At 34.8% G+C, this 255,680-nt stretch overlaps 12 protein-coding genes and 2 long non-coding RNA genes across 23 annotated transcripts; 4 read left to right on the plus strand and 10 right to left on the minus strand.

Moving 5' to 3' along the window:
• Positions 1–1,892: 1,892 nt before the first annotated feature.
• On the minus strand, positions 1,893–5,827 carry LOC123546526 (uncharacterized). The gene is made up of 2 exons (XM_045332879.2): positions 4,868–5,827; positions 1,893–3,591 (listed from the first exon to the last, which is right to left on the minus strand). The coding sequence occupies exons 1-2, from the start codon at positions 5,184–5,186 to the stop codon at positions 2,693–2,695; spliced, it is 1,218 nt and encodes a 405-aa protein (XP_045188814.2). The 5' UTR covers positions 5,187–5,827; the 3' UTR covers positions 1,893–2,692.
• A 749-nt stretch (positions 5,828–6,576) lies between these two features.
• Positions 6,577–8,478, minus strand: LOC128555940 (uncharacterized). The gene has a single exon (XM_053539781.1). It carries the CDS (start codon positions 8,476–8,478, stop codon positions 6,577–6,579), a length of 1,902 nt encoding a protein of 633 aa, XP_053395756.1.
• Positions 8,479–9,512: 1,034 nt separating this feature from the next.
• Positions 9,513–33,100, plus strand: LOC123546527 (DEP domain-containing mTOR-interacting protein-like). 2 transcript variants are annotated; one of them, XM_053539003.1, is made up of 9 exons: positions 9,513–9,778; positions 27,000–27,178; positions 28,376–28,496; positions 28,821–28,999; positions 29,871–30,053; positions 30,543–30,731; positions 31,060–31,130; positions 31,565–31,669; positions 32,437–33,100. In XM_053539003.1, exons 1-9 carry the CDS (start codon positions 9,678–9,680, stop codon positions 32,572–32,574), a joined length of 1,266 nt encoding a protein of 421 aa, XP_053394978.1. In that variant the 5' UTR covers positions 9,513–9,677; the 3' UTR covers positions 32,575–33,100. The 2 variants fall into 2 exon arrangements, with proteins under 2 accessions (XP_053394978.1, XP_045188815.2); XM_045332880.2 differs by lacking the exon at positions 9,513–9,778 and adding an exon at positions 26,297–26,723.
• Positions 33,101–40,271: 7,171 nt separating this feature from the next.
• LOC123546528 (ethanolaminephosphotransferase 1-like) lies at positions 40,272–71,999 on the minus strand. Of its 2 annotated transcripts, XM_053539004.1 has the most exons (10): positions 71,881–71,999; positions 68,560–68,628; positions 65,470–65,662; positions 64,686–64,948; positions 57,030–57,135; positions 55,202–55,247; positions 54,235–54,415; positions 52,688–52,870; positions 51,797–51,905; positions 40,272–42,426 (listed from the first exon to the last, which is right to left on the minus strand). In XM_053539004.1, exons 1-9 carry the CDS (start codon positions 71,935–71,937, stop codon positions 51,798–51,800), a joined length of 1,206 nt encoding a protein of 401 aa, XP_053394979.1. In that variant the 5' UTR covers positions 71,938–71,999; the 3' UTR covers positions 40,272–42,426; position 51,797. The 2 variants fall into 2 exon arrangements, with proteins under 2 accessions (XP_053394979.1, XP_053394980.1); XM_053539005.1 differs by lacking the exon at positions 51,797–51,905 and having other exon boundaries at positions 71,881–71,997.
• LOC123546529 (RWD domain-containing protein 3-like) lies at positions 71,951–78,196 on the plus strand. 2 transcript variants are annotated; one of them, XM_045332883.2, is made up of 4 exons: positions 71,951–72,104; positions 73,445–73,947; positions 74,907–75,025; positions 77,345–78,196. In XM_045332883.2, exons 1-4 carry the CDS (start codon positions 72,038–72,040, stop codon positions 77,454–77,456), a joined length of 801 nt encoding a protein of 266 aa, XP_045188818.2. In that variant the 5' UTR covers positions 71,951–72,037; the 3' UTR covers positions 77,457–78,196. The 2 variants fall into 2 exon arrangements, with proteins under 2 accessions (XP_045188818.2, XP_045188819.2); XM_045332884.2 differs by having other exon boundaries at positions 72,087–72,223.
• A 5,674-nt stretch (positions 78,197–83,870) lies between these two features.
• LOC123546531 (Krueppel-like factor 10) lies at positions 83,871–93,278 on the minus strand. 3 transcript variants are annotated; one of them, XM_045332885.2, is made up of 4 exons: positions 93,111–93,278; positions 89,708–90,058; positions 88,148–89,024; positions 83,871–86,649 (listed from the first exon to the last, which is right to left on the minus strand). In XM_045332885.2, the coding sequence occupies exons 1-4, from the start codon at positions 93,180–93,182 to the stop codon at positions 86,285–86,287; spliced, it is 1,665 nt and encodes a 554-aa protein (XP_045188820.2). In that variant the 5' UTR covers positions 93,183–93,278; the 3' UTR covers positions 83,871–86,284. The 3 variants fall into 3 exon arrangements, with proteins under 3 accessions (XP_045188820.2, XP_045188821.2, XP_045188822.2); XM_045332886.2 differs by lacking the exon at positions 93,111–93,278 and adding an exon at positions 92,600–93,052; XM_045332887.2 differs by lacking the exon at positions 93,111–93,278 and adding an exon at positions 90,414–90,721.
• Positions 93,279–98,292: 5,014 nt separating this feature from the next.
• Positions 98,293–126,170, minus strand: LOC123546532 (ornithine decarboxylase 1-like). Its single transcript, XM_045332889.2, has 12 exons — positions 126,004–126,170; positions 119,010–119,138; positions 117,583–117,741; positions 114,034–114,130; positions 113,146–113,222; positions 108,069–108,241; positions 107,088–107,225; positions 106,416–106,581; positions 105,441–105,600; positions 103,787–103,917; positions 103,024–103,235; positions 98,293–102,514 (listed from the first exon to the last, which is right to left on the minus strand). The coding sequence occupies exons 3-12, from the start codon at positions 117,682–117,684 to the stop codon at positions 102,337–102,339; spliced, it is 1,434 nt and encodes a 477-aa protein (XP_045188824.1). The 5' UTR covers positions 117,685–117,741; positions 119,010–119,138; positions 126,004–126,170; the 3' UTR covers positions 98,293–102,336.
• Positions 108,266–112,730, plus strand: LOC128555726 (uncharacterized). Its single transcript, XR_008370298.1, has 3 exons — positions 108,266–109,276; positions 110,090–110,183; positions 110,698–112,730. It is a non-coding gene; the product is annotated as an uncharacterized LOC128555726 (long non-coding RNA).
• Positions 126,171–130,912: 4,742 nt separating the features above from the next.
• LOC128555727 (uncharacterized) lies at positions 130,913–135,885 on the minus strand. Its single transcript, XR_008370299.1, has 4 exons — positions 135,727–135,885; positions 135,230–135,338; positions 134,785–134,843; positions 130,913–131,659 (listed from the first exon to the last, which is right to left on the minus strand). It is a non-coding gene; the product is annotated as an uncharacterized LOC128555727 (long non-coding RNA).
• A 3,034-nt stretch (positions 135,886–138,919) lies between these two features.
• On the minus strand, positions 138,920–146,854 carry LOC123546533 (uncharacterized). Of its 3 annotated transcripts, none has more exons than XM_045332891.2 (6): positions 146,590–146,849; positions 141,978–142,261; positions 141,566–141,781; positions 140,553–140,790; positions 140,252–140,440; positions 138,920–139,968 (listed from the first exon to the last, which is right to left on the minus strand). In XM_045332891.2, the coding sequence occupies exons 2-6, from the start codon at positions 142,221–142,223 to the stop codon at positions 139,634–139,636; spliced, it is 1,224 nt and encodes a 407-aa protein (XP_045188826.2). In that variant the 5' UTR covers positions 142,224–142,261; positions 146,590–146,849; the 3' UTR covers positions 138,920–139,633. The 3 variants fall into 3 exon arrangements, with proteins under 3 accessions (XP_045188826.2, XP_045188828.2, XP_045188829.2); XM_045332894.2 differs by having other exon boundaries at positions 139,805–139,968; positions 140,368–140,440; positions 146,590–146,854; XM_045332893.2 differs by lacking the exon at positions 140,252–140,440 and having other exon boundaries at positions 146,590–146,853.
• LOC128555941 (uncharacterized) lies at positions 143,110–157,814 on the plus strand. Its single transcript, XM_053539782.1, has 3 exons — positions 143,110–143,124; positions 143,396–145,085; positions 157,726–157,814. The coding sequence occupies exons 1-3, from the start codon at positions 143,110–143,112 to the stop codon at positions 157,812–157,814; spliced, it is 1,794 nt and encodes a 597-aa protein (XP_053395757.1).
• Positions 157,815–174,294: 16,480 nt separating this feature from the next.
• LOC123546534 (uncharacterized) lies at positions 174,295–180,518 on the minus strand. 2 transcript variants are annotated; one of them, XM_053539007.1, is made up of 6 exons: positions 180,444–180,518; positions 178,551–178,950; positions 177,033–177,248; positions 176,178–176,415; positions 175,859–176,047; positions 174,295–175,500 (listed from the first exon to the last, which is right to left on the minus strand). In XM_053539007.1, exons 2-6 carry the CDS (start codon positions 178,815–178,817, stop codon positions 175,097–175,099), a joined length of 1,314 nt encoding a protein of 437 aa, XP_053394982.1. In that variant the 5' UTR covers positions 178,818–178,950; positions 180,444–180,518; the 3' UTR covers positions 174,295–175,096. The 2 variants fall into 2 exon arrangements, with proteins under 2 accessions (XP_053394982.1, XP_053394981.1); XM_053539006.1 differs by lacking the exon at positions 180,444–180,518 and having other exon boundaries at positions 178,551–180,094.
• A 10,911-nt stretch (positions 180,519–191,429) lies between these two features.
• LOC123546535 (uncharacterized) lies at positions 191,430–200,656 on the minus strand. 2 transcript variants are annotated; one of them, XM_045332897.2, is made up of 7 exons: positions 200,547–200,656; positions 198,991–199,032; positions 194,597–194,874; positions 194,040–194,255; positions 193,584–193,821; positions 193,292–193,480; positions 191,430–192,867 (listed from the first exon to the last, which is right to left on the minus strand). In XM_045332897.2, the coding sequence occupies exons 3-7, from the start codon at positions 194,840–194,842 to the stop codon at positions 192,434–192,436; spliced, it is 1,323 nt and encodes a 440-aa protein (XP_045188832.2). In that variant the 5' UTR covers positions 194,843–194,874; positions 198,991–199,032; positions 200,547–200,656; the 3' UTR covers positions 191,430–192,433. The 2 variants fall into 2 exon arrangements, with proteins under 2 accessions (XP_045188832.2, XP_045188831.2); XM_045332896.2 differs by lacking the exons at positions 198,991–199,032; positions 200,547–200,656 and having other exon boundaries at positions 194,597–194,968.
• Positions 200,657–208,677: 8,021 nt separating this feature from the next.
• Positions 208,678–236,999, minus strand: LOC128555942 (ATP-binding cassette sub-family C member 4-like). Its single transcript, XM_053539783.1, has 7 exons — positions 236,748–236,999; positions 228,514–228,613; positions 219,367–219,477; positions 215,157–215,277; positions 212,230–212,445; positions 211,841–211,930; positions 208,678–208,923 (listed from the first exon to the last, which is right to left on the minus strand). The coding sequence occupies exons 2-7, from the start codon at positions 228,585–228,587 to the stop codon at positions 208,678–208,680; spliced, it is 858 nt and encodes a 285-aa protein (XP_053395758.1). The 5' UTR covers positions 228,588–228,613; positions 236,748–236,999.
• Between the last annotated feature and the right edge of the window lie 18,681 nt (positions 237,000–255,680).

Consider the following 255,680-nt stretch of genomic DNA (forward strand, 5'->3'; position numbering starts at 1 on the left):
CCACAGAGGTGCCCGCCCATGCATGAAATAGTGCCTAGAGGGGCACCTGCAGTCTGCATCCACCATCAAACTCTTAAAAGTCGCCATATGGTATAGAGACACTAAATAGGAAAATGGCGTGAAGATAGAATGGTAGTTGACAAATGCTGCATTAAAATAGTTCTCAGTCTTCATTTTTAGCTATGTAGGGTTATTTTCATTATCTTATGTACTTTGTATTTTTCTTGAAATAGCAAGATAGAGCTGCGACTGACCTTCAAGAAGCATTTTTATTGTGGAATATTTGTCATTGAAACTTCGGTCATACACCACCTCTACACTTGGTGGTATCATTTTGGCTGATTTTACATTGTGTTTTGCTGCAAACTATGTTGCTTGAATCAAATTTGACCCCTAACTGTTGTTTTTTTTCTTTTTTCCATTTTCTTCAGCACTGACACTATATTTTGAGAAAATGTTAGGTACAGATATTTAAATGCACTGCTGTAGCTGTAATTTCTATGAAAACGCGGGTATGGGGACACCGGCTGTGGAGAGTTAATATGTTATTGACACCGGAATGTTATATCATGAACTGCCCAATTTGTAACCTTCACCTTACAAACCTTGATTCTTTAATGAATATTAAAGGACATACCTTATATCTAGCAGCTTATATTCTCGAAACTCAATGAAAGTAAAATGATAAATAGAATTTTAAAGAACAAAATATGGCGAAAAATGCCTCATTTTACCACAGTTAATCAATATAGAGGTCTTTGTAATAAATTGCTATCCACCAATTAATTGTACAACAACAACAACTTCTAATGCAACATATTTTAAAACGCTGATTTTATCGATATTGACTGGAATGCATAATATTTATGATAAGTTATAATGCTTCCGAATACTCTATTATTTATGTTTTCATCACTGCACGTTCACTGAACACATGTTTCGAGGATATAGGGTATGCCCCATTAAGGCATGGTTATTAATAATTAATCACTCAATACAGACTGATAAGGTACTATACCAAAAGATTTTGGAGGCCTTGTCACTAAAAAGGGAAAAGGGCTAAAATTTCATGAAAAAGCAAAACAAAATAATGAAACTTGGATAGCTCATTTCAGATCATCACAGTAAAAGTGTGTGAAGTTCCAATTCATTTCCACCACTATTTTCAAACATACCACAGATTACATGCACAAACTTAAGTGACAAAAGGGACATATTTTTGAAAAATGCAAAACAGAGTCACGCAGCCTGTGCAGTTCATGTCAGATTATCGCAGTAAGAGTGTGTGAAGTTTCAGTACCATGTTAATGGTTACATGCATACAACTAGAGCCCGCCCGCTTAGCTCAATAGGGAGAGAGCAGATCTACGGATCTCGGGATTGTAAGTTCGAGCCCTGGGCGAGGCGTACGTTCCCCGTGACGATTTGATAAAAGACATTGTGCCTTAAATCATTCGTCCTCCGCCTCTGATTTATGTGGGGAAGTTGGCAGTTACTTGCAGAGAATAGGTTTGTACTGGTACAGAATCAAGGAACGCTGGTTAGGTTAACTGCCCGCCGTTACATAACTAAAATACTGTTGAAAAACGGCGTTATACCCAAAACAAAACTTAAAAACAAAAAAAAACTGCTTAATCCATTAAGGGGATTAACTTTCTGAAATGCAGACCGAGTTATTGAACCTGGGCAGTGCAAGTCGGATTATCACAATGAACAAGTATATAATGTTTCAATTCGTGCCCAGTGCTAGTTCCTGAGATACGAAAACAAAACCAATTCGGGGCGCAGATGAAGACGCCGGCGTCGGCGAACAGGTAGGAGCAAAAGCTCTACCTATTTTTTCGCATAGTCGAGATATCTAACCAAATGTTCAGAAAACGATAAGACGTATAAAGTGTTTACTTTTATATTTTTAGAACTTGTTTACACCACAGTCATCTGGTTTAAACTGCTCATCAACAAACTTTTAATCTCTTCCTTGATTGGAGTCTAAACTTAAATATATGCCGACTTATCAAAAGGTCGCACTTTATTATAATTTTATCTTGAGTGTTTTAATCAGCAGTTGTTCCTTTTATTTTTAATCAAAATAAATAAGCGAAATTAAATACACCATCTATACAATTAACAAATCAACAATCTAGAAATACACAATGAAATTCAAACTTTCGACAACCTAAATTATCTATAGCTTATTTATAATTTTATTGCGCAACATTTTGTGCCGTTTTATGTTAAATCATTGTACCGAACTGCTTTAGGATGACATTGAAAACTACTGAGCTATAGAAAACATTGTACAATGCGCTTGGAGCACTTGTTTAATCTCAGGGATGAATGACACCTGCGTTTGGCGACTTTTCTCTGTAATGATACGACAGATCTGTCTGAAGTTATTTGTGCTTCGCCACTGAATTCATGTTGGGAAGTTATCAATTACTTACGGAGATCATGTCAGTAAAGGAGAAGAATCCTGGAACACGAATGTTTCATTGCAAATAAAAAGTAAAACACATTAACCTAGCCATTCAACAATGACAGACAAAAATAGGGGTCGACAGTCAAGAAATTGTGATATAAGTTTTTATATTCTATTAGAATCTACTAGCAGTCAGTAAGGTTCTGCATGAGAAATGATCTCTCGTTTAGCACTGATATATAAACATTTTTTACCATATTCGTTTAGTTCTGACTATAAATTTGTGGAGTCACTGTTATTTTGATCTAGTAAATGTTGGCCGAAGAAAAAGTGTTCTTCTTTGTCCTCAAATTCTTCTTTTGTCTTCCTTTCTTCTCTGTCTTTCTTTGGAACTGTTACTGACTTTCCGAATTTAACTGGCGGTAATTTAACATGTTCATCAGTTTTATGCTGTGGCTGAAGGCTGAAACTAGTTTTCACTTTTATTTCTTTAACATATTTGTCTGCTGCCCCGCCACTTATATGCATTAGCTCTGGACGAAGGGAGCCAGTTTCTAAGAGATCATTTCCATTTGTGGACGGAGTGAATTCTGGGAACGGCAAAACTGGAAGTTCTAAGAGCTTCCGGTTGCCATCAAGCGTTTCTGCCACGATTGTCCAATCTTTAACAATATCAAAGACTTTCACAACTCCAGAAAATCCGCATGGTTTATTTGGTGGTTCTCCCTTTAAAAGTTTCAATACTAGCGGTTTTGTAAATGCACCAACTGCGACAAGTTGTTTTAAAGTGTATGCACATGCGTTCTTGTCAGCCTTGACACTTTTGGACACGGCTTTCTTGTATTCCACAATATAGAATTCCCCTGTGACGTCAAACGGCACTAACACATCTATTCCATCTTCCGTGACACAAACTAAACAACGTAACAGCTTCCTTTTAACAGCATTTTTCTCAGCAACATATTTCACATAATCCTCAAAGACGCTGTGCACGTAAAAGACTCCAGGCGGGTACTCTAGTTTTTCGTACATTATTTCCTTCTTATTAAACGGATCTAAAAGCGTGAAACCAGTCACTCTTTTGGCAGACAGGAAGGAAGCAGGCATGATTCGTGCAAGATTTGCGACACTGAGGATCGGAACCGTGTCTTCTTCCAGTAATCGAAACCAACCTTTAAACAAAAAATCATAAACTATATAAATCGTGTAATTAATACTTCACGCAAGATACTCATAGAAAGAGTTTAACTTATACATTACATAACACAAAATCGTGCGTTTAAAAATGAAAAACAAATATATAGGCTGGGTTTTATCGTGGCGATGTACTTAAGTGCTTGAGATAAAAGTAAAAGCCATTTTATAAAATTTAATGATGCTTTGACACGTGCAAGAAATAAAGGCTCTTCTGAGAGAAAAAATCTTAAAATTTAATACTACTTCAATGTTCTCTGATCAAGTCTAGACAGCTGCACAAGTATTAGAAGAAATGTTTACATATTCGCGTTGATGTCGTGTTTTAGAAATGACTTAAGGTGTAGGAAACTATCAAAACTAATATGACGGGTATTACGATGAAGATGAAAAACGACTGATCATGCCGACATACTAACACTACATGTATATAGCGTAGGAAAGATTCATGACTCCTGAGGTTACTTCTGTGCTTTAAAGACCCATCACAAATTAATGACCTTCATTTCCCCGTGCCCTCTACTCGAAAATCATTCTGATAAATAGGTGTAATACTGCTGTAATACAAGATACAGGTGGACAATTCAGGCCCTTCCTGAACTGATGTGTATCAAGGACTGGGCATATTAGTTCATTTATCTAATCAAATGACCGGACATTAAAACATTGCCTTGGCCTAATATATGACACTGCCAATTTGTAAACAGATACTTGTATTTTCCATTTTTATCCAATTATGTATAATTACCATCAAAGAAACACAGAAAAATAAAGATGTTGTGTGGCGCGTCTTTGAATACTTAGGACGTTTGTAATGTAATATGTAGAAATTAAAAGTAATGGAGACATATTATTTAAGAAAAAACGTTTATTTTCTGTGTGAGTGCTCTGCACGTGCTGGTCCGCAAACTTGAAAAGAATCCACGGCGTGAAAACGTTCATAACAACGTGAGTAGGGATATAGCATCGTGGGCGTATAACAAAACAAGTGTAGACTTATGTTTTGGTCAGTATCATATGCAGTGGGGGTTGAACAACCCGAAAGGAGTAATATTGACATCGGACTATGGTCAATCTTGCTTTCGGACAGGTGAACAAAACTTCATATTGACCTAGACATAAGTTTATTATTGTATACTTCAGTCCCCCTCTACCCCCTCCCCCTCCTTGCCCACCGCTCACCGCTCCCACTACTCCAATATTGTGTTTTTTAAATCTTTATCGCAGCAGACGTATACACACAAAATAGATTACCTGGATAGTCAACTGGGATGGCAACCACTGACCCGCCCTCTTTGAACTGGACACCATCTTTGGAAGTTTTGACAGCCACGAGACTAGAAATGTTCCGAGCAATAACCTTGAACCCTTTCACCTCTTTGTACAATAACAACGGTTGCTGCAGCATGCTGCTGGCGTCTTTCTTCTTTTTGCTCTTGTCGTCTGCGTTCATTTTAACTATGACCGGAAGTGTAAATTCTTTTAACAAATCAACGAGACTCAGTGACCTGTCTGACCACTGCAGAGAAAGAGTTCTAGGATTGCGCGATGGACTGGTGTCTTTCGTTGCCATATTTTATCATTAAAGCACTTTAATCCAATTCGTTAACAAATATCCTATTTTATATGCACTTAAGATATGATTAATCCGCTTCAGATGAGCGTTGTCACAGATACATATCAGGTATTAAACCGCAGTTTTATTAAACCGCAGTTTAAACATACATCAATCATGCAGTACATCCAACGTTTAAGTTGATTTTTTTTTTTGAAAGTGAAAATTTTATCGCTAGAGAGAACACCCTTTCATTTCCTATATTAGTATATAAAATCTATTTTTCAATAAACTATTCGCACGTCATTCAATACCGTGAATACGAATCGATTTTCCTACGCTTCGATCGCGACTGATTATTTTCCACAATGAAACGTGAAAAATGGTATGTCTTTTTATTCATTTATTTATATACATGTCCAATAATATTCCCTTTGAGATGTCTAAAAGTAGACTCCAAACTCTCACTTCTTCATGTAATGAGTAAATCCAATTGAAATGTTTCAGCGTGGTATAAACACGGCATTTACAAGCCATCCAAAAACGAAACAAACTTAGCGGCCGTCTAATGTTACCAAATTTCCTTCTCATCCATTAAGACGTTTGTTTGCTATAGATTGCATTCATAAAACACAAGCTGTTTAATTATTTTGTTAAACTGGCACGCTAAAGAAAGCTCCTCGAATACTAATGAAGACACAAACTCTTGTCTCTTTCTGCCCCAATGCGTTTTGTTAAAGGCAAATTTCGCACAAATAATCTGATAGCATCTAATTATACGTTGTTCACTCAGCTCAGATACAAAATATTGTATGACTTAAAACGGGGTTTTGAAGAGTGAAATATCGGATATTTGTTTCGCAACTGACAAAATTGTATGAAATTTGTCTATTATAAGGTGTTTCTGACAAATCTATTTGATTTATTTGCCGAAGTATTTTGGTTAAAATAAAAAATAACTTACGTCGTGCAATGTTTGATTTATATGACAAGTATGATAATCAATAAAATATATTAATCGGCTTAAGAACGGTACATGTATGGTGAAAAGTTAGAATATCTATACTACAATGTACAACATTTGACGCATACGAGTCAGTAACGTTTAAAAAAAGTTTGTATAAGCCAATGCAGAAAGTTTATTTTTGCTTTCAATTTTACTTCGACGTAATATGTTTGTTGTTGCTTACTTGGATACTTGTCAAAAAAATATTTCATCATAACCACAGCCACATACTTTCTTATTTTTTTTCCCTCCACTAAAATGAGAAACGCATAATATAAAGGCAAATAGGATTTTTCACATGTTTTTATTTTTACAAAATCAAGTTCGTGATAAAACGCTTAACTACAGTTCTATATTATCTTTATTGACTTTAACAAGATTTTGTACTCGTAATGTGAAAGTTTAAGAAGCAAATTCAAATATTTGAATGAAATCAGTGTTTTCTGAAGTTACAAGTAGTTTACTTTTGTTGTCATTGTAACACAACGCTTGAGGCGCGCACAGTCCATCCGCTTCCGCCAGAAGTAACTCAACGTCATTTCCGGCATGCGCAATAGTGTAAATTTGGTCCGTATCTTTACAACATACTACAATATTACTATGACTGTCAAAGGTTACACCCTTTGTACGGAGATGATTAAAGTAGTTATATTCTAGGACCGTTGTTTGTTGAGATTCGCTTACAGCTACTTCATGTTCGTCAACATAATTTTTAATCTTTGTATCACTTCCGTCGATGTAACATGACGTCACTGTTGAAATAGTGAAATGTTTAGTTAGCTCGTCTACAGCGATTTCGGAATAAAAATTACACTTTGTCTCGACTTGGAATAAAATATTTGAATCTAAGTCTACTGCACGAATAAAAGATGAATCTTTTGTGGAACAATTTACAACAAAAATACCTTCATGGTGCTTGACACCCCAACATGTCCCAGTGCCAGTTTCTATGATCTTGACAATTTCCGGTTCCGGTCTAATCTCAGCGATGTTGATTTTGCTCTTCAAAGGGGATGTAACAGCAAGCGCGTTTTGACTTATGCACGTAAGATCAAACAGACCGTCTGGTACATTTAATTTAGCAGTTAATTTGAATTGAGAATTAAAAACTTTAATATTGGCGTTGTTTCTATCAGCTAGGGCAATGCCACCTGTCGGCAACATTGCACATCCGGTGATGTTGCAAGTCCGTTTTTCCTCCTTCAAGCGGATGTTGTACTTTGTTTCATCCTTCTTTTCAAAGTTCATCTCGTACAGCTGCCCAGCATCCCTCTGTGCACTTTGAAAATCGTCGTTAATTTTCAAACAGAATCTTGTATTTGTAAACTGTCTATGTTCCTTTTTCTTCAACGCCTCGTTCACCGATTTGTCAGCTTGTTTCATCTTGATATATTTATAGATGTTGTCATGCATATCACTACGCAAAATCTCTTTCAGAAAATAAACCTCCGCGCGTAAATCTTCGCAGGCGTGTTTTGCTTTCTGGCGCTTTTTCTCGATATCTCTTTTACATTTATCAAAAACAATTTCTAGTCTTCTTACAGCTCGTACTTCCATCAAATTTAACCAATTCAGTAATTCCCTCTTCTTGATTTTTAAGTCATGCAAAAATGTTTCTCGTGATTTCTTCAATTCCTTCAAGTCGCACTGCAACTTCCGGTCGTATTCTTTGAAATCTGCTATTTGGGCGTCAATTTTTCTAAAAGGTGGAGTAAGAGAGTCAAAGTCTACTTCCGGAATAAATTTTAACTTAGAAAAACAAATCTTATGTTCGTTTTGTTTACAAAGCTCACAGCACAGCTGTGAATGATGTTCACAATAATATTTTATTAATCCCTCCGAATGCTGACTGCAGTATTCCGTAAAATTGTAAACTGGCACTTCATCATCTGAGTTTTCGTCTGCTGACTGAATATCGTCTGCTGTAACTGTACTTGTAGCATCTTCAGCTTCAACACTAAATGGATCTTTTGACATGCTTGCTATCAGTTTGGCTCTGTAGACTTCGTATCCCTTTATTGCATCAGACGACAGAATTCCAATATTAAACTGTCCATTAACTCTTCTTGCTCCATCATTTTTATCTTCTTCTATTATCACGTGATCTCTGTTTAGAAGCTGGTGGTTTTCAGTAACAACCAGCTTTCTGTGTGGTTTCAAACAACTTGCGCACAAAAACTCTGCGCACGTTTTGCAGAAGACAACAGCCTCACGCGCGGGAGTGTCGTCTGCGTCCAAGTTCTGTTGACGGCATATTCCACACGTAGCAGTTTTGACATTAAAAGAAACTCGTTTACGTTCCATTTTTAAATTAAGAAATTTCAAAATTTTCTAAAATATTTTCATAAAGTTTTCACATACAGTAATACCCTTCATTAGACGCAAAGACTAATATATATCTTATACATAAACGATCTTATGATCTTACACGTTTTGTCAATAAGTCTAAATTAATCAAATCATATATCAAAATAAACAATGAGCATATATATTCCGTTGATATTATTAACAATTATTAACTCAATAAGTTAAAATCAGATATTCAAATTTAAACAAAAAGGCACGACAGCGTGAAATGTGTGTTTAGTCAAGACTTCGCGCTTTTGTTTTTTGAGTATCCTATTTCAGTTTAATTAAATGCCTGTTTTTTTTTTTTTGCAAATCAATATCAAAATGAATAGACTACTCGTTTTAGAATGTCGTATTTTTTTGTCTGCAGGTAGCAAAAGACACACTTTTATTACATTGTATACTTTTTTTAATGTCATACTAGTAGTTTATTTGAATAAAGCATTTCTTGAGTCCGTTGCAAGGGAAAATACAAATCATGCATATATACATAATTGGTATTGAGTTCTTCAGCGGAAATATTGCGCGACTTCAAGATTCTGCGAAAGAACGAGTGCATATTTTCATTACTCTGCCATTTGCAATCTTCTATATAGGACGTAAATTAGCTGTTTAGCCTTGGTAAAATTTTGCCGTTAATGAACTTTTTAACGCAGCGAAACACAAAATGGAAAAATATGTCAGGTCTTAGATACTATGTAAGTGCACCACGTATGTAATTATTCATGAACCGAAATGGGTTCAAACCAATTACTTTCAGATTACACTCTTTGTTGGCACCTTATCCATACATAGATTCGAACCTTGCCATGGCATGGGTCAAGCAGGGTAGGTATTACAGACAGGTATTCAGCGCACCTTAGATACTCTATTTGTGTAGATAACTTATACACAGTGTATCCTATTATATGTTCTGAAATAAGAGAAATATCACTTTTATCAATGCCCTAGTCCTCGATATCATCATTATTTATCTCGTTGGAGTATGTTGATAAACAACCCATCCTATCACCTCAACATAATTGTGCAATTTTATCTTGGTTTACATCCATCCGGTGTCAGAAAATAAAATATTGAACATAAAATAAACACAAACAGTCGTTTCCTTCTGCCAGACATAAACAGGAAGTGACAGACATAAACAGGAATTGGTGATGCTGGGGACTGCCGTTATTGCCTCAGGGAGCTATCGCAGAAGCAGATCAGGCAGCTTTTGTAAAATTAACGAGATTTACTTAATAGGAGATCAATTAAGGTAAGTGACACATTTTCTTCATTGCTAATCCAGGACACGTTTTGTTTAATTAAACTCACTGGTTATGGCGTCAAATACTTCCAGCTTAGGCTGGAACGGCAGCTTTTGATACGGGTTTGATAGGAATTAGTCCTACCCGGGTTTCCATTTGTAAAGGTTCGAATACTTTCGACGGGTTGAAGCTAAGGTGCAAACAACGAAATACCAAAATTTTCATATCGTTCACTATATACTAATACTACAAAAGAAAAATATCTCTAAATTATGAAATGGGAAAACGAAAACTTTTACGCAGACAATCACACTTGTTTTATGAAGGTCTAGCCCGAAGTAACAAGTAAAGATAATCAAGTAGCAAGTAACTTGTCCCTGACTATTGTTCTAGCATTATATCTGCCTTAGATCACTCTAAAGTTCCTGTCCTTGGAAAAATCAGCAGTTGTATCATATGAGGAAACCGCGTGGGATTTAAACAAACGACCTCGTGGTCGTGTGGTCGTATAGCCCACCGGTTCTTCGGCTTCTGGGTTGTCAGTGTTTAAGCTGAACTAGTTGCTAGAAAAATCAATGATTTATAACATTTCGTGAATAGTGCGATCAATTCGTAACAGAAAATGCCAAAATACTTCAGAAAATGGGAAAAGCACCAAAATTGGCACAGCTATTTATTAAAGCATTAAAAACATTTTTTTCATGGGACCCATTTGATATCTGTCAAGATGGCCGATATGGCGGCCATTTTCCAAAATGGCCGCCAAAACTCAATATTTACCGTAGAAGATTCTAATGAAAGGTCATTATATTTACATTCACCCCCAAAATGCACTAAATATAAATGTATATAATAAAATAAATCCTAAATTTGCATCAAATGCAAAAATAACAATTCAAATGATGTTAGTTTCTTTCTGTTTCCATGGTAACGGCAAAAATCTAACCTTTAAAACTTAGTTTAATATTATCATTGTGTAGTTTTCATATTTTAAAGAATATTTGTTTAATATATGTAATTTATATATTTCACTTGAATTCCCTCCACAGCAGCATATTGAAACATTGTTGTTATTCCCTTACCAGTATTTAGCCAGATGGGGCTTATGGGTTGCCCCTGTATGCATGTCAATACGTCAGCCATGCAGAGTGGGATACTGCAATAACTTTGAAACTACAGCAGAACTTTTCATGATACTTGGTAAATGGATAGATGGCAGTGCAGAGAATGCCAATGTCATTTAAATTTGTTCCTATGGCAACAAATGTTGTTGCTATGGCAACAAATAGTGCACGAATATGACACAAAGTGTCATCCTGCATTTCTTCAAAACAAGGAGAGATTGTTTCTTGAGAAATTTTACATAGACAGAGGGACAAATTGAGAACATGCTTGTTATCTTATTTTCTCCTCTTGTACATTATTTTGTCCGTCTGTATGTCGGTCCATCATTTGCAAATGGCGGATTCTTCAATAACTTCAAAATTGCAAATTCTAAAGATTTCTTTATGAAACCTTGTTTATAGATGGTAAGTAATATGGAGAATGTGAAGGTCAATTAACTTAGTTCTATATAAAATTGTAGTTTCTTTGACACCAAGTACGACAACTACCCCTTTCAGTTTGGGACTTCGAAATGCAAGAATAGATTATAGCGACAGGCTAGTAGGATCAAATGAAACAATGTTCCTTATTATGCACCCGCAGTCACAATGTCTGCGTAATAAATTGCTAACTGTGTAACAAAAAAGAGTAAGGCTGAAAATATAAAAGTTGCTTTCATGGACAACACTTAGTAACTATTCTGTGAAATATATTACTCTGAACAGTGAGCTGAAATCTGAAATAAGGTACATGTCAGATACTCTTGTCAGGACACACAAGCACGAGATTGTCGGCAACTTTAGTTAACTTGCATAAGGCAGTGCAGAGCATTTCAGCACGTTTGACAAATTACGTCTTCCTCGACAGGCTTTATCGAGGTTGCAAATGCACTTGAGGAGCTATTTGTGCGAGACTCGGGTACTTGAGACAAAAACTATTGGAAAGGTTCCAATATATCAAAGATCTCTCTGGTCAGCCTTATTTATCTTGACTACGAATTTTAGGAAAGTGATAGAACACCCAACACCCATATGTGCCCGACCTAATGGGCAACCTTTTTTAGTATGTTCAAGAGGTGTAGCAGACGATGCTGGAATGCACATTATAGCCCTAATCTATATGTGAACAGATGGTTAATCAAGCTACTTGACATGTTTTTCTGTAAAGAAGAGTATCGAAAGCCTCCATTTATACCCCAGAAATATAATACGAACAGTTTGCTTGTAGGAAGATGTAGAAAATGCATTTAAAAGCTTGATTCACCGGTAAGCGCGAGCTGTACTGGTTAGTTTTGTTTGACAAGACAGTGTTATTCTTACATTGGACTATTTAACTGGAAGTACAAATGGTAAATAGATAATATTTGTCATCTTAAAACTAGTAATTTAAATTGGTATTTAAATTGTGTTTCGAATGTGCCTGTGCTCATTAGAAAAATCCTCAAGTACTCACATTTAATTTAATTTTAATTTCAGTAAAATGTCCAGAAATAGATATTAGAGCACATTTTTCTTGTAGAAATGATAGATTCTGCTCTTAATCTATACCCCCGTTACACTCAGCCACGTTCCCACTACGTCGTAAAAACTAGCAGGACGCAGTAAGAACTTGTACAATGTAGAAGAAATGCAGTAGACTCCGATAAGAACATGATAATTAATACTTATGGTCTATATGAGTGTAGAGAACGCGGTCGAATTTTGGACATGTTCAAAACAAATGTAGTGAGAACGCGGTTTTTTTTTTAGTAATGATTAACTAAAACCTAGTAGGACATAGTACAAGCGTGGTGTGGACGGGAAAGGCTGCATGGCGTGCTCACTGCGCTGTCATTGGGTTATCATTGCGTTCTTGCTACGTCAATGGAGTTCTTACTACAACTTATCTACGCTTGTGTGCTATGACCATGCTACGTGCATGCCACATTGTAGTATACCGCATAAGGTTATTAATACGTTCTTTCGGTTTTTAACACATCTATGTCACGTTTGCAGCAGGTTCTCGCCATGATTGGTTCAGATTCTGAAAATTAAGTATGAATACTGGATCTTCGTTTTCAATCAGCAATGGGTATCGAACATCATCAAGAATTGCCACATAATCATAGACTCAGCAGCACTGGCAGCTTGTAGTGGAGTTTTGGACCTCCGTATATCCTTCACACTGCTTTTGCTTATTCCATCGCAGTCTCTCTATAAGACTGCTCTTTTTTCTTCATTGGGGCGTTGGGGTGGGGTGGGGGGTCGTCGTTTATTGTAATTTATGGTTGTTGAGTGTAGATGCGGACACAATTATGTCAATATAACTTGCAGAAGGAATGGAAAAAAGAGGCGCATGGCGTAGTATTTATATGTAGCCGAAGAATGCAGTGAAAAGGTGAGAAGCATATGGTTAAAGCATGGTAAGCGAGAGGTGCAATCTGATTGATCGTACTAAGAATGTAGTAAGAACACACTGGACGTGAAGAAGCGCGTGGTAAGAAAATTAGTGTGAACGTGTTACACGCCATGAGAACCTGGCAAGGATGTTAAAAGCGCGCAGGATGAACTTTAGAACTGCACATTTTTCGAGTTTGATCCCCGTCCCCACCGCGTCAAAATTTTCAGGAAGCAGTATGATCTTCATGGTCTTTGCCTGAGAGTGATCAGGGCATTAGTGACTGTACATTATATGTTTATGACATTAAACTATAAAACCATTGTTATGGCACAATGTGCTACAATTTGACAAAAACAGAATATTACAGGGACATGCAAATGTAAATTTGATTACGCTGATCAACCAGCAATGACTTTTTCCCAAAGATATCATGATGATCTGACAGGCCAGGGATGTTCACATGGCCTATCACACTAACATAATGAATGAATTATATAGTTTTATTAAGTGTCATTAGTTCTCTTAGTGTAAATAAATTGAAATGAATACAGCAACACTTACAAATTCTGAGTCACGAATACTAATGGCAAAGTGAAACACATGTCATTTATTCACTAATACACATTACAGACTAAAACTTCGTTTGCTCAAACTCTGATAATTCGAACACCATTCTTCAATTAATCTATCGTCAAGTTCCAGACAAATTCCTTTATAATATATTTTTCGATCTCTCATACTACCGATAATTCGATAAATTTAGTCGGTCCTGATGGGTTCCAGTTATCGAAGTTCTAATGTATTTATAATTAATTAATTTACAATTGTTGTAAAGTTCTGCACAGGACTGTTGCCATTTTAAACATTCTTGATATGCCAATTACCATTATATACTTAATTTTGATTCATATAAATGCATTATGACTTTTCTTCTGCTTAATAGCACATTTTATCCAAGGAAGACAACTTTTTTCATTTTTGTTGGAAGAGCGGTATTTTTGTTAATATAATATATTTGGATTTATTCAGGCAGGTGGTTTTAGCTTATAATACTGATGACTGTAAGTGTCAATAGAAATTTTATATATAATATTATGTATTTTTGAAAATATATACATATATGGCAGCCATCTTGGATTTTTCGGCCATATTGGATTTTTCGGAGTGGGTCTCATGCTCATTTTTAGTATTTTGCCCTAAAGTAGTTATGTACCAGTTTCATGCTTTTCCCATTTTCTGAAGTATTTTTACACCATTTTACTGTACTAAAATGATGCCTTGAGGAACAAGCAATGTATCTATCCACCTCTGAATTCGACAAGTCGCCATTAATTAATTATTACCTGAGAACGATTTATCATTAAACATTTTTTTCAGGAATATTTCTTATTAGGTTTGTGACTAAGATTCTTCCCTGTACTATATTTTTCCAACTTTTGTTTTTTTAACTTCTGTGCCACTATTATGGGACAAAATGATTATTTAAAATACAACATCTGGTGTTCATTTTAGCACCACATCACGTTTATGTAATTTATTTCAGTATATTAAGTGCCATTTTGTGCGTTACGACGGTATAAACTACACTGGGATTTCATGCCATTCTTGGATGATCTGCAAGAAGTCCCGATGTTGCTGACTATTTTGTTCATGTTTCTTGTGAATGACATCAGATCGCGCGTGCAATCGGCGGAAAAGGCCATCCTTCAATGTTTTTGATCAGAAAATAAACGCTTTCTTTCTTTCTATACAACACATACATGTAGTAGAGAAATGTAAATATACAAATGTATACTTAATATGCACAGTATAGACGTTGAAGTCTTAGGCACCATTTTAAGGGATTATACCATATAGTGAATATATAATTTGAAATGTGGAAGTAATGTGGAGTAAACTTGCTGTTAAATCAGATATAAAGAGTAAAATGTGCACTGCAGATGGCATAAACTTGAAAATGATATGACGGACCTTGCAGCATCTCGAGTATACATGCAAAATACAGTTAAAATGCCACGCTTGGGAGATCAAATGTTTTTTATTTTGTGATTTTTTTTTAAAAAATTTGTGATGGTGTTAGGAGAAGATAGTATATTCGTTATGATAGGCATTTACGTATTATTATTAAGCTATTATAATCGTTGGACGTAAATTAAGCTAAGAGCGCAAATGATTTTCCGTAAAAGCCGAAAGAAATGCCGAAATACCGTCTCATAATAAAGAATGTCGTCTGTTTCATGTTTTGTAGATATGACAGATAAATTCTTGCACACTGCACTATCATTTCTCGAGATGTAATCTCCCACACCCATGACAGATAAATCTCGCGTTCATTATGTTTTTTTTTTCTTTTCTTTTTTAAATCGATAAAAATTAAACACTTTAAAACCTCTATCTAGCAAACATAATTTTATCTACATCTTTTAACAAATGTGTAGAGTTTTTTCAAGAGTTTGAAATTTCGGTGTCAGTGAAAAGAAACTTATGAAACTCTGCTCACTTCAGTTGAAACATGTTAAAGGGGCTGTATGAAATGTTTCTTGTTGGGTACAAAGCGATAGAAACTTTTCAAGTCTTCATTTCTGTCCTTTTGTGACATTTTTTTAGATCTAGAAATCAATTTGCATTCCTTTGTCATTGTAATTTTTTAAACAAAGTTATCAGAATGTCACAATGAATACGGAAGTGTAAACAATTATTATAAATATTGCGCAATGAAATAGCGGATTATTATACCTCACTTTTGTCTACAATGGTAAAATCCCATTACCCGAAAAGGAGATATTTTGACTATCAGAAACATTTTCAGCCTTTTTGACACGTGACCAAGCGAAAGTGACTGTCAGGTCATGTGACCGCGCTGATATTTTGAATGTCATATAAGGGCAAATAACTGCTTCTGGTGTCTAGCCATATGATTGCCTCCCTTGTACACAATGTCATATTGTAATGACGTCGCTATTCAGTGTGTACACAACTGATTACCGCGCTAAAGATGAAACTGTTGAATTAAATGAATCAAAAACATTTTTAAAACTTTTTTTATGTATTTAGTTTTGTTCGGTATAATAAAATAAATACCATATGGCAGCGTGTGTGACACTGATATTGTCAACCCTCGGAACAGAATGTCACCACTCGGCTATCGCCTCGGGTGACATTCTGTCCTCGGGTTGACAATATCAATGTCACACATGCTGCCATATGGTATTTATATAATGTCAAATAACTATGCGTATATTAAATATAAATTGTTACATAATACAATGACTATATTTAGGGAAAACGTTTAAAGGGCGGAACCCAAGGGGAGTGTGTGATGGGTGGGGAGCACAGCCGGATATCAAGTTTTGGTGGGCATGAGCGAACACCTGGGTAGAACAACTGATATTACACAATCCAGCTGGATGGCTTCGTCGTATAAATATACGAACGGGGCTCACGGGTGAATGAATGTTGCAGTAGGCACCAGAAGGTGTAACTCATCCAGAGACATTGCTTACCGTTATTTACCTCGCAATGACATGTTATTCTGCTAGTGTATACGTATAGGTGCGTACGTAATTTCATATCTAGTTACTGGTGAAGCTGATGTCATGGCCATGTACATAAGCACGCCGCGATCAACGTGACACAATCTTAACTATATTTAGAATTAGATAAAATATCAATAAACTTTCAAATGGCCCGTGTTTGACCATGCTGTTACTTAAAATAGTAACAAACAAGTAACAAAGTATCAAAAATGTTTGAAAACTGTCCAGAAGATGGCGTAAGACAAGGCCATATTTTGGGATATTTTGAAAACATAAAGTTCACGGTCTTGTTAATCCGATAGTCATTCAAGGCTGTCCATCATGGCAATGCTACTTTATGACCGTCCTTTTAAGACAGTTATTCAACTGCTTGTTCCTTGACTGTTAAGCTGAAAGGACACTGTTTTATTAGCTAACTTGTAAGACTGTTTAATAACTGTTTTAAAAATGAGGAACATAGATTTTGTGGTATACCAAAGAGCCTTGCAGTATATTATTAATTGTTTGCCTTTCGGAGAAAAAGAATGTGTATACTACCACATGGAATTTCTGAATAAACTGAAAATATTCCACATTGGGGAGAAATTGCGGTATGTTTCTTTTTTAGATATTTCTGAATAGATTTCGAAACTCACCCTTTTATTGTTATTGGGTCACATTTAATTTTCATACCTCTCACTTTATTTTGCAGATTAGAATTCATCAAAATCTTTGTAAAATTAACGATATTATAACATTTTTACTTACTCATACAAAAGGATTATGTAAACTGGAAAAGTAAAACTGAAACAGCGTTCACATCACATTTCGATGCCTAGTGACCCCATGTTTTTGTATGATTTGACAGAGTTGTAACTGCTGAACAAGAATTAGTAAATAAGATGACCATAAATAATATGCAAGAATCATTACAGTCACGTATGGCATGTCAAACGTTGCTAAATTATATATGTATGTTATTATTATTGTATGTTTGTTATTGCTATTCAACGTCTTGTCAGTCATATTCTAAGTCATTATTGTTATTCTATATTTCGTTATTCTTATTGTATCCTTGATATTGTTATTCAATATCGTGTCATTCATATTCTAAGTCTTACCATTGTTATTCTATATGTAGTTATTCTTATTGTATATAAGACATTCTTATGGTAAACGTCATTATTGTTATTCTATATTTCGTTATTCTTATTGTATCTTTGATATTGTTATTCAATGTCGTGTCATTCATATTCTAAGTATTACCATTGTTATTGTATATGTCGTTATTCTTATTGTATATTCGATATTCTTATATAATTATGGTAAAAGTCCTCATTGTTATTCAATATCTGACGATTCTATTTACAAAACGTGTCATTCTTATTCTATGCTATGTGATTGTATTTGTATAGCGTCGGTGTGTTATTTATATCGCGGGAAATCGCACATACAATAAGAATATCAAGCTTACAAAGACACTAATGAAAATACAACAACAATAATTAACGTCTTTTACAATAAGAATATCGAACATACAATAAGAATAATGACATATAGAATAACAATGGTAACACTTAGAATATGAATGACACGACATTAAATAACAATATCAAAAATACAATAAGAATAACGAAATATAGAATAACAATAATGACGTTTACCATAAGAATATCGAACATACAATAAGAATAACGACATATAGAATAACAATGGTAAGACTTAGAATATGAATGACACGACATTGAATAACAATATCAAAGATACAATAACAATAACGAAACATAGAATAACAATAATGACTTTTACCATAAGAATATCGAACATACCATAAGAATAACGACATATACAATAATAATAGCAAATTTTAGAATATGAATGACACGACATTAAATAACAATAACAAACATACAATAATAATAACATACCTATATAATTTAGCAACGTTTGACATGCCATAGTCATGTTTTACTGCAAAATGATAAATCTTACACTGTAATAACTGGATTCATTCATTCATACATTCATTCAGCCAAATGGTCATTATTCCAGTTAAAAAGTCATTCATCCAGCCAAATGGTTATTTATCCAGCCAAATGTTCATTTATCCAGTCAAATGCTCGTTCATTCAAGTTCATTTATTTATTCATTTATTCTGCCAAATTGTCATTATTCCAGTAATTTATCCTACCAAATAGTAATTCATCCAGCCAAATGGTTATTCATCCAGCCAAACGGTTATTTATCCAGTCAAACTGTTATTCATCCAGCCAAATGGTTATTTGTCCAAGTGTGTGAAGTTGGCGAGAAGTTCGACATTCGACATTGAACACTGGATAAGAGAACAACATTGAACATTTGAAGCGTGAAGTTGGCAATAAGTTAAACTTTCGACATTGAACATTCGATCTCAGAACGACATTGGACATTGAAACTGAAAAGGACATTAGACATTCAATTTCAAAATGACATTGGACATTCGATACCAGAAGGACATTGGACATTCGATTTCAGAACGACATTGAACATTCGATACCAGAACGACATACGACATTCGATTTCAGAACGACATTGGACATTCGATACCAGAACGACATTGGCCATTCGATACCAGAACGACATTGGCCATTCGATTTCAGAACGACATTGGACATTCGTTTTCAGAACAACATTGGACATTCAATTTCAGAACGACATTCGACATTCGATACTAGCACGACATTGGACATTCGATTTCAGAACGACATTCGACATTCAATTTCAGAACGACATTGGACATTCGTTTTCAGAACATTCGTTTTCAGAACGACATTCGACATTCAATTTCAGAACGACATTGGACATTCGTTTTCAGAACGATATTGGACATTCGTTTTCAGAACGACATTGGACATTCAATTTCAGAACGACATTCGACATTCGATAACAGAACGGCATTGGACATTCGATTTCAGAACGACATTGGACATTCGTTTTCAGAACGACATTGGACATTCGATTTCAGAACGACATTCAATTTCAGAACGACATTGGACATTCGTTTTCAGAACGACATTGGACATTCAATTTAAGAACGACATTGGACATTCGATACCAGAACGACATTGGACATTCGATTTCAGAACGACATTGGACATTTGATACCAGATCGACATTGGACATTCGATTTCAGAACGACATTCGACATTCGATTTTAGAACAACATTGGACATTCGATTTCAGAACGACATTGGACATTTGATACCAGATCGACATTGGACATTCGATTTCAGAACGACATTCGACATTCGATTTCAGAATAACATTGGACATTCGTTTTCAGAACGACATTCGAAATTTAATTTCAGAACGACATTCGACATTCGATACCAGAACGACATTGGACATTCGATTTCAGAACGACATTGGACATTCGTTTTCAGAACGGCATTCGACATTCAATTTCAGAACGACATTGGACATTCGATTTCAGAACGACATTCGACATTCGATTTCAGAACGACATTGGACATTCGATACCAGAACGACATCGGACATTCGATTCCAGAACGACATTGGACATTCGATACCAGAACGACATTGGACATTCGTTTTCAGAACGACATTCGACATTCGCTTCCAGAACGACATTAGACATCCGATTTCAGAACGACATTGGACATTTGATACCAGAACTACATTGGACATTCGATTTCAGAACGACATTGGACATTCGATTTCAGAACAATATTCGATATTCGCTTCCATAACGATATTAGTTATCGTTTTAGAAAGCTTCTTCACTGTCACAGATTTTGAAGTGTCCAGGATTGTTAAGTCTGGATTTCTTACATTATATGCCTTTTTCACGTATTTGCAAATTCTTCTTCCAGGGTGTATTTGGTAACAGGTGTGTTTTAGAAGTTTTATACATATATTATTCGTCAGTTTTCTATATATTTCTTGTGTCAGTGTAAAATATTTCATTCTGTAATGATGCGGTATAAGCAACAAATAGATTAGTAGCTTAAATGTCATTGTCATACTTAGAGGTCAAAGGTCAAAGAATTGCAGTTTTCCTTGTCCGTGCTGTAATTTAGTAATGAAAATTGAGGGATTCATAAATAAGTGTTTGCCTCAGTGGGATAGTCTGTCAAATGTAAATACTGGAAAGGTGAGGTCACAAGTTAATACAGCTTCTCTTATCTGGGCTGTTATTTAGCAATGGATGGTGATGTTCTGAAAAAACTTGGCAGAAATGTTTGCTGCAATCAATTTTTTTATAGTATCATAAATGTTAGTCCTTTTGACAGCTGGCTGCATCTGCTCTATATACTAGTATGTCACTGTACGTGAAAAGTATTTTATGTGCTGAAATTTTAACGAATGTTTTAATATTTTTTTCTTCATACGTTAATGCTGGTGTAAACAATACTTAAAGCAATTGTATTAGTTGCCTGTATAGTTATGTTACTAACAGCAAAATCAAAATGTGAAACTACTCTGTCAGTGTGCGCTATATATTATAATTAGTATTAAAATTATGCATCTTATCACAGTTTTAAGTGTTCTAAATATTATGCTACTGCCAGAAGACTAACATTAAGAGGTTTCCAGGGATAGCTATGCTGGCTCTTCTAACACCGACTATGTCCACGGCAGCTTACTAGATCCATCCCGTGGAGCCGCTTCAAATGTATTGTTGTAAGGTTTATTGGCTAACCGGGATATTTCGCTGCTTAAGACACAATTGCTTCCACAATTGTTAATAGCGAAGAGAAAATATATGGCTGAATAGTAAATTTACTTTTTTGCTCGGTTTTGTGTAGATATTGTAAACGTAAACACAATATGCCGTGTCATTATCATTTCCCAGCACCTGAAGGAAGTTACCCTTTCTAACTGTACTATCGAAAAATGCGACACAGTGTTTCCTCCCATTACTACTACTAAGGCAAGTACGTATAAACTGAATCTGAAATTCAGCCGAGTTATAGATATACTTTGACATTCAAAAAATGACCTTTGGGCGAGTTCATTAACTAAGGTGGATCTGGTTTTCGGATAATGTCGGCTGATGATTTACGTAAGAAATAGGTATGTAATGTAAGTAGGGCTGTCATCGATAGAAACGATATCGATGTATCAACGATATTTTTTTGTCGATCGATTATCGATTCCGATTTCAAAAATCGTATATTTTACAGAGAGAAAAAATATTCTGATAATCCCATTCGGACCCTCCAAAAACTATTAAGTTCACAAAGTTGTAAAATTTGGTTAAATGCAAAATAAGTGAAGGCAAATAAAATGAAAGATTTTATTAATTTATTTTTCTTTTATTTCATAAATACAAATACAACACAATCAAACAGTAATATGAAAAGTAGGCAATAAAACTAAAAATAGCACTTACAGGAAGGTATATAGTATGCTTACGAACAAATACATTGTTAATCTAACTTAATAATCGATATATCGATGTATCGTCGATATTTATCTTCTGATATATCGGTATCGTCGATATGCCTAAGACCCAATCAATGACAGCCCTAAATGTAAGAAATGAACCGGTTTGCGATCAAAGACTGCTCAGCGTATTGGTAAGTGCGATTGCCCCTGATACATGGCATGCACACAACCTGTGGGTTCAAACCCCAACAGAATTTCATTTTATTGTATTATGAATCAGAATTCAAAAAGTACGTAACATATTTTATTGCATGGACTTCAATATTTACTGCTTTGAATTATTTTGCTTCATTTTCCCCATTCGTGCCCACCCGCTTTGCGCAGTAGGGAGAGCGTTTGTCTATGGATCGCGGGGTCGGTGGATGTTCTCCGTGACGATTTGATGAAAGACATTTTGTCTGAAATCATTCGTCCTCCACCTCTGATAATTCATGTGGGGAAGTTGGCAGTTACTTGCAAAGAACAGGTTTTTACTGGTATAGAATCCTTGAATGCTGGCTAGGTTAACTGCCCGCCGTTACATGACTAAAATTCTGTTAAAAAAAAGCGTTAAATCCAAAACAAACAAATCAGTTTTCCCATTCGTTTTCTGTTACTTTTTTCTCTCTAAAAATTAATTTCATATCTGAAAAAAGTATTATTTCAATTCACAAATAAACAAGGTTAAGATAGAAATTGTTCATATCACGGCCCCGGTGCAGTCAATCCGGTAGCCATTTGTCCAGCTTCAGGGCACCTGTGTTTATAAACAAAATCTTTGCTCCCTGTATGAAATTTTACAGCTGTTAAAGACCTGTATTTTTGTTCAAAATTACAGTCATGATTATTTCAAATTTACACCTGTAGATTTCATTATCGACATTGATTTTACAGCTGTAAATTTTAATTTACAGCTGTCAAACGACTGTAAAACAGTTTGAATTATGCAAATGAGATACAGCTGTAAAAAATCTTACAGCTGTAAAATGAAAAGTTACAGCTGTAAAAATGAAATAGTTACAGCTGTAAAAATGAAATAGTTACAGCTGTAAAATGCCTCAAAGTTACAGCTGTAGAAATATTACAGGTGTTGAAAAAGAAGACATTATTTTAAGGGACGAAAGCAGAGGTACAAAAAGTTTTAGGATGAATTTTAATTTTCTAGAAAAAATGGCAAAATAAATGATCTTGTAAGTAAAAAAAAACAGTAATGAAATATGTTTACAGTGTATCATTTGCAAAATTCAAGAGTAGGATAGTCAAAGTAGAAACTGTGCATCAGATCTTGTTTTCTTTCTTTGTCATGAAAACATATGACAATTTTGTAATTATTTCACTTAAACTTATCAGCTTCAAATATAGTGTCAATAGTTAATGCATATACATATATATATGTCCTGAATAATAATATAGATGCACTTACTCAATAATAGTTAAAATTCCAATATTTTAGAAAATGTGGTTTCTTTGTGAACTTCAGTTATATCCCGCCAAAATTTAGTTAAAGATGGCTGACAGTACTCATGTTTCCCTCCAAAAAAGTTACAGCTGTAATTTTGAGACAAGAATATTTTACAGCTGTAACTTTCAACTGTAATTTTTTACAGCTGTATTTTTTGAGAACTGCATGTTTTACACCTGTAAATTTCAATTGTATTTCTGGTCATTTTCCACTTACAGGTCTTTTACAGCTGTAATTTCAAAATACAGTTCATTTACAGACATTTTACAGCTGTAAAACAGTTCCTTTTTTTCGTACAGGTCAGCTTAGATGAGATAAATGCCCATAAACCATAAATAACTCATTACCAGAGGTGTCATTCTTGTGTTCATTTTCCATCATGTTAATACATTTAAAACAAACAACACAATAAGAATGAAAATAAAAAAAGATATGTGTCGACAGCTCGTTTTGAACTCGCAAGTAATAAATACAAAGAAAAACAACTTACAGATATATAACATGATTAACAATTTAAAGGCCGCCTTTCAAGGACGAATACCTACTTACTTAAGATGCTACTTTTAGCCAATTTTCGTTTTTGATTCGAATGTCCAATGTCGTTTTGGATTCGGATGTACAATGTCGTTCTGAAATCCAATGTCTAATGTCGTTGTGAAATGGAATGTCCAATGTCGTTCTGAAATCGAATGTCAATGTCGTTGTATGAATGTCGTTGAAATCGAATGTCCAATGTCGTTCTGTATCGAATCGAATGTCGTCTGAATTAAATTCGAATGTCGTTCTAAACGAATGTCATTTGTTCTGAATCAATGTCAATGTCGTCTGAATCGAAAGCCAATGTCGTTCTGAAATCGAATGTCCAATGTCGTTCTGAAATCGAATGTCCAATGTCCAGTGTCGTTCTGAAATCGAATGTCCAATGTCGTTCTGAAATCGAATGTCGAATGTAGATCTGGTATCAAATGTCCAATGTCGTTCTGGTATCGAATGTCGATCTGGTATCAAATGTCCAATGTCGTTCTGAAATCGAATGTCCAGTGTCGTTCTGAAATCGAATGTCCAATGTCGTTCTGAAATCGAATGTCGAATGTAGATCTGGTATCAAATGTCGAATGTCGTTCTGGTATCGAATGTCGAATGTCGTTCTGAAATCGAATGTTCAATGTCGTTCTGGAATCGAATGTCGAATGTCGTTCTGAAATCGAATGTCGAAAGTCGTTCTGAAATCGAATGTCCAATGTCGTTCTGGTATCGAATGTCCAATGTCGTTCTGGTATCGAATGTCCAATGTCGTTCTGAAATCGAATGTCGAATGTCGTTCTGAAATCGAATGTCCAATGTCGTTCTGGTATCAAATGTTCAATGTCGTTCTGAAATCGAATGTTTAATGTCCAATGTCGTTCTGAAATCGAATGTCCAATGTCGTTCTGAAATCGAATGTCGAATGTAGATCTGGTATCAAATGTCCAATGTCGTTCTGGTATCGAATGTCGAATGTCGATCTGGTATCAAATGTCCAATGTCGTTCTGAAATCGAATGTCCAGTGTCGTTCTGAAATCGAATGTCCAATGTCGTTCTGAAATCGAATGTCGAATGTAGATCTGGTATCAAATGTCGAATGTCGTTCTGGTATCGAATGTCGAATGTCGTTCTTAAATCGAATGTCCAATGTCGTTCTGAAATCGAATGTCCAATGTCATTCTGGTATCGAATGTCCAATGTCGTTCTGGATTCGAATGTCCAATGTCGTTCTGGATTCGAATGTCTAATGTCGTTCTAAAATTGAATGTCCAATGTCGTTCTGGATTCGAATGTCCAATGTCGTTCTGAATTCGAATGTTTAATGTCGTTCTAAAATTGAATGTCCAATGTCGTTCTGGATTCGAATGTCTAATGTCGTTCTAAAATTAAATGTCCAATGTCGTTCTGGTATCGAATGTCCAATGTCGTTCTGAGATCGAATGTTCAATGTCGAAAGTTTAACTTATTGCCAACTTCACGCTTCAAATGTCCAATGTCGTTCTGAGATCGAATGTTCAATGTCGAATGTCGAACTTCTCGCCAACTTCACACACTTTATTTGTCCAGCCAAACAGATACTCATCCAGCATAATGATTATTTATTTATTCTTTGAATAGAAACTTTCTGTTAACAATAAGCTCATCCGGTGGTCTTTATTCAGGGCAAGGCGCTTATCAAGGTCACTTGTGATGCATCGTCTTTTCACACGTATCAAAATATGTGCACATATATTGTCACTTATCAACATGAAGGTCAGCAATACTGGTACAGCTTAATTTCGTAACATCCGCTTTGGACATTACCTAATCAAATTTCCGGTTGAAAAACCGGAACAAAGGTTATAATTGAGTTTAGAGCCAGTCTCACAATACAACATTGTCATTGGTCAATTCCATTGCGAAACAGCCAATCATATACTGGACAGGTGTCCAGTATCTGGACCAGTTACTGACCGATTCGGCTGCCCCCGTAATGTATGATCAGCCGGACAATTATCTACAAAATATACTTACAGCTGCATACACACTCTACAAACATGTGAAAGAACAGGCCATATCAGTTGACGTTATCATATGAACTTGTCACATGAGCTCAGTTTTATAAATTACTTAATCCGTTGTTATTTCTTACATCATGAAATATAACCACGCCAGCCATTGTCAATGTCATATTTAAGTTTCTATTGAGTATTTTACACTTAAATTCTAAGAACACTTGTGAAATCATATGTTCTGTGTTTATGTGAAGAATATTTAAATCTGATTTAAGTGTAACTTAGTCCGGTAACTTTATAAAATATAGCCATCAAGTATATGCTTAAATGGATATATAGATTATGAATACTTGTGGATTATCGTTCTTTCGTGATAACTTAGGGGTATACTATGCCATCTTGGGATCGCCTAAGTTTTAGGCTTGTTTATGTGTTAAAAAAGATCAGTGGAGATATAGAAAGAGAAATCGAGATGTCAAACTTTGTTGGAAACATTGAACGTTTTGAACATATGGAGATTTTATTGATAGGTGAAAAGCTAAGGTAATACATAATGCTTTTGACAAATATTTGTAGAAAAACTAAAAACAATTTGTAGAGTAAATGAATGTAACATTTCTTAGATAATCAACGTTTTTGAGTGTTTTTCTTCTGGTCTTTGTGCACGTAGTTTGATTCTTTAGAAGCGGAATTGTACATTCATTACCTGTGATGACAAAGTCCTCTCCTGAGCCAGTGTATTCAATATATACCATATGTAGTCAGGCTGATAGTATGTATCGGCAAGTTCGAATTACAGAAAGTGATTTTGTATTTCAGGGAAGCGCTGCAAGATGCCAGTCTCATAAAGAACCGGAAGTATCATCTGCGCACGTACCGATCTTGCATTGTGGGTAAAGAACTAATAGACTGGTTGGTTAAAAATAAACACTGTAATTCGAGGGAAGCAGCAATAGATGGCATGAAAATACTTCAGCAGCATTCACTCATTCACCACGGTATGTTGAATTTTAGAGTTAAATTTATACGCAACATTTTTATTCCAAAATATTACAAATTTGAAATAACAATATCAGGGAAATCAAATGTACTGGTTGGGAACCATTTTCCGGACACATTTTTATATTTCGGCTCCATTAATTCTTAAAAAAATATTTGACATAAATGAAGTCCATACTGCACAAACTTCAGCCCCTTTGCATCCGATGTTGTAATCAGCATCGCGTTGTGACGTAAAATATGGGTTCCGCGGCCTTCAATGGGTCAATTAAATGAGGTATTTTCCGTCAGAACCAATTTCCGTGACAAATATATTTGACGGTGTTTATGGTTTTAATATTTGGATTATCAATATAAGTAATTAATCATTATCTTACAGATTTTTTAATCATTATCTCTTTCAAAATTTGCACTTGGAAACATACCGAAGTTCATAGCAGCTAGTAAAGCAAACCGAGGTGATATAAAAAAATCGAATTCCTTTGTTGGAAACTTGAATCCTTTGAATCCATATGAGAATTATTAATTAGTGCAAAAAATCGGTAACCCATATGCATTTTGACGTAAATATTTGGTGAAAATAAACAATGTAAAAAAGATGTAATCAGTCAGAAATCATTTATGGTAGGTTTTGGCATATTTATTCTTACAATTGATATTCACTGTGTGACAAATCCGCGCATGGCAGTGTATCATTATGCCCGTATTAGAGCTGAAAGTTGTTCACGTTCAATTAAAAAATGTTTCGGAAGGTGAGTGATCATCAAAAACCCAAACATTCATACAGCCTTATTAAAGAGTAATGTTGTTGTAGACATGAAGAACAAACATCTAATGTTCGAGGAACACAATAACATGAATAAAAACGAAATAAAGCGGTATGTGCAGTGGTACGAAACTGGTCCAATTCCGGAAAAACAATGTCCAATAACCAGTAAAATCTCTAAGTTCTGATATGCATATGTTTATTTTTGAAAACAGAAATGCAGAAGATATTATGCAAAATATTGTGTTCGGGAATATTTCTCTGTGTGAATGTATATGTTCAGTGTCACGGAAGGGCACCTTGGGTCTTCCTCCATGACCAAAGCTAAAAAGTCGCCATATGACCTATAATTTTGTCGGTGCGACGTTAAACTCAACGAAAAGGTTTAATATGAAAGCAATAAGGGTAACATTTTAAAATTTTGTTGCAGTTTGTGACGACCATGAGATTAAAGATGAAGTGCTCTTTTATCGTTTCCGACGAGATGACGACACATATATGCAGGACAAAGATTTGTCTCTCTTTTACAGGGCTTTGGAATTATATAACGGGTACGTAAAAACACATTGAATGATCTTACAGTTTTGATATAATCTTGGATTCTTAGAAATACACATTGCATGTGTGTAGTTTATGACGAAAACTGTGTTGTTATATTCAACGTAATCGGGTATAAATAGTGTAACAAAAATGTCTTGAGCTCTCTCGTTCTAGCTTGTACCTTCCCTGACAAATTCTCCTGAAGGAGACCATGTATGACTGGCGGTGCTGGGTCCCGAAACGGAGAATTACAGAAGTTGGGTGGTTGTCATTGAGTAGACCCAATATGTCTTGTAATCTAAAGAATAAAACATTTCATTGTTTACCATTTTTAGATTATCGACAAGAACAGTTGGTATTATACGAAGTTACCAGCAAGATGGGGAGCTATACAGAAATGCCTTCCAGGGGTCTGAATTTGTCGACTATCTCCTGCGGGAGGGTACAGTGTACAGCCGAGAAGATGCTGTAATTCTCGGGCGTAGGCTGTTGGAAAATGACACAATCAGACATGGTATGTAGAAGATTTTCTGCACTATTCCTTAAAACAACAACTTATACATGCATATGTTTCTAGCGTCTTTCTTGTGTCTCACTTTTTTATAATTTTGAAGAAAAAATGCTTTAAGACTTGAATATTGCTTTCTTGAATACTGGACGGGAGTTTCTGGTGTTTTCTTCTGGTGCCTCGAAACTCTCGTATATCGTACAGTTATAATTATATTTTGACGAAATACAGGATAAAAAACAAAAACCTAGATAGTCCCTATCTGTTCCTTACAATGTATTTTTCAATTAGAATAAAAAGTTATTTCATGAAAAAAAATAAACAATATTTCGCTGTAGTTAAGAAAACAAAACTAGAATTCATGCGTTGATGCGTTGTTGGTTGCTTTTGTAATATCATGACGTAATTTGTTCACACTTTGGTTAAATACACTGCAGTATAAGAAAAAAGTGCTGTAAGAAAGTCGTTTGTTTTCTATTGTGTGTTGAATATGGCACGCAAGAAAAAAGATTCTATCACCGGCTGTAGGGGCAGAGAAGGGATATCTGGTCTTCGGGTGATGTTAATGCGGTAACTCGGCAGAGCCTCGTTACTGCCTAAACAGTTACCCTCCAGCCGGATATTCCAATCTGTACCTGCTGCCAGTGAAGGAATCTTATTGTCTTTTTCTTCATCTCAAGTTTTTACTTTGAAGGCAAAAACCAAAGGATCTTTTAAATGTTCCTTTAATTGAGATATTACCTCTTAGTAAGGATTTTAATTGAAAGATACAGTATATATACTCACAATGAGATAGTGTAGATCAATTTAAGTCAGATCTTGATCTCGGACTCAAAACTTCATATTTGTCTTTTTATCGTTTTATTTATTTATAAAGTGACTGACGACTTCCACTTCCGGGATGATAGCCGTCTGCTGTACCAGTTCACATTGGATTTCTCTCAGCGGCGCCATCTTGCCGAAGTATTCAACTACGCACCACACAGTCAGAAGCGGCACGACTTGCAAACGGATAAGGCATCTTCAAGCAGACGACAATTTCAATTTCATACGCCAAAATGTGAGTTATTCCTACTGCATCAATAAGCACTAATTTCGCGCATTATAAAGTGGTTTTTTGTGTGTGTGTTTTTCTATCTTTGCATGTGCATTCGATTAATTTTGTACATATGAATTTATTGCAAAAATCTTTGCCACCCTCCTGGTGTATTCAGATAAACGTTTCCCAGAAATGAAAGAAAATGGTTTAACCCTTACCCTGCTAAATTTCAATAATGAACTTGTCCATCTTTCTCTTTGGACAGTACCATTAACTGTTAATAGGGGTGCATACAAAAAAGATACTGACTGTTTGGCAAACAGTGCAGAGCATGATCAGACTGCACGGATGTGCAGGCTGGTCATGATCTACACTGGTCGCAAAGCGAGAATCAAACGTGTTCAGCGTGATATGGGTTAAACCATGTACGAGTAGGCTATCTTACATATTTTATTGCACCAGGTCTTCACAAGTATGGCAAAATGATTATGCCATTTTATTGTTTCATAGCATCACCAACACACTCACCAGAAAGAGTTAGAAAAAGACGTTCAACATGCGGTAATTCCGATTCAGAAGGTGGCCGTGGGAATGCGAGTAGTGCCAAAGCTGACAGATTAAGGAGCATGTCGGGTGATTCCGGAAACGGAACGGACTGCAGCGAAACTGCCACAGAACAATTTGGAACTACACGATCTGGTGAGATTTATTCGAACGCGTTTAATCTTAAACCTGTAACTGTGTTACTGACTGCCTCTTTTAAAAACTGGCTGATTTTTTTGGTCAGCCTTACCGTTTTGCCTATCTATATTTCAAAAACTTAAAAAATTAATTCTACTGGAGCTTGACAAAACATTTTTATGAAATCGCGCAGTATTATTTCATTATCAGATTCAGTGATATTCAAAAGAACCTATATTGTAATCGCTAGGCTTGGTTAGGCATGGACATTAGGTATGATAATCTTTCTGAAGGACATCTGGGACGGCTGTTTTGTTTGACAGCATCTTTATATTTTCCTTTACAGTTTTACTCCGGCATGCCTCTGTGGATGAACTGGAGTCCCCTGACACTCCTTATATCAAGCAAACAATAAAAGTAAGTCAGATTTTCAACATCTAACAAGACAAAATAATTTCCAAATACCTGGTAGCTGAATATAAGAATCTTTCACTGGTTGAAGGTGCAGATGGAAATATCTGGCTCTAGGAGAACTGTTTAGGCGGTAACGAGGTTCTGCCGAGTCACCCGAGAGCCAGATATTTCATTATCATACGAGTGCGCTACTTGAAATATTGTGTTCTTGAAAATATTTAGCGGGCAATTCCGCGGGAATATCAACTCGTGGATTTCAACCTTTAACAATAAAATGTATGAGACTTCTTTTTTGTTTGTCGGGATTAAATTTCGTAGATTGGCGCAATCACGAATTCAAAGAAACTAAGTCTCCCAAGAATACTTATGATTTCACTGTACATGCAAATAGGAACACTCAGTTATTTCCTGATAAACGTAATAAAATTTCATTTCAGATTCAAAGTGACCCGGTGGGCTATGGTTTTGTTATACGAGGAAATAGTCCTACTTACGTTCAGGCGGTAGATCCAATGGGTCCAGCGGCCGTTGCTGGTCTCAAGGTGAGTCATGGCTAAAAAATAACGCAAAATGAAAATCATGTTAGCAGTTCTTTAAGATATTTGCCTAATTTTGGATAATTGTTTTCAGACATATATAAATCGTTTCGTGGTTGCCAAGTGTATTAAATGGAAGCTGTTTTAAGTGCAAAAATGTGACACTGCATGTGTGCAGTTAACAGCATATTTATGTTCCATTTTTTTCCAATTGTTATCTTTGGGTTTATCTATTTCTTTATCTTTTATCTTAAATATTTGTGTCAGATGTTTGTCACTATCCTTGTCTAAACACACGTCTCATCTTCTATTTTTACACCTGATTTTAAGTAGGACTGGTCCGAATGATCAAAAGGTTATTTAATTAGATGTACATCCATCCTGATTTTAAAGGAAAATGTAAATTAAAAACTTATTATTTTTGTGGTCAGCATCGTCACTGATGTAAAACTCATGTGCATATTGTTCATACAAATTTGATAACCTTTCCCAAAATGTCCAATTGAAAAAAAAAGTTAATTTGTTGCTAAGTAGCAAACGCTTATTAAAATTAGCATAATTATGAATGTAATGATAATTTATCTAAACATGTTTTCATGCAACCTAAATCCGAATCCCTTTGATAATAAAACATAATGTAGTTGCACATGAATTTTCTGTATATATAACACTTGTATGCGATCATGAAACTGAAATGCGATGGTGTTCGAAACCAAAATGGACTTGTATACACTGGATCATGGGTCTTTAATAGACTTTATTATTATTTTCAGGTTCGCCAGTATTTATACTCAGTGAACGGAGTTTACGTGTTGAGGAGTGACCATAAAACTGTTGGAAAATTGATCATGCAAAGCGTCTCGCATGTCACACTTGTTGTCATGACACATAAACGTGATGCGGGATTGTGATCACGCACAAACTGTATTCCTCATGATGGACTATGTAATTAGCGGGACGGTTCCTTCAAGTTCAGACAGACTGAATAAGATGGATGGAGAAGCAAAAAAGTTGGAGTTGAGTGACATGCATACCGCTTATTGTCAGTTGTTTATTTTGTAATGTATTTATTTTCAAGGACGATCGGTTATGTGCAATATTGTTGATATTCTGTGATTCTTAATTCAATTAGTTTTCACGTGCGGGCCCAGGATTTCGTGAGGAAGTGGGTGCAATTCACTCAAATTGTTGCCGGGCCAATAATTATCTCAAGCAGGTAGCGACTTTGAGTGCGGGCTGGAAAGAGATTTTGGAACAATATATGGACGCTGTGTTGATAGTCTAGCAATATTAGGTATTGAGTAATACATCTATTTTTGTTGAATTTTAAAACGTCAGTAAATTTGAACTTTATTTTGAATTATATTGCCATCATACATACAAATTCAGTGAGATTGCGTTAAAACGTCCGACATTTTCAAATATCTTTAATGCTACCATTCTTTTTAAAGGTCAGTTACTAAGTTCCAGACTGTTGATATAGCATTTTGAGGTTGGAAGAATACTTATCAAGTAACCCTTTTTGTCTGATCGATTTAGCATGTAGCGTTCGCATTTGACAGATATTTACAATTGTTTTAAAAACAATTTTTGATCTCATTAATTATCGTTGAAAGCTGTTGTTTCTGCTGTCCTTTTCCTTTCTTCCATTTGGGTAGTATAACTTAGTCTTGTAACTAAATACAACTTTCAAAACACGTTGTGACTGCCCCTATAAAGTATACCTTTTGATACGTTGCACCCGAGCTTAAAGACCACGACATTGTCTTTCATCGTATAAAAGCGGTGGTGTAGGGTGGGGATAGGGGTGCGGGGCTCTATGGCTGAGTTTCGGACTCAAGTATGTCCTGGTCTCATTGGCCGCTGTACTTATAGTCATTATTTGGAGACAAAAAATATATTGTCTGGGAATTGCAGAAAGGTAATCTTTATCCCTATTTGGCAACAAAAAACAGCACTATATTGAAAAGGGACATGTTCACGGTCTATACTCTACGTAGCATTAATGTTACACTGTGTCTGAAAGGGCGGATGGACCGTAATTCAATACACTGGTTGACTGTCCATGGCTTAGGGGTCAAGGTCGTTAACTTAGAATCACCTGTCCTTCACCGCTGTAGGTTCGAAACCTCGCTAGGGGTGTACAATTCTTTAAGGTGATGAAGCTATCCAGCTGACTTGTGGAAGGTCTGTGGTTCTTGCCTGCTCACAGAAGCAAGTTGTGTCTTCCTCCACCTTGATAAGCTAAAAAGTCATTGACTATAACTGTGTCAGTGTGACGATTTTAATCCAAACAATAAATTTTGAATTTGTAGGCAAAATTCAGGGTGCTAAACCTCGGCATCTCTGTAATAAGTTGTGGAATAGAATGTGATTTGTTGATTTTGGTTTTTCGGCACATCATCACAGAACATATTATACTGTGCTAAATGGGATAAAATTTTGGCATTTTTGGTTGGCAAGTTTTTTTCTATTTTTAGTAGTGGTGACCTTGCCTTTAAACCTATTGGCCCTGTAGGCAAACCAAAGCTACCTCTCCATAAAGCTATAAAGCTATCTATAAACCAAGTTTCATTGCCATATGTCATTCCTGGCTCAAGTTATTCAGTGGAAACCATTTTTCTATTTTTAGCATAAGTGACTTTGACTTTGATCCTACTGACTCCATAAAATTATGCAATCCAACACTCTGTCTACCCATGCTACCTACACACCAAGTTTCATTGCAATAACTGGGCACACCTAACTCAAGTCATTGAGAGGAAACCAAAGTGACATTGCCCCGCCCCCACCCCACCACCACCAAACACACGCACATACATACATCCAACATTCCCCTGTCTAATATAACCAGGTTTTTTGAAGACCCTAGTAAAAATGTCAGAAAATATCCTTGTATAAGTGCATACATGTGTGTGTATCACAATAAAAACAAAATTATGGAGCTTTTGTCTGAACATTTTAATAAACAGAAAATGCTTTTAAATAAATGTAATTAATGCTATGAATCTAAGACAAGAGGGTCATGATGACCCTGGATCGCTCACCAGAGTAATATGAGCTACATGTTTCAAATGTCAAACTGATGATTTTTAGAATTTTTTTGGAAGATTTTCTGATGTACAATCAAGTAACCCCTGGGGCGGGGCCAAAATTACCCCAGGGGTCATGAATGGAATACAGTTTGTAGAAGTCTATTAGGCAATGTAACATATCAAATATCTAAGATCTAAGCCTTCTGGTTTATTTTTAGCAAATTTATGAAGATTTCCCTATATACAATCAAGTAACCCCTGGGGCTGGGTAAATTTGACTCTGGGGGGGTCCAGATTTGAATTTTTTTGTAGAAGTCTACTAGGCAATGCTACACGTCAAATATCTAAGATCTAGGCCTTCTGGTTTATTTTTAGAAAATTTTTGAAGATTTTCCTATGTAAAATCAAGTGACCCCATGGGGCGGGGGTCATGATTTGAAATTTTTTTGTAGAAGTCTACTAGGCAATGCTACACGTCAAATATCTAAGATCTAGGCCTTTTGGTTTATTTTTAGAAAATTTTTGAAGTTTTCCTATGTAAAATCAAGTGACCTCTGGGACGGGGTCAATTTTGAACCCGGGGGTCATGATTTGAACAGATTTTGTAGAGGTCCACTAGGCAATGCTACACGTGAAATATCTAAGCTGTAGGCCTTCTGGTTTATTTTTAGAAAATTTTTGAAGATTTTCCTATGTAAAATCAAGTGACCTCTGGGCCGGGGTCAATTTTGACCCCAGGGGTCATGATTTGAACAAATTTTGTAGAGGTCCATTAGGCAATGCTACATGTCAAATATCTAAGCTGTAGGCCTTCTGGTTTATTTTTAGAAAAATTTGAAGATTTTTCTATGTACAATCAAGTAACCCCATTGGGCGGGGTCAATTTGATCCCAGAGGTCATGATTTAAACAAATTTTGTAGAAGTCTACTAGGCAATGCTACACGTTAAATATCTAAGATCTAGGCCTTCTGGTTTATTTTTAGAAATTTTTTGAAGATTTTCCTATGTAAAATCAAGTGACCTCTGGGACGGGGTCAATTTTGAACCTGGAGGTCATGATTTGAACAGATTTTGTAGAGGTCCACTAGGCAATGCTACACGTGAAATATCTAAGCTCTAGGCCTTCTGTTTATTTTTAGGAATTTTTTGAAGATTTTCCTATGTAAAATCAAGTGACCTCTGGGGCGGGGTCAATTTTGACCCGGGGTCATGATTTGAACAACTTTAGTAGAGGTACTCTAGGCAATGTTACATGTCAAATATCTAAGCTCTAGGGCTTCTAGTTTTTGAGAAAAAGGTTTTTTAAGATTTTCCTATGTAAAATCAAGTGACCCCTAGGGCGGGGTCAATTTTGACCCCGGGGTCATGATTTGAACAACTTGGTAGAGGTACACTAGGCAATGCTTCACACCAAATATCTAAGCTCTAGGGCTTCTGGTTTTTGAGAAGAAGATTTTTAAAGTTTTTCCTTTCTGTTGCCATGGCAACCAGAGTTCTGCATGGAATTTAGTTCTTTTAATAATTTTTAAAGAAGACCATCCAAGGAACATCCCTGTGAAGTTTCATCAAAATTGGCCTGTTGGTTTAGGAGGAGATGTTGTTTAAAGGAAAGTGTGGACGGACGGACGCCGGATGGTGAGCAATCACAATAGCTCACCCTGAGCACTTTGTGCTCTGGTGAGCTAATAAAAGGGTCATTCTGACATTAAATGTACCTAAAAATATATCTTTAGGGAAACACTGACTAAGTTATACAAATTTCATTAAGACAAAATGATGAAACAAATACAAATGTCAATGCATGCCATTTGCTGGTTTTTATTCTTAGATTTATAAGAACTATAGTTGATGTTATCTGAACTGGCTACAAATAGCATGCTGATTTGTACCATTATTATTATTTCAAATTCTTGTTTTATCTTACAGAAAAAAGGCATTACGATTAGCCAATGAAAAATTTACATGAACATTCTGTTGTGCTGCTTAGCAACAGACTAATGCTTTAAATATCAAATTTAATCTCTTGAAAAGTAGTCTTCCCCTGCCAAGTGAAATTTATGTAGGGACACTGCAATGTTAGTTAAACTTTAACCACAAAATTACAAAGTTCATACTGAATCTAAAGGCATTCTTGTTGCCAGGCAACAACAAACATTGTTCTTAGATTGCATGACACTGCAACATCCTCAAGAATTTAATTAGACTTAAGTAATTGGTTGCATTAAACATTGAATGACCCCTTTTAAATGAAAAAAAAAATTCAAACAACAAAATAAATGTACAACAGCAAAAGCTGTCATAAGCAGTCATTTGTACTTCAGTTGGTTTTGATGGGTACTGTACCATTCAGCTAAGCTGGTGGGAGATCCCCAGTGACCATTGCCACAGAATTTTAGGCACATGTAACAGCTGGGTATAACCACTGGCTAATAAACAGCTGGATTACATTTTTGAAAGATGCAGGCTTACAAACAAACAAGTCAGGGGAGACAATACTTGATTTACATCCCAATAAGCTGCACATGGGCTAATAGGTTAACAGGTTGTCAAATACATGTTAGGCTATTTGTTTAAATATAAAAAAAACCCTTTAACTACAAAATAACGCCATACTGTTATCATAAATAACTCATGAAAGTCTGATAAAATTTTAACAAAGGTTATCAGAACAGAACAGAAAAGCTGGTTTAAAATGATACACCATTAAAAAAAAAAAACCCCTCTTAAATAGGAGTTCCTTTCTTTGAAGATTTCTTTTCATGGTGTCTTTCTAAAGCAATGGTCACATTTACGTTCACGCACGTAGTTGGTCGTAGTTAATTTTAAACGTAGTTTGTCGTACGTTGAAGTACGTGTAAGTACGAACAACTACATTCAACTACGAGTAAATCAGGTAGGGTTAACTAGGGTATCACTACGTCTTACCACGAGTTACTACGTTACACTACGTATATACTACGATCGAAGTACGAACAACTGCGACAAATTACGATCAACTACGCTGAGCTACGGAATGCGTTTAGCCGTAGTGGAGTCCTAGTTTAGTTTAGCCGTAGTGGAGCCCTAGTTGATCGTAGTTGAACCGTACTGTCGATGCGTTTTTCTTGTACTACGATCAAAAACGATACATACTACTGTTAAGTACGATCAAGTACGTTTAACTAAGATCAACTACGTTCAAACTACGGTCACAGTAGGGTCAAAACATCGTAGTTAATCGTAGTCAGATTTTGAACATGTCGGAAAATTATTTGCTTACTACGGACAAATCATAAGTTCGAACTACGATCATTACTACGTTTGACTACGATTATCTACGTGTAACTACGCTTAGTTCGATCAACTACGATCATTCCTTACTACGATTAACTACGTGTAGTGTGACCACGCCATAAATAACAGCTGGTAAGTGTTATGTGGTAATGATTTGAAATTTTATTTTGCAAGGAAAATTTTGCAACAAAACTTTTTGAAAAATGGGTCAGGCAGATGGACACTCTGTGGTTACAGAGCCTAATACTTTGATTCCTTGCAAAACACGATTGTCAATTAGTAATTGAAATGTAAGAAGTAAATATCTAGGGTGTGGGAAAGATTTTGAGATGGTGGATATTACTTTAACACCAGGTCAGAAACTGAGACCTTTCCCTAGGAGTACCTAAATTAACATGGAGCCCAGTAACTGGATTATACTCTGTTTCCTTGGTTACTATTATCAAAGAACTATTTTACATATGTACATGGTTATGATATTAATAAATACGCATTATGGAAGTACCTAGGATAACAATAATTGAAAACATATAATTATCACTAAGCGCAATACAATACTGATGAAAACAACTGAATTGCCAACTCACAACACAGAACTAACAGGCATCAAAACATGAAGTATTTTTATCAATTTGGTGTAATAGAACACCAGTACTCTGCTATGAAATATGTTAACCTTTAGCCTGCTGGCAGCAACTGATTCTGCCTTTGTGACCAGTGCAGACCAAGATCAGCCTGCACATCCGTCATCTCATTATGGCGAATATTTATGCCAAGTTATTTCAAAATCTCTTTTTGGATGGCAGAGTTACAGCTCGGACAAGTATTTACACGAATTTACATGGACGCACACACACACACACACGGATGGACAGTGCGATTTTAACATGCCCACCTTTGGGGGACATAAAAATTCTATTTTTTGCTGACTTTCATTATGCGAAAGACAAGACCCATTTGCAAAGCCTACCAACTACCTTAAGCCACTAACTATTAACAATACTTAGCTATTAACAATATAATATTTAACCAGGTACATTATAACTTACTACTTAAGCAACAATCATTTGTAACAGGTTGATGGGAAATTTCATTCATTTATACACAATGATACAAAACAACAATTTACAACAAAAATATGTAAAAGAATATGCAACTAAGTAATGGTACACTGCAAACATTCATACTAGATCAAGATTATGATTTTTCAACCATCCTCTTATCTACTGTTCGATTCACCAAATCCGTAACCTTTTTCCCCCATAAATTTCTCTTTTAATACAAGACAATATCACTGAATGTACACCCTATTCTTAAAAGCTTCAAGGGTGGTAATGACACTTTTGAGGTTCAGATTTTGTAAGTGTGTCTTCAAGTCTGCATGAAGTAAATCCCTATGAATATCAATAAGCAACTGCTAAAATTTGTCTAATAAACTAAATCGATTTGCTTGTTATACTCTGACCTATACATTTGTACTTGCCAAAGCAGCCACCTTTATTAAGCAGTCACTTGTCTTAAGCTGTTGAATACAGGTTTGACTGTACATTTAAGACTTTAGCTCAAGGTATTACAACAGCTGTTTGAGGATTTACGTGTAAATTATGTGAAAATTGTAATATTCTGAATTCTGACACCTTGACACATATTGCAATAAAGACTGAAATCCTAGATATAGTTATGATCATACACCTACACAGACAAGTTTCAAATCATCACTAGTTTAATATATACTTATCTACAGAAAACAAAAAGAATCAATCAATCAGTGAAAAATATAATAAATAATTTACTAAATAACATGTCACAACATGGAATTTTAATGTACCCTAGTACCTAGGCTGATATGGACAGAGAAAAACAATGCCATTTTTAATTAAACTACAATTATCTACAGATACTGTCAACTGTTGCTCTTCTTCAGAAACTGTTCATTTCTTTTCATCTAAATAAGGTCTTCTCAAAATGACAAGGTTCACTTATTGTAGTTCTCCGTGTTAGGAATTCCGGAAATCATGGCGTAACAACATTTATCATGACAACATAGAACAAAACCTACATCCGATATACAGAGAGGAATATAATTCTAAATAGAAATCATTTCGTGTGTACATGATTGTAGTGCCTTAAATTCTGCTTGAAATGTGCGGATTCCTAAAAACATGGGTAAATATCTCAAAAATAATCTTAAGGACCTACAGCATGTTTAGCAACTGTGAAAAGTTTCATCAGAATCTAGTTATCTGTAAAATTTCAATTTACAACAAGAGCACCGCCTTGCGGGTGCTGACGCTCATCTGATTTTTTTTTTATAATAGAAATATTGTCCTACCCATGATTTTCTAAGTCTAAAAAGGGCCATCACTCTTGCAAAAAGCAGGATAGAGTTATGTTTCTTGATGTACAGTGTCCACTTATGATGGTGAAAAACTGTTGCAAGTTTTAAAGCAATAGCTTTGATAGTTTATGAGAAAAGTTGACTTAAACATAATATTCAACCAAGAAAATGATTTTTCTAAGTCCAAAAGGGGCAATAATTATTGCAAAAAGCAGGATGGAGTTATGTTGCTTGCTGTACAGGGTCAGCTTATGATGGTGAACAAGAGTTGCAAGTTTTAAAGCAATAGCTTTGATAGTTTAAGAGAAAAAGTTGACCTAAACATAAAACTTAACCAAGAAATCTGATATTTTCTAAGTCCAAAAGGGGCCATAAATCTTGCAAAAAGCAGGATGGAGTTATGTTTCTTGCTGTACAGGGTCAGCTTATGATGGTGAACAAGTGTTGCAAGTTTTAAAGGAATAGCTTTGATAGTTTAGGATAAAAGCTGACCTAAACTATAAACTTAACCAAGAAAACTGATTTTCTAAGTCCAAAAGGGGCAATAATTCTTGCAAAAAGCAAGATGGAGTTATGTTTCTTGATTTACAGGGTCTGCTTATGATGGTGAACAAGTATTCCATGTTTCAAAGCAAAAGCTTTGATAGTTTAGGAGAAAAGTTGACCTAAACATAAAACTTAACCAAGAAATCTGATATTTTCTAAGTACAAAAGGGGCCATAAATCTTGCAAAAAGCAAGATGGAGTTATGTTTCTTGCTATACAGGGTCAGCTTATGATGGCGAACAAGTATTCCAAGTTTCAAAGCAATAGCTTTGATAGTTTAGGAGAAAAGCTGACCTAAACATAAAACTTAACCAGGCAACGCCGACGCAGACGCCGACGCCGACGCCGACAACCGCTCAAGTGATGACAATAACTCATCATTTTTTTTCAAAAAATCAGATGAGCTAAAAATCTGTTTTGAAGTCATTTTGGGGCAAAATTAAACCTTCTCCTCTGTTAAACATTGTATTTTGTGACACAAGCTTTTCGTATGACGCAGTAAATGAATTCAGGGTGCAATGACATAAAGCTAAGTTTGAAGACCAGTCTGAAATCTACAGCATCTGATTGGTCCATTGTGACATCATTCTTGAAATTGACCAATGGCAAAAGTGTATTACAGGTCTGGTTTCAAAATTCAAGTTTATAACAACTGAGTAAAGATTTGTCACACATAAAAATTAACATTTTTAAGACAGTGCCTCAAACTTAAAAATGTGTACAGTAATATTTATAAACTGTGATATCACATATATCGAAATCTCCGATATAAGGAACACATGAAAACCTTACAGAGATCTTTTTTCTACATGTACAAATACAATGTTGTTATAAACAACAGCTTACACCGATCAAAATATCATAACAATTAATTGAGTAAAAGATCGTATCATTATAACTTTGTACTGAGGCTTTAGAAGATGTAAGAATTCAGAACATTGCAGTTTTCATGCAATTTAGTCATATATGTTTCAGATGAACTTGTAAAGGCTCAGTTGGTTTAAAATAAAATATGTTTAAACCAACTGTGGCTTTACAAGTTCATCTGAAACATATATGACTAGACTGCACAAAAACTGCAATGTTCTAAATTCTTACATTTACTGAACTTTTTGAACTAAAGAATGAAATCTAACAAGTATCAACATCAATCTCAATCTCTCTAATATCTCAGTCTCTCTAATTCTCAGTCTCTCTTATATCTCTCTCTAATTCTCAGCCTCTCTTATATACCTCTATTTCTCAGTCCCTCTAATATCTCTATTTAATTCCCAGCTTCTCTAATTTCTCAGTCTCTCTAATATCTCTCTCTAATTCTCAGTCTCTCTAATATCTATGTTTTACTAAAATTATGCAGTGGTTTGAGTAAAAAATCTTAGTGGTAAATCAGTGTACATTCAACAAAATTCAGAAAAGTATCTATTTCATAAAATAACTCTTTGGTCCCCGCTGATCCGGATGTATGGGAAAACTGCTTTAAAAGTCTTTAAGCTGGTCGGTGGTCTCAATTCTTGGCCTTTTTGGTGATTGTAAAAGGTTTTATCTCAAAATGTTCACACATCTCATTTACCTGAAAAACAAAGAAAATAGGTGTTCACTGTAAATGTATGAATAGACCAATCTAGAACACAATGGAAGGTTGTTTTATAAAGATTGTTGTAAAAGCGAGGTAAAAAGACTGACTCTAATAAAGGTTGTCTGTAAAAGAAAATTGCTATTGGGAAATCACAGTTGTAAAAAAAGAGTCCCTATGAAGATTTTCATTCCCAAAAGTAAGGTGATTTCTATTTTCGAGTTTTTAAGGTTGTTGTTATTTTGAATATCACCTGGACACAATTATAGGTCATATGGTGACTTTCCAGCTTTTGATGGTGGAGGAAGATGCAAAGAGTCGTCCAGACATTATTTCAGGCATCTGAATAGAATCAGCAACCTTCTTTATACTATGTACCTCACATGGAAGAATTCTACACACAAGTGAGGTTTTGAACCCACAGGTAGAGGTTAAACTGTTAAACATTGTATCAGCAACCCTGGACTAAATATCTATATACTGATAACAATGTTTAACCCAAGGAATATTAAACTGACTTTGGAGAACAGTATCAAATTTCAATCTTTCCATTGCTTAGATGGAGGTCAAACATTATATCTCTGCCTCTGGAATTGGGGCATAATATTCATCTAGAGAATTAAACATAATTTTTCATTTACCAACATCCTCAGTTATCACAGACACTAGACACATACTACATATTAGCATATCATAATCCACAGAGATTTTCAATCAAAACAAGAATATTCGCTGAAATTTTCCACTAAAATTAGCATATTCACAGGATTTTCAATTAAATTTAGCCTATCCATTGTTTCAATCAAGATTAGCACAAACACTGAACTTAGCATATTCACTAAGATATTCAATCATATATGCCACATTCACTGAGATAGTCAATCTGTCTATTAAAATTACACATTCATTGAAATTTTCAATCACTAAGATTTCTCAATCAAAATAAGCATATGCACTTGTAGTTTCACTCAAAATTTACATATTCATCATCATTTTCAACTGAAATTAGCATATTTACTGGTATTTTCAATCAAAATTAGCAACCTCATTTGAATGTTTCAAATGAAATTAGCAAAATCATTGAGACTGCATATTCATTTAGATTTTCAATTGAAATTATGTTGTAAGCAATGCATGCCAGCAGGAAATAAATTACATGCATATAAATATACATAATTGAGCCGTGCCATGGGAAAACCAACATAGTGGGTGTGCGACCAGCATGGATCCAGACCAGCCTGCACATCCGCGCAGTCTGGTCAGGCTCCATGCTGTTCGCTTTTAAAGCCTATTGGAATTGGAGAAACTGTTAGCAAACAGCATGGATCCTGACCAGACTGCGCGGATGCGCAGGCTGGTCTGGATCCATGCTGGTCGCACACCCACTATGTTGATTTTCCCATGGCACGGCTCATATTTAAATTGCGATTTTTGTATTTTTGTACAATCAACTTAAAAATGCTGATAATAAAATGCAGTTAAAAATATTATCTCTAAAGTGACACATTATTAGCAACTACTGAAAACAAGAGGGCCATGATGGCCCTGTATCGCTCACCTGAGTACCATTGCTCAAAATGATATGATCAAGTTTTGACATAGAGCACATAGGCATACACATTAAATATCATCAGGATAAACATTTTCTTGTAACAGTCCCTTTTGACCTAGTCAGGACCAATTTCCATACCAAGTTTGAGCTTGGCTCAAATGCTGCATTTTTGTACTAACATGGCTATTCCTTACCCTGGAAGACTTAAATAACATTTAAAACCTATCTCATTAGATGCTGCTGAGCTATGTTTGTTTACTTAAAATAAAAGGAGATAATCTGTCATAAATTCAGACAAAAAAATGTCTACCCTGAATGTTCGAGTCAATCTGATGGCAAAAATAACATTTCAAATCAGTATCTTCATTGATTACCGGGATACACCCATTTTAATTTGAAACGAAGGGAGGTACTTTGTCATAAAATCAGTTCATAGCTATCTACCCTGATTGCCTAAGTCCAACTAAAGACAATAATGAAATTTCAAATGAGTTCTGTAAATATTTACCGAGATAAATCCATTTTTATCAAATCCAAGATTTATTGTCGTTGAAGGTATTTTGGAAGTTTGTATCAAATCAAACCATAAATGAAGTCTCTATATGGCTGCAAAAGCCAAAATAGCAAATTTTGGACCTTTAAGGGGCCATAACTCTGGAACCCATGATGAAATCTGGCCAGTTCAATAAAGGAACCGAGATCTTGTGGTGATACAAGCTGTGTGCAAGTTTGGTTAAAATCAAATCATAAATGAAGCTGCTATTGTGCAGACAAGGTCAAAATAGCTAATTTTGGCCCTTTCAGGGGCCATAACTCTGGAACCCATTCAGGAATCTGGCCAGTCCAAGAAAGGAACCGATATCTTACGGTGACACAAGTTTTGTGCAAGTTTGATTAAATTCAAATCATAACTGAAGCTGCTATTGTGCAGACAAGGTCAAAATAGCTAATTCTGGCCCTTTCAAGGGCCATAACTCTGGAACCCATAATGGAATCTGGCCAGTTCAAGAAAGGAACCATGATCATATGGTGACATAAGTTGTGTGCAAGTTTGGTTACAATAAAATCATAAATGAAACCACTGTCGTGCAGACAAGAAATTGTTGACGGACGGACACACGCACGCACAGACGACGAACGAAGGGTGATCACAAAAGCTCACCTTGTCACTATGTGACAGGTGAGCTAAAAACAACAGAATATTTGCTCTGGAAAATGGTCTCAAGGAATAAAACTGAATTTGGAGACCAGTCTTGCCACTGTCATAACCAACCAATCAGAGGCTACAGTTTCTAGACTGGTCTCCAAACATTTTTTCATAACTTGAGACATATGACATGCATGCTGGCTAAACCTGCACTCATCAATGATCAAGTAAGAATAAAACAAGAGCTGTCTCCGTAGGATGACACATGCCCCCGATGGCACTTTGAATGAATAGTTATGGCCAATGTTAGAGTTTAGGACCTTTGACCTACGGAGCTGGGTCTTGCGCGCGACACATCGTCTTACTGTGTCACACATTCATGCATAGTTATTTTAAAATCCATGCATGAATGACAAAGATAAGGACCGGACATGCCCATCAATGCACTATCATGAAAAATGATCTTAAACGTCTAAGTGTGACCTTGACCTTTGAGCTACGGACCTGGGTCTTGCGCACTGCACGTCGTCTTACTGTGGTACACATTCATGCCAAGTTATTTGAAAATCCATCCATCGATGACAAAGATATGGACCGGACACGCCCATCAATGCACTATCCTTTAACGTCTAAGTGTGACCTTGACCTTTGAGCTACGGACCTGGGTCTTGCGCACTGCACATCGTCTTACTGTGGTACACATTCATGCCAAGTTATTTGAAAATCGATCCATTGATGACAAAGATATGGACCGGACACGCCCATCAATGCACTATCCTTTAACGTCTAAGTGTGACCTTGACCTTTGAGCTACGGACCTAGGTCTTGCGCACTGCACGTCGTCTTACTGTGTCACACATTCATGCCAAGTTATTTGAAAATCCATCCATCGATGACAAAGATATGGATCGGACACGCCCATCAATGCACTATCCTTTAACGTCTAAGTGTGACCTTGACCTTTGAGCTACGGACCTGGGTCTTGCGCACTGCACATCGTCTTACTGTGGTACACATTCATGCCAAGTTATTTGAAAATCCATCCATCGATGACAAAGATATGGACCGGACACGAAAATTGCGGACAGACCGACAGACTGACAGACAGACAGACCGACAGACAGACAGACGGTTCAAAAACTATATGCCTCCCTTTGGGGGCATAAAAAAATACTGAGATTTTACATTAACAGAAAAGCTGGCATTTTTGAGTAAAATTTCCAACTAAGAACAACAATAAATACAGGCCTAGATCTACCTGGTTAAAGTTTAAAAGCTTTAGTATGCAAGAAAGTGAATATAAATAAAAAATAACCAAGAAGTACCTATCTAATGTTGCACGAATCTGCAAAGTTTCAAAGCTATTGCTCTTACAGTATTAAAAAAAAGTGGACCTGAACAAAAAATTTAATGAAGAAATTCCAGTTTTGTAAGTATAAAAAGGGCCATAATTCTGACAAAATGCAAGTAAGTATTACTGACTCATCTAATGATGACAAACAAGTGTGCAAAGTTTCTAAGCTAAAGAACATATGAGCCGTACCATAAGAAAACCAACATAGTGGCTTTGCGACCAGCATGGATCCAGACAAGCCTGCGCATCCGCGCAGTCTGGTCAGGATCCATGCTGTTCGCTTTCAAAGCCTATTGCAATCAGATTAGTGAACAGCATGGATCCTGACCAGACTGCGCGGATGCGCAGGCTGGTCTAGATCCATGCTGGTTGCAAAGCCACTATGTTGGTTTTCCCATGGCAAGGCTCATATATTCATTTTTAGAAAAAGTAGACCTTAACAAAAAATCTTAACCAATGCCAACACAGAAAATCAAGTGACGACAATACCTCGTATATTTTTTTTCTCCAAAATTCAACACAGTTAAAAAGCAACAGTTTTTTCAAACCTTATACCAGAACAGCTTGAGTAATATACGGGAAAAGACTACCATAACTATATACTTTCTTTTACTAATTTACAGTCTTTTTAATACATGAAATAAAATAAAAGAATATTAGTAGACTGAATGGTCAAGGTTGGGCTACATATCTTAATACAAGGTTTCTTGTTTATTGTATGCTTATATCAACATGCAGTATCTTCTCCCATACAAAATCAATTTTATTCCTGATAAAGTTGATGTGCACTATTCTTAATTTAATGCCTTCACCTAATTTTACAATTGAGATGTATGAAAAGAAAAAACAAATTAGAAATAACAGATAACAAGAGGGCCATGAAGGCCCTGTATCGCTCATCTAACCTAGGAATCATCAAGATTAACATTCTGACCAAATTTCATTAAGATATGGTCATAAATGTGGCCTCTAGAGTGTTAACTAGCTTTTTCTTTGATTTGACCTGGTAACCTAGTTTTTGAACCTACATGACCCAGATTCAAACTGGACCTTGAGATAATCAAGATTAACATTCTGACCAAATTTCATGAAGATACAGTCGTAAATGTGGCCTCTACAGTGTTAATAAGCTTTTCCTTTGATTTGACCTGGTGACCTAGTTTTTGAACCCTGATGAACCAATATCGAACCCATCCAAGATGTTATTTAAGGTAACATTCTGACCAAGTTTCATTAAGATTGGGCCAAAATTGTGACCTCTAGAGTGTTAACAAGCTTTTCCTTTGATTTGACTCGGTGACCTAGTTTTTGACCACATAAACCCAGATTCGAACTTGACCTAAAGATCATCAAGACTAACATTCTGACTAAGTTTCATGAAGATACAGTCATAAATGTGGCCTCTAGAGAGTTAACAAGCTTTTCCTTTGATTTGACCTAGTGACCTAGTTTTTGATCCCATAGGACCCAGATTTGAACTTGACCTATATATCATCAAGATTAACATTCTGACCAAGTTTCATTAAGATATGGTCATAAATGTGGCCTCTAGAGTGTTAACTAGTTTTTCCTTTGATTTGACCTGTTGACCTAGTTTTTGACCCTACATGACCCAGATTCAAACTGGACATTGAGGTAATCAAGATTAACATTCTGACCAAATTTCATGAAGATACAGTCATAAATGTGGCCTCTGCAGTGTTAACAAGCTTTTCCTTTGATTTGACCTGGTGACCTAGTTTTTGACCCCAGATGACCCAATATCGAACTTATCCAAGATTTTATTGAGGGTAACATTCTGACCAAGTTTCATTAAGATTGGGCCAAAATTGTGACCTCTGGAGTGTTAACAGTCAAATTGTTGATGACGACGGATGGACCAACGACGGACACATGGCGATCACAAAGCTCACCGTGAGCACTTTGTGTTCAAGGTGAGCTAAAAATGTGCCAAAACACAGTTTCGCCAGAACATATCTTAATCCTTTTCTCACATACAAATATCTGCATTTCAGGCAAAAAGTAAATTCTCAAAAGAATGAAATAATTAACAATTTTCCATACAGGGTCAAGTTAGTACTAATACTGGCTGGTATAATATTATACAGTAAAGTTTATAAATTCCACTGAAAATTAAATTTAACTAATGGCTATATCAGTGCTTTAAAAGATGACAACTGTATTGATTCCAAATGACTCGTTACAGACAAAGCATTGTATCAGTGCCCTTGGACTTCTGGCATAATAAACTATTTGGTTCTGTTTTTAGGTTAAAAGTATTTTTAGCTGTATGGTGGTCAGCTAAATTAACTCAGGCTCCTGGAATCTCTGCCAGTACTGACCTGTTCACTACAACTTACTGACAACTTTTATCTTATGCTTCACAGGATATTTGTTTGTTTCAGTGTAAAATCTACTTGGCTTTGAGTGAAACTGTAACATCAGAATGGTGTTCATGAGTGTTTTTTTTTTCTATGTTGATGTGTTTAACGTCACACCAACACGATTAAAGGTCATATGGCAACTTTTCAGCTTTTGGTGGTGGAGGAAGACCCCAGGTGCCTCTCCAAGAATGATTTCATTAAGGGTAGAACCAGCGATCATCTGAAAGCCAGCTTGATGACTTCCTAAGATGGATGAATTTTACAGCCCAAGCAAGGTTTCGAATCCAAGTGATTTTAAGTCAGCGACCTTAACCGCTTGACCATGGAAGTCCCCCTTTAAGTGGAAAACATTTGATCTTATCTGTAAACAAACACGTTTTCTTTTTATCTCTTATCTTTTCGATGGTTTTAACACGATTACATACCTATCCCGCCTGTACAATGTCATGATGTCCCAATGTTCATTAAGGAAAAGTAAAATAACCTTTAAATTTTTATATAAATGTGTGAAAATCTTTACATTTGTGCAGGAATTATGCATGCCTGTGCCTTTACTGAAGCATATCTTCCATTCAAATATTTTTCAATACAAGTAAAAGGTATGTTTGATTCCACTCTGAAAATATTGATTTTTTGTATTTCCAGTATTTCACCGAGTAACAACAAATACAGGACAATACAGTCGAGACTGCCTTAACAACCCCCTGAATTTAGCGACTCCCTGTCATATGCGACCCTATTTTATGCTCCGGACACTATTTACTATTAAAATAGTCTGAATTAAGCAACCCCCTGCCTTACGCGACAAGCGACTGTGAAATTAGGCTTCAGAATCGATTATTAGACCGTTTTCAGCGACTTTGAGATGCTCCCTCGCAAGATTTTACACGACAGAGTTACAGTTCATTATCTCGCGTGAAGTTGTTTTAGGCGAGAACTTATTTGTTTACAAAAAATGGCCGATGAAAAACATGAAAAAAATAACTGTTTTGACATTAGAACAGCGTGTTAAGGCACTAGAATTGCTCGATTTGGAAAAACCAGAGTATAAAGTGGCTAAAGAATTCTGAGTCGGGGCATACAATAACAGTGTTCCCCGTGGATCAAAAAGAAGGCGATATTTAACAGAAAACGACAAAGTAAACATGGTTTTAAGATGCAGTCAATAAACGAATAAATATAACGGGACCATTAATACACAAAGAATAAATGAACATTAACCTCAGTGTGTAAATAGTTCATCTAATGGAACATTTATATTTTAAAATCCAAAATACTACTCGCACTCGCCTTTATTCTCTTGCTAGATCATGAGCTTTAATTTGTTTTATCAACGTCAAACGAAGTATGCAAACTATTTTAAATGTTACATTTTATCAAAATGTAAGTTGAGAAATAGTATTTAAACATTTTTACTCGTACCTTAAAAGAGGCCTATATATAAGTATCCAATATACATGAAAAATCAAGCAGATATCTGTATATATGAAACCAGCATCAGCCAGCTGAGTGAGACTGTTTTAAGAGACTCCCTGTCATATGTGACCTTTTTTACTGCTTCCGAAAGATGGTCTCTTAAAACAGTCTCGACTGTATATGATGGGACTGCAACAAAAACTTGAGCTTTCACTAAAGGTACTCCAAACCCTCAATAACAAGAGCTGTCGGAGGACAGCAACGCTCGACTATTCAACAGCCTTGTCAATTGAATGAATACAAGTTGAAAAAGGGGCATAATTTTGTAAAATGCAAAGTAGAGGTATTGAACCTCTGTACTGCATGTCATATCATGACAGTGAACAAGTGTGTGAAGTTTCAATCCTTTCCAATTTGTGGATACTGAGATACCAGCTTACATACAAAAACTTAACAAAAAAGTGCTAAGTCAAAGGGGCATAATTTTGTAAAAATGCCAAGTAGAGTTATGGGACCTTCACAGTGCATGTTAGATCATGACAGTGAACAAGTGTGTGAAGTTTCAATCCATTCCAATTAGTGGATACTGAGATATCAGATTACATACAAAAATTTAACCAAAAACTGCTAAGTCGAAAAAGGGCATAATTTTGAAAAAAAGGAGAGTAGAGTTATGGGACTTGCTTAGTGCATGTCAAATCATGATAGTGAACAAGTATGTGAAGTTTCAATCCATTCCCATTAGTAACTACTGAGATACCAGCTTACATACAAAACCTTAACCAAAAATTTCTAAGTCGAAAAAGGGGCATAATTTTGTAAAAAAGCAAAATAGAGTTATGGAACCTGTGCAATGTAGATCAGTTCATCACAGTGAATAAGTGTGTGAAGTTTCAATCCATTCCCACAAGTGGTTACTGAGTTACCAGCTTACATACAAAACCTTAACCAAAAATTTCTAAGTCGAAAAAGGGGCATAATTTTGTAAAAAAGCAAATAGAGTTATGGAACCTGTGCAATGTAAGTCAGTTTGTCACAGTCAATAAGTGTGTGAAGTTTCAATCCATTCCCACAAGTGGTTACTGAGATACCAGCTTACATACAAAACCTTAACCAAAATCGGGACGTGGACGCGGACGCAGACGCCGACGCCGACGCCGACGCATGGGCGAGTGCAATAGCTCACTATTCTATGAATAGTCGAGCTAAAAATCATGCTTGAAAAAATTGTTCTGGTAAAAAATTATACATTGGTTCAATGTATATGTTCAATTTTGAGACCGAAAATCTGAAAACTGCTGTATAGAGTGCCGGTTTCAGAAAGATTCATGGTTACATGCTTAAATCCAAGTCCAAAAAGGGAGGTAATCTACAAACAAAGGACTTTTTGTGCAATTTATCTTTTTCCCCTTCCTAAATAAATGGAAATTATGATGAATATGATGTTCTGTCCGATGATGAATTATATAAAATAAATTAATGTATGAAAAATATAATGTTCTAAATTTACATACATTACCCTAATCCAACAACTGAACATTCTGGTTCTGTATTTCCCTCAGCCAAGATATTAGTAGGTATCGTAAAAGCATTTACATTAAGGAAAGTGCATAACTCCCTTACCTAATTGCCAACATCCAATATATAAACAATACCATAATGATACACTTTTATATTCCATTATTTACAACAACACAGTCATTTAGCAGTTAAAAATTTCAACTTTTCTATCAACTTATCTACTATGTAGTAAAATATTGAAATTAAAATCTTTACCACATTTTTCAAGCAGTAAATCTACAGAAGAGCCTTCCTATATTTCTTGCATGCCAAACAGGATTTTCCTGTGTTTTTGCCGGAGCTATAAAAACTCCCTATATACCCCATGGTGTAAGATAAATCATAATTGAAAAGCATTAGCATAACTTTATTTTTTCTATTATCTGAAGAATATGGTATGCAAGAAAAAGAATCTGTCACTGGAAAAAATGCAGCTGGAAATATTGGGCTCTCAGGATAACTGTTTTGCAGTAACATAGCAGAGCCTCGTTACTGCCTAAATAGGTACCCTCAAGCCAGATATTTCAATCCGCACCTCCAACAAGTCTTTTAATATAATTCCAATATGAAAAATCATCTTGCTTTTCACTTAAACATGGAAATATCAACATTACACTAATATATTATTTAAAAGTGCTCAGAAATAGTGCTGCCATATTAAAGTTTGATCTACTGTTTCATATAAAAAAACCCATCTCAGAATCGAAATGATATGAGCCGTGCCATGAGAAAACCAACATAGTAGCTTTGTGACCAGCATGGATCCCTATTTCTATCCAATTTTTTACATAAAAGACATATTAAAATAGTTAAATCCTACAAATATTAAAACTTCAAGTACTTACAACACAGACTCCAAAGTGAATGTGAGAAACTGTAACAAAGATACAGTATGCTGTGAGAATGTAGAATTCAAGTACCCCAAGACTTAGAAAACACACAGTCATAACAATGGAAAACAATGGAACTAACAACCAGTTGACTAGCTCACATCTTGTGTTGCTCATCTGGGCTATAATTAGTCGACACTGAAATACAAAAGATAAATAATATGAGCCGTGCCATCAGAAAACCAACATAGTGGCTTTGCAACCAGCATGGATCCAGACCAGCCTGCACATCCGCGCAGTCTGGTCAGGATCCATGCTGTTCGCTTTTAAAGCCTACTGCAATTAGAGAAACCGTTAGCGAACAGCATGGATTCTGACCAGACTGCGCGGATGCGCAGGCTGGTCTGGATCCATGCTGGTCGCAAAGCCACTATGTTGGTTTTCCCATGGCACAGCTCATATTAAAGAACCTACAAATTCAAGGTATCAATCAACCATAGATATATCTTTCTCAAGAAATACCCTCATTATTCCCGACTGCATTTTCATCAATAGTTAATATTTCTTTGTTTGTTAAGTTTAAATAAAATCTGAAAAGTAGATCCCTTGGAAGCACCGAGAACAAGGTAAACAGTGAAAATTGCAAACTCAGTTTGATTGAGTCTGTTCATGAGCAGTTGTAATGGACAGTAAAGTCACACTGTAACACAACTTAAGTCATATGGCAGTCTTCCAGCTTTTAATGGTAGATAAAGTTCTAATGTACACATCCAGGACTCACTTTAGGCCTAGGCAGGCATCTGGGTAGACATGGCAACCAGAGTAGGGTTCAATTCCACCAAGTTGCGAAGCAAATGATTTCATGTAAGGAAACACTACCACTCAGCCATTGAAGCTAGGCAGAGCAAGTCCATCGTATGTTTCAGCCTTGATGGGAAGGAAGACATTCAGCTGGGTATTGACTCTAACCACATAAATTAGACCAGTCTGCACAAGTACACTGAGGACTAGTTCATGGTACAGGGACTCCAAAGTAATTGTGACACGGATGCAATTCATTCCTTGTTTAAACCAGGATCAAATTTTACAGATATATACCATATATATAAGACCAGAAACCAGAACAATGTGCTTGCCACAAAAAAATTTTACAGCTTCATTTCAGAATTCTGTTTCAGTTCTTTACTTCATATCTCATCATATAAATTATAAGAATATTTTCTTCTTCCTTAGCATACAGCTATGTTGAAAATGTTTCAGTTGTTTACTTAAAGGTATATTTGAGAATATTTTCTTTATCAATAAAATAACTTTAGGCTTTGTCTGAGAATATTGTTTCCGTTATTTACTTGAAGCTACAGTCAAATTTAGTTTGCATAATTCGTGCAACGCCCTTCGTTCGAACTCATCGTCAGGTCCCGGCAAAGTCCCTGTATAATGTATATTGTTTGATTGTTCGAACTACTGATTACTGGAACATTTTTTCCAGTCCCGTCGAGCTCGAGCGAACGAAGTTTGACTGTATATCTGAAAATTCTTTCTTCTTCTACAGAATAACTTACAGCTATATTTGAGAATACTGTTCCAGTAGTGCAGTAAAATATTCTAGGATGCCTTTGTATAATTTCATAGGATGAGAACTTTGCCCATGTTATCATTAGGACAAACAGTAATATAGTAGATACTAGCGGACGACAGGACTCGGAAAAACTCAGCATCTTTCCAGTCTTGTCTCTGTATCCTCTGTAAAAAATAAAACAAAATTATGCTTACACACTTACTGTTACTAATCCCACATATACTTTAAATCCAATACTGTTAAATCATGATTTTTTGTTTTAGTTTTTGCTGGGTTTAACTTCACACCAACATAATTACATGAATTTGTATACAATGTTGGTCAAAAGGTGACTTCCCAGCTTTCCACAATGGAGGAATACCTCAGGTGCCCCTCCATGCATTATTTCATCATCGGGGGGGCACCTGGGTAGAACCACCAACCTTCCGTAAGCCAGCTGGATGACTTCCTCACATGAAGAATTCTATGCCCCAAATGAGGTTCGAACCAACACTGGTGAGGGTCGAATGATTTGAAGTCAGCGTTAAATCATGAATATTTGTGGAGTACTTACTTTTGTGCATTTCATGGTGGGATCAATCCAGGAAATTAAATCCCAACAAATGCATATACCTTTCTTTCATTTTATTTTCACATTTTGTAAACCACAAATTCATGCCAGGATGAAACTTTTTTTTATGAAAAATTCATTCCCGTGAAATGAATTGATTTCACAATTTTGACGCTAAGTTTGTCCATTGCAATAGCATGTGTATTCTAGAATTCATACTTACCAACTCTTTCTGGCCATGCTTCAAAGTGAAATTTCTTATTAATACAAAACCATTATTTTTATATAATAAGTTTAAATCCTTACTAACAATATATAAAACTCATTAATTTTAACAACACTTTACTGAAAATTACAATAAACAACTAATATTGCATGATGTGAAAAGATATGAACTTACATATAAATATTCCAGACTGTTATAGGAATGGAAAACGCAAAACCAACTGAAATAGTAAAATAAATAAAAATACAATCATGAGGTATCTGTTCAAATAAAATTTATCAAAATCACCTTTCAGAGTATCATGTAGATTAGTTCAAGTAAATTCACATTTAGAAATTTATTCAGTTACTTTCAAACATAAAATTATACGAAAATAATTCAGCCAATGGAATCAAAGTGATGTCAAGTCTGTTCTTAAATGTAACTATTAGATGCTTTTGTAAAAAAGCGCATATCTCCCCCAATGCAAAGTCGTATAGGCAAGAAGTCAATAGGGGTCAGGAGCGAAAGCCAAAGAAACACTTATGGTTGGCTGCAATAGGGATCATCTACTTGGCATGTCCAGTCATCCCACTAAGTTTCAACACTCTGGGCCTAGTGGTTCTCAAGTCACTGTTCAGGCTCCTGTGACCCTGACCTCTGATCAAGTGACCTCAAAATAAATAGGGGTCATCTACTCTGCATGTCCAATCATCCTATTAAGTTTTAACATTCTAGGTCAAGTGGTTCTCAAGTTATTTTCTGGAAATGATTTTACATGACCAGGCCCCTGTTACCTTGACCTTTAATAGACTGACCCAAAAATCAATAGGGGTCATCTACTCTGTATGTTCAATCATCCTATGAAGTTTCAACATTCTGGGTCAAGTGGTTCTCAAGTTATTGATCGGAAATTTTCCATGTTCGGGCTCCTGTGACCTTGACCTTTAACAGAGTGACCCCAAAAACAATAGGGGTCATCTACTCTACATGACCAATCATCCTATGAAGTTTCAACATTCTGGGTCGAGTGGTTCTCAAGTTACTGACCAGAAACGGTTTTCCATGTTCAGCATGTTCAGGCCCCTGTCACCTTGACCATTTAATAAACTGACCCAAAAATTAATTGAGGTCATTTACTCTGCAAGTCCAATCATCCTATGAAGTTTTTAACATTCTGGGTCAAGTGGTTCTCAAGTTATTGATCGGAAACGGTTTTCCATGTTCAGGCCCCTGTGACCTTGACCTTTAACAGAGTGGCCCCAAAATCGATAGGGGTCATCTACTCTGCAGGACCAATCATCCTATTAAGTTTCAACATTCTGGGTCAAGTGCTTCTCAAGTTACTGACCAGAAACGGTTTTCCATGTTCAGGCCCCTGTGACCTTGACCTTTAACAGAGTGACCCCAAAATTGATAGGGGTCATCTACTCTGCATGACCAATCATCTTATTAAGTTTCAACATTCTGGGTCAAGTGGTACTCAAGTTATTGATCGGAAATGGTTTTCAATGTTCAGGCCAGTGTCCTTGACCTTTAACGGAGTGACCCCTAAAAACAATAGGGGTCATCTACTCTACATGACCAATCATCCTATGAAGTTTCAACATTCTGGGTCAAGTGGTTCTCTAGTTATTGATCGGAAATGGTTTCCAATGTTCAGGCCCCTGTGACCTTGACCTTTGATGGAGTGACCCCAAAAACAATAGGGGTCGTCTTCTCCAGCAGCCCTACAACCCTATGAAGTTTGTAAGTTCTAGATCAAATGGTTCTCCAGTTATTGATCAGAAATGAAGTGTGACGTATGTACGTACGGACAGACAGGGCAAAAACAATATGTCTCCCCCAGAAAGGGGGGGGGGAGGGGACGTAATTTATTTTCCACTAAAATGTCTTCACTGCATACATTAATCAAAATGGCAAGTATTTTAAATATTATACTTGACAAAACTGAGTTATAATGTTGAATAACTGTACAAAAATTGTAAAACAGATAAAAGACATCTTCGATAATAATACTTACTATACATAATAATTTCAAAATACTCTGAACCGGACATGCCAAACAACGTAAACTTCCAGAATTCATACCCAGTGAAAAATGTTAGTAAATAAACACTAGACATTGCCTGCAAATAGAACAAAATCAATTAAAACACTCTGTTCCATTATCTGGAAACAAGATTTTTAAAGAAAGTGGCCTATCACATGGATAGATACACTTAATTCAAACATGTTTTAAAGTCTAGTAAAGACATACTGTGAAATCATTTATTATATTCTAAATGAAATTTCATGGTTTTGGTGAAAATGGCTATTTCATTAGGATGTGAATTTGTGGATTTCCACTTTCAAACATCAAATGAACTGGATTTTCACTCATGGAATTAAATTTTACGGATCGACTCAACTAGTCCTGTAAGAATATTCATGATTTCACAGTATTCTTTTAACCCTTACCCTGCTAAACTTCTATAATGAACTAGTCCATCTTCCAATTTGGATAGTACTATTAACTGCTAAAAGGGGTACTTACCAAAAGGATACTGACTGAACAGTGCAGATCATGATCAGACTGCACTGATGTGCAGGCTGATCATGATTTGCACTGGTCGCAATGGTAGAAACAGCTGTGTCCAGCATGGTAAGGGTAAAAAGGCATACCTAGCTAAACAATGTAACAAGAGGGCCATGATGGCCCTATATCACTCACCTGAGTTTAATTGCTTGCTTGAACAAATTTCTTTGCTAAAGCTTCAAAAACAAAAAGAACTAGGTGAGAAGGTCATGGTAAAGATTCTTCAAGATGAGTACTGAAATCTATTAAAAATTATACAGGTGGTACAAATCTCTTTGCTGTAGCTTCAAAAACAAGAAAGTAGGTCACTAGGTCAGGGTTAATAATATTTAAGATGAGTATTGAAATCTGTATCAAAAGTTCTACATGTGGTCCAAATTTCCATGCTGTATCTTCAAAAACGAAAAAGTAGGACAGTAAGTCATGATTAAGACTATTCAAGATGAGTATTGAAATCTGTATCAAACATTATACATGTGGTACAAATCTTTTTGCTGTAGCTTCAAAAACAAGAAAGTAGGTCAGTAGGTCAGGGCTAAGAACATTAAAGATGAGTATAGAAATCTTTATCGAAAGTTACTGACGTGGTCCAAATTTCTATGCTGTTAAGATCGGTGTGCAAAACTGTATAAATTATGTCATCCAAATTTCAAGGTTGTATCTTAAAAAACAAACAAGGAGCTGCGTTCAATAAACGCTTGATGCCCCCAGTGGTATCCTTGTCGATACAAAGCAACCTAAGTCCAAAACAAGAGCACCGCCTTGCGGGTGCTGACGCTCATCTGATTTTTTTTGTATAATAGAAATATTGTCCTACCCATGATTTTCTAAGTCTAAAAAGGGCCATCACTCTTGCAAAAAGCAGGATAGAGTTATGTTTCTTGATGTACAGTGTCCACTTATGATGGTGAAAAACTGTTGCAAGTTTTAAAGCAATAGCTTTGATAGTTTATGAGAAAAGTTGACTTAAACATAATATTCAACCAAGAAAATGATTTTTCTAAGTCCAAAAAGGGCAATAATTATTGCAAAAAGCAGGATGGAGTTATGTTGCTTGCTGTACAGGGTCAGCTTATGATGGTGAACAAGAGTTGCAAGTTTTAAAGCAATAGCTTCGATAGTTTAAGAGAAAAAGTTGACCTAAACATAAAACTTAACCAAGAAATCTGATATTTTCTAAGTCCAAAAGGGGCCATAAATCTTGCAAAAAGCAGGATGGAGTTATGTTTCTTGCTGTACAGGGTCAGCTTATGATGGTGAACAAGTGTTGCAAGTTTTAAAGGAATAGCTTTGATAGTTTAGGATAAAAGCTGACCTAAACATAAAACTTAACTAAGAAAACTGATTTTCTAAGTCCAAAAGGGGCAATAATTCTTGCAAAAAGCAAGATGGAGTTATGTTTCTTGATGTACAGGGTCTGCTTATGATGGTGAACAAGTATTCCAAGTTTCAAAGCAATAGCTTTGATAGTTTAGGAGAAAAGTTGACCTAAACATAAAACTTAACCAAGAAATCTGATATTTTCTAAGTACAAAAGGGGCCATAAATCTTGCAAAAAGCAAGATGGAGTTATGTTTCTTGCTATACAGGGTCAGCTTATGATGGTGAACAAGTATTCCAAGTTTCAAAGCAATAGCTTTGATAGTTTAGGAGAAAAGCTGACCTAAACATAAAACTTAACCAGCCGACGCCGACGCCGACGCCGACGCCGACAACCGCTCAAGTGATGACAATAACTCATCATTTTTTTTCAAAAAATCAGATGAGCTAACGAGGTCAAGGCCAAGGTCAAACTAAGGTCAGGGGATGTTTGAAGATGAGGAATGGTCACAGGTTACATCTGTATTAGTATCAATTCATTCTTGTAAGCAGTATTGATGCTAGACGAAACGGTCCCATTTGGTTAACCAAGAGATGGCCCATATAAAGCAACCTAAGTCAAAAATGAGATCAAGGTCAAGGTCAAACTGAGGTCAGGTGATGTCTGAAGATGAGGAATGGTCACAGGTTACATCTGCATTAGTATCAAGTCATTCTAGTAAGGGTTATTGCTGCTTGACGAAATGGGACATTTGGTTAACCTCGTACAGACGGGCGGACGAACGGATGGACAGGACAATCAGTATATGCCTCCCTCATCAGTAGATGCCAGGGGCATAAAAAGTAGGTCAAGGTCACAGTCAAGTGACCCCTAATTACTTTGGGTCATCAAGTAATTATAATTGAACAGTATAGGAAATATGATCAGATAATTTTTGAAGTATTTTTTCCTATATAACTCATATACAAGTAACCCCCGGGGCGGGGCCTCTTTTCACCCCAGGTGCATGATTTGAACAAGCTTGTCAGAGAACCACTACACAATGATACATACCGAATATCAAAGGCTTAAGCCTTGAACTTTTAGACAAGAAGATTTTTGTTTTTCCTATATATGTTTATGTAAAACTTGGGAGCCCCTGGGTGGGGCCTCTTTTCACCTCAGGGACATTATTTGAATAATCTTGGTAAAGGACCACTAGGCAATGTTACATATCAAATATCAAAAGCCTAGGCCTTGCAGTTTCAGAAAAAAAGATTTTTAAAGTTTTTCCTATATAAGTCTATGTAAAACTTGATACCTCCGGGGCAGGGTCTCTTTTCACCATAGGGGCATAATTTGAACAATCTTAGTAGAGGACCATAAGGCAATGCTACATCTAAATATCAAAGGCCTAGGTCTTGTGGTTTCAGACAAGAAGATTTTTATAGTTTTTCCCATCATAAGTCTATATAAACCATGTGACTCCGGGGCGGGGCCATATTTGATCCTAGGGGGATAATTTGAACAATCTTGGTAGAAAACCACTATATGATGCTACATACTAAATATCAAAGCCCTAGGCCTTGTGGTTTTGGACAAGAAGATTTTTAAAGCTTTTCATTTCCGTTGCCATGGCAACCAGAGTTCTGTGTGGAATTCAATTCTTTGAACAATTTTAAAAGGGGACCATCCAAGGATCATTCCTGTGAAGTTTCATCAAAATTGAACTGGTGGTTTATGAGGAGATGTTGTTTAAAGGAAAGTGTGGACGGCCGGACACCGGATGGTGAGAGATCACAATAGCTTACCCTGAGCCCTTTGGCTCAGGTGAGATAAAAATCAGCATGGACTTCTACTACAACATCTAGTTTTGGCTGGAATCTTTTACAAGGAATTTTAGACTAACTGGAACATATGACTTCAATCAAAAGCAAGTTACCTGCATAATTAATGAAATCATTATTATTCGTGGGGGATTAATTTTTGTGGATTTCATGGTTCTGCCCAACCATGAAATTAAGTCCCAATGAACAAATTGTGCCCAAGATAATGTAAATTGTACTCAATGTCACCAAAAAAGAAGACACCATAGCTGTCCGATCTGGTCCGTAGTTGTGTGCATGCTGCAGTACTGACCTGCAGCTTTCAGGTAGTTTATGGAGGCTCCATCAATGATTAATAATAGGTATGTGTAAGAACAAAACCAACTATTTCATTTAGACATGTTCGTCAAAGTAAAAGTAGATACTAAAATTAGTAGTCTGATATAGCGTTATGTGACAGACCGCAATATGCTACCGCTTTATTTGCATTTATTTGGCCCCGCTCTGAAATGTTTATACTCTAGCCTTTATTTTTAATGACATGTAGTAAACTACTAGTACTTTGGGACTATCAAGTATTATAAATTAATTGCAAGATTTGCATCTGATTTCACATTAAAAGTTTCTTGGAGGGAAATGTGCGTATCTAATTTAATATAATTACATGTAGATCTATGAAGATATAAGCTGGTGGAATCGGACTGGGAAAATTGATATTTTGTAAGAAAAACAGCTAGAGAATGGCTAATTAAAAAATTTTCATATATAGTTTTATTTGATGAAAAACAAACAAACAGGCAAAATGAAACAGCCGTTCTGGCCAAAACCATGAAATTTTGTTCCTACGAAATTAAATGATTTCACAGTTACTGTATACAACGATCTTCTTTTAAATTAACCCTTATCTGGTGCAGGACACAACTGATTCTGCCTTTGCGACCAGTGTAGATCTTGATCAGCCTGCACATCCATGCAGCCTGATCAAGATCTGCACTGTTTGCCATTCAGTCAGTATCTTTTCGGTAAGCACCCCTTTTAACAGTCGATGGTACTGTCCAAATTGAACAAGAGCTGTCAGTTGACAGCGCGCTCGACTATTCTCAGTGCTTAATTGTATAATATAAGCTATGAGTAAAACTTTAACATTACAATAATCATATTCGAAGTCGAAAATAGGCCATAATTTAGTCAAAATGCTTGATAGAGTTGTCTGCTCCTGTTTACAGAATGGGGTCATGATGGTTAACAAGTATGCAAAATATGAAAGCAATATCTCTATGGACTCTGAAAATATTTGGGGTGGTACGCAAACTTTAACATTTATTCTAAGTTGAAAAGGGGCCATAATTCAATCAAAATGCTTGATAGAGTTGCCTCCTCCTTTTCACAGACTGGAGTCATGATGGTAAACAAGTATGCAAAATATGAAAGCAATATCTCAATGGACTTTGAAAATATTTGGGGTGGTACGCAGACTTTAACATTTATTCTAGGTCGAAAAGGGGCCATAATTCAGTCAAAATGCTTGATAGAGTTGCCTCCTCCTTTTCACAGACTGGGGTCATGATGGTAAACAAGTATGCAAAATATGAAAGCAATATGTCAATGGACTTTGAAAATATTTGGGGTGGTACACAAACTTTAACATTACAATAAGCATATTCTAAGTCGTAAAGGGGCTATTATTCAGTCAAAATGCTTGATAGAGTTGTCTGCTCTTGTTTACAGAATGGGGTCATGATGGTAAACAAGTATGCAAAATATGAAAGCAATATTTCAATGGACTTTGAAAATATTTGTGGTGGTCAGCTAAAAATGGACAAGTTCATTATAGAAATTTAGCAGGGTAAGGGTTAAAACATTTAGTGGCTTCATAATCTGATATAAGTTCATACTCTCCTGATCACAACATTTAACACAATGTTCAATTAAATCACTGTGAAACAATTTCTTCTATTTTTTTTTTTCAGTACCAGTGCAAAAGGGGGCAGGGCCAGTTAGGAGGGAATAACTGTGTTGCAACGTCTTTTAGAAATATCTTGAAAAAAAATCATCTTGTAATGAAAATACCTTTTGTCATTAATATGTTACTTTAAATGATGTAAAAGTATTGCTTTTTATTTAAAATGGTATGGCTTAAACATGTACTAACAGATTCTGTTAGAAAATAGAAAAAAAACAAGGAGCTGCGTTCAATAAACGCTTGATGCCCCTGGTGGAATCCTTGTCGATACAAAGCAACCTAAGTCCAAAACAAGGTCAAGTTCAAGGTTAAGTTCAAACTAAGGTCATGTGATGTCTGAAGATGAGGAATGGTCACAGGTTACATCTGCATTAGTATCAAGTCATTCTAGTAAGGGGTATTGATGCTAGACGAAACGGTCCCATTTGGTTAACCTCGTACGGACGGACGGATGAACGAACGAACGAACAAACGGACGGACGGACTGAACAATCACTATATGTCTCCCGCATCAGTAGATGCTGGGGGCCATAAAAATCTGAGGAGAATTCAGAAAGGGACATAATTCAGCCAAAATACTTGACAGGGTCATGTATTCTTGCCTTTCTTATAGGGACTGTTATAATAAGGTAGTCTGAAAGACAGATATATCCCCCGCCATTGTTATGGATAGTGAAAGGGTTTATGGTATTGGGTGGAACCATTAAACAATCGAGTTGTGACCTTGACCTTAAGCAGGCAGGGGTGAAATTTGAATTCTGCACATTGTCTTGATAAGGGGAATACTGTAACAGATATTCATATTAAAATCCTTCAAGAGGTTTAGGAGATACAGAGCAGACATAAAATGGAAGGCTCACACCTTTGACCTAGAGTTGTGACCTTGACCTTGAGCCAACATGGCTGACTCATGAGTTCTGCACATCGTCTTGATGAGATGATTAATTGACCCAAGTTTCATGAAAATCCTTCAAGGGGTTTAGGAGATACACAGCAGACACAAAATGGAAGGCTCTAACATTTGCCCTCGACTTTGACCTTTACCTTAAGCCGACATGGCTGACTCATGAGTTCTGCACATTGTCTTAATAAGGTGATCATTTGACTCAAGTTTCATGATTATCCTTCAATGGGTTAAGGAGATATAGAGCGGACACAAAATTGAAGGCTCAAACCTTTGACCTTGAGTTGTGACCTTGACCTTAAGCCAACATGGCTGACTCATAAGTTCTGCACATCATCTTGATGAGGTAATCATTTGACCCAAGTTTCATGATTATCCTTCAGGGGGTTTAGGAGATACAGAGCAGACACGAAATGGAAGGCTCAACCCTTTGACCTTGAGTTGTGACCTTGAGCCAACATGGCTGACTCATGGGTTCTGCAAATTGTCTTAATGAGGTGATCATTTGATCCAAGTTTCATGATTATCCTCCAAGGGGTTTAAGAGAAACAGAGCGGACACAAAATGGAAGGCTCAAACCTTTCACCTCGAGTTGTGACCTTGACCTTGAGCCGACATGGCTGACTCATGGGTTCTGCACATTGTCTTGATGAGGTGATCATTTGACCCAAGTTTCATGAAAATCCTTCAAGGGGTTTAGGAGATACAGAGCGGACAAGAAATGTTACGGACGGACAGACAGAAGGAATGAGACCATTCCTGTAACCCCCCACCACTCTTGGCAGGGGATTAATAAGCAAGTGATAAAAGTTTTAAAGCCATGTTTTTCTATGACTTCAATAAGTGACCTTTTGATTCCACAAAAGCTATGACCAAGTTTCGTTCAGATTATGCCAAAAGTCTGACCAGAAAAATTGTTAATGATGCACAACAGATCACAACAGACACAGGGCAATCACAACATCTCACCTTGAGCACTATGTGCTCTGTTGACTGAAAAGGCCTGGTTCTTAAATGACCATCTTAATGTAAGCAGACAACCTTAAACTATGCCTACATGTACCTACATTATGTATATAAAAACATACGAAAAAAAATTGACACCTACCACCTGACTTATGTCGTATCCCCATGGTAGGAACAGTATTCCTGTGTTGTATTTTTCCCAGTGTGATGCTATAAAACAAAAATTCACTCCAAGAAGAACCAAGTACACTCTAAACACTTCCACCCCATGTTCGCCCCTCCCATAAATAGAGTACATAGCCACCGGAATAAAGAAAGAAGCCCAGCTGTCGAGCCCATGGTCAAACATTTCACCCAGTGGAGAGCTTGTTCCTGTACGTCTTGCCTGCTTTCCATCAATGCCATCTGTAAAAGAATCGCGCCGTAACTACTACAATAGGGGAAAAATTGCGTGTGATAAAAGCAATATATTTCATATATATGTTACACTCGAAATCAAAATGATTTAAAAGCACATTATCTCGTGTTTTAAATGGTACAGTTTACATTATTATGTAGACAGCCCTAGAGACAAAGCATATTAGCAAAGGTCTGACAATGGCAGATCCAGGAAGTCGAGTTAGTCCTGGACTATTTTATATTCAGTATCTGTGCACGAATATAATAATGGCCTATTAGCAGTCCAAAACACACAAAATCAAGCTTTTATTTGTAAAATAAGCGTGATTTTTTTTTATTGATACATGGGCGGTTTCATCATTCAAATCTGACCCAAATAATAGCTTTAGTTGAATAACAGCTGAAAAGTCTCAGGTTACTGACCAAAAACTAAAGTCTATCTGTGACAAATGAAATTAATTCTGTGAGATTAATTCTTTGCAAACATTAGGCACACCTCATTTACCTTAACACTCTGAAACGCTTACCCAAAGTATGAGACAGGAAGTTATTTATAGCGCACATTAGCCACACCCAGTTAGGTATGGGAGGGAACTCTGGATGGTCTCGACTTGAAGCATAGAAGTCAAGGTCATAGTATATCATCGTAATAAAGTTGAGAACCATAAGAAGGAAGCCAGCCAGTGTCAACACATTTGGTGCGATCCATAATGGTACAATCTGTAGAAAAGAAAACATGGCATGTTAATTAAAAACCTTATCACTTAATCATCAGCCAGAGATTTTCAAATTGTTACCACAACAATCTGTTCACAATAAGTCACATTATCATAATATCTTGAAAATAAGTACTTGTATCATTTATCTAGCCAATATAGAGATGCCAGTAATAAGAAATCTGTAAGCCAGTTGTTGATCAAATTACAATTGAAACTTGCTTATCTCAAATTCCGGCTATGTCAAAGACATTTTCAAATCCTGTCCCCAAAACAGGTGCATAAAACATCATTTTAAGTCGAGTTTCGGTTATCTCTATGTAAAACCCTCTATCCATTGGAAATCAGGATTCCGAGTTTCAACTCTACTGTTAATTCTACTTTTCCACTTCCTTCCACTTGAATTTAATTCATTTACAATATCTATGTATTGATCTCTAATCTATATATACACAAAACATACATTCAGAAGAATTTTCATTTTTGCAATGGATTAGCTAAGTTCAAAAGCACTAGCAGATCTGGGGAGGGTGGGCACCACTCCCCTAAAATCGCCGGCGCATAGGTAATTTGTCTTTTGTTCTACGTGAAAAAAAAGCAAAATATGCATTTTTTCTCACTCACTATGCTCGCATACGTAATTTATCTCTTTTTCTGGGTGAAAAATATACGAAATGCATTTTTTCTCGCTCGCTATGCTCATATAGGTAATTTATCTTTGGTCTGTGTGAAAAATATAAAATATGCATTTTTTTCTACGCTCACACAATAAAAATCCAACAAAGTTTGCAAGGGCCTCTGTAACGCTCTTTACATTTCTATGTTAAATAGCCCTTGGTAACCCCTCCCCATAAAAGTCCTCAGAAATCGGGCTAAGAAATTCCGAGATACTTACGCAAGAATAAGTCTGACAAGTCATAAAACAAGGACTAAAATTAGCATGTTATTTGGGTTGATTTAGTCACAAAACCTGTCCTTTTTCAATACCAAATAAAGCACCTCAGAACACCCAGAATGCACCAGATGGATCAATTATTTTTAAAATTTTCTCGGGGAAGGGGGGCGAATGCCCCTGAACCCCCTAGTCGCTCTACTAAAAATATTTTATGCCCCCACTAACACCAAATCCTGCATCTGCCCCTGAAAATCCTCTTATAGATGGGTATGCCTACAATTTAGGTCATATGGCAATACTTCCTGCTTTTGATTGTGGAGGAAGACCCCATTTCATATGCCAGCTGGATGACTTCCTCACATGAAGAATTTTACACCCCAAGCGGGCTTAAAAACCCAGGTCAATGTAATTCCAAGTCAGTGACCTTAACCACTAGGCCATGTAGTCCCTCTTATCACAGCTATGGAACACATGTTTAGTAAAACAAAAACTAAAAACAACATACCAGGGCAAGTATTTTTTAGGGCAACAACTTTTCATTCATACATTGATAATGTACTCCAAATACTATCATAGACAACTTTGAATGTCATGCAAACCTTTGTACTGTCATATCTCTATGATAACCTTAATTTGAATGTCAAACCGAGAGTAAAACTGGGTCATTACCAGTTTATCATTTCATGAAAATTGATAACCTACATTTTACCATTGTTTGCGGTCTAACTAAAAACAGTGAGTGACCTTTGAAAGTCATGATTTTGCATGAATTCTTGTATAGCCAGAGATAAAATGAGAAGAAAAAACATGTCAAGGAATACCATAACATTTATAAATGCTTTTTCTATCAAGACTTCTGATTTTTTATTATGTTACACTTGACAAGCAAAAGTGAAAACCTTGCAAAGAATTTTCATTTAAGATATTGAGCCCGTAATGACACACAGCATTATCTCTGTGTGATTACATACTCTCGATAGGCACCTTGGCATTCTTTAAAGGCAAAAAAAGCTCAACACATGACGCACATAGCTTTCTGTAAAAATCCGATGCAGAGAATACATAATTTACCGACTGTCATTACTGGACCAATACCTTAACGTAACAAACCTCAGTTGTAACTACATGTATATTTACTAAGAGGCAACCATATAGATACCCTAAAAATGCAAGTCTAAAGGCATCTGGTAGAGAAAGTACCAGCTTTCAAATATATAAAAATAGTTGAATACAGACTAACAGTTTTTTATAAGTCTTGATGTCCCTTGAATCTGGAATGAAAATCAAACAAAATCATTGACATAATATTTTAACCTTTAGCCTGCTGGCTGCGAGTTATTCTGCCTTTGCGACCAGTGCAGACCAAGATCAACATGCACATCCGTGCAGGCTGATCATGGTCTGCACTGTTCGCTTTTCATTCAGTCAATTTTCAGTAAACAACCCTTCTGATAATAAATGGTACTGCCTAAATTGAATGATGGACCAGTCCATTTTAGGAATTTAGCAGGGTAAAGGTTAATTATCTGAGACAGTCAGTGGCCCTGATATTACAATAGGTTAGATCACAATGCTAGCAGCCAAGGTTTGATTCCCAGTTGCCACTGATATCTTGATTTGTATTCAGTGTTTGGTGAGCACTAAAATTGATTCTGTGTCTAGCTGTATATAAAAAGTCATGACTGTATACTAAACCGGGGATGTAACTCTTACCCTGCTAGATTTCTAAAATGGAATGGTCCATCATTCAATTTGGACAGTACCATTTATTATTCGAAGGGTGTTCAACGAAAATTTACTGACTGAATAGCGAACAGTGCAGACCATGATCAAGGTGATCTTGGTCTGCACTGGTCGCAAAGGCAAGATCAGTTGCTGCCAGCAGGCTAAAGGTTAAATATGACACATGGACTTGATCTGAAATAAATCGGTCTATATGTTCCAGATGGAAACTTTTGTCAACCACCTCCATCAAATGAGAAACCTTATCCTGTAATCGTACATACCTTAACAACATTGTTCCAGAATGGGTGCATCACATAGTTGGACAAAGGGTTTGTATCCACAGCACTGTACTGAAAGAAAGAAAAGACAACTTTATTAGTTTCTGAACTAAACATCAGTTAGGAAAGGGTGCTAAACTAAAGTGGTTAAAATCAATCATGAATGTGCACAAATTGTATACTAATTTGACTTTAAGTCATATTTTCAGGTCCTTTGATATCAGGGTGTCCATTCAATACTTGTGTAATAGAGCTCTACTTAAGCCGGAGCTAGGGGGCTTGAGAGGTGTTGCACTTTCCATTACCTTTCATGAACATATTATTCAGTCAAACCATTATTATTGATTATTTGATTTGTTGTATTCTATGCTTCCAAAGGATCTTCTTACAATTTTATTATTTATGTAAATATACATACTACTAAAACTTAAAAGCTTTTTCATAAGCAGCTTACACCCCTGCAAATTTTAAAACTTCCATTTGCATGACTTATGATATATGTGTAACACAGTCTTTTAACTGTACAGTGAAGCAGTGCTTCGGGCACTGACCGCTCTAGCTCCTGGGCTCACTTGAGCAATTCAAGTAGTTTCTAGCTGGTTTACTTATGTTCTATGTCTGGACCACTCAAAACTAAAGACTAGTCAAGCGTTTTGCTCATCCCCTGGTGTGACCTCGAGCGACTGCTTTTCACTGTATTTCAGATGGATATATGGCATCAGTCAGTTAACCGTAACCACCTAACATTCCTAGTTTCTGTACAAGCACTGACTCACTCTGTCTAAGCAGTAGGATATAAATGACATCAAACGTACATTGTATATTCATACAGAACATTAGCCTTGCCTAAGATATAACTCATGACCTTTTTATCTGTAAGTTTTGTGGTGTACCTACTAAGCTCTCTGGGAGTGCTATTTCTATATATGGGAAACTCTTGGAGTGGGATTGTCTTGTACTTTGTCAACCTTGTTTGTTTTGGGCTTAATGTCATTTTTCAACAGAAAAGCCCTAGCAGCTGCTGATTCTGACATGAAAAGAAAACAGCATCAGTTTGGTTTCGATTCCAGTTTGGTATATATGTGAAATTGCCCTTTATAGGCTGCCACATATTTTATCATTAAGCATAAAATATATTAAAATTCTTGTTATTTACAGCTTTTGGAAATTGTTTTCCCATGTGTTTGTCACAGCCTTTAATATTTCATTTACTTAGTAGAAAGGAAATGTACTATTATATCCATTTTTTATTATCTCCCTTTATGGCCCTGACAGTTAATTAAAGATAATTTTTCATAATAATAACTCGTTCACCTGAGGAGTACTGTGAGTGTGACCTTTAGATCTTTCTGACTAAGTTGAATGAACATCCATCAAGCAGATAATTAAAAGTAATTCGAAGAGTTCTCTGGGTTTTTTTAATATGGCAGCCCCTAAAAACAGCCAAGTAGAACCATTTGAACAAATGTGAGAGTGGTTCATACAAGGATGCTACAGGCCAAGTATGGTGATTATTCATCACACAGTTCATGAGAAGAAGCCGTTTACAGATTTTCCTTAGCTCTGGCAGCCCTTCAGATCAGTCTAGCAGAACTGTTTGAATACATCTAAGACAGAACCTTACAATGATATTGATGCTTCACACCAAAATTGACGATTATCCTTAAAGTGGTTCATAAGAAGACATTACTAAAAAAATTTTCTACTTTAAGCTCTGACTGCCTCCTAATGTCAGTCAAGCAGAACCATCTTAAGTTAACAAAATAGAAAGGACAATACAAGGATGCTACTAACCAAGTTTGGTGATTATTATAGAAGTCATTACATTAAGGTTCCTTTTAAAAAAAATTTTTTAGGTCTGGCAGCCCTTTAAAATCAGTCAAGCAGAACCATTTGAACAAATATCTGAGAGAGGACCTTACTAAGATGTTACTGTTACTTACAGATCAAGCTTGACAATGTTCCTTCAAGTAGCTTGTGGAAAAATTACATAAGGCCTAAAAAAAATCTTTGTTTCCGGTAACATGCTATAAAAAATTAGGGTAGGTAGGTCGGAAATTTTTTTTTTATTAAGGGAGACTTTTCAGTAATTATTTTTGTGTCAAAAAATGAATACAAGCAAGGGGGTTATGCCTTCAGAGCATCAGTAAGTTGATTTCTAACATCAATAAGCATGTTTAAAACATAAAAAGTGAAATTTTGTAACTTTTTGTCAAAAAGTTGAAAAAAATATTCTCCAAGGCCATAAAAACATTTAGGGTCAGGCCAAAAATTTAGGGTAGGTCGGGATACTGGAAATGAACAATTTTTTTTACGCCTGAAGGTTTTTCTAGTTTAAGCTCTGGCAGCCCCTAAAGTCAGTTAAGTAGAACCATTTGAACAAAACTGAAACTGGACCTAAAAGGGATGCTACAGGCCAAGTTAAATGGCGATCTTTAAAGAAATTCATGAAAAGAAGTCAGTTTCAGGTTTTTTAGGGGCTGCCTTCTCTTTAATGGCATGCCTGGTGACATACATAGCTTAATTTCTATACTGTGCCTGAAAGGGCAGACGGACCCTCGGATGAACCCTTATTAAACACAAACACTCGACTCGACAAGGATACTTTAGACCATTTAGTTTGTGATGATCCATCAAGCAGTTCATGAGAAGTTATTTACAGCATAGATATCACTTTCAGTCTCCCGGGTTTCTGTGACCTTGACCTTATAGCCCCAATATCTACTGAACTGATCGTGATCGAGTTATCCATCATTAGATCGGCATAATCATGGCATCTCATCCCCAACCACCACCCCTAATGGTTTGTGCAACTTATAGATATGATAATATAACAATTAACATTCAGAAGGAATGATAAATTATAATTTATTATGCTCCTTTACATTACATTGAGCTCCAAATTTGGCTATCCTTATTGGGCCTCGGTCAAATGGCAGAATGTCAATACATGCAATCAGCATTTTAGACAGGATAGAAGCTAACAGGCGAAGACTAAGTCATCAACATCATGTGAAGTTTTGAAAAATATGGCTACTATAATTTCTGACTTAAAATATGATAATGGTAAATGGACAATTCCATAGTACTTGCTGTTGCTTTTAAAATGAGCATATGAAAGTTTGCATCACTTAGTTACAGGCAAACAAAACATTAACTGATCTTTTAATACCCCACCCACAATTTAACATAAATTTATTTTATCTGAAATGGGTTGGTAACAATTTCTGACACACAAGTACAAAAATGACACTGTAACTGAAGTTCAAATACGTTTACCTTACATAATTAACTGAACTGTTGTCCACATAGTTTTATACTTACTTTGTATTTATCAAAACCATCCAAAACTTCTTTTGACAGCACACGGTATTTCGCCATGCTTGTTGTTGTTGTCGCAGTGAGTTGTCAACATCCGGTGTAAACTGAACGAAATTTAAATATTTTATAACACGTTCTTTTATGTTAAAGCAGAAAGGTTATGTCTGAAGATGAACGTGGAGCTATTGAGTCATTATTCTGCCTCCCTGGGGAATGCGAATTCCAAGGTGACAATGCTTCTGTTTCATGAAAATCAGTGTATTTCAACACAGTAAAGTGGTATAGTTTTCGGATGAAATTATGGAATATCTCCCAACTTCAGTTAATCAAGCTGAACAAAAAGCAGGCATGTTTTTAAGTTCAAAAGCAGAACTGCTTGCTTTTTTAATTTTAGTTATGGAAAATAATTTTGTCAACAAAGTATTTTAAATATAACTTAGATACAAGCAATTATATCGATAACTACTAAATTAGCCACTGTATTTGACATTATTTCTCCTATTTGAAATTCTTACATATATAGTCACAAAATAACCAACAACTTTCAATTTAAATCATTCTTTACAATATCCAGAACTTGCCGATGATATTAAAAAAATGACAAGGTAGTTCTCACACCATTTTTTCAACCAACAGAAGTGGATTGAATCCAGCTTGGCAATGAATAATAGGTAAAAAGAGCGAGATTACTGGCAAGCACAGGCAGTTATTAAGCTGGGATTAATCCACTTCTATTGAAAAAGTGGCTTGACAGCAACATTGTCATTTTTTAACATCATTGGCAAATTCTGAATATTTTAAAGAAGCATTTAAATCGAAAGCTGTGGATTGTTCGGTGACTATAAATGTAAAGAATTTCAAATAGGAGAAGTAACTATCAAATCATGGAAAGTAGTCAACACGGCGGCTTAATGTCCGGCCGCAGAGTACCTTTGGTGTGACTCCTGATTGTCAGATTATCTAATTCGATCAATACTCAGTGTAATTCTGAGAAAACAATGAATCAATACTTTTGTATAATTAATAATAATGTTTAAATACTGCTGTTACTCTAAAAAAGAAGCCCATATAAAAATATATCATGATCAATAAAGGGAAATGATATATGAGCCACACCATGAGAAAACCAACATAGTGGCTTTGTGACCAGCATGTATCCAGACCAGCCTGCGCATCGGCACAGTCTGGTCAGGATCCATGCTGTTCGCTAACAGTTTCTCTAATTGCAATAGGCTTTGAAAGCGAACAGCATGGATCCTGACCAGACTGCGCGGATACGCAGGCTGGTCTGGATCCATGCTGGCCGCAAAGCCACTATGTTGGTTTTCTCATGGCGCGGCTCATTATTATATTAAAACTGAATTAAAGGAGACCATAACGTAACTATATTTATCAAATAATGAAAGATGTTTAAATTAGCCTCATGTCTTGAGTAATCTTCATACATAATTATATTTAACAGAATGAAAAGCACTTAAAGATTGAATCAAATTATTAAGCCTTAAAGAAACACAAAAAATAAATAGGCATACAATCACATTGTAAAACATGATTTTTCTTGTTTCAGAAAATGAAGTCATTATCAATACTAATATAGACGGATTTGAGTCAACAAGCAGTTTAGTTCCAGAAGTTACAACACATGTCAAAATAGTGTTTCACCTAGGACAAGATTACCCTAATAAGTTTCCACAGATGTCTATATTCTCAGGAAGCCTCGACAGGGAAGCTATATCAAGGGTGAAAAGTAAAGTTCTACAAGACTCTGCAAACTTGCTTGGTGAACCAATGCTGATTTCTTTAATTTCATCTGTCAAAGAATACTTGCAACTTGAATTAGAATCAATACATACAATGGCTAGAATGTCGAATGATGTTCAAAGAAGCTGTGATAAAAGTAATAGTGATAAAATATGGACCACCATCTTACATATTGATCACATGAGATCTAAGAACAAATATTGTAAGACTTTAGAAAAATGGGCTTCAGAATTAACATTATGTGGCAAAATTTTATTTTGTAACAAGCTAATTATAGTTCTTCTGCAAGGGGACATTCAAAATATAAAGGTAAAAATTGTTTATATATAGGCTAGTGCTGTACCCTGGTAAGTATTAGATTCAGGTAGCTCTTTATGTTTAAGTATGTGCATTATACTCCATCATTGTTATAAGTGTGTGTTTGCTGTATACATTTTATAAAAACTTGAGTCCTTTTTAACATGGAACTATTTATATATTGGCAGCTGGTACTGTTGCATCAGTACTAACTGATTTTGACAAGTAAATGACAATTTCCCCACATGGTGGAGAGGTAGGGAATATAATTTCTTTCAGGAGGACTGTCTTTGATAACATCATCATCATAAGCTTGACCAGGAATCAAACTCCACTTAACCCTTAGCCTGCTAAATTTCCATAATGGACTGGTCCATCATTCAATTTGGGCAATATCATTTATTATTCGAAGGGGTGTTTACTGAAAATTTACTGACTGAATAGCGAACAGTGCAGACCATGATCAGACTGCACGGATGTGCAGGCTGATCTTGGTCTGCACTGGTCGCAAAGGCAGAATTATTACCGCCAGCAGGCAAAGGGTTAAGATGAGTTCCCTGCAAAGCTAGATGGGTAGTCTAAAACCATGTGTTTATCCCACAGAGCTAGATGGGTTTAATTTAATCATAAGTTATTGCTTTTTATATAGACACAGTGCAACGTATTATAGAGCTATATTTAAAACAAAAGGGTAGGGGTTACAAGTCTCTCTAAGGTTAGATTCAGCCCTTCTCTATTTTGTCAATATTCTTCGAATGTTATTAAAATGCAAGTGTTCTGTTCAAGCATTACATATTTTTTAGATGAAATAAGATGCTAAAAGTTACTTTATAATACTATAGATATTCAAACAACAACAAAAAACTAACTAAAATATTTAGATGGACAGTCTTCCTCTCAAAGTGTTACATAACAAAATTAAAACACATTGTTTTACATACTCAAGTCATTCAATATATCATTGTTTTCAGGACTTTATTGTGAGACTTAAAACTGTAAGTGTTGATGTAGACTCAAAGGGACACAGTTGCAAGGAAAGAATGATGACTGTACTATGTGAACAACAACACAAGATTTCGGACATAAACAGGTGACGTTTTAATCATTTGCTACACAACGAGATCATTGATTTTCGCATGTTTGAAGATTGTCACAACTTCAGTCTCTGAAATTAAATCCAAAAAGAATGAACAAATTCATTTTAACTTTAATACAGTGAAATATTAATTCTCGATGGGGACTAACTTGAATAATTTACGTTAGTGTAAATCCATGAAATGTATCTGAATGAACAAATAAAATTCCCAATATAAAAACACAAAAATAAACTGGTAAATAAGTCTCTTAATGCAAGCGGTCTCAAGTAAAGAGGTCTGGCATATGAGTGGATCAGGTCTAGGGAGTAACCATATTAGTATGGGTTTTTTGATAATAATGGCTCTAGGACACAAAAATAAGTCATTAAACTCGATTCACTCATGTGCCGGACCCGTTTGTTCTCAAGCTAGTTTGACTGTATGTATTGAAACTTTAATTCAGGGATAATATTTATTATTAGAAATGGAAGTTGTAAACAAATATTGCTGTTGTCCTACCCCTTTCTTACTTTTTGCCTTAATTTGAGATACTGTGAAATCATTTTTATTCGCATAGGACAAATTTTCGCGTATTTCGTGCTAGGACCGATGCGCGAATTTAAGACCGTGCTATTATTATTTTTTAGTTTTACTTTTTCATTTCTAAAATTGAAAATGCGCGAAATTAAAGCCCGCGCGAAACAGTCCTTTTTCATGTTTGCGCGAAATTTCATACTAGCGAATTTAAATGATTTCACAGTAACTTTGAGTTATAACATAACTCGGTCTGGATTTATTTCATGTTTGCTTCTATAAATTGCCAAATTTTATTTTGAGTTGTCAAGATAAGTTTAACAATTCAACATAAGCACTCCAGGTGCTTTAGAACTGACTATGTATTAACAAATTTATAAGGAACAAAAGCTGTAATTTAAAAAGAAAGGCATGATTAAAAGAACTATAGGCATTAAGAGATTAAGTAGTTTGTATGACTAACCTAAAAACAATTCTAGCACAAAACAGAACATAAGATGACATAGCAACAACAGTGAGATCTAGTTTGAAAGACTTACCTAAAAACATTTCTAATATTCCAGTCCATAGTTTGTGTGTTATATTACTGGTCTAAATTTCTACATCATATTTGTTGGACTAAAGTCAAAACTGGAAAGAGAAATTAATAAAAATTTACATCAGAAGGATTGACCCTCAGTCCTTTGTGCTTTACTATTGATTGGCAAGCAGTTCAGTAAGTGCATATTGTGGCATTTCCTCAAAGGGAGATAGCACGAAATAACTTACAGCTTGTTAATTCCTAGAATGTAGCTTTTTAAACTTCACTTTCTAGATGTGAAATTCTTCTCTGCAATTGAATTTTAGTTGTTACATCAGTATCCAACATAGCTGTCTAATGGATGCAGTTTGAATTAATAATGTAAAGATTTTATCAGCATTAATCAGTGATAGTACTGAAAATGAAAAATGAGATGACAGAAAAATGTCATACTTCATAAACCTTTATCTGATTTTAAAGATTACATTTATTTATTGACAGCTGATGATGTCTTCTTTAGATGAAAAAAAAACAAACTTTAAGACAGTGATTTGACAGCTGAGTGTTTTGTTTTACAGAAAAATTTAACTAGACAACAAAAACTTTTTCAACCACTCCCATTATACAGGTGAAATTTAACAAACCAAACTGAAATTAACCTTACAGGAATTTGATATCAGTGAAAAGCAATTCATAAATGAGCTAAACTTAAATAAATGGTAGAACTGAAAAGATGAGAAAGAAATTAGTGCTTTTGTTCGTTATTTATTTCCATGCAGCTTTTTATGTGGCATGAAATAATTTGCCTCACAAGTAGTAACTTGGATTTAAATTTATCTTAGATATGTCAATAGTCAGATTGATTCAGCAGTGGAAGAGCTGTCAAGTGCTGCTGGCTCAAAACAATGTTTAAGGGGGGTTGGATTGTGGGAGGGGCCTAGTGGTTCTAGAAAATCTATTAGGGCTATAGTTCTTGGAGCAGAATCAGGTTGATTAAAAATTAAAGAGAACTAGTCTTAAATAATGAAAACCCTTTCATACTCACTGTGTATAATTTTCCTGTGTAAATTTATTTATTTCTTTCCATTTACTAGTATTTTTTTGTCATTTTATTAATTCCTTTTTCATTAATTTGTTAGTTCTTTCTGTCATTTGTTAGTTTATATTGTACATTCATGGACCTGGTCATTCACCGAAGGTCCATTCATTCCATGCCTGTTAATCAGATTAATTAGAATAGTTCTTTCATTTCTGTGTTAACTTTGTTATAATTATTCAGGTTGAAAGATTTCGAGAAAAAGGAGTTAGCAAGCAGAGATCAGCTGGAGACTATATTCATGGAGGCGGGGCTTATTTCATTATACAAAGAGCATGTGATGAAACTTCATTGACAAAAATATCAAATATTGGAGTGAAAGTCAATGGATGTTGGAATTAGTAAGACATGCATGTATATGTGTGTATGTAATCTATAATTAATAATCGCCACCAGAAACCTATAAGAGCGACTCATCCAGAAAACTAACTTTAGTGGGAGGATATTATGCTCCAATTCCTGAAGCTTCACTGGTTCTGTTGAGTGCTAAGCACCTATACACAGGACACTTATCCCAATGTTAGTTATTTTAGTTGGAGGAGAGTGGGCTCGAACTTGCAACCCTTGGCTTCAAAGTCAGACAGTGTTGGCACCAACTTTAGAGCACTGTATCCGCTTCTCAGTAATGCATGATGTGTGTCATTGCTCAGATTATAGTACAGCAAATTTGTAAAACACATATTATTATGAAAAAACCTTCAGGAACAGGATTAAATTTTCATCAATTTTGTAGATAGCTTTGACAATATTTGATAATTGCTAAGTGGAATAATGAACAATATTTTTGCCTTACATCCGTTCAATCTTGATTTTATCCTGAATCTCTGCAGTTGCTACTACAAAATTAAATGGCTTATGTTACTTTAACTGAATTGTTGTCAGAAGTGAAGTTTAGTTCTGTTTAAGCACACAAAACACTTCTTGCTTTACATATATTATGGCAAATATCTCTGTTTTATAAATTGAAATGATTCTTTACTGTGGAACTGTCATGAATTTCAAATAAACTACATAAACGTAAAAATAGATATTGTATTTCTGAAAGATGTCACAGTAGCTGTTTAAGTGATATAAGGGACTTTTACAGTTTTAAATTAATTGATCAGAAACTAGGGGATTCTGTGGCCAAGTGGTTAAAGTCATTGAATCACTTGCCTCTCACCAATGTGGGTTTAAGCCTCACTCGGGGCGTTGATTCTTTATGTTAGGAAGCCATCCAGCTAGCTTATGGAAGGTCCGTGATTCTACCTAGGTGCCTGCATGTGCGGAAAAAATGCACAGAAGGGCACACCATGAACAACATCCAGTCATATAGTTGTTGGGGTTATGGAAACAGATCTTCAGATTTTAGCTCGTCTAAGCTCAAAATGCTCAAGACATGCTAGTCTGATCTCCCTGTATATGATGTTGTATGTTTTGTGATCGCCCTTTGTCCATCGTCTGCAATTTCTTGTGAACACTGTAGAGACCACATTTTGCAATTGATTTTATTCAAACTTGCACACAACTTGTATTGGCATAATATCTCGGTTCCTTTCGATAAGTGACCAGATCCCATCATGGGTTCTAGAGTTATGGCCCCTTAAAGGGCCAAAATTTGCTATTTTGGCTTGTGAACAAGATAGAGACCACATTTTGCAATCGATTTTAACCAAACTTGCACACAACTTGTATTGGCATAATATCTTGATTCCTTTTGAAAACTGGCCAGATCCCATCATTAGTTCTAGAGTTATGGCCCCTTAAGGGGCCAAAATTTGCTATTTTGGCTTTTGCAGTCATATAGAGACTTCATTTATGGTTTGATTTGACACAGACTTGCAAAATATTTGTAACAACAATAGATCTTGGATTCCATGGTGAATCTGTCAGATCCAATCGTAGGTTCCGGAGTTACGGCCTCTGACTTTCCCTTGAAAGAACCAAAATATCTTAATTTTTACCTTGTGAACATGATAGATTAAGTGACATTTTACATTTGAATTTAACCACACTTACACACAACTTCCATCATGGGTTCTAGAGTTACTGCCCCTGAAAGGGGCAAAATTTTCTATTTTGGCCCTTTTAGCCAAACAGATGTTTCATTTAAGCTTTGATTTGATACAAACTTGCACAGAATGTTTATCTTGATGATCTCTAGGCTAAGTTTGAAAGTGGGTCATGTGGGGTCAACCTAGAGGCCACATTTATGACCCTTTCTTCATGAAACTTGGTCAGAGTGTTTATCTTGATAATTCCTTTGCCAGATTTAAAACAGGGTCATATGGGGTCAAAAACTAGGTCACTTGATCAAATCAAAGGAAAAGCTTGTCAACACTCTTGAGGCCAGGTTTATGACCATATCTTTATGAAACTTTGTCAGAATGTTTGTCTTTATGATTCCTAGGCCAAGTGCGAAACTGGATCATGTGGGATCAAAAACTAGGTCACCCGATCAAATCAAAGGAAAAGCTTTTTAACATCCTTGAGGCCATATTTATAAACTATCTTCATGAAACTTGGTAAGAATGTTTCTCTCGATGATTCCTAGGCCGCTTTCGAAACTGGGTCATGTGGGGTCAAAAACTAGGTCACCACTCAAATCAAAGGAAAAGGTTGTTAACACTGTAGAGGCCACATTTTAATGATCCTGTCTTCATGAAACTTGGTCAGAATGTTTATCTTAATGATTCCTGGACCAAGTTTAACAGGTGAGCGATATAGGGTAATCATGACCCTCATGTTTATTTTAAAACTGTGTCATCCAAAGTAAGAAAACTAAGTTATTTAGTAAAAAAAAACCTTGTCAACACCCTACAGGCAATACTTTCTACTGGAGATATCTGCAACGTTGTAGTATTGTCTTTTCGAAATTTAAGTCAAGATCAAAACTAGGTCACACAAATTTAAGGCATGTATTGTATATTTTTGACAGTTAGGGGCCGTAACTCGAGTCTGGCAGGTTGAAGTCCAAAACAGAACCATCAAGTGCACAACTTCTGCTAAATAATATTCCTGTTGAGTTTAATGACTAGGTCAAATACCGATTGAATTAATACATGCAACACAATTCAAATATACGCACAAGGGCAAATATAAGTGTCCCTTCAAAAGTTTTGAGAGGCTCAAAAATGTGCAGTAGAACAATGTCTAAGCCTACTGTGCCATAGTGAATTTTGAAGGTATGCAGCTTAATTAAGTTATGCTGACCATGAAGTTAACTCGCCTGACCCTATATGCAATGCCAACCTTGGTTTTTCTATAAGATACCTATAGGCAAAGTTTGATTTCAATACCTCAGTCAGAACTAACCTCAATGAGCAGAAACCTTTTCTTTTCTATTCTAAGTAACAGTGACCCTGACTTGTCTCCACTCAGCCCAAACTTGGTCTGACTTATTGTAACCTACCAAGCTTAACCTACAATCTCAACCAAAAGTTATTGAGTAGAAATGGTCTGGTTGATGCTGGCGGTCAACTAACAACAACATACCCCTCTGACAAACAACCAGGTGTTTTTTTTCTGAAAACCTTGTTAAAAACAAGAGGAACACTAGGGCCTTAAGTCACTCACCTGAAACATGCTATCAAGTGGTTTACGTGTAGATGTCATATAAAGGTGTTTTTTTCTATTTTTAGCTGTAGCATCCCTTAAAAGGGGTCAAGTGCAAAATTGTGAAAGGACCTCACAGAGATGCTACAGAACAAATTTTATGAAGATCCATCAAGTGGTTCAAGAGAAGAAGTCAATGAGGCCACTGACCAAGTTTGATGATGATCTGTAAAGCAGTTCATGAGAAAAAGTTGTGAAAAGGTTTTCCTCGTTTTAGGTCAGGCTGCCCTTAAAAGGAGCCAAGCACTCCGAGTCGAACAAATTTTAGAGAGGACCTTACAATAATGCAACAGACCAAGTTTGCTGAAGATCCATCAAGAAGTTGTTTAAAGGTTTTTCTATTTATAGCTCTAGCAGCCCATTAAGAGGGCCAAATGCCTTAATCTAAATAGATTTGAGAGAGAAACTTAGTGAAGTTACAGACCGTGTTTTATGAAGATCCATCAAGTAGTTCATAGTAAGTTGTTTTAAGGTTTTTTATGCCCCCAACATCTACTGATGCGGGAGGCATATAGTGATTGTCCTGTCCGTACAAGGTTAACCAAATGGGACCGTTTCATCTAGCATCAATACCCCTTACTAGAATGATTTGATACTAATGCAGATGTAACCTGTGACCATTCCTCACCTTCAAACATCACCTGACCTCAGTTTGACCTTGACCTCATTTTGGACTTCGGTTGCTTTGTATGGGCCATCTCTTGGTTAACCAAATGGGACCGTTTCCTCTAGCATCAATACCCCTTACTAGAATGAATTGATACTAATGCAGATGTGACCTGTGACCATTCCTCATCTTCAGACATCACCTGACCTCAATTTGACCTTGACCTTGACCAAGTTTTGGACTTAGGTTGCTTTGTAATTCGACAAGGATGCCACTGGGGGCATCAAACGTTTATTGAACGCAGCTTCTTGTATATTTTTAGCTCGAGCAGTCCCTAAAAGGGACCAAGCACCCCAATTGAGAGAGGACTTTACGTTGGTGCTACAGACCAAGTTTAATGAAGATCAATCAGGCAGTTCATAGGAAGGTCTTATAAGTTTTTCTATTATTAGCTCTAGCAGACCCTGTAAGTGGCCAGGCTCCCTAATATGAATAAATTTGGGTTAGGACCGTGCAAGGATGCAACAGACCAAGTAATTCTGACCAGTAGTTTCATAGATGTTTATTTAAATCGCCAATGATATACAATGGACACAGGATTGTCTAACTATACTAACAGCTCATCCTGAACCACACTGCTCCCCAACGCCATATGGATCATCTGCTGACCACAGGCAATCATTCTGTAAAGCTTAGCAGTTGTAGGGTCAGGTATAATACTTTTGTTGATTGGAAATCATTTTTAATCTGGAGATCACTGTGACCTTGACCTTTGGCTTACTTCACCCAGGTCACTGTCACCTTAGCTGTTGATGTACTTGCCTTTAATACAATACCAGTTATCTACAGTGGTTATCTACGGATCACAGGTAATAATCCTGTGCTGTTTGATGGCTGTACATCTTTCTCCAGAGTGACGTAAGTAAACAATATATCCCCTTCTGTAAAAAGGGGCCATAAATATGCTGCCTTTTCACATTAAAGGTCAAATTTATGACCTCTGTACATTCGGAATTGAGCAAGCTTTCCAGGTTGCTTATTCTTATTACTTATTTACTCTATATTATAAAAAAGATTTTAAATAAAACAACACATATTTGTTCAAAACTGTTTTTAATTTTTCTCTTTCAATCTAACCAATGTGAAATAAATATGAAGCAACTATATACACAATAGAGAACCACGTAACATTAAAATAGACTAGCACAGTAAGTTAACAATCCATTTGTAACATGTTCTAGACACACAAAACATACTGTAACAGTTTTATATTCAGGACAACAAAAAACTGTAAAAAAAAAAAAAACTTACTTTGTAACACTTGTAATGCTAGATAAATGCAAAATGCTGACAGTTTAACAATTGGGACATCATGCATTTTGTCTTTCATAAATATTTTGTACGAGGAATTTGTCCTTATATTTAAAGTACATGGTATGCATTAACTTCCTTATGACTTATTATCATGCAACCATGTTTAGCACAGTATGTCAATGGATTCTGAGTTGAAGACAGATAAATAAACTCTCACCAATAGGGACTTTACAATTTTCTCTGCCATATCCTTATGCATGAAATGCTGTTCTCAAAGATTTGAAAACATTATATTTGGTGTGTTAAGTGTGAGGCTAGATTCTAGCAGACTTTGATTTTATAGCTTTTAGCAGTAACATGAATTTAAGTCAGAAGGGTTCAATATTCACATCATTTAAAATTTATAAATATAAGAGAAGTTGAGATTTCTCACGAGTACAGGTGCAGTACTTTTATCATACCCTACAATAAGCATCTGTGGTGTGAAAAATTAAGAACATTTAAATTTTAACCAAATTTAGATGCATATGTTCACAAAATACTGTCAAAACTCATGTCAACACCAAAACTATATACCATAATTACCTATTTCATTAGCTGATGCTTACTATCGTGTACTGGTATTAACAGTACATGCATGATGAAATCTCAACCTATCTATGATCATGTATAAATACTACAGACAAGATCATATGAACACAAGCAATATATTATATAGATAGTTACAAATAATTTGTTTAAACATGGATTCATGAACAGCTGCGGTTTGTATGAAAAAATCCTTAAAATAGGAAATGATAAATAGTGTATGCATAATACAGCAGATATATAAAATAGAGGCAATATATCTTGCACCAAAAAAAAAAAAAAAAAAAAAAAAAAATGGGCCTATTTCAATAGTTGATGGTATGTATTAACATGATGAACTTAAGTGACTGACCTGAAGCAGGCCATGATTCATTGATACCTGATTATCTATAAATCAATATTGTTAAAGCATCTTTCTATGTGGAAAAGGCACTAAAAAACCTGGGATTTTAATCAGCCATATTTTTTTTTATGTTAACAGGTTTTCTCTGAAGATTACAAAATTTAAAATAAATGGATTTCAGCAAAGTAAAATTAAAACAATAAGCCAGTAGATATGTCATGTAGTGTATGTGTTTAGTCATGAATGCAGTTGTCTTTTGTTCATTTTTTTTTTTTTAAGATATGTCTGTTTACTGAAAATGGGACTGTAACACTGGAAAAAAGTAAAGTTTATAAATAATATAATTTAACAAAAAGAAATAATATTAAACTTACAAAACAGGAACTCGTACAATGTTGCATTGATTAGTAATAATGGCACATAAAAAATATTTACAGTTTGTAGTAGATTTTGAGAACAGTATTACCCTTGATGTAGAAAACAGAAATTTGTACCTTTCTGAAACAAAGTAATGAAGGTTTCCTGTGAGGGGAAAAAAATATTTTTGTCTAGAGATACGTAAATTCTTGATATATAATTTCTTCATAAAATTTCTTACGCTGAGGGAGACTATGCCAAAAATTTATGATGCAGATGGGCTATTTTTAAGTTTGTAGCCATATATATATATATATATATATATATATATATATATGTATATGCTAATGTTATCTATGTAAAAATATTGTGAAATACGAGAAATCAAAATTCAATACAAGGCTGCCATCACTGGTCACTCTAGACAAATCAATTATGTACTGATGCAGAATTTTTGAATATCCATACAGTTCAATAAAATGTAAAACAATCCCAAAATATTGAAATTATTTCCTTTAAATAATCAATCCTAAAATATAAATACACTCCTTCTTGCCATATTTTTTTTTTCATATTGGAGTTATACTGATATATCAATGTATTTTATTTGTCAGTTGAAATGCTGATACAAAATTGATCGATGACAGTGCTATGACAAAGTATTACATGTCAGTTGTGAACTGTTATTACTTACAAGGAGTAAACATATATTATATAACATCAATATCTTGTTGTTGTGTGACAATGTCCAATGCATATAACACAGGTGATGATATATTAGTAATACTTCTATACAGCACTCTTAACTGGCCATTTTTGAAACATGTGTTATTACGTTATAAAACGATATAAAAAAGTATACCATAATTAACTTTATTAATTTACACATCTGTTTGATATTAATTCTCGATACACATTGTTTTTGATGAAAATATCCCATAAGTTCATTAAATTTCATTGAAACTGCCAATCCTTTCTGTCAACAACTTGACCAATAATTTCAAAAAAGAAATAATAAAAGACAGAACTTCACACAAAAAAATTACAACATTGCACAATGTGTTCATCTTTCTTAACACAACTTGTAATATTTTTACTATTTACCCTTTAATCATAATGAACATACATATACATATATGCAAATACAACATTTATACTTGCGTTAACATGGTAACAAAAAAAAAAACATTTGTAGAATAACAAATACAAATTTATATATCTTTACTACTTAATGAATGTACTTCCACACATTTTAACGAGAAGATCTCGGTCTTAGGAATGACCCGTGAATCAAAACCAGGCCTGAAAAATTATTAGAGTGCAAAATGATCAATGGACCATTTCACTTAAATGACAAAACTGAACCATAAAGTAAAACACAACTAACTGGGAACATCCACAAACTGAATTCCTAGCTACATGCTACTAGACAGACTGAATTCAGTCCAAAATGGTGAAATTTTTTCACATTTTTCGCAAATTGGAGGATTTACATATTTCTGTCCAGAAAATTGAGTATGTGAAAGTCCTGGCTGATTTTGGAGAGAAAGGGCATCAATTTGGACTTAATTTGGGTTTGGTATATATATGAAATGGTCTTTAGACGTAACTGTTATAAATGTGTGTATTTAATACAACATACAAGACAAAAAAGACAATGCAAGAAGCTGTAAAACTGGGACAACACAATGTTAAAACTGCCATGATCTCTTTCTTCTGTGGCACAAGTAAATTAACAAATATTTCAAAATCAAGTTCTTAATTCAGTCAATTATAGTTTTTGTCTTAAAGCTGATAATAAATGTAATTTCTCATTAAAGTTGAAATGCCTGCTTTGTCCCCTAAAATTTGACATTTCTATAAGTTTTAAGTCACTGTCAATGTTTAAGTCCATAACTACACTTACCCAATTTTATCTGGCTAACGAGTTATCTAAACCTAAACAAAATTGTCATTTAATTAACAAAAGCTTTTATATCAATATTTTAAATGTGACACATATCTGAGGTAACAATAAAATTTTAATGCCTAGCACCTGATACCCAACAAAAATACCTTGACAACCTGACAATACCTGTTAAACAGGTGAATACTAGCATTCATCAACTTCACAGGCTCTATTTTGCCTGTTTTTTTTTGTAATCAATATCACATATATAATACAATTCCAACCATTCCAGAGGTTGCCTAAATCAATCTAAGAAGCAGCAAATGTCAAATTACATTTTTTTCTAAAGCAACAACTTTCTTAGAAAGTTTTGACTATCAAGACACAAAACTAACAACAAATACTAAATTCCAAAAAAAATCTACATAATTTCTAATCTGCAACAGCCTGCGGCAGATCCTTGCACAAAGCTTCCGTGGACCATGACATTTGTGAATCTTCCGACATGTCAACAACTTGTGCCTTCTCTACCAATGGCTGTACAATGACACTATCGCTAGACACTTCCATTTCCACCGACTGTTCTACTTCTTTCCGACCTTTGGACTTCTGTCTTGGATTACTTGAATGCCTGCTCAGATGTTTTGACATATGGTCACTTCTGATAAAACGTTTTTCACAAAGTGGACACACAAAGTTTTTTTCACCGGTATGTGTACGCCTGTGGCGCGACAGTTCATCTGATCGAGCAAATTTTCTGTCACAAATTTTCCAAGTACAAACAAATGGCTTCTCTCCTGAAACAAGAAAGAACTATTATAATAAACCTCTTAAGAAGATCAAAATTAATGAATTACATTGTGCTTCAAGTAAGAACTTGTATCAAATTATTAATCAGAAAATTTGAACAACTTTCAGAATTCCATGTTTGGTGGAAACAAATCGTCATCTGCACACCTAAATGAAATACAAAATGACTGTGCTGGTTCTTGCAACTATTTGTTCAGACTCAGGGTTCATCTTCATCAATGTTTGTGTTGTGAAAGCCTGAGAGAAGACATTCAACGTGTTTAAAGAGGCTAGCAAGTCATTAGTGACATTTGTACTATACTTAAAAAATCTTGTATATCCTACAAGCAATAGAATCCTGCTGAAGATGGCAAATTGGATATAACATGATTAGTAACATACAAGGTCATTACACAAGTACATTTCTCTATCTGAAGATTACCATAAAATGAGATCAGAATGGGATAGGTACAAGTAGCTTGTTGTTTCAACAAACAACTGAAAAAGGCAAAATGACAATAAAGAAGATAATGCATCGGTGACACACAAAAGCATGACCTGTATTGACAATGGTAAAATGACCTGTAGTATTACACAGTCGTGAAGGAATGATAATCTGATTACGTATGACACACATAAAAATATAATAATTGAGCCGTGCCATGAGAAAACCAACATAGTGAGTTTGCGACCAGCATTGATCCAGACGAGCCTGCACCTTTGTGCAGCCTGGTCAGGATTCATGCTGTTCGCTATCAATACCTATTGTAATTTAATATAGAAACCGTTAGCGAACAGCATGGACCCTGACCAGACTGCGCAGAGGCGCAGGCTGGTCTGGATCCATGCTGGTCGCAAACCCACTATGTTGGTTTTCTCATGGTGCGGCTCATATGACAAAGTTCGTTTAACATACTACTCTTTTACTGTTGTACATACTGAGTAAAACTTACAGAATCTTTTACAATCTATTTAACATTAAAATCAACTTTACAGAGCAAAATTCTAAAGGCTTCAAAATCCTGTTTTTGAAGGGAAATACTGTAATATGATTCCCATGGATTTCTATTGTCTTGCTGTACTGTACACAATATAACAACAGTCAACTTATTCAAGCAACACAAAACATTTTCCTTTGCTGCTCATCTGGGATTAATAACTTTTATCATTTGAAATCATTTCTAATTATATTCTTAGCAATTGCTGTATACTTATTCATTTCTAATTTATTGTATATCGGTTAATTTTATGAATATATGATATGGAAATATTTGTCATATTATTGATGATCTTAAGAAAAAAATCACCCTTTTGTATTCATGAGCTTTGAACAATGTTGAATGCACATTTATAAATATGAAAGTACAGAAATCAATTTTACAGTATTTTAAATGAAAGTGTTGAAAAATATTCAATGCTTTCATTACTACAATAATGTTCCGAGACGAATTAACCAGCTAAATGTGTTAACAGTCTGCTTGATTGTGTTAAAGGTACAGTACAAACCTGTATGAGTTCTATAATGAGCTTTCAGGTGTGAACTCTTGAAATAAGTTTTGTCACACCCGCTGTAAGTGCACCTGTGTGGCCTTGACCTTGAACTGCTATTCCCTTCCACCTCCTGTTCTGAAATATTTCTCGACATCGGAGCTGGAGCGATCGGACAAAGTCCAGGCATATTACTAGCACTACAAGCTGCTGTGCAGTTATTGTTCATGAAAATGACTTGAACTATTGGCGGCTGATGAGTAATGGTCCCATTAGCAGCCTGTGTAAGCACCACCGGTACGGGGGTTACCCTTGAACCTGACAAAGCACTTGGCAGAATTTTAACGTTACTGGCAGTCTGTGACTTGTTTAATGGTTCAGCCACAAGCGGTTTAGCCACAACAGGCTCAGCCACAAGTGGGGATGAAGATGAAGGATATTCTGTTGATGATGTAACTACCGATCCTGAAAACTTCACAGTGGATGGAGAATGCTCTGACAATGGTTTGATTCCAAGAATCTGCGAGGTGGTACTGGTAGGTAAAAGTCCTGAGACTGGCGAGTCACTAAATGATGTGTTTGGAACATTAGAATCAAACTGACTAGAGACAGAATATGAATTTGTTTCACTTCCAGATGAATTTCCCGTAGAAGCACCATTGAAAGAATTTTGTTCACTACTTCGGCAAATTTCGTAACAATTGCTATTTTCACTATGTTCAAAAACAATAAGTCTTTTCTTTGCTGGCAGGCAGGACTGGTTCATACTAGTTGTAGTAGTTGGAACAATAACTGAGACTGGTTGTCCTCTACATGTTCTGCTTGGCAAGCCTTGTGAGTTAACATGATCAGCTTTTTGTCCAGACGCCCGCTCCAATGGTCCTTCCATCAGTAACTGAAAAGAAAGAGAAGTTACTTCATTATTTTGTTTGATAAAACTATATTTTACTCCAAAAATTAAAATATGAACCAATGCACAAGAGTGTTAAAACTGAAGAATTAAGTAGCACGCTACTGAAATGTTTTGAATATCCATTAAAGTAATGATAGTTTAATGTAAAAAAAATCTTTAGTTAAACATCTGACAAATTTATATTGCTAAATGTCAATACTTGCAAACAAAACTGTCTGTCAATGTATTTTGAAGACATAAAACCAGATTAATTTTTAAGCTTTCAATCTGAAATAACATCCTAAATATGTAGACAGAGTAATTGTAAATTTAGGCCTAAAATAGAAATGTTTTGTTTCAGGAGACCCAACCCTGTCAGACCAAAAGGTGTAAAGATATTTTTACCATTTAAATAGAATATAACTTCCTTTTTTTACAGAAGTAATACACATGTAAAATTATTTTAAAAAGGTTAAATGGAATAAATTTTACAAAAATGTTTAATAATGTAACTTCTGTATGTATACAGTAAAACATCTCTAGTTGAGAAAATCTTGATTATAGAAGATTTTGGCCATATTGTTGCAAAAAAAAATAGTAGAATAAAATTAATTTTCTACCTATATTACCAGATATTACCAATTTACCATACTGTAAAACAAAATATTTATTTTGTCATGCCTTACCTGTGCCAACTTAGATTCTCTCCTAAATGGAGTTGCTCTAAGACATTCTGCACTACTGGATTCCAATAACGTAGTATATGAGACAGATGACTTGGTTTCCAAAAATCCTCTACCAAAGTTGGAACTCCTGTCTGGACTGGAGTACGGACCATAGACAGGTTGCGGTGGTGGGTCTCCGGGAAGATTCCAAGGGTCATTAGATGTGGATGAGCAGTTGGAATCCATGCTATGTTCACTGCTCGACGGACTTGGAGCTTTACAGATAGATAGCAATGTTTCAACAGCTTCTCGTTCACTTGACTCATCTACAACCGATTTCGGACTGTCCATGAGTGTTCTGCTTGACATGCCCTGAAACAATTAAAAAAATTACTTCATGAAAAATCCAACAATTTTGTTTAAGATTTAGCATGACCTTAAGTCAGTCACTTTAAAAAAAAGCCGAGGCACATCTTAACATCACACAATGTCAACCTAATAACTAACACAATAATTTCAATAAATCAATTTCTATATATTTCAAATATACCAAAGTAATATGTTGCAACCTATGTTTCAATTTATGCATGCACGTAAAAAAATTACATACAGTCATGCAAATATCACAGCTTAATTAATGACAGATGTTACATTCAAAGTAAATAATGATCCAACTCAGATCTTTCTTTCCTTGTATTAAACACAGAAAATAAACTAACATACTTACAAATTGAAAAAATGTTCCTTCAACTTTTTTGTTTGTTTCTTTCTAACAAAAATAGTAACAAATCAGCACTTTTTGAAAAATCAAGGTATAATTGCTTTCAGCTCATTCCTAGTTCCATTTAATCTTGTTAAACCACATCTTCAAAAACTTAAAATATGAACTATTGACATCATTTCAGTTCAGACCTAGGATACATTCAACTTACTAATATTTTTAAACTGCAGAAACATGATATACCGGTAGGTCAAGTTCATTTATAACATCAATGCAGTCTGTCACGTTCTGCATATCTCCTCCTTTTTTCACAAGCCATCTTACATAAATGAGCCATGCCATGGGAAAACCAACATAGTGGGTATGCGACCAGCATGGATCCAGACCAGCCTGCGCATCCGCGCAGTCTGGTCAGGCTCCATGCTGTTCGCTAACAGTTTCTCCAATTCCAATAGGCTTTAAAAGCGAACAGCATGGAGCCTGACCAGACTGCGCGGATGCGCAGGCTGGTCTGGATCCATGCTGGTTGCATACCCACTATGTTGGTTTTCTCATGGCACGGCTCAAATGACTAATTGAGTATGTGGCAATAAAGATTCATATAAACATGCATGCATTAGAAGGTATGAAACGCTTTAAATAACATATTCCTAGATGTTTTAAATACTTCTGCAATCCTAACACCTTTATAATTAAACAAGGAAGTGGCTATAGGGTCCGCGTACCTGACCTCTAGATCTGGAGTCTAGAGGTCCGGTAATCAATATACATATATTATTATGTACTGTATTACCAGTGTATAAGGTAATTGCTGGTAAAAGTTATGATAAGTTATCATAAAGATGCCGTTACATTTTTTGTAAATATTTCATTTATAATTAGATCTCACTTGGGTTCGAGGCAATTACTGAATATGAAATTTTAACAGGGGTTTCCGGTAATCAGCGTTATTTATTACTCAAGCAGTAAAACGAATTCAACAATTCATGAGCACAATAGGAGAGATCGTTTTTGTAAACAAATCCATTGTATTTTCTATTTTTAGAACTGAGAAGACAAAGACCGGGTGGGCAGACGCCGAGCGTCCATGTTTTTTGTAAACAGTGATGTTTTTCTGACGGCTTAAATTTTCTTAAAACACAAATAGTATCAATAATTTTTTGATCCATGGAAAGTGTATAAAACAAGCAATTTATTGATTACTTTTGATTATAATTTCGAAATTAAATGGATTAATTATGAACGCTTAACTTACAGTGTTTTTTCAAAAAGTTTGGAGGGTCGCTACGCCGCTATTAAAATCTTATGTCATTTAAAACGGTTATTCATTTCAAAAAGATATTTAAATGGAAAAATATGAAAATCGTAAGCATTTCAAAACTTTTTGAATTTTTAAAATCCATAAATGAGCGAAAAAGTTATTAAAAATTCAGATCCCATACACAAACGATGTAAAACATTTGTTTTACCCACCACCAGATAAACAGGTATTTATGGGTGACGTTATGGCGATCTCTCCTATGCATGTCTTAAATACTAAAGAAAACATAAGTTTTTTGGTTTTAATTCATCAGTCCAGAGAAAAACAAGAATGTGATAAAAGCTTCTGATTACTGCCTAGAAATTCCTATTTATCAAAATTGCGATTGTATTTCCCCCCCTGGATTAAGAAGGACCTGTTTCCTGTCACTTACAATTGATGTAGGCCCTATTTAAAACCACGAGAAAAATAAGAGAACAATCTTTTGAAATCATTTCCCGTTGATTTTTTTTTAATATAAAATATAGTCTTCTTTTTGTAAATACCGTTCTCAGTATTCATATTATTTACCGGACCTCGTAGACAGCCCTGTACAAGCCTTTGAACCAGTTTTGAATAAAAAACTTAGAATTCATTAACTGTATGAATTTGCATAAAATTTAAAACTTAAGTGAATTAATCATTAACTTAATTGGAGAAATATTATTAAAATGCCCTGCCTCGGCCTCTTATCTTTAGGCGTTCAGTTGGCATACCTTTTGACAAGCGCGTTACACTTACTGAACTTTGAAGTATGACGAATGTAGATCAAATATTCAACCTGACCTAATAATATCTATCAATATACAACAAGTTCAAGTTTACTGCCATTGATGTTCACGCAGAAAGCATGCTTTTTCAGTACAATTACAGTTCACAAAAGAATACTTACATCTCTTTTTTCGTCAAAAACCCAAGGTCTAGCGTTACTACAAACTACTATCAAATCACTCAATATGTACTCCCACGAGTCGTGATTTATGCGTGCATGTCATGCAAAAGGGAAACAACTCGGGTGACTGATACAACGCTGACCAATGTAAATACTAAATTGGCAAGTCTAAGCAGCTAGGTATACGAAATAAAACTTAATAGCTCCTCAAACATTTAGTAAAATTTAAAAAATGTTCTGTATGATCATTTTTGCGGCAACAATTACTGATTGAAACCCAGCCCTTGATCACTGTTGATGTTTAGCAGGAAGGTCTAATAGTTGCCTGGTCTAAAGATTTGCAATGAATGCACTGTACTGTAAACCTTCCTGATGATTATCAAAAGAAACTTTTGTTTTAAAGATTAGCAGTTAAAGTACAGTAGGCCTACAAAAAATATCAACAATAGAATCGAAACAAAGAGCATCTTTTGCGAGCAGACGATGCGTTTAAACGTTCAAAAGAACTCACGTAAATTTCCAAAGTTGGTGGTGTTTTCGGAGGAGTGGGTGGATACAATCCATCTGCAACTTTCTTATCCATATTGTCTGCTCACAAACTTTTAATTTATTCACTCGAATCTGTGTTTTCGTACTGTTATTAAATAAGGGGTGTGTGAGAAAAATCATAATAAATGTGACCGTGACCTGGAGAAGGTAGGTCCAGTTCAGCCAATCAAAATCGAGGGCACGACTTTCACATCCAATGAAATTGTAAAGAACGACTGATCAGCGGCTGATACTACCTTGGAGGCACGTGGTCTATGTTTGTAAACTAATCATGCACTGAGAGCATGTAGTTGCGTTTCATGATGAAAGCGAGACAAAATTCACGTAACGCGGGAAAAGGGCAAAACGCTGAAAAGAGCACGTAGAGCTAGTCGCTCTTTATATTTTTTAATGTTTTTGTATAAACTAGTAAACAGATCTAGCTCATTTGATCCAAGAGCTTTAAAATATGTATTGATTTGATTAAGTTTTTATGTGAATTCTGGTTGTTGCTTAATTAGATCTACCATCTAATACCGACAGCCTAGAAATCTAGATCAATAGATCTTGATTAGTTTTTTAACATTTTGAATAGGTGGAGTTAGCTCTATATCTCAAAAGATCTATAAATTCTTCGAAATGGAAAATTTGCCTACTTTGACCAGTGTCTTTCAAATGAAATAAATTTTAGATCTAAATGAAATGAAATAAATTTTAATTGAAGTGTGGTATGATCGCTGCACATGTTCACAGTTTGTCTGTCAAAAGTTGTATGTTATTTAAATTTAACAGATCTACATGTAATAAGGCACGTTCGTTCTGAAGGCAAAAAAAAAAAAAAAAAAAAAAAATCCCACCCTTACAAAACATTGCGGCTACTACAAGACACTGATTTTTTTTTTTTTACTTTGTTTAATAGTGTCCCGTGATGTGCCAGGGTTACCAAGAACCATATACACTTTACATCAATACCTCAAATATTACTCAAGATACATTTCTGAAAAGGAGTAAATTTGATTTTGTTTTAATTTTGATTAGGCTACTCTGTGGCTGGACATGATTACCGGGTGTGATTTTGACCGTTATTTTTCCTATTTGAAATTCTTTACATGCATTGTCACCAAATATCCCACTTTTGATTTAGCCTAAATGCTTCTTTAAAAAATTCTGAACTTGCCAATTATATTTTAATTGACTGCCGCCCTGTGAAAGTCGGAAACCACGGTTGGGTGAAAGATGTAGATGTAAAAAAAAGTAAAGTTCTTTTAATATCATCAGCAAATGCTGAATATTTTAAAGATGCATTAAAATTAAATCAAAAGTTAATATGGGTTATTTGGTGACAAAGTATGTAAAGAATTTCAATAAGGAGAACATGTTGTGTAATCAGCATGGCGGCTATATGTCCAGCCGCAGTGTACCTGTGATGTTATTTACAATGTTTGTGAAGTACAAAAATTTAAAAGATGTTGGTGAAAATATTGTAATCAGTTTTTTGTTGTGATATGTGCGTGCGTGCGTGTTTGCAGGGGGTGCATGTGGGGTTTCAAAAAGTTAAAAGATGTTGGCAAAAATAGTATTAGTTTTTAGCTCGACTATTCATAGAATAGTAGAGCTATTGTACTCGCCCATGCGTCGGCGTCGGCGTCGGCGTCGGCGTCTGCGTCCGCGTCCGCGTCCCGATTTGGTTAAGTTTTGTATGTAAGCTGGTATCTCAGCAACCACGTGTGGGAATGGATTGAAACTTCACACACTTATTCACTGTGATAAACTGACTTACATTGCACAGGTCCCATAACTCTATTTTGCTTTTTTACAAAATTATGCCCCTTTTTTGACTTAGAAATTTTTGGTTAAGGTTTTGTATGTAAGCTGGTATCTCAGTAACCACTTGTGGGAATGGATTGAAACTTCACACACTTATTCACTGTGATAAACTGACTTACATTGCACAGGTCCATAACTCTATTTTGCTTTTTTACAAAATTATGCCCCTTTTTCGACTTAGAATTTTTTGGTTAAGGTTTTGTATGTAAGCTGGTATCTCAGTACTCACTAATTGGAATGGATTAAAACTTCACACACTTGTTCACTGTCATGATCTGACATGCACAAAGCAGGTTCCATAACTCTATTTTGCTTTTTTACAAAATTATGCCCCTTTTTCGACTTAGAATTTTTTGGTTAAGGTTTTGTATGTAAGCTGGTATCTCAGTATCTACTAATGGGAAAGGATTGAAACTTCACACACTTGTTCACTGTCATGATATGACATGCAGTGCAAAGGGTCAATAACTCAACTTTGCATTTTACAAAATTATGCACCTTTTTAAACTTAGGAGTTTTGGGTTAAATTCTTATATGTAAGCTGGTATCTCAGTACCCTCATAATGGGAATGGATTGAAACTTCACACACTTGTCCACTGTCATGAGCTGATAAGCACTATGCAGGTTCCATAACCCTATTTTGATTTTTTTAAATTATGCCCCTTTTTCGACTTTGGTATTCATTCAATCGACAAGGCTGTTGAATAGTCGAGCGTTGCTGTCCTCCGACAGCTCTTGTTTTGTTTGTCAGAAGTGTAAGTGGTGGGGATCGATGGCTTTTGAAAATAAACTGGAAAAAAATCCACTAATTTTTCAGTGGGGGAATTGATAGGTTTGGTGGAGGTTAAGATATACTAAGAACCAGTAAGAAAAACAGGAATTAATACGATGATGGCTCCCCTAATACAATTTGCTACCAAGTCATTGTGTTAATTAAGTTTGAAAACCCAACCTATTATACAGTTTTCAGTCTCCAGATCATCATGGTAATGACCTTTGATCTGTTGATCATAAACAACAGTGATCATCCTCAAGCAGTGCTTAATCACCATGTAAAGTTTGAAAGCTGTTGCTATTTTACTTTCCGACTTAGCGCCGAAGTCATATAATGTGACATTGAGCACAGGAGTCTGAAATTCTACTAATAAGACCATAGAAGTCTACCTTTACAAAAAATACCCCCTCTCTCTCTCTCTCTCTCTCTCTCTCTCTCTCTCTCTCTCTCTCTCTCTCTCTCTCTCTATATATAACACAGAAGTCTGAAATTCTATCAATAAGACCATAGAAGTCTATCTTTACAAAAAATACCCCATATATATATAAAATAAACTTGATATATATATAGGGGGTATTTTTTGTAAAGACAGACTTTTAGGGTCTTTTTGATAGAATTTCAGACTCCTGTGCATTTAGCTTTGGGCCACTGCCCCTAAAGCAATAGAGATCTTCCTCTAGTGTTACTTTTTAGCCTAGCAGCAGCTTTACATTTTATGTCTGAAGAGTTGGAAATCGGGTCACTGACCTTGACGTTTGACATACTGACCCCAAAATATTAATGATCCTCCGGTAATGCAAAAATTGAAAGCTTAGCGCTATTAAGAATCTATGATCTTTTTAAAATAAAGGTAACTAATTTTTATTTATCATGCAAAAGGCGGTTATCAAATGTATTTGTTCACAGCTTGGAACATCTGATCTTTTATACTCACCCAGTGCTTAATTATGTCTCCCACCATACAGTGGTGTGGGGACATATTGATTTACTCCTGTGTGTGTGTGTGTGTGTGTGTGTGTGTGTGTGTGTGTGCGTGTGTCCGTCTTTGTCTGTCACAAATCTTGCCCGCGCTCTAAGTCAACAGTTCTCATTCGATCTTCACCAAACTTGAATAAAATGTGTTTGACAATAAGTCCTCGGCCAAGTTCGATAACTAGCCAATTCGGCCCAAGCACTTCGGAATTATGGCCCTTGAATTACCGAAAATCGCTGTGACAAGGTTTGTTTGTAGAACACATGTACCTCTCATGGTGGCCTAACGGAGACAAGTTGATATGTAATTTTGTACACTGTGACCTTGACCTTTGGCCAAATGACCACAGAAACTGTTCAAACAACATGTGTCAACTACAGGCAATCATACTATATATATATTGAAGATTGACAGCCAAATCATGCTTTGAATATTTAGCACAAATGATTTTCAGTCTAGAGGTCACTGTGACATTGAGATCTGACCTACTGACCCCAAAACAAGAGGGTCACCTACAGACCACAGAAAAGGCCAAAGAGCTCTTAAGGTACTAGTATTGGGCAGAAAAAGGTTTTTTCAGTCTAGATGTTACTGTGACCTTGACCTTCAACTGCAGCATCAGTAGATTGATCTATGACCACAGGCAATCATACTATGAAGTTTGACTTCTGTAGGTCAAAGTATTCTTTAGAAAAACTGATTTTGGTTTCAAGGTTACTGTGACCTTGAACTTTGAACCCAAATCCAAAGAGGTCATCTACTGACCACAGACAATCATCTTATGAAGTTTGATGACTATGGACCAGAGTTCTGTTGTTACTACATATGAAAACCATTTCCGTCTCAAGGTCATTGGGATCTTGACCTTTGACCTACTAATCCCCAAAACAATAAGGAAAGGCAATCATGCTATAAAGTTTGATGACTGTAGACCCAAGTATTCTTTAGTTATTGAGCGGAAACCGTTCTCGGTCTCAAGCCCACTTCAACCTTGACTTTTGACCTGTCAATCCCTAAAACAATAGGGACCATCTTATGACCACAGGCAATCATCCTATGAAGTTTGACTATTGTGAAACCAAGCATTCTCTAGTAATTGATTGGAAACTTAATGGTCTACCAACAGATGGACGGACAGATCAACCATGAACAAGCAAAACAATATAACCCCTCCAATTCAAAAGGGGTATAATAATTATATGCAGAAAGGCAGATTATTCTTAAATTGTTTTCAAAAGTTAAAGAGTGATGGTTATTATGTTCAACACTTCCTCTAGATTAGTTTCTTACAATAGATATAAATGTTGGCGTCTACTTGTTGCAGTGAGCACAATGCCCAGCCTTATAGTGCTGCCTCACTGGAATATCATGCTGTAGAGACATGACCCAACCCAGTTACATCATACCGACACTAACTGAAGCTACTACCATTTTTCACATCTTTGGTATAACCAGGACAGGGAGTGAACAAGCGACCGCCCGCATTCGAAGCGGGCACTCTACCACTAGTCTACCAAGGCGGTAATGGTATCTATATAACTAAACTTTAATACACACACTGAGTGCACAAAAAAGAACCAAACACAAGATCACCCAGTGTTTTTTTTATTGGACGACGACAACAACAGCAGTACATACTGTATGAATGAGAAAAAAAAGTAAAATGTAAATACTGAACAACTAAAAAAAAAGCATAAGGCCAGGTATATTCAGCAAGTGCCCTCCGTTCTTATATATCCATTCCTTTCTAAAGAATCCCAGAGAAGATGGGGATAAAAAATAAAAGATGAAAAATATGTAATCTCCCTTTAAAATCATAAATGTTGGTTTAGTAGCAAATTAAAGCAAGCTAAACTTCTCATGACACCTTATTTTGTGTAAAACAAGAGGGCCATGATGGCCCTATATCGCTCACCTGTTATCATTGCACTTGAGGACAAGAAGGTCCTCAGAAAAAATATCTAAGTCCAAAGGACAGGAACAACAAAGGGAAGAAATTTAACCAAAAAGAAAAAAAAAATCTTAAAAGGTACAGATATGTCAAAATACACCTAAAAATTGGAGGTACCATCCATGTTGTACCACAGAAAAGTGGTCTCGGTTTTCCCTACGGCCAATAATAACAAGAGGACCACGATGGTCCTGAATCGCTCACCTCTTCCCACATGACCCAGTTTTGAGTATGACGTCGTTTTTTCTATTATTTGACATAGTGACCTAGTTTTTGAGCTCATGTGACCCAGTTTTGAACTTGATCTAGATATTATCAAGATACAAATTCTGACCAATTTTCATGAAGATCCATTGAAAAATATGGTCTCTAGAGAGGTCACAAGGTTTTTCTATTATTTGACCTAATGACCTAGTTTTCGAAGATACATTACCCTGTTTTGAACTTTACCTAGATATCATCAAGGTGAACATTCTCACAAATTTTCATGAAGATCTCGTGAAAAATATGGCCTCTAGAGAGGTCACAAGGTTTTTCTATTTTTATATCTACTGGCCTAGTTTTTGATCGCACTTGACCCAGTTTTGAAACTGACCTAGATATCATCAAGGTGAACATTCAGATCAATTTTCATGAAGATCAATTGAAAAATATGGCCTCTAGAGAGGTCAAAAGATTTTAATAATTTTAGACCTACTGACCTAGTTTTTGAACGCAGTTGACCCAGTTTCAAACTTGACCAAGATATCATCAAGATGAACATTCAGATCAACTTTCATACAGATCCCATGAAAAGTATGGCCTCTAGAGAGGTCACAAGGTTTTTTTATTATTTGACCTACTGACCTAGTTTTTTAAGGCACGTGACCCAGTTTCAAACTTGACCTAGATATCATCAAGGTGAACACTCTGACCAATTTTCATGAAGATCCATTCAAGGGTATGGCCTCTAGAGAGGTCACAAGGTTTTTCTATTTCAAGACATACTGACCTAGTTTTTGATCGCAGTTGACCCAGTTTCAAACTTGACCTATACATCATCAAGATTAACATTCAGACCAACTTTCATACAGATCCCATGAAAAATATGGCCTCTAGAGAGGTCACAACGTTTTTTCATTATTTGACCTACTGACCTACTTTTTGAAGGCACGTGACCCACTTTCGAACTTGACCTACATATCATCAAGATGAACATTCTTACCAATTTTTATGGAGATCCATTCATAAGTATGGCCTCTTGAGAGGTCACAAGGTTTTTCTATTTTTAGACCTACTGACCTAGCTTTTGACCGCACATGACCGTGTTTCGAACTTGACCTAGATATCATCAAGATGAACATTCAGACAAACTTTCATACAGATCCCATGAAAAATATGGCCTTTAGAGAGGTCACAAGGTTTTTCTATTATTTGACCTACTGACCTAGTTTTTGATGGCACGTGACCCACTTTCGAACTTGACCTAGATATCATCAAGATGAACATTCTGACCAATTTTCATACAGATCCCATGAAAAATATGGCCTCTAGAGAGGTCACAAGGTTTTTCTATTTTTAGATCTACTGACCTAGTTTTTGAAGGCACGTGACCCAGTTTCGAACTTAATCTAGATATCATCAAGGTGAACGTTCTAACCAATTTTCATGAAGATCTTTTGTAACATATGGCCTCTAGAGAGGTCACAAGGTTTTTCTATTTTTAGACCTATTGACCTAGTTTTTGACGGCATGTGACCCAGTTTCGAACTTGACCTAGATATCATCAAGATGAACATTCTGACCAATTTTCATGAAGATTTTGTGAAATATATGGCCTCTAGAGAGGTCACAAGGTTTTTCTATTTTGAGACCTACTGACCTAGTTTTTGATGGCACGTGACCCACTTTCGAACTTGACCTAGATATCATCAAGATGAACATTCTGACCAACTTTCATAAAATTCCCACAAAAAATGTGACCTCTAGAGTGGTCACAAGCAAAAGTTTACGGACGGACGGACTAACGCACGGACGGACGGACGACGGACGCTGCGTGATCACAAAAGCTCACCTTGTCACTATGTGACAGGTGAGCTAAAAAATAAAGTTCATTTAAAAATAACAATGACATGATGTATAATGCCCAAAAAAAGACAGATTTTGTTCGTTTCAAATATTTTCATGAGAACATTTTTTTTTTTTTTTGCTACAGAAACAACATTTATGATAATAAAAACATCATGTGCTTATTGTATCCTAATGACATTCTACACAAAATAATAACACTATCATGTATATTTTCCCTTGTATGAAGATGTTCTAGACAATAGTTCTTACGTTTATACAATATCCAACATGAATTGTGAAGTGTATCCCACAGTATTTCTACAAAGCTATGTTCTAACAAAACAACCCAATGAATTTGAATTGATGAAAAAATGAAATGCTTTTTATAACCATTACCACTACATTTCAATGTTTCGCTGATATTCTGAAGCTTGTTTTTAAGAGTGTAAAATAAAACCCATCCTGGACTAAACCGATCTTCAGTTAATTTTTTATGAAGTGGACAAAACCTCTTCCATTGTTCTAACTCCGGCTTACATTTTAAGGCAGACAAAATCCTCTCTCACAAAAAAATTAAGGTAGATGAAACCCTCTTGTGATTTTGAAAATGAAACCCTATTGTCATTTTGAACAAGTAGGATAAAACCCCTACATTTGTTCTGTTGAGTTGTAAAATATTCATGAAAGGAATTTTGTCCTACCTGCTTAAAATAGGTGGGGAAGTTTTGTCCAGTGGTCAGGGTTTTTTTTGTCTCCCTTGAAATTTTAAGAGGGGTTTTGTCCATTGTTCTATGTCAGGGGTTTTGCCCAAGAGAGGTTTTACTCCAGCTCCATTGTCACAAATGATTTAAATGGTTCTTGGTTAACTGATTAGATCACAAATTTGGGACCAGGAACATTATACTGCTTTCTGTTCATGATATTATTCTGATAAGTTTTCAGTTTTGTTAACATAGATAGTTTCTGTTATGATGGTTATATACAGACATACTGTTCATATATTCTGTGTACACAACAATGTTCTAATGACCCCATAGTAATATCTTTCTTATCTAAATACTACATTTGTACATCAATGAATACAAAATTTGGATAAAAGGAGTTCCATCCAGATTTGTGAAAAAAAATCCAGATTGTGGTTCATTATGTTAACAATCACTGTTTTCAATACCACCGAAAAAGTCCCATCTTTTTTTAGATCTTATCCTACACACTTTTGAAGTATCTGCTTTATGGTGGGGTAAAACTTTTGTGCACAGTATACTGCAAAACAGGATAAAGACCTGTCATACGATATTTGCAAATGCCAAAACTGATTCAAAATTCCACTTCGATGGATCCCATTTATTTCTTATAAATAAAATAACATATCATATTGACTAGCTCTGTACTTCGAAATTAAAAACTGTGAGGCAATACATTTAGGATGATAATTATTTACCAAAATCAGAGAAACCATCAGCATTGTAAATCTATCCTGTTATTGCAGTATTCTACTAGGTGGAAATGGATTTGAAATGTGATACAAAATGTCAATTTAGTAGAAAAAATTACACATCTAAAGAAATGAAAAAAGGAAGTGAAGAAAAACTCTTGATTAAAAAATGAAGTCATATCGTGCAAATTCAGTGTTTCAGTGATCTCCGATGTCGCCAACAACGAAGCCTTCCTTGAACGAGGATGGCAGAATGTCGTCTAGAAGGTTCGGGATGCACGGATCCTGCAGACTGTACCCAGTCTTCATGTGGGGTACCTTACATATGGGGATGCCACCTGAAGCCTTGTGGTGTGATTCTGTGTATACCTGGTTCCTGGAATCATTTGTAAAACATAATAAATGAATATATGGTAAAACTGTTTAATTTTATGGGCATGAAAATTTCTGGTTTTGCTTGAAAGGCTATTTTGTGGTGACATCAATATGTCCATTTCAACTTTTGAACATAAAACAAATGGGAATTTACTAGTTCATGGGATTAAAATTCATGGATTGATTCAACTTAAATATCCATGAAAATTAGCTCCATCTCACCTACATCCCCACAATCAAGAATAGTAATTATTTCGCATGTTTTTCATTTATAGGTACTTGTGAAAAAAACTTCTGTTCAAACATTATCTAATGCTTAATATAGTCAGATGTCAAAATTACCATCTAGATACAATATAGATTAATTTTGACTTAATACTACGGAATATACAGTGTCACTGAAATTTTCAGATAAAAGGGAACCAATGGATTTTCTGGTAAAAACATCCCTGAAATCATATTGAATTTCATGAAACAATTTTTCTTTTTCTTCTTGGCCTGTAAGCTTACCATTGTTCTTCAAGGCAGTAGTAGACTTTAGCTGGTCCCTGCATACCATTGAAACTGGAGGCAGCCGCCACAGTGTAGGCGCCCATGTCACAGAAGTAAAACCATTCCCCTACCTCGTGCATGGGTAGCTGCACGGACTGAAGGATGCAGTCTATACCATCACATGTCGGACCCCAGATACTGCTCTCGTAAGTCATTTCATCTTCGCTAGACTGGAAAGTCAACAAGTATATTGTAATACTGAAACAGATATCACCAAAATGTATCATGCATAAAATCCTGAAAAAAAAACCCACACTTTTCCCAGCTTTTCTTTTATGGTGAAGGAAGGTCCAAGGTGACTCTCACGGCCGGTGAGTTACTGGTACTGTGTTTGAACCAATAATTTTCCGTAAACCAGCTGGACCATCCTGACTTGCCAACATGAAGGATTCTACATCCTAAGTAAGATTTCGAACCCACATCGGTGAAGGCAAGAGATTTGAAGCTGACAACCATAACCATTTGGCCACAAAGACCCCCTGACTAGAAGCAGCTAGTTACTTTTAGTTTTAATTTCATTTAATACCAGTTATTTAACATGGTTATTTCAGTAGGTCTGATGACTAGGAAGCCTTCAGTGAAGATTCAATCCAATATATGCAATAGTTACTGAGACAATGATATTGCATGCAGGGTGTGACAATGACGCCCGAGTGAGCAAAATAGCTGCCATTACTCTTCAAACTATCAAGCTTAAAAGACACATCCAGAGGTCACTCACCTTTAAGGTATTGGCTGTAACAGACTGGTGGTCAAACAGGATACAGTTGAAGGATCCGTACACGCCATCATTGACATAGTACATGATAGCCGGCTCATCAGAGAGTGTCGGAGCATCCATCAGTTCTCCATCTACAAATACATGTCATAAATATAAATGTAGATCTATAGATGGACCGAAATTTGTCCATTAGGAGCAGTTATTTGAACATCAAACTTTTTCATGGCTATAATAGTACTGTCAGTTAAACAATTGTATGGTACCTTATATGTCAATGTAATGCACGTTTACAAGTACAGACACTTGAGCTTGTAGCCCTGGAAAACCTTGCATTTGTTGTCATGAAATCAATACAAATATATATATGTAATAATTTTATCTTTTGTTTATTGTTTTTAATTATGGCGTTTCCATGGTAACAGTTGGTGTAGTCCTTTTGGTCGCAAGATTTGCTGCTCCTTCTGGGCCTTGGCGCTCCGGTTGGAGCAGCACTACCTTCGACGGATACACTAGACTCTGCCCATTGTTACCATTGGGGTATAAATACATTGATTTCGTCACACTTGTGGCAGAGTGTTATTTGGAAGTTTGGAAATTAAATATAAAACTTGTACCGAGTTGCTGTTATGTTACATATATATATACATCATGAGAGGAAACATTTAGAACTGAATTTATCACAGTAATTCTGCATACACCTGTAGTTTTTAAACTGTATTGGAAAACATTACTGCACAACTTCATATGCCTTTCATTCAACAAATACAGTATGGCATTTTAATTCATGTGCCTCAATCCAAAAATGTCCCTTTGATCCATAATGCACTTTTTGCTTGACTGGGTGTGTGTGTGTGTGTGTGGGGGGGGGGGGGGGTAAATGCTAAATTTCTATAATGAACCTGTCCATCTTTCAATTTGGACAGGACCATTAACTAAGGGGTGTTTACCAAAAAAGATACTGACTGAATGGCGAACAGTGCAGACCATGATCAGACTGCACGGATGTGCAGGCTGATCTTGGTCTGCACTGGTCGCAAAGGCAGAATCACTTGCCGCCAGCAGGCTAAGGGTTAACTAGCACTATTATGCAATCTGAATGGGTTACCTTGACCTTTATGACCTTACCAATACCAACCCTCATGCCAAGTTTGATGCTAATAGAGGCAATAGTTAAGACCATATTTAGTGATACAACTGTATTGAGAAAATCTGCCTTAAAACTTTAACCTGAATGCAACACTGTCACCAATGTCAGAGCTAGTACAATAGCCCTCCTAATCGTATTCTTCAGACAGTCAAGTTAGAAGGATAAAAGTTTTATCACAGAATGTTATGCTGCCTATTAAAAATTGGTATCAGGATGGTCTCGCAGGGAAAAAAAACATGCATGTATAATAAAATCTAAGATCACATTCCCAGTCAAATAAAGTGGTGCCACTTTATGGTTTCATGAACCAGATGACCTCACCTTGATAAAAGATAGAAATATTCAAAAATTTATTTGTTATAATAATAATCATGGAGGTCTAAACTGATGTGGCAAATGTTAAATATGATTTTCATAAATTAACAACCTGTATGTAATAAATGCTAATCACCTATAACACTTTTTAAAAAATTTTTTGTTTGGCAAGTCAAGTGTGTTATAACTTACTTTCACCATGTTGGTCCCTTGCAACCACACGTTTTGCAATGACGTTGACACCGAGGGTGAATGCAGAGGCAACCATGTAGCGACCAGGCTCGGCGATGATCTCTACTCCCTCGTCAGCAGGGAAATACTTGTCTAGAGCCATGTTCACTACATTAGTTATCTGAATAAAGACAAATTTGATACATAAATGACTTCACATTAATATCTTTTGTTTACATCTACCAGTGTTATAATGAAACAAATACAATGCATATGCTTTTGATTAAAATTCTTATATAGAGGATATTGGTTTGTTTCAGTGTAAGATAAAAAAAATCTTTCACCAGTGATGCAACATTTTCATGAGTGGCAAAGGCAATGTATGTAGAGTTCATGAGTGAAATATATTTTGATCTTACATGTAAAACAAACAAATTTTCTTTTTATTTCATGTTTTTACTTATAGTTTCTTACCAGTGAAAAATATATTTGATACTTTTCCTTGTGAAAATACCAGATATATTTCACTCTACTATTTTGATAATTCACTGAAAAACATGTTCATATTCTCACTATCAAACAAGTAAAGACAAAATTGCAACTTTTCAGGTCAACAAATCCACGAGGCCTAGAGCATGCCTCCATCTGGAACATGTAAAGCCACTCTCCTTCCTCAAGCCAGCTGTATGGGTTTGTTACTTTTGTCATTTGACTTTGAGAAGGCTCCAACCATCAGTAGCAAGTTATAAGATCACAGAAACCTAAAACTTCTTGGTTACAAATTAGGGCCATCTTTGTAACGACTTTGGATTACAAGCATGCTGAGTAGTAGAAGATTTAAAAGCAACATACAGAAGCCTAAACCATCGTTTTTATGCAAAGTCATACATTCTTAAAGTTAAAACCTGGTAACAGATTGTGGGGGAAGGCAAAAAGGGGATCAGTTCTGATAAATCCAAAAAAAAGCCTCAAAACAATTTCAAGTTAATACTGTACCTCATGGAAGGTGATGGGAGCATCCTCTTGTCCTGGATATCCGCCTCCAATGTCTAGCAGTTGCATGTTAAAGCCCATCTCCACAGCGAGGTCAAATACCCCACGGGCCTGCTGAATGGCAACAGCGAAGGCTTCAGCCTCACTGCATCCACTGCCGACATGGAAACTGAAACACCATCATGTAAATATCATATACTAATTACGGTGATATACTTGTTACTGCAAATGCACTGTTTTCACACTTCTTTCATTTTTTCTCTCGTTATCTATGCTCAATGTACTTAGTATTTAAGATTAGAAAAACAATTTTTGTTAGACTGGGGTTGTTTTTTTTTACCCTGATCCTAAAAGTTCAAGAATTTAGCTAAGTGGCTAGTCGTACTGATTACTCCTTGTGACTTTTTTGTACCAATTTTCAAGTTAGCTGCTGATTGTTTGTCATATCTGTTTCGTACCTGGTTAGACCCAATGTAGAACGCTTTCGTTATCTGAGGTCAATTAAAGACCTGCTTTAGACTGGAAGCTGAAATTTATGGCAACAGGTATATGCCAGATAATGCTAAAATTTCACACCCTCATTCTCTGTAGGACAAAAATGAAACTTTCACTCATTGTTTTGCTGAATTATTGCCAGAAGTCTGAAGCTAAAATATAAACTGTAAAGCAACTTACCTGATACCCATGATATTGAGGCCAAGAGCCTGTGCTGTCTGAAGGAGAGGAAGAGCCTTGGATGGGTGACATCCAAACTTTATACCAAGCTCACATTGTACCTTGAAATTGCTGGGAGGCAGGATCCTCAACACCAACCTGAGGGTAAAAAAAAAATCCATATCTTTGTATACTATCACAGACTTTTGTCTAGGAAGAACAATTAGTAGACAGTAGTAAAACTAATTTCTTCTTTGGCTTCTCATCCTAGTTCACTGAAACATTTCAAACTTTTACAATCTCTTTTTTTGCTGGGTCAGAGGACATTGTTGCTGCGTTATAGCCATACAAACATATAAAAGGCATGAAAACTTTCCCTAATCACTACGTGAAACACAAAGAGATTTTTTTTTAATAACATTATCAGCTGCCAAACAGGTGAAGAAAGGTTATCTCCCTTGGCTTAACTGAGAAATGTGGAATTAACTTGACAAACAAGTCTATATAAAATGATACATGAAATTCAACTCATTCACATATCAAGATTTAAGGTAGTGGCCTTGAAATGGCAGCTGGCATTTCAAGGCCATTACATACCCTTGTATGCCATTTTGGCATTCTGTAGCAGCTAACATTATTTGTAATTGTACATGGATTTTTATAACAGCCAATAAATAATGAAATTTCATAGATGAAAAATCAAAAGGAAATTGCAGATTGGGTCATTTCATGTCTATTACCTTAAATTTAAGATATATATATTAAAACATTGTAACTATGAAATAATTTACTTTCACAAAAAATGCAATTCCGCAGTTTTGTCTAAAATGGCTTTTTCATGACGATATGAATTCCTGAACTTTTCAAGATAAAAAGAGAACAAGCTATAAATTGTGTTCATTTTGAGTTTTTATTGCCTGGACTGATGCAGCCAAGAAAACCACAAAAATTACTACCCCAAAAATATTAATTATTTAACAATACCTGATATTAAACACTTACTTGGCATCGGGATACAGAGCCTTGACTTTATGAAGCTCCGCCTCATTGTCAAACGTCATCAAAGCCACATCCTTCTTTGCTGCATATTTCAGCATAGACGATTGCTTGCATGGATTGGCATATACAATGCGTGTAGGTGCCACACCAATCTTAAGAACCTTCTGTATTTCTGCCTAAAATGTAAATAATTTAAAATTACACATACTGTAAAATCATTGAATTTCGTGGGCCTGAAATTTCGTTGTTAAGGTCAAAACGGCAATTTTGTGGGGATATGAACTTTTTAACATAAAATAAATGAAATTAGAGATTAAATTTCGTGGATTGACTCGACCACAAGATCCACGAAAATTAGTCCCCCATGAAAATTAATGATTTCACAGTATAAAAATTTAAATCAAACCATATTTGTAGCATCCCATAAAGAGAGTGACATCAATTCAGAACAGTTTCATGAATGTAAGCAAGATTTATCACAAACTTCTAATCACATAAATAGTTCTTCAATCATATGCTAACAAGAGCTCGTAGAACACGAAATGCCCCCCTTGATGCATTCAGTAATTGCACAAGGAACAGAAATTATTTGTTATTATTAAGTTTCTTGATCCTAAGCCCAAGCATTCTGAAGTTATCATCCTGAAATGGCTTAACTGTTCCAGGTCACTGTAACCTTGACCTTTGACCGACTGACCTCAAAATCAATAGGGGTCATCTGCTGGTCATGACCAACCTCCCTATCAACTTTCATAATCCTAGGCTCAAGTGTTCTCGAGTTATCATCCGGAAACCAATAGGTCTACATACCGACCAACCAACCTACAGACCGACATCTGCAAAACAATATGTGACGCGCCATGACATTTTGGGTCCAAATTCGGCGTTGCGTCATTTGAGAAAACATCGATTAAAGTTATGTCACAAAAAAAAATGGTGGACGTTACCACGTGTTCGCGGCAATTGATGCATTTCTTGTTTTCAATAATACTCTACCTTGCCACAAGAAAAAAATGAAGTGACATTTATAAACATTTCCGTGTTTTGCAATTCCGTTTCTTTAAAACAATTAAATGATTGATAATTTATCGCCCTTTGAATCGACACGCCATTTGTAAACATCGAAGGTCGCGGAGAAAATGAAACTACCAAAACAATTATTTGATGATTTATTTCGATTGTATAAAGAATGACAGTTAGCGAATCTCAAGGTAAGTAAGTATTTAAGCGATATGTAGTGTTAAAAATATTATTTGAGTTCATATCGACAGTTTTGTCCGATATCTTTTCCAAAAATAGCCCGGATTTGACACTAATGACAGACTGAGGTAGATTTAGCGCAGTTCACATTTTATTTACAAGTGTCAATATATTGTAGACTATATTTTATTTACTAAATCTGCCATGAATTCAACTTTTTTAAATCGGTTTTGACTCTTATTCAGTAGAATCTGTATGCAAGACAATTACAAGAAGTATTCAGTAGAATCAGTATGCAAGACAATTACATGAAGACCTTGTGACTCTGGTGCCAGACAAAATTACAAAAGTCAGTCATAATATTTAGTTACATATTAAAGTTAAAGCCCTGATCATTTTATAAATATAGCCATGCCATGAAAGTGACTGATAAGGAATAGTTGAAACACATCTATTGTCAGCTTCAACCACTAATTTCTTACATGTAATGTCAAATCAGTCCATACATTAAACTTCTACAAGGCATAAATATTGTTTTTACTTGGGAAGAGAGTTTTTTCCAAAGTTTTTCATGTTAAATTTGCATACTGTTCACTTGGCCGTTATTTCTGGATTCCTCACCATTCTGTACTGTTCTGGGCAAGTGACTAAAAACCACTTAGTAAAATAAATAAACTTTAGATACATTTTTTGAAAGCCTTGCCAGGAATTCAAACCTATTACACTTTTTATAGAAGTCTTTGTGCTAAATATGTACTGAGCTAACTGCCCAGGGCATTTTTATCTCACATTTCAGCCTTTTTCAGTATTTATTCATTTTACAGATCAACCACTGAGGATTGTTTGGCTTGATGCAATGACCTTAAACAGTGAAATGATTTTCCAGGAAGGTCTATACACAAGCTGGATTTTATGGGGGTTTGTAAATTTCTTCATACATTTTTACAGTTACTATACTGCTATTCTAAGAAAGATGAAGACATTAAAGTAGCATAAACATAAATGATCTATTTCATTCATAACATTTTATGAAAAATGATTTTGATTACAGACCCATTCAACAAATATGTGTAATATATTAAGAAGTGAATAAGTAATGACATACAATAATTGAATATATCATGTATGTATTTTTTCATATTTTCAAAATTATTTTTACAGTATTTGTGTTTACATTAAGTTTGATTGCATGAATTGTATGTCTAGTCTGTAGGAATCTTAGCTAGTTTATGTATTCTTGAAAAAACACTTTTTCTGCATGAATACTGTAAGATTCTTGGATGAGTTTATACCTATCAAATCTGCTTTCAGTCAGCTTTTAACAAAAAGACTCTCTTAAGCTTGAAAAGATGCTTTACAGTCTTATATTCTGTAACTTTATACTAATCTTATTAAAATGAAGTTCTAATGTTGATGAATTTTTGTTTTGCAGTGATGAAAGAACTATGAATATGTAAATGGGAATAAAACAGAAGGAATTAATATGTTTTACTGATCATCCAGCTGAAATCATGCCTGTGGAATAGAGTGCTTGTCACAAATACTGATAAGAGCAAATAACTCCATATTGCACAAATAATGTCATGTTTCCTGCCCTCATGACCTGAAAAAGTTACAAATTCTAGTTCAAATTACAGATGTGTTTCAAGAAAAAGTAAAGCTTAGTCAACTGTGAGAAATATTGGGTAAAAGTAGTGTTTTGATGTCATGACAGCTGTGAAGTTGTTTGAGAAGCACTATCCTAATTGTTCTAACAATACAGAATTTAACTTATAAAATTTCCAAAACTGCATGCATGAAATAGTAAGACATGTCTGTTGAATGAATCCTAGTTGTTTCAAAACTACAACATGTGTGACATTAAAGCACAACCTTTGGAGGAAACATTTTTACAGTCAAAACTGCCTTGCCAGTGTGAGTGTAGGAAGGATTTTTCCAGAAATGGCAGAAAACTACCAATATAGAAGAAAATATTTGTTACTGGCTGAATATAATATATTTTATTTCAAGAATCAATCATGTTAATCCATGGTTATAATTGTGTTAAAAGATATTTTTACATGACATGACCTTTGCAGAAGTAGCTATTTTTTTGCAAAACATTGTGAGTTGCCATGGTAACACAAATTTGACTTAAATTTAGATTTGTTTGATTATGTAAACATCATGTGTTTTGTTTATATTCTGCTAATCAGACTATGTTCTGCAAGAAAATATCTTTTATGTGTAACCATCAACAAAACATGTCATAACACAAATCTGCCATAAAATGGCAGAGCTGTAATGCAGGTAGGCATATCAGGAAAATATGTAGTTCTGAAAGACAAGTTATATTACATAAAATGATGTTTGTTTTTTTATAAATGATCATAATTGACCATTTGTGGTGTAAAACAAATGTATACTGAACAGATGCTAAATGAATGTTCTGATTCTTTCTGGAAAATTTACAAAAAAACTACTATTTTAAGAAAATAGTGCATTGTTGCCATGGTAACATTGATTTAACTTTTAAATTATTTTGGATATCATCATATGTAAACAGCAACTTTCTTGTTTATATGTTATATATGTTAAGCTGTATTATGTTAGTGAATATATTTTCATATGTAATAATTGCATCAACAAAGCACTATGTTATTACACAAGCCTGCCTTAAAATGGCAATAGTTGTAACTAAGAGAGGTGTATCTGAAAATTATGTATTTCTCAAACCATATTACATTAATTTTCACGGAATGATGTCTACTCTCTTACTTTTAAATAAGAAAACAGACAGCATTTGATGTAAATATATGAAAAAATACTTCCAATATTCAATTTATTACAAAGAAATTGCCAAAAATGTTAGTATTTTTGTAAGAAAATACCACATTGTTGCCATGGTAATGTTAGTATTTTTGTAAGAAAATACCACATCGTTGCCATGGTAATGATTCACTGATCAGTATATCTAAGTCTTTTGAAATTTTAGCAAACTCACAGTTGATAATAACAGTGTAATAATTATATCTTCTTGCCTGATTTTCTTTCTTACTGTTTAATAGATAAGGTGTCTATAATGATAAGATAAATGTCCTAGTTTTTGGGATGTTGTCTAATTTGATATCAAATAAATTCTGTATCTTGTTCAAAAGAATGTCATAAAACAGTTGTCTGTAAACTGTTAGCACACTAGAAAAAGTTAATTGTGTATTTATTTCACATTCTATGTATTGTTTTTGCTAGATTCATCAAGAGACTGTTAAAAAAGAGGTTAAACAACAGTGTTGCTATAGAAACGATTTTTAGAACATAAATATTTTTATACTGCATGAAAGAAAGAGACAAAAAGAAATACATTCCATTAATTGCATGTTGCTTTTGTTATTTTATCATGTATTTTATCTTGATATTATTTAAATATGGTGTTATTATTAAGATATACTGCCTCAATTTTGATACAGTTAGACAAAAACATGGTGTCCGAAAAGTGGTAATATCTCCATGACAACGACTGATTTTCATTGTCAAATTGAAGATTTCTACTCAGAACGGGTCAGTCTGTCATATTAGCCCAAAACCCCATTTTTGATCAAAATTGCATTTGGACCCAAAATCTCATGCTCTGTCACATATACCCATCCTTCTTTGAAGGGGGGCGTAAAAAGGGATATCTACGTTTCAGACGAATTGCATTTCATCAAGTAATGGAACAGTTAAAGTACTGATCTCTTTACCCCCTGCTGAACTGGCATTAATCAACTTCTATATTAAAGAACTGACCTACTTTACCACACTGTTTAATAACAGAAACACAATTACTAGAACTGACAACAGAAGCTCACACTATTCACATATAAAATCTGAATAGTAAGATAACTTTGACAAAACTACCTACCTTGCTTGCGCAGTCAAAGTTGGCGCCACAGTCGGCAAGAACTTTCAACACAGCATAATCATCATTGCATTTTACAGCTGAAAAAAAAAAAACAGTATGAGTACATTTTTTTTTTCGCCTTGTGTTTTTAAAACAAGATCATTACGCACCACACTAGCATCAGTTTTCAAGACCTGAAGATAAAACCCACAGGCAGCAATGTTCAACATGTATACATAAATTCACAGGCCTGAGATTTGGTTTGGAATCAAAAGCTGAAAAGTCTTTATTTAAATAGTTCTATACAGTCATCGTGGAAATCAAAAGCTGAAATCAGGAAACATAAGCCGGATTCATGATAACATGAACATTTTCTGTTTTACAGAATGTATATTAATTAGTTTTACACTGTACTTGGAATTAATTGGTTTTAATGACAAGCAGAACCATCACACTTTAGACACAATTTCACCAACATACACTTATTATACTATTTTTAATTTGACAATGTCAGGATGTGATGGCAGTACCTGTTAATTTTTTTCTTCTCTTTTACTAAGAATTTAATAGGCTCTCCTGAATTTTGTGGTCATTATTATTGATGACACACGTCAAATTCCTTTATGTAGCCAACTGCAGAGATTTTGTCCAGGAATATTAATATGTGCAAAACTGAGAATTTTGTAAATTATCCCTCTCCTCCACCCATCTATACCCAGCTCCCCAAAAAGCTTTTAAACAATAACAGAAGACCCCAGCCAAAAGATTCCCTCACAAGAAACCTCTCACGAAGGCTGAACCAATAGCAATGAGGTGCAAGGTTCGAAGTCAGTGACTTTAACCAAGCGGCCAAAGATAAGAGGCATCATTTTAGTTTTGCAAAATAATTAATAAATGCTGCTAACTTACCATAAAATGGCTTCACTCGTGGCAACATGCGCTCCCATTGCTGGTACTTGTGAATGATATCACCAAGGTCACAGATTATAAAGGTATCATCTCGATCCTTAAAAACAAAAGTAATCCTTCTGTTAATATAATAACTCTCAGCTACTTAAAGCCAAAACAGACATATTAACATATTTACGACAACAACTCTTTCTTGTTTTTAATTACTACAGACATACATTGTACATTTTGTGGTACCACATATATCGAACCTTAACCCTTCCCCTGCTAAATTTCTATAATGAACTTGTCTATCATTAAAAAAAAAAAATATTTGGGCAGTACCATTTGTCATTTGAAGGGGTGTTCACTGAAAATTTACACATTAACTAGCGAACAGTGCAAACCATGATCAGACTGCACCGATGTGCATGCTGATCTTGGTCTGCACTAGTCGCAAAGCCAAAATCACTTGCCGCCAGCAGGCTTAAGGTAGTTCTGCACGTTTGGATCAAAATTATTTCTACAATGTAGAATTTGATTAAACTCTGATTTTTCAAAATTCAGAACATACCTAGAAAATTCAGCAAATAAAATAGACAGGGTTGTGTGCATGATTTTTTGCTAGACTGATTTGAAAAAATAGGGACCTCACGCAATATTTCATAATGGGAGTCTATGGGAAAATCATAACTTTCATAACATTTTCGCGAACAGAAATTTTTCTACAATGTAGATTCTGATGAAACTTCTCAGTTGTAAATAAAGACATGGCCTATAACTTGATGAAATAAAATGTTTGGTTCGTGTGCTTATTTTTGATATATTTGACCATGATTAAAGAAAACCGGACATTTCACGCAAATTTTAAAACATAATTTTTAATTATTTAAAGTGTGATATGTTTTAATATCATATTTTGACTTAAGAAATACAGCAACAGTGCCATTGTAATGAATTTACTCACAGGTTGCGATTAATTCTTAAAAGGGTTTTCATTTCCGTACGCCGAATCCAGTCTTTAATCTACGTTTTCCGGCAAAATGAGGTTACGCCATCACTTCCGGTTTATCAAACGTGCAGAACTACCTTAAAGTTAATCTTATAAAGCAATGCTGTGCTGACAGTCTTGTGCTTTGAATGCAGAGATCATAAGTCAGATCCCGGGGTGAGGCAAAATGTTCACAGTCAACTTTATCTCTGAAGTCATTTGTCATCTATCTCTGATTCATTTGGAGTAGAAGAGCAGTTGATACTGGTATGAAGTCTCTGTAACATACACTTATCCTTGCTAACAAAAAGGGTTTAAACCCAAATCAAACGGGCATGAGAAATATTAGTGACCATTTCATAAGATCAATGGCAGAGTGTTTTGCTTTGAGTGATGGAGGTCGGAGTTCAATCCCTTGCTGCAGCACACCAAACATGTGAATAGCTCCTTTGCAAGACATCCAGTAAAATGAGTTAAACCAAGAGACATAGTTAGCCCTGTTCAAAAATCTATAACAAGATATCTTGTTTAGCCACATTTATAAGAGCTTAAAGCCTTTGTTGATCATGTTGTTTGCTGATATCATATATAAAAGTACTGCAATGTAGAACAGAGTCCCCTACTGAAGGTGACAAATTATCTCACCTGCAGCATAACCTAGTCCTCTGATATCTGTCAATATGTTACTTGTATATATAATAATGTGCTATATATATATACAAATGTTATTACAGTACATACAATATTTGAATTTAAATTTGCATATATCTGAAAGCATGCTGTTGTCAACTCCTTTTAACATTTGTTGACATAATATTATATAATTGTTTAAGTATCATTTCATTTTTGTTTGAATTGGGAAAAATGTAACAAAATACTTCAAGTTATTCTGAATAATTTGGGAGTAATTCCGAAGAAAATAAACAATATTTTTTTCAAAATCTGGTTCATATGACAGATCAGCTTGTTATGTTGAATGTTTATACAAAGTTATCTAAATATCAACGTGAGGATAAAAGTTACCGACTGGACAAGAAAATGACCAAATACAATTTACCTCCAATGTGACCGTAACTTTTCAGCAAGAGGTCTGGGTGTTTCGCATGACATATCAACTCATTATGAGGAACATATGTGCCAAGTGATATTTAAATCCCTCCATGGATGACAAGAGTTTAATATGGACTGAATACAAAACAGGCCCTTTTCATACAAAATTAACATTCAACATCAAAGTGTGACCTTGACCTTCCAGGTTACTGGTACTGATGATAAACCCGGACAGATGATCAAGTCGAACACCTTGAAAATATTCGATTGCAATCGGTTATTTATAAAATTGAACCAAAGAGCTATAAAAATAAATAGATTGGCAACTTGAAAGGCATATAGAGCAAATCTCGCCAACCTCCCGTGACAAAAAAACGAGATCTCGTTTACCGGAAGTGGCGCTTTCTCCACGCGCCATTTTGTTTGCGAAAGCAATTTTTCATCGGTAAAATAATTATCACCGTATGACCACGCTTCTTTCGATGGCAAAAAAAAAACGTGTACCATTTCACATTAAACTAATTTTGTTTTAGAAGCTAACGTGTATTTTAAATGTAGTTTTAAAGGTACACATTGTAACTCCATGCTCGCTGATGTTTGTTTTTAGTAAGATAACGCCGAATCACGCTATGACACGAGCTCACGCGAGATTACAGCCAGTTACCATTCTGTGTATTTTATACTTCTTTGATTGAACACACCATCTAATAGTTTCCACTTACAACACCAACTGGTGTAAACAAAAACAAAATTGGTAAATATTCTGTATAAATAAATGACTTTCATAAATTTGTATAAAAAATATTTATTCAAAATTACAGGGGAAGAGGGTGTTTTTTTGTGCATGCTCACTGTCGAAACATGAAGACCTGACATTTGTTAACTTTTCATTACTTGATCAGGAATGACTGTTGCAGCTTTTTGGGGAAAGTTTCAATATAATAATACCAAGAAAATTTTGTAAATGACAAAGGGTTCGAATTTATCATCTGTCAACGTTCATAAAGTCCCCTTTTTACATACCCCTTCCAGGCCCTCACTTCATGTGAGTTTGCTTACTAAATATAAATTTGAATTATGTAAAGTTTTCAGCAAAAGTTAAGCTTTATTTTGATACCGACCATTGATTTCAATTTGCAGAAATAAAAAAGTTACAGGTAAAAAACCTCATTTTCTGTTCGGGTTAATCATCAGTACCAGTATGGGAAATATTTGTACCTAGTTATATTAAAATTCCTTGATGGTTAGTTGAGTTACAGAATGGACAGGAAAAAACAACCTGCAGACCTTCGACCGCCAAGTCAGATATTGAACTTGGAGCATGGGTTCTGGTTTGGCACACTACCTTTGTGTTTTGTTATGGGGGACATTAATTTTGTGCCAAGTGTAATGCAATATTAAAATCTCTTGTTGGACGACACAATAAAGGCCCGAACATTTGTGTGGAAAGATGGAAAGACCAACAGAAAAGCGCAATCCTATAATCTCAGGAAATAGCTATTGTGTTTCTTACTTTATCTTTGACTTACCTCCCTTTCAAAAAGCTGAACCTGCTCTTCAACTATTGCCTGAGTTGGTTTTCTAAAGGGTAGTAACTCTACTGAACACTGATTTCCAATATATGTCTTCATTTTTGTCAAAGATTAGAGCTGATAGAATAGTCAGAAATGATTGGATATATAAGCACTCTGAAAAAAGAGAGCAAAATTAATAATAAAGTATTCAATGACAAAATCCTTGCAACAATATCCAGCAAATTCCAGTCAGAAATTAAGACACAATAATGCATTTTTTATATAAAAAAAACAACAACGCAGAAACATATTTCCAACTTTATCAATATCATTCTGTTATTTATTTTGTTGGGTTTAATGTCACACCAACACAATTATAGGTCATTCGCAACTTTCCAGCTTTGATGGTGCAGGAAGACCCCAGGTGCCCCTCCGTGCATTATTTTGTCACGAGCGGGCACCTGGGTAGAACCGCCGACCTTCCTTAAGCCAGCTGGATGGCTTCCTCACATGAAGAATTCAACACCCCAAGTAAGACTCGAACTCGCATCGATGAGGGGCAGGTAATCTGAAGTCATCGACCTTAACCACTCGGCCATGGAGGCCCCACAATATCATTCTGTTAATTCAGGTCACTAGACAGGTTATAAATAAAATATCAGGCAATGGAAATTTATTCTGACCATGGAATTTACAGATTGAATGTTCCTTGTGAAGTCTTTCCAATGGTTTCAGTTCTGATATTCCTGACTTGAGAGTAACCTTGATATTCTAAACTTATATATGTAAATTCATTCTCTTTAAAGACATTCAACAATACTATCATACTTCAAAGGGTAATATCTGATTGCAGAACTGATGAATTTTAATCTTCAGGAAGGTTAATTTCTACTATCAATTTACTAACTTCTGTTAATTAACATTACAAGAAAGCGTTCCATTTTCCTAACACATCACGGCTGCAGACTTGCTTCAAGTCCAAGATTTAGTGTGATCCCTGCTTCAGGAGCAACCGCACAAACAATATGATCAACTGACAGTACTATAAACTTAAAGGCTCTAGATGCTTATCTTTAAAATGTGCTGCATATGCAAAATATGCAAATAAGGGAGAGGACATGATCCACATTGACTCATATTTTAGGTCCCTTTTTCCTCTTTATATGCAGTTATAGTTTCGTCAGTATTTTGCAACTAAGAATGATCAATTGAATATTTGGCCAGAAAGTTAAACAAACTAATCAAATTAAGTGTATAATACCATTAAAAGGCTTGAAAGAGGCATAATTTAAAAGAACTCACCAACCAGCTTTCTTTTTATGATAAAATTACAAGCACTGTGGCTCTTCAAAATTCTATAACTTTTTTAACAGAATAACATGTCATGTGAATAAAATCTAATGGTCCATTTACATAAGCCATTAAAGTGATAAGTTACATACCTGGCCTTCGAGAACACTTGCTGTTAACCGATGTTAGCTGGGATCCCAGGGCGGATCTGCGTTGAAGTTAAGCTTCCCTAGTGGAAGAAACCCCTCCGGGACTTGTGTGAAGAATACGACCCTTCCGCCCTGAAAAAAAACATACATTACATGTATTTCGTCTTGCCAACCATTGAAAAAAATTCCAATTTATTCTACAGATTTTTGTTGATTTCCTATTAGTGCAAAAAGGTATCCCAAGAAAACATCCATTCATTTAAAAACTGTATAAAAATTAAAATAGCCCACCTGAGGTATAATATGCATGCAGATTACATCCTTGCAAAATCATATGATTTCATCATAGATAAATTTAACAATCCCATGTGATTTCATGCAAAATTGTCTTTCAACATGTTAATGAAAACCACAAGCATTTTTCTCTTGTTTTTTATCATGCTGTAACAATCTTGTATTTCAAAGAAATCTACATTCAATGTTAAAAATCAGTGCACGAGATATTCTCCCTCAGTAAAATTTGGAAAGGAAAACTTAAGACCTAGAAGATATTATTTTTTGTAGCAGTTTTTCATAATTAAAAATAGACCAAAGTTGCCGGGTGATGCCCTGGCTCTCAGGTCTTTTAAATCCCCATTCTTTGATGTATCACAAATTCTACAGGCTAGATTCATGTTTTTGATTATTTTACTCTTTTTATTTTTTTGAAAAATTCGGGACATTAATTTCAATTGTGGGAAAATTCTACAGCTCAATACAATGAAGATTTAGCCTTATTTGACGAGTGTTGTAATTTAGTGAAAATTTACTCACACAAAAATACCCGATTCAGTGTTATCATACATTTTGCTCTACATCTTGTTATCTTTTACCCCCTAGTATGTTCATAGCATTACAATCATGTCATACTGATATTTTCATTCATGACAAATTTCGAAGGTCATGACCTTTGCTGTTATACAATCGTATGACCAAACGAAAGTGGCATGCATTGTGAACTACCGTGTCATAATCACATGCTTTAAGTGTGACACTCAAAACTAAATAAATGACTGAACTCAAATACTTCCTAATCTTAATCTTTCAAGTCTTGATAAAAATCTATTTTGCATCACAAGTATTCTTAGGAAAGATATTTTAAAACATGACTTTAAAAGTCTGACATAAAGTCTAACACAAATTTAAAATTGAACCAAAAGTTTATAAAAGAACTTTAATATCTGAAGAATTCTGGTGAAAGACATAGCCCTGTTGCTGTTTAAAAACACTAAGATGTCATAAGTCAGGTGCCCATCCAGTCAACAAATGTAATTTGTCCCTTCATCTTAGAACACTTTCAATATGCTGGGGCATCAGTGATGATCAGGCACTGCCTGTTTGTGCCTGCTGCCACTAGGGTCCATTTCAGAAATACAGATCATCTCGACAGGGTGACCGGGATCAGATTGCAGTTGTACTCACTTTTCCTTTGATACCAAGGCCCACAACAGGGTTCTAGATTGACTTGGCAGTCAAACCCTCTACTTCTACTTGCCCATTCTTCCCAATTGAGGGTTAACAGACACAACCAAATTGAATTCAAAGTATTTTCAAAGTTTGAAAAACAAATAACTTACTTTAACACTATATTTCATTATTCTCTGCCCATTTTTAGTAATTTTAAGCTTCCAACAATGATAAACATATCCTATAGACGGTTCTATGTCTGAATAATCCAGTAACAAACTACAAAATGTTTGCATTTCAGTCAAGTTTTTAAAGGTTACCAGACAGAAGAGTAGACTTGGTAATTAATTTCATGCACATTTGTCACTACCTTGAATAATTCATTGTCTCAAATCAAATAAATGACAAAGACCAACAAAAAAGTAAAACATTATTTTAATTCCTTTACTACCATTATTACACAATACACAAATCTGTCTGGACAGCAAGCTTGACTACTGGTATATGAAAATAATGGCAATAGATGGTGAAAACAATGAAAACAGGGGTGGCGTGATAAAAATGGCCCTAGACTGCACATCTGAAACTCTGGGGTGGGGGCAATGACTTTTGATGAATCATAAAAGTTTTAAAAATGTTGGTAGAGAATCACCAAGAATATCTGTGATTAAGTCAGTAGTTTTTTTTTTCTAACAGGATGAAGGGAAACGAGGCAATGGCCTCCTGCAGACATCTGGAATAATTTGAACAATATTTGTTTTGGGGGCTACCCAATGATCATTTCTTTGAAAATAGTTCTTTTTGAAGACATTTCTATTTTTAGCACTGGCAGACGCATAATTCAGCTAAGTCCAACCATCTAAACAATTCTAGAATTGTGAATTCAATTCCATCAAATGGATTCACAGGGGATGCTGTTTTGAAGAAAACTTTGAAGATGACAACAGGTGGTGAAAAATAACAATGGCTCAGTAAGAGCATTATTGCCCTCAGGTGGACTAAACATCTGAACATGGAACTAACAGGTCATTCAAGAGGATGCAGACTGAAACCCCTCTTCAGCCATGTCCGTGTCTCCTCATAAAACATCAGAGTTTATATTTTCTAGCGTCTTTTATACGACTTGAGCATGAAATATATGTCACAAACTAGCAAACTTGTGCTGTTAAACAATTTAACCATGTTAACACTACAATTTAGCTTAGAAAAATTCTACATGGCATTATTCATCTGCGAAATGAAAAAAGTAGTAAAACTTTGAAAACCTTAAAAACTGGAAACTAAAAGGGAAATATGCACATTTCTCCGAAATGATCCGAAATTGTCAGTTGTGAAATTCCTATGGAATATTTGATAGCAAGCAACTTCAATATGTAGAGTAACTGTGCTTTAACCCTTATCATGCCAGTGTAGATCATGATCAGCCTGCACATCTGTGCAGTCTGATCATGATCTGCACTGTTCCCCATTCAGTAAGTATCTTTTTGGTAAGCACCCCTTTTAACAGTTAATGGTACTGTCCAAACTGAAAGACAGACAAGTTCATAATAGAAATTTTGCAGGGTAAGGAAAAAAGAATTTTTTAGGTAACAGCTTGTAAACACAACTTGAATCAATTGAAAAACAATGTGTGTACTGCAGGCTCTGACTATCCTATGTATACCAAAAATAAAAACAACAAACATAACATACAGATGAAAGTGTAAAATAAATTGTTTATAACATCTGGTACTTTTGCGAGGCCAAAATTTTGCCAACACTAAAAGCAGCTTAATAAACTCAGGTAATTTTCACTATTTTTAAAATATAAATAAAATAATGCTTTATCACTGTAACAGTGATTTTTTTTCCCTTTTGGGAAAAGGTCCAGTACCGGGTAAATTGGGAAAAATAGCGGGGTTTTTACTCAGATTGCGAATTTTTATAGTTAATTAATAACATCATTTAGAATGCTTCTTCCTTTAATTCCATGTAAATATCATCAAACAAACTGTTTGAATGGTTCAATCATGGTGAATGTCAATGCAACTAAGTTTTCCTTCTGCAATCATCAAAATGCAAACTTAATTTGGTCATTTGGGGAATTTTTGGATGATAATTGGGAAAAAAGATTGCATTTTTCAATTGGGAAAAGGTCCTTTAGGGGTACTTTATAAAGAAGGAAAAAAATCGCTGTCACATTCAAAATGTAACATGATATTTCTAAGTAGAACAGATTTTCTGTATTTAGTTTGGTATATTTTAACGGCAGAGTAATATCCCAAATGGACAGGCTACTTGGTGATAACAAGCTTGACTCTCAATCCACAGGTCCGAGGAACGAGGATTATACACTGGGCATGTTAGAGAACCAGGCTGTCTACATGTATTCCAAAACAGCTTGGCTAAGCCTGGTGGATATGGTAAAAAGTGTCCTCTTAATTGAATGATCTCAACAGATTTTAGTACGGCTAGAAGGACAAGTAATATGCTAAACTGTTACTAACTTACTATGCCATCATACAGTGCACAAAAACTATATTTTTCAAAATTTGTTTTAAATTGGTGGAGTCTGACTGGAAGTTTTCGTTTCCTTGACTATGAGAAAGGTTCATTTTAACCTTTACCCTAATGGACTGGTCAGGTCCATCATTCAGTTTGGGTAGTACCACTTACTATTCAAAGGGGTGTTCACTGAAAATTTACTGACTGAAAACCGAACAGTGCAGACCATGATCAGACTGCACAGATATATGTAGACTGATTTTGGTCTGCAATGGTCGCATGCCACCAGCAGGATAAAGGTTAAATATGTACAAACACAATTACTAATTAGAAGGATGCATAAGTGCCCATCAAGAAGTTTTGTACAGCTTCATTGAGCAGATACTTTTGCAAATAATCTGACTTGCTAGGGCAAGTTTTAAGTGGTCGTTGGTCACCTACATTTGTAATAAAAACTTCATTTCATGAGTAAACACATTCTGTTTGGATTTTAAGTGGCCGTTGAATAGAATAGTGTTTATTTCCAATGAAAGGACCTTTTTGAGCATAAAATTATATTCCAAATACAATTACATTACATTTTAAACTAAATGAGACTTATATGAGATATTTGGTGTACAATGTACCTGGGACAAACAGCTATCATATCAATGGATCAAACTGAAGTTTGCATATAGGGAAAACATGCATATAAAAAATGTAATTCTTTTTGCAAGCATTTTAAATCTGTGACCTTATTAACTCATCACAGTTCTTTCTTTCACAAATCATGGTTGTACAAGTTTATTTTGCCTTTTAATGAATGCCAGGGGTTATTAACAGATTATATTCATACAGTCATGCTTCCTGCGCATGTTGACAAGTACCTGCTGCAATACCGATGAGATTTACTGCATGTACTGGGTGTTTTGGTAATCTATAATAAGATGGTATCTATTTACGACAGTGTTTCAAAAGATTATGTGAATATTTAGATTTCCTATACTCGACAAGTTTTAGAATGTAGCAAAAACACTAGAATTCGGATTTTTTTTTTAAATTGCACATCCTGTTTGTTTTAACAATAATTGTTAGAAGCTGTAATTAATGATCATAGAAAACAAAAATTAATCCATTTCCATAAGCTAATCTTGTAATGTAACCATGCAATGTTAATCAAGAGCACCGCCTGCAGATGGCAATGCTCGTTTGTAAGTGATTAACATCTCATCTGTAAGTGATTAACATAAGGCAATATGCAAGAAGAGTCTTGGTTCTTGACCTTCATACTCACCTTTTGGTCAACAAAACAAGAGCTGTCGGAGGACAGCAACGCTTGACTGCTCAACAGTCTTTTCAATTGAATGAATACAAAAGTTGAAAATGGGGCATAATTTCATAAAATTGCAAAACCTGGTTATGGAAAATGTACAACTGCATATCAGCTGATGAGAGTGGACAAGTACTGTGAAATCATTAATATTCGTGGATTTCGTGGTTGAGTCAATCCACGAAATTTAATCCCAACGAACAAGTAAAATTCCCATTCATTTTATGTTCAAAAGTTGAAATCCACGAATTCATTTCCCCGCGAAATTGCCATTTTGACCAAAACCACGAAATTTCATGCCCACGAAATTAAATGATTTCACAGTATGTGAAGTTTATATCCATTCTCATTAGTTGGTACTGAGATAGCAGCTTTTATACAAAAACTTTACCGAATCGGGATGTCGACATAGACACATGGGTGAGTCAAAATTATCCCAATAGGTTTACCTATTCTTTGAATCATCAAGCTAAAAACAAATAAAGTTTATAAAGTTTCAAAGCTGTAGTTTCAAGAAAAATGAACCTTAAAAGAAAATACCACAGAGCAAAAAAACACAGAAATAATACTATTTTTTTTACCTCATCTGAACTTGGAAGTATCTGCTGTCAAATAATGACCTTAAATAATGGAAGTTACTGCAGTGGAGAAAAAGGCTTTCTCCAGGCTCTTCTGAGCATTTTTTCTCTGAGCAAAAAAATATCTTTTGAAACATCTATATTGTACTTCAGTCAATTACTGACTATGACTGGGAGGCGACTTTTTGGGGACACTTGAATAATTAAGCTAGCTACTATTGAAAAACAAGATTAGTGCACAACATACTTAAATTAGATACAGTAGTACTATTTTACAAATTAAGGTTAAAAGACAGAAAAAACATGCATTTCAGAATTCCAAGTTGCGAAAAATAAGTCCATGTGATATTGTGTGAGGAAAGGGAATATGAAAGTTAAGGTTCCTAGATTCCAATAGATACTGGTGATCTAAAGAAACAATGGATAGATGGATTTTATTTAACATTACCAGGGATGTGAATTTTCTCCTTGCTGGTACAGTAAAGTTCGCCACATTTCTATAAGGCTTGTAATTCCTTAATCATGAGAGAAACACAATCTCGATTTAGTTAAATCACTTTTTAGTGTTTTAGCAGCATTGAAGGATTAAAACAATTTAAACTTATGCTTTTCTTTAGTATTTTAGATCATAAATTGCTGAATATATTGAACTTCTTGAGTATAAATAACAGTGACTGAAGGAAATCGCCGATAAAATTACATATTCAAAATATTTCATATTCAATACGTCTCTAATCCGAATGGCACACTGCACATTTTTGTCAGGGTTGCGGATTCGCTCCCGCTGTGGGCGATCTTGTGCTTTTTTTGGTCAAATATAATATTTCCAATACTTTGGTATTCTTTTTAATGGTATACATTTGTAAACTCAAGATAAAAAATAATGTATTCAAATACAATGTTATACTATTATTACATAAGCTAAAAATAGTGGCTGATATATGGTGGGGTGGGAGGTGGTGCAGATAATTTGATCTCCAATTGTCTGTGCTCTGCACTCTTTCAATTTCATACACCAAAAGCAAGCCTTTTTGATAACTTGTAATTAAACAATATAAACTGAACATTGTTAGGCCTACATTATCTGTATTATTAGAATACCTAGGCTAAAGATATCACGTGGGTTAAGTGTGATAAAATACCTTGTCAGACATTTCCATCATTTGTCAGCAATATTTACCTGTTTGGACTCTACCGACCCCTGAATTCTTCTTTCCTTTGTCGACGGAATTTTGCTAGGTGTGTGGGAACACCAAATAACATAAATATTAAAGAAAATACATTAAATTCTGTAGAGTTTTCTCTGTGGTTGTGCACCATACAAAATGCTTGTCAAAATGACCGATTCGTAAGGTAGACCTTCTTTTGCAGCTAAGCAAGTATCGTAGCTAGGAATATTAATGAGGTGGGCGGAGTCAGGTAAAGGGTTTCAAACAGCTAAATCAGTAAATCTTTGACGAGCTTTACATTAAACTCATATTTACACTATCTCGTTACAAAAACATAGCTAAGTAATTATGTGAAAGTTAAGTGTTTTGCTGTTTAAAAATATGCAGTTAAAAAACGACATAGCAAAACTGTTCAGTGTGTAAAGAGTCAGGTGAAGGGTTTCAAACCACTAAATCAGTAAATCTTTGACGAGCATATATATTTATTATGGCAGTGGCTACGATTACGGTACCGTAATCCTAGCCTCCGGTTCTAGGATTACGGAAGTTCCGTATTCCTAGACAACCCTACGAGGATAGGCTAGGATTACGGAAATAAGTAAGGACATGCATAAATGATTTTTTAAACTTACATATTTCACTGAAAATAGCGATTTTTAAAAATAAAATATTCTATACTTGAAATCTTATGAGATTAGTTTGTTTGTCACTCGAGTTTTCCACGAGAAAAAGGCGAAATCAACACCCGTATTTGTAAGTTTTTCTTTCCAAAACCATACTAAATGTTTTTTGGGGTTTTTTTTTAATTGACAGACAAACGTGGATTATATTCTTAATGATAGATCAAAAGGATTTTAAAACAAGAAATATCTTTAAAAATGATGGTCGGCGAATTGTAATAAGGAAAGAAGTTTATGATTTTTTCATCTAACATTCATTTTTCATCTAACATTTTTCAAATTGCAAGGTTTCGTAGAGTTGCAATTTTGTTTCGTTTATCCTTAGACGAATAGTTACAGCAGTAGTTTGATGAAGATTCATGAAGCGGTTCATGAGAAGAGGTCATTAAACGTGTTTATATTTTTAGCTATATTGGTCCCTATCCCCATTTGTAACAAAATAGCAGGAGACCTTACGATATTGTTACACATCGAGTTTGATAAAAATCCATTACATTTTAGTGGTTAATGCGAAGAAAGGCATATCTACTTTTAGCTATAGTGGTCCCTAATAGGGCCCAAGTTCGTACATAAATAAATTTGGAAGAGGACCTTATAATGATGCTCCAGACCAAGTATGACAAAGATCCACCAAGCTGTTCATGAGACGCTGTATAAAGGCATTTCTAGTTTTAGCTCTAGCAGCCCCTAAAAGGGGTCAAATGTCCCAGCTGAACAAAGTTGGCTGCGGGCCTAATAAAGATGCTACAAATCAAATTTGATTAGAATACATGAGAAAAAATCAATTAAAGGATTTCTTTATTTATTATTTTTATTTATTTCTAAAACAGGCCAACTGATCCCGCTTTAACAAATGCATATTCGCTATTCATGAATCTTTGGACAATGACGTCACACCTATAAAAAAGTGAAGGTCAAGCAAAACATACAGTTGTAATTATTTCAATATTTCTGTTTCATAAGCAAAGTTTGACCGTAGTCATATCACATAGATAAGCTGTACCTTCTTATCAGTGTAATGAGATTCAGTTATTATATAGCATATATATAATAAAACAGATTTCAACTGAGTTCAATATTTGCATACCATACTAAAGAAAAATATTCATATATAATAAATCAGTTAAATAATTTATAACAAATTTATAAAAGCAAACAAGTATTCATCTTCATATGCAATCTGAATAAGTCACAAAAGCAAGAAACCTTTTCATATACAGACGACAACTGTAACAAGGAAACTCTTTTAAAAAGCACTTACATACATAAAAATCTCTTATCACACCCTTATTCATGTGATACGCAGACCGCATTCCTCTCTTTCTTTAATTTGATATATGTTGGTATTTGAACAGGTTTTTATCATATTTATTAAACTTACTTATCATTTTGAGACATATCAATATTCTTACTAAACACACTGAGCCAAAGTTAGCTTTAAAACTGTGAACAGCCTCGTTTAGGATAAACGCTTTGTCTACATTTCACTCAGCGTAGCACAATCAACAGAGTGAAAGAAATTGACACTCTCGTCCAATCAGGCAGAGTGTTGCATAAATCTTCCATTTTGATAAATTATCTATAATGCGTTATCAAGTAGTTTGATTTGCAAACTGAAGTCACGTGGCATAGTTAACGAAAACGAATTTAGACGGCGTCGCCGAAAAATATTTCATACTTTAAATTTTATGATTTGATTTTGCCTGTCACTTTAGATTTCCGTGCAAATAGAATCGGGCGAAATCAACACCCGTATGTACGACAGGCATGAAAAATCGCTGTTTAAAGTGAAATAAGTAAGTTTACAACATCATTTATGCATGTTCTAACATATACTTGATGCCTGTTACATGCTTCCGTAATCCTAGCCTATCCTCATAGGATTGTCTAGGAATACGGAACTTCCTTAATCCTAGAATTGGAGGCTAGGATTACGGTACCGTAATCGTAGCCACTGCCGCAATTATACATGTAATATCTCGTTACAAAATCACATTTAAGCAATTATACGAAAGTAAAGTGTTTGCTGTTAAAAAAAAGTAGTTTAAAGATGACAAGGGCGTATTCAGGGCTGCACACATCATCACTAAGATCCATTGAGCATACATTTTATAGTGTAAAATTTTACTTTAAAATTGAAATATAAGTCATCCCAACCCTGTCTATAATATGACAGTGGCCAGGTAAGTATCCTGTCTATAATATGGCAGTAGCGAGGTACTTACCCTGTCTATAATATGGAAGTTGCCAGGTAAGTACCCTCTCTGTAGTATGGCAGTAGACAGATAAGTACCCTGTCTTTAATATGGCAGTAACCAGGTAAGTACCCTGTCTATAGTATGACAGTAGCAGGGTAAGTACCCTGTCTGCAGTACGGCAGTAGCCGGCTAAGTACCCTGTCTATGACAGTAGTTGGGTAAGTACCCTGTCTATAATATTGCAGTAGCCAGGTCAGTACCCTGTCTATAGTATCACAGTAGCTAGGTAAGTGCCCTGTCTATAGTATGACAGTAGCCAGGTAAGTAGCCTGTCTATAGTATGACAGTAGCCAGGTAAGTAGCCTGTCTATAGTATGGCAGTAGCCAGGTAAGTAGCCTATCTGTAGTATGACAGTAGCCGGGTAAGTACCCTGTCTGTAGTATGACAGTAGTCGGGTAAGTACCCTGTCTGTAGTATGACAGTAGCCGGGTAAGTACCCTGTCTGTAGTATGACAGTAGCCAGGTAAGTACCCTGTCTGTAGTATGACAGTAGCCAGGTAAGTACCCTGTCTGTAGTATGACAGTAGCCAGGTAAGTACCCTGTCTGTAGTACGACAGTAGCCGGGTAAGTACCCTGTCTGTAGTATGACAGTAGCCAGGTAAGTACCCTGTCTGTAGTATGGCAGTAGCCGGGTAAGTACCCTGTCTGTAGTATGACAGTAGCCGGGTAAGTACCCTATCTATAGTATGGCAGTAGCCAGGTAAGTACCCTGTCTATAGTATGGCAGTAGCCGGGTATCTACCCTGTCTGTAGTATGGCAGTAGCCGGGTAAGTACCCAGTCTGTAATATGGCAGTAGAAGGGTAAGTACCCTATCTATAGTATGGCAGTAGCCAGGTAAGTACCCTGTCTATAGTATGGCAGTAGCCGGGTAAGTACCCTGTCTATAGTATGGCAGTAGCCAGGTAAGTACCCTGTCTATAGTATGGCAGTAGCCAGGTAAGTACCCTGTCTATAGTATGGCAGTAGCCAGGTAAGTACCCTGTCTATAGTATGGCAGTAGCCAGGTAAGTACCCTGTCTATAGTATGACAGTAGCCGGGTAAGTACCCTGTCTGTAGTATGGCAGTAGCCGGGTAAGTACCCTGTCTATAGTACGACAGTAGCCAGGTAAGTACCCTGTCTATTGTATGGCAGTAGCCAGGTAAGTACCCTATCTAAAGTATGGCAGTAGCCGGGCAAGTACCCTGTCTATAATACTGCAGTAGCCAGGTAAGTATCCTGTCTATAGTACGACAGTAGCCAGGTAAGTACCCTGTCTATAGTATGGCAGTAGCCAGGTAAGTACCCTTTCTGCACTATGGCTGTAGCTGGCTACGTACCCTTCCTGTAGTATTGCAGTAGCTGGGCAATAGCCGGCTGAGTATCTTTTCTGGCAGCAACCAGGTAAATACCCAGTCTATAATTTGGCCGTAGCTGGGCAAGTACCCTGTCTGTAATATGGCTGTAGGCAGGTAAGTACACAGTCTTTATATTATGGGAGCAACCAGATAAGTCACTTGTATATCAGTAGCTGACTCAGTACACTGTAATATACTGGTATACCACCCATTACTCAGTCTTAATAGAGGAATAGCTACCATGATACTGTAAAATTATTTAATTTCATGGGCATGAAATTTCGTGGTTTTGGGCAATAGGTAGGTAATTTACCAGTAACCTGTTTTTCATATTAATCCTAACAGAAGGGTGTCTTCATATTTGTCCTGTCCTACACTGAAATCCTAACATTTGAAGTTTGTTATATATACATGCATGAATCTGGAGGTAGCTAAGAATTATGTTACTGATGTTGGTGGACGAACATTTATCTTACAGACATACTTCGATTTTAATGTACCGTACATGTCTAATCGTTACATAGACTATTTGTACAGAAAAGCAAAAGAAGTATCCAAATATTTACTATGCTGTTTTCACATCTTCAAATTATTTTACCAGGGAACTTCTTGGTGTGCATACAAAAACAATATAATAAAACAGGAGAATGTTTAATTTATTGTAATAAAATTACACATACTGAAATACAGTCAATCTTCTGTGTTTATGTAGCATATTTCAATATCAAAGTAGCATATAAAATTATCAAACTTAAAGCATGAACAGTATTTTGGAACATTTAAGAGTACATGATATTACAAAACCTCATTTAAATTTGGATTCATTAAACTGGCAGTTTTACCTCTATTACATTTTAATAAGAATTTTTCAAATGTGCAGATTCACATTTGTTATAAAATTTTCCACAACTTAATACAAACATATATCTACTAAATTTTATACTGTTACACAAATGCTTACTAAATAATATAAAGGATAGTGAAGATGGTCTCATTAAGAAGTCAGAAAATTTAATATGTGTTAAGATATATTCCACATTTACCTAATTACCTATTTCTTGCTTAGTTACACTGAAATAGGTAATTTGCAACAAATTCCAATGTCAAAGCTGGTAAACACAATCATGTAATTGAATGTGTCATCAGTCGTAACAAAGACTCACAAGACATAAACATCCATTTTTTTTACAGGGTAACAACAGCCCGTACTCTGCTTAAGACATTCCTTGGCCAAAAAAATCTAGGGTTTTAACTATAAGTTCATTTTTGTGGTTTCTTATTCCTGTCAAACTCAGTCAAACATCATTGCTCATCTGCTTCCTCATATGGTAAGTTTCTTGCACCATTGCTTCTTTAAAAAGAACACCGTAAAGGTATTCAATTGTTAGTCTGAAAATAACAAGACTACATGAAATATAGTACTGAAATATCTAAAAACATTTTAGTTTTCAAAACAGACTATATAACTACATCAATAAATAATTGTTAATGCTACTGATGGAAAAAGGAACAAGAGGGTCATGATGACCCTGGATCGCTCACCAGAGTAATATGTTTCAAATGTCAAACTGATGATTTTCAGAAATTTTTTGGAAAATTTTCCAATGTACAATCAAGTAACCCCTGGGGCGGGGCCAATTTTACCCCGGGGGTCATGATTTGAATAAAGTTTGTAGAAGTCGACTAGGCAATATTACACATCGAATATCTAAGATCTAGGCCTTCTGGTTTATTTTAAGCAAATTTATGAAGATTTCCCAATGTACAATAAAGTAAACCCTGGGGCTGGGTCAATTTGACCCTGGGGGGTCAAGATTTGAACAAATTTTGTAGAGGTCCACTAGGCAATGCTACATGTCGAATATCTAAGCTCTAGGCCTTCTGGTTTATTTTTAGAAAATATTGAAGATTTTGTTATGTACAATCAAGTAACCCCATGGGGCGGGGCCAATTTGACCCTGGGGGTCATGATTTGAAGAAATTTTGTAGAGGTCCACTAGGCAATGCTACATGTCAAATATCTAAGACCTAGGCCTTTTGGTTTATTTTTAGAAATTTTTTGAAGATTTTCCTATGTAAAATCAAGTGACCCCTGGGGCGGGGTCAATTTTGACCCTGGGGTCATGATTTGAATAAATGTTGTAGAGGTCCACTAGGCAATGCTACATGTGAAATATCTAAGCTCTAGGCCTTCTGGTTTATTTTAAGAAAATTTTTGAAGATTTTCATATGTAAATCAAGCGACCCCTAGGGCGGGGTCAATTTTGACCCCGGGGGTCATGATTTGAACAACTTTAGTAGAGGTCCACTAGGCAATGCTACATGTCAAATATCTAAGCTCTTGGGCTTCTGCTTTTTGAGAAGAAGATTTTTTAAGATTTTCCTATGTAAAATCAAGTGACCCCTGGGGCGGGGTCAATTTTGACCCCGGGGGTCTGATCTGAACAAATTTTGTAGAGGTCCACTAGGCAATGCTACATGTGAAATATCTAAGACCTAGGCCTTCTGCTTTATTTTTAGAAATTTTTTGAAGATTTTCCTATGTAAAATCAAGTGACCCCTGGGGCGGGGTCAATTTTGACCCCGGGGTCATGATTTGAACAATTTTAGTAGAGGTCCACTAGGCAATGCTACATGTCAAATATCTAAGGTCTAGGGCTTCTGGTTTTTGAGAAGAAGATTTTTTAAGATTTTTCTATGTAAAATCAAGTGACCCCTGGGGCGGGGTCAATTTTGACCCCGGGGTCATGATTTGAACAAACTTGGTAGAGGTCTACTAGGCAATGCTTCACACCAAATATCTAAGCTCTAGGGCTTCTGGTTTTTGAGAAGAAGATTTTTAAAGTTTTTCCTTTCGGTTGCCATGGCAACCAGAGTTCTGCATGGAATTCAATTCTTTGAACAATTTTTAGAGAAGACCATCCAAGGAACATCCCTGTGAAGTTTCATCAAAATTGGCCTGTTGGTTTAGGAGGAGATGTTGTTTAAAGGAAAGTGTGGACGGACGACGGACGGACGGACGCCGGACGGTGAGCGATCACAATAGCTCACCCTGAGCACTTTGTGCTCTGGTGAGCTAAAAACAGATGTCAAAGAAAATAAGTTACTGACCACAAAAATTACAGACTTCTGAAATATTGACTGTTAATTCAATTAGATCTGGAATCATTTTGTTTCAATCACATTTTACTATTCAGCAAAACGGCCAAAAATGAGCCTAAAATTATCACATGATGAGAACCATGAACTTTTGACCTGGTTTCTTACTGTTTTGTGAAACCCATTGTACAATTTATTGGAAGCATTTGATCAAATCAAAAAGAAAACAAGGATGCTTCTGATCAAGTTTGGATTGAGACTTAACAGAAACATGCACAAGAAAACCTTATGTGTAACTAGTAACACAACTGTATATGATCAATGGTGAATCAGGCATCCCTCCCTCGTTTCTATTGATATAAAACAAAGAAATTGTAGTTTGATTCTTTCCCAAACTCTACAAAAATGCTGTAAAGTCTTGAATTAATGGCATCGTCTGAACTTCGGCTGATGTAGCTGGGGTTCTTTTTAACAAAAGTAGCAGACTGTCACAATACGCCCATCATCGAATCTGGCCTAATTCAAGGGCCATAATCCAGGAGTGCCTTGGGGGGTTTTGCTGGTTATCGAACTTGGCCAAGATATTATGTCCACAAACATTGTCAGCAAGTTTGGTGAAGATCGGATGAAAACTGTTTGAGAGCCAACAAGGCTAAATTCGCAGATTTCAAGTAATTCAAGGCCCATAATCCAAGAGTGTCTAGGGCAATTTGGCTGGTTATCGAACATGGCTAAGATATTATGCCAACAAACATTATGTGCAAGTTTGTGGAAGATGGAATGAAAAGTGTTTGACTTAGAGAGCAGACAAGGCTAAAACTCGCAATTTTTCAAGTAATTCAAGAGCCATATCTCCAAGAGTGCCTGAGGGGATTTTGCTTGTTATAGAACTTGGCTGATATACCATGTATTATACCAACAAACATTGTCACCAAGTTTGGTGAAGATCGGATGAAAACAGTTTGACAGTGGACAAGGCTAAATTTGCAGATTTTGAGTAATTCAAGGGCAATAACTCAGAGTGCCAAAAGCGATTTTGCTGGTTATCGAACTTGGACGAGATATTATGCCCACAAACACTGTCACTAAGTTTGGTAAAGATCGGATGAAAACTGTGACTTAGAGAGCAGACATGCTTTTGGACGCCGAAAGCCAGCCCGCCCGCCAAGGGTGTTTCAGAGACGGGCTTATAAAAATTGTTTTTAGAAGGCGAAGAGAATTTCAGTATGCAATTTTGTGTCAAACTGGAAAGATCTTTCCTTGAAACATAAAAACAGTATTTATTTTGCCAATTAAAGTATAAGACTTAATGCAATGCTTCTATTAAGAGAAACCTTTGAAAATAAGGGCAGACATGAGTGCAGAATAAAGCTGCTTATATTGCAAACATTTTCTTTGAAACTAAAACATCTTACCTTTGGTGTAAATTGTACAAAACCATGAATCCCAGTTTTTGCTGACACCACTCAAAAGCCTAAAAAGAGAAAGACCAGTGATTTAAATATAAATTAATGTAGAAAGAAAGTTCAATACAATGGTATAACTCGACTGTGAAACTGTTCTGTATGATACAAATGAAATATTACTGACTGGGATCGTATCAACCATTGGGTCACTGGTTAATCATTAGTATTTATGACGTCCTTAATGTTAAGGATTTCGAGATTGTTTTAAATAAAATTCTGCGGGATTAAACATTTTTTTAAATGCAATAGTTCAGATTCCCTTGTAAAAAAAACAGAAAGCACTATATTGTTTACATGGATGAATTAGCATCAAACAGCCTTTCAGTTACAAACCAAATTTTTCTTCTATGAACATTATTTTATTTACAACAGTTAAAAGTTATTATATAGTTACAGATTCTTCAAACTCCCCAACTCCATTTCCATACATCTTTTTCTGCTGTTGTGCCTATTCTATGGGATATTTGATGAAGCCATGAAGCCTTACATGGTCTGGTCGTTCACTGCAAATAACAAATATCTTGTTAAAAATGACTTTAAACCTCAATGCTGCTTATTAACTATAAACCTGTTCAATAATGAAAACAGGAGAGTCATGATGATGTATTACTCACCCGTTAAACTTGGCCTCGGAATTATCAAGATAAACATTCTGACCAAGTGCCATGAAGATAGGGTCATAAACGTGGCCTCTACAGTGTTAACAAGCTTGTCCTTTCATTTGAGTGGGTGATCTAATTTATAACCTCACATGACCCAGTTTCGAACTTGGCCAGAGAGACTGGCAAAGGTAAGATTTAATATATCCTCAACCAATCCAACAAATGTGCTGCATAGTAAATGCTTCACATCATTAAAGAATAAGGAACTTTTAGTTTCATACATAATTACCTTATAATCTGGAAACTTCACAATCTTCCTACATTTAATGACTGAGGTACAGCCAAACTTTTTGGTATTTTGTACAATGCTTTTTCTAGTTCCAGCATAACCGTGGTCATGCTGTTGAAGCTGAAATCATTAAAAATGACTTGTATTGAACTAATCTTGTTCCTTTATATCAGATTGTAAACTTTAAACAAATCAGAAGTGCATACAATTTCAGTTAGTGAAAACTGAAGCTATTACTTAAGGGAATGAATACCCCAAGACGCTGCTTTGGCCCTTTGCCTCAAACATCCTCAAAGTAGACACAGTTCACCTCACTGACCCGTAACTATAGATGAAAAATCAAGTTCGCATTAAAGTTATACTGTAACCTTGTCCCAGGAACGCCAACATAAATTTAATGTAACTTTAAATCTGCCTGCCTGTGTAAGACCGGTTTTCCCCTTCCCGAGAGACAGTGTGGAACGGAAAACCGAGTGTACCAAGGGTTTTTTTATCCAAGGTGTCCAGAGAGTTGGGAAAATAGCTGTCTTACACAGGCAGACATGTTAGATTATTTTTCTTGCCTATCACATTAAAAAAAGATCATGGAGGCAAATAGATCTGGGTATTTCCTGGCAATATTTATATAGGTTATCACGTCAGAAATATATAATACTAGCATTAAGTATGTGACGTCACCTAAGTGCACGCTACTTTAGACAAGGCTTTTCCCTAGGGAAAGACAGGAATATTTATCCCTGGCGCGTGCTCAGACAAATGTATACTTTCCCCTCTAGGCAGGCAAGAAAATATTGACAAATGCCAGACCTGTACACCAACATAATATATTGGTTCATTTAGGCTGAATTGTTATCTAAAACACTCTGCTTGATCGAACACATCAAACACCATAAACAACTTTCGATGACTAAACAAGTCACTGAGCATTGCAGTGGCAATGCAGAATTCCCTACTGGTACAAAACTTTGTTAGTGTTTGTCCCTTGTGTTTGCTGGCAACAGTGTTAAGACTAAAAATGCTTCAAGGCATTAAGGAGCTAAGAAAGGAAACCTATTTTTACTTAATTTTCAATAGTGACCTTGACCTACAAGCATAGATCATGTACACGACACATTGTCTCATCATAGGAAACATTTGTGTGCAGTATTAAGATAATCCATCAATGCATATAAAAATTACAGAGCAAAAAGAATTTTTACTTTACCTTCAATAGTGACCTTGACCTTTGAACAACAAGCATAAGTCATGTGCATTATCTACATATTGCCATCTAAACACATACCAAGTTTTATGAACCTAGCTTGAATAGTTTTTGAGTAATTGTAGGATTCAGGTTTGCACACGGACGGAGAGCATTCTAATAGTCCCCTCCAGTGTTCCACTGGTAGGGGAGGGACTAGTAAGTACTCAATTAACTCGAAGTCTGTAAGAGGTTTTATGATACAAACAACAGTCAAAATTGGTAATAATTTCAGCAGCAGTGAATACGAATCATTTATGGTGGGACATGTGTGGGGTCAAGTCAATACCTTTAATATTTTTAAGATATAAATGCTCTGGACACAAAATATAATGGGCAAATTTGACCTTAACCTTTGACAAACCAACCTGGTTCAGGGTTTCAGAAATCTGCAAATTTATTGGTAGCCCATTGGGCTACCAAAATTTTAATCTGGTAGCCCGAACATTTAAGTTTATTTGGCAATGGCCATTTCGGTTTATTTACTATGTGCTTCTATACCAGTGGTTCATACACTCTTGCACATCGTCACATCACCACCTATTTAAATCCCAAGTTTGAAGTCAATACCTTGAATGGTTGACAAGTATTCTCCGGACACTAAATATGACAGACAGATTTGACCTTTGAGCTCAAATTGTTACCTTGACCTTAAACCTACAGACCACATTCCTGTTCTCTGTACATCATCTCATCACTACCTATATACATGCCAAATAATTGTTAAAAAGTTACAGTCCAGACAAAAATATGACAGTCCGATTTGACTTTTGACCTCAAGTTGTGACCTTGACCTTCAACTGCAGATTCTGTTAATCTGCGCTGCATACTGTTTCACTGACACCTACCTACATGACAAGTTTGAAGTCAATGACAATGACAAAGTTTTATTCGCTTTAAGGCCTCTGGCCCATGCAAAATATATATACATTTATATCTTGCATGGTTATTTATCTATACTCAGAACAAAAATATGATCTGAAATTTTAGCTCAATTTGTAACCTTGACCTTTGACCTACAGAACCAGTCAAAGCTCTCTCTGCACATCAACTGATCGCCATCTACCTATATAAGGAGTTTAAAGTCAACATGGTTTTGAAGTTATGCTCCAGACACAAATTATGATGGACAGACAGATGGTGTGCAATTACATTAATACTTACTGGCGTCAAATTGAAGGTCACTGATTAATGGTTTTGTTAAAGCAGACATTCACGTCAATGGAAGGTTAAAATCATAAGTCAATCTTAAAAGTTACTAACTTATAAGTGTAATTTTGAAACACAGCAATTAATTTCGTTCTATTTCATAATAAATTCTCACTGTGTTGATCATTTAAAAGTCAAATAATTCGAATATATTCGAAACATAAGTCAACCCCTATAAATTATATCAAAATCCGTTAACTTAAACAGAAAAATACGTTTCAGAATGAACAGTATTTTGTCCTCTGCCAAAGTGTATGTTTGCATGTAAAAATATCAAAACATGTTGACTTAAAGAGATAATTAGATTTAAGAATGAGAAGATTTGTCCCCTGTCAAAGTTTTTGTAAGCGTATAAATACAAATGAATAGATAATGAACAACATGTAATGTGATCAATTAAATCTTATCAAAATACCAAAAATATTCTCTAGCTATGTATACGTTTAAAAATATGATTGTTAAAAAGTAATTTGAAAATAATTCGGTAGACGCTTTTCTGAACTTAAATATAAAGAGTTGTGTCTTGATACGGTTATGATACAAGGCGGTATTCCAAATTCAACACCTAAAAATGTATTGCGAAATACATGTTGACAATTCATACTTTATCTACTAAATAAAGTAGGCGGGGAATTCTATTGACACATTTACATTTTAAGAATATAAGTTTCGAAAATAAACCTGACACAGGTCTTAAGGTATGTGTCGGAATAAACGCTTCAAAAGAAAACACTAAACGATTTCTGAAGTTTTAACATATTTTAATATTTGACACATTAATAAACAAGGAATGAAATAGCGTATTTGAAGACAAGCAAGTTAACAATACGCATACATTAATAATATATCTACAAACACGTTTTGGAATATAACAGATAAAAGGAAATATACTGGCCATTTACAGGTCTATGAGTACAAAAGAAAAATAGTGACCTATACAACTGATTCTTTTATTAGGTCCCTTTTTATATTTACTGTTTCATTTGGTGTCATTGTTTTTAGACTAACTTTACAGTTTAACGATATAGCAATGTTAAAATTGTTAATGAATAAACATGCATGTACATAATAAATGACATAAAATACAGGGACATAAAATGAATATAGCCGGTAAAAAAGTATTAAATGACCGTAAATTAAACCACTATCTGTACCAAACATAAATATCCTACACACATATACTGATCGTTTAGAATAAGCTTTCACTTGAGCAAATCAAAACAAAACCCATTGGAATGATAGCATTGAAATGTTATGTACAAGATCTAAACAAATATACGCGTTTTTATTGCTCTGCTCAGCTGGTAATTCATCCTAAATAAATTTATATTAAAGTATTCATGATTGTCAAGAGTCACACATATTTCTCACTCTTGCAATCTTCACTGTTTTTTCCATGTTCGGTCGCACTACTATTTCTGTAACTCTCGGACGTTTTCTCATCGGAGACTAGAACGTTTACTTTGTTGCCAGACGCACCAATTCTTTCGCCAATGGCATGTAGTGTAGTGTTCTGGAGTTATCCATTTGAAGCGTGTACATAGCACATAGCAGTGCCTCTATGTCCGGTTTGATGTGAGGAAAATCTGCCGTTTTCTGGAGCGTTTCACTGGCATGTTTCTCTATCAATTCCAAAGTCTCACTGACATCACTCCTGTTAGATTTAAGTGATAGTACGGAGTCACCAATTCGACGTTTTCTTCGAAGCGAAATTGGGGTGCCAACCTCAGAATCTTTCTCTGGTGTGTCAAGGCATTTTGCGAATGTCTGCTCTTTAAGGTCCTGCATGGAATCTGCATATGAACGATGATTCATCTATTAATGTATACCGGTTAATATATTTAACACTAATTAAGAAAATTAACTTATTTCGTTTAGATAATACATTTATTTTTATTTAGTTATGGTGAATTCTCGCTGATTTTTGCGTATGATTTTCAATTCTTGACCTTTTCTATTTAACTCATGCAAATCCGTCAACCTGCATCCGACATTTCACAATGCAACACTTAAAAAGATTTTGAAAGTAGCGGCATATTAAAGAAAAGATAATGTGAAAAAGTTACAAATATTAACCTTGAATGAATTGATTTTCAATGCCTTTTAAGATTCCTATCAATTTAGGAATGTTGTTTCCGTGTATTTTTAACCAATGTATAATAATCGTTGTACAAGAATGTTCATCAACTAACTCTTCCTCAACCCTGCACTGCTTTCCTAACCGTAGCCCTAGTCCATTTGCAAATGCTTGTCGGGTCATTGATCCTGAAAAAGAAAAAGTATTTATCTTCCTCTAGGTTGTATCTCACGAGTTGAGTGGTTATGAATGATTGTTTACGTATTTTGTTTTCTGTTCTTTAAATACAACTTTACGTACCAAACTTATATACAATGATTCTTATGCCTCGTTTGGCATCAGCGTTGAGATCTTTAAAACTTTTCTTTTCTTCATCTGCTTTCAGGCCCTCAATGGCTTTCTCGATTGTATAAAACTCATCGTTTGTTGTTGATATTTCAACCATGTCTTTAAGTTGTTCCATCATTTGATATTCGGAGCCAGATAATCCGCTTTCTCTTAACTGTAGTACGACCGAATGAATCTTTTGCAGATATTTCTGAAAATATGGTTAAAACATTGACCAAATCTATCAAAATTAGCCACAAACCGTAAATTAGGTCACTAACGAACTGCATGATATTGTGTACAGATACTGGCTTCGAATGAAGCTTTATTAAATGACATGTAATGGCGCGCCTGAAGCAGTTATTAGCACGACTAATCTGTATGAGAGCGTAAATCGAGTACAGATACTGGCTTCGGATGAAGCTTTATTAAATGACAATGGCGGGCCTGAAGCAGTTATTAGCACGACTAAACCTATATCTACACGAGAGCGTAAATCGTGTACAAATATAGGCTTCGGAGTGCCAATAACCGCACAAGGAAAGTCATTGCCATTTAATGAGTTGTGTATTATATACCTAAACGCATTTACGTGTACTCGATTGTTTTAATCAGTTAATCATATGAAATATCGATATTAAGGATTTCTTATTGCGAAGACACGGGGTAGAATGGCGTCAAAATAACCTCACATCCGTGGCGGTCCAATAACCGGTTGTTGTGCCCACTTGTGGTTATTGGCCTGGAGTACAAGATCCTGTTCTGTGCAATTTTATTACTATTTATGGTAAGGTATATAATAACACCATGGACATATAAGACGACAAACAAAATGTATATAATAGAGTCAAGTTGAAATGTATTAATTCACGTATATTTTGCAGATTTGATAAATACATAATTCAGCCAAAGAAACTTAAGAATATTTTCGTTTCTGACAAAAAGTATTTATTGAAACATTTCTTTAACTTTTATGTTTATCTTACACTGTTTTTCGCCAGCTTGTTTTCGGATACCGTAAGCTTATGTAGGATTTCAGCATTCGCTTCCATTGTTATCTTCATCAGTTGTTTCAACAATGGAATAGGATCTTCATTGTCCGAGTCGTATTGAAGAATTGTCATCATATTTCCGTTTCCAAGTTGAATATTATTACAATCAGACATGATGGCATGAAGGTTCCTTTGTTGGTCCAGTCGTTTCTATCAAAATTAAAATCAGAACTGCTTCAATTAATAAATAGATAGCATTATATGAAGTGGGACATATAAATGATGAGATTACCACGCTTTTTCCCATAGGTGTCATTCTACAATCATGGAATGGAAATACAGCTCTACTCAAGTATTACTAGATCTAAATGCAAAATGCATATTTCTATCCTTTCCAGTATCTCACCTGCATTTCATTTTGTAATTCTGTTTTCAAAGTACTGACTTGTTCTTCAAGTTGAGCATTTTTCTTTTTCTGATAATCTAAAGCCTTTCCACTCAAGCGGTTAAAAAACCCATCTTTCTCCTTAGAAGTGCCTCTTGGAGACGTTGTTATTCCTCCTTTCATGTATGCCCTTTGGAAGTTGCTTTTTCCAAAACCATTGTCCTCTTCCTCTTCATCTGTTGTAGGAAGAGGAGGACTTGATGCCATATTTTAATCGTCAAATACTAGTACCTGTCTTACACCAACTGTAACAATAAAAACATTCCCGCACAGTTACAAATATGATACAAGTTTTAAATGAACACTTGAACAGGGGCCTCCGTGGCCGAGTGGTTAAGGTCGCTGACTTCAAATCTCTTGCCCCTCATCGATGCGGGTTCGAGCCTCACTCGGGGCGTTGAATTCTTCATGTGAGGAAGCCATCCAGCTGGCTTACGGAAGGTCGGTGGTTCTACCCAGGTGCCCGCTCGTGATGAAATAATGCACGGAGGGGCACCTGGGGTCTTCCTCCACCATCAAAGCTGGAAAGTCGCCATATGACCTTAAATGAGTCGGTGCGACGTTAAACCCAACCAAAAAAAAAAAAAAAAAAAAAAAAGAACACTTGAACCTATGTCAGCACCTACACACGTTAGATATTATCAATGATTCCTTTGATTTCCATTGGATTAAATGCAAAAAGGCTTCTGTAATATGCACCTTATTATAAATTTTCAACAGAGACCTTATGGCATAAGCATGATCACTTTGTCCTGTGTTTCTTGTTAATCTATGTGTTAATCTTTTTATACGAAACATTAGATGGAAGCCTCTCCATATTTCTGCAAAGTCATCGAGTACATACATTTATATATCTTTACATGAGCATATTTTGTGTTTTACAATGTGTTCCTGTGGTGACTGTTCCGTATGAAAGGGATTCACCTGGCTGCGAGATATCTTATCGTTGTCTAGCCTAAGTTCGTGGATAGTGCAATCGTGGATTCCCCATTACATATGACGTCACACTCCAGCTTTAACGCACGCGCGCACTAACCAACCTAAAACCGGAAGTAAACAAACTTTTGTCAACAACCAAAAAAAAAGTCAAAATATGCGGTTTAAACAGGTAAGAACACCAATAAAAGCCCAAGCATACAGAAATACCTTATATTTACTAATCCCAAATGGCCCCTTACTCATAACTCCCTTAAATACCTTAGAATGACATTTTTATTTCCCAGATATCAACTCGTCTGCTTTGTTTACATTTTAACTTGACAGCCTCGTTTTGGTTTTTCATTACATTTAGGCCAAAGTTATTTTATCACGTGTTGATTAGTCCAGAAACCTTATCCATTTTTACCAAAAAGATAACAATCTTTTTTTTTTAATTTTAGATAAATCCTCGTCCTCTGAAGCAGAAATACCGCCTCTACTCACCTACTGCCATGCACAATGCCTACAAATATATAAAAGATGAAAATGCCTCAGTGTGTAGAGCTGCTAAGATTTTTGGAGTGCCTGAGCAGACCCTTAGGGACAGAATACATGGTAAAATTGATCCAGATTGTGTGACTACTGGAAGGGCCCCTGTTCTTTCTCTGTATGAGGAGTCTAAAATAGTTGACCATCTTAAAACGATGGCTGGGTATGGGTATGGATATACCAAACAAGAAACAGTTGACATTGCCACTGACTATGCTATCAGATTAGGTAAACGTACCAAATCCAACCCGCTTACTCTGGCTTGGTTTGAAGGTTTCAGAAACAGATGGCCAGACGTGAAAGTACACAAACCAAGAAGTTTGGAACAGCTGAGGGCAAAGATGGCAAATGAGAAAAATGTGAACACTTACTTTGACAATCTCAGGGGAACACTAGACCAGTATGATTTACATGACAAACCCCACCTCATTTTTAATATTGATGAAAAGGGTATCTCGTTGGACCATAAACCACCACATATTGTTCATGTACATGCTAATCCACCTGCAGTCACAACTGGAAAGAGCAAAACAGTCACTGTCTTGGGCTGCGGTAGTGCCAGTGGTGTGGCCATTCCGCCCTATTTTGTATTTGCAGGAAAGCGCATGAATCCTGACTTACTGGCGGGCAAATGTGCTGGTGCAGATGGAACAGTAAGCGAGACCGGCTGGTCCAACGGTGCTATCTTCAGACACTGGATTGAACATCATTTTATCAAGTACATTCCAGGTCGCACCAACGAACCTGTTCTACTTATGTTGGATGGTCACAAGTCGCATGTTTCTGTAGGGCTTGCAGAGTGGGCTCTGGAACAGAATATTGTCATTTTTGTCTTGCCTGCTCATTGCTCCCATATTCTTCAACCCTTTGATGTTGCCTGCTTTGGACCCTTCCAAAAAATCTATAACATCCAGTGCCACAAGTTAATAAGGGAAACATCTGCCACTATTTGTCGGTACAATGTGTGTGAGCTGGCGTGCCAAGCCTACACTAAGGCAGTATCCCCTGAAAATCTACAGTCTGGGTTCAGGAAGACGGGTATATTTCCCCTGGATAAAGCTGCCATACCTCAAGACAAGCTTCTACCAGCCGATGTCTATCAGGAGTCTGCAGAATGTAGTCAAGCTAGTGAAGCTTCTACAGTGGAAGGGGGCATTGAAGTTAACAAAGATGAAGGATGTAGTGTCTTCATGAAAGAAAAAGAGAAAGAACTTAAGAGAAAGAAATCAGAAACTGAAAAGCAGAGAAAAACAAGAAAAACTATGAGCAAAATAGTGTCAGGAAAAGAGATGTCTACAGAAAGTGTAATAGAGCAAATGAAAGAACATGAACTAAGTCAGAACAAAAGGAAGCCAGACCAAATGCAAACAAAGGAGAAGTCAGTAAAAAAATCAATGAAAATCAAACTCTTGAACAAACAGTCCAGTCCAAAGCCAGGCCCTTCCACTGAGAAGTCTGCTGAAAGCCCATATAGATGTGAAATATCTGACTCTGAGTCAGACAACATGGACACTGAGCCATGCTGTGTATGCAATGCACGCCAGCCTATTGAAATCTCTAGAAACAGGTGTGTTAAGTTTGTTGAGTGGGCTCAGTGTGATGGTAAACAAGGCTGGAGGCCCTGTTTACACTGGGTACACCTGAAATATTGTTGCCCCATAATTGAAGTTACTAATTAAGGGTCAGAAATTCTACTGCCCTCACTGTGTTGACTATGAGGAATAGGCACTGACTTGTGAAAAAAAAATCTTATTTATAAATAATTAACTGTAAATAAATCATTAATGACTATATTTTGTGTTGATGTTTAATGCTATGTAAAACAAACTTTTTTTCCTTAGCCTAACTGACAAATCTCGTGAGCACATAAACTGATGACGTCATCCACGAACTTTAACGAAAATGAAAGTAAGTAAACTAACTGACATGCCTATTTTGTTCTGCACATTTCTGCAAGGTTTATGGTATTTTTCACGCGTTTTGCATGCTTTTGAAAAGGAAATTGATTAAGTATTTGATTGTAAGTATAAATTTGTTGCTGTTTGCTAATTTTATGCGAGTATGAAATGGTTGTTTCTTGTATCCACGAACTTTGACCAGACAAGGATATTTACACTGTCTTGTAATACAGAAACATGATAGGGGTTAAAGAGTGAGGTTTGGCGCCAGTAAACTAGTTTTTCCTCCCCAGTGCCGTTATTGCAACTGACCGTTCCGAGTCAGTATACTACATAACTGTTTTCCTTGTTATTTCTGTACTATTATTGCATTCGTTTGTGTTACTGTGTACATGTACTCAGTCACTGTGTAAGTGTATACAGTTACACAGACCCGTATTTATATGTGGAGTGTTGTATGGGCGGCTGCGTTTTTTTGAGTGTGGATTTCCCTGTTGGACTTTTGTACTTGGAGTGAGTGTGTGTGTTACTCCTTCTGTATGGTTCAGGTCGCATATCAAGGTCACAAAATTGACGAAATGGAATCCCAACAGTGAAGATTATCCCTTTACAGGTCGTATTATTATATATAGGTCGGAAAACCCAGGAAGTAACCCAGTCTTAAAATACGTATAATAAATGGCTTTCGCATATCAACTCCCCTTTGAATCAATTTACTTACTGTAAAACATGAACAATTAATATAATTTCTACAGCTGTTCCCTTTATTGCACCTATCGCATGTACATTTTATTAACATTTTTGTAACATTGCTAGATGGCGGATATCTATTTTTGGAACAGGGTATGTGCTTTTTATTTACATGTAGGTCAGGAATCCCATACTTATCTTATGTTCTTTTGAGAAGTAGTTACTTTGTCTCCCTTTCACATACCCCGTTTCGAAAATCTATATCCACCGTGCGTTATACCGGAAAGTGTACAAGTGACATCAGATGTAATACAGTGTTTTTTATCACCATGTCAGACCAGGAACCTGCCATGGGAGCTACATGAAAGATGTAATAGTGTTCTGATAGCTTTACATCAACTGATAAAATCATATTTCTTCTTCCTGAAAGATTAAAATTATATGCCAGGTACAAGAAAAGGTTTTATCGACTGTAACACAGAATCGTTTCCGAAATAAAATATTACAATTTTACTTACATAAATGGACATGGATGTAGCATCACTGATTTCCTTGTGTTATGATAAAGTTTTCATCTACTTTAAACGTAATATATACTACCCTCAGGTTTTATGCCCCATATTCATATTTCAAATATTTTAGTTATGTACCCCATTAGCATAATGCAAACATTTATTTCACCGTTCAAAGCGCAGTTACGCACTATAAGCGTTTACGCTTAAATAATTGTAAGAGAATGGAGATGAATTAAGCTCGTTTCAAACTAAAAATACTACGGTGTACTAAATTTATTGATATTCTGTAATGAATGTTATTGCAAAATGTAAAAATGTGCAAGAAGTGTAGATTTTTTTTCTTTATTTTTTTGTAGTTAGTTTAGTGTAGATTTAACCCTTATCATGCTGGACACGATTGATTCTGCCTTTGTGACCAGTGTAGATAAGGATCTATGATTTATGTTCATATAAACTAATTGTTTCCAGCGAATTTATTGCGATAGAACATCAACGATATAGAATTTATGAAAATATAATTTCTGACAATAATAAGCATAAAGAAGCACTTTTTATTAATGTTTAAAGGGATACGTAAATTTCGTAAAACCATTTTACGTATACATCATAATAACAATACCCGGTTAATGTAACAAATATGTCAACTCCGTCTAGAAACTGGTCACAGGGACTGGCTTGAAGAAATATGGAGATGCTTCCATCTAATGTTTCGTATAAAAAGATTAACATCTAAACACATAGGCGTAGGAGAAAGGGAGGTCAGGGAGAGGCGGGCCCTCCCCCAATCCAGTTTTGAAAGTGGGGTGCAGGATATGGTCCCCCACCCAATTTTGACTCCCCAGAACTGATTTTTTTTTCAGAAAAAAGTAGATAAAGGATTCAATTTGAGAGGGCATTAAGATGTACTGATATCTACGCTCCTACGCCACTGTAACATCAATTTATATATAGGATATTTTATAAAATTTCATAATAATCATAGTTGTATGAAAAAAAGCTCATGCCCCCTGTCGGTCCCAAATTTGCGGGCGTATAGAAGATCAATCAAGTGGTTCATGAGATGTGCAGTGCGGGGCTGGGGGTGTCTGTTTGAAGAAATTTGAAAGTTCTATGCAAAGCTGTTAATGACCAAGTTTGGAAAGCAAGCCTTTGGCTCCCGTAAATCTAAAGGGGAGATAACTCAATAATGATTTCAGACAGAGGTGTTTTAATGGCACTGGACTGCCTCCCGGTTGATTGTCATCAGTAATAACATAGAGATCGATTATCATATATAAAGAAACAGGAACAAAATATGTCATGATTTTGTTGTGATGCATTTATGTTAGGTCAAGTTATGCATTTTATTGCGCTTTACAACGTCTTTTAACTTCGAAGAGTCATAACTCTAAACCAAGTACTTATTACACGTTAGTCCTGACACTGCGCTTTACTGCAATATATAGTGATATATATTTGTAAATTTTGGGGCAGAACCCTGACAAGTATAAACGTAGCTAGCGGACGAGGATTTCTGGACATACTGACTGACGAATTTTTCCAGGAGCAAAATACAACTAGTATATAGTGTTTATACATGTACAAGTCCTTTTCAATTTTTATCTACATAGCGATTTGTCATAACCATAACGTACACTTGAAGTAAATTTCAGACAAAATATTATTTTATATTTGGATAAAAAATATGTTGTTTACCTAGAGAGCAGCTTTAACAATTTTTCAATTATTCTTATACCCTTTTCTTTCAAACCCTGACTGAAATCTTTGCAACTTTACCATCATCAAGCGTTAGATCTTGCTTAGGTTTGAAGCAGAGTAGCCATAACATAACATAGCTAACTTTAAAAGAATCACTAAATCAGTCAAACTAAAAAAAAAAACGGTTGTTAAAAGCAGTTCCATTTTACACATTTAAATATACATGTATTCAATTTTGATGGCTTTTCAAGCTGATAGCCATGTAAAATGAAAACATGTGAAATGCTTAACACGAATGTAAGACTGTTTCGATTGGGTCTTTGACAAGAACGTAAGACTGACGTTCTTGGATCTTTAATACGAACGTAAGACTTATATGAGGGTTTTTACTTTAGTTCGAACATTATTTCTTTCAAACGTACACAATTATTTGAGGGTTGTCGGTGACATATAAATGTCGTATCAGTTTTAGCAGCGTCAATAAACTGTCGGAAATCATAAATCAATTTAATGGATTGATATCTTATTTGTACTGTTTAAAACATAGTTAAAATATTATTTATATCTTAAAAGTTTAAACGTAACACAATCTTTATAGGTTTAATTAAGGAAACAATTAAAGACAATCTTCTTACAGATTTTAATGAGATATTTCTCCTTCTAGACAGGTAATGAACAAGAAAATATCAAACGTGATATTTTATGCATAACTTTACCATTACGGTTGCAGAAAAATAAGCATGACCTCTGATTAAAAATACATGTATGTCTTTATATAATTAAGATATAGTGTTGTATTCAAAACTCAGTGAAACAACATCTGTTACTATATGCCCCTTAATAGTAAAGTAGAACAAACACACTTTGAAATACATGATTTTATTTGAATAGTATGATGAACAAGTAACATATGAACAATTTACAAAATGTAAAACTGAATCACAAAAAATGGCCCTTCCATAATGTCCCTGTAGCAGTTTATGTGCGGAAAAAAGGAGTTCCATTGAATGAGGTAACGAACAGAAGATAATATAACGAGGACTAAACCATCTCTTCTCTTGTTATCTGCATATGTTGTTTCAACAATGGAATGGGATCTTTACTGTCCGAGTCGTAGTCAAGTATCTTCATTGTGTTTCCGTTTCCAAGCTGAATGTTGTTGCAAGTCTTGATGATCTCTAGGTCAAGTTCGAAACCGGGTCATGTGGGTACAAAAACTAGGTCAGTAGGTCAGAGCAAAGGAAAAGCTAGTGAACACTCTAAAGACCACATTTGTGACCTAATTTTTATGAAACTTGGTCAGAATGTTAGTCTTAATGATTTCTAGAATAAATTTGAAACTGGGTAATGTAGGGTTAAAAAAAAAGGTCAGTAGGTCAGAGCAAAGGAAAAGCTAGTGAACACTCTAAAGACCACATTTGTGACCTAATCTTTATGAAACTTGGTCAGAATGTTAGTCTTAATGATTTCTAGTACAAATTTGAAACTGGGTAATGTGGGGTTAAAAAAAAAACAAGGTCAGTAGGTCAGACCAAAGGAAAAGCTTGTGAACATCCTAGAGGCCAAATTTGTGACCCAATCTTTATGAATCTTGGGTAGAATGTTAGTCTTGAAGATTTCTAGGTCAAGTTCGAAACTGGGTCATGTGGGGTCAAAATTAGGTCAGTAGGTCAGATCAGAGGAAAACCTTGTGAACACTCTAGAGACCACGTTTTTGACCCAGTCTTTTTGAAACTTGGTTAGGATGTTAGTCTTGATGATTTCTAGATCAAGTTTGAAATTGGGTCATGCTGGTTCAGAAACTACGTCAGTAGGTCAGATCAAAGGAAATGCTTGTGAACACTCTAGAGACCACATTTTTGATCCAATCTTTATGAAACTTGGTCAGAATGTTAGTCTTGGTGATCTCTAGGTAAAGTTTGAAACTGAATCATGTGGGGTCAAAAACTAGAACAGCAGGTCAGATCAAAGGAAAACCTTGTGAACACTCTGGAGACCACATTTTTGACCCTATCTTTATGAAAAATGGTCAGAATGTTAGTCTTGATGATCTCTAGGTCAAGTTTGAAACTGGGTCATGTGGGTCAAAGCTAGGTCAGTAGGTCAGATCAAAGGAAAAGCTTGTGAACATTCTAGAGACCATATGTTTGACCCAATCTTTATGAAACTGGATCAGAATGTTAGTCTTGATGATCTCTAAGTTCGAAACCGGGTCATGTGGGTACAAAAACTAGTTCTGTAGGTCAGATCAAAGGGAAACCTTGTGAACACTGTAGAGACCACATTCTTTACCCAATCTTTATGAAACTTTGTCAGAATGTTAGTCTTGATTACCTCTAGTCAAGTTTGAAACTGGATCATGTGGAGTCAAAAACTAAGTCAGTAGGTCAGATCAAAGGAAAAGCTTGTGAACATTCTAGAGACCACATTTGTGACCTAATCTTTATGAAACTTGGTCAGAACGTTTGTCTTGATGGTTTCTAGGTCAAGTTCGAAATTGGGTCATTTGGGGTCAAAAACTAGGTCAGTAAATCAGATCAAAGGAATAGATTGTGAACACTCTAGTGACCACATTTGTGCCCCAATCTTTATTAAACTTGGTCAGAATATTAGTCTTGATGATATCTAGGTCATGTATAAATCTGGGTCATGTTGGTTAAAAAAATAGGTCAGTATGTTAGATCAATGGAAAACCTTGTGAACACTCTTAGAGACCACATTTTTGACCCAATCTTTATGAAACTTGGTCAGAATGTTAGTCTTGATGATCTCTAGGTCAAATTCGAAACTGGGTCATATTGGATCAAAAACTAGGTCACCTGGTCAAATCAAAGGAAAAGCTTGTGAACACTCTAGAGGCCACAGTTGTGTCCCAATATTTATGAAACTTAGTCAGAAAGTTTGGCTTGATGATTTCTAGGTCAAGATTGAATCTGGGTTATATGAGGTCAAAAACTAGGTCACCTGGTCAAATCAAAGGAAAAGCTTGTGAACACTTTAGAGGTCACAGTTGTAACTCAATTTTTGTGAAACTGGGTTAGAATGTTTGTCTTAATCATTTCTAGGTCAAGTTTGAATCTGGGTTATGTGGGGTCAAAAACTAGGTCACTAGGCCAGATCAAAGGAAAATCTTTTCAACATTCTAGAGACCACAATTTGAGTTTGAAACTCATGAGAATTAGTCAGCATGTTTGTTTTGATAATCTGTAGGTCAAGTTCGAATCTGGGTCATGTGGGATCAAAAACCAGGTTATACCCGGTCAAATCAAAGGAAAAGCTTGTTAAATCTCTAGAGGCCACAGTTGTAACCAAATCTTAATGAAATTTAATCAGAATGTTTGTCTTGATGATCTTTAGGTCAAGTTCAACTCTTGGTCATGTGGGGTGAAAAACTAGGTCAGTAGGTCAGATCAACTCTGGTGAGCAATATATAGGGCCATTATGGCCCTCTTGTTTGAATTTTGTTTTATTAAGTGAGTCTTTCCGGAAATTATTTTTGTGTCAAAAAATGAATACAAATAAGGGGGTTATGCCTTTAGAGCATTAGTAAGTTAATTTGTAACATCACTGACCATGTTTAAAGCATAAAAAGTGCAGTTTTGCATCTTTTTGTTAAAACGTTCAAAAAAATATTCTCCAAGGCCATACAAACATTTAGGGTCAGGCCAAAAATTTAGGGTAGGTCGGCATACCGGAAACAAATACACTTTTAACGCCTTATTTTGTAGTTGTCACCGGTTATCCATATTGACGATTCCGTAGGAAGAATACTAGGTTTTTACTGAAGGACAGTGCATAAGACACAAGACGTTCAAATCCAGTCTTCACTTGTTCTTTGTTTGACATGGGACTCTTTTCCGAAAGTATTTAATTTTAGCATTTTCACTGCAGCATGAAAAAGCCGTTTTATTTATTATTAAAAATCTACATGAAGAAATGAAACACGTTCATTTCAGCTAAAGTGTAAAACAGCAAGATTTTGTACATCTTAAGTTGCCCCAAAATGTACGGAAATGTATGTCTATTTTTAGAAGAGTACTGGTCAGGAACCCAGGCAATCCTTGCGTGTATCAGTGCTATACACTGGGCACGTTAAAGAACCAGGCTGTCTATTCGCAACGAGCTAGGCTAAGTTAGCCGGACAAGCCTGTATCTGATTTCTGATCTCTCTGTCGTGGGGGCTTTGTCTCACTCTGTCCCTCTGGTCAGATCGCTCTGTGTCTGTACTAGTAGAGGATGAATTATGCGCCCTGTGTGGCTGCATTTGAACTATGTAAAGCGCCTTTGAACGTGAAATTGATCATGAAAAGGGCGCTATATAAAATCTGGTATAATAATAATAATAATAATAAATTTTCATAGCTAGCCCTGCAAAAAAAAGAAGAAAAAAAAAAAAAAAAAAAAAACTCCCCTATGCATGAAGTTACTTATTATCGCAAGGTACATGACTTGACACTAAATATTCTCCACCTGGCTCACTCAAGAGTCCATCAAAATTTTCCTTCACACGCTCTCACGCACGCACATACGCCCCAACTAGTAGTGTCGCAATAATAAAAATAAAATTTTGTTATTTTATCATACTATGCAATTTATTTATGTTTAGCTATAATGCAAATGAATGGCTCTCTGGTTCTCATTTCAGGATGTAGCAATATAAGTCACTCTTAATTGCGTTTAAAGTTCGTAAAGTAGAAATGCGTACTCACATGTAGGTATAAATGTAAGTCACAAAGCGATTTTTGTGAGGATTTTGGCTTTGATACGCAGGCGTATCAGCAGAATCCCATTGTCAAAATAAACAGTTTTAAGACAGTTGCAAGTTTTTATATGGATATTAACTCAATATATGATATGTTTTATTTGCTTGAGGGTATGTCACGATACGTAAACAGGGTTTATTGGTTGGTTTTATTTGATTACAAATAGATTTATGAAACGGGAAGATCATTCGTAGTTTTCTTATCCACCTCTTATATAGGCCTTCATTAAATGAATTTTAAGTGATTTATTCAAACAGATTAGTGGAGCAGCTTAGTGAGAAAATCTAAGGAAATAGTTCACTTGATGATACAAGTATGAAATTTACACTAAATGTTCATCATATTTCCCAGATTCAAAAATGATCGAGGGCCACCTAAAAATCACCCATTTTCAAGATGGCCTCCAAATTTCAAAATGGCTGCCAGAATTGAGACATTTTTCATATAATCAGGATCTGTAAGTGTCTAAAATATCATATTTGTTGGGATATAACATGTTTTCGCCTATCATTTGTTCCCATAAGCTGATAGTTTTATTTTTAATGTTGCCTTTTCCAAATATCAACCCATTTAAGAAGATCGCCATCCTTAAAATGACCGCCAGACTTTTAGATAACGTTCTTATCACGGCCAAGTTTGAGTTTTCTACTTTCAGTGCTATAACCATCGACTATTGATTAGATCCTGGTCCCAGAAAAACATGAAAGCATTTTATTATGATATTGGCCTGACAGAAGCTAATATGGTTTATATTGACGTCTCTTCTTTTTAATCTGTTCTCTGTTCTATCCTTCATTTATTGCTTCGTTTCACTGAGAAACAGTCTCAAAATCAAGGCTATACCGAACCATTGCTTATCAGCTGAAACAAAATCTTTAATTAAATGATATGTGTAATGATTCTATAGAATGAACTACAAACACTACAAGGGCGCACTGATATAGTTAATAATGTCATGTAACTCAGCATGGGGTTCAGTGACAACTTCAATACGTGTATGAAGTCTACCAAATATTCTTTGATCTGCCCTCATGATGGTTGAAAAGTGGTTTCCGAATAGACGGAATGTGTCATCTAAGGAAAGCCGAGCCAAGGAGAACGGTGCTTCATTTCTCCGGATGGTATACAGATCGCACAGGAGTTACATGTCACTTGATGAACAATCGTTCTAGGTGTAGGAATAACATCAAAAAAAATCAAAACGAGAGACTACATACTTTATATAAACAGATACCAAATTTGAATATATCATTGTAAATTTAAGCATCTGTGCTTTTGTTTATGTTCTGTTTCAAACTCTTGATAATGTCGAAAAGAGTTTAATAGAATACCTTCTAAACTATGGAATAGCTTTCTTAGATGCGTTGAAAATAAAACGATATAGTTTTCGTGCGGATAAAACAAGACGTATCACTAATGGTGATGAATACCCCCTGACATCAGATTATCGTCAGAGGAACAGAGTTATTGAAAATATGATACAATTCTTTGTATATTGTACAGGGAGAAAATGTACAAAGACACACAAAGAATGTTGTGCAATACTGTATAAGATCTCCAAACTTCACTGCTGTACCTTAAAAAAAAGTAGGTCAAGATCAAGGTCACTGAAAGTCAGTTTTGAAATGTTTGTTCAAAACTGTACAAGTGGTTTGAATTTTATAGTAATATCTTAAAAAAGGAAGAAATTAAGTCTGTAGGTCAAGGTCATGGTCAAGGGACCATGTAATCTGCTTTTTAATCTTGTCTTTTAGCAGCTTCTGTGATATGCAGGCTCCATAACCACAAATCAAATCAGGCCTGCAACATTTTCGTTAATGTCGTGTTTGGAGACCTGTGGGTTTCCACTTTTTTATTTTATTTAACCACAAAGGGTCACAACTAATTATACTAAACATATAATGTATTTTAAAAAATCCAATGTAACTCTGTTCTTATTTGAGACAAATAAAGGGCCGCAACTTAGTCAAAAACCATTCAAATGGAACGTGTTTCGCACATGCATAACTACACTTGGTACCAATGATAGTAATAACAATGTGTGATAAAAGTCTGGCATACAATGACTGATAAGTAGCACGAACATTTTATTTTCCGTATACATGTATAGAAAGACAAATTCCGTATACAGACGGACGGAGCGGAATCCAGAAAAGCCCCTGGATATCTCGGGGATAATGATAACTGTTCAAACCAATAAAATGATCATAGCAACAAATGGTACCAATATTGTTTGCAGTTTAGATCTAAACAGAAATGCGCTTGCTCCATGTAATCACGAAGAAGCCGATAATCGTATATTTGTTCATGCAACGCATGCCTCATTGACAGGAAACCGAACAATTACAATTATTAAATAGTTCTTTCTGTGGCAGTGTACTGATGTTTTGTGGCTTGCTTAGTTGGTCCTCACTCAAAGGCATTGCCATTATTTCTTGCTTTTACCGGTTGCGACGCTGTTTCTGCATTTGTCGACAAGGGCAAGAAATCTGCATGACAGGAATGGAATGTTTATGAAACAGTTACATTTCAAAGTATTTCATAGTCTCAGTGTTGCCAAATACACAATAACTGAGTAGAAAATGGATACATTAGAAAATTGTTTTAGTTATATTGTGTGCTCGATCAAGCACGACACGCAAGATGGATGAAGCTCATCTTGATTTGTTTGCCCGGAAACAAAGAGTGTATAATGCGATTCCATCAACAAAAAGTGCTCTGAAACAATTTATCAAATAAGCAATTTTTCAGGCAGGTCATGTCTGGGGTAAAGCAGCTGTTACCATGCAGCAACTGCCGCCTCCGTCAAACTGGGGATGGCTGAAGCAGAACAATGTGTGGATCCCTTATCGGATGGAATTGTCGGTTATAGCTGAATGCTTCCAGGTCCTTCAAAAGTGTGGCTGCGAAAGGACTTCCTGTACTGGAAATTGCAAGTGCCACCGCTTAGGTCTGTTATGCACAGCAATTTGATGTTGCAACTGACTAAATGCAGTATATGCATATTTTATTTTGTTTCGGTTAGAACACGATTTCCGATGTGTATAGTTCATTGGTATAGTAAATCAACAGAGGTAATTTCTTAAGGTTTGCATTATAAGAAAATATTGCTCTTGACTGTGCAAGTGCTCACGCTGTCCTATTTCTTTATCCCCTCGTGGTTTATAAGGCGCATTTTCTAACGATGTTAATTTATTGCATTGAATGTAATCTGAGTGTAATGTATATAAAACATATATTGGGTGGTGTGCTTCAGATTTTACCACTGTTCGAAAACAAAACTGCAAGTTATAAAAACTTAAGTGTTGAGATGTCTAAAGCCATGAGCTTAATCATACAAAATTGATTACAAATTAAAAGAATATGAATACTACAGATTGGTATTCTGTTCTAAACTGAAACGAAAGTGTATAAATAAAAACAAGGAGCTGCGTTCAATAAACGCTTGATGTCCCCAGTGGCATCCTTGTCGATAGATTTTGCACCTAAGTCCAAAACTAGGTCAAGGTCAAACTGAGGTCAGGTGATGTTTTTGAAGATGAGGAATGGTTTCAGTTTACATCTGTATTAGTATCAATCCATTCTTGTAAGGGGTATTGATGCTAGACGAAACGGTCCCATTTGGTTAACCAAGAGATGGCTAATATAAAGCAACCTTAGTCCAAAATGAGGTCAAGGTCAAGATCAAACTGAGGTCAGGTGATGTCTGAAGATGAGGAATGGTCACAGGTTACATCTGCATTAGTATCAAGTCATTCTAGTGAGGGGTATTGATGCAAGACGAAACGATCCCATTTGTTTAATCTCGTATGGACGGACGGACGAACGAACGGACAGGACAATCACTATATGCCTCCCACATCAGTAGATGCTGGGGGCATAAAAATGCTATCGTTTTAATGTATTACATGCTTGCCTGAAATAAAGTACTGAAAAGTAAATACAAAATGGCGGCCATTTTGTTTTTGCGGCGGCCATCTTGAAAACGACTTTATTTCAAGTGGCCCTTGATCTTATGTTAAAGCGCATGCCAGGTAGTTACTGTCCTGTAAATTTGATGCTTGTATCATCAGCTGAAGTATTTTTGCAACATCCTGCTCCACTAGATATCACGCCGACAATTTTTTTATTGATACACAGTTGGGTAGGGCCATCTATATTTAAATCTAACGACCCATTTCAACATTTCGTAAAGTCATATGCAGATAATAGTATATAATAAGTCGTATTTGAAATTTGATATTAGAACCGGTATTCCACCTTTGTAAATGAATTAACAGTAAATATTAATAATCTTTTTTATTATCTGAATTACATTTAAAGTAGTGCCAATCATGATTAGACGGATCTAAAAATATGTAACAATAATTGTTTTAGTCTTAAAATAAAATGTTATATATTCAGTTTAAAAAGATATTTATAGAACAAAAAAAAAAGAACTGGTTATACTGGCCATATGTTAGGGTAAACTTTACAGAATTTCCTGATGATTTATTTTTGGGTAAAGTTTTAGGCAAAGCAGGACTTCACCAAAAAATCTGTTGTCCGATGCTCCATCGATCTAACATTACATAAACATTTTTTGTAAAGGGAAATCCTTAGTGCTATATAGATATTAAATTGCCAGTTGAATACAGATGCCTGTAAAATATACCCATCACTTTTATTCTTTAAACAGACACAGGCCAAAAAATATTTAAGGTGACACGGCTCATGATGGCAAAGATTGATTTAACTGCAAACGGTATTGTTGGAAAGCGCATATAATCAGCTAGACGTTGATACCTAGTGAACAGAAAAGCCCAGGACAGCCTTTTGAGTATAATGCTCTTATAATCATGGCTATTAATTATCGAGCATTGTAATATTCTTTTAAATGATGTAATTTTGCCTTCATGAAGGCAATTTCTAATAAGGCCTAATTCAGAGAGACACGCCAAATTCTAGTAAGGCCTAATTCAGATAGACACGCCACTTGTAGTATCATGGATGCACAGAAATTTTCATTCACGGAATCTTCTCCTGCATTGTGCTCTTTCTCAAACTTTAGTCCTAATACATTTGTAAATGCTCGTTGTGTCTTTTGTCCTGAAAAAAGAACAGATTAATTATTTTTCTTTTTATTGGATTTAATGACACTCTGACAACAATAGGTCAACTGACGACTTTCAACCTTTTGATGGTGGAGAAAGACAACAGGTACCCATTTGTATTATTTCATCACGGACTAGCACCTGTGTAGAACCACCGACGTTCCGCAAGTCAGCTGGATAGCTTTCTCAAATAAAGGACTGAACGCCTCGAGCCTCGCTTGAACCAACACCGGTGAGGGGATAATGGTTTCAAGTCAGCGACTCGGCCACGGAAGCCCCTACAGATTATATTTAACTTTTTTCTGATACACGACAATTCTAGGCTAATGTTCATATGTTCGTAGAAAATTGCGGTTTTAATCCGAACTTGGGACCCAAAGGTTTAGCTGGCAATCAAGGCAAGGATGGTACCAGATGACCAAACACTTAATTGCCTTACAATGAAACAGTACTAAGCCCCGTCCGGGGCCCTCCCTCTTTCCGTTGTCAATTGCCTTCTGCAAAATTTATTCCTTGTTTGTATATTCCTATACCCATATGCGGGTCTCCCGGGCCTTGTCATTGGTAGAAATACAAATGAAAGGTATCATATTGTAGCTTGGGACATGCACTTTCCGGAGATACTCAGTCTTTTGGAATGTGACATACTGACATTGAACGGGTATGCAGTACTTCAGTTAATATAGTGCCAAAAACATATTTTTATACATAAAATCATGTTCGTAGAAAGTTGCGGTTTTAAATCCGAATTTTGGAACCTGACTTTTTGCTTGCAGTCAACGCCAGGATGGCCCCAGATGACCAAGCAATTAAGTTCTTTATAATAAAACAGTACTTAAGCCCATCCGGGGCCCTCACTCTTTCTCTGGGCCTTGTAATTGGTAGAAATTCAAGTATAAAGGTATCATGTTGATGATTGGGATATGAACTATCCAATGAATTTAAGGAGGAGTGCGACCTTTAAAAAGAATTAAGATAGATCTATGTAAAATAAACGGAAAAAATGAGAATATTTCTGATTTGTTCCCGTTTTCCGCTTGGCTCTAATCGAAAACACATTTGTTTGGTATGCCGTCAAACTTGGCCAGTAACGGCACTTTTTGTGCATCATTTCTTGACGTCATTTTCACAGTTTCTCACAGGTTTTTAGCATATCACTGTTTTAGTTGGAAGCGGACACGTATGAAATTAATATATTTATAAAAGATTAAACGATTGTGCAGAAGTTCACTAAATGCAGTACCAAAAACATAATTTTACACAAAATTTTATTATGTTCGTAAAACGTTGAGGTTTCATATCCGAACATGAGACCAAAAAGTGTTGCTTGCAATCAACGGTAGGATGGTCTCAAATGGCCAAGCATTTAATTTCTTTATAATAAAACATCACTGAAGCCCATCCGGGGCCCTCACTCTTTCTCTGGGCCTTATGAGTGGTAGAAATTCAAATGAAAGGTATCATTTTGTAGCTTGGGATACGCACTATCCAACAACTTTAAGTGTTTTGAAATATGACGTTAAACGGTTATGCAGTAGTTCACTAAATATTGTGTTAAATAATTAATTTAATACACATGTTTGTAGAAACTTGCGGTTTTTAATCCGAACATGGGAACCAAAAGTTTTCTTTCTATTAACGCTAGGATGGTCCTAGATGATCAAGCACTTATTTTTTTTACAATGAAACAGTACTTAGCCCCGTCCGGGGCCCTCCCTCTTTCAGTTGTCAATTTCCTTCTGCAAAATTTATTCTTTGTTTGTATATTCCTATACCCATATGCGGGTCTCCCGGACCTTGTCATTGGTAGAAATACAAATGAAAGATATCATATTGTAGATTGGGACATGCACTTTCCAACTATACTCAGTCTTTTGGAATGTGACATTGAACGGGAATGCATTACTTCAGTTAATATAGTGCCAAAACATAATTATATACATAAAATCGTGTTCGTAGAAAGTTGCGGTTTTAAATCCGACTTTTGGAACCTGACATTTTGCTTGCAGTCAATGCCAGGCAGCCCGCCCGCGTAGCTCAGTAGGTAGAGCGTTGGTCTACGGATCGCGGGATCGCGAGTTCGATCCTCGGGCGGGGCATATGTTCTCCGTGACTATTTGATAAACGACATTGTGTCTGAAACCATTAGTCCTCCACCTCTGCTTCATATATATATTTATATATATATTATACCAGATTTATATAGCGCCCTTTTCATGATCAATTTCACGTTCAAAGGCGCTTTACATAGTTCAAATGCAGCCACACAGGGCGCATAATTCATCCTCTACTAGTACAGACACAGAGCGATCTGACCAGAGGGACAGAGTGAGACAAAGCCCCCACGACAGAGAGATCAGAAATCAGATACAGGCTTGTCCGGCTAACTTAGCCTAGCTCGTTTCGAATAGACAGCCTGGTTCTTTAACGTGCCCAGTGTATAGCACTGATACACGCAAGGATTGTGGGGAAGTTGGCAATTACTTGCGGAGAACAGGTTTGTACTGGTATAGAATCCAGGAACACTGCTTAGGTTAACTGCCCGCCGTTACATAACTGAAATACTGTTGAAAAACGGCGTTAAACCCAAAACAAACAAACAAATCAATGCCAGGCATCCCCAGCTTTTATTATATTTCAACTGGAATATCATAGTAGGTTGACCCCCTTGAAAGTAACCCGATAATCAATATTGGTTTCCCGATGGAATAAACTTTGAGCAATAGATTATAGGGGATGAAAATCCCCGAGACGGTAACGTCCGTATATAGTTATTCGTCTTTGTTGTCTGCATATACTGAGGCAATTTTTTCGATGTTTTCCGGTTCCGGTTTATGTACACAACGCAGACTGGTTGTCTGCACCCCGAATCAGTCACAGAAATTCGTAAACCGCGCCAACATGATTCTTTTTTCGTAATGAAAACTGTACATGCAACTGAAAAACACTTTTAAAACAGTAAGGAAGTGTAAAGGCCGTCAAGTTTCTGCGTGGAGTGCAAACAAACAAACAAAAAATCCAAAGCCAGTGCGGGAACGCGGTGAATGACGTCATCGTCGCGGCTTTCCATAAATTTTGCAAAGTATGATATTCGCTGTAAAAGGTATGATGACACTAAATGTAAACTTCACTGTTTGGAGCGAAGTTTCACTTTCTTTTGAGTGTTGAATATTTCTTCGTAAGTAGATATATAAAAGATAAATCCCCATGCTAGGCAGTGCCTTAATTCATATTATAGGAAAACTATTTTAAATGGTTAATATATGCAAAGTGAATTCCACATAATTATGTACAAATCAGGGGAAAATAACAAACAAGCAATAACATGCCCATTTTAGCTGGGAAAAACCAGGATTGAAAAATAAAATAGATAAAAGCATGCTTTCCACAAGTGTGTACAGTGGGATTATCAGAACTTAGTGCGACATTTATTTTTCTCACGGTTTTGTTCGTGAAAATCAGGCAAAATTCATCATTATAGCTCAGGGGCTGTATTCATAAAGCATCTTAAGTATAAGTACAAGTTTAGCTTTTAAAAAAGCTAGAAAGTGGCTCGCTTAGCTCTTGTTCTAACAGGGCAGTTATGAAGCACAGTGATATGCCAGTGAAAATTATAGGGTCTGTGATGCCTGGATAGGTCAGTGGTAGAACGTTTATTATGGGTACACAGGTTATGTGTTCAATGCCTGAACGTGAGCATTTTACCAGAAATTCCCCTGCTTTTTTGCTTAGCATTAAGAAGAAAATGGCGATGGATATCATATAGCGTAATATAAGTACGTTTTTTTTCTGTTTTTCTTGCGTTTTTGCGGGAACCTCCAGTGTAGAGAGTTGCAAAAACCGAAAAATTTAACGAGAAGAGCCGAAAAGGAAGGAAGGGAAAAAACGAAAAATTAATCAAGAAGAACCGAAAAGGAACGAAGGGTACTGTATTCTGTGTTGATAACGCCTTGAAATTTTGCCTTATTACTATTTCAGATCTTGTCTACATAGTTCTGAGGCGTATATTCATTCATTTTTTTCCAGAAAAGGAGCAATCTGAATCTTTCTGCATAATTTCAACAACTACAATAAGGGACAGGCAATCGATGCATTTTCTACTTGCATAGATTGGTCCTTTGCGTGTCATTGAGCTTCTTAGTGTTCATTAATATAAGATGGTTGCGGCCTATGTGGATTACATGACTTTTTCGTAAACCAGCTTTCGATTGGTCACTTTTTGTAAGCCTGCTTTCGATTGGACACTTCTCGTAAAGGAAACGCTATTTTGTTTTCTTGGTTGCTGGCTTGCATTTGTAATGAAAGTAAAAAGCTGAGAGCCAGGTTTAGGAGATGTTCTGCCTTTTAGGTAGATTTAATAGTAAAATCCTATCGTAATACTGGCTCGTCGAGACGAGCCAGCATAAGAAATTGATTATTTACTTAAGTATTACTTAGGTAAGAAATTTATTTTACTTAAGCATATTTGTTATTCATAAAACAACTTAATAAGTAATTCTTGGCTTTTATTGTGGACGAAAACATTAAAAAACAACAACATTAATTTCAGACAGATACAACATGCACAATTATGTTTAAAAATTTTTGGGCTTTTACCCTGAAAAAAAACCCTTTTTAAATCGAAATAAACGACCCCATTTTTTTTTTCTGATTTAAAGTCTTTCTTAGGTATTTTTAAGTTTAAGCTTTTTTATGAATAAGTTTTAAAGGGGTTTTTTTTACTTAACAAAGGGCTAAAATCCCCCACAAACTTAAGTAAAATCTTCAACTTAAGTCAAAATTTATACTTAAGATGCTTTTGAATGGGCCCCCAGGAAAATTTTTATTTCTTGATTATACTGTAAAATCACCGCATTTTAGATTTGTTTTTTTTTTGTAAAAATTTCCCACACATTAAAAAGTAACAAAATTTGAATCGGGACAAATTTTTTAAAAAATCAATGACATTTTCAAAGGTTTCTATTTTTAATCTTTATCCCAATAAATTTTTTAAATTTTTGGAAAAGTTTCCTTTTTCTTCGCCCTTTTTTTATTTTTAAGTAAAACCTATTGGCAACAGAAAGGGACCCAAAGCCCTTTTTAAAAATTTGGGGTTAACCCGGGTCAAATGTGTGTGCTGTTTTAAACCAAAATGCCTGTTTAATCAAGTTTTTTAAATGCTCAAAAATTTTATAAAATATGTCAGATACCTTACTGCTTAGTTTATAACCTTTTTTTTTCATGTTTTTAATGAAAAACCCCTCTGGGCATATAAAAATTTTTACATAAAAGAAACCGTTATAAAAGACAAAAACATGCGAACAAAATGGGAATAAAACTCCCGTTTTTTTACCCTCTTTTTTGATAAAGGAGGGAAACTTACTTTAAAATTGCGGGTTTTTTTTTTGAAATTTTTTTGGCCATCCCCCTTTAAAGGGATTTCAAATTTTCCCAAAAAAAAATTTATATAAATTTATCTATTTTAAAATTTTTTTTCTTATTTGAAAACACAAAATTCCGTAACATCTTTAAGCTAACCATGGGGGTCCGGCACGCGCTGAGATTGAAAAAAATTTTTATAAACAAAAAAACCCAAAAATCTAAAAAAAAAAAACCCATATATAAACATAAAATTTTAAAGGGGGAAAATTAACCCCAAAAAATCCAAATTTTTTGGACATCATGTTACATTTTTTCCTTTCTACCGCCCGCGTTTCCCAAATAATACCCCCATATGAAACAACACATGGGGAAAAGGGCCATACAATTTCAAAAAGTTACTTTATAACCTTTAAAAGTACCCAAAATTAAAAATTTTTTAAAATTTTTACACAAATATGTACTGGCCTTACAATTTAGTTAAAAAAGCGTAGCTGTACATGTCCCTACCGTAGGGGAAATTTGCACAAAATATCGGGGAAATATTTCAAAAAACCTGGTCTTTAATTCCCAAGAAAACTATTAATTTAATTATTGAAAAATTTTAAAAAAGAGTCTCCCAAACGACAAGCTCTTTGGGCGTAAAATTAATATATTTTTTTTGACTAAAAAAAACCCTGTTTTTTAAACCCATACAATTTCAGGCGAACAATTGGAAACTAGGATAACCCGGACCCCCGGGTAACTCGGACCAACAAACCCATTTTAGGGGCAAAATAAATTTAAATTAACATGTACTTTTAAAAAACGCATTTTTTTGCATTTTTTGCTTTGTTTGTGTTTATTTAAAGAGTCGTGCTACTTTTTAAAAATCAGTAAAGAACATCCGAAAAGCATAAATGTAGACTCGGCGTCCCAAAAAAGGGGCTGCCCGGGGTCCCTCATGTTCCCTTATTCTCTTAAAAATGATTTACCTCTTTTTGAAAAGCACAGATTAACATTTTCAGATAAACGGGCTTTTTGAAATAGACGAACAGAATTTTTTGGGGCCCAAAAGGAAAACTCCAGAAAGGGTTGTCACCCGGGAACCGGGGCCAAAACCACGTGTGGTATAAATTTAACCAAAAAAGTGTTACATCTTAAATGAAAAAAGTAAATCAACTTACTTCTATAAATTTTAATGACACTATTCAAAAAACATGTGGTTTTTAACCCGTTTTTGGGTTTACTTAATAAATGATTTAACTTGGTCAAATCACATTAAAAATTTTGTAAAAAAGTAACCAACGTTTGGGTTTTTGAGACGTAATCGGGAAACATTGTCCCGGTGAGTGCGGGGGAAAAACAGCTTTCTTTCCCCTTAGTAAGATCACAACTAAATAGGGGTTCGATCATATGGAACCCAACCTAAAGAAAGTTTAATGAAAAATTTGGGAAAAAAATAAACGTCGGGGCACTCGTGTTTTTCCAAATAATTTCAAATCTCAAGAAAAAGGATATTTAACACAAAAATGCTCAACACTTTAAAATCAACCTTTTTACAAAAATCGTCGTGTTTACAACCGACTAGTGATGCTCTAAAAGTTTTACAGGGGGTATGGTCCCGGGGGAGTGGACGCAAATAGTTACCTGACAAAAAATTTACCGGGAACGATGATAAAAGTGAAATCGTATAAAACTTTTTACCTTTCTTACTTTCAAGAAGACAGATATCTAAAAACTCTCGTTCGTTACAGTATCCCGCCATGCTCAAAACAAATCATTTTTAAAAACTTTTTTTTCGTGGAAACACTTGGGCAGGGGAAAACCTTTTTAGAGGATAGTTTTAGTGCGCGCATTTTACAGTCGAAACCCTTTAAAGAAAGCCCTGGGGCCCCCCAGATCACTTCAAACCCTCCTTCCCGTTAAATAAATATCAAAAGGGGTTTCCTTCTGCGTATTCAAAACAGATACGGGATCCCAGAAGGGGCGGACCCCGTGTTTTTTAGGGCAAATTTTTTTCTGATACGTTATGTTTTTATCATAAGTTTATGAGAAAAAATAACAAAATCTTTTTTGGATTGGGGGGGGAAGGGAAAAATGAAACCCAAGCAAAATAATAGCAGCCCCGGGGTTTGATTGGGGTCTGTTCAAAAAAGGAAATGGGATGTGCAACACCCATCCCCGCCTCCTTGCACCGGTTTAAAGCGGGAACTCTATTACAATGAAAACCCCAATGGACTCTTGTTCCAAAGAACCAAAAAAAAAAACAACACTGAAGATAATTTTTTCCGGGACAGTTCTACAAACTAACTTTAAAATTCTAAACTGTAATCTTTTCACTGCATTTTTAAATTTTTATAACCTTGAAAATCTCCCCAAGGGTAAAATTGATGTAATTATACGTCCCCGGGAAAGGGTGTCATATTATCAACTTTGACTAAACGTTTGTTATTAGAAACAAAGTTTGTATCTTTTTCTTTTCATATTTTTCACCCAAAAGGTTTAAAAAAATACTTTTTATAAAATCACTTCGCTCCAAGCTATCCAAAATTAAAAAAACTGTTTATTTCATGAGATAGTGGGTTTAAATTTTTTAAAGAAATAACACAGACAATAACATGAAAGGATTCGCATTTAAATTCCATCATTTGAGGCATAATAAATTTCACAGGCACCGATAAAAACATTGGCAATATAAAAAGGTAATGGCGGGGGGGGGGGGGGTGGGGGGGGGGGGGGGTTGGGGGGGCGGGTGCTCCAGGGCAACAAAAAAAAAAATTTTAGAAAATCGGGAAAAATTATTGCTATATTTCTTCGAAAGTTTACTAAACAAATTTATATAGGGAAAACACATGCATATTGGTTGTTTATTCAAAAGGGGAAAAAGCGTTCTTGAAAAATAAAGCAAAATTTATTCCTTGGTGTATTGGAAAAAAGGGCCAAAAAAATGGGAAAAAAAAATAATTGCCGGGCAGTCGGGGGCTCGTTTTTGAAATGGGAAATTTTTTTTTTAATTTACATCTTTAAAATATTTTTAGAAAAAACAAAAAACCCTTTGGGTTCAAATGTTCTATAAAGACCAAACTTCAATCTTAAAAAAAAATCATTTAGTCAAAATCTGGGAGTCAACCCTCTTTAAGGACGAAAAATCACATTTAAAATCTTGCTTTTTGTACTTTAAAGCATTTCAAAACCCATATAAATTAAAAGGTGGGGCCCTCTTTCCCGTTTGAAGCAGGGTCGGGCCACCCCTTAGATAGTGATATAGGGTCTTTTGGGCCCCGGTTTTTTTACTTTTGTTGGGGTTTTTTTCCAGTTCTTTTTTTTACCTGCCATGGCAAAAAAGGACGGATTTTTTAATAAATCAGAAAAAAAAATAAAAACTAAAAGTTTTTTGCAATTGTTAAATTTTTTAGTTATTTGTGAATTATTACCAGCTCGATATTTCGTGCACTTTCCATAGGTACATGTACATGTCGAATGTGGCACCTTATATACCAGTCACTTTATGTACCACCCTTTATTACCACTTTTAAACCCCTTTTATGTCCCACATATATAAAATTTTTTTGGATTTTTTTGTTTGATTTGATCAAAATTTTAATTTTTAGGTTATAAAATTTACGTTTTTTTTTTTAATTTTAATTCCCAAAATTGTCAAAATTTAAATTTGGGGTAAATAAATTACAGTACCTTGGTATATGCACTTGTTATATTTGAATACTCTTCCCTAAAAAGGACAAAGTAAAAGGCCCATATTTTACCTTTTTATTTAAACCCCTTAAATCAAAATTTATCTTTTAAATAAAAATTTCTATTTTCCCAAAAATCATTTCATATCAAGAAAATATGTATAAAAAGAAAAAAAAAATAAAGGTTTTTACAGCAGATTATCATTGAGGCCTAATTACACAGTAGTTACATTCCCGTTTAATTTCTGGGTTAGTCCACTGTTTCAATAAAAAACACTTATTTCCAAAATTTTTTTTCCCCTTTAAAATTTTTTTTTGGGGGAGGGGCTTTTAAATTTTAAAATTTTTTTGGTTTAAAAAAATTTTTTTCATTTTTTGTTTTTTTCTTTTTTGATTTTTTTATTTTTTGTTGTTAAGTGGTATTTGGGGAAGAAAATGTTTATTTTTTTAAAATTTTAAAAATTATAATAATATCAAAAAAAGAAATAAAAACTCGAAAGAAATTTTCACCCAGGGATGTGTTGTTTTTTAAATTTTTCTTTAAACATTTGTGGAATGTGTTAATTGTCAAGAGGGGGCATAAAGGGGTAAAAGGGATTTAAATTTCTTTTAAAAAATTCCCAAAAATTAAAACATTTTTTGAGGAAAATTTTTACTGTTCAGGCATAATCTGAACTCTTCTTTTTACTTAATGTAACATTTGAAGAAGTATGGTTTTATTATAGTTTTATAACATTTTGCTGTTGGAAAGAAAAATATCTTCTTTTTTTAAAAAAAAATTTGGCAAAAAATTTAAAATTTCAGCAAAGATACAAAATAATTTAAAGAATCATTTTTTTTTACCCCAATTACCTTTTTTGAATTCAAGACATTTATAAAAATGAATTATCAAACAAAAATTCAATCCGTTACATTTATTTGGCAAACAGGATAAAATTTAAAAAATTTTTTAAAATAATAATTTTAATTTTAAAGGTTTTAAAGAAGTTTAGATCGAAAAAACAAATAGTCTAATTAAAATTTTGCCCCTAGGCTGGGGTTTTTGGGCTTTTTTTCGTCAGCTGGGCTAATAAGACAATTGGTCTATTTTTTTTTTATAGATGCAAAACCCTTTTGTCAATTTCCCTTTTTTTTCCAAAAAATTATAGATTCGGGCTAATTGTCGCAAAGGTCGATTTTGTTTAAACCCAAAAAATGAGGTGACTTATTATATGCTTGTATTTGGCGAACGATATTTATCCCATTTTGACCAAATTTTTGACCAGGGTTATTTTCTTATTTCATTGGCGAAAGGTTTTACCCAATTTTTTTTCCCTTTTTATTAAAGGGGGGGTTTGGGCCCTTTGTTTTTGAGTGAATTTGAGCCGTTTTTTTTTGGGTCGTTTTTTTATTATTTCGATAACCCCTCATGACAAAAAAGCCGGGAATTTTTTTTTTAGTTGAAGGGGGGGGGAAAAAAAAAAGTTTCAATGGATTTTCTTACTGTAAAGACGTTGGGGTACAAAAACAGGGGAAAAAATACTGGAGATGCAAAAAAGAAAATGTAAGGGGCGGGCTGAAATTTTCCCTTTAAACCCCCCCATGACACGGTGACGAAAGAGTCTGACCGTGATCTCCACGGACCTGATTTTCCTCAGATTGCCGTACAGAAGAAAGACTAACTGTGATATGAAAAAAAAAACAAAAACAAAAAAAACCCAGTGATGTACAAATGTTTATGAAAAAGCAGTTTTAATTTTTCCCTATTTTTATAAAAAAATGGGAACGAGTTTTTGACGAACTTTTTTGTGTGTTTTGAATTTTTTTTTAAGTATGCAAATTTTATGTTACGATTAATGGAAAAAACTTACGTGTCAGTTGGGAAAATTTTTTCTTTTAAATGGCGTCATTTTGAAAGGGGATTGGGTACACATTTTGTTTTTAAAACAGATAAAACGTAATAAAAAGGGTTTAAAAAAAAAACCAAATTTTAAAAAAAAATTTTCTACCTTTTTTTATAAATGAAATTTTTAAAAAACGCAACTGATTTCTTTCCAAATTTATAATAAATTCTCACTGCGTAGAAAACCTTTAAAAGAAAAAATTCAATTTTTTTCGAAACATAGTCAAACCCTATTTAAAAAATATCAAAAATTTTTAAATTAAATAGGGAAAAAAACATTCAAAAAATGAAAGCGTTTTTTTCCTCCCGGGCCCAAAATGTATGCTTGCAGGTTTAAAAAATCGGGGAAAAATGTTGACTTAAAATTAGAATGAGAAAATATTTTTTTTCCCCCGACCTTATAAATACAACTGGGATAGATAATGAGGGAAAAATTTTAATGGAATCTTTAAAATCTTACCCAAAAACCAAAATTGCCTTTGATAAACTATATATAAATTTTTCAAATATGATTGTTAAAAAGTAGGGTTTTAAAATTTAAATTTTGGGGACGCTTTGGTCAAACTTAAATACAATTTTAAAGAGTTGGGGGTTTATACGGTTAGAAAACAAGGCGGTATTTTCCCCAAAATTTAAAGCCTAAAAGTATTGCGAAAAACATGTTGACAAAATTTACTTTATCACTAAATAAAGTGGGGGGGGAATCTTTTGACCATTTACGTTTTTTAAAATTTATAAAGTTTCGAAAATTTTTTTAAAATGACCAAGTCTTAAGGTATGTGTCGGGGAAAAAAACGCTTTTAAAAGTAAACACTAAACGATTTCTGAAGTTTTAGAATACTACAAAATTTAAACTCATTAATAAACACGTAATAAAATAATGCATGTGAAGAGAAGCATGTTAAAAAAACGGGATACAGCAATATCCTACCAAAAACACTTTAAAATAAACCAATAAATGGAAAAGTACTTGGGGAAAGTACAGGTGTAAAGTGTACCAAAAAAAAATATAGATAACTGACCCACACAAAACCCACTTTCGATTTTTTTACTGTAGGGAATTGATGTTATTGTTTTTAGACTGACTTTACAGTTTGACGAGGTAGCAATTTTTTAAATTTTTAATGAAAAAAAAAAAAAGCATGTAAAGTAATAAAAAACTTAAAAATCAAAGGGCATAAAATGGATTGGGTTGGGGAAAAAAAGTGCTGCAAAGGCCGTAAATTAAAACCCCTATCTGTAAACCCAAAATTTAAAAATTTTTACACACTATACAGACGTTTAGAATAAACTTTCCCTGAACAAATCAAAATAAAAGCCATTTAGCTGATAACATTTTTAAAAGCTATGTCAAGGAAAATAAACCAATAACGCGTTTTAAATTTCTCTGTTCAAAAATGATAGTTTTAACCCAAATTTAAAAAAGTACTTATATTTTTAAAGGTCAAAATGTTCTCCAAAAGTGTCACTCCTTTTTTTTCCCGTTCGGTCGCAAATAAACATTACGTAACTTTCCCGGGCCAAATTTCCCCCATCGGATACTAGAACGTTTTCTTTTTTCCCGCCAAAAAAACCCATTCTTTCGCCAATGGCAAGTAGTGTTCTGGAATTATCAAAAAAAGCCCCCTGTGCAAGTTTGACCCAAATTTCCCACATTTTAAACCCCTTGGTTTACAACGCCAAAACACTAAAAAATTTTTGAAAGTAGGGAGTAAACAGATCATATTTGGGCTAGCAAAATTAAAATATTTAAACCTTTTAATGAGTTTCCTTTTAAATTTCCCCATTAATATAGGAATGTTGTCTCCTTATATCTTTAACCAATGTTTAATAATCGTCATCAACTGACTCTTTCTCCACCCTGCAAAGCTCTTTTTAACCGTAATTCGTTATTTGCCAAAAGGGCCCCTTTTTTTCGGGTTTGGGAAAAAATATTCTAAAGTTGAAATTGTCTCGTACGGGGGTAAGTGGCTTTTGAAAAGATTTTATTCCCGGGGGTTTTTCAACAGCTTTGAGAGCTTTTTAAAAAATTTCGCTTTTTCATCTGTTTCAGGGTCTCAATTTGGGTTTCTCGACTGTATAAAGGGCAATGTGTTTTGTTGATAAGTCCCAAACCCAAATGATTAAATTTTTTCCATTTTTTTATTTCGTTCCACTTTCTCTTTTTCTGGGTATCACCCATGAATCTTTTGGGAAAAAATTTTTTCTTAAAAAAAGGTTTAAAAAATTGATCAAAATATCAAAAGTAACCAATAAACCCCAAAAAAGCCACTGCCCAGCTAATACTTTGTGGGTGTACCCAAAAGGAAAAACTTTTACATAATTTAATTTTCATAGAAATCAGTGTGAAAGTTTTTCCCTGTCTACCCCTTTTAGTGTTTTGCTTTCTTTCATCAACATTGCCCCCCTTTTTTTGTCTTTTTTTGAAAAATGATTTTTCCAAAAATATAAAAAATTATGGGGATAAAACCACATTTTGGGGGGGAAATTTTTAAAAACTACCGGGATGTTACTTTACAAACACATACTTGACCTGTGTCGAAAAAAAGTACATGTAAGGGGGGGAAAATCATCATGTATATCTAAGTGTGGTAATAATTCAAATGCGCATAACTCGTCGTTATGAACGTGTAGATACTAACAATATTTGCATTCCCACTTTATAGTGATGCATTCCTGTTTCTTTGGAAACAGATACGGGAGTTATCGATACAAACTATTTTATTTCTATAATGCATAATGATCATAAAGCATTTTTGAAACGTCAAAGAGCTATACCCGTAAACCGGACATAGTACTCTTATTTTCTGAAAATATTATCATATTATATCATAGTGAGACATTTTTGTAAGCTTAGAAACACATGTATTTGAATTCGTTTTTGTAATTTGATTTTGTATACCTTTAGAGCAAATTAATTGTTTGGGGTAAGTTATGCTCAATGATAACTTTGTAAAGATAGGATAAAGCTTCAGTAGGAACAACAACATCAAAATAATTCAGCATCCTCAATGGCAATGTAGTTATAAATATATGCATACAGTAATTGAAATGTACACAGAAATATACAGAGAAAGAAGGACTTATAAAACAACGATGATAAAACAAGCTAATAAAGGTATACTATGAGTAGTCGCATATGAACAGTCAGTGGGGAGTTAAATGTTCACATACACACACTAATAAAACACATATTAGGGGTTTAATGTGAATGTAAGACTGAGTCTTTGATACGACATTTTGACTTATACTCGGATTGTGATACGAATGTTATACTTAGATAAGGATGGATCGTTAATACGAAAGTCATACCTATATGTGGGCCTTAAATACGAATTGAACTTTTATATCGATCTTTACTTAAGCACGAATATAAAACAATATATAAGAATATTGTGTGGAAGCAAGACGTGCAACTAAGCAAAAACTAGCAGACTCGGTTTGAATGGGTCTGTTCGTAAGAGTAAATGGTACATGCAACTCCCCTCACGCCCCGTAGCACCGGCTTAAACGGAACTGTATAACACCTACAGATTGAATGGACTTCATGGTTCTAAAAGACCAAAACATACAACAACACCAATTTGAAGACTTACAAGTTTTTTTTATAAAACAAAAGCAAGATTTCATGCGGGTCTTTAATATACACAAATATAAGATTTACATGTGGGCCTTTAACAAGAGAAACTGACTGTGGACTAAAACCAATACCCTGACATGTGCAGTACTTAAAGGAATGAACAATATCAAGGTTCCTTTAAGTGTCATTTAGTAAGCTTGGTTCCAATAAACAATGAAACAGCTTCTTTGGCAGTTTGTTCTGTTTCCCCGTATTTGAATTCAGTGTTGTTATATTTTCTGCTCCTTCATAATAGAGTTCCGCTTAAACCGGTACTAGAGGGCGTGAGAGGTGTTGCACATTTCATTACCTCTCATGAACAGACGCAATCAACCCGAGTCTGCTATTATTCTTCTTGGTTTCATTCTATGCACCCAAGAACGCTATCCTAAGGACCCTTTTTACAAATTTTATTGAATATTGGAATAAGGCCTTTCATATTAGGACCCACAGGAACAATAATTATCCAAGTCTTTAGCGACAGACGGCAATTTACTTGATGTATTTCTTAAGTTGAATGTAATTTCCGCTTACTAACACCCATACCCTCTAGACAAAAATCACAAGATCAATTTTGTTAAAGCAGATAAATAATGTGATTACAAGTTACTTATAAAACATACCTAAATTCCCTCTACTTAACATTTTATTTTTACTGAGTGGTTAAAGCAGCAGATATTTTTATATTTCCTACTACAGTTGTCTGTATAAAAGAATACTGCTTAGAATATACATTGAAACATTTAATTTATTTCTTTCTATCTCTCTAAAATAGTGTTTCCTTACATAAATCTGCAGGTGCTTCTTTAAATACAATTACAAATAAATAGGATATTTTAAATATGTTAAACATGTTAACGTTAGCTAAACTTTATAAATAATCGTTAGATTTAAGAATGTAAAAAATTTTGTCGTGTGTCCAAGTATCTGTCATAACTGATACTATTAAAAGAGTAATAAGCCAGAACCAATCCTGTCAGTAAATTATTATCAATGTATGACATATATATGCGTAATTGTAACATTAAACAACATGATAGTTAAATTGAAAAAGAAGTTAACGCTTTATTGAAATTTGAAAAAAACTAATACGATATTACAAACATATATAAAAAATTGTAATGCAATAAATGTGTATTACAATACGTTGTTAAAAGATTTTACCGCTAAGTAATAGTTTATTTGAAAAACAAAAGCTGAGTTAGCCTATCTTGTACTACACTGACATCATATTTCCTTTCTAAATCATTTGGAAGAAACACATTTTAACACAAAACAAAACAAGAAAACAGTGACGTTACGTATTACAGCGCTACTTCAAGAAATCAGATGACGCAATAAGGGCAAAATGGGGGAACATTTAGATAGTCACTATCTAAGTAAGCAATAGACTTCTTTATCCCGATCGAGGGTGATTTACTGTCTCGATACCAAGTTACTTCCAATAGACGCTGACGCCATAATTAAAGCAACTCAAAAATATTGGCTTGATCGTTTATAATGATATGTAACTTTTCGGGTCATGTTTTACAAGAAAAGAGTGTATGCTTGTAAAGGCTACCGAGGTTATACGTTTTTGTAGTATTCTAGGAAGTCAACATAAACATACTGAACAATCATAATAACTTTTTACTTTATTAAAATACTGAAATAACAAGTTACAAACTAAGCATGCAAAATAAAATGTCCAAGAAAACATGTTTGAATATGGATGAGAAAAGTAAATATACTAGGTATGTACAATTTACAAAGAAATATAGCATATATATTGAACCGCAAAACTGGCCCGTTTACAATATTACTTTTCACAATACATTAGTGGTAGAAAGAGGTATACGCTGGTATGGCCTTGCTATTTTATGAGGTAGAAAAAGTAATAATTATATGTATAGCCAACTATGCACACATAAATAACATATTGAACAAGATTTAGAAACATAAAGCTTGTGAAATAAAATCATATAGCTTGAGAAACTAGAATGTGTCTGTAGGACACAGGGTGTGCCCCCCACTGGTAGATTTGTCACAAATAAGGGGCAATAATTCAAATGTTTGCAGTCTTAATGGGGTATAGCCTCAACAAACATTTTATGAAAAGGATTAATTATTCTAGGCCATATACGTTTTGAGCTATGAGCATCACAAACAAAAAACAGCTACGGGTTCTATCTGTGTCAAACTACATTAACATTTATATTGCTAAATTTCTAAGATGGACTATTCAATCTACCAAACTGGACAGTACCATTTATTATTTGAAGGGGTATTCAATGAAAATTTACAGAATAGCGAACAGTGCAGACCATGATCAGCCTGCACGGAATTAGTTAATAGTTGGTCTGCACTGGTTGCAAAGGCAGATTTACTTGACGCTAGCAGGCTAAAAGTTAAGTGAATCTTAATGGAGGAAATTACACTTTTTATCACACATATTTCTCTCTCCTTTCATCTTCCTTAAGACCTCCGCCGGATATCTTTTCGTCGGACATGCGAATGTTTACTTTTTCGTCGGTTACACTAAGCTTTTCTCCAATAGCATAGAGTAGCCTCGTGTGTTCCATTTGGGACTTAATAATAGCGCATAAAAATGACTTTACATCTGTTTTGACGTCGTCAGTAGAATCTGCCAAATTCTGAAGTGTTTCGGTGGCGCATCTCTCAATTATATCTAAAGTTTCACTGACATCACTTCTTGTCGACTTTAGAGACAGGGCAGATTCGTACATTTTACGTGTTGGCGTGTTCGTCACAGGCTGAAACCGCGACTCTCTCTCTTGTGTGTCGCGACCTTTTGCGAATGTCTGCTCTTTAATGTCGTGCATGCAATCTGTAAATAAATAGTATTCATTTATGATAAATGTATTTTGACGATATCAAATGAAAATTAAGAAAATTTGAGTGGATTTAACATCGACAATAGTATATTTGCACTATGAAATTGTTGTCAATCAATAGTTTTCTTAAACAGTCTGTTGCCATCTTGATTAAAACCCTGGAGCAAAATTTAGGACTTAAGATCAAATTCTGTCCTGGGAACTTTGATGAAACGCGCTCCTGGAGCCGACCTCCGATATTTTACTACAGCGTCACAATGGCGTCCACACAATTTACTAAGTGTTTAAGTTATAAAAAGTAAATAGAACAGCAGAAGATAAAGGAAGTGTTATGTTAAACTTCTTTTTAACCTTGTATCAGCTGAATCTCGATGCCTTTTAAAATTCCTAGCAATTTGTGGACATTGTTCCCAGGCACTTTCAACCAACGTAGAATAATGGATGCACAGGAACTTTCGTCAATTGATTCTTCTCCTATACTGTGCTGTTTCTCGAACTTTAGGCCTAATGCATTCGCAAATGCTTGCCTTTTTATTGATCCTGAAAAAACAACAACAACGGTTAAAGTTAACATTTTTTTTTTATCTATCTCTACTTTCTTACTGGCTCACTCACCCTGACTGAGTTTCTTTCGTATATTTTATTGTTTGACAAATTCATGTTTACCTACCAAATTTATACACAATAATTCTTATTCCCCGTCTGGCATCACCGTTGAGATCTTCGAATCGTGTGGTTCCTTCATCTACTTTCAGACCATCAAAGGCTTTTTCAAGTGAGACGAAATCATCGTTTTCTGTTGGTATTTCCACCATTTCTTTTAGATGTTCCATCATTTGATGCTGGGTACTAGGCGACCCAATATCACTCAACTGAAGAACCACCGAATGAATCTTTTGCAGTGTTTTCTGCAGTCATAGAAAACACACATAATTATACTATATACAGCGGTTAACTTGTCTGAAAATTCATGCTGCTTCTTATATAGTGTTAAAGCACGTTGTTCACAGATTGATGAAAATTTAATATTACACATATTTTCAATAATTAATTCATACGCTTTTGTTTGTTTGTTTGTTTGTTTGTTTGTTTGTTTGGGGTTAAATGCCATTTATCAACAGTATTCTAGCTTATCTAACCAGTGCTTCTGCCAACTTCCCCTTATGAATCAGAGGATATGAATGATTTCAGACACAATGTCTTTTATCAAATCGTCACAGAGAACATACGGCCTGTCCGAGGATCGAACTCACGACCCCGCAATCTGTAGATCAGCTTTCTCCCTACTGAGCTAAGCGGGCGGGATAAATTAATACGTATCAGTGTCCTAGATTCAATATAAGATATATGTCTAATCTTGACGTAACAATTAGAATTAAACATATGTACATATGTAAAAGAGTAACGCTTCCAGCTGATAAAAACACATGGGACGCTTTATTCTTTTCAATCAACTAAGAAGAACAGTTAACTAATCAAATTAACTTGATCTGAAATATTTTTCCTAATTCAACATTTATCTTACACTATTGTTTGTCAGTTTGTGTTCTGATATCGTTAGTTTATGTACGATTTCATCATTAGCTTCCATTGTAATCCTCATAAGTTGCTTGAGCAGTGGAATAGGATCTTCAATGTCCGTGTCGTACTGTAGTATCGTCATAGTGTTTCCGTTTCCTAGTTGAATCTTACTGCAGTCTTTCATGATGGCGTGGATCTTTTGCTGTTGGTCACGACTTTTCTGTAAAGTAAAGAGACGGCCTCATTAATTTAGATATACCATTTTCAAAATAAGTACTAAAAGCCCCTCCCCCTCCCCAACAAATTATATTATTGTTTTAAACATTGTAAAACATCTCGGGAGAGATTTGTTAGGAGGTGTCATGTCTTAGCAATAACATATGACATATATCTCAACGGCCTATTTACATTTATATAAATTAGATTGATTTCATTTATATGTGTCCTCCATATTAAATTCAAAAAGAAAAAGCATAACTTAATTTACTAGTATTGAGTAAATAGAAACATTTAGTTCTTTTTTCCAGATAAAAGTCATCATGACTATATTAGTAAGTATCTTAGAAGATCTTTTGGAATGACAGAACACAACCAAGCAAAGTAATAAGATTAACGGTTTGATACAGTCTGTTTATAGAGGTAATGTAAAATGCATTATCCCCCACGCACCACCACCCATCCCCACTAGTACCGGCATAAATCGGAATAAATTTTATTATTAATATAATTGTTATATTGCAAATTAAGATAGACACCACACAGTAAATAATGAAAAAAAGTCTCCATTTAAAAAAAATATATTTATTTTTCTTTATCTGCAATCAGATTGTAAACCCACTCTTAAAATAGTTTTAAAACCAAATCTTAAAATATTTTTCTTTCAGGTTCCCTACTTGGCTAACTATGGAAAATAAAAACCTAGAAATGCATTCTGCACTTTAGAATTAGATGAAATGTGAATGTAAAAAGTAATGTTATAGCTGAATAACATTTTTTTTTATTCAGAAGTCACCGGCAGTGCTTGCAGCATTCCATAGTCTTTAAAATGAACCCCAGAATATTCTTGTATTTACTTTGTTTATGCTTCTACAAAATGTTAGATTTCTGGATTAAATGACGTTATACCATTGCATCAATTTTATTTTTACGAAAACCAAAATGGTGGGTTTTGGTCATTCCGGTCACATAAACCACTGTAATAACATGTGAAGTTTTAAACTTAGTGACTTTAGTCCAATGATGAAACAGGAATATATCGCGAAATGTAATTATTTTCATGACAAAATGGACTTTTTAAATTATTAGTAATTTTAAATATATTGGACAAAATCAAGTATTTAGTTAGAAGATATGTTCCAAATTCATATCCCTATTCTTTGAAGAGGGGCGTAATTACTATTGCCTACATGAACATTGTATGGGGTGTAGAGTCTTTCATGGATCTTCTTTCGATGTATTGAAACTGTACAAGGTAATTAAGAATGAAAATTACTTTATACAAAATTAATTTATATCTTCTCACCTGTATTTCGTTTTGTAACTTTGTTTCCAAATCGGTTTTTTCTTCTTCTAGTTTTGCAATTTTAGCGTGTAATTCGGCGTTCTTTTTCTTTTGATTGTTTAACGCTTTTCCACTGAAACGGTCAAAAAAACCTTCTTTGTCTACTTGTGTGCCTTTCGGGGAAGTTATTCCGCCTGTCCTGTATGCTCTAATGAATTTGTCCTTTCCGAAAGCACCAGTCTCCACATCTTCGTCTTCCGATGTAGAAAGTGGCGGAGTTGATGCCATTGGTCTAGTAATCAAATTCCTGTCCTACACAAATGTCTTAAATCAGCTATAATAGCTGATATGATACATTCTCAATTTTCGTACTGGACCAGTTTTAAATGAATTTACAGGCATTCATTACAAAAACCGTCTTCTGAAATTCGTTTTGACTTTAGGTTAACTAATTTACAACAACAAAATATTTATGGCGGAATGCCATAACATAAGCGAAGGAAGGGCACGTATATGTTTAGGACATTCATTCAATATCCCAATCTAAGTAATAGAATGACAACGAGGTATTTTATCGTCATATTCATGATTTGAATGTCATAAATCTTTCAAAAGTGACCTAACCTTTTGTTATACGAGTCACAATATCCCACCAATGTCGAATGTTCTTCTATCTCCTAATTTGGTGGGGCTACTGGCTACAAACCAATGAGCGTTAATAAGTAATATATTTTTAGGGAAGTTCCCTGAAGGTATTCCAAAATATATGAATGGTGGATTTAGATATTTTTTCTTTTTTTTGCTTGATTATTTTGCTCTGTAATCTACTCTAGTAGTAGTACCAGTTCCTTGTTATTATTGCAACATCACGATGATATTACATGCAAGATCTATGCTTTACATATTGATAACATATTCAGCATGGGAACTTAGGTTATACATCCAGCCACAATTAGGGGCATCATTTTAAGCATATTTTATAATGTGTAAAACATGGACCCCAATTTTCATTTACTTTTTTCTTACCAATGACATTATCAAGAAAAAGCAGGATTTTAAAAAGCGTTCTAATGTGAACTGCAGTCATTGGTTTGAACAGGCTCAATCATACCGAGCCTGCAACGTTTTCGTTTTTGTCATGTTGAGCGACCTGTGGAGTTTCCACTTTTTCCATTTTGATGTTAACTTCATATCATTCTCGCATACCAGGTTCGTCTCGGGTACCATGTCGAACATCTAATGAATGAGAATGACTTCATATAGAATAAGGAAGGCCGGATATTTAGTGTAAAATTTATTAAAGATATCCAATGCTTATATTTCACTAAAATAATTTATCTTTAGATATTTGCTTAAAAGTAGAAAATCCACAGCGAATGTATTTTGTAAACTGATTTACAATTTATATGGATCTACATTCACAACTAAATGCCATATAACAACATTCGATCATTAAAAAAACCTTTCAGTTTTTCAGTGGTAGTAAACATTAATAGTGTGTTTGTGTGTTTAGCTATACATGTATAAGGGTTTAATATCTAAACCTAATGTATAGTACTGTTAATACACATAAACATGCTAATTTTATGTTTACATAAACGGTGGTACGTTTAGGACATGTATTTATTTTCTAATTAGATTAAATTATCTTGTGCACAAGACATCTTATCTCGAACGCACGACATTTTTTTCGTGCGCACGACATCTTATCTCGTGTGCACGCACATCTTATCTCGAGCGCACGACATCTTATCTCGAGCGCGCGATGTCGTGTGCACGAGATAATTTAATCTAAAAAAATGCATGTCCTAAACATACCACCGTATAGTAAATGTTTATATTTTCAGATATGAAATTTGGGTCTAGTATACCTTTAAAAGTAATAAAGATTAATGATTTACATTTTACGCACACCATTGTAGCATTACTAATTTCCTTTTACATAATTGCGGTAAAAGTTTTAAATACAAAAACATGTCTACTCCTTTGACAACTTTAAACTGTTTGTCATTGAGAAGTCCTGAAGACAGTATAAGATATGTGTTAGGGTTATCTCTATTAAAATCTAACGACCCATTCAAATATGTAAATAATTGAAATACAAGTCATATTTGAAATTTGATATTATAACCGGATTCCCATCTGTTGTAAATGAATTATTTAACTGTAGATATTAATATGCCTTTATTACCTCAATTACAATTAAATTAATGCTAATATTAGAAATAATTAGTGAAAAGTCATTGTTATCTTTATAACATTTAGAATAGTGCTAATATTAGAAGAAGGTAGCTCTATAAGCGACCTTTACATACAACGTATCTGTAATGCGTAGGCGTAGGAGCAGAGAGATCAAGCAAGCGACAATATCAAATACAATTATGTCCATATGGGAGAGTCACTTATGTTTTTATGGACTGGCTACAGCTCTACAGTTCCGCATTTAACACCAACCCATGTACGTTTTAAATTTCGTCCACGTCAGCAACGTTGGCATTATGCAATATGAAAATCAGCTTAACCTTTTATCAATAAAAAGTCTATTTATTCATTTTTTAACTACTTAAACAAATATTAAAATTATTCTAAAGCCATACAACAGACAACAGGTATTGCTTTATAAAGCATTCAAATACTAGTTCATGCAGTCCGGACACAAAATACTCGCATATAAACCTATGTTACAGATTTTGAGCACTAAGCGCGACCTTCGCATTAAAGAGAGTCACATGGTGTGGTGCACTAAATGAATTGTAAAACCATCGACGGAATAAATACAAAACATACATAAAGAAGTGAAACAGTGGGGCATCTAAAATCACTACAAGAAAGTTTTTAAAAACTTGCATACGTCTGTATCTAATGATTGCCTGTTGCAAATACTACCGGCCATTTTCGACAGTCATATTTTTTCACCCATAGCAATTTAACGGCTTAAATATAGTTTATTAATGCAAAATCATCAATGATAATACACATTAGGTAAAGTATATCAGTTGTGGATTTGCAAAGATCTACATATATTTTCCTTTGTCTTGCGGTGGGTATTTACTATAAAACAAACTCATTATTGATCGAATAGACTGAAATGCAATATAACTCTAACGTAATTTATATTGTGCGGTCGTAACTTTTTACCCTTTGTAGAGTGCGCATGTGGGAAAGTTTTCTTCCGCTGCTAAGGAAATAGCTCTCTGTAAAAAGGTTAATAACAGCCCTGAGATTTGGTCCCAGCTGAACCTTTTAGAACAATTTAACCGTTCTACCCAGGGTTGCTATGGACTATGTTTACCGAAACAGTTTATTAGCAGAAATCTTTATAAGATTTAAAGATAAGGGGGTGTGAGAGGGGTTGCACATTTCATTACCTCTCACGAACAGACTTATATCGAGTCTGCTATTATGTTGCTTGGTTGAATTCTGTCTTTTCAAATGATCACAGATTTTACTAAATGAAGGATGTTCATGTATATCTTATAGCAAATATCAAACCTGCTCGTATGCTTCAGTAAGAACGACTAAACATACTCAGTGATGTACAGAATGCTTATGAACAAGCAGTTTCAATGTTCATATGTGTATAATAAATGAATGAGTTCTTTGACGAACTTTGTTGTGTGTTTTGAATTTTCTTTAAGTATTCAATTTCATGTTACGATCCAATGGAACACTTCTATGTCAGTTGGCGACATATTTCTTTAACTGGTGTCATATTAGAGGGCCTGGCATTGATTCATAGTTTTGTTAAAGCAGATAACTACGTCAATAAAAGGTTAAAAAACACAATCAATCATAAAAGTTATTAACTCATGTGTGTAATTTTGAAACACAGCAGTTGATTTCTTCTGTTTCATAATAAATTCTCACTGCGTAGATCATTTTAATATAATGACAAATAATTCGAATATTTCGGATATTTTAAACATCAAAACATAAGTCAATCTCTATAAATTATTTCAAAATCGGTTGACTTAAATAGAAAATTAACGTTTAAGATTGAAGTCTGTTTTGCCCTCTACCGAAGTGTCTATTTGTTTATAAGTAATATCAAAACATGTTGACTGAAAGAGATCATAATCAGATTTAAGAATGAAAAGATATTTGTACCCTGTCCAGATGTATGTTAGTTTATAAATACAAATGAATAGGTAGAGGGAGTGAACGATATGTAATGTAATTTAAAATTATATCAGATTACCAAACATTTCTCTAGCTATATGTATAACTTTACATATATGATTGTTTAAGAAATCAGTTTTGCTGAACTTTAATAAAAATGAGTCTGTATACAGTTTAGATACAAGGCGGTATTCCAAAACCAACGCACAAAAATGTATTGCCACATACCTGTTTACAATATAAACTTGGATTATAATTAGCAAGCAATGATATTACATATCCTTCTCAAATGAGCTCATTTGATTGGTCAAAAGGGATGCACGCGCGGGTCCGCAAAAAAGCGATATTGACCCGCAAAAGTGATAATGACTCTTGTGATATCACATTTTCTTATGTGTATGAATATGGGCCAGACAAATGAGTGCATTTGATAAGGGCATATAATATAACAATTATAGACTCATGTTTCGGTCAATATGTGTTTTTACGGACCTGTAAAAATAATATTGACCGAACATAAGTCAATAACTGTATATTATTGCCACATTTACGTTTTAAGGAGGCAATCAGTATACCTTGACACGAGTCTTTAGGTATGTCCTGTTAAAGTGGAGTCAGAATAAACGCTTTAAAAGAAAGCGATAAACGATTACTGATTTTTTTGAAATACTATAATAATATTTAAATACATTAATAAACAAGTAATGAAATAACGTATTTGAAAAGAAGCAAGTTAGCAATACGCATACACAAATAATATGTCTACAAAAACGTTTTGGAATATAACGAATACATGGAAATATACTGGCCATGTACAGGTCTATATGTACAAAAGAAAGATAGCATAAATGACCTACACAACCGACTCTTTATTTATTTACTGTAGCAATTGATTTCATTGTTTTTTTGACTGATTTTACAGTTTGATGAGGTAGCAATGTTAAAATTGTTAATGAATAAACAAGCACGTACATAATAAATGACATAAAGGACAGGGGAATAAAATGGATATAGTTTGTAAAAAAGTGTTAAATGGCCGTAAATTAAATCACTATCTGTACCAAACATATAATTATATCTTACAAAAATATACTTATAGTTTGGAATAAACCTTCACTTGAGCAAATTTAAAATAAGAACCCATGGCATGAATAGAATTTAAAGAACCAAACAAAATGTAGAATTGCTCCGCCCGCTAATTATTTCATATGTGTCAAATATATGTGTTTTTGCTCTGCTAAACTGATAGATTTATATGAAATAATAAGTATTAATCATTGTTAAGAGTCACACATATTTCTCACTCGTGCCATCTTCATTATTTTTTCCATGTCCGGTCGAACTAGATCTACTATTTCTGTAACTATCTGTCATTTTCTCATCGGAGACTAGAACGTTTACTTTGTTGTCAGACGCACAAATTCTTTCGCCAATGTCATGTAATGTTCTAGAGTTATCCATTTGAAGTGTGTACATAGAGCATAAAAGTGCTTCAATGTCAGGTTTGATGTGAGGGAAATCTGCCGTTTTTTGTAGCGTTTCACTGGCGTGCCTCTCTATCAGTTCCAAAGTCTCACTAACAACACTTCTGTTAGATTTGAGTACGGAGTCACCAATTCGATGTTTTCTTCGAAGTGAAATTGGTGTTCCAATCTCAGAATCCGTCTCTGGTGTGTCAAGGTATTTTGCAAATGTCTGTTCTTAAGGTCCTGTATGGAATCTGCATATGAACAATGATTCATTTATTAATATAAACCGTTTAATATTTAACATTAATCAAGAAAATTAACTCATTTCGTTTAGATTATACTTTTATTTTTGTTTAGTTATACTGAATTCTCGCTGAGTTTTGATTACGATTTTCAATTCTTGACTTTTTTCTGCTTAAGTTATGCAAATCTTTCAACCTGCATCCGACATTTCACCATTTCGTCACGATGCAACACACTCAAAATTTGTTTGAAAGTAGCGGCATATCAAAGAAAAGATAATGTGTGTCTGGAAAGTTATAAATATTAACCTTGAATGAATTTATTTTCAATGCCTTTTAAGATTCCTATCGATTTAGGAATGTTTTCTCCGTGTATTGTTAACCAATGTATAATAATCGTTGTACAAGAATGTTCATCAACTAATTCTTCCTCAACCCTGCACTGCTTTTCTTACTGTAACCCTAGTCCATTTGCAAATGCGTGTCGGGTCAGTGATCCTGAAAAAGAAAAAAATAATTTCTCTATCTACCTCCAAGTTGTATCTCACGAGTTGAGTGGCTATGAATGATTGTTTACGTATTTTTGTCAGTTCTTTAAATACAACTTATTACGTACCAAACTTATATACAGTGATTCTTATGCCTCGTTTGGCATCAGCGTTGAGATCTTTAAAACTTTTCGTTTCTTCATCTGCTTTCAAGCTCTCAAAGGCTTTCTCGATTGTATAAAAGTCATCGTTTGTTGTTGATAGTTCAACCATGTCTTTAAGTTGTTCCATCATTTGATATTTGGAGCCAGATAATCCACTTTCTCTTAACTGTAGTAAGACCGAATGAATCTTTTGCAGATATTTCTGAAAACATGGTTAAAACATTGACCAAATCTATCAAAATTAGCCACAAACCGTAAATTAGGTCACTAACGAACTGCATGATATTGTGTACAGATACTGGTTTCGAATGAAGCTTTATTAAATGACAATGGCGCGCCTGAAGCGATTATTAGCACGACTAAACCTATATCTGTATGAGCGCGTAAATCGAGTACAGATACTGGCTTCGGATGCAGCTTTATTAAATGACAATGGCGGGCCTGAAGCAGTTATTAGCACGACTAAACCTATATCTACATGAGAGCGTAAATCGTGTACAAATATAGGCTTCGGAGTGCCAATAACCGCACAAGGAACGTCATTGCCATTTAAAGTTGTTTATTATATACCTAAACACATTTACGTGTACTCGATCGTTTTAATCAGTTAATCATATGAAATATCGACATTAATGATTTCTTATTGCGATGACACGGGGTAAAATGGCGTCAAAATACCCTCACATCCTTGGCGGTCCAATAACCGGTTGTTGTGCCCACTTGTGGTTATTGGCCTGGAGTACAAGATCCTGTTCTGTGCAATTTTATTACTATTTATGGTAAGGTATATAATAACACCATGGACATATAAAACGACAAACAAAATGTATATAACAGAATGGACAGCAAGTTGAAAATGTATAAAGTCACGTATATTTTGAAGCTTTGATAAATATATAATTCAGCCAAAGAAACTTAAGAATACTTGCATTTATGAGAAAAAAGTATTTATTGAAACACTTCTTTAACTTTTATGTTTATCTTACACTATTTTTCGCCAGCTTGTTTTCGGATACCGTAAGCTTATGTACGATTTCAGCATTCGCTTCCATTGATATCTTCATCATTTGTTTTAACCATGGAATAGGGTCTTCGTTGTCCGGGTCGTATTGAAGAATTGTCATCAAATTTCCAAGTTGAATATTATTACAATCAGACACGATGGCATGAAGGTTTCTTTGCTGGTCCATTCGTTTCTATCAAAATAAAAACCAGAACTGTCTCAATACATAAAAAGATAGTATTATTAAGTCGGACGAATAAATGAATGTAATTACCATGTTTCCTGTCATAGGTGTCATTCTACGATCATGGACTACTGAAATATTACTAAATGCAAAATACATATTTCTATTTAGTATCTCACCTGCATTTCATTTTGTTATTCTGTTTTCATAGTACTGATTTGTTCTTCCAGTTGAGCATTTTTCCTTTTCTGAAAGTCTAAAGCCTTTCCACTCAAGCGGTTAAAAAACCATTCTTTCTCCTTCGAAGTACCCTTAGGAGACGTTGTTATTCCTCCTTTCATGTATGCCCTTTGGAAGTTGCTTCTTCCAAAACCGTTGTCCTCATCCTCTTCGTCTGTTGTAGGAAGAGGAGGACTTGATGCCACATTTTAATCGTCAAATGCCTGCCTTACACCAACTGTAAAAAAACTCCACTCACAGTTATCCATATGAGGTGAGTTTTAAAATGAGAATTTGGACATATCTCAACATCTGTAAACTCTAGAAATTATCAATGATTCCTTTCATATCATTTGGATAAAATGCAAGAAAAATGTAATATGTATTTTATCATACAGTTTCAACGGGGACCTCATGTTGTAAGCATAATCAGTTTGTATGGTGTTTCGTTTGGTGTTCTGGCTTCTGCAAAGTCATCGAGTATATACGTTTACGGTTCAAATGGTTTTATTTATACAGGGCTTTTTTCCTTATAAAGCTACCGCCCATAAAAGGAGGCAATCCCAAAGCAAAACATTATGTATTTTCCTAATACTGAACTTAAGATTCCGAAACCTTTGTTATTGCCTATTTTTCATTTTTTGCTTTTTAACAATAGTTTTGCTATTTTAAAACTGTTACTCATTAGATTAAGTGAACAATTATCAAAATGCAATCACATATTTTAAAATGTTATTAAAAAAGAAATCAGTTATATTTTATGAAGTTTCCATTATTCCCAATTAAGACAAATTACAGAGGTATTTCCCAAAATGATGAGAAAATTGGTTGTTATATATCTTTATATGAGTATATTTTGTGTTTTACTATGTGTTTCTGTGGTTACTGTACGTAAGTAAGGGATTCACCTCGCTGCGAGATATCTTATTTACACGGTCTATAGAAACATTGTATGGGTTAATATTTAATCACCCCTTTGATATGATGCCTGCTTTTTAATTTTGTCTTTTGACAGATTCTGTGATATGCAGGATCCAGAACCATAGATCCCCTCTCTAAATTCCAGTTTGTTTAGTTCTGCCGTTTAGTTCTGCCCATTGTTTTCTCGTTTAGGGCACAGCGATTACTTTGTCTGGGGACCATACGCCGCTTTTCATGGAATTGCACTCCGTGCATCATTGAAGGTTCCATGGCGCCGCCGTATGGATACATCTGCGGATGTCTGTAAATTACATTCTGATACTTATAACATGTGTAAATGTTGAGTTGTGCTCAGCCCGGGGCTAGAGGGAGTGGACGGTAGCTTGAGCTTCCACTACCGTCCATGAACAGGCTTAATCAAACCGAGCCTGCCACATTTTCTTTTATGCCGTGTTGGGCAACCTGTGTTTTCCACTTTTTTTATTTTATCATAAAGAGTGAGGGTTGGCGCCAGTAAATTAGTTTTACGTTCCCAGTGCCGTTTCTGCTGTCGGTGTACTACTTTGTTATTTCTATATTATTATTGCAGCCGTTTGTGTTTCTGTGTTCATGTACGCAGTCACTGTGTAAGTGTATACAGTTACACATATCCATATTTCCATGTAGAGTGCTGTATGGGCGGCTGCGTTCGTTGAGTGTGGCTCCTGTTGGATTTGTCCTTGGTTTTGGAGTGTGTGTGTGTGTGTGCGTGTGCGTGTGTGCGTGCGTGTGCGTCTTCCGTATAAGGTCGCAAAATGCACGAAATGGAATCCCAACTACGAAGCTCGTGTTATTATATATAGGTCAGAAACCGAGGAAGTAGTTAACGAGCGAGCGCATATTATAAGCAACTCAGTCTTAAAATACGTACATTTAATGACTTTAGCGTATCAACTCCCCTTTGAATTAACTTACTAACTGTAAAACATGAACATATGATTTAATTTCTTCAGCTGTTCCCTGTATTGCAACTATCACGTGTACATTTTATTAACTTTTTTGTAACATTTATTTTACAAGATGGCGGATATTTATTTTTGGAACAGGGTATGTGTTTTTTATTCACATGTAGGTCAGGAATCCCATACTTATGTTCTTTTTGAGAATTAGTTACTTTGTCTTTCAAATATCCACCGTGCGTTCCGGAAAGTGTACAAGTGACATCAGATGTAATACAGTGTTTTCTATATGATAAAAATGAGAACACCATGTCAGACCTACTTGAAAGATGTTAAAGTGTTGTGATAGCTTTACATCAACTGATAAAAATTATATTTCTTCTTCATGAACGGTTAAAATTTAATTGCCAACTACAAGAAAAGGTTTTATCGACTCTAATATAGAATCGTTTCCGAAATAAAATAGGATACAAACTTACATTAATAGACATAGATGTAGCATCACTGATTTCATAGCGTTTAAGTTATGATAAAGTTTTCATCTACTTTTATAAACTAACTTTAAATGTAATACATATTACTCTCAGGTTCTATGCCCCAGATTCATATTTCAAATATTTTAGTACCCCGTTAGCATAATGCAAACATTTATTTCACCGTTCAAAGCGCAGTAACGCACCAGAAGCGTTTTACGCTTATATAGTTATAAGTGAATGGAGATGAATTATAAAAGTACTACGGTGTACTTAATTTTATTGAAATTCTGTAATGAATTTTATTGCAAAATATAAACAATGTGCAAGATATTTTGTAGATTTTTTTTCTTTACTGAATCATTTTTTTTTGTTTAGTTAGTTTAGTGTAGATTTAATAAAGCGCATTTATTTTAGCTCAATTGTGATGAAAGCTTGAAACTTAATTGAGAAACTTTCAAAACGCGTTCCATTTTATCCACAGTTACCGTGTCAGAGGTTTACTGAAATATAATCTGAAATACAAAGTTTATTGCGTTATATCCTTATAAACGCAATGTTTTGTTCTACTATATCTATTTCGTTTCAGAGGTTGAATAAAATGTAAAGTTTATTGCGTTATATTCTTATAAACGAAATGTTTTGTTCTACTATATCTATTTCGTTTCAGAGGTTGAATAAAATGTAAAGTTTATTGCGTTACATCCTTATAAACGAAATGTTTTTTTTTCTACTTTATGTGTTTTAGAAGTTGAATGAAATATAAATTCTTGGCATGTTTTCAAAATGACCTTATTGTTTTCCTGTCTTCGTATTTTTCAGGGATTGTCTGAAACTTTATGTTCATATAAGGTAATTGTTTACAGTGAATTTATTGCGTTAGAACATCAACGATATAGGATGAATGAAAAAATAATTTCTGACAATAATATAAATAAGCATACCAATTTGATGTTTACATCATGGTAAACAATACCCAGTTGACGTAAACAATTATGTCAACACATTAACACCTGCATAGACTCAAAAAACTGGCCACAGGGACTGGCTTGAATAAATTTGGAGCGGTTACCATCTAAAATTTCGTATAAAAAGTTTAACATTTAAAGACATAGGCGTAGGAGAAGAAGAGGCAAGGGGAGATTTGGAGAGTGTGTGGGGCAGGATATGGATCTGTACCCCCATCCCCGAATTTTGCCCCCAAAACTGATTTTATTGTTCATTATATAATTGTATGAAAACAGCTCACCACGCCCCCTGTCGTTCCAAATTTGCAAGTGTATAGAACATCAATCAACTGGTTCATGAGATGAAGTCGTTAAAATGTTTTTCTAGTTTTAGCTATGATGTTCAGTGCGGGGCTGGGTGTGTCTATTTGAAGAAATTTGGAAGGTCTATGCAAAGCTGTTAATAACCAAGTTTGGTACGCATTCAAAAAGCGACGCCCAAGTACCCACCAATACTTATCCTAAGCCTTTGACTCCCATGAACCTAAAGGGGAGATAACTCAATAATGATTTCAGACAGAGGTGTTTTAATGGCACTGGACTGCCTCCCAGTTGATTATCATTGGTAATAACATAGCGATTATCATATTTATAAAGAAATAGGAACAAAATATGTCCTGATTTGTTGTTCTGTTAGGTCAAGCTGTATTTATTTAAAAACATTGACAGGCATGCATTTTATTGCGCTTTACAACTGTCTTTTAACTTCGAAGAGTCATAACTCTAAACACGTAAATTGTTTACTTAGAGAGCAGCTTTAACAATTTTCATATATCCTTATACCCTTTTCTTTCAAACCTTGCCTGAATTCGTTGCAAATTTACCATCATTAGCGTTAGATCTAGGTTTGGTAGTTTGAAGTAGAATAGCCATCTTGCTAACGTTAAAAGAATCACTAAATCAGTCAAACTAAAAAAACTATTATTAAAAGCAGTTCCATATTACACATTTAAATAAAAATATACAGTCATGTATTCAACTTTGGTGGCGTTTCAAGCTTATAGCCATGTAAAATGGAAACATGTGAAATGCTTAACACAAATGTAGGACTGTTCATGGGTCTTTGACAAGAACATAAGATTGACGTTGAGTCTTTCATACAAAACGTAAGACTTATATGTGTCCAACAATATTTTTTTCAAACGTGCAAAACATATTTTAGGGCGGTTGGTGATATTTAAATATAGTATCAGTTTTGTTTAAACAGATAGCACTGTCAATAAACTGTCAAAAATCATAAATCGGTTTAATGGATTGATATCTTATTTGTACTGTTTCAAACTCGGCAGTTAATTTCTTTCTCTTTTATATCAAATTTTCACTACGTTGCATATTCAAATAAAATGACAAATAGTTCGAATATTTTGGATATCTTAAACGTTTAAACGTAAGCTAATCTTTATAAATATATCGAAATATGTTGAATTAAAAGAGACAATTAAGGTTTAAGAATGAAAATATATTTCTCCTTCTTGAACAAGAAAATATCAAACGTGATATTTAATCCATAACTTTACCATTACGGTCGTAGAAAAATAAAGCATGTAGAATTTCTGCTGAACTCTGATTAAAAATATGTCTTTATATAATTAAGATATAATGTTGTGTTCAAAACTCAATGAAACAACATCCGTTACTATATGCCCCATAGTAGTAAAGTAGAACAAACGAACTTTGAAATAAATGATTTTATTTGAATAGTATGGTCAATAAGTAACACATTAGCTTATCTGAGTTAAAACATGATAACAATGCATAGGAAAATAGCATATTCACAAAAACGTGTTAATAAATTGACGAAAAGAGGTTGGAATGTAAATGTTAGCATGATAATATAAACTGGCTATTTATGAACAATTTACAACATGTATAACTGAACCACAAAACTGTCCCTTTTCGCAATATGCTGAAGCAATTTATGTGTCGAAATAAAGGAATTCCATGAGGTAGGCCTAACGAATAAAAGATATAGAACCAGGACTGAACCAGTAATAACATATTATTATCATATAGTTAAGGATATAAATACATATAGCTTGTGAAAAAGAAGTGACATGTGCCTACAACAGAAGCATTATCTGCAACAAGCAAATATACTGAGGTAACATATACATACTAAATTCATGAAATATAGTAGAATTTAGTGGAGGCTGATATAGGGGACTTGTGTTTGTTTCAGTGTAAGATCGGAATGTCTTTCACCGAGTGAAAACCAAAGTTTTCATTATACCTGTGTGTCATTGATATTATGATAATCATACCGGGTGTTCACTGGTGAAATATATTTCGATCTTGCATGTAATACAAACAATCAAAGCAATATCTGTACAAAGCAAAGTTATGTAACATACATATGCTTTAAACTGAAAATGTGGAGGATATTATATATGATACTTGTTTCTTTCTCTTTCAATTTTTTTAAAAAATCATAACAGTTTTATGCCCGTAACATTACCCGCATTTAGAAACGTCACAAACATGGGGACAAAATGTATGTCATTTTGGAAAAAAAAGACAATTGTGAGCATTTATAGTACATATTCTTTCGCGCACCTGTGTAGTAATAGAGAACAATATAAAATGCAAATCTTGTATGAAACAAATAATGTACAAAATTAATATAATCTACCGTTATATTTCAGGAATCAACTAGAAAGAATAAAATATAACATGTTAGTCACACATATTTCTCACTTTCTTCATCTTCTCCAATTTCTACATCTTTAGTCGAGCCATTTGTTTCGTCTTCCGCTGGATCATTCTTGGAGGCGCGAACAACATTTACTTTGTCGTCCGTCGAACTAACTTTCTCGTCAATAGTATTTAAGGTTCTGGTGTTATCCATGAGTAGCATGTAAATAGCGCTTAAATATGCATCTGTGTCTGGTCTAACATCAGGAAAATCTGCTGCCTTTTGAATGGTTTCGCTAGCGTATCTCTCAAACGTTTCGCTAACATCACTTCTGTTAGACTTAAGAGAAAGGACAGAATCGCCAATTTGACGTTTCCTTTGAAGAAAAATGGGCTTACTTATCACAGGTTGGACATGGACATCTCTCCCTGTGTCGCAGCATTTTGCGAATGTCTGCTCTTTATGTTCTCCCATCGAAGCTGTGGAAAGAAATGGTTCACGTATAAATGTGTAATTAATTTTAATGACTATTAACTAAGAAACAAAACTTAGTTCGTGTATACTTTCCTTCCTTTAAGATCAAAAATCGCTGATGCGCACTATCGGTATTGATCAGTTTTGATTCTCGACTTTTTCCTCTAAGGCACGATATGGCAAGGAAATTGGAGCCAACAGTCCAATATTGCTATCATTCGGACATAAGCCCTCCAGTCCACCCAAACATTTATCACAACGTCACTGTGTCACGCGCTCAAAAAGTCAATTAACACAAATCTAACTTAGTAAAAGTGGTAAAAATAATACAAGGAGTGTTAAGTTGCAGCTCGATCTTCAAATGAAACATTAATTTCGAAGAAAGAAATTGCAGGATCGATTTGTTACTTATAAAACGTAAATATTTACCTCGAATGAGTTGATTTTCAATACCCTTTAAAATATCAAGCAATTCAGGAACATAGTTGTCATGTTTCTTCAACCAGCCTAGAATAATCGATGCACAAGAATCTTCGTCAAGTGACTCTTCTCCTGCTCTGTGCTGTTTTTCAAGCCGTAGGCCTAGTTCATTTGCAAATGCTTGTCGAGTAATTGATCCTGAAAAACAACAACAACAACATAGTTTTATATCTTTCTCTAGGTTATATCGTAAAAGCTGAGTTACTGATTGCCAAAAATGTGTAATTATAATTATACGTACCAAACTTATATAAAATGATCCTAATGCCTCGTTTTGCACCATCGTTGAGATCTGCGAAACTGTTGGTTCCTTCATCTACTTTCAGACCTTCAAAGGCTTTTTCGAGTGAGGAGAAGTCATCGTTTTCTGTTGGTATTTCCACCATTTCTTTTAGTTGTTCCATCTTTTGATGTTCGGTACTAGGTGACCTAGTTTCTCTTAACTGCAGTACCACCGAATGAATCTTTTGCAGATATTTCTGGAATCATAGTAGACACATGCTAATTGTATGGATTAAAACAAAAAATACGTTTTGTAATTTAGTGAATTGTAATTCAGAAGTCTACGGTATCTGATTTTTAGCTAAACAGCTACATGTGCTAACATATAATCATTAACAATAAAGTACAAAAGTAATGTTTTTGTAGTTCGTACTCTTGACCGGCCAATATTGTTGTCATTTAATGTTTATCTTACACTATTTTTTTCCAGCTTGCTTTCTGATATTGTGAACTTTTGAACGATTTCATCATGAGCTTCTCTATTTATCTGCATAAGTTGTTTCAACAATGGAATGGGATCTTCCCTGTCCGGGTCGTACTCAAGTATCTTCATTGTATTTCCGTTTCCAAGCTGAATCTTATTGCAATCTTTCACGATAGTGTGTAGTTTTCTTTCCTGATCCAACCGATTCTTCAAGATTGAAAAGACAGAAATACATCATCATAGTATTTTCAAGCACGCACACAATCTTAAGTATTACTCGCAATATTCGCAATAAAATGAAAATCTAAATGTGTGAATGTCATAATAAAAAAGTCCAGTTTTAGATATGTGCACATCTCAAACAAATGTTCACCAGATAATGATTTAAATCAATTGATATTGTTGTCACTAATTGATCGTGCCTATCTGTCTACAGTTATATATTACGATTATTGTATACAGTCAGTTAATAAAATTTATAAGAAGATCTTTTTGCAATGTAAAACGCAACCATTATAAATAACAGCGCACGCGTTGTCTTGTCTTACCTGAACTTCATTTTGTAATTTGATTTTCAAGACTGCGATTTTATCTTCTAGTTTTACATTTATCTTTTTCTGATTGTCTAAAGCCCTCCCACTCAATCTAGAAAAAACGCCATCTTTCTCCTTTCGTGTGCCTTTTGGGGATGTTACTACTCCTCCTTTTACATACGCCCTTTGGAAGTTGCTTTTTCCAGAATTAGTGTACTCATCCTCTTCATCTGTTGTAAGAAGAGGAGGGCTTGATGCCATAGCTGAATGGCCAAATATTAATCTAACATCAACTGTAACAATAAAAAAAAATAACGGTCTCGTTTCAGCACATTTACCATGAGCTAGCATTTAAATGAAATAAACACCTGCAAACGTTACACTATCATTGGCATTTCATTTGATACCCTCTTTATAGAATAAAAGAATATATTCTATAATTCATACCTAACGTGAACAAAAGAAATACTTGTGGCGGGAAGCTCATGATGTTAGCGTAATCAAATCTTTTAAAGGAAGGGTACTGACATTTTTAGAACATGACTTTATCATGTACTATTATCTGTTAAATAAAAACGCATTGTTAGATGTTCCCAATATTGTTGAAAGCCTGCCAATGAGCAGGTTTAAGTTCTCACGATCCCTTGTTTCATAGTCAGACAGTGTTGCCAATAAACCACTGCATACGAACAATTCTTATTACTTATGCTATGTCTGTCACATGTACAAAACGAATCAAAATTCCACTATTGTCGGAATTTTTACTGCTTTTATTTTGACTGAGCGTTGACTGCGGCGTGTGCTTCTCTAAGCTTTTTTCTAGTTGTCACCGGCTATCCATATTGACGAAGAATACTAGGCTTTTACTGAAGGACAGTGCATAAGACACAAAACGTTCAAATCCAGTCTTCACTTGTTCTATGTTTGACATGGGATTCTTTTCCGAAAGTATTTAATTTAAGCACTTTTACTGCAGCATGACAAAGCCGTTGTATTTATTATAAAAACGATGAAACACGTTCATTTCAGCAAAAGTGTAAAACAGCAAGATTTTGTACATCTTAAGTTGCTCCAAAAAGTATGGAAACCGTGTCTATTTTTAGAAACATTGTTTTCGCAATACACAGAGGTAAAATTTGCACATATCTTATTATTATGTTCTGTTTATTTCATAAACATTCCGATTGCAACTACCACAATGTATGTATAATTACACTAATTTCAACAATGCAAATGTGTTCATATATGGATCCAGTTACAAATTTTCATAGCCTCCCAGCCCTGCTAAAAAAAAAAATCCCTTAAACATGAAGTTACTTATTATCGCAAGGCACATGACTTGACAATAAATATTCCCGACCTCACTCACTCAAACACGCGCACACGTTCACACGCACCAACTAGTAGTGTCGCAATAATAATAATAACATTTTGATATTTTATCATACTATTCAATTTATTTATGTTTAGCTATAATGCACATTGAACGATTTTGAAAATGCACACCTAACGTCACTCTGAACTTAAATTTCATTTTAGGACATAGCAATATAAGTCACTCTTAATTGCGTTTAAAATTCGTAAAGTAGAAATGCCTACTCACATGTGGGTATAAATGTAAGTCACATAGTGATTTTTGTGAAGATTTTGGCTTTGGTCTGATACGCAGGCCTAAAACTATTTTGCTATCAAACAGTTCATTTCAAATATCTCCAATGCATTCTTGCAAAACCTCAAAAAGTCGGTATGACAGCTATTTGTGCCTCGCAAATTTATTTTTGAATTTGGAACTTCTTACATAGTTATCGTATATTTAAGAACTTTCATCAGTTTACATCATATATTCATAAATTAAGTAATTGTATACTCCAATTTTTTTTTCTTTAATTTACTCATCTGTCTTATACTAGTAGTAAATATGCATTTCAACTGTTTAAGTTTAGGGGAGTATATCGAAAGAATGGAACATAGAATACAGAAAGTATTGAACAAATGAGCCGTGCCATGAGAAAACCAACGTAGTGGCTTTGCGACCAGCATGGATCCAGACCAGCTGCGCATCCGCGTAGTATGGTCAGGATCCATGCTGTTCGCTAACAGTTTCTCTAATTACTATTGGCTTTGAAAGCGAACAGCATGGATCCTGACCAGACTGCGCGGATGCACTATGTTGGTTTTCTCATGGCGTGGCTCATTAATGATCTGTATTCATACATTTTTATGCCCCTACATTCATGTAAGGGCATATAGCGTTGCTGCTGTCCGTACGTCCATCCGTCCGTACGTCCCGAAATCTTGTGGGTACAACTCTTCTTACACTATTATTAGCCTGATTTGCTTCAAACTTTCACAGATAAACAAGCTTGATGTGTAGATGACTATTAAGGAAGGATTTTTTTCTGTGATTATTTTTACCTCAGTTATGACCATTTGATAAGTATGCTATACAGAATACAGAAAAAAAATCTTATGTGTCAACTCCTCTAAAACTGTTGAAAGGATATGCTTGAAAGATTCACAGATAAAGGACCTTTATGTGAAGATGACTATAATAATTTTGGACGTTTTTCTGTGGCTATTTATTCTAGAATTTTGATCCTTTCTTAATTTGACAAAATAGGCCATAGTGTTGAAATTTTGTGAGCTCAGCTTCTCATACACTTTATGAAGGAAAGGATTCAAAGATGCTCAGATACACCTTATCTGAATACAATTTGCTTCAAACTTCTAATCTAACATCCTTCATGTGAGGGTACCAACGTATCTCCGGGGATTCTGAAGATGTTGAAACACGAAATGAGCTTGCGCTAACGCTTTTCTAGTATTAAAAACGCGAAAGAATAAAAAAAAACAACATTAATGGATGAACACATTCTCCTTCAATGTCATTAAATTTCCATGAAATACACGGAAATGTCTGAGTTGTGTTTTCACGTTGACGTCATTTCCATTTGAATTATCCGTTTTGGGAAACGCGCATATATAAAAATATGTTTTAACAGCATGTGATCGCGAGAATCTCTCTGTTAACACACTTTTCTCTTCTGTTGAAATATCCATAAAAAGTGACTAGAACAGCAGTTTTATGTATTAAAAGAATAAATGAGCCGCATCATGAGAAAACCAACATAGTGCATTTGCGACCAGCATGGATCCAGATTAGCCTGCGCATCCGCGCAGTCTAGTCAGGATCCATGCCGTTCGCAAACAGTTTCTCTAATTGCAATAGGTTTTGAAAACGAACAGTATGGATCCTGACCAGACTTCGCGGATGTGCATGCTGGTCTGGATCCATGCTGGGCGCAAATGCACTATGCTGGCTTTCTCATGGCGCGGCTCAAATAGTATTTGAAAATTGAACTATCATGCTGAGCAATGATCATTATATGTAAATTTGTTATGTCAGCCCCCGTGCGCACTGACCCCGACGTGAGCATAATTATCATGATTGAAATTAACTAATTTTATAAAAGAAATTTGTGTACATTAACCGATTATTGGTTAAACACAACAAATATGTATGTAACACTTAAAAAATAAAATCTGAATTCTATCTAACAGAAGATGTTCAAAAACATTCCTGAAAGAGAGAATTCAGATTTTGTTTATATTAAGTGCTACAGTTTTGGGAAACATTGCAGTAAAAATTTTCCGATTCAACACTCTTAACATTTGGAACTATAAAGTTTTTCTTTAGTGCCGATGTGAAAAGTTGATACTTTAAGGAATATATTCAGCTGCGTCGATATTTTGTTGTGGTACGAGATAGCCTTAGCTGTTTCACCCTGTCTTCAACCCATTCCAATTTAACTTCATTTCATTTAGTCCTCGACCTTTTCCTAACCTACCGCATGTAATTCTAGTCATTGATGAAACGTTCTGAAAAATGGTCACATGTCAACTATTGTTCATTTAAATTTGCTTCTTTAACAGATTAAATATTTGCAAAATTAACCAGTTTACTGCCATAACAGAGATGCTTCATAGATGTATATCTCTACATAACAATGAATCTGGTGTTACTTTCAGTCTAATTCTTATTTTACATTCACAAAGCATCATCATCTCTGCGACGTTTACCTTTGTTAAAGCTTGTTTTGTTGCGACTTTTACGAACAGATTATTTATGCAGTTGTTATTATAAGCCTGTCAGGAAGAACAGAAGATAGGACGGTGGCCTGTTTCACCAAAGTCCATAATTTTCATCGTTTTAATCATGAAACACCCAGAAAAAGGTCAACGTTTGATGAGCTTTGAAATGCCAAGGGAAAATTGAATCAGTAGTGAGAAAGGTCCATTCTCGAGTTAAATTTTACATTAGACACTTTAATATAATTGAATTTAAGGCAAAACAGTTGTAAGTTTGTAATCGGAAATCACTAAACAGTTATAGATAACAAAAAACTTACATTAAAAGGCGCGACAGATGCTCCATTATTATTTATCCTGTTCTTAAGGAGGTAGGCTACCTTCATATTTGTATGTGCGCATGTCCAACCGGAAGCTAACGTGACGATTTACGACGACGTTTACGACAAACTAAATGTGTTTGTATATTCAGTCTTCTGAAAACAAATCATGAACCTGTCTTCGATCTGATGCTTTATGGTTTAATAATGCAGAAATAACGAATAAATTGCCACAGAAACGCTTCAAAACAATGTTGTCTTAAAATGACGTCATTGACGTCATGACGTTACGTGTCAGTTACCGCGCAAAATTAATAGCTTTTATCTTGAAAGTACGTAATTCTGTGCATTTTCTTTATTTTAACTATTTTCAAATAACCATTATTTGCTGAATTTTTTTTATGGGTCTTTTGCTATGAATAATAATCAATATTTTGCTTCTTTTATGTAGTTATATCGAAATGTTATGCGGAATGTAAGAAAATGGATGATGGTAACCAATGTTATTTGGAATATAGTTGGGTGAAAGGTTACTTGTTACGGCCATTTTCAAATAAAAAATCTCGCAGTTTGATTTGTAATACCTATTTTTCAGGTTCCGTTGATAATTTGTTACATATATACTAAAAGTAAGATCTTAAATTGTTCAAATTTCAGTAGAAAATTGTGGTTTCTTGAATTGAATTGATGTTACCATGGAAACGAAGCCCGTCATCTATGTATCTAAATGTAAAATTCAAAAGCGTTGACACTGGTCTATTTAAAAAAACACAGCTTCGGCTTTTTATTTTCATTTCAACAATATCTATGAGAATAATAGCAGCATGCTTAACGATTTTTCCATTAAAAATGCCAGACGAGGGGTACTGCTGTAAGTATTCTAAGCTGTGAAATTTGTTTAAATAAATGCAAATAACACGAAAATATTACTAACGTTAGAAATTATATGTTTTAAAGCTAAATCAACTAGAAAGATAATCTTATTCAATATTTTTTATAAGAAATTACGACAAAAAGCAAGATATAAGCTATTTTAAACATCTCTGTTGCCATGGTTACTTTAAACTTTAAGAAAAATAGGGTACCATGTAAAGTGCTTGGTATTTTGCTAATAATATTACTCAAATATTCCATGTTGGTCACTAACAGAATGGCACTGAAGCCGTCGAAAACCCCTATTTTTATACATAGTTGTTTAAAAATGAGAGAAAATGCGTTACCATGGAAACACGAGCCCCGCGACATATACATTTTAAGCTTATATTAGAAAGCTAACGTGCATACTAGTAAAATTATCAATTATGCAGACTTCTACGGATATCAATGAAACTAAAATACACTGAAAAGTGTTAAATATCCGTATTTTCCTTCTTCTTTCAATATGAAATACCTTTGGAGGGTCATGTTCTTCAAACCTGGATAAAAATTGAACTTGAAGGGACAGGGACAAACGAAATTGAAATTGTAGCAGTTAAAACTTCATATTACACGAAATACAAAATAATGCTGCATTTCAACTAATTTGAATTTACCCTTGCAACAAGGTAACCTACCTCCTTAAATACAAAAAAGTCATAAAAGCTCTCTTATTGCTTTGAGTTCTTTACAACCTTCACTAAATGAATTTTATAAGTGATTTATTCAATCAGAAATCACGCCGATATTTTTTTATTGATAGACAGTTGGGTAGGTCATCTCTATTCAAATGCAACGGCCCATTTCAACATTTCGTAAAGTCATACGCTGATAATGACATATATAAGTCATGTTTGAAATTTGATATAAGAACCGGACGGCCACCTTTGTAAATGAATTAACTGTAAATATTAACAATCCTTTATTATCTAAATTAAATTTAAAATAGTGCCAATATTAGATGGATCTAAAAATAAGTTTTCCACGTATGAAGAAGTAACAATAATTGTTTTGGTCTTAAACTATAATGTAAATTACACTTAAAATAGTGCCAATATTAGATGGATCTAAAAATAAGTTTTCCACGTATGAAGAAGTAACAATAATTGTTTTGGTCTTCAACTATTATCTAAATTACACTTAAGGTATTAAAGCACTAATAGTAATGTTTACAAAATGGCCTTTGCTTGGTATATTCTGAAAGGTAACCGTGTTTTGCAGTAATTTGCAATTTTTAAACAACTTTTACCGTGCCGTTTTTTATATATTTTGTATAACTTATGGTATCTCCTCAAGCTCAAGTACAGATAAATTTCAAATTGATAGCCACTATCCAAAACGTTTGCAGAGAACTCATTTTACCATTAATCTTAATTAATGAAACATCAAACTATTGGTAAACAACTAAAAAACACAAAATAAAAATGTCAGTATCATTTTTTCTATGTTTCCTCAAGTAAATGGATTTAAAGAGACAGAACTCATACTTCAACATTGAAAAAATAAGGTCGAATGCTGTGTTTCTGTTTTGAATTTTGCTAACTCCATTTAAAAATAAGCTTAGGGCAGACGTAAAACCTACCTAAATTTCTTCCACAATATATAAGCTAAGAGTGAAAGCAAAATAGAGAACTTTCACCGTGTGTAACTCAATATTTTTAAAGATGTGTAACTATACCCCTTCTTTTTAAGTAGTAAATTCACTTTGAACACCAAGAAATCGCTTATAAGATTCATCTTTTTCCATTTTTGTACAAGAAATCAATAATAAGTCTTGAAAGAAGTAAGAACTTACTTGAAAAAAAAGGAAAATAAGGGAAAAAAATTTGGTCCCAGTAGGGCTTGAATCTACGCCCCCCCTAAGAATTGCTGTCAAAGTAGGTTTATTGTAGGAATTGAATACTCTTCAAAATGGAGGTTCTCTATTAGTGATCTAATACCTTAATACATTGCCAATATTAGATGGATCTAAAAACATGTTTTCCATAAATAATTGTTATGGTCTTAAAAATAAAATATTATATATATTCATTTTAAAAAGATATTTATGGAACAAAAATATCTGGTTATACTTGTCATATGACTTAGGGTAAAATTAACAGAATTTCCTGATGATGTATTTTTGGGTAAATTTTTAGGCAAGGTAAATAAATTTTGTTGTTCGATGCTCAATCGATCTAACATTACATATTTTTTTTTGTAAATTTAAACACATTCTATTAAAAAACAACAACAATAATGACAGAAAGTAGTAGCTATATTTTTCCGGTGTGATAGCTCTCGCTCTCATCATGTCGACCCATCAGGGTCAACTAGTTACCGAAATAATTTTTGTATGAACATTTTATCAACCGATAACTGTAACTCCTTTAAAATACCATTTGTTTCATTGGAGAATGTGTGATACAACACATAACTCTATATGTAAAGGATCACATAAATAGAACTTAACTTCAACATGTGCGTGAAATTAGCCAGAGCAGCCAGAGTAGCCAAAGTTCAGCCAGAGTTCAGCCAGAGTAGCCAGAGAAGTCAGAACTCTGGTTACTCTGGCTAGCCAGAGTTCAGCCAGAGAAATCATAACTCTGGTGGCCAGAGTAGCCAGAGTTCAGCCAGAGTAGCCAGCGTTTCTAGGATTTTAACATGTTCTGGTCAGCCAGAGTAGCCAGAGTAACCAGGTCCCGTGTTCGCAAAATATTTTCAGTCATAGCTGAGTTTGATTATGAAACTTAATATGTCATTTCTATGTAAATAGCATATTTAAAACTGAATTTCAAGTTAATAACGATTTTCAAGTGGTTAATTAAAGTAGCTCTGGTTACTCTGGCTGGCCAGAGTAGCCAGAGTTTCTAGGGTTTTAACATGTTCTGGCTAGAGTAGCCAGAGTATCCAGGCCCCGTGTTCGCAAAACATTTTCAGTCTTAGCTGAATTCGATCTTGAAACTTAATTTGTTATTTCTTTCTAAATAACATGTTTAAAACTGAATTTCAAGTTAATAACTATTTTCAATATGCTATTTATAGTAGCCATAGTAGCCAAAACTCTGGTTACTCTGGCTGGCCAGAGTAGGCAGAGTTCAGCCAGAGTAACAAGACTTTATTAGGATTTTACCATGTTCTGGCTACTCATATCAAAGCAGCGGAACATCAATGCTTGAAACTTAAATGGCAGACACTAGAACATAGAAGAATACATGCATCCCGAATAATGTTGTACAAATAACCATTAATCAAATCATTCAGTTTCCGTTTTAATATTGCATATGCCATGCTTTTGTGATTTTCCTACATATCTGCGATATGTCACATGCTTAATTGTTAAGCGCCCTTGAACGTATATTTTATATTAAATGGGCGCTCAACAAATCTGGATTAATAATAATAATAATAATAATAAAAATGATGATGATGATGTTAATAATATAATAATGATAATAATCTCATATACTAAGTTTTTTTTTCTGCAATTGATGCAATATGGTTTTACAGTATTCTAATTGTGGGCGAACGTATGTTTCTAGGCAGTTTCTTTAATATTATTGTTATTACATTGTACATATTTTTTTTATAAATCTGAGAGTGTTACTAGCTTTTGAAGATGTAATTTCAATACGTGTTTCCAAGTCAAGACATCACTAATGGTAATTCCAAGATATTTAGCATTTCCTGTAGTTTTTAGTTCTTGATTAAGTAATTTATATGGAAAGATGATATTTTTTTTCTTTTTTTTTTGAGATTCCTATTACTTCGCTGCTGAAATGTTTGAAAACTGTTTAAATCGTTCTGTCTTACAGAAAAGTCACATTTATATTGCTTAATACTACAAATTTGGTTAGAATTTGCGGACTTATTATTTCAATTATAAGGCATATTTGTACTTTGTACTACTCTCCCGCATGAACATAAACACATAAACATAAAAAATATCATATTGAGTTTGATGATCTTTTTAATCATTTTCATATCCTATTTGGAGAATCAGGCCAATCTCATCAAGATACAGAGACTAGGGGTCGCGAAAATGAGGAATTAAATAGAATTTTTAGCGAAACTGAGCTACATAGGGCAATTTTTTTCTCAAAACAATAATAAGTCTCCAGGCACTGACAAGATTACGAGTGAAATGTTAAAATCTTGTTATGACATTATATCTCCATCTTTACTCAGTCTTTTTAATCAAATTTTAAACTCTGGAAACTAGTCTGTTATTACAAAGGTTCTGAATTCTGGTAACAAATTATACTGCATCTTTATAGTCTACCAACAATGTTTCGATAAAATAGAAATGTCCTTTCTATGGCAGAAATGAATTGCAGAACAGGTTAGTTCTAAACTTGTGATGACAATAAAAGCCAGTACAATTCCGTCAAATCGTGTGTCAGATACAAAAATACATATACTGAATACTTCAATACACATATAGGCTGGAAACAGGGTGATCCAAGTTCGCCTCTTCTCTTTATGCTATTTGTTAACGATATTATACAGAACATTAATGCGGATCTTGATGGGATATTTACCATTATATGAGCTCAGTTTATTTCTCATCTTGTATGCAGATGACCAAGTGTTATTTGCTACATCCCCTGAACCACTACAGTCAATGTTAGCATGGCCGTAGCGAGAGACTAAATTTTACCGAGGCAATTGAGTTCGCGCGTTTGTTCATGGTTTTTAGGTAAATTTGAATGGTAAGGGGAAAGCACTGATAGGGGTTGGATAGGGAGGCTGTATCCCATCCTCAACCCAAAGGAGGGTTTGTGGGGGATCCCCCAAGAAAAGTAGGATATTTGATATAAAAACACACTTTGTTGCGCCGTTGTTATTATCAAAAAAAAAAAGAAAAAAAGTACCCTTTAAAGACCGCGACCTACCCCGGGTACTTATACCGTTTGTGGTTCGTTTGTAATGGGTCTCTCTTACGACGGAAGTTTCGGATCAACACAAGACCTACTTTTTGGGAGGTGTATATATAATATTCTTCTTGATGAAGCTCATTCGAGTAAAATTAAATGTAGGATAAAAATTTTGCGGCGATGTTCGGGAGCAGGTTATTGTAAACTTCATCACAAATATCGCAATGACCGTTTTTTGTCAAGCGAATTTTTGATATCTAATAGATTTTACAGTATGCTTTTAACAGTTTAGTATACGATGTACTTAGGTTGTTTTTGGAGACGTGGTTACAGACATACATACATACATACATACATACACATACATATTTAGCGGATAGAGCGCAGTGATCACTTTGGACACAGCTCTTCTTGTACTGAATTATGGACACAGGCACATGCATGAAAAAAGTAATAATATCCTAAAGATATCGGATAAAAACAATAGACTCAATTACTTGACAGTGTCCAAATTGATCACTACACTCCATCCGCTAAATATGTATGTATGTGAAATAAAGATTCAAAAAGACTTTTTGTCACACATTTAATGTTAAACTGCGATAGAGGTATACATTACATCCTGCCGTAGTGGTCACCTACAGGTATTAATTAAGCAGCCACCTCCTTATGTAGCCAATCAAGAAACTGAAACTGACTTTTCTATTGCTCCGAATGAAAAGTTATATGGTATTGTTTTCACATAACTATGTGCAACACATTTGACCCTCATCCTTGACTGGAGCTTATTTGAAACTGAATGAGGAAGATCAAAGTTTAAACTTGGATATAATGTATGACATACTTTGAGACAGACAATATGGATATAGTTAAAGCTGTATATTTTCTAGTATCATCTTTTTATTAGTATAATATACTCGTACAATGATAAGTATAAACGTGCAGCAAGAAGTTTCTGTCTCTTAATATCATTAGAAAGCAGCAGTCAACAGCCTTTTTTGTGATTTCCCAAAAATCTGCACCACTCTCGGGATACGCTGGTAACGGGCGAGGTAAGTAAGTCCTACGGATTCAACAGGTATTATGTAACACTCACAAAACCATGTTTCAATTTGAAAGTGGTGAAAAAGAAAGCACTTCAGTCACACATAAGTCGATTATAAAAGTCATGTTAAACATGAAATGTAACAAATAATAAATAGATATTTGTTCAAATTATATGTTGACTGTTTTTCTTTAAAATATTCGTTATACACTCAACAGGGTTTATTTGCAAACACATGCATCAACAAATAGATGAATGAACAACAATTCTATTGTAAAACGTATGATACGCATTTTAGGCTGAACAGCACTAAATCCGGCTGCCTTATATTTCATAACAAATCCACTTAATTTATAACGTTCTTTTTTTTTTTACATTTTCTAGCATATCAGATTTTCATATACTTATATTTCAATAAGGAACTATATCGCTACTTTAGAAAAACAAAACGAAAAATGGTTGTTAACTTTTATATAAGAAAACTACAGTTGTTAAATACAACCCGCTGAAATTACTACTTTTCGCTTCTTTCAATTTCTCTTTTCGAGTCATTGAATTCTTTCGCCGCCATTTTTACCTAGCATGCGACAGGAACATGCCGATTTCGATAGAATGCGAAGTGATACATACTGAAACGCGGTGGAGTAAAAGTAAAAACGTTGCTATTGTCATATGACCTATAGATGACGCTCGTCAACTTGTTTGCTATAAAAATAAATTGACAAACACCAGAAGATAAAAGGTAATGACAAGATGAAGACATAAAATGAAAATAAAAAAAATGAGCTAGACACAATCAAATATTTTAAAGGGGGCCGCCTGCCAGCAGGCTAAACTAAAGAAAAACTAACGTAACTGTGATGCTGCATTTGTAATTATAAATATACATTTCAGACACCATAAAACACATCCACTCCCACACTATCATCAGTTAATCATAATTGTAAATTGAATCAATTTAATTGTTACGAAAAGGGAAGCAAGTTAGGCCTATTTGATAAATCGTTCTTAAGTACTTGTTCAACTTTTACAGGCCAACACATCTTTTGTGTTAAGTTAATGGTTTTAGGTCCATGCAAGTCTACTCGTGCATCCAGTATGATCTGTTTTAGTTATTCGTTCGACTAATTAATTTTCACGTCTTAGTACATTTTATTTTATACCAGCTGGTGAAATACATATGCCGACCAATGTCAGTGAGATATTTCTCTATATCTTTCACAGTGCCGATTTTTTTTCCAGAAAAATATATCTCCCTTGAAGTATATTCTTTGATTACCTCCCTTTATTGCCTTAAGAACTACTGGTACCCAGTGCAACTCCTAGGTCAATATTTCCTAGCTATTTCTATTGAATCCTTAATAATATTTAATTCTGCTTTACCTAGGCCTTTCAGTTTTTCCTCGGTTGTTTACGTGTTTCGTGCTGACCTTCAGCGTGTGCTTGTTTGGTAAAGAAAGCAAGCTTCCAGTCATTCGATGAACTGACGGCATAAGTCCGAAATATGTTTTAGATATGCACACTTAACTGTTAGCCGCGGATCAGTTATTTTTAATATATATAATATAAAATATTTAAATGCAGTTGTTGTTATTGACACTGCTAAAATATTTGTACGTTACAAAACTGTTATATTTTAACCTGCTGACGTCCCCTGGTTCGAAAGCAATATCCAAAAACTTCCACGAAAGCAAAACAGACTTACTGAAAATCGATGGACTCGAATACAGCGTTAGGTCGGTCTAAAAATATGATTTCGAAAAAACAGAAGTGATCAAAACGGCACATAATTACAGGCACAGTCTTATAAATAAACGAAAACTCTTTCACCGGCTACAACAACGGTGTTAGGTGCGACAAAATGTTGTAGTACAACTGGTCTTTAAGCAGACCTGAAATGGAACCATTGTCAGACAGAAGGGAGAAAATTAATTACTGTTGTTTTACAAATGATGAAATAACTCCACATTACCATATTACCTCAATACCCTTATTCCTCCTGAAGGCGCACATTATATAAAGAATCATTTTTTTTTCTGTTAGTAGTACATTAAACTCCTTAAATTCCTTAAATGAATGTCCAACTTTAGGTATATCTAAAAGTCGTCTCATCTCTGGTTTTACAAAACCACCTGCTTATTACCTTTCCGGAAACATTTCATACTCGTATTCGCCTTGTGACCTTATGGGAAAGTCAGTCATAATTTACTCACTTTTTGTATTTGTGCTGAAATGGAAACTAATAATCATTACCTATTATCCTGCCCATGGTGATCATTTAACAAATTACGTTTTGGAAATGAACATTTAACCGTTGACCAAAAGACACTTATATTTATAGAAGTGGAACAATTCATTGCTGCCTCGAAGCGTGATTGAATGGTAGCGCGGACGTTGGACACTTTGCAGCACATTCTTTGAAACAATTGCGATTATATTGATTGATAAACCAGCAACTGGATCCACAAGGCCACTTTGCTAAAATCATGTTTTTAAAAATATATGACCGTGTCACTTTATCTGTTTTAAACTTAGAAATACATTGTGGATACATCGACGACGCACAGGCGACATTACAAATTGATAAAAAAAGGTCGTGCATAGTCGATAATATTTCTGTTTAGGTCAAGTCCTGCAATATATTTTCATGCAGTTCTGTAACTAGTCAGTGCGAAACATTGTACGAAAAATAGGGTTATGCCTATTATAATCATCTTAACTGATCGAAATAAACGCGTTTGCTACTCATAATGTTTATTTAGTTAGTATTTCCCTTTTTCTATAGAACCATTACTAGACTATACGGCTTATCATTGTTTAATTTTATTTAACAACATATATAATAAAACAACCTCTCTGTCTAACATTTTTTTACATCACTAAACATCGTACAAGTAAAGCAAGCTCGGTGTAATAGAAACTTTCTATCAAGTTATATAACACAAAAACGAACCTGTACTTCGATATCAGCTTTCCAATCAACTGTAAAGGAGGAGCCATCAAAAATACCACCAGAAATCCAGCTACCGCCGGTGGACCTATTTGAAGCCATAATATTACCAAGACTATAATGACCTCACCTGGGCCGATCCAGACAAAATGTAACATCGTCATCAGCTAATAATAAAACATATTCTTAAGGGTTTAATCGTTAAATGGATTTGTTGTACAATTCAGTCATGTTGCTTTAAATAATCATATAGGTGTCCTAACTGTCCGAATGCGTTTTGTTCAACTAACACAAGGTAGGATGTTCCAGAGAAAGATCGCTCCAAATACAAACTTATTTTCCAAACAGAAATAATGACGATAGTTAGTCAAATGTAATATTTTATGGTCACCTTCGTGCACTTTAACATTGTTGTTGTCATCAGCTAAAAATGAAACATAGATTTAAGGGTTTATTCTTTAAATGTATGAATTTGTTGTATAAGCCATAACATTCGATTAACATACTTCATGTAGTCATATGTGATACTTGTTCTCGTATTTTACCCAACGTTGCCCGTTGAAAACGTGCTATGTGGCCCGACATAAAATTATTGTAAAAATTCTTTGCAGTTGATTTTTATCCCAACTTAGGAAGTATGAAAACTGAAATCATGAAACTAATATTAAAAGATAAAAAAGCAAAGTTTAAATAACAAGAGTTCAACACATGGAGAAGAAATATTTGATTTATTTAAGGAATTGTAAAATACTCATGCAAATTCCAAAATTAAAAAAAAAAATCTTCTTCTATCAGCAAAGTACAGAGATGTACATATATTTCAAAAACAATATATATGGCACAATCACATCTCCTGTGGTAATGTTAGATAAAACTTTATACATTTATGCACATTTCAGGGTGAAGCGCTTGTTTGCATTGTTTCCAAACACTGTGTGCTGTATGTTTGAGAATCAGTTGTTCCGACAAATGCATATGTTTACGGCGAATTATCGATATTCTTTGTGCTCTATGTTTGAGAAGCAGGTATTTTAAAAGATATACATACCTAAGATGCATTATCTATATATTTTGTACTGCGTGTTAGAGAATCAATCGGCTCGCTATTACATAACTGAAATACTGTTGAGTTAAACCAAAAACAAACAAATAAAAAGAATCAGCCGTTCGATGTACCTTTTCCTCTATGTTTGAGTACCAGTTGTTTTGACAGATATACAAATCTATTATGCATTATCAATATATCATGTGCTCTATGTTTAAGTATCAGTTGTATTGACAGATATACAAATCTATTATGCATTATCAATATATCTTGTGCTCTATGTTTGAGTACCAGTTGTTTTGACAGATATAAAAATCTATTATGCATTGTCAATATATCTTGTTCTCTATGTTTGAGTATCAGTTGTATTGACAGATATACAAATCTATTATGCATTATCAATATATCTAGTGCTCTATGTTTGTGTATAACTTATTTTGACAGAATATACAAACTTATTTTGCATTATCGATATATCTTGTGCTCTATGTTTGTGTATCAGTTATTTTGACAGATATAGAAACTTATTTTGCATTATTGATATTTCTTGTGCTCTATGTTTGAGTATCAGTTGTTTTGACAGATATACAAACTAAATTTTTCATTATCGATATATCTTGTGTTTTATGTTTGAGAATACACATACCTATGATGAATTATCAATATATATCCGTGTTTAGGTCTTTAGGATCATCTTAAATCATCTGCAATATTTTCCTGTGTTACACTACTTAAAAATCATTCAAAAAATGTCATAAAATTGTGTTGCCATTGCACTACAGTGCCTTTTTTCACATGTGATTGAACTAAACTTAGCAATGGTGCATTGTTGCCTTCTATGAAACCAATATCTGTCTAGTTATATTACGTGAAATGCAAACTTAAAAAACAATGTCATTTCGACTGTGTCAAAATTTTCTGAAGAATGTCTGTTATGTTTACATTTTAACAATGACAGCTGAAATATATGATCTGTTTTGAATTTCATGCCAGATGGAATTATTTAAAAAATTGTTTATGTCTTTAAGACGGTAAGACGTGTTTAACCGTTGTCTTTGATTCCGAAACAAACGGGATTTTTTTCTCATCTAGATTATTGCTATAAAGTGATATGTACAAATTATTGGGACCCACCTGACAATAAAACTGCATAAAGCCATTGCATTTTAATTCTCATAAAACTATTTGACCCATTTGTCGCTATGTTCCAGAGGATACAACGACTGACTTGTCACATTTGTTTGTCATATGAAATAAATGCATTTTAACGCTCTTTTAGTTGTGGCTCGACGGTTCAACCTATTTCAATAAAGTCTGTCGAGTGCAACGTTTCAGAAATTTATAACCTAAAGCGTATACAACATTGCAAAAATTAATTCATTTACATAATGTAAATAGTAGAAAAATCAGTGACGATGGAATAAATTTCAGCTGCAAAATTATTTCTTTTTGAATTTGATATGTGTTCTAATTTATTTGCGTGTTCTTGAGATGTTATGATTTTGGTCCTTTATAATCAAGGCATCCATTCAGTATGTCTTGAGACGTGAGTTGTGTTGCACATTTCGCTAACTCTTACATACAGACTCAGTTACTTTGATTCTTCTACCAACAGTCTTGGCGGAGTTCTATGCATCTAAAGTATCATCCTAAACTTATCTATCGCAACAAAATTGAAATTACCATGTGGCAGCCGAGAAAAGGTCATTCCATGTTTGACGCAGTGTTATTATGTTTTAAGGTACTCATGGATCATGGAGCCTATAAATTTGTTCGGGAGGATTGGGAGCGCATGGGGTGAGGACAGATGCATATTTACATGTAGTACTATCTTATGAACAGACTCTATCGAATCGAGTCTGCTGTTGTTTCCTTAGATACATTCTATGCTCCCGAATAATATTTTTACCATAAATTAGTCTCGTAGGTTTTACTGATGAAAAATCAACATAACTGACATTTAAATGCATTCAAACAATTACTTCAATTTTTAATTTTGATCTAATACTAAATCGGTCAAATTGATGTAAAAGTAGTACCTGATTGAAAGTTGTAACGTCATTTGAAAGAAGATTGACAATCTGTCCTGTAGTTGTCTGTCTGCGACCTTCACTGCTTAACCTCAGCGACTGTAAGGCAAGACAAGTACATATATATCAGGTCTGCAAACTTAAAAATCAAAAGCAGAAATAGGTCGACATGACAGAACAAAAACCATTTCACTAGAAAAAGAGCGAAAGAGGTCAAAGTGCAAATGAAATGATAGCCTTAAATCGCTTTCACCCCTCTCACAGATTTAATCTGTAAATTACTGCAAAAAAGTCTACAACATGAAATAATATGTGTTTACATTGTGCGCTAAGGAAACTATCAGCATTTTGCCAACAAATGATACGTATTAAATGTTCCATGAGCATCATGATATAACCTTTTTGTAAATAAGCGAGGAACATGCTATTTTCATCCTCACTGCTATCATCTGAACGCCATGGTAATAGGGATGATGTGTGAAAGCCTGAATAAAAGCACAAAACCCAACACCTCCAGCATACATATAACTTTCTGCTTTGGACACAGGCGAGTCTGTCGTAAAATATCGTATCAGTCCACTGAGCAGTATTGGCTGAATAATTATCGTGGCTTCCTGAAAGACGAAAAAGACACAGGTAGGGGTTTGCATTTTTGCAGAACAGTTCAGTTATCACTTAACATACGTATTTCTATGTTAATGTCTGCTGGCAGAGAAAGTGTTACCCTCAGCATTTTTCGAGTCACTGATATTAGAATAAAGGAAAACCTTTGAAAACTTCCCATGCTGTATTGTCGAATTATCTGTTATGGTCCTTTTACAGTCACTCCAGCCAGGAGAATATCATTTATCATTTATTCAACGACAATGGTTGGCCTTAAATGGTTATTAGTGAGACTAGACCTATTTTACCACGAGGGCGTAGCCTGAGTGTCAATATAGGTTAAGAAGGCCTAAAAACCATGTTAGGAATTTTATTGCAGTTTGATTAATTGTTTATGTAAAATATATATATATAGAAAAACCGCGGAAAGCGGTTATACGTCCACTAAAAAATTCTTGCGACGTATAACCGATTTTGAGTATATTAATTTAAGTGAAACACGATTTTGCTTTAAATTATGTCGATTCTAATGTGCCTTTATTCAAAAACAGTAAATAAAACATAGTAGCGCTCTTTCTTGGTAGCAACAAAAACATTGACGTCATCGCATGTAAGCGTCACATCATTTTAGCGTAAGCGTGTTTTAACAGATATTAGTAAATACGAATGTATACCTAAACACAGTAACGATTACTCGACTGACTGTACTAGATAGTGATACAAAATATTGACGTTAACGACTTTTATCGCGACGACACTGACAAATGACTCCAAAAAAAAAAAGGTTTCTCATATTCGAAGATAACCGGTTATTGTACCAGCTTCCGGTTATTTTGCACGCTTTCCGCTATTTAGCCTTGGTTACAGAATTCCGTCTTGTTAAGTTTTGCTACCATTTATAAGGTATAAAATAATTGGCCAGCATGCAAATTATTTGACCCGAATATTACTCGTATTGTAGCAGAGGTTTTTTTTTCACAAGTTATTTCTGTAAATGAACGTTATCCAACAACACATTTTTACTGCTAAAAGTATTTTATTTTTTGAACACAATAATACAATAATAAACACTTTCGCTACGAATTTATCATTCCAGATATATCCAATTTTAAATTCCTAATACTATATTCCAATAGCATAAATTTTGATTATCTTACAAAGACCTTAATTTAACAACCCTCTCGAAAGGTAGAAATTCTGTCCCTATATAGCACTAAGAAAAGAGCCGGCAAAAAATAGCACATGTACATGTAAGACATAAATGACCATATCTGGCACCGTCGACATTAACAACACCGTTGTCCTATCGGCGCCACTGACTTTACTAACACCATTGTCTTTTGGCACCGACGGCCTTTCGGCGATTTTTACACAATATAAACCATCTATAAACAACAGTAAGTTATTTCGATTCTAACACGACATACTAGTATCAACACTGTTAGAAAAAATGGTAACTACCTTTTACGACCGTGCTACGCACCAGGATCGGATGACGTCATTGCACGCGAGTGGTTTATTGCAGAATAACCCGAGATAGATTTTGCTCTACATGTATGTAGGTTATTCGCTGGTTGTGTTAGAATTAAGAAATGATTTATAGCAAAAGAGTGCTTTAACACTATTTATGCACGAAGGGCGGTTATATCTCGGGCTCAATAATTTCACGAGGGTGTAGCCTGAGTGAAATTATTTATACGACGTATTACCGTCTGAGTGTATAAATAGTGTTAAAACACGGTTTTGCTATAAATTGTTTCGATTCTAATCTAAAACAGTAGATAAAATACAGTAGCGCTCTTTCTTGGTCGCAACAAAAACATTGACGTCACCGCACGTTAACGTGACGTCATACTAGCGTGAGAGTGTTTTAACAGAGAAAAGCATATTAAAATTTATAATAACAGCACTTTAACCTTTAATGATAACAACAGCACTTTAACTTTTACTTGCTTCGCGATCTTCGCGACACGTAGTGGTGCTTTTCTAATCATGTAGTTATGCATAACATCTATTAAGACACCTAATTCATCTGTTTTTAACATAGAATTTAAAGCCTTATGAAACTTTAACAAAAACTGATTTTATTTGGGCTAAAGCAAGTTTATCATCGTATACATCTATCCTTATTTGTCTATATATTTAAAGCTATCTCTGTTCAATGCATAATACAATTCCTTATCTTTTTATGAACGTCAAACTCTAAATTGAGCAACCAGAAAGAAATATGAATAACAACCTTATTATAATTATACTAATAAAGCTGTTCTTAATCTATATGAAGATCTTTTTGAAGCGAAGAACGCAACTAAGTAAATATTAGTTTGATAAAATTTGTAAATGAGAGGTAAATAAATAAGTGATTACGCCCATGTCGCCCCTATCAGTAGTACAGCAATACAGGGACAGGTGGCACTCATTTCAACAATCATAACTTTATGATGTCCATTCATTGTTACTATAATATAAAGTTCCGCTTAAGCTTTAAGCTTGGGGCATGCGGGGTGTTGCACATGTCATCATCTTGCAAGAACAGACTCATTTCAAACCGCGTCTACTATTATTTTGCTTGGTTGCGTTCTATACTATCCAAAGAATCTTCGTACAAACATTATTACAAGCTTTTATCAGCTTCGAACTCCCTTAGTTAACTAGTTAGAAGATACACAAAACAATAGCCGTACAAAACATATGTCAAGGAAAAAATATAAACATGAATTACCTCAAAAAGGAGCAGAATTCCATACAGGATATAAGTATATCCAAATATCCTAAACAATGGTTTGATTAGGCTAGGGTTCTTTCCGGAATCTTGGTATTTTTGCGTTTCCTTTTGCCATTCTCTACAAATATAAAATGCTAAAATGGTTTTACGATTTATTTTAAATATAAAACATACAAATAAGTGTAGGATGCGATATGTTTCTTTTTCTTATATAATAGTTTTTATGGCACGGAAACAAAGTATAACAGGCAATCATGGATACAGTATGAATTTTCTCACAATAATAACAGCTTAATACATATGGCTGTTGCACTTTATTATTCAACTTATTTATTGCATATTTTTACGCAAGATATCATTTTACAAGTTAACAGGTTTTATTAGCCAAAGGAAACAATATAACCTAGCGCGGAAAATTAAAGTCTGTAAGGTGAACAATAACAAAGAGTTCCGTTTCAATTTTAGTTCTACTATCTTTATTGTAACGTTATGCTTTCGTTCATACTTTTTCAGAATCGAGAAATATACATTAAGGAGCAAAGTGCAACTACAAATGTTTTGATTTTAGCTCACCTGACCACGTATTTCTTAGGTGAGCTTTTGGGATATTTGGATGTCCGTCGTCCGTCCGTTGTCCACAGCTGCTTTAAAAGACCACAGTCCGTTTTCAACCAAACTTCACGGGAATGTTTCTTTAGTGGTTCTCTACTAAAGTTGTTCAAATAATTCAATGCCATGCACACCTTTGGTTGCAATGGCAAAAAATGAGACACGGAGCTTAGACATTTGTAATGTAGCATTGTCTAAATGTCCTGTACAAAGTTAAAGTAAATCAAGCCCATGGGGTTAAAATTGGCCGCACACAGTGTTTTCCAGTTTTACAAAGACATACGTAAGATAAACTTAAAAACCTTTAACTCTAAAACGTCAAGGCCGCCTTAAGCTTAGATGCATGTACCAAGAGGTCAAATTTAGCCCCGCCCTGGGATTAACTTCTTTTTCGTAGACTAATATAGAAAAATCTTTAAAGAAATCTTCTTGTCTATAACCGTTGTGCCCTGAGCTACGATTTCTGGTACGTTACATTGTGAAGTTGTATAAATCATACCCCTGGAGTAAAACTGGTCCCACAACGGGGTTCGCTCTTTTACATAGACTTGCATAGGAAAAATTTACCATAAAATCATGATGGCTTAAAATGCAAGCATTAAGTTCGAAGACGACATGTACCTTTGCTCAGCGGTCCTTTACAGAGTTTGTTCAAATCTTGCCTTTGGCGTTAAAACTGGCACCGAGCTTGGATCAATTTTTTCAAACAGACTTATGTTAGAACTAACTGCGTGCCTTTAGGACACTTGTTCCCTCAGTTCCTGTCACTGAACATGATTTCATGACTCGAGATGAAATATTTTTGAGATATATGCAACATAAACTTTTAAGCACTTTATATATGTTTTTCATTTAGTCAAGGACATTAACTCTGGTTCCTGGCTATGTAAAATTGCAGACAGAACACCGGTGCATAACTTCACATGATATATAACAAATCCCTAAGGTTTTATTACTCTAGGTCAAATACTTTTTGAGATACATAAGTCGCAAACTTCTATACCCTTAATGCATATTTTGACTAACCAAGGGCCATAACTCAGGTCTTGCAGAGTGAAATCCGAGTAAACCTTGGGTGCACAAATTCATATGCTGAATAATATTCTTACATTGTTTCACGACTATAGGTGTAATATATTTAAGATCTATGAAACACAAAAATTTAAGCAATTTATGTGTATTTTTACTAAGTCATTGACAAACTTGTTAGCCATTTAAGCATATTATTTTACTTAATCAAGGGACATAACTCTGGTCTGACCGACAGAAATCCCAAACAAAACACAGGTGAACAACTTAAAGTACTAAATGATATTCCAAACATGTTTCATGACCCTAGGTCAAATACGTTTTTAAAGAGTTGTGCGACACAAACTTTTATGCCCTTTTATGTATAGTTTTACTAAGGCAAGGGCCATGACTCTGGTCTCGCTGAATGTAATTTCAAATTAAACACTCTTGCAAAAATTCATATGCTATATAATATTCCAACATGTAAAATATTTTATAATCCAAGGTCAAATACTTTTGACATACATGCGACATAAAATTATAGGCCCATATTTTGCGGTTTTTTGACCATGTAAAGGGCCATACCTCTAGTATGGCTGTGTGAAATCCAATTTTACGTGTTGAACGACAATCTTGTGACTCTGGGTCAAATACTTTTTGAGCACTACACAAATTCGGACGGACAGACGAACGGACGGAAGGACAAGGACAAATGTTTTGATTGCACAAAAACATAAAAATATTTCTTGTGTAAGGCTTCAAGACCCAGGTTTGTAGGACTGTCAAGTGGCCCTCTACCAAGTTTATTCAAATCATGCCCCTGGGGAAAAACTTGCCCCGTCTTTGGTTCTACGTCTTTTACACAGATTTACATTGGAATATATTTTAAAATCTTCTTGTCTTAAACCATGGTGTAGTGGTTCTCTATCTAGTTTGTTCAAATCTTGCAACTGGGGACAAAAATGAGCCTAGTAAGTGATATAGGTCCATCATGGTCCACTTTTTATCCAGCATGACTGGTGTGGTAACTCTAGCATGCACGCCTATGTTGTCCGTATACGTTAAAATATTTGGCATATACTATATTAAGATATGCATGCTTAAATTCATACATATATAATGGCAACGAAGTGCTTAAAATTGTTATTAGCTATTTACGGTCATATTGGGGACTTCAGTAAATGCGATGGATACTTTACAAATTAACTCCTTCGGCAGAGCTACCACAATCAAAAGGTGCTGAGTTTTACCGTAAGTTATGTTATCCAGAGTAAGTTTGAAATAGTAATATATTATAAAACACTTTTGTGATGAAATAGATTACAACTTGACATTTATTGAGATGTTATTTATAAACGACTAGGGCATGACAACTCTTATATCTGCTAAACTTTAAAAAGGTTTTGATAAAATAGGGTTATCATAACAGTAGCTCGATCTGCGATGCTGTAATCGGCTCGAGTGGATTTTTGCGAGATCGGATCTTACGAGGGCGCACAAGCACCGAGTGTGATCCGACCTTGCAAAGACCACGAGAGCCGAATCAAAATCCCAGATCCAGATACTGTTATAATGACCCTTTTATCATATACCGCCATCTTATTTTTATTATTTTTTTTTGTTTTGTTATTGAACGAAATCTCCAATCTTTGTCGATGTTAAAAAGGAACTAAGTGATTTTTTATGTAATTTGTCAGGTCTTGCATATTGATGAAAGTAGTCCGGCAACATACAATACAAAAGGTACAATACGGAATTTTTCTGCCTGCTCATATTTACTTGCGAAATACAAGCCGAACGTTTTACAGAATTTATATAGGTATAAAATGAATGTTGTTATGATCCGACATTCGTTCAGATACATATTTTGTGTCCTTTTAAGACCACTTTACATTTGGATACTAAATTACTAAATTTTTCTCTTTAATTGTTTCTTTACTGAACAGAAGAAAAAAATGCGACAGTCAGTTATTAAGACCGCCTTTGATATTTGTCATTGGTCCTCTTTAGTCGGGCCTCATTGTTCTTTATCTATTTATAAGGGGTATGTGCTGGTTTTACTTTGTTTTACTTGGTATATGTTTTATGTACAAATCCGCTTCGCACATTGCTGAAGGGTCTTGTCAGTCTGATCATGATCTGCACTGTTCGCCATTCAGACAGTAGCGTTTTGGTAAGCACCCCTTTTAACAGAATGGTACTGTCCAATCGGAAGATGGACTAGTTCATTATAGAAATTTATCGGGGTCTCCTTTAAGGAGGTTCAGGCAGTTGTACGTACATCTTCCTATTGAATCTTTGCTCTTGCTTTACTTCCACTTTGTTTCTTGTAAACTACTGTACCGACGTTTAACAAGGTAACTTCTACAGAATTCTAAATAAATTATTTTAACAAGAAAACATTTCTCTGTCACTTCTGATGTTTTAAGTTTGGTCCTCATCAGATAAGCCTTGACACCCCCATGTGACAAGTGTATGAAAATATAGGGAGGTATTTGTGCCTATGCCTCATTTATTGGGTTCATTACAGTTTGTAGAACAGGTAGACTAACAATCAAATAACAAAATAGAATTATGTAATCCACACCTTTCCAGTTCATCTCCCAGGTATTTTGATTCTTCGTCGCGAGTGACATTGTACATATCATCTTCTTCTAACCTTCTTTTATTACCTATTTTAAAGATAGGGTTCATCCACCTGTAAAACGTTTGTAGAGCAGCGTGTTATATATCTTTTATTAGGTTATATTCTAATGCAGAATATAAAGAGATACAATCGATTTAAAAATGAGCCATATTTTCAATAACCCTTTCAAGGTACTGTCTTTTTTATGATTACCATTCAAAACCTGTTACTGAAGGAGCTCTTGTCCTGTTGTAAGGACCCGTTTTAGCTTATGTCTTGTTGGTATATTAATATACTTGTTGCGATTTAATCTCCTTTTGGGTCCTTTCAGCTTTGCACATGGAAGAAGAAGGTCGTTTGCAAATAGATGCGAGGGTTGATTTTGCCTCTTATCGAAGGAATCCTCGATTGTTTATACTTGCTGATGTTTAATATATGGACTTAATTATTCTATGCGCATTTAGATATTGTGAAAGAATACTTAAATAGTATTATGAGATTTTTGTTGAGTGATTTAAATCTGTAAGTTATGCAGTTTATATAGCAGGGTGGTAGGCTGGTATTATTATCTTTTTTAGCCCACCATCATCAGATGGTGGGCTATTCAAATCACTCTGCGTCCGTGGTCCGTCGTCCTTCCGTCCGTCCGTCCGTCCGTCAGTCCGTCCGTCCTTCCGTTCGTTAACAATTTCTCGTTATCGCATCTCCTCAGAATCTACCTGGGGGATTTTGACCAAACTTTGTCAGAATGATGTATTGGTATCCTAGTTCTGTCCCCCTGAAAATCAGACTGGTTCAACAATTGTTTAGTAAGTTATGGCCCTTTGTTTATTTCTATAATTTACATAGATTTATATAGGGAAAAACTTTGAAAATCTTCTTGTCCAAAACCACAGAGCCTAGGGCTTTGATATTTGGTATGAAGCATCATCTAGTGGTCCTCTACCAAGATGATTCAAAATATTTCCTTGGGGTCTAATATGGCCCCGCCCCAGGGGTCACATGATTTATATAGACTTCTATAGGAAAAACTTTGAAAAACCTCTTGTTCAAAACCACAGGGCCTAGGGCTTTGATATTTTGTATATGACATCATCTAGTGGTCTTCTACTAAGATTGTTCAAATTATCCCCCTAGGGTCAAATATGGCTCCGCCCCGGGGGTCACATGGTTTACATAGACTTACATAGGGAAAAACGTTGAAAATCTTCTTGTCCAAACCACAAAGCCTAGGGCTTTGGCATTTGTAATGTAGCATCATCTAGTGGTTCTCTACCAAGTTTGTTCAAATTATCCCCCTAGGGTCAAATATGGCCCCGCCCTGGGGGGCACATGGTTCATATAGACTTATATAGGGAAAAGATTTTAAAATCTTCTTGTCAATAACCTACAACATTCAAATTTGGACCACATGTATGGTTTTGAGTGGCAAGATGAACCTTGACATGAGTTGGCCTTGATTTTGACCTAGTGACCTACTTTCACATTTCTGTAGCTACAGCCTTCAAATTTGGACCACTTGCATAGTTTTGTGCACTGGAAAAAACTTTGACCCTGACTTTGACCTAGTGACCTACTTTCACATTTTTGAAGGTACAGGCTTCAAATTTGGACCACATGCATAGTTTTGTGTTCTGAATTGGAATTTGACCTTGATTTTGACCTACTGACCTACTTTCACATTTCTCAAGCTACAGCCTTCAAATTTGGACCACATGCATAGTTTTGTGTACCGAAACAAACTTTGACCTTTACATTGACCTAGTGACCTACTTTCACATTTTTGAAGGTACAGGCTTCAAATTTGGAACACATGCATAGTTCTGTGTTCCGAAATAAAATTTGACCTTGACATTGACCTAGTGACCTACTTCCACATTTTTGAAGGTACAGGCTTTAAATTTGGACCACATGCATAAATTTGTGTTCTGAAGTGTAATTTGACCTTGATTTTGACCTAGTGACCTACTTTCACATTTCGTCCTTGAAATTGATCTAGTGACCTACTTTCACATTTCTCAAGCTACAGCTTTCGAATTTGGACCACATGCAAAGTGTTGTGTACGGAAACGAAATTTGACCTTGAGCTAGTCAGTAAGTCTTGAAATTTGGAACACTCAAAAATGGCACATTGGTGGGCGCCAAGATCACTCTGTGATCTCTTGTTTTAATAGTGTTTGTATTTATTGTACGGATATATCTGTGTAATTATCGAAGGATTTAAACATTAAATTGAATAACAGCTTTTCTATTATACTTTGCAGTTATCATAATTACTACTAGTATTTGTTTTGTGACCTGCTACAACTTAATCCTGGAGTATTGAGGGTTTATTTGTGTGTTACTGGAAGGTGTACACTTAAACGAGAGGTAAAAGAGCAGGTCGATATTCGAAGGTAATATGAATTATTAAATTGGTAATATGTCTTGCAAATTTATGTAGGTAATTATGTGGTTTCCCACGCGAATTTTGATAACAATGCATTCCTTTGTAATGCAGGGTTAAAAATAGACATGTGTAATGCAGTGAAGCAGACGATTTCTGGCGAGTTATTAATGTTGTCTGTTAAAATGTATGTAGTATAAACACGTGGAAGAGTCTATTATTCATGATACCTGCTTACAAACAGAGGGTTTAAGCAACTTTATCAGACTTAATCTCGCTGAAAAGTATTTTCTTCTAAAGTGAAGTAATTAAACTTCCATTTCACATATAAATTAAGCAAAGTTAAATTTTCATGAGCACGGATCAAGTAATTAAGTGCCCATGTGTGAGAAACATAAGTAGGTTCACTTTTCAATATACCGCCGTTTCTTGCAGTATGTTTGTTTTTAGGCCTGATGGCTAATGTATATGGTTTGTATAGAAGAATATTGTTAATAAAACAATCAAATGAATAAATATATAGCAAGTTGGCTTCCTACAAAAAAAAAAAGTAGTTATAACTTATTGTCATTTGTAGAAGGATGACTGTTTTTCAGATCTTAATCTATAGCTAGCCTTTTAGATCTTAATCTACAGTAAGCCCAATTGCTAATGTCTGATTGTATCAGCCGTAGAGAAAGTTGCTATTATCTCCATTGTGTTGGATGGTATTTGATTTTGAATTTATGATTAATGTATATTGACTGTGTTTCGCCCATTTGGCTATGTTCGATCGTTTCTAATAAAAAAAGAGAAAGTTACGAAAGTTGCTATTATCTCCATCGTGTTGAATGGTACTTGATTTTGAATTTATGATTAATGTGTATTGACCGTGTTTCGCCCATTTGGCTATGTTCGATCGTTTCTAATAAAAAAAGAGAAATTTAAGAAAGTTACTATTATCTCCATTGTGTTGGATGGTACTTGATTTTGAATTTATGATTAATGTGAATTGACCGTGTTTCGCCAATTTGGCTAAGTTCGATCATTTCTAATAAAAAAAGAGAAAGTTAAGAAAGTTGCTGTTTTCTCCACTGTGTTGGATGGTACTTGATTTTGAATCTATGATTAATGTGTATTAACTGTGTTTCGCCAATTCGGATATGTTCGATCATTTCTAATAAAAAAAGATAAAGTTAAGAAAGTTGCTATAATCTCTATTGTGTTGGATGGTACTTGATTTTGGATCTATGATTAATGTATAATGACTGTGTTTCGCCCATTTGGCTATGTCTGATCATTTCAAAAAAAAAAAAAAAAAAAATGTTTGCCGATTATATTCATTGTGTTGGATGGTAACCGGATTTTGAATCTATGATTAATGTATATTGATGAACTCTATTTAGCCCATTTGGCTGTGTTCGATCATTTCCAAAAAAAAATCAAAAAAAAAAACAAAAAAAAACCCAAAAAAACATAAGTTGCCCATATTATATCCATTGTGTTGGATGGTAACCAGAATTTGAATTTATGATTATTGTAAATTGATGAATTATGTTCAGCCCATTTGGCTATGTTCGATAATTTCAAAAAAAAAAGTTTGCCGATTATATCCATTGATCCATTGTGTTGGATGGTAACCAGATATTGAATTTATGTTTATTGTACATCGATGAACTGTGTTTAGCCCATTTGGCTATGTTCGATCATTTAATAATAAAATTAAAAAAAAATAGGTTGCCGATTATATCCCTTTTGTTGGATGGTACCCGGATTTTGAAACTATGGGTAATGTACATTGATGAACTGTGTTTAGCCCATTTGGCTATGTTCAATCATTTTTTAAAAAGGTTTCGGATTATATGCATTGTGTCGGATGGTAACCGGATTTTGAATTTATGATTAATGTATATTGATGAACTTATTTTAGCTGATTATAATCATTGTGTTGGATGGTAACCGGATTTTGAATTTATGATTAATGTATATTGATGAACTGTGTTTAGCCCATTTGGCTATGTTCAACCATTTATAAAAGAATAGGTTGCCGATTATATCCATTGTGTTTGATGGTAACCGGATTTTTAGTTTAACATTAATGTATATTGAGGAACTGTGTTTAGCCCATTTGACTCTGTTCTATCATTAACAAAATACTGGTGGCGGTTGTCAAGAATTTTCCACGTTGTTCCAAATTCTCGACATGTGGCGGTTAGGTCAGCCTCCACCAGTATATCTTAATGTTGTGTAATAAGAAGTTTGTTTGTTTCAAGTATACTGTATTAGGCCTCTGTTCACAGGGCCTCCACATCTGCATTTTAAACATATACTTTATATCATATGTATTTGTATATTGACATTTATGTGAAGCTGTGACCAATTTCTGCCAACCATTAATTTAAACGAAATTAGATACTAATTGCTTGCTATAGTAGAATTGTTAATAGTAAAAGTAATGTATTCATACAACTGTCTTGTGTTGTTCTTTTTAGTATTATTATTTCTGTGCCAAGCTATCTTCAATAATGTGTTTTTAATGATTACCATTCAAAACCTGTTACTGAAGGAGCTCTTATCCTGTTGTAAGGACCCGTTTTAGCTTATGTCTTGTTGGTATATTAATATACTTGTTGCGATTTAATCTCCTTTTGGATCCTTTCAGCTTTGCACATGGAAGAAGAGGGTTGTTTGCAAATAGATGCGAGGGTTGATTTTGCCTCTTATCGAAGGAATCCTCGATTGTTTATACTTGCTGATGTTTAATATCCCACCCTCCACTCCCCTTATTTTGCTTGTGTTCTCCTTTTTGTAAAATTGTTGATAGTAAAAGTAATGTATTCATACAACTGTCTTGGGTTGTTCTTTTTAGTATTATTATTTCTGTGCCAAGCTATCTTCAGTAATACTCCTTCATAGCTATATTGCTATCAAGTATGCATTGTGTTGTAGGGCAGTCAAATATAATATAATAGTAGGTCAATTTGCTTGTGTTCATAATCATTCTCACTAATCTTTGAAGTATTAAATTTTCAGGATACAAAAGAAAAGGTATTTTTTTTTGTAAAGGTGGCAGAAAATCTTTAGTATATCGTGCACGTATAGGCAGTTGTTATAGTAATGTTAATGACGATCTTCTTCAAAATCATTTATGTGAATCACTGTGTTCGAGCCACACCCGGTGCCGCTGAAAAAAGCGTACAAGTTTGCTTAAAACTACCTAAACTATTGCATCGTATGTAGAATTCAATAAAGCACATAGTTGTATTAAAGCATTATTAAAACTGAAGCTACACCTTAACTAACGTTTAGGCTATTTAGCTAATCGATCCGTATAGTATTTCATGCCAATGTCTATGTTTTTGTACACATTCTCCATTTTGTTTACATATAACATAATAAATACACGCGAGACTTTACAAGAAGACTTTACGATGTAATGCTAAAGATACGATTTCGGATTAATCTATCTTAAAAAGGTAAAAATCCGGTTCGGTGTCGTTGTAAGTTAATATTCCGTAAATAATTAACAGTAATTTGATACCTTTTAAAATCATAAATAAATTGTAATATTGAAAATAAAGAATTGTTTTGAGATTTCAATCACTTCCTTTATCCTAACATTGCCTTTTTAAATTGTTTGCATCGAAATTATAATAAGGAATTTTCAAAATTCTAAAATACTAGAGGAAAGACAGTTGATTTGGCATTAAGACGAAAACATTGTTTTTTTCCTTCTTTGTGATTGTTGGAAATTATCCAGTAGTTTGCTCATACTATCTTTACCTTCAAAATCAGTCTGCATTTTTACTCGTGATATGGTATTATATCTATGATTCGTAACTGACTTCGGGGTTTGACCTTTAAACGAGTTTATTATAAACTGGTTGTCAGACATTCGGATTAACTTTGTCATATAATTATATGACAAAATACGTTTTAAATTGATAGAGAGGTTTTGTAAAAGGACTAGCTAGTGCAGTAGGTAGAGCAGTCAGATTAATGCAAAGCAGGTTCAAATCCCGCTCAGAAATTGGTCTCTCAACGTTTCCTTTCTAAACATAATTTTATTAAAACTTATTTATTATTCGTTTCCGTTTTTAAACATTTGTAATAAGTGGCGAAGCTAACACTACTTCAATTCGCTCTTCCCGTGCAGAAATATTTCCCTGTTCTCAGGAAATTCCATGAATATCCTGGGATATCCTGAGATTCTTTTAGCAAGGCTGCATAAAAGTCTTGAAGACAGGACTTTTACACTAAAAGACAGGACTTTTGATAGAAATTGTCCTGTTCTCAGGAAAAAGACAGGACTTTTGATAGAAATTGTCCTGTTCACAGGAAAAAGACAGGATCTTTGATGGAAATTGTCCTGTTCACAGGAAAAAGACAGGACCTTTGATGGAAATTGTCCTGTTCACAGGAAAAAGACTGGACTTTTTCTAAAAGATACAGATTGAAAGATGGAAATTAATTTGAAACATGATCTTGTAATGGTCTAGTAAGTTAATTACATCCTGGTGTTGAAGACCCAGGTTTTGTATCATTAAGCACTTGTGCTGTGGTGTTGTTGGAGTAACAGGAATATATTCTACATTTGTGGTAAGTTAGCAAATTATTTCTGTATTAAACTTTTAGAAATAATACTTAATATATACCTTCATTTAATGATTTTACTAAACAATACCAGTAAGTTATTTAGAAAAGTATTCTTCTTTTAAATCAATCAGAGCGTTAAAGAGTGAAATACGTAAGTTCTGTTTAGATTAGCTGTACATGTTTGATCAAGGGCAGTTTCACTGTTAAAAGTAAACAGATCATAGAATGATTAGAGCTTTTTGCTCAGTATCAAGCTCATAATTTGATGTTTCTGGACTAAATACTACACCTAGTGTTTTTGCCATGTATGCACATATTTGAAGTTGAACTGATAAATTGATATTTCTGCTATGACAGGTTGTATGTTTCAATGTACATGATGTATACTTTTTTAACTAGAAAATATTTTTTAATATTTGGAAATGATTATCCTTAATTATTATTCTTACTGTAAATACAATTGAAATTTAACATTCATTCAATTTATTAACTGTATGTCCGCACCAAAAAGAATTTCAAATCATGTTTACAAGGTATTCAGTAACATGTCCTGGAAACTTTCCTGAAGACAGGACAATTGTCCTGAGATTTCCTGACAACAGGAATTCCTGGGATTTCCTGAAGACAGGACAATTCTCCTGAAATTTCCTGACATCATGAATTCTTGAGATTTCCTGAAAACAGGACAATTGTCCTGGGATATCCTGACTTCAAGAATTCTCAAGACATACCTGGGATTTCCTGAGAACAGGACAATATATGCTTTTATTTCCCGACATCAGGAAATCCCAGGACATTCCTGGGCTTTTCAGGATAGCAGGACAGCATAGGTTTCTTGGTGTTCTGGTGTCTTGTTGTTTTTTTTCCTGTTCACAGGAAAATCTTGGGATTGTCCCATTCCCATTTAACGGCGTGAAAAGTCCCAGGACTATCCCAGGAATTCCTGAGATATCTTCAGGACATTATCCCAGGATAGTCCTGAGACTTCCTGGGATAATCCCAAGTATTTTCAGGACATTATCCCAGGAAAGTCCTGCGACTTCTTGGAATAATCCCAGGATTTCCTGATCCTTTTTCGCACGGGTTCTTTTCTGTGCAAATTTCATATACGAATTTCTTTATTGCTTTTCAATTGCCACTTCACTCGTACATCATGAAAGACACTTTTCTGCTGAGGTGAACATGAGATTTTTTTTTTACAAAAATTAAGAGCCGGGTTAGAAGATTGTTGATAAAGATATTGTTCGTTTACCAAATGTATGTTTCTATGATTCGATGATATACTGCTAAACACCAATATAGCCAAAAAACATTTACCCACGTGACAATGCATGATTATATGAATAAATGCATGATTATATGATTTGATACTTTACAATGCATTATGTGCTGTTACTTCTTACTTGTTAGTCTCTTATAATTCTGCTGAAGAATGGTCTTGCAAATTTTTTAAAGTGTATAAACTATGGGGTTTTTTATGATTGTATAATGTATGCAAGAATGAGACTTTAATAAAGAATATATATATATACTTCGAATAAACATGGAGGTCGTATTTCCTATTTGTTTGCCGAATGTAATAAATCAATTTCACAATTTTTATACAATTAAATATACTTTAGTAGAGCTATGTTGAAAAGATCATTAGCGGAAACAAAAGCATGTAGGGAAGACAGGTACCGCGCTCGATATACGTCTGCATAGTATTTACAGACCCGAGAGTTCCTTTTTTGAGACCTATGCCGCGTACGTTAACTATTAATTATAATTATTTTAACAAAGCTGCATGGTTAAGAGAAATAATATGTCTTTTATTGTAACATTTAGGAGAAATATGGTAGAACAGTTTCTTCGCGAATGCATGATTCCAAATGGTAGGTCGTCACGCTCCTTTGTTTATATACACCAGGACCGGAAATGGTAATAAATCTTGCGGAATAGTTCAATTTAGGCGAAAATGATGGCAAATTATTCTGCAAATTGAATAACCAAGTCAGTATGTGTGCAAATTATCAAAATTGAAAGCGATTTGTTCTTCTAAATTCATGATACTTTGACACTGATTTCTTTACGTTACACAATTTAATCAGTATATTGATCTATCAAATAAAGTTATAGTGTGGATGAAATCTAGTATTTGTACTCACCAGTAAAGCAATTTTGAAAGGAAGTTCGCTCGCAACCTAGGAGTCGGGTTGTTATGCCTTAATGACTCGTCCATTGTGGTATAAAATCTGCAGCTGCTATCTGATGTATGAACAATGCATTAGGTACATGATATTTAGTGAATTGTTGGAATGAAGAGTGAAATACATCTTATCAAATATATTTTTCAATGGTTAGAAATGAAATGGATGAATTGAGACAGTATATTGACCTTTAAGGGCAAAACTGATTATATATAAAACAAAAGCAAACAAAAAACACAATGTCGAAAATAGACAAAAGTTCAGTAATTTTGTATCAGTGGTAAAAATATTGTTATACAAAAGTAAATTATTTTTCAAATTATATTTCGCTGTCAAAACCGTAATTGCAAAATAACTATTGAAAACAGGTACACGATATACATTCCTTAATAGACATCATCTGGCATATGCAAATAGCGTTAAGCTGCCTCTTTAGGGGTTGCAAGTGCGAGTTCTTTGTCTGGTTGCAACATCTGCATTATTTATCTGATAGGAAATTGCCACATTTATTTAATGGTTTATTTATTGAAAGAAAAATACTATAATTCAACAAATTTCTATGTACATGTCAGTAAACCGTTGTTTAAAATGTCAATCTTAAGACAAATTACTTGTATTTTAAACGGACAATTCAAGAAACTAGTGTTAGTAGATGAAAAAAAAATCAGGCAACAAATGCTAAAAAAACAACATAATTTAAAATGTGAAATAAGTTACTAAATATAAAGTTAGAATAAAAGCAATATCGATGTAATTACATAAAATTCAATTGAAACAGTCTGAAATGAATTCGAACACATGGTCACATGCGTTGAAGTCAGATAGCTACGTTACCGTGATATTTGTAGCTAAATGGGCGATCTTAGTTAATATAAAGATTTCCAGGATACAGACATTACGTAAAATAACGAAATTGACGAGGAATAATAAGTGCCAGGTCAATACTTGTGGACAATATTTTCGTTGATGATATTCATAAAAATAATGTCGTCGTAAATAAAAGTTGACTGAAATTTGATAAAAGATTGAGTGTAGCTTTGCAGTACAGTTGGTATTATAAATCTTGAGACCAACAAGGGTCTGTACAAAGTAGCACGGGGAACGGCTGGATTTCGAAAATAGTATCGGCTTGATATATATATATATGTATCGGTTTTGTGCTTTTTTGTAACGTTTGTGACGGATGAAGACGAATCTGTTTGGCAGTATTTGCTTAATATATTGTTAAGGAGAAATAAAAAGACGGTCATCAACTGGATCTAAAGCTTACAAACATATTTGGTACGGCTATTTTGAAAAAAAAAAACTTGATTTAATTTAACCAATATAGAGCTTTAAAATGCGAATATGCACATTCGTAAATAATTTAAGTATTATAGGTATTTTAGCTTTCCAAACGATGTGATAATATTTAAAATATTGTCCTTATTATGAAAATTCAATGTTAAAAATGATACTTTATGTATGACTATCTACAATGAGCTATGTAATAAAATACAGATAATTTGCTGAAATTACTTCTGTTTGACAAAGAATACGAATATGCACATTCGTAAATAATTTAAGATTATATATAAGGTAAAAGTAATTTAATGTATATTTTCAAAGACATTTGTGAAGGCTTTATGAAATTAGATACTGGTGTGTGGGCCCATTTTCTGCACATATGGGAGAATTAGATCCGTCGATTTTTCGCATTTTTTATGGAAGAAGTATTATAGGTATTTTAGCTTTCCAAACGATGTGATAATATTCAAAATATTGTCCTTCTTATGAAAATTCAATGTTAAAAGTGATACTTTATGTATGACTATCTACAATGAGCTAGGTAATAAAATACAGATAATTTGCTGAAATTACTTCTGTTTGACAAAGAATAGATAGGAATAGATAGCTTAAAATGTATTATTTGCTCTTTAATATTATTGCAAACGATTTAGTAATCTATATTCATTTCACTATATTATTTCACATTAATTTCAGTTTTTAGGTGAAAATGAAAATGGTCTTTTTAAGCGTTTTGTAGATAGGTATGGGTATTCTATCGTTTTCGACAAGACTCGAACATTCTTGTAATTTGCCGTAAATTGTTACGGAATTTAAGTTCTCTAATGGTAAAGAATGATTTCTTTTCACCCGCTAAACTGAACAAATGTACGGATTTAGAAATCAGTGGACGTTCCATAATCTAATTTTGTTGCCAGTCAATATCCAGGTCTTAACAGCTCGAGTTCTCAGAAAGAAGAATTTCGAGTTCGCATCGAATTTGGATATAATTCGAAGCTCAAAACTAAAATTTTATTCTTAGCGCTAATCTCGAGCCAGCTTCGAAACTACTTCGAGTTTGTCAAAAATGGAACTGAATTCGAGCTTGAATTAATTTATGCCTGTAAGAAGAAATTGAAGTTTTAAAACCGGCATATTTTAGGCAAGTTAGAAAATTTCGCCGACATTGAATTTCGAGCTAACTCGAACAAAATCAAAATCAAGAGAAAACACCAAATTCTGAGAAAAATTAAAATCAGAGTAAACTAAACAAGAAATATCTTTAAAAATGATGGTCGGCGAATTGTAATAAGAAAGAAGTTTATGAATTTTTCATCTAACATTCATCTTTCATCTAACATTTTTCAAATTGCAAAACTAAACACCGCACTTCAACAATTTAAATGGTTCTCTTTTAATTTTTCGCAAAGGTTTCGTAGGGTTGCAATTTTGCTTCGTTTATCCTTAGACGAATAATTACAGCAGTAGTCTGATGAAGATTCATGAAGCGGTTCATGAGAAGAGGTCATTAAACGTGTTTATATCTTTAGCTAAATTGGTCCCTATCCCCATTTGTAACAAAATAGCAGGAGACCTTACGATATTGTTACACATCGAGTTTGATAAAAATCCATTACATTTTAGTGGTTAATGCGAAGAAAGGCATATCTACTTTTAGCTATAGTGGTCCCTAATAGGGCCCAAGTTCCTATATAAATAAATTTGGAAGAGGACCTTATAATGATGCTCCAGACCAAGTATGATTAGAATACATGAGAAAAAATCAATTAAAGGATTTTTTTATTTATTATTTATATTTATTTCTAAAATAGGCCAACTGATCCCGCTTTATCAAATGCATATTCGCTATTCATGAATCTTTGGACAATGACGTCACACCTATAAAAAAGTGAAGGTCATTCAATATTTATGTTTCATAAGCAAATTTTGACCGTAGTCATATCACATAGATAAACTGTATGCAGCGCACCTTCATTTCAGTGTAATGAGATTCAGCATATATATAATAAAACAGATTTCAACTGAGTTCAATATTTGCATACTATACTAAAGAAAAATATTCATATTTAATAAATCAGTTAAACAATTTATAACAAATATATCAAAGCAAACAAGTACTCATTTTAATATGCAATCTGAATAAGTCACAAAAGCAAGAAACCTTTTCATATACAGACGACAAATGTAACAAGGAAAATCTTTTAAAAAGCACTTCTCTACATAAAAGACTCTTATCACACCCTTGTTCATGTGATACGCAGACCGTATTCAGCTCTTTCTTTAATTTGATATATGTTGGTATTTGAACAGGTTTTTATCATATTTATTAAACTTACTTATCATTTTGAGATATATCAATATTCTTGCTAAATATACTGAGCCAAAGTTAGCTTTAAAACTGTGAACAACGTCGTTTAGGATAAACGCTTTGTCTACATTTCACTCAGCGTAGCACAATCAACAGAGTGAAAGAAATTGACACTCTCGTCCAATCAGGCAGAGTGTTGCATAAATCTTCCATTTTGATAAATTATCTATAATGCGTTATCAAGTAGTTTGATTTGCAAACTGAAGTCACGTGGCATAGGCAACGAAAACGAATTTAGACGGCGTCGCCGAAAAATCAAAATTCCAATACTTTTATCCAGCATGAATTCCAAGTCAATCAGCAGTAGGCTTTAAATTCAATAGCTGCTCGATATTCAAATTGTTCTTTTTTTTCTCAAAATTAATTCAAAGCAAGATCAAAATTCATCTGATCCAAAAGTTAGTTACACATTTAATTCTAGCTTTAAATTCGATTGCTTTGAAAATTCAAACAGGTTTGCAATATTAATTATACAGGAATAATATATTTAGCTTCTTGAAAACTTGATATCTGACAAGTTTATTAAACTTTGAATTATGATCTTGAGCAGATCCCAGTTTCAAAACGGCTTTGAAATGCAGCTTTTCAAAATCTTGAGTATGACTTTTGAGCTGACTCTACACTCAATGCAATGCGAGCTCGATATTCGACTTTAAAACTTTTAGAAGCAGTCACTGAACAGGCTGTTATTTCTATACATGGTCGAAATTCAGCTTCTGGAATATTTTGATTTTGATCATTTAGCTGGCTCGATACTAGAATTAATGCTATTTTGAAATTAGACACACCAAATATTTACATTTTCACATATTAGCACCTGATTAAATTTATAGCTCAAAGGCGTTACAACTGCATATAATCGGTATATTTTATCCAATGATATTTTTGATTTTTTTAATGTGTTAAAATGTCCACGTTTATTACGAATTAAAACCTTTCAATTAAAACAATAAAATTATGTCTTACGTCTTGGTCTGGTCTCGAGAGAAAATCCCACTCCCACTAGGACTTCAACCAAATGTTATTACATAGATTAGCTAGCTTCTACCGTTCTTAAATGTTTCGTGAAAAGTATTCGCATGACATTGTCTTTGGCAGGTAGTTTCTACTAAACATGGAGAAATTTTAGAAAAGTAAGTAAATTTTTAGATTTTTACAACTATTTGTAAATAACTTTCGTAGACCTGTGTATGTTATACAGTATTATTATTTGGAAACATGGCATTAAAATAGTAAAATAAGTATGTATGACATGAAAAATATGCTGTTCGATCTACAAAAAATGTATCCGACGCTCAAAGAGTCGAAGCTGAGAAAAAATATAAAGATAAAAAATAATTCGCTCGCTCACTCGAGCCATCCGTTTTTGAAAATTTTCCGAAGAACCATTAATCAATTTGGAGTGACCAAAGTAATTTGTCCACAGTATTTGACGATAATGTTATACACATGATTTATCTTTTGAAAATAAGCCATATCAGATGACGCACATTGAAGTTATCATAAAGGCACAGTTTATTTCTAGGCCACAGTAACCGTTTGAGAAATGAGTGTTCATTCGATCGTTTGTATGTTAAACGCCAGATTATGGAAAAGCGGTCAGCTTATTTGACAAATATTCATGGATTCTGTATCAGTACTGACTTGTTCTCCGTATTTAACTTACAACTTCTCAACGTAATATATAGCTGGAGGACGAATGATTTCAGACACAAATCTGTTCTGATAGATTTATAAGGAAAACACTCCCGCGCCTGGGTATCAAACTTAATTCAGAGTCGCGAAGTCAGCTTACTGCTCTTACTAGCTGGACTTGCTGTTCAATTGATTCAGGGGTATAAATAACACTGCTTTTTATCCAAAGGGTTAACTAGATTTCACTTAAAGGTGTAATGAGCGGGAATTTCAAAAACAAGTTACATCCTTGATAACATCTTTAAATAATAGCAAATTTTAAAGCTGATCTACATCCGATGTACAATTATCTAAAAGGTCAAATGCACACTTTTTACGCAAATGGCGTCGAAAAATCCCGTTTTAGCCCAGCCCTAAATAGTTGTGACGTTGTCGTTTTTACGGCGATTAATTTAGTTTCGGGGTGCCCATTCAATTAAAAAAGTAATTATTTTTCATTTAATATAACAGGCTCGTTGAAACCTATACGTTGATGTGATTTTCAAACATGTACTCCGACTATTCGCCGAATGAATGCTTACTTTAAGCAAAAATCATGCGAAAATCTTTCTACGAAATTATTGTTTACGAACGGAATGAGTAAGTAATGTGTAAAAACTGTCCCATAGATTTTTAAAAAACAACAACTAAAATTATCATATAGATTTATTTTACTGTAAAATGAGCGAAAAAAAATACGGGGGGTCTCCGACTTCGTTTTCACTGTATTGTCTTAAATTTTCCCCTATCCCCATTTTTACGCGCATTTTCTGCATCAAAATTTCAGAGGGAACTGTTTGTATTTCAGGCAAAAATAGGTTAATCACAAAAAAGTTTACAACAACATAAATTTCATTTTAAACGTATTCGTATTTTGTAAGCCATTTTCCGATTTCTTTCCGATTTTTATTGTCACACTTGTATACATGAATGCATATTACACACAAAAAAGTGTAATGAAAAAATGATACTTATTAAACATTTTACAGCTCGTTCTCTCCTCAACAGATTTTTCTTTTAGCTTTCTGAAAATGTTCCTGAAATGTTTCTTAATAAAATAAGATTATAAAACTCCTTGACTACCGGTTCATTTTCAAGCTTCGATGCTTTGAAAATTGGGAAGATTAAGCACAAGTAAAACGTTACGTCTTTTTCCCGCGTTTTTTTTTTCAACTAAGATCACATTGTATGTTTATTCGCACCCTTTATTGGCCGACTTGTTGCATTATTAATTGGTTCCAATCCATTTCAACTGTTTTATAAATAGTAAAATACAATTTTCCCCGGAGTCCGGAAATGTTAGTTCGAGCCAGACTAGCTACAGCGTTCCGTGAAGTGGGAAAGTTCTCAATTTCTTACGGAGTCTGCCTACTGGTTGGAAACTATAAAGGCAGGTTGTGTGAGCAGACCGCCGTGACATAATTGGAAGATTGTTAAGAAACGGTGTAAACCCAACACAATTAATGGTTATCAAATGCATAAGTGCATTAATTTATTTCATGTTCATACACTTTTAATGTCTGACGTTCACTTCATGTCGTTTTGACTGTGCATTTTTAAAAGTCAGAATTAGCCGGGAATACTTATTGCTTGTTTTGGGGTTTTACGCCCGTTTTCCTTTTACAAGCACTAAACTCTTTTTCCCCAGTAAGTTACAACTGTCTAATTAAAAAATATTAGTCACGGATAGAGTGACTGTACCGGACACCAAACCTATGACCGCTCGGATGACGGGCGAACGCTCCAACCAGGGTGTCATTCGGTCCAACATGAGGAGTGGGGTATTTTTGACTGGTTGAATGAGACAAGAAACTATTTTCTAAGGGTCATTATATTTGCAGTTTTCAAAACGGAAATTATTCTAAAATCTGAATTGCACATATTTGTTAACCATGGTTTAAATGTTCATTTAAAAAGATGAAAGTTAATATTGTGGTAATACAGACACTGAGCGATCATATTTCAAGGGACCCAGGTGCTATATTTTGCGTAAAAGTTTGGAAACGGCACCGATCTTTCATATTTTATATTTCAGTTCATTCATATCATCGATTTAGCGGCTATATCCAGCTATAATACTCACGTCATTCAAATTTGAAAAAAGTACACATACTGATAAAAACGGTGGACGTGTTCATCTTAGTGTTAGATATGAATACGACCGCTGACAAAATCTTAGCCATATTTTTACTCTAAACATAAATAAATATATTTTTTACTTAAGGCGTTTATTCTAGCTTTGATGGAATAGAATATATCAGAAAATATATTTAAAGTAGGCAGTAGTTATATCCACATCTTTTCTGAACTACAAGTAGATGTTTTAATGTTTAAATATGACGAAAAGCTGGATGCAAAATGAAATCTTCAGCACACAAGCTGTTTACCATCAACGCTTAGAACACAAAGACATGGCGTCGTCAAGCCTAATGTTTGAAGTTACGCTAGATGGCACTGAATTACTCCTTCTTGACCTTAATTCTATTTATTATATACCTTACTATAAATAGTAACAAAAAACCTTGATTCATAATGGCCCTCAGGCTAAAGCCCTCAGGCAATTATGACACTAGGTGTGCCATTATGGCAAGAAGGCACAACCAAGCCGTATATTAACCTCTTATTCATTTACGTTTCGTCCTCATGGTCTTTATCAAAATGATGAAATTTAAAGTTTATTCTTGAACTTTGCATTCTTTGAATACAACAGTTTTAATGCAAAGCGGAACTGAAGTAACGCTGCTTGACGTGAGCGTCAAGTCCCACAAAACAGTCTTGCATATATTTCATTTATGACACGGAAAAAATCAATAGTTGAAATCTTAAAGTGAAGTTAACAAAGTTATGAATCACAATACCTTACCTTAGAATATGACTGGAAGCTGGTTTAATTTTATCCCCTATTCCTTGAATATATAAAATTGTTCATTTAAACAATTTACTTATACCAAAATAGTAAGTATTTAATTTATTTAGCATAAATAAAACCTGTAATATTTCTCTTTTCAGTTATGAGTTACGCGTACATTTAATACTCTGAAATAACATGAAAAGCTTCCCTAACACGAATCCAGCTTTAATAGGAAAATGAAATATTAAATAAAAATTCCGCTGCTTTTCGAAATCTTAAACTTTGACAAATGATTTTCCGTATCTAACAACATGTGCTTTAAAAAGATATTACCGGCATGATATAAAAAAATGAAGTTTTTTTCCTCGTAATTATTTCGGGTTCAATATCATGCAATACATTCAGCTATTGAAAACAATTATAGTATCTTATCATTTTAAATACAGACATGAAAAGAGGGTTGCATAACTTACAACCTTTTAACATTAATAACAATTCCTTCCACTTATAACAGTCAGTATTGACGTAAACATAAAATGCAATGAAAAGAGAACCAATATATCGATCATGGTTATATAAATGTACTTTAAATGTTAAATTATATATTTGTATGCGTTTATACCCGTCTAATCGCACAGAAATAACATTCAGTCCTAATTTTTGGACGGTTGTCGAAGATATACCGGCCTGTGCAAACACAACCCCCCTCCAATAAATATATATACGGGAAAATCCTTATTTGATTTTTTTATCACTCCTGTGATTTCGAAACTCCGTTTGAATAAAACAGTTCCATACTTTAACAGTAGTTTTATTTGTTTTAATAGGAGTTAATAGACACTTGCAGTTTACGGATGATTAAAGCGATCCGCTTATTCTTTTGAACTGTGAATAACAATGTAAATGAGTGTTTGATAATATTAATAAAAAAAGTGTCCGATATATTTACATAAATTTCAACATACACCGCCGAAACTGAAATTAATTACACATACATATATTTGTACGCTATGACGTCACTGTTCTGCTGTAGGCTTGAATGTAAGCGTTCAGCATTCAGCCCCAATATAAGAGTAAATATTTTACTTTCTTTAATTTTCACCAGTTTTATTTTTTTATGAATTTAACATGAAGTGCGAAAACTTAAAACGGTTTTGTTTTGATGTCAGATTCCAATGTAGATCTACTTCCTATACAGAAGTCTGAGTACATCAAACTATAAAAAATGGAGGTCCAAATAAACAGGCGTGTATTTTTTGAAAAGCACATGTAGCTCCTGTCTCCTTTCACATATATTGCATCCTGAAATCATTGACCGGTGTTTTACACTTCGGATAAAATTGTTTGCTATACAAATGAGAATTAACATTCAAAAGATTCCTATTACCACCCTACTCTATAGAAAAATGTCCATGTAAATGGTTGTTTGTCATTCTCCCATATCAGAGGTCTAGCATAGCAGTGTTTCTTTACCGAAATTTGGTCCTATCCTTTCCTCAAAAATGAACGTAATTTGCATTAATTATGGATAATCATTGATTGTAATAACAGAACATAAACTCCCTAATACGGATCCTAAATACAGATATTTGCAGCCATTGCAGTAACACCACTTCTTTGAACTTTAAGGGGCACTGGTGATTTTTCAAGGAGCTCTGCCTTTTAAGAAACACCGAATTTTATATTAAGACAAGCAAAAAGTATTTTGAAATATAAAACGAGTACTAATACAGACGCCGGGTCGCGGGTCCAAAAGACGCGATTATTTCTCTGGAAGCCGTCATATTGGAAGGAGCTTGAACTTGCTGCATTATCCCTCGACCGGGCATAATTTGCAGTGCGGCGCTGTCGCAAGTTTCGCATAGATCTTTTAAAAGATGAATTTCATTTTCAGTTAGAATCTTGATTTTCTTCACAGAAGTACATATTTATTTATTTAGTAAAGTTCGTCAGGCGTTATTTCTATTTTCTGATGGTCGCGTCAATTTACTTTAGAGAGATCCGTAACCGCACATAAACATCTCTAAAGCTGAAATTGTATTGTACTTGCACTGAATGTCTAAAATTAATAACAGTATTTTATGTTAGTTTGCTGTTATATAACTTGTATATAGCTTATGTTTTGTATTGCACTGAATGTCTAAAGAGTAACAGATTTCTTTCCATAAAATTTCCAAAATGAGCCGCGCCACGAGAAAACCTACATTCTGCGTTTTTAAGGTCACTGATTTTTAACTATACAATAACATCTCTGATAGACGAAGGATGGGAGCCTAGCACTGGTCTTTCCAAAGAATGATGTTTCGGTAAACTGTCTGTGAAAATAGCAGTTGTGTCATGACGTCGTTTCTGTATACGGACCTAAATTGCCCGCGCTAACGTCAGGGCCATTATCGATAATTCTAGAAAATTCTATATTGTTGAAAACTTGTTCTTTAGCATGCGTTTTTAAGTTATTGTCTTTATTTCGCGGTCGTTTAAAAGCATTCCAATCCGATGTCAAATTAGTTCTGATAGCTTTTTTTTTGTTTGATCACAATGTCTTGATGTTCTACGAATTTCTGAATCATAACAAGGTTTGTCTTTAGGTCTAATAGTCACGAAACGCGTACGAATACATTTTTCTGCCAAATTCAAAAATATTGATGTAAAAGAGTAACACGCTTCGTGAACGGAATTTAAAGTTAGACATGACCAATCTGTATTTTGTATATTAAGATGATTCAATTCTTGAACATTTCCACGATCATAAATCCATACCCGTCTTATATATAATTTACATGCTTCTTGTGTATATTTAATATATACGTAGGTTCCGTAATGATCGCTTAATTATATCACGTGGTGTATAAAGTATTCCTGAATGATAAACTTGGATATTGTCAGTAACTGCTATAGGGTCTATTAATGTTGAAGAGTTGGGTCTTTAATAATATTTCAAAGGTCATTAAGTGACAAAAGATCTTTTAATTTGTGATTATTCAATTTAAACTGATTTTCGTGTTCATCTTCTACTAAAATAACTTTATCACAATATTCAAGACTATTTTCTAAACAAATATTCAATTTATTCCAAAATTCGACGGGCGCGTTTGGCTGCCTGTAACGTATTTGCGATAGACAGAAGCATAGGATTCTACAGAAACACCATATTATCACGATGTGTCTCATTGAAACAAAGTAAGTGGTAGTCAACTCAGTTATCTTTTGTATAATTAATCTTATTTCTAATACTTCTTATATTTTGACTATATAAAGATAAACAGTTTTCATCTGTATCGCTTGGACCTGGATTTTTCTCAACATCTCCGCTTAACAGTAGTATTATCTAAGAAATGTATAACGTTTCCAGATTATGCACCTTTGCGAGAAAATGGCATTTTAAAATCTAGTTTAAATGAGAAATCAGAGATCTTGAATTATAGACAATATTCTTGTGTTGTTACAAGTGATTCAAGTACTAATTTACCTGACCTTGAACCCAGCCCATTTAACAGCATGCCAAATATTAATGTGACTGAAAATGGTGTTTAAAAGGGATTGCTAAATTTAGATTGCACCAAGGCGGCAAATCAAATCCAGAATTTTGAAAGAGTATGCCGAGGAAATAGCACCAATCTTTACAATTTTGTTCAATGGACCTCTGTCTAGTGGATTCATACCATCAGATTGGTCTAAAGCTGTAGTAACTCCAATTTTCAAAAAGGGCGAAAACATTATAGTTAGTAATTATAGGCCAGTCTTTTTAACCTTTATCACTTGTAAAATATTAGAACACATTGTTTTAAGTAATATTCTTGACCATTTAGACAAATTTCAAATCCTTGTTGACAACCAACATGGTTTTCGTTCCCGTAGATCCTGTGAAACCCAACTAGTGGGTTTTATTCACGACATAGCTGAATCAGACGAAACTAGGTTGATGTTGCCATAATGGATTCCAGCAAAGCCTTTGATGTTGCTCACCATGGTAGATTACTTCTGAAACTTGCCCATTATGGCATCAGGGGCTCCACCCAATCATGGATACAAACATTTCTTTCAGATAGGACTCAGAGAGTAGTGGCTGATTGGTCAATTTCCAGCACAGCTCCTGTTATTTCAGGTGTACCCTCAAAGGTCTGTTTGGGGGCCTCTTCTATTTCTGCTCTACATTAATGACCTACCTGCTGCTGTATCATCTAGCTATAAAGCTCAAGATAGAGGAGAATATAATAGATTAGCATTCTTTCACAAAATGTTTTATAATAATGTAGATCTCAATCTAAGTCAGTATCTTACACCATCCACCAGACAATCTAGGCATAACCATCACCTAGCATATCACATATCAGCTACCACAGTAGATTATTACAAATTTTCATTTTTTCCACGGACAGTTGTGCAATGGAATGCAATTCCATCATATATAATCAGCACTGAATCAATCTCCGGATTCAAATCATCGCTAGCTACATACATGCTCCAACCATAAATGTATTACACTTGCTTTTATTCTGTTTTTAACCCCGCTAACATCTTCCTTTCTGCACAACATAGGATGTATGTACATTTTATCCAGATAGGGACTTAAGGTTCTCTTTAGGTATTGCACAAATTTTTATCACCAACTGCCAGTGAGTACTAGGTGGATTGAGTAGCTTGGAAAAGCTGGTGGTTCTTTCACTTTTTACACCCCACCTCACCCCGACACACACACACACATCCCCCCCCCCCCCCCCCCACACACACACACGCGCGCATGGCCATAATGTTTCATCGCTGAACGTTCGCCGTAATTATAAAAGAAGATTAGAAATCAAACATCTAGATTTGATGCAATTATCGTAGTACATGACTCAAAGATATCATTTGCGACGCAAGAGACAACAACAGTAGAAAAACAAATGTTATTAACTTTATATTTTAAGAATTACAGTAATGTAAACTGGCGATTTACTCTGTGTATTAAAAGTAGTAGACAAAAATACAAATTTCCTACACAAACATGTGAACGGATAACTATGGAAACCGAACGCCATCCGCTATGCCTCAGTGCAGCTACCATTAGGGAGAAGAAATAACAATTCACCATACATCACCGATTTCGACCGGTTCTTTACATAACAAAAACAGCGTCGGACAGACGAACCAAATCCCTTGACATATCCCATACCCGTAATGCTGGATCCTAATATACCCCCAAATTGTTTAAAACGAAAAGAAAAAAGTAATATAGCATCTCTTTATTGTCGAAGAAGATGAAAGAAAAAATACGCCACTAGCAAAAATAAATGGAAATAGATCTTATTGTTAACATTTATTTCAGATTTATCGAATCAATTTACCGGTATATGTTTACTACCTGTAAAGCGGATACTTACGCTTTATTGTATAGAAAATGAATTATCCATTTTATGACATAAATAAATAGAAATACACCAACTTTTTATTAAAGTAGAGAGAGTCGAAACTTATAAAATGTTCTGCACAAATACTGTTGTCACAAACATGTAACAACAACAAAAACAAAGTTTCTTTTTAAAAGGAAATGCTTGCCTGGTTTTGTAATTTAGGAATTATATCAAAGACTGCAAGTATAGCAGCTTATGATCAAAACAAAAACAATTCGCATAAAACCGAAAACATTGTATAAAATCATTAGTAGGCGGGATTTCGTCCATTTGTAGTGTTAGATATTATTCTATTTATAGTCCAAATGAGGGTTTTCCTTTGATACTATTTAAATCCGACGAAACTGCTCAGAAGCAGTCTTAAACCTATCGCAAGTCAAAATTAAAAGACCCCTTTTAACACTAATGGATTCGACTACAACGTAAGCGCAGAACCCATTTGGCAGAGTACCTAAATTATAAGATTATGAAAAGCAATTAAAAAATAATGCTGGTTGCTGATATGTAACATTTAAGATTGAATATTATACTTCAGATTATTATTGAACGGAAAGGAAGACAACCGTAATAGCAATCGGGTGTATAAAAGGCATCTCGCTTTACCTATCTTGCAATTTGATAATGAATCAGTTGACGGCAATGATATTATCCGCATTTCTTTAGAGTCTATTACTGAAGGACTAGATTCTAGTCTACACCATTGTTTGTTTGGGTCGGAAACGCGAATGGGTGTCCCTTACCCCAAGGGTTTTCGGTCATCTGATCTGTCGGATCCGGTAACAAGTGGTCAATATCTTCAATCTGATTAACAGTGCGCACTTTATATTTAGGAATGATTTTCTAGAGAATACTACCATTGGATGTCCAGAAACTGTCTATTCCACTGGCACCAGAACAGAAAGAAAATGCACTTACCAATTGCAATCGCATATTTCTTACCTGAAACGCACAATTCGATAAATAGTTATCAAGCATATTGAACAAGCGGTAATTTATCTTTTATCGTGCATCAGTCACATTTTCTGAACATTTCATATTGTAGAGATAAAACACATATTTTATGCTTTCATCAACATTACTTAAAAAACTTGCGTGAACTTTCCTAACGAACATCCGGTCTAAATGTCACAGCAGTGTGCACATGTTAAACGAATGTAAACAAACAAAAACCGAACGCAAAATATTCACAGTTATACAATAAAACTCGAAATGATGAATGAATTTCATTTTATAAATGACTTTGAAGTTGAAGTCATGCGCTGGTATACATTTGTATTGTTGTTTCTTTAATTCGCATTGCACATTTATGTTGCATATACACACACGTGTAGTTAAACGACAATTGACACACATTTTCACATCAGCCAATTAGAATAGTTTTGAAATCTAGACCGGAACTTCATTAGGGAAGTTCATCCAAGTTTTATTTTCTGTAAGGTTGATGAAACTATAAAGTAAGTGGTGTTTCTCTGAGATAACAAATATTGAAGCAATGTGACCATTGCACACTGGAAGATAAATTAACACTTGTTTAATATGCATAGTATCCATTTACTGAACTGCACGTTTTATGTGAGAAATGCGCGATTTAAGGTATGACCCATGTAATGGTGAATATTTCAAATGTTCAAAACAATGTTACAGCAATATATTGTATTCAATGAGAGACTTGTATGCAAAATTTAAACAACTTTTACCGTGCCATTTTTTAAAATAAATTTTGTGTAATTCATGATATTTCCTCAAGCTCAAGTAGGGACAAATTTCAAAATGATGCCCACTGTCCAGAACATTTGCAGAGAATTCATTATACCATTAATTTTGATAAAAGAAACGTCAAACTATTGTTAAACAATTATAAAATACAAAATAAAACTGTAAATATCATTTGTTTTCTAGGGTGCCTCAAGTAAAACGATTTAATGAGACAGAATTCTAACTCCAACATTAAAAAATTAAGGTCGAGTCCTGTGGGACTGTTTTAAATTTTGCTCACTTCATTCAAAACAAAACTCGGGGCAGAAGTAAAACCTACCTAAATTTCCTCCACAATATGTTATCTAAAGAGTAAAGGCAAAATAAAGAACTTTTGCCGCATGTAACTCTGTATTTTTAAAGATGTCTAACTCTGTCCCCTTCTGTTTCAGAGGTAGATTCACTTTGAACAGCAAGAAATCACTTATTAAATGAAAAAAAAGTCTTGAAAAAAAGTAAAAGCTTACGAGAGAAAACAAGAAATATAAGGAAAAACAACGGGTCCCAGTGAGGCTTGAGCCTGTGCCCCCTGAAAAATTCAAGTCAAAGTAGGTTTATTGTTGGAATTGAATACTCTTCAAAGGGAGGTACACTATTACATGGGTCATACCTTAAATAGGTAAGTATATTTTCCCGTTCACGACCATAGTTCTTATAGTATGTGATCTCTCAATGCCGTCAACAGTTAAGGATGGGGTGACGTCATTTCATGTTCACTATGATTTGATCAGTGTCAGGGCGATTTACTGTTTTGTTGTAATTTTGGCCAATCTTGGGGGCATTTATGCTGGGGATATTGGATCCATTTATTTTTGTTGCCTCGTTGGCCTCTGTGGGTTGTAACACCACTCTGTGGAAACGCAGGGAGGTCCTACGTCCATATTGTTCTAAATCATCCAATATATTTTTCCAGGAGTTCAATTCTCTTTTCAGCCTCAGTCCAATTAATTCGCAGTTTTCGATTTTTTATTTACAGAATGTTATAATTATACATTACAGTACCCACTAACTTTCTCATTTGATATACAGTTATGAAAATGGGTCAGTTAATAACAAATGATGTTGAAGTATTCGGTGTGTTTCCTAATTAATTTCAGGCCTAAAAGTTTAGGTGAAAATGGGCTTCTTATTCGCTGTTTCTTTCAGTAAAATGAAGAAATGAAAATCCAATAAATAATACTTTGACTGATGAACAACATTTTTCAGCAGTATATCAGGTATGTTGCTTCCAACCTACCTGTTCTCCGGAAGAACGTGATTTAGAGGCGGCCATTTTGAATTCCGGAATTAAAACCAACTGAAATGATAGCAACATTAAAGGAAAATATGGTGGCATATTTCTGCCACGAAATAGCTAGGAAGCTATTGCGATACTTTAAAAAATAGTCTTGATAAACCGATTTTTTCTGAAAAGATTATCTCAATAATCAGAAGTTTCCTAGAAATATTATTGCGATAATTTACATTAATTAGTATCTCGATATTCTTTGCTTAAGTGCCCACAGTTGCCATTCATTAGCAAGATACTTTCAGCGATGATTTTGATATTTCCAACTTTTCTGAAAACTTTATCTCAATAGCCTAAAGTTTTTTGGAAATAAAAAGCCCGTCTTGAAACAATAGTTTGTTGCGATAATGTTTTCAGAAAAATGCACAACTTTTCTGGAAAGTTTAGAATATTATCGTGATAGCTACCAAATATCTCGTGGCAGTTTTAAGCACTAAAACGAAATTTTGTGCAAAAAAGTATTTTCAGGAAACAAACAAAATATCTAGAAAATATTATGTTTAGCTGAATTTTTTTCAGAAAAAATCATAAATCTCTTGGAAAGTGTACACTATTAGTTAGCTAGCTATCTCATGGCAGAAATATGCCACCATAGAAAAGTTAAATATCCAATTGTTGAAGAAGATTCTTTGTCGTTTTATTGTTCTAAGCGAGTAAAACATAAACTATTACATAAGAAATACTTGAAAAAAATACTGCTTTTAAAATGTTTTATCAATATAGATGGTAATATGACGAAACATTAAAACAAACAAGAACAAAGTTAGAAATAGTCAGCTACTAATCTACCGACATGCTATATCTTGGCTTGAAAAAGTAGGCTAGGCAAATTACCACAAATAAGAGGAGAAGGTAAAACAAATTCCAACAGAAATTATTTTCTTATTACATAAGTCTTCATTATAAGTAGTATTCAGGAAAAAAAAGTCCTCAAAATCTGACGTATACAAATTAGAAAAAAAATCACTTTTTATGTTGTCACCTTTTTAAATATTTTAGTACAAACTCAATGAGCTTTAAAGCGGATTTTGTATGCTCCTGTCTTATTACACTAGTGATGAAATATACATGAATTAATCCTTTACACTCATGTGTATTTGAAATGAAAAATTAACAACACATAGGAAAATAACTGTTGGAAATACAATACATATTTAACTTTTCATGGCCATATCTCATGTAGAATTACCCCGCCCACTATATAATTTTCTCAAAACTTGGAAAAAATCTAAAAGACTGACGCAATATCAATGCTATCATTTTTTCTGTATATATGTATTTAAAAGCAGTAAATTATGATTAAAACAACTAATATCTATGTGCTGTAGACATAATACTAGTATATTGTTTTTGTTTTTTCATAAACACATTCCATTAATTTTTCAACACAGTTTGCTCTTTAAAACTATAATGCATACCAGAATTTAAAAGTATGAATATGATATAACATATAGTTATTTCAAATCTGTGTAAGTTCTGTTTCAGGAGTCTAAATCTTCAGCTACAGTTTGAATATTGGTGCAACTAAATCCTTTACATTCTCCACAACCCGAAGAACATTTTAATCCATACTTCCTACAGTTGCATCGCTTAGAATCACAACCAGATTTACACGAACATCTAATAACTTTTAGCCGCCTTTCTGGTGCTGCTGGTAGGGTTGTTTTAATGGGACTTAATTTTCCGTTCACTTCTGCCCGGCCCCATTCAACTGGTCCTGTATGTATGTCAAGCCATATTTGGACTGGCAAATATACAAAGTAGCTGTGAAACCTTGCTGCAGCTTTTGTCGGGAGCAAACTTTGTACTTGTACACAATTACTACTTGTATTCACCTTTTAAATATTTTTTTTGGTACCGTAGGTGATTTAAGTCCTTACCAACATGCCCATTAAAACCTGTAACAAAGACTCCCTCTCCTGCCGTAGCAACGTCCTTATGAGTGGAATTTGGCAAGATTATTTTCGCGAGATTTTCCAATAGTTATTTTGCGTAACTGTTTTCATAAACTGTCCTTTACCAACACCATAGATATGAGACGATGTATCGCATCCAGTGAATGCATGCACAAAAAGAAGAAGACTACAGTTTTCTTCTGAGAGAACTTTTTTTTTGTTTTCTTAATGTCCCACATTTTCTTTTTCTTAAGCCCCACCTTTGTATCTGAAGTGAAGTATAGATCATTGCTGTTGATATCTCCATGATAGCATAAAAGTATCGGTAGGTCCGTATCCTCACCAATAACTGTCGGTAAGTTTTCAGCTGAATTGCAAACGACCATGTTGACATAATTAGTGCATATAGTGCCAGAAGTGCTTCCACTCTGCCATGGAATTCTCTGCAATAGTGAACCACCGTCCAGCACAAAGCGTACCTCACTTTCTTTTATTTGCTCTACACAACAATCTCCCATATCCCAAATGAAATTTAACAAGGCAGGCTTCTGTGCTTCTCTCAAAAGTCCTGAAGAATCAAAAAGAGAAGATGGAAATCCGCAAAGCTCATATCCAAACATCTGTTCAACATTATCAAATGAAATGATCTATCTGCTGTGGATCTACATGAATCTCGTCCTCACCAATTTTAACATTTGCTTTGGAACCCATGGTTATAGCTTGATGTTTCTTCTTGAATGTGTATTCTGTCACTTTTTTGCCTTCCATTTCTTTTAGAACTTCTATTCCTTCCAATCTTGCATTGTCAACGTTTACATTCTGCTCAGCTACGACACCAGTAATAATATTTCGAAGACTTTGCTCATCTGAAACAGGGTTCCTTTCTTTCAAAAACTTCAAAAATGTGTTACGATCTTTGTCGTCCCTTAAAATGCCGGCCTCGTGGCTTTCTCTATGCTGTTCACTTGTCTCAAGCTTTTGACCAGTAAATTCTTGAAGAGCATTGCTTACCTCTGCACATGCTGACATGGCAAAAAGCCACTGTTCTCTTTGCAACTATGACATGTCGCGACCTCGTGTTAACCCTCCTAGAGACTTCACACTGCACATCAAAATTTGCTCAATGACTAAGTCAGTAGAAAGACCTGCCCCAAACCGATCACTACGTGTTACGACATGATAACCACTGTAGAAGGCATTGTACAGGACAGGATTTCCTTTTTCAAGTTCTAACATTTGCTGAAAGTAGATATATGAAGATTTTAAGTAAAGATTATGACCAGCTGCAGCAAAGTATTGTAGCATTTTCTGTAATGCATACAATCAGATGAAGAAGCCAGTTTCCAGTTCTTTCAGCTGTTATGAAAAGTTTTAATATGTCAATCATGTCTTTGTAGTGAAACCAAAGTTGAGCTGTTCTACTTTTATCTGAAAGAGTAGACTTAAACTCATCAAACTTCTACTTTAAAATATTACTCTTGTATCAGAGTGTATGCTTTTACGGGCACACACTGCCTATCAATACATCACTAAAAAGCTCAGATCTTTTGTTTCAGTAAACAATTTATACTGGAATCTTCAGGAACAATGTCATCTATGTCGTTGTTGTTTGTTTTATTTTTTTCTAGTGAATTTTAAGAAGAAGCTTCGATAAGAAGACAGTTAAAAACATCGTCAATGAGGAAATGGCCTCTTAAAGCTCTTGCAACTGCTTTACCAGTAAGCATATGTCCTACAGTATGTGGTGCATAAACCGTTTCATGAAGTTCTTGAAGACCTGTATTTGCCATTAGACAACTGATGCAACCCAGGAAGCTCATTTCGGTGTGAAATCCACCAAGTCGAAGAGTGACGTGTTTAATATCTCTACCTTCAGGCTCATTTGTAATAATAGGAAAAGCTTTCCAGTATAATAACGGTTGGTAAAATGTAATAACTGGTTGTGCAGACACTTTTTCAGATTGATTTGCAACAAACTTCAACGTAGAGTATATACAATTCAGATCACTGGGTTGTAAGTCTATCATGGGCAGGAAAATAACAGATGATTGCCCAGGATAATCACCAACATTCACCATCTGCATAACACCAGACCAACCAGGGGTTTTTGGTCTAAGTGGTCTGAAAACCTTCAGCAAAATTTCAAATGATTCACTAGAATCCACTGATGCATTATTTTCAAGATTGATTAAATGCTTGAATATTATTAACTCCATGTTTTTATGTTTCTGCTTGTATTAATGAACATTAATATTTCCTAGATCTACTATTTCTTCAAGACAAACACTCTTTCTTGGGACAATATGTTTTATTTCTTGTTTAGGTGTCACTGAAGCAATTATGCCCATACCATGGAAAGTATTGTGTCAGTCAAGTGTTCCAGTATTGTGATCTACGTTGTCTGCAATGAACTGAAAAAACTCATCAGAATTAGGCGACAGAACATCTCTCTTACTCGCAGCTGCGTTCATTTCAAATTTTTGAATCTCTTGGTAGGATGAACAAAATCCAAGACTATATAATAATTCAATTAAAAATCTTGCACCAAACTGATGGTGTAACTGAACTCCAAGACCAAGTTGCAAAGGAGATAAATATTTCCGTGGTAGAGACGCTTGCATTATTGTTTGACCTATTGAAATAACTTTCTTTCCGCCTTTGTATCATTGATTAACAACAGCAGAAATGTCTGCAAAGTCTCTGGAATACTGTTCAAGCTTGCTGATGTTATTTCATCTGCACTTGGGTAGTTTTCCTTTGATGTATTAATTGCTTTGATATCATTTAATATAAGTTTTGCAGCTGTTACAATAATAGCATTTTCTCTTTATCACAGTCTTCGTTACTGTTGCGATTATAGAAGGTATGTAGAATTGAAAAGGCCTTGCTTTTAAATGTTACAACATCATGTTTGCCATCAAGTTCTACAATCACAATACCTTCCCCAAAACGATCTTGTATCTTCTTTTTCATATATGTACAACTGTATGCTTCATCACCACTAAGTTCTTTCATTTTATTCACTAGATCTGTTAATGTAAGTTGGTCTGTTTCATTTCTTTCTAGGTACCGTATTACTTCAATGAAAGCACTTTCCGCGTTACTGTTTGAAGTTCGCCCTTTTGACAATTTCTAACTTCCAGGCGATGAGTTGAACTGCTGTGGAATATCAAAGCCTGTTCTAAAGTTTATGCTACATGACTGATGATACCTTGCCTCTACGCCAGGTACGACTTGTGCAAATTCTATCCTGCCCAATACAATTTCACCCCATGTGTCATTCCCTTTCTTGCAATTTTCTTTTATCGTTTTCTGAAACTCCAGGGTTCTTACTGGATAGACATCTTGTCCTCTCTTATTTTCATTTACTTTAGCATCCGTGCCAAAAAATATGCAGCTGGTATCAAATCTAAAAAGATTTTCATAACTTTATCTGGTTTTCAGAGGAGTGGAACTGTTATTCTATGAAATTTTAAACTTGGCGGCTTTGGTTTGGGTGGCAGTACTGTCTTCGACATTCAGAATGTACAACTTGACCCGGAATAGCACAGAGTTCTTCACATGGAAAGAAAATTCTGAAAAGAATAATTCTGAAAACAACAATACTTCATCCATGGTTAAAAACAGAATGCTCGGTCAGATCAAGTCTGTAACTAACACTACTGAATGATATAAAAACTGTTTATGCTCCCTACCATCATGGTTTTTGCGTTATAGAATATGCAACTTTATATACAAATACATTTTTTCATGAGTGTCACTGTGACTTAAAAAAAAATCATTTTCACCATTATGTTTACCTTTATTTCGTGCAGCTATGATGAGACTCTGGCAACCCTTTTTGCAGTGCGTGTGCCATTTTCTAGCTTGCAAATAATCCATACCGGTATATCACTTTCTTCACTAAAAAAGAAATATACCATCACACATCACAATTTGAATAATTCAAAAGGGGAAGGAAATAAAAAACATTATTTATTTTGATTTTGCATCGTATCTAACTACAGTGACATTAAACTTTGACATGTTTACAAAGCATTGTAATGATGTAACTGTACACTGCTTATGTGTTTATGTTCGCAGCTGAAAATATATTTGTAAATAGTATCATTTTATGTAAAGGAGAAAAGCCTCAAACTGTCCATTATGTGAAAGAATGGACAAATCGAGGCGCAACGCGCCGAGATTGTCCATTCTTTCACATAATGGATAGTTTGAGGCTTTTCTCTGACTTAAAACACGGTACTCACGAAACAATCAAGATTGTCGTGATATTATATTATATAACGTCCCTAATATTTGTCCTCTTTGAGGCAAAGACAATTTCTTGATTTGTGTCTCTGTGCTAAGTAAAAATACCAAGTCAAATAGAGTTTAAATAAGATTGCATAAAATATTTATTGCAATGAAAAGATTTTTTTTTAAACACTAATGATATTCAGTGCTGATTCTTAGGAAAGTTTCGAACATATCTCGTTTTGTCATATTTATGTATAATTTGAAGTATCTTTACAAAAAGTAAAATTTAACTTGGCCGTATGATATATGTATGTATTAATAGTTTCCCACGCACGCTTTGTTCGTGCTGAGTTTGCAGTTTTATATAGATGACGGGTCCAGGTGAAGACATTCTAAAATGTATGTACTGTATATGTATATTACATCATTATTACAAAACAGTCGTTCTTATCTCGCAATTACGTTGTTTTCTATCAATTTTATTAGAAGACAATAACACGTATTATATGAGACGTTTACTAGTTATGAAAGTTAAAAAAATAAATGTAAATTAAGATCATTGCGGCCAAATTTCTCGGTATACCGAAATACCGAAACATGCAGTAAAACGATAGGAAATTTGACATTTTTCAGTGTGTTTTTTGTTTGCTTGTCTTTGTAGTAGAAATGTGAAATTGCACATTTCTGAATGTCATTTATGACAAAAAAATTTAACCAGGTGTTTTAGTTCGACTATTCAAAGAATATGTAGAGCTATTGGTTTGCACTTTGTGCATCATTGAAGGTTCCATGTGCACCGCCGTATGAACACATGGAACAGAATCCAGGAACACTGTTTAGCACACCATATAAACGACTGTATTACCCCTCTTCCTCTTGCGAGTGATGAAAACAATGAACAGACACGCAAAAGGTAAGAATCGTCTTCAAATTCATTATTTGACTTTACAATGTATGTGTATTTAAGTTAAACGATAAGTCTAACATAAATATGTGTATATGGTGATATAATAGATGAAACTGACAGGTAATGTTTAAAAATGTTGACTGATCACACTCATTGCATGAAAATTCACTCGACCAAGTCACGAAACTGATGAATATCACGCCAAATTGATTTATAATCCAATTATCCATGATGTTTTCTGTAATAAGTATGCATACTCCATAAATATATGTAAATAAAATGTTTCGTTTCTCTTTCGTTTTTGAATGAAATTAATTGTTCTCTAGTCGGTGAAAAAACATTTACTGTATGCCGAATTGCCAATTTTGATATGTGATCTGAATGCGTATTTGCGAGTGATACTGTATTCCATCTTGCGAGTACAATAGGCGATTTATGTCCTTAAAAGGCGTAAATGAAATAAAAAATATGCATACAAAATTGTTTCCTTTAATCAGTCGTCATGTTTATAATGTCATTTATGTCGAACCCCACAATCATGCGATGCTTGTACTAATCCATTGGGGGTGGGGTGGAGTGTCTGTGACTCGCTATCCTACTTAATTAAATAATTAATTGAATGCTTCAGTGTCGTTTACATGCAAGTGTTCAGTGTTCGTTTTACACACATATACTATCATAAAATACGAATAAGAAACTGAATGTATACACAGGGCCCCTACTGTGTCATGCAAGAAATTAACCGTCGAATCCCTATGGAAATCACACGAAGAAATGTTACCTTACGATTTCAAAATATCTATGAGATGAGACAGGAGAGGACTACAGGTTGACCCCCGTCTGTCTGTCCGTCTGCAACAAAATGATCCTCTGATTAAAAAAAAACTATTTCACCCGCAAGTATCCTGCGAACGGACGTATAAATAGAAAAGGATAACGAAAACATTATCGGAAAAGTCGATTAAGTCCTTATTAGTAATTCAGAGTTTACTTCATGGTAAATCAGTCAAAATGATTCAAAAGTAGTACAAAATAGTTGAATGGCCTAATGGTTTAGCTACCCCATTCCCCCTTCCTCAATAATAAAATAAGCATGTTATCGTTACAAATACCGTGCGCGAATAGTACAGCCGTCGTGTTTACTACCTGTCAAGATTTACCGCTATTTCTCATGTTAGAAAATTTTTACATTTGATAGCGATAACGCAAACACGCCGGGAATCTGTCTTTGCGGATTTGGTCGTTTTCATTGCTAGACCTTGCTCAGTCCACTTCAGTTGTTTTAAAAATGCCGTGAGTTGTACCTCGTCTTTGTTTTAGTATGATCGGCAAATTCCGACATTTATATCGAAGGCTGTATGTTATTTGGTAAGTATAAATGTATGAGAAATGATTATCAAATCACAGCGGGTAGTCGTGGGTAGACATTAGAGATATTGCAATATTTATAGCCGATAGAGATTTAACAGGCTTTTCCTTTGATTTTATCTGCTGACCTAGTTTTTGACCCCACTTGACTCAGATTTAAAGTCACCTATAGATTATCAAAATTAATATTAAGTTTCATTACGATATGGTCATAGATATGGCCTCTATAGTGTTAACTTGCTTTTCCTTTGATTTGACTTGGTGACCAAATTTTTAACCCATCTGACCCAGATTTGAACTCGACCTAAAAATAACCCAAAACACAATTAAAAAAAAATCATTAATAAATGGTCATAAATGTGGCCTCTAGAGTGTTAACTAGGTTTTCCTTTGATTTGACCTGGTGACCTAGTTTTTGAACCCAGATGACCCAATGTCAAACTGGTCCAAGATTTTATTGAGAGTAATATTCAGACCAAGTTACATTAAGATTGGACCAAATTGTGATCTCTATACTGTTAACAACCTTTTCCTTTGATTTGACCTGGTGACCTAGTTTTTGAGCCCAGATGACCCAATATCGAACTCGTCCAAGATGCTATTGAGGGTAGCATCACGGGCGTAGGGACGATTTGAGCTTTGGGGCGGCGGTGGGGGTGGGTTTCGGAGGTGGTAGCACCATCCCTTCAACGGGGTCCCGGTGGGCCGAAGATATTTTGCATATACTATTAGCTAGAGTAAATGGTGCAATCTGGTGACTTCTTGGACTGATCAGTAGCTGTTGAACATACTCGTTTTTTTCTCGAGTTTTCATCCCTATAGAATTTACAGTTTACTGTGTTTAAACACTGTAATGGTGGTACAATGTTTGATACAGACAATGTCTTGCCAGGGTAGAACCAATAATGTTTAAGTAGGGGATCGAGCACAAGAGCCTGACTTACAGGGTTAATCCAATCCTTAAATATGGCATTTTAGTCATTACATGGCACAGGTCCGGTTCCAGAAATATTTGAGTGGGGGTGGGGTGGGGTGGAGGCACCAGTCTAGAACCAAGACGTGACTGCCGAGGCGCATAGCGCCGAGAGCGGGTAGGTACGGGAGCGGGGTGTGGGAGGAGAATTTCTGTCCATGTAAGGGGGTAAGGGAGGTCTTGCCCTGAAAAGTTTTGAAGTACAAGGATGAAATGGTGGCCTCAGTTGCATTTACTGGGTACTCTCCTCATTTTAGGGGGGTCAGGGCACTCTCCCCCTGGAAATTTTTGGAAATATTTTAATTTCATGTATGAAATGGTGACCTCTGGTGCATTTTTAAGTCTAAATTTGTATGCAATGAAGGAGTTACTTCTCGCTTGATGGGAGGGTGATCAGGGGGCTCTCTCTCCCCCACCCCGCATCCTGGAAAATTTTAAAATAAAGGTATGAAATGGTGGCCTCTGGTGCGTTTCTGGGTCTAAATAATGATAGAATATTATTCCTTTGCCGAAATAGTTGGGTGTATCTTTGATAAGTATGGATCCGCGCCTGTGGCATTTATAAAGGTAAAACGCAATTCACTGTTTTCTTTCTGAAAGAAGCACTAATTATTTATTCGTATGTTACTATATTTTCTTTGATATTTCAAACAATATGTTTAAGTGTCAAAAATATTTAATTTTATATATTTTGTGAAAAGACATCTAAAGATGTCGATTTACTTTCTGTTTAACTGAAGATACTTACCTTTGTTGGCAGAATCTGAGACACAACATAAATTCGAGTGTCTATAATCTGTTAAGCAGTAAGCAGTTAAACACGATTAACTTTCTTTTATTGATATGTCGCCTATAATCCGACTCTGCGGGGCGTGAAAATACAGCGAACTTGGATTTTGTACAATACCTTGTCACCAAGGTGATCTAGCAAGGTGTAAGCGATATAACATATCAGTCGCCGATGCACTTCATGATAAATTGATAATTGGCAAGGGGAGACCACCGTATTTATTCTCAATTATATTTTCTAGCCTTTTCAAAAAAAATACAAGTTCAGCATTTTGCCGTTCCTCGAAATATTGGGGCGGCAGGTGCTGCCCTTGCCGCCCCAGCTCCTACGCCCTTGA

The sequence above is a fragment of the Mercenaria mercenaria genome, chromosome 3, assembly GCF_021730395.1.
Source record: "Mercenaria mercenaria strain notata chromosome 3, MADL_Memer_1, whole genome shotgun sequence".
NCBI lineage: Eukaryota > Metazoa > Mollusca > Bivalvia > Venerida > Veneridae > Mercenaria > Mercenaria mercenaria.

Coding starts and splice junctions, on each gene's coding strand:
- LOC123546535 (XM_045332896.2), bottom strand. CDS start 194,932: ATGCTAGCTCATGGTAAATGTGCTGAAACGAGACCGTTATTTTTTTTT. Junction 193,822..194,039: donor GCAAGCTGGAAAAAAATAGT/GTAAGATAAACA, acceptor CTATGATTCCAG/AAATATCTGCAAAAGATTCA. Junction 192,868..193,291: donor TGAAAATCAACTCATTCGAG/GTAAATATTTAC, acceptor TTCTTTCCACAG/CTTCGATGGGAGAACATAAA.
- LOC123546526 (XM_045332879.2), bottom strand. CDS start 5,186: ATGGCAACGAAAGACACCAGTCCATCGCGCAATCCTAGAACTCTTTCT. Junction 3,592..4,867: donor CATCCCAGTTGACTATCCAG/GTAATCTATTTT, acceptor TTTTGTTTAAAG/GTTGGTTTCGATTACTGGAA.
- LOC128555942 (XM_053539783.1), bottom strand. CDS start 228,587: ATGGACGAGTCATTAAGGCATAACAACCCGACTCCTAGGTTGCGAGCG. Junction 215,278..219,366: donor CTGGGAGATGAACTGGAAAG/GTGTGGATTACA, acceptor TTATATTTGTAG/AGAATGGCAAAAGGAAACGC. Junction 211,931..212,229: donor CCTCGCTTATTTACAAAAAG/GTTATATCATGA, acceptor CTTGCCTTACAG/TCGCTGAGGTTAAGCAGTGA.
- LOC123546529 (XM_045332883.2), top strand. CDS start 72,038: ATGTCTGAAGATGAACGTGGAGCTATTGAGTCATTATTCTGCCTCCCT. Junction 73,948..74,906: donor GGGACATTCAAAATATAAAG/GTAAAAATTGTT, acceptor CATTGTTTTCAG/GACTTTATTGTGAGACTTAA. Junction 75,026..77,344: donor AAGATTTCGGACATAAACAG/GTGACGTTTTAA, acceptor ATAATTATTCAG/GTTGAAAGATTTCGAGAAAA.
- LOC123546527 (XM_045332880.2), top strand. CDS start 26,572: ATGCCATCTTGGGATCGCCTAAGTTTTAGGCTTGTTTATGTGTTAAAA. Junction 26,724..26,999: donor TTGATAGGTGAAAAGCTAAG/GTAATACATAAT, acceptor TTTGTATTTCAG/GGAAGCGCTGCAAGATGCCA. Junction 31,131..31,564: donor ATATCAAGCAAACAATAAAA/GTAAGTCAGATT, acceptor ATTTCATTTCAG/ATTCAAAGTGACCCGGTGGG.
- LOC128555941 (XM_053539782.1), top strand. Junction 145,086..157,725: donor TGAGTGGGCTCAGTGTGATG/GTAAACAAGGCT, acceptor TTCTTTAAACAG/ACACAGGCCAAAAAATATTT.
- LOC123546534 (XM_053539007.1), bottom strand. CDS start 178,817: ATGGCATCAACTCCGCCACTTTCTACATCGGAAGACGAAGATGTGGAG. Junction 177,249..178,550: donor AGTTACAAAACGAAATACAG/GTGAGAAGATAT, acceptor TTTACTTTACAG/AAAAGTCGTGACCAACAGCA. Junction 176,416..177,032: donor ACAAACTGACAAACAATAGT/GTAAGATAAATG, acceptor CTATGACTGCAG/AAAACACTGCAAAAGATTCA.
- LOC123546532 (XM_045332889.2), bottom strand. CDS start 117,684: ATGAAGACATATATTGGAAATCAGTGTTCAGTAGAGTTACTACCCTTT. Junction 107,226..108,068: donor GCTCTGTATCCCGATGCCAA/GTAAGTGTTTAA, acceptor TTTTACCCTCAG/GTTGGTGTTGAGGATCCTGC. Junction 102,515..103,023: donor TACTGCCTTGAAGAACAATG/GTAAGCTTACAG, acceptor AAATGATTCCAG/GAACCAGGTATACACAGAAT.
- LOC123546528 (XM_053539004.1), bottom strand. CDS start 71,937: ATGGCGAAATACCGTGTGCTGTCAAAAGAAGTTTTGGATGGTTTTGAT. Junction 55,248..57,029: donor TTTTGAAATTATTATGTATA/GTAAGTATTATT, acceptor TTACTATTTCAG/TTGGTTTTGCGTTTTCCATT. Junction 51,906..52,687: donor TTCACTTTGGAGTCTGTGTT/GTAAGTACTTGA, acceptor GTTGGCAATTAG/GTAAGGGAGTTATGCACTTT.
- LOC123546531 (XM_045332885.2), bottom strand. CDS start 93,182: ATGGATAAGAAAGTTGCAGATGGATTGTATCCACCCACTCCTCCGAAA. Junction 90,059..93,110: donor CACCAACTTTGGAAATTTAC/GTGAGTTCTTTT, acceptor TAATTGTTTCAG/GGCATGTCAAGCAGAACACT. Junction 89,025..89,707: donor GAGAATCTAAGTTGGCACAG/GTAAGGCATGAC, acceptor CTTTCTTTTCAG/TTACTGATGGAAGGACCATT.
- LOC123546533 (XM_045332891.2), bottom strand. CDS start 142,223: ATGGCATCAAGTCCTCCTCTTCCTACAACAGATGAAGAGGAAGAGGAC. Junction 140,791..141,565: donor ACAAGCTGGCGAAAAACAGT/GTAAGATAAACA, acceptor CCATATTTTCAG/AAATATCTGCAAAAGATTCA. Junction 139,969..140,251: donor TGAAAATCAATTCATTCAAG/GTTAATATTTGT, acceptor GTTCATATGCAG/ATTCCATGCAGGACCTTAAA.
- LOC128555940 (XM_053539781.1), bottom strand. CDS start 8,478: ATGGAACGTAAACGAGTTTCTTTTAATGTCAAAACTGCTACGTGTGGA.